The sequence below is a fragment of the Mesoplodon densirostris genome, chromosome 3 (assembly GCF_025265405.1).
Source record: "Mesoplodon densirostris isolate mMesDen1 chromosome 3, mMesDen1 primary haplotype, whole genome shotgun sequence".
Classification (NCBI taxonomy): domain Eukaryota; kingdom Metazoa; phylum Chordata; class Mammalia; order Artiodactyla; family Ziphiidae; genus Mesoplodon; species Mesoplodon densirostris.
The window spans coordinates 91,481,060-91,769,417 of NC_082663.1; the positions used below are offsets into that span (position 1 = coordinate 91,481,060).

At 38.8% G+C, this 288,358-nt stretch overlaps 1 protein-coding gene across 1 annotated transcript; it reads left to right on the forward strand.

Moving 5' to 3' along the window:
* The first annotated feature begins 27,931 nt into the window (after nt 1–27,931).
* On the forward strand, nt 27,932–195,508 carry MAN2A1 (mannosidase alpha class 2A member 1). The gene is made up of 22 exons (XM_060093236.1): nt 27,932–28,591; nt 58,194–58,451; nt 60,752–60,896; nt 82,729–82,900; nt 98,791–98,918; nt 106,293–106,466; nt 109,179–109,365; nt 113,288–113,465; nt 118,828–119,030; nt 121,821–122,003; nt 126,539–126,653; nt 127,393–127,460; nt 150,151–150,316; nt 151,648–151,866; nt 152,595–152,717; nt 155,836–155,950; nt 169,860–169,993; nt 172,800–172,941; nt 175,373–175,506; nt 182,686–182,880; nt 193,197–193,307; nt 194,937–195,508. Exons 1-22 carry the CDS (start codon nt 28,457–28,459, stop codon nt 195,087–195,089), a joined length of 3,438 nt encoding a protein of 1,145 aa, XP_059949219.1. The 5' UTR covers nt 27,932–28,456; the 3' UTR covers nt 195,090–195,508.
* The last annotated feature ends 92,850 nt before the right edge of the window (nt 195,509–288,358 follow it).

A 288,358-nucleotide genomic window follows, 5' to 3' on the forward strand; every position in this document is an offset into this window, starting at 1 on the left:
TTCCAACACCACATGCTGAAGAGACTGTCTTTTCTCCATTGTATATTCTTGCCTCCTTTGTCAAAGATTAATTGACTGTAGCTATGTGGGTTTACTTCTGGGCTCTCCATTCTGTTCCATTGATCCATATGTCTGTTTTTGTGCCAATACCATACTGTTTTGATTGCTGTACCTTTGTAGTATTGTCTGAAGTCTGGGAGGATTATGCCTCCAGCTTTGTTCTTTATCCTCAGGATTGCTTTAGCAATTCTGGGTCTTTTGTGGTTCCATATAAATTTGAGGATTATGTGTTCTAGTTCTGTGAAAAATGTAATGGGTAGTTTGATAGGGATCACATAAAATAGTCAATTGCTTTGGGTAGTATGTCCATTTTAACAATATTAATTCTTCCAATCCAAGAGCATGGGATATGCTAGATTACTTTTAATAAAATCATGGATTGTCCATCCTATTATTGAGTAATGGATATCAACTGACCAGAGGAAAGACTTGAAATTCACCAATATCCAACCCATGCCAGCCTCTGTCCCATTAATGATTCATACTCTACTTCTCTAGCAGTGTTCCGTAAACCAGTTAACTAAAGCAATAAACTTCCTAGCATCAGGACTTTTGTCAGTAAAATACACTTATGCTTTCATTTCTGGGTGAAAATTTACTACAATTTAGGAAAATTTATTATTTTGATGGCCAATTATATAATTTTCTTTTTGATGACAATGAATGCTTACCAAAAAGGCCATGGATCAGTAAGATCTCAACTTAGCCTGTGTACATTGCATAATTGTCTGTGTGATTCCCATAAGAAACGGAATAATAGCAGCAAGATAATTCAAAGTGCAAAAGAGGATTCAAAAAATCTCCCATAAAATGTGCCAAATGCCTCCCACTTATTTATTTTTGTAGAGATTTTTGTTGTTGTTGCTTTTGAGTGTTATACAATTTTTTAAGTGGAAATTGCCTTCTTACCTTTCTATTAATGGATAGAGTTCTCTTTTTTGGTTGACATCCCCCCATTTTGTGGTACCCACCACCATAAAGCAATAGTGAATACGAACAAGTTTATCTTTAAGTATGAGTTGAGTTTTCATCTCTTTCATTTCCTTAATGGCCTCAATTTCATAAACAGTCCCTTTTCATACTTTTATTTACTCTTTACTTATTTTTATTTATTTCTTAAGTCATCACTATTGCAGCTATCCCACAATGCATGTGTCACATGAACTCCTTTCTTTTTTTTTTTTTTTTTTGTATCACTCCTATTTTTACCTTTTCTGTAACATAAATGATTCCTAATGCAGAATATTCCTATGCCTCTTAGAATGGGTTCAGCTATTATGCACCGATTGGTCAGGCATTCTCCAGTCACTTCTCTATTTTACTACCAGCTCTGAAATATGCATTATCTTCTGTTTCTTGACTCTTCCTCTATTCCTCTCTGGCAACATGTGAAAACCCTTATGCTGTGGAAAAAAAATACACTATCAAAACAAAAACCAATATTTTATTTAGATTGACTATCAGTTTTCAAGGTGTTTTCTTCTTTGTGTTCTCAGCACCTTAGAATAGTGCCTGGTACTTAGTAGACAGTCAATAATTGCTCATCAGGGGATTTATTTGGTTTTTTGAATGAATCCAAACTGCTACACATGCAACTGCAAATTTATGTTTGACGATGGACAAACTTGAAAAAGAACATAAAAAAATAATAATTGATTTGTTAGGGTGAGGAGTAGTAGTAGGTACTTTGCTGCTCTTTTTATCATATGGTATGATTCTACTGCTGACTGAATAGTAAAAGTTCTGCTAGAGTTCAACTGTTATGGGTCTGTGGCTAAATTCAGCATTCCCTCTTCTTTGACTAATGGCAGAGCATATTGTGGCCTTCCTCTGACTCACCCCCAGCATTTTCTGATACAGGAAATTGAACTGAAAGGACATTAAGATCAGTGTTAAGGATAATGATCAAAATAAAAGCCCAAATTGCTTATGCACAGTATTTAGCACCTTGTGTGTAGCACCACATTTAATCCTCCTGACATCATTAGGAGGTAGGATTATTATTGTTTCTGTTTTAGACATAAGGAAGCAAAGACTGTGAGAAGTTAAATAACTTATTTGGGAACCCCCACTAGCTTGCGTGTGTCTCCCAAGTCCTTGCTAGTAACTGTAACGGGATAAGAAGTTCAGAACCAACAGCTAGCAGGTACATCCACTTTGCTCCAACGGGATTAATGGGTTGATTGACTATTACTCTGTGTTCTAGCGTTGTGACTGCTGCCTCAGCTTTGTTTACCCAAGCCTCAGATAAATCAGAATATAACTGAAGAACAAATAGAGTGGATCCATCAAGGGAATTATTTGCATAAAAGATAAAGATGTAGGCTGTGGAAGTAAAAATATAAGGAAAACAACAGCAACCAAAACCATATCTCATTCTTCATAATAAGACAGTCGAGACTGCAGGTTTGATCTAAGGCTGATCACTTAGGATCAGAGGAAAGCATCTGTTCAGATCCATAACAGTCCCTGGGTCTGAGGCCAAAGGTATTTCAAGCAAGATTACCAAGGGGCTGTTTCATACCATTTCTCTGAGGCTTTGAGACCACCACTTTCTAAGCCACATAACAGACCACATACAGAACAAGGGGTAGAGTGTGGGGTGAGGGACCTTTTACATTGCAGCCTCAAGAGTCCTCGCTGCAGGAAGCCAAAGCAAACAAGAAAAAAAAAAAAAAAAGAGATGACTACAGTCATGAGGTCATGTGAAACAGCCTTCATGTTCATCCTGGGTTCATCAGAACCTTCTTATCCTCCCTGGCCTTCTGACCACTTCCACAGGTCATGCCCCACTGGATAAGGGTCATCTGTACCAGAATTCACTATACCCAAGGGAGAACAACATTTTATTGTTTTTGTTATTAAATATTGTTGCTCTAAGAAGATGGTGAACTCTTCAAGGGCAAAGACAATATTATTTTTTGCCTCACAGGTAGGGCTTAGGACAATGTTGGGCACAGTGCAAGCAGTTGACAATTCCTCATTAACCTGACATGACATTATTTGACAAGTTTGCTTCTTACTGTTAGTAACTCAAAACTGTACAAGATTGCTAAAAAGGTATAAATGAAAAGAAAAAAATCCCTCCTTCCTGGCTATCACCAAGGACAACATTGCTTGGAAAGGATTAAAACATTTTCTGTCTCTACCTACCATTTCCCTGGGAAGCAAAGCCAAGCCTGTAATGCTGATTAACAATGTTAATGTTCTTCTGTAGGCGGACAGGCAACTTAGCGGCTTGCTTCTCTCCTTCCCCCTCTTCCTTAGATAGAATGACTTAACTCTTCGAATTTTCAGAGAGAGAGTGAGAGTCGGGGGTGGCGGATGGGGGAGACAGACTTATTGACAGTTTTGCAGACTCCACCTGGTATACGCACATCCTACAGCAAGTTAGAAAGCAGTGAACTTCAAATTATGACAACAACACAAATACTCTTCGCTTAACCCCGTCTACCGTATCAGAATAAATTAGGAACCAGGAACAGAGAAAAGACTTGACGCTGTAGGCCATTTAAAGGCCTTCTTAGTGAAGCCAGCAAGGTTTCATTATCAGAAATAGCTGCAGCCTTCAGATCTCAGTGACTATGGGAAAAATAAAATACCACAACACACCTGGCAGATTATAGTCTTTCAGCTCAGTTGTTTATTTATACTTCACCACACACTTACTTGACTAAGAGACCCTGTTTCTCTAAAAAATTTTATTGCCAGACTTTAACCCCTGCCAGGTTTTTCTGGTGATTACTGGGTGTTTGTTAATTTGTTTGCCCTCTGACAGAAGTTAAATGGTGGGATAACTTGTCAAACTTACCAAACTAAGTTTCATAAAGAATACTTACCCAGGAGTCAATAAATTTTAGCCTAATTCCTTACTGAACTTCAGAGAGAACCTCATCTCTTTGGGCCCCATTTTCTTACTTGTAAATGAGCAGGTTGGATTAGATGATGTAAAGGATCCTTCCCAACTCTCATGTTCTGTGCTATAATTTTCGAGAGAATGCCATATGACAGAGATGTCCAACTAAAAACCAGAAGACAGGGCTTAAGGCCCCTACCTTGCCATTTAACAACTCATTAAACCTTTCTGAGCCTTGACTTCTTTCATCTATAAGATCCATTCCAGTTCTAAATTCTACGATTTTTTATGACATTGCTTATTGAGTCTGAAAATATCACAAACATAAGGTCTCAGACATTACTTTTAAGACTTTCATACTACAGGGATTGTATCACATCAACAACTCAATTCGATAATCAACCAACCACTAGCATTTATTGTTCAAGCAAACAGTTTTTCTGCAAAACTGTGCAGGGGTGAGAGGGTGCATGTTTTGCAAACATCACTCAGTAGTGATGGTTTTATTTGCCCTATCTTAACTGAATCTTAGATCACTTAATATTTAGCACTAATAACCACCATGATGTCTGGTTTTCATGAGATTAAACACTGTGTCAGGTTGCTAAGTTCTGTATTTTTAACAGTCTGGTTTGCCTGCTTTCTACAGAATGGTGCCACTGGCAAATAGCCAAACAAGCACAGCTTGGTACCTTCATCCAATTGGCCAGTGGAAAACTGCATTCTGAGGTGCTTATGTGGCAAGCCTGCTTCCCGTAGTAGCTTCCACTTTATGGTTTGACCAAGTCATCTCCTTCCTTTCCTAGGTAATAAAGTGCCATTTTTGTACCAGCTTGAGTATGGCTGGGCTGTTGTCTAAGCTATGAGAGTGCACTGAGCAAAGAATGGCTGTTTCCAGAGAGACATCTGTCAGATGCAGAGGGAGCTTGCATTGCTCTAGGGTGCTGACTTTGTGCTCATCATTTTCCAGGCTGTCTGATTGGCTTTCCTCTAAAAGCAAGAAACAGAAGTGTTGGCTGCCAAAGATGGTTTGAATCCTTGTCTGGCAGCTGCCAAAGTCAAAGAGGGAGGAAAAGAGACGGCAAATAACATTTATTGAGCACCTCCTGTGTTACCAGACACTGCTTAACTCATTCAATACGCATGAAGTGACATCAAACATGAAGGAATCCAGGGGCCCAAACAATGTGTTCAGGACTCTGTCTCCATCTCCCAGTTCTGCTTTACCTTGCCTGACTGTTCTCACATAGGTTCTTTTCATTCGGTAGCAAGATGACACCAGCGGCTCCATTCTCACACCCTCCTGTCTTAGCGAGCCCATGGATGGAAGACTTAGCCTTCCCATGTGTGTACAGCAAGCCCAAGGAAGATTCAGAGTGGGGCATGCTCCCTATGTCACATGTTCATGACTGAACCAATTTCCCACCCCCCCAGCCAAGCATTGTGAGCATGTGCAGGAGTCAGGGTGGCATAGTGGTGGATAGTCCCAGTGTGAAGTGGGGGGAAGTTTCCTTAAAAAGCCAAAAGAAGAGGGTGGCAACCCTTGCTAGAGAGAGGAAAACTCTCTCTGTCCAAATGGCTACCCCAGTCCAATGCAATGAGGTACTGAAGAATACTGTTGGTTTGAGTTGTCAATTTGAATGTTTTCTCTAGAAGAATGGAATCAAGAACGCAATAGGGAAAGTTAAGGGCAGTTTATCAAACCTCAATGGACATATATATTAACATACATTTATCAGACAAGCTGCATAAATCTGTCCTTTTTCGTCTTTTGATGACTCTCATGCAGAAATGGCAGTTAGCTTTCTCTTGGATACGTCTACAGTCATCTAGATTTAAAGGCATATGGTCTATCTTGGATCATTTACAGATTGCAAGATGGCTCTGAAGCCAAACTTGCTGCTTATTTCATGCCCTGCACATTTAATTACTGCTTGACGTGAATGAAGCGTTTTACCCGAAGATATGCGCTGCTGAAATTTTAGCTGGGTTGAGTCATAAAACAGTTTTCAACAGATTGAGGCAATCTTAGAGGGAAGTTTGTGAAGAAAGTTGGCTTGAACTATCTGACTGTAAGTCATAAATGTTTTGAGTCAGTCTGAATATTGTTGGATAAGATGACAAATACAAGTGTTCCTAGTTTAGTGCTTTTCTGGAAAATTCTAAAAACCAAAATTCTTCTATTGGGCTTAATCACTAGTGGTAAACGGTTAATCATTATAGGAATTAGTTCTGAAAGAGAGAGAGGGCATTTTCCCTAGTCACTTGTTTCTTTTTTGGAAACTAATTCTCTGCAGCACAGGTTTTCTTAGTTCCACTCTCTGGCTTAGCTTCCATGTCTTCATGTCAGTTAAACCATTCCTCTAGCTGGTCATCTCAGGTGGTACTAGCCTGGGACAGGGAAGAAGCAATAACCGGGGAGCCTATACAGCTTGGTATTCAAGCAAATAAATAAAGAGTTTGTGAGTTTCAGTTGTTCTATCTCATGGGTTGCTCTACCAATTTCTAATTATGTAAATGTAGGAAAATAGCTAGGCTTATGATGAGGATTGAGTAAAATAATGCTATTGAACTGCCCAGCAGGGTATCTGGCACATGCCCTTCATCTAAAATGGCTGCCATGTTGTTGTTATCATGCCAAGGCTGCTCTCCAAGCACATTCTTCATATTGGAGCACTTGGTGGGGGGCATAGCTACTAGCCACTTCTGGCTCCTGCATACCTGCTCTGAACTACCCTCTGCTTTTTCTTTCTCTACTGCCTTCCCTTTGTGTCAAGTAATTCGGAAAACGCAAAAAAAAATTTTTCTTTCTTTTTAATTCAAGCTCTGATCCTAAGAAACAGAATAGAGAAAATACTTTTATTGACTTCTTTAAACTTCTCCAAAGCATGGCATGCTCTCTCCCTTATGAGTCTTCACACAGGCTGCTCCTTCGATCAGAACACTTTTCCTCTCGTATTTGTTTCTTAAGCTTCCTCAAAGTCAAAGCCTTAGTTTAGACTCCTCTCTCCTCCAGAAAGTCTTAACTGACCCCTAACCCCACATATTCTAGGTTTTCTATGTCTCCTAGTATGTTAGACCTTCCCTATCACTGCAGTGCTCATTCTGGTGACTGGCTCAGACAGAGACTGTGAGTTCCAGGAAGGGCAGAGATCATGTCTGCCTCACCAATCGGTATGGATCATTGTGCCCTTGGCACCTAGCACAGTGCCTGGCCAAGAGCAGGCACTCAATACATGTTCTTCCTTGGAAATACACGTCAGTGCCTTTTCTAGAAGGGACTCAAGGATCATTTACTCTTTTGTATCTCCTCAGTTATGTGTCTCCTGGAGCACTGCTGCTATCATGGTGGAAATGTCCCATAGCTGTGCTGACTAGCAGAGTGGACACTAGCCACGTGCCGCTATTGAGCATTTGAAATGTGGCTAGTGCAACTGGGGAACTTACATTAATTTATTTTGAATTTAATTTTAATAGCCAATGTGCTATCATATCAGCCAGCACAGTCCAAGAGCCTGAGGTTTAAAAGTTTGTTTCCAGGAGCTATAACTCTAAGAACTGTCACTTTTTGAGGGGATAAAATTGTCATAAAATTCAGAAGTTTGGCAGTAACACTCAAGTTTAGTTAATGTTTGGAACCAACTTCCCAAAGAAAACACACATTGTGTCACTTTTTGGGCTATGCGGAGCATCTCAATTTTAGGCAAAGGAGTGCAGTGCTTGGGTTAGCAGTCCTGCTCTGATACCCTCTGCTGTGTTGCCCTGAGCAAGTCACTTAACATCTCTGTGTCTCAGTTTCCTTACCTAGAAAATGGAGCTAACAGTTTCTACCTCAAATTGTGTTAAATGAGAATGTGTGTGTGTGTGTGTGTGTGTGTGTGTGTGAGAGAGAGAGAGAGAGAGAGAGAGAGAGCGAGAACAGTCCCTGGCACATTACACTGTATGTTCTCAAAAATGCTAATTACCATGGTTAATTATTTCATTCTTCTATGTTTCTAAATCAACATGGCATTTGGATATATATGTGTGCATATATACACACACCCCTAACAGATCCACTAAACCTGCTTCATAAGTTTTGATCGGGCAGAACAAGAATGTGAGTGTAAAGTACTATGAGAAAGTTAGAGGATAGGTATAATAGAATGTTATACGGGATCATTATTAGGGAAGATAACTCATTTTAGAAAGGTAAAGCACCTTGAAATGTCATTTTAAAAGAGCAACAGTATTTGAAGTAGGGATTAGAATTTCTGCTTGCAGGAAGGCTTTCAGCAAACATTTCTATTTTCCTTCTCCATTTTTGTCACCTGTCCAGGTTGCCCTTTTGCCGTCCTCTCAATAGGCAAAATGTTCAGGGGATGGCTGCCTTGTGCCATGCACCAAGGGGACTGAAATGAGCTGATGCAATGAGTCTAACATCCACCCTTTGAGTCTTACTATTCAAATTAACATGCTATACAATGTTTGTGTATCCTCTGTGGCCCCTTAGCTCCATTAGAAAACTGTGTGAGCAAGGGCAGGAGACAGGGAGATGCTTCCTGGAATCAGTAGCTGATTTGCAAGCCTGAGGAGTTTGCATGAAAGGCAACAGTAAAAGTCAGTCATCAGCCCTGATATTTATAGTGAGAGGAGGAAAGAAAGGAGAGAAAACCATGAAATGTTATTAGGAAGTCAGGGAAATAGAGAGAGCTACTCAGTATAACTCATACCTTACTACCTGTTCTTCATTTAAAAAAATTTTTTTTTTAATATATGATATATATGTGGAGTCTTTTTTAAGAAACAGAAAGAGGAAACCTCCTGCCTCTGATCAATGGTATATGATAAGTTATTATATTCTTTTGATACAAAAAACTAAAATGAACTAACCACAAATGCAGGAAGATGACGTCTAAAAAGCAATACAAAGTTTCCTTTATTTCCCTTGCTTTTTTTATGTTAGAAACTGGGGAATCATGCTGAATTTCAAATAATCTGCCAGGTCCCAATACCAAACCATTGCATGCTTTGCAAATTGAGATGCACTTTACAAAACATTTTATAAAATACATGTCATATAGTGAGAAAACAGATGAAAAAGTAATTCTCACATGATATTAGAAGACTATCTAGTGGCTTGCAAATAAGGAAGCATTCATTTTATTGTCAATACAAATAAACACATAGCAATAATAGTCTCAGATGCTTTTAAAACAGTTGGAACTACTGAAATGGCACAGAATTAGGGAGTTTTAACATGCCCTGATGAACTGTCACTATTTTAAGTGCAGAATTATCTGGACTCATCGCTTGTTTTTGTATCTTTGATTTATTATTATCCTGGAGAGATTAGACCATGGTGTTTGGAATTCTAAATGACTCTCCACACTAGGAAATTATTCCCTTATACTACCTAGCAAATAGAAAGCAGGTAAGCATTTTGGGGGAAAATATGCTCAAATATACAGTAAAGTGAAAAACATATAGGTACCCTGTCTTTAAATGTCTTCTTGGGTCTTTGAAAAGCGTTCATTTTAGCACAAAATTGCTCCTTGGATTAGAATTAGGACCCTTTGGGAAGGCTTATAAAAGCATTCACCTTTGGGAGGCTACTGGGTTTCCAGGGTGATGAGTAAACCAAACCAGAAGTAATCACAGAATGTTAGGGTCTGAAGTTAGAGAAGCTCTGTCCACCCCTTATTTTGCATGTGAGAAAACTGGAATCCCAGAGGTTGACGGCCTTGCTCAGGCCACACATGTCAGGGGTAAGGCTGTTTCTATTAGAATGGCACCTCCTGACCTCATCTAGTTGCTCCTTTGACCACAGCATGCTCCCTGGAATTCTACAGTACCCAACACCTCCTCCAATGCCTGGCACGTAGTAGACTCACAATAAATGTGTATTGACTAACTGAATGGCCTGAGAACCTTAATAATTAAAAACATCATTTTAACTTACTTAAAAACACTGAACAAATCTGCTTCTCAGAGAGGCTAGCCAATTGCAACAAGACCATTATGAACAAGAAGGGGGCTGCTGAATAATATAAACAGGAGGAAAGAATTCAACTATAGCCTGTAGTAACAAGGTGAAACACCCCATGACGATGAGGGGCTAGAAAAGCTGGTGACCTGTGACTATACCAGAAGCACTAAGGCATCCTTGGCTATGATGGAGAAAAACATAGTATGAGATTCCTTTGCTTTCTGCTGCTATTCAAACAGCAGGCATATGTTCAGTATGGTTCTTGTAGAGAAAACAGGGTGAAATTTTGTCATCAAAAGGTCTTGAGATAACCATAGTAATGAGAATGACCACTGGAGGAAGAGCATCCCTCTTTTATACTGAGGTAGAATATAGCTATTTTGAGCATTTTTATTCAAAAAAATGGAAATTTTGCTTAATTTCCATTTATCCTGTTCTAAGTCTACCAACCCTGAAAAGCAGAGGCATGATTGATCTTAAAATGTCAATCTCTTACCTAAAGAGAGGAAGAAAAGATTTATTTAAAGAATAAAATGTCACAGGGATTCTTAGGAGAAAAGCTCCTGGGTTTGGATTTTCTTCGGCAGCCAGGATTCCAAATGAGTAATTTTCCCCCTCCATACATTTTGTTGTAGCTCCTCAGATAGTTATCAGTGCAGATGTCCAGACTGGCAAATGCTTCCATGTCTTAGGGTCCTTTTTGTCAGTTAATCTACCTGGATGCTGACTTTCAGGAAAGACTTCTTGGTACTGAAAGAAAAACTCCTCAGGTCCTTGGGGGCCTGATAAAATTCTACTCCTGGATACACTCATCCCAGTGATAATGCATCCACTAGGCTGGGGTTGGGGATGAAGGAGCTGGGATTTAATACCTTTGGTTTAGTCCTAGGGGATCAGGGAGGCAAGTGAAACCCAGTTTGGAGAGCTCGTCTGACTACAGTTTAAAGTATGAATGGGTACAGAAAATGTGAATGGATTCATCAGAGAGCCTGAAGAATTCTCAGCGTCTGTATGCAGTCTTCACATTGAAGGTTTAATGTACACATTATGCTATATTTCCAGCATCTACAACAGTGCCTGCCTGGCACATGATAGGCATTTTTTTTTTTGCTTTATAACAAATTTAATCAGTTATACATATACATATGTTCCCATATCCCCTCCCTTTTGCGTCTCCCTCCCACCCTCCCTATCCCACCCCTCCAGGCGGTCACAAAGCACCGAGCTGATCTCCCTGTGCTATGCGGCTGCTTCCCACTAGCTATCTACCTTACGTTTGGTAGTGTATATATGCATGATAGGCATTTGATGATTATTTGTTAAAACATTTCAGTGTTAAAATTAGAGGAAATCTCCCACTAGATGCAGACAGAAATTTATATTATTTATGAAAATTTATCCATTTTTATGACCTTTTCAGGTAAAAAAAAAACAAAACAAAAATGAGTTTAAAGACACCTTGGGTTTTATCTAAATTGGCCTCTTGTTTCAGAAAGAATCTTACTCAAATCACCCTAGATTAATGAATTCTACTTCTAAAGACATTTAGATGGAGAATGGCTATATATAAAGTCCAGTGACTGGCACCTTGGCTTTCTTTGTGTGAGGATAAATAATTCCTGCTCTTCAGGTATTCTGTATTTTCCAGATGGTGGGCAAGATTAATGGTGCCTGTTGCCATTGCTCTGAACTAGCTGGAAAGACCTCTAGTCATTCTGACAACCTGGAAAACTAGGTCTCTCTTCTCATCCTTGCAGTCACTACAGAGGATCAAAAGGCAGAGAGGAGAACCACTGTCATTGAAGAAAACCAAACTAAAGAAGAGTCAATCTAAAGAGAGGAATGTATGGTCTGCTCTCACTCTTAGGGATCCTGAGGAATGAGTCAGTCTCTCCAAGGACCACCAGGCTGCCAGAACCAAAAAACTTTCATATGTCCTCTTAAGGATGGGGAGGGACAGAGGGCATAGGTGAGAACACAGCTGCAGCTGGCTATACTGAAACCTTTGGGAGAGCATGGCCCCAAGAAAGAGAAAAAAGGAAAGGGGGCCTGCAATGGCCTGACTATTTCATTTTCAACAAAATTTATGTTTTGAAATCCTAACCCCCCAAAGTTGAAGGTATAGGAGGTAGGGCCTTTGGAAGGTGCTTGGGTCACGAGGGTAGAGCCCTTATGCATGGGATTAGTGCTCTTATGAAAGAGACTCCACAGAGCTTCCTAGCCCCTTTGGCCACTTATAGAGACTCAGTGAGAAGCCTGCATCCTGGAAGAGGGCCCTTGCCTGACCGTGCTGGCACCCTGATCTCAGATTTCCAACTTCCAAATTTGTGAGAAATAGATTTCTGCTGTTTGTAAGCTACCTAGTCTATATTTTTACAGAAGCCTGAAATGACTAGGACAGGGACAAACTAACAATGTTCCTAGTTAATTCTCTAAAAAATAAATCTACCAGGAAATTACCTATTCCTGATTTCCAGATAATGCAAAGTTCATTTATGTATTTATTCATTCAATAAATAGAGCAGCTCAGACCAATGCTATGGATTGGATTGGTAAATATGTCTGCTTCTTGACAGAGAATCAAGCAAGAAACTTACATATGATTTTGGACTATTCTAATAATTTCTGTAGGTTACATAGTTACATGTGTATGGTCAAATATACCAAGGATAAAGGGAATATTCTCAAAATAAATCACCCTTCAAAAATTATTTAAAAGGTTTGGAAGATCATAAATTGAAGAGATGGCTTGGCATGAAGTCAGGGTCCGAATGTACCAGAACTGCTATATCTTAGCAGATTTACTCCCTCAGGGGCAACATAATCTATATTAAACTTAAAATGCACAGGCCTTTGGCTCCCCAGTGGCTGTAGGGTAGTACTCTAATTTATTTGGAATCTGCCAAGGAAACAGTTTACCCTTTCATTTATGTCTCATTTTATGTTTTTGAAGTTTTAATAAGTCATTGATTTTTGTTGACCATTTTTCTATGGCACATGGAGAAAAGTAAATTGAGTGTTTTAGAATTTTCTCTCTAAATGCCTTCCATAAAACGTAATGATAGTGCTTTTCTTTTGTATAGTTTTTGTGTCAATGACTCATCACAGGAACAGAAAAGTTCCCACCAGTTCCTTACTTGGTATCTATATGGCTCTAAGTGAAGACATGGGTTTTATCCACAAACTGCTACAGTCAGATTGTTGCCGAAATATGAATTAATTACTGCAGAACCAATGTACTGCTGTCACCAGGAACCAGAGAGTTAAATCCAGGATCCAAGGTGATACCTACAAGCAAAAGTGGTGGGGACTTGTATCTGAATCATGGTGGGGTACTAAGGTTTAAGAGGGAAGGTGCAATAGAGAAAACCTCACCACAGCACGTGGTTGTTTCTCCTTAGGAGAGCCTTGTGGCTTGTTGTGCCTGTCAAGTCGGCTAATGTGCCTGTAAATTTCCTCTGGCAGAAAACACATCACAGCAGCAGCAGCACCAGAAAACGATACAACCAAACTGTGGAAGACTGAAAGCCCAGCGCTTTCAAGGGTGATCAGAATGCAACAGAGTAAAAAAAATACAAGGCATTGAAAATAAACAAAGGCTAGGAAGAAATGAGATCACTTTCTAAGAAAAAAGGATTTATCATTTATAGGCCAAAAGAAATGCTTCTCCCACAGTCATTTTTTATATATTATTTGGCAGTCTCAGTTCAAGGTCAAAAATATTAGAGGGCAAAAGGAATATGACTCAATATTTAAGATTTGTCATGACTGGCTTTGTAATTGCATAAATATTAAGTATGTAGAAATAATTGTAAGCACATTATCTCCACATCTCCACACGTTGCTTTAATTTTTAATGTAATCTTTTTCCTGAGCTGGCTGTGGGTCTGTGATTTGCATAGCTAGAATGATCCGGTGCCATCAATTAAGTAATGAAGTTACTCATTGAACAGAAGAGGCTTCTAAAAGATTATACAAAGCTGCAGGAAAGGAGACTGTAGAAATGAAATTTTATGTTTCAGATAAATGGGAAGTTTATTTTAGAGCACATTTTCCCATTATAAATTTAATATGGCTACTTTACAATAAATTTGGAAAACAAAAAAGAGGGGAGAAAAGCACCTATATTTTCATCATCCTAACTTAGTGTTTTATATTCTGGTCTTCTTATACTTATGCATATATATTTTTAACACAGATGTAATCATAGTTCTGTGTGTGTATATGTGTATAGTTTTGCAACCAGGTTTTTTCTCTTATTAATATGGTTTTCATAACTATAACTTTTATGACTATGAAATAATGATAATAAAGGGGTCTATAATTAGACTCACCCACAAAATTTCTGTTGGCTAGCATTAGCAGAGTACTTAAGCACCTGACACTGGGGCCTGATGAATCAAATACCAGCTCTGCTACCTAACTGTGTGGATTTGGACAGATTAGTAAAGGTTATGCCTCAGTTTCCTCATCTATAAAATGGGCATACTAATAGTGCTTCTATTAGCGTGTTCTAGTGAGAGTTAAATGAAATAATCCATGGAAAGCACATAGGCTGGCTCTTTCATACAGTGAGTACTAAGACTAAGTGTTATTAAAAACAAAAAAGTCAAATACATTATACTGGGTTAAAAAAATAAGCTTGAGTTTTACAAAACTGAGTTTCCTGAGACATTGCCATCATCCCCAAAATCCCCATGTGCATTTTTCCAGTAACAACTCCCCACCTCCACCACTAATCAGACTTTGATGGTTAACACTTCCTTGTTCTGCTTCATACTTTAACATCTAAGTATGCTTCCCTAAAAGTATAGCTTCATTTTGCCTGTTATTGAACTTGATATAAATGTAATCTCTCTCTCTCTCACACACACACACACACACACACACACACACACACACACAATATCACTGTATTTAGGAAGCATACAATCCAAGGCTTGGTTATGTTGTGATGAAAAAAAGCTTTGGACAGGGAGCCAGAGAACTTGGCTTCTAGTCTAGTCTCTGTGAGATCTTGGGCAAATCTTTTTACTTCTCTGGGGCCTCCATGTAAGATGTTTGGATGTACTGTGTCTTTGAAGCTTTAGGGTACTAAATTGTTAAGCCCTTCCTATGTGAGTATTGTGTTGGCATATGAGAAATCAGAGTAAAAAAGAATCCAGAGAAAGGCCTGGGGCCTGCTGGAAATAAGCCTCCTCTTCTGAAAATTCATGCCAATAATAGTGTCAGCAAACAAAAGGCTATAGAAAAATGAAAGTAATGATCCCACATCATAAATAATTTTCTCATCTCGATATGTGTACATTTAGATATATTATTGGCCTTAACGTGCATAGGGAACATTTTTCCCAGGATAAATCGTAGCCATTAAGAGTTGCATGTTAGGAGTTTGGAGTTCAAATAAATAATCATATCATATAGGTTTTCCTGGACAGAGTCAGTTTTGAACATTTTAACCCATTCTCTCTGTAGAAGTATTTGTATTTCTCCAAATACTGCCTGGGCTAAGCACTGCAGATTGGCTCACCCAATGTCCATTCTACCATCCTCTTATGGTGGCATTCGTAATACAGAGACTGGAAGCTTAAAACATGTCCTAGACTCCTTTGCACCTAGAGCTATGGATATGAATTAGGTCTGCCAGTTAGGTATACTTGTGCAAGATTTAGAAAACATAAGAGAAGTTGAGGCAACCTTCTGACAACTTCTGACAGTATTTCTCTTATAATAAAGGTCATGGAAACAGTTTTCTAGAGCAATGTTCCATAGTTTATTACTCAGCCTCCTGGAAGACAATAAGCAGTTGTGGCAGCTATGAGAGCAGTAGCTTTTTGACTCCACCTTCTATCACAGGGTTATGTTTCTGAACCCAGTGTTCCAGTCATCCTCAGCAATAATAGCTCCACTGATAGGTCAACTCTGTATTATGCTGGAATCGTTCATTCTACAGGCCTAGTCTGTTAACGCACTTCTCCAATCCTGACATGGATTTTTGAAAGTACCCTCTATTAAATACCTTCCTGCTTGAAATACTTAGAATTGTTTCTATTTTTCTTTGCACTGAATCCTACGGATACACATCCTAGATATTATTTTGGAAAATCTATTCACCGTAACACAAGGTGCAAAGTATTATAACTCTATAGAATGCTATAGCAAATAGAGGAGGGGTTTTGAAACCAGAAAAAACAAGCTAGTTTAGTAGTTATGTATCCTTAAGCAAGTTATTTAACCTCTTTGTATCTAAGTTCAAAAAATATATATACACACACACACACACACACACATATATATATGAAATAGATATCAGTATACTAACCTTGTAGAGCTGTGAGAATTAAATGAGGCAACAGAAGCAAAGTATCTATGTACTTCATATCTAGCATTGAATGGTCACTCATTAAATAGAGTTCATTTCTTTCTGTCCCCATATGGGATGTCCTTTGGTGACTAAGGTGATTAGCAAAATAATTTTGGGGGACATTCTCCTTAAAGGACTTTAAAAAGACCTTGTAGGAACACAAAGATTTGGCGCTGATTCACAAAGACAAGAGGAATATCTTTAAACTCAGCTCAAGAGCAAACAGACTTCTACTATGAGTACTACCAATTCATCCCAACTGGTGGCTCAGGGCCCAGATAATTTGTTAATTATCTCAACAAATATTTATTAAGCCTCAACATTTTTAGATACTACTTTACTCATTAAGATACAGTGGTAAATAAAAAGGTCCCTGACTTCCAGGAGCTTGCACTCTACTGGGAGAGACAGACATAAAATAAGTCAGTATATAATTTAAAATAATGAGAAGGATTATGAAAAAAGGTATTCTTCCTTTAGCTCTCTTTCCCTTACCTTCTCAGAAGTTTCTTATGTTACTTGACTCATCCCGTCTCTCAGCTTCCTTTCATGGGAGGAAAGGCATAGGTTGGTGGAGATTATGCCAATAATGTCAAGATTCTCTTAGGTAGGTGAGTAGTTTCAGGATATGTGAAGAGTCTGGGGCCTGTTACTGTTTCATGGATGCCAGCAGAAAATAGATGATGCCTGGATTAGAGACAAAGGAGCAGGTCAAAGCAGCATTAGCATGATGTTGACACTTGTTTCTTATGCCCCCAAAATCCCATGGGGTCTAAGGGGAGGGGTCCAGGTGGCTGCCACATACTCAGTGGTTTTCTGTCACAGCCAAGGAATATTGAACTCGAGGAATTTACTGCTTTTATAGTGTTTGGTAAGCAATCCTACTCTTTGGGAGGAAGCTATTACTTGGTTGCTCAAGGTTGCTTGCTGCAAATCCAACCCTGAGAAATGACCCAAGTAAAGAGTAGTCTGGGCTCTGCATCCTTGGCATACCCAGAAATAATGTACAGAGATGCTCAGGACCCTTGGCAGATTGCTTTTCCCAACAGGCAGAGGGTTTTGTGCAATCATAACTACAAAATTTTCTAAGGTCTTAGAAGTTAGAACTTTGTTTCTACTACCTTCGAACCTTTCACCCTAGATGTGATATATTTAGGCAATTGAAGACCTCAGACAGATTACAGAAGAAGTTGATAGGGGAAGAGATAGATTTTCCAGTTATTACCAAATATAACCTGAGGCTTCTGTATGGATATACAGCCTCTCATCTCCAGAAGCATGGTGCTAGACCTCACACCTAGAAACCTCACCCCAGGCTCTTTTCCTATTCAAGCTATCATTGAGTACTCATTTTAACAAACCTCCACTGCAAACATATATTTATGTGGGAGGGAAAAGGGCAGAATATGATATGTTCTCAGCCCTGAGCTCTCCTTGTATGGCCACTGCTCTTGAATCCTGGTAGAAAGGGTCATCCATGGGTCATCCTCAGAGTCCACTTTCCTTGCGCTTTCAAGCCAGGGAGAGAAAATTGTAGACTTGCTCCATAATAAATCAATGTTGTCCAATTTATCTATGTGGACTCCACTCTCCACTTCCAATGGTAGCAATTTCAAATGTTCTCTACCCTATTCACCCCTTCATGGAACCCATTTTTCCATTTCCCAGAGAAAATGGAAGGCAACTGGGGAATGCTCTCCCAACATGTCATTTGTTACCTCTTAATTCCTACAGCAAATGCTGAAATAGCTATCATTGTCTCAATGGGATACATTAGAAAATAGAGTTTTGGAGATTTTATGTAACTCTCCCAAAATGACAAAGGCTTTGTGTCCTGGAGAAGGAATCAGAAGAAATCTTTATGACATGGGACCTTACTCATGTAGGCTTTAGAAATGGGAAAATAAATAAAACTTCCCTGTTTTTTTGTTTTTTTAGTGTTCCTGTAAGAGGCTCTAGCCTCCTAAGCCACAGAAATGTATGCACTACAGAGAATGTTTTCTTTCACTTTTCCTAGATACATTTCTCATACTATAAATATTAGATCTGTAGTTGCTTGTTTTCCTAATGACAGAGCTAACTGCTATGATCCAAAGGGTTAATAAAACCTCTCTTATCTTCCCCAAAGCAAAAAATTATATCCTGGGAAAGGCACCTAGGTTAGTTCTGAAGGTGCTGGGGAGACTGGAGTGTTATCTTTCTAGTTATTTAAATTTCAACTAGGAATGAAGACGTTCCTAGGCCCTGGACTTTGAAGACATCTGGAGTAAGGAGGAGACCCTTCCAGGAGAGGAGGGGCACAGCTGCCTCCTTTATCTTTATAAGCAGAGAAAAATCATTTTCCCTTGTCATTTGTCTACAGAGTATCTGGCCACTCATTTAAGGAAATTTCCATTCTTTTTCATCACTTCGTCGTCCCAGGGGTAAGGCGTGGGGCAAACTGGGAGAGGGGAGCATGAAGTTCTTACTTACTGTGGGATAATAAGAAATTTGCCTCTGATTCAGAACACCTCATGTGCTCATTCAGGGTAAAATGAATAAAGATGGATATTAAAAACCCACTACCAGACAATTCAGAGGAGGGATAAGAACCACAAATATTTCTAGACCATGAGATAAGTAGCTATAAAAAATACCTGACAATATTTGAAGAGATAGAGAGATAGTGTTTGAGTTTCGCTCTTATGTGGAATGAGTAGGAGTTTGCTGGTGGACAAGGCAGCTGAAGGACATTCTAAACATAAAAACTTATACCAAGGATTTGAGGTACATCTTTGTTCAAGTTTTTATAAAACTGACACTTTCTTCAAGGTAGTACTCTACTTCTGTTTGTCACAAATCTGTCATATTAATTTTATTAGAATAGGACAGTCTACTGCCATCTTCCAGAAAATAGTTCTAATAACTATACAAACTGACAATATCAGCAATATGTGTGGCACTTCTTGGAGATGTTCCATGTGCAGTCTGTACAACCATACATAGCAGCCCTGTCTGCCTAGCCCATTAGAGAGAGGTAAGTTATTCAACATAACTGGAGTGAAGATGGTGTGTGAAAGGGCGATAGGAGATAAGCCTGGATAGAAAGGCAGAGGTCAGACTCCCCAAAACACTAATTTGAAAAGATACATGCACCCCAATGTTCATAGCAGCACTATTTACAATAGCCAAGGTATGGAAGCAACCTAAGTGGTCATCAACAGATGAATGGATAAAGAAGATGTGGTATATATATACAATGGAAAACTACTCAACCATGAAAAAGAACGAAATTTTGTCATTTGCAGAAACATGGATGGACTTGGAGGGCATTATGCTAAGTGAAATAAGTCAGACAGAGAAATCACTGTATGATATCATTCATATGTGGAACCTAAAGAATACAACATACTAGTGAATAAAACATAAAAGAAGCAGACACAGATATAGAGAACAAACTAATGGTTATCGGGGGAGGGGCAACATAGGGGTGGGAGAGTGGGAGGTACAAACTATTGGGTGTAAGATAGGCTCAAGGATGTATTGTACAACACAACAAATATAGCCAATATTTTGTAATAACTATAAATGGAAAGTAACCTTTAAAAATCATATTTTTTAAAATTAAAAATAAAAAGGCAGAGGTCAGAACTTGAAGGAACTTAGGGTACATACTAATGTGATTAGTATCAAATGTGAAGGTGTGGGAAACTACTGAAGGACTTTTAGGCAATTGGGAAAGTTGTGACAGTAGGACAAGATAGTCAGGAGACCTGGTAAGAGATAGACCAGAAGATAATGGGAGCGCCATGATAGAAAAGGATAGGGAGGAGGTTGCTGTGGTCTCAGGGAAGGGAGTGTCTTCCTTTCCAGAGTGATTCTCTATACCAAGCTATTGGTCCCCATCACTGTATCTTCTTCTCTACTACCTTGATATATTACTGAACTCTTCTTTTTCCTGTGTCTTCAATCTCTCTCCACTTACTTCATCCCTACAGCCTTTAGCTGCCCCAATATATCAAATACTTGCTTCTGCTCACCCCTACTTTTTCACATGAGTATTTTCCCCTGAATTATACTGGCTTAATTCACTCTTCAGATTGGGAAAATCCTACCCTTCTAAGTAACAAGTGGCTGAGCAGCCCCTAAGCAACAGTGCAGTGGCTAACAGAGCCACAAGGATCACAACAAAAGCTTCTAGGTTGGTTTGCCACACTTTGAGAGATTCAGCCTAATATTAAGGTGACCACAGGCTCAACTGGATTTAGACAATTTATTACTTGCACAGCAAAAACAATACCAGGATGGTGTCACCTCCCCACATCTCTAGTCCCACTGAAGGACACTGAACTGGAGGGACCCAGTGACAGAGACAGGAGTGATGACTGATCTACTACTGAGAAGCCATCTCAACTATAGCCAGGCAGTTTCTAGACTTACACAGAAGCTTGCAGCTGTATTTGAAGGGAGATGGAGTTAGATGGAAAGTCCTAGGCTCAGCTGAAATGAGGGAGATGGATGAGAAATGGTTTTATGGCAGCTCCGCACAAGAAGCTTATCTCCGCCTGGTCGAGAAGGAATTGCAGGGTATTCCAGGAGGACTCTGGTCAGACTTGCCTGACTGGCCTACATAAAGCCATGTAAAGCCATGTGGTAGCAGAGCTGTCTCTCAGTAACTCCATCCCTGACCTTTCATGTATCCAAGAAAGAATTGTTTTCAGGAATTCAGGCCACCCATTAGATTGCCTAATTAACTCTACTGATTAACGGCAAGGGCTTGAACCAAACAGTTTCTATTCGTCTTAGGCTACCTCAGATGAGAGTGACCATGACTCTGACTCCTAGCAGGATGATCAGACCCATCTGAAGGCTAAGTTGCAAACAGGCTCCCAACCAGAGCCAAGCCAGCTAAGTACATCTCAGGTACCACAGACCTTAGAGAGCCACACAGCTTTCTCTCTAAGGTAGGAGATATATCGCTCCACCTGTCCTGATTTATTAATATCAGTGCAGCAACAGGTGCTGGCATTTGAATATATTTTACCTTCATTGGCCAGCAGGAGGTCCAGAGAAATGTGATTGTCTATAACCACTTACATTAGAGAGTTCAGACTGGTTTTTGTTAGGCAAATATAGGCCTGATGTCCACATTAGAGGTAGTACCCTACTGGGGGCATAAACTGTATTAGGAGTGTTTAGTATCATTTATTGCAGCGAGTCAACTTTGTGTTCCTTGTGATGGACAAACCCCTTGGTTAAACCTAAATTATTCCTGCAAAGCAGCCTGCAGTGCTTTTGAGGAGAACAATCTGGCTCTCACAGCCAATCAGCCTAGCCTTTACAGCAAGAACTGCTCCAGGTAAACTAGATTCTGCTAATAGGTTTATAGTGACTTCAGCAACAGCATTTTGCTGACATGGGGGTCAAGGTTTGACTTTTCAGTGTCCAAAGGAACATCTGTTAAGTATTTGGCAGTAGGGTCAGGAGGGAGTGATAGATACCGCAATCAGTCAAATTCAGAGCATGAGCAATAGTCTGGGGAAAGCATAGAAGAGAATTTTTTTTTTTTAAGCTGGTAAATAGAGAACACATGGGACTGAATAATCTCAGGCTAGGTGGAACCATAGTAACGTCCAGAAAATTAATCTTGTTCTGTCATCGTGGGTGGAAGTCATCCATCTGAAAGGTCAACAGTCCTGAGTTTAAGATCTAAGGACTAAGGATCTATGTCCTAAGATCTAAGGATCTAGGATCTAAGTTAAGAATGGGTATTCAGCTACCAAAGCATCCTGAGATACCAGGTCAGGTGTCCTACAGGTAAGAGCCAAGACAGGTTAATGAGTCTTCCCCTGACTCGACTTCCTGGGGTAGGGTGTTCCTTTTCCACCAACTAGTTGTACTGTTGCTTTCCTTCCTAGCCACATGATTGGTAGACTGGTGTCTGCAGCACTCAACTTCACTATTTTTTCCAATCCTATAATTTCTAACCAGCACCATTTGCTTGGATTTCTCTCTTAGTGGCTTTTTCCTTGTATAGCTTGTACCATCCTAGAACTTATCCCACCCCTGAGGTGTGGGCCTTGCTAGGACCACTTCAGAGTTGTCATGTCACACTCCTGATTATTATCTGATGCCCTCTAGTTCAAACAAATCTTATTAAGGTGTATAAAATACTTGCTGTTTCCTGCTTATCATATTCAATCAGCATACTGTTGTCATTATAAACAACCAAAACGTGTGGTTCTTTGTGGAATGTCAAGATGATCAATATTTCTGTAGGCTATATTGAGGAGAATTGATGTGTCCCTGAGGCAATACTGTGGAGGTATACTTGTAATAGGGAAGAACAAATACAACTCCACATTTAACCTGTTTCTTTTACTTTAATCTTTGTATTCTATTGCTTTTGCTACAAGTTAAGAATGTTGCCTACAGCCTGAAATATACAGGATAGCCCATTCTCAAGGCTCTGATCTTTAAGGGTATAACACTTTTCCATTCACATAGAGATAAAAAGTTGCAAAACAGAGAATAACATTTCTTGTTGGGGGTTTACAGGAACATTGTGACCTGACCTACCTGGACAGTTGTAAGAACAAAGGATTCTGACACCAAGAAGTTTGCAACAACTAACCATACCCCCCCTCCCCTTTTAGTATAAAAGAAGCCTGAATTCTAATGAGAAAGATGGTTCTTTGGGACACCAGTCTACCATCTTCTCAGTCTGCGGGCTTTCCAAATAAAGTTGCTATTCCTTGCTCCAATAACTTGTCTCTTGATTTATTGGCCTGTTGAGCGGTAAGCAGTTCGAGCCAGGACGCAGTAACATACTGTTGGCCCTGTTAGGTAAAAGCCAGCTGCTTCTGGTGGTTTTTATGAGTAAGTATAGAGAAGACAGCATTATCCATGTCAATAGCTTTATACCAAGTGCCAGGTGCTGTGTTGATTTGTTTCAGTAAAAACACTGCACCTGGGGACAGTGGCCACGATTAGAATTACCGCCTGGTTAAGTTTATAATAGTCCACAGTCATTTTTCAAGATCCACTTCTGCACTGGCCAAACTGGTGAGTTAAATGAGAATGTGATGGGTATCACCACCCCTGCTTTTTTTCAAGTCTTTTATGATGACATTGTAACAGGGAAGAACAAATGTGACTCCACATTTGATCTGTTTCTTTTACTTTAACATTTGTATTCTACTGTTTTTGCTACAAGTTAATTACTTAAGGGATGTTGCCTACAGCTTAAAGTATGCATAAGGGCCCATCTCTGGGAACCCAGACTCCCATGCCAGAACTTAAGCTTAAATACCTTTGTTTAGCTCACAGGAAACATCCTGACCAGGCTCACCTGTAAATGCCTGCAGCAAAGACGAAATTAACACATCCCCTCCAGAGTCTGCTGAAACCCAGAAATATTTGCAAAAACTTATCAGCTTTTTTTACTTTACCTCCTCCTCTTTGCTCTATAAAAGAAACTAGCATCCAAACCCAGGCAAGATAGTTCACTGGGACACCAGTCCACCATCTTCTTGGTCTGCTGGCTTTCTGAGTAAAGTCACTATTCCTTGTCCCAACATACCGTCTCTTGATTCATTGGCCTGTCATGCGGCGAGCAGCATGAGCTTGGACCCAGTAACAACATTAATTGCCTTACTATTTTGGAAGAGAGTGAAATTTCTAGGCGCATCCACTTAGCTCTTCCTACTATAATGGACTTCATCCTATGGATAAGCCAAAATGGGGATATGATCAGTTCTAGAACTGAGAAAATAATCACACAGTTGGTGTGTGGATCAAGTGACCTACCAACAACTGTGAGCTGGATATGAGCTAAGACTTCATCTATCTACTGACCAAGATAAACTCCAGCTTTGGTTGAAGCGTCACAGTGGTGTTTTGAGTCCCTAGGAATTAGCATCAGTTCAGATCTGATGTCTAGAAAACCTCAAAAGATCTCCATATATCCTTTTCTCCAATGTACTGCCACTCTAGTATATAGCCACACATTTTTGGGGGACAAGGTTGTGGGAACATTTACAACGTGTACTGTGGCAGTGGTGCAAGGTAATTCCTAAAGAGTACACAGACTCTCCTTCAACCAAGGCGTTCTGGGTCTGTGAATTGATATAGGTCTAAAAACTGAGTGAGAGTCCACTGTGGTGACTCAGCTCAGATACTGGCTACCTGATTTAGAGCTTTTCTTGTTAATAAATATCAAGTAGTACTCTATTAGGTTGTCTATCTATTTTTTTCCTAGGACATCTCTGTGGGCCAAGGCACTCTGATTGCCTGTACACACCTGTTGCCCTTTCATAAGGCAGATGTACCCACATTACCTTTGGTGGTCTGTGCTATTTTGGGATCCTGTCATCCCCATTGTTATCAATGAGTGCACCTCAATAGTGGCATCCTCTATAGTCATACATGGCCTACAGAGGGAAACATCCACAGAGATTTTCAAAGATGCATGTCTTCCTCTCACTAATGTATTTCTCAATTCTTCATTGAAGGAGCATCTTCTGGGTCTTTGCATGGAACACAGCTGAGGGATGTGCATGCAGATTACATATTATAAGTCCAGTGTAACATTTCCATAAACTTTTGGATTCCCTGTTCCACATCATGTCAGGGAAGCTCTGGCATTTCAACCTCACAAACTCTAGGCAACTGATGAGTCCAAGTTTCCATCAGCCAACCAAGTAAGCTCTAGCTGCATGAGCTAGACCCACCTCTAGCTGCATGAGCTAACACATATAATAAACACCATAACAATAAATTTGGCTCAGTATAGTATTACATTCCATCCTCCATGGTCTAACACCCTCAGAATCCACTCCCACATGTCCTCCAGGTTTCTGCCTATATATTATCAAAGTCTTGTAGTTACTTTGGTGTGTAAGTTACTACTTCCTCCATCATAGTGTGCACCTATACCCCAGGAGCATGCTGAAATTTGATCCTAGTTGTGAGTACACTGTAGTAGAGGGTGATTACTGTGGGTTTTGAGGATAATGTGAATTTCCTCTCAAGGCATCTGCCCCAGGTGAGTTTTCAAGCAGAGGAAGCCTACCTCTTCAGAAACTGGAGGGCGACCTACTTCCACTAGTAAGAGAGGCTCAGAGTGACTTGGGGGTTCAAGACTGTCAGTTTCATCTGGGTCTAACCCACTCCAAGTTTTGGGATCCTATTATTTTACAGCACCCTAACTTTTACATGAGAAACTTGCACATCCATGAATTCAACAGAAGTTGTAATTCAGTAATGTGAAAATTAAAATTTTGTGTTTTGATTTTCAGCAATATCATTTTGTTGCTACAATCAATAAGAGCTTCCTTTAGAATTGTATGGAGTGTGTCTCTCTGGTTCTCATACCATAACTTGGAACTGTGCTTGTCATTTCTCTTTTTAAGCATTCAAGGTGGGGATGGGGGTGGTGGTGGTGGGATGAATTGGGAGATTGGGATTGACATATATACACTAACATGTATAAAATAGATAACTAATAAGAACCTGCTGTATAAAAAAATAAACTACAATTCAAAAAAAAAAGTACTAGGGATGTGATGTACAACATGATGATGATAGTTTATACTGCTGTATAATATACAGGAAAATTGTTAAGAGAGCAGGTCCTAAAAGTGATCATTGTAAGAAAAAACTTTTTTTCTTTTTATTATATCTATATGAGGTGATGGATGAGAACTAAACTTATTGTGGTAATCATTTTATAATATATGTAAAGCAAACCATCATGCTGTATACCTTAAACTTATTCAGTGGTGTATGTCAATTATTTCTCAATAAAACTGTAAAAACTTAAAAAAAAAAAAAAGCATTCAAAGGAACTCAAAAGAATACATCTCACACCACAGTCCTTATAGTTACCTTACAGCCGTAACAGTCCAGTGTAGCTGCCACTTGGGGCTCCAAGGAACTTGGTAGTTCACCACAATCAGCCACAGATGACTGGTTAACTGGGATGCCCCGTGTACTATGAATTATTAGCATCTTAATTCACTTTGGCAAGGAACTCAGCACTGAGCTCAAGCCCAAAGGCCCAATCAAACCAAACTCCTAATCCTATCTTTGCAGGTCTATCTCTTGGGACTACAGATAAAGTTTAATAAAAAGAATTATTAACTATAACAGGGTTTTGGAGTAACGAGAGAGTCACTAGTAAGAGAACCCTAGAGAATATAGAAAGAGCAGCTTTAAGGAGCTAACCTTATAACTAACCCTTGGACTAGGAGATAGAGTTCTCAAAGAAGAGCTCCCCCAGCCCTTCCCAGGGCTAAGATCCAAAAATTACTGGAGAGGGCACAGCGTGGCTCACTGAATGGCAGAGAAATCACTGTGGTGCCACACCTTGTGAAAAATCGGCCCTCTGGAACTGGCTACAGACCTTGCCTCCAGGGTACCCAGAAAGCTATTCACAAGGTAGTGTCTATCTTTAGCCCGCCTACTACGAAATCACTAGAGTTGGCGACGTGGGAAGAAACCGCTGGCGCCTGAGCAGCATAGGAGCTCGGCCCTGGAGAAAGCCAGGTATGCTGCAAGAGCCTGCCTACCAATGCACCAAAACCAGGTAGTAAAATACTTTTCTTCCTGTAATGTCTCTTCAGCATCCTCTACGGACAAAGCTTCAGCCCCTGTTGGCAAAGGAAAACTTACTTTAAAAGGCCCAGATCCATTTTCACAGTGCAGTCAAAAAGGGTGAATTTGGAGTTGAGAGGCAATAAATCAATAACCGGGACAAGCAGGCTCCCCTCACAGATTTTTGTAGCCAGACGTCTACACCTGTCTGGAGAGTCCTTCGGCAGGCTCCTTTCCCTCAGGTTTCTCCAGACGTCACCAAAAGCCGCGGAGGAAAAGATGAGTCTGAACAGAATTCGCAGCCCCCTTCTCCTCACCGAGTTTCCGTCCAAGGCACCCCAGGCCTGGGATCTCAAGGACAGGAAACCTGGGCAGTGAAAAGGAAGTGGGGAGAAAGCGCAGCAAAACTGGGCTGCTGGCGCCCCAGGGTCTCTCAGGGCCTCAACTTGAGCAATACTGCCTCCCAGGTCACAAAAGCAGTCTGAGGTCTTCCCACCGCGGGGGGCTCCGGGAGGCCGACGCGGGGCGGGCCCTGCGAGCGGCGCGTTGTGATTGGGCGCCTGGGAGCCCGCCCCCTCATCCCGGAGCGTCGGGAGGAGGCGGGGCCCGTCGCCTGCTCAGCTCCCGGGCTGCCGGCGCCTATTGACCCAGCGGCCACTGCACCGCTGCTGTCTCCTGCTCGTGGCGGGTTGTGCAGGAGCGCCGAGTGGCGCTGGAGAACCGGCGTTTCCTTTCGCAGCTGCCGCCGCCATCTCCGCATTTGCCGGGCGGGCGGGCGGGAGGGAGGGGACTCGCGGCTGCAGCTGGAGCGCGCTTCTCTCCGGGGAAGGTCCTCTCCTTGCTCTCCTTTTCCTCTTCCGCGCGCCGCCGCCGCCCGCCCCCTGCGCCCTCCGAGCGCAGCCCGGGTCCGAAAGCTGAGCGAAAAGGGCGGTGGGGAGCGGGAGGCGCCGGCGGGCGGACGCGCGCTCGGAGGAAACTCCTACCGGACCCGTGCGTCCCCGCGCCCGGGGTGCACCCCGGCCCGGCCTCAGCGGCGGCGGCGGCAGCAGGAAGGGGCTCAGTCGGGGGAGGCGGGGGCGGTGCCACGGGGGCGGGCCCGACTGTCCCGGCGCTAAGTTGTGGGGCCCGGCTCCTCCCACCCTGATTTCTTTCCCCACGGCTCCTCGGACCCAGTTCCGCGCTGCCGACCCTAGAGCCGCCGAGCCCGCACATCCTGGGTGAAGAGGACACGCCTGCCCTGGTCGAGAAAACTTTTCCTGCCGACTTGGTCGGGGCGACGGTGGCAGGAAGTCCAGACAGCGACCTTTCCTCCGCCTGCTCCGCGCGCCCTGCCGGGTGCCGGCGCTGAACTCGAGATCTAGTTTGAGCGGGCCCCTTCCGGGCTGCAGGCGAGTCCCGCCTCAGGAGGGACGCCCGGCCCCAGGGAGGGCGGTGGGCCAGGGCGAAGGCCAAGGGCGCGTGGTGGCGCCGGAGATAAGGTGCGGAGCGCCGCCCGGACCCGCATCCGCAGCGGAGAGCGCGGAGAGCACAAGCACGGGAGCAGGGAGCCTCCGGCGGCCGCTTCCAGGAGTCCACAGTCCGCCTCTTCCTCCGGGTGAGGACAGTGCCCTGGCCCCGAGTCTATCGAGGAAAAATGAAGTTAAGCCGCCAGTTCACCGTGTTTGGCAGCGCTATCTTTTGTGTGGTGATCTTTTCGCTCTACCTGATGCTGGACCGGGGTCACTTAGACTACCCCAAGAGCCCGCGCCGCGAGGGCTCCTTTCCCCAGGTAAGGACCGAGGAAGTGGGGACACGGGGCTCCGAGAGGGTAGGGGTGGGGGCCCGTAGTTACCCGTTGCTCCGCGACCTCTCCTTCCTGCCGAGGCTCCGCGCTCCGGCAGGGCGAGGCCAAACTGGAGGAGGCTTGGATCCTCCTCCAGCCTGGGCTCCGCAGCCACCTCATCCCGGGCGCGCGGAGTTAACAAAGTACCAGGCGGCGTGCGGTGGCCGGATCGCGCTCAGGGGAAGTGGCCGTGTTCCCGCACTTCGCACCCGGGCCTGTTGGGGTGGTCACCTGCTGGCCAGTGAACCGGCGCGGCGGGAGGCGCTCCCTCGCCGGCGCAGCGCCCTCTGACAGCTGTTGGTGAGCCCCTAGGTCCACACAGGGTTAAGCTGCACTGACCCCCTGCGCGCACCCAGTCGCGGGAATGGATCAAACAAACCCCATCTGGGTGTTACATTTATTTATTTATTTTAACTGCACTGTCGCTTGAGGGAAAAAAGTTTATTCCGTGTTGCAGACCTCTAAGGTATGAATCTGTGGGGTTGATTTTAGTGTCGTCATTCTTCAGCTATTACATGGGGTTTGTTTGGAGCAGATGAGGGAGCCTAGTGGGGAAGCGCTTGTTATACTCCAGCCTGTAGCTATGGGGCGCTCAGTCCCGAGCCAGCGGTCAAATTGTCAAACGAGTTGGGAAAACGACCCGTCTTAAGTCTTTTATCTCAAGTTACTAAAAATAAGCAAACGGAGACAATCGGTTCTATTTGGGAGGATATACCGCGTGTGCGATTTGTTTTAAGTTATTTGCCAATGACCTGTACGATCCAGAAATTTTAGTAAAACTGGGTATTGGGTAGTATCCCCTGTAATGAATGAACCGAAGAACTCAAAACCCTGACAAGCTGATTTATCAACTACTTCACTCAAGGGTAGAGAAACGTAGGACGTGAACAATTTGGTGTTTTTTTGTTTGTTTGTTTGTTTTTCTTTTGTGTGACAGTGTAAATGACCAAAGAATATTCTTGCCTTTTGTTCTTGTGAAACGCTAGGACAAAAGGCTTGAGTTTAATGAAATTAGACTACTAATTTTACCTGAATTATTATGAAAGTGAAAAAAAGACCCCTTTGTGGATCATCAATACAGAGCATTCAAAATGCTTTGCAGACGAGAGGTATTAAAAATCTGGTTGTAAATAGATGTATCAAAAAATTTAAAAGCTTTTGCTTTTAGGTAGTATTATAGAGAAAATATAGTGAGATAAGCACTATGGGATAGTTTAGTGTTTGCCCAGTGCTTGCTGATAAGATTGGATAAAACAGTTAAAAAAAGGGGTGGGAGGGAGGAAGGGTAAACCCTCTGAAGCCAGAGCAAAAGGAGGAGTTCTAAGCCTTTTTAAAATATGTTGTACAATTTTGGGGCTTAACTTACCGTGATTTTTCCCCCAGTAATCCTATTTTTTCGAATTTTCTCCATTACAGGAAAAACCATAAAAACTGATAGATTTTACTTAAAGTGTAATCTTGAGTAATGTCCTTTGGCTTTGGCTTGATGAACACTTCGCAATGATTTATGCACACATCTGGGGCTGGGGTTCTCTGGCAACCTTGACATTTCACTGTTTCTAAAGAAGTGAGTGAGTCATTTGGTTACTGGGACATCTTAGGTGAAGTTAATTCCAATATTTTAATGTCCAGCCCTAGTCCTTGTCAAGGGGCTGAAGTTCTGCTTACAACATAAAGCATTTAATGGAAAGTGACAGTGGCTGCTGGAAGAGAAGGCCCTGTGTGTATTCTGTTTTGTGTGCAAGGGGAGAGGGTTTGGAAGGTGGAACTTTTTATACTTAAGTTTGCCTTTCTCAGATTTTCGGTACTGGCTTTTCAGTGCAAAAGGCACCTTTGCTGATTTAGTTTTGGAGAGCCACTGAATCCCCACGCAGGTGGACTGGATAAATGCTGAATAAGCCTAACTCTTGTATGTCTGATATCAGCCTGTGTGTCTTAGTCTTACATGGTAAACTGCATTCACACAGTCACCACCCAGTAGGTGAGGAAACTTAGGCACAGAGAGAGTAACTTGCCCAAAGTCACACAGCTAAAAACTGAGATTTCAACAGGCAGCCTTTGGAGTCTGAGCTCTCAGCCACTATGCTGTACTGCCCCCTTTAGTAATCCTTTGCCTACTGTTTAGTCCCCCAACTTGCTTGTGGAAAACAGAGCATTATGCTCTGCAGCTCCTTAGCTTATGACTTTTTTTTTTAAGGATTTTTTATTATTAAGCCCTAATGAATGTGCTTCTTTTTCTTTTTTATGCCTTTTTTAAAAAATTAAGTGTTTGATTTTGAGATAATGTAGATTCACATGCATGTATAAGTAATAATACAGAGATCACATGTATCCTTTACCAGTTTCCCCCAGTGGTACCATCTTGCAAAACTGTAATACAGTATCACACCCTGGATATTTATATCTTGATACAGTCAATATACAGAATATTTCCATCACCACAAGGACCCCTTACATTGCCCTTTTATAGCCACAACCATTTTCCTCCTGTCCCTGTTCCCTTCTAGCCCCTGGCAATTACTCACCTGTTCTCAATTTCTATAATTTTGTCATTTCAAGAATGACATGTGGGCCTCCCTGGTGGCGCAGTGGTTGAGAGTCCGCCTGCCGATGCAGGGGATAAGGGTTCGTGCCCCGTCTGGGAGGATCCCATATGCCGCGGAGCGGCTGGGCCCGTGAGCCATGGCCGCTGGGCCTGCGCGTCCGGAGCCTGTGCTCCGCAACGGGAGAGGCCACAACAGTGAGAGGCCCGCATACCGCAAAAAGAAAAAAAAAAAAAAAAAAAAAAGAATGACATGTGAAATCATGTAGTGTGCAACCTTTGGGGATTGGCTTTTTTCACTCAGTCTAAATCTCTGGAGAGGCATCCAGGTTGTTACATGTTTGTTCCTTATTATTTTTTGCTGCTGTTATTATCTTTTCATTTTTCTTTTGTTCCTTATTATGCTGAGTAGTATTCCATAGATAGAGCACAGTTTGTTTAACCATTCACCTGTTGAAGGACGTCTGGGTAGTTTCCAGCTTGGGGCGGGGCAGTTTATTTCAAATAAAACTGCTATGAACATTATAAACATTCACATAAGCCCTCATTTGTCTGAAAAATGCCCAGGAGTACAATTGCTGGGTCATAGGGTAGAGGCATACCTCAGAGATATTGCAGGTTTAGTTCCAGACCACCGAATGTGCTCCTCTTTATGAAACATTTAATGATTGAGATTTATATCTCTCCCAAAATGTCTTCTAGCTCACTTGAGAGCTAAACATTATAATGAAAACCGTTATGCAGCATAGCATCCTAGCATTTGAGTTGATTTTTATTTTTTCACTACTCCTAACTCCTATGTAAATCTTATGATGAGAACACCAAGCATAGCAAAGCTAGGTTGCACTAAATTATATTTCTTTGATGAGTTTGGGTATTAAATTCCTTAGTTTTAATAGAGCCAAGCTAGTCAGTCACTATAAATCATTTTTGGTGTCTAGTAGAATGATTTCTCTAGAAAGGGATTGATTTCCTCCGAATTGTCCATTTTAGTTCCTTCCAGTTAACACGGAACCTTACATGGTCCACCATGTAAACAAGATATGTTTTAAAACCGTCTTCAGTTGAGAGCAGTCTATTTGCTGTTATTCTGGCTTTCTTTCTTTTTGCCTCCTCCCCCAAGTGTGTGTTTTCCACCACTGGGCCAGACTCTAGGGTGGAAGTGGGCCCAACTCTGGGTGCTCCAGGTTCTCCCACCCTGGAGCAGCTGCTTGCCTCTGAGATAGTCCTTGGGAGGCTTTCCCCTGTGCTTCTGGGAGGAATTCCTTTGAGGCCTTGAGGCAACAGGTGGCTTTGTCTGTTTTAGCTTGTGTGTATTTTAGGGTTAATAAATCTCAGCTAGAAAAATTAATAAAAATTCCACTGGGAATGAGAGGCTGGCCAGGGCCTAATGCCCTGAAGATGCTTTGAGGTAATGTAAGAATTTGAGCAGTTGGAAAGGAGAAACATTGTTAAGGTCTTCCTGAAATTCTTCATCACTTCCTACAAGCGATTTCACAAGTTGCTTACTATCTACATTGTGTATAAGAGGATGGCTTATTAATGTCTTATGTTTGGATCTGCAGAATTAATGACTCTGGTTTTGTATAACAAATGATCGATCTTTAAATAACTAGTATAGCGTATGGTCATAGCGATTCATATTAACCCTTGAAAGTTCAGAGATCGTGACTGATGGAGAATGTGAAAGTGAAGTTCAGTTTTTATCTTGGTGCCCAGAAAACATTTATCAAGTGAGAAAGTGTGAATGTCTTTAAGTATTTGATTGAAAGACGTTGGTAGGTGGGGACTTTTATGTCTTTTTTTTTTTTAACTTTTACTGTGAAAATATAATACACATATAAAAACATGCTTAAACACTTTACATCTCTAGTACTTTCTTAAGAGTTCAACACAGTATATGTTTAATTAACGTTGACCTCAGTCCCCCAGTTGTTTTTTCTTGCTTTTAGAAATTTGTGAATCTTAAGAATAATAAATAGAAAAATACGATTTTTCCTGCTTCTCCACACTCCAGTGCACTCTATTTATAAACAGTAGCTCTTGTTGGGGTTTGTACAGGTGTGTAGAAGGGAGCTTGTTTCTTTCCTTGGGGTACACTGTTTGAGAGCTGTGACTTTTGGGAGGTGACGGAACATTGACCTTGACCGTGGTGACAACCAGGGATTTAGGAGAAATGAGTGCAAGAACATGAAAGCCCCTGAAAAGGGCTGGTTTCCTCCACCCCCTCCGGAGTAGAGTCCAGCAGTCCTTCAGGACTCCTCCTGCCAGCATGCTTCTCTAAGACTCAAGAGTTTTCCTATACACGAACTAGGACAGACAGTCATGACTGCATCTGGTCTGAAGGCTTAAGTTTATTATTTTTTAAATTGAATTGAATGGGTTAGTCCCAGATCAGCACTGCTGTCAGGACCTAAACAAATACTTTTGCTTGGGAGATGTTGCAATCCTGTTTATCTGAAGGGGGTTTTCTCTGTGACTCATTAATTAGCATTAAAGGATATCTGGGCTGTGGGCAAAACATTGACTAAATTACCATTTTTATTTGTTGTTTTTTATTTTGAGTCAGCTATTGCTTTTGGTGATAGCTGTTAAAACTTTGGCCTTTTTTGACAGACTGGACTAAGTGTTGAGATTGCCCTAGAAAGAGTAGTTCAGTAGCTGCTTCTGATTCCGTTTGTTTGTTTGTTTTGTTTGTTTGTTTGTTTTGCGGTACGCGGGCCTCTCACTGTTGTGGCCTCTCCCTTTGCGGAGCACAGGCTCCAGACGCGCAGGCCCAGCGGCCGTGGCTCACGGGCCCAGCTGCTTCGCGGCATGTGGGATCTTCCCGGACCGGGGCACGAACCCGTGTCCCCTGCATCGGCGGGCGGACTATCAACCACTGCGCCACCAGGGAAGCCCCTGATTCCCTGTTTTTACTCTTAGTTTTTTGAGTCCAGCAGTCTTAGTTTTCCCTTGTTGTTCCCTCACTTCCATGGAGATCTGTAAGAAAATGGGAGGATATTCAACAGCTGGGGTATAATCTCTGGTTGCTGGATTATAAAGGCCTCATTGCGTTTTTGGCTCCTTCCATCCTGGTGGTCATGTTCCTGGTAGCATCAGCTTTTATAGTACATGTGGAAGAGAGGAGGAGGAACTCTAAAGAGCAAATTTTGCTTCTTTTCACAGTTGGGATTAGTAAGTTGATCAGGAGAGGAAGTGTAGACCATTTTAGCTAAAACGGGTTTCTGTTTCAGTTATAGGTGTTACACCAAAGCTGCTAATTTTAAGATTGAAACTGTGTTTACGTTCAAACAAGTTTGAGGGTCGATTGTTCTGAAATGGAGTTGAGACCTAGTGCTTGAGTATTGCTAAATTTGCCTTGTGATAGGGAGGAAGTAAACGATTTGATTTGAGTACACTCAGTCTCTTGAGGTTACAATGTAGCTTTTCTGTGAGACAGTGTATTTAAGGTAATGCTATTTGTATTGCAATACTTCTATGCAGACCAGTGCATAGTAGGTATCTAGTAAATATTTCATGTTAAATTTGTAAATTTAACACGTTATATCTAAAGAAGAGATCAACCTTGAAGAATGCTAGTTTAAACATGTACATCTCTACCTTTGGCTGCCTCACAAACTCTTTGCTACTGACATTTGCGGCTGGATTCTTTGATGTGGGGGGCTGTCCTGTGCATCATGGGATGTTTAGCAGCATCCCCGATCTCTACCCAGTATATGCCAGAAACACCTTTCCCCAACTGGTAGCAACCAAAAGTGTCTCCGCACATTGCTGTATATGTCCCCCGGGGGAATAAAAAATCAACCCTGTTGAAAACCACTTTGGCTGCAGTCTAGCCAAAGGCCTATTCTTTATACCCATAGCACTTTGTTAGCACTTTGCATTTTAGGAAGGAGTGATCAAAAGGCTTAATTCTTTTTTTTTTAATTGAAATATAGTAGAGTTACAATGTTGTGTTAGTTTCTGGTGTACAGCAGAGTGATTCAGTTATATATGTGTATGTGTGTGTATGTGTGTGTGTGTGTATATATATATATCTTCTTTTACATATGCTTTTCCATTATGGCTTACTATAGGATATTGAATATACTTCCCTGTGCTATATAATAGGACCATTTTGTTTATCCATTCTATATATAATAGTTTGCATCTGCTAGTCCCAAACTCCCAGTCCAACCCTTCCCCCCTCCCCCTTGGCAACCACAAGCCTGTTCCCTATGTTTGTGAGTCTGTTTCTGTTTTGTAGATAAGTTCATTTGTGTCATATTTTAGATTCCACATGTAAGGCTATCATATGGTATTTGTTTTTATCTTCGTGACTCACCTTATTTAGTAGGATAATCTCTAGGTCTATCCATGTAGCTGCAAATGGCATTATTTCATTCTTTTTTTATTTCTGGGTAATAGTCTATTGTGTGTGTGTGTGTGTGTGTGTGTGTGTGTTTATATGCCATATCCTCTTTGTCCATTCATCTTTAGAGGGACATTTAGTTTGTTTCCCTGTCTTGGCTGTTGTAAATAGTGCTGCTGTGAGCATAGGGGTTCATGTATCTTTTTGAATTATATTATAGTTTTGTCTGGATAAATGCCCAGGAGTGGGATTGCAGGATCATATGGCAACTCTATTTTTAGTTTTTTGAGGAATGTCCATACTGTTCTCCATAGTGGCTGCACCAGTTTGCATTCTCACTAACAGCGTAGGAGGAGGGTTCCCTTTTCTCCACACCCTCTCCAGCATTTGTTATTTGTAGACTTTTTAATGATGGCCATTTTGACTGGTGTGAGGTGGTATCTCATTGTAGTTTTGATTTGCATTTCTCTAATAATTAGAGATGTCGAGTATCTTTTCATGTGCCTATTGACCATCTGTATGTCTTCTTTGGAGAAATGTCTGTTTATGTCTTCTGCCCATTTTTTGACTGGGTTGTTTGTTTTTTGAGTTGTTTGAGCTGTTTTTATATTTTGGAAGTTAAGCCCTTGTCAGTCACATTGTTTGCAAATAATTTCTCTCAGTCCATAGGTTGTCTTTTTGTTTTGTTTATGGTTTCCTTTGCTGTGCAAAAATTTATAAATTTGATTAGGTCCCATTTGTTTATTTTTGCTTTTATTTCTATTGCTTTGGGAGACTGACCTAAGAAAACACTGGTACAATTTATGTCAGAGAATATTTTGCCTATGTTCTCTTCAAGGAGTTTTACGGTGTCATGTCTTGTATTTAAGTCAAAAGGCTTAATTCTAATACTCAAGGATAACTAGCATTTTTTTGATGACTGAAATGTATCCTTTCACTAGATGCCCCAAATTCACTTATATTTTTAGGATTCTATATTGCAGTATGTTATAGAAAATACAGGGGTAGATTATGTGCATATGGAAGTTAAAAATGGAAGATTATTATAATGAAACTTAATTTTTAAAAAAATTGGACATGCTTATTATTCTGAGAAAAGCATTTGGTCAAGTGATAGTAAATAGACCATGTTTTACTTTCCGCAAGCTTAGTTAGAGTTTAGCAGTAGTCTAGATTTATTCCCCTTGCCTTTTAGCAAAGGAAAATAAGATATATTGATTAGCAATAAGGTAGTATGGGAGGCATATGCAAAAATAATTTGAGTTGTCTAAAGCTTTCTCAGGCAAGATATTTACTTTCTTCAGTGTATTACTTGTTTGATTTCTGCTAATTTTGATGATTCTGGTTACTGCATTTTGTGTTCCTTTTTGAGATTAGAAAAAGCAGGGAAAGAAACTGGAAAATAAAGTGGATGGAGACTTCCTTCCTGTTCATTTCATTTTGTTCTAAACAGCCTTTTTAAAGAAAGGGGGTGGAGGTAGGGGAAGGAAAAGAATGAAATTATGGGCAGATATTCTCCTTCCTTCCCTTTTGTCCAAAGGCCTGTGGTCTTGAACGTTGCTGAAGTCAGCTAACTGTGGGCCCAATCTGGCCTGACACCTGTTTATGTAGGGCCACAAGCTAAGAATGATTCTTACATTTTTAAATGGTTAAATATGTCATGACATGGTTACACTCATTCCTCTGTGAATTGAATCATCTCTGGCTGCTTTTGTGTTACAAGGGCAGAGTTGAGAGGTTGCGACAGAAAGCGTAGCCCACAAAGCCTAAAATATTTACTGTTTGACCCTTTGCAGAAAAGGTTTGCCAACCCAGGCTTCCCTGGTGGCGCAGTGGTTGAGAGTGCGCCTGCCGATGCAGGGGACACGGGTTCGTGCCCCGGTCCAGGAAGGTCCCACATGCTGTGCAGCAGCTGGGCCCTTGAGCCATGGCCGCTGAGCCTGCGCGTCCGGAGCCTGTGCTCCACAACAGGAGAGGCCACAACAGTGAGAGGCCCGCGTACCGCAAAAAAAAATAAAGTTTGCCAACCCTTGGTTTAAACTGTATTTCTCTGTTATTAACATTGGAGGCAAATAGTGTGGTTACATCTGTTGAAGGAGCGGTGGGTTAATTAAAAACAAACAAAATTCTTGTAAAGTGGTTATTAGGTAAGCATTACTCAAACTTAGTTTGTGTTTTGAGAGTGTGGTTTAAAACTTGTGTTGTCTATGTGTTTCATAGATTTCCAAGGGTTCTTGGGGAACTTCTGTGCTAGAGCATGGGCATGCTTGACATGTTTAATTTGTTTCCCTTCTATCACCAGAAGATTTCTCACTCTGGGACCGATCTGGGACAGAGGGTTCTAGGGCATGAACTAAGCAAAATTGATCCATAGTCTTGAGATTGCAAACCATGACTTTATTGTGTCTTGGATTTGCTGTAATTCACAGATGGGCTGAATTCTGAGCCTAATCTGACTGCTTGGGTTGGTTAGTACTGTGGAAGGAGAGCCCAGGTCCTTCTGCAAAAGGTGTCTTCTGCAAAAACCGTAGATCTAGGCCGGAACTTGGCAGTCATCTCTGGAACCCCGACGACTGCTCAGCTTGAAGGCAAAGAACGGACTACCAGGGTGTCTGCAGGGGCACTGTGCTACTCTGGTTATCCAAGAGTAATTAATACCTGCTAATTTTGATCCTTCTTCATGCTTCTTAATGATTATGTGTGACTTTCATCATTCCTATGGCACAGGCCACCATCCCATTTGTGTCCTCAAAGACTTTACTGTCACCATTAAAATGTAGTGCACTTCCTCTGAACAAAATGAGTGTAATGTGTCTCATTGAGTGCAAATTTTAAGTGTTTTTTTTTTTTCATTTTTAAATATATGCATGTGTGCATTTTTCACATGTAAATGGATTTCTGCACTGGCTTCCTTTGCAGGTAGTTGCCTTCAGAAGTCCAGCGAAATCAAATGTTTTTTGCAAAGGCAGAGCAGGTCCCAAATGGGACCTGATCCTACCAGTGACATTATTGTTCTGAATCAGGAGTCTGGAGAACTGGGAAACTTGCCAATGTTTTTTTTCTTTTACATATATGTTTCTTCCAGTTCTGATGGTGTTTAGTTTTGTAATGGGAAGCTCTTCCTCTTCAGGATGAAGCTGTACGTTGGGCCTGAAGGTGTACTTTGCAGCTTTACCCTCTTTTCCCTACTGCAGGTGTGGAGGAATCTGGAATTTATTGGTCCTGGCCTTTGTGGCAACATTTTTACCTGTGGAGCATTAGAGGATGGAAGCCTGACAGTCTGAATCATTCTCAGAATTATTTTCTACATAAAAGAAGTCCTGAATTTGTGTTTTTAGGATCAGTGAGGTAGTCATTCTCTTAGTAGTCATCAGTACCCCAGAAAAGTCATAATAGGAAAGAGTCATGGAATTTTCGGAGGGCCCTTCCAAGGTTAGGTAATTTAGTCTTTGATTTTTCAGATAAGGACACAGACGTGTAAACTGGACCTCAGCAGTTTTGTTTTTGTTTTTTGGCTTAGGTCCCATAACTAGTCATAGCCTACCTGGGACATGCTTGCTGTCCTGTAATTCAGTGATCTTTCTGTTGTACTACAGCCAGCATATATTTGATGACTCACTATGCGTTAGGTACTATGGAAATTGTGATAGACATGCCAGATACATTATTTGCTTTTTGATAGAGCTTCTTCGTTATTTGAGGAGACACAACTGCCATTTCTGAAACAATTAGAGTCAGTTGAGTGTTATTTAGTTATTCTTTAGAAGAGTTAATTTTAAAAAGTTAGAACAGTGCCTGGCATGTAGCAAATGCTCAATAAATGCTAACTATTACCAATGAATGGAGGTTTATATGGTATCCATTATGTACAAGGCACTGTTGTAGGTTCTGGGTATAAAGGAACTAAGAATAAAACAAGAGTCCATGATCTTAATTTATATTCTTAATATAAGGGCAAAGGCCTTAAAGAGAATTCAGAACTAAGTTCGTGTAATGGCCTAGCTCCAGCTGACCAAAGGACATGGGACAGAAGCTAGGCTTTTCTGATTGGGTAGGACTTTGAAAGGAGAAAGGACATTCCTAGTGTGAAGTACAATGCTTCCGAAGGCTCGGAGCCTGGCACAATGAGAAGAGGTAAGGAGGTTGGTTTGATTTATAATATTTGGAGCTTGTAAAGAGTAATTGGGAAAACACAGCAGGTAGTTTGGGATCAGATTGTGTATTTTCCTGAGAGCCAGTGCGAGGAGTTATGAGTTGGATGGTGGTGAACCATTCAAAGTTATTGAGTATGTCAGGAAGCTGCTTGAGAAAACAAATGTTGGAGAATTAATACCATAGAAAATTTTAGACCTGGAAGGGAGCTAAGAGAATATTAAATCTAAAGTATTCCGGTAGCAGGTGTGTAGGAAGACTCAGAAGCAGGAAGGCAGCTGAGAATCTGTTTGAGGTAATACAGACAGACATAAGGCAGTAAATCCCTGTACCAGTATTGAATTGACTGGAATCAAGAGGAAGAGGGAAAATGTGGAAACATTTTGTAAGAAGCAGCATTGGGCTTTCTAACAGATTTGATAAAGGATAATGATGGGTGGCTTGAGTAAAAAAGGTTCTCCCACCTTTTTCCTTTGGGTCATTTGGAGACTGCTTGTACTGCTTGCAGAAGGGGATATTTGGAAGGATAAGCTAGTTTGGGAAGCCAAGTTCAGTTTCATTTATGATGAGGTGGATGTGAGTGGAAATAGCCAAGTGGGCTGGAGTGCCAGAGTGAGAGATCAGGGAAGGGAGATGCTGATCTGGTATCATCAGCACAGTCGAGAATGAATGAGCTCACTTGGGACCTTGTGAGAAGAGAGCAGAGAGCCAAGTAACATTTCTTATAACCAAAAGCTATGCTTCTTAGATTAAGATTACTGTGTAGCAGATGTTAATAAAATGCAGCAGCTTGTATTCAAATTGTCAGAGACCAGCTCATTGGTCAGCATACCTCAGAAAAGATAAGGCTGTCATAAGGAAGGATTACAAAGAAGCATTTCAGTAGGAAATGAAAAAAGGCCCATCTCACCTTGGCCCAAATTATGGGACTAAATTATTTTTTCTAGGTTGTAAGAACAAAAAATAGATTACTCTGTGTGGGTGTACATGTGGGGTGTGTGTGTATGTTGGGGGGTGGGGGAGGGAGAGGGAGGAAGAGAGAGATTTATTAAAGACCAAAAGGCAGCACTCTAAGCAGGGGCCTCATAGCTCAAGGTTGTTCTGAAGACCAAACGGATTTCTGAGGATACCCCCAAACTGCCTGTTGTTTATAGCAAAGAAGAGCCTGTCCCATTTGAATGGTGGCTAGCCCCATGTCCCTCACCCCAGAACTGAAGAAGAACTCTTTTTGTCCCCAGACCAATTAGTGAAAATTTGTAGGGCCAAATGACAACACTTAAGATGCAAGATATTGGGCTGGCCAAAAAGTTCATTTGGGTTTTCCCATAAGATGTTACGGAAAAACCAGGACGAACTTTTTGGCCACCCCTGATATTTCTTGTGACTTTCAGGGGAGATCTAACCAATAACTGTTTAAAAGAAAAAAAATTTGAAGAACCCAAGAAATTAATATCTTTAACTCACCTCTGATAGCTGATAGTATGATATTTAGAAGTGTCCTATTTTACATTCTTTTATTGTGCCTTACTATTGCTTTTGTTGTGTCTGTGGTATTTATCATGCTCCTCCTTGGCCTTGTAGATCAATTGGTTCAGACCAATTTTTTTTTAAATTTATTTTATTGAAGTATAGTTGATTTACAGTGTTGTGTTAATTTCTGCTGTACAGCAAAGTGATTCAGTTATACATATGTATACACATTCTTTTTCATTTTCTTTTCCATTATGGCTTATCACAGGACATTGAATATAGTTCCCTGTGCTATACAGTAGGACCTTGTTGTTTATCCATTCTGTATATAATAGTTTGCATCTGCTAATCCCAAACTCCCAACCCATTCCCCACTCCTCCCCTTCGGCAACCACAAGTCTGTTCTCTATCAGACCGATTTTTACAAAGTCACTAGGAAAGGATTTGTAAAACTTTAGAATATTTGATGCTTGTAAAGAAAAGCAAGGAAATTCAGAATTTATAATAATTCAGGTGGGGCTTGCCTAAACACCTGTCTCTTGTCTGTGAGGAATAGAGGGGCTTATTCAGGAAATGAATAGTATAAACAAGACTGAAGGTAGGCTGATTATCTACTTAATACAATCCTGCCTTCAGAGATTCCGCAGATCTATTTCTGTATGAAAAACCATCTTAGACATGCCAATTGCATTTATTTTAATAGGCTAACACTGTTTAGGTTGATTTGTTTTTTCCATTTTTGACAGTTACTTTCTTTTTACATTAAAATTGTGTTCCTCAAAATTAGTTGTGTAAAATTATAATATGTTGATAGAACTTTTATTAGCAGATCCTAAAGTATAATATATGCCATTCCTTCATGGAGAATGAGTTAGGTAGTATAAATGGATTGTGCATAATAACCCTTGTGTACAAAAGCAGGCATATGTCAAAAAATATAAGATAGATTAACAACATAGACCAGAAGTCTTTGATCAGATGAATGCATGACAGTATGATCCTGGTTCCTTGGGAACTGTTGCAGTCTGAAAGTGTATCCCATGAACTTTTATGCATGTTCTTGGGTGGGATACGTTGTTGACATATTATCTCAAAGTACTATGTGTAAGGATAGAAATTCCATTAAAATATAAAATATGTTTTAGAAGAAAAATTGGTATGATTTTTTTAAAAGTTACAAAACTATAAAGAAAAGTAATGTCCCATGGAAGAGTTTGCAAAGTGCTGAATTAAAGAATTCTATTAGTCAACACCTAATTTGCTTAGTGCCACTAAATTGCAGTTATTAACTATATTTGAAAGTAATAAAACTGCACTGTATGAAAATATTTTATAATGTAAACATTTTGTGCTGCCTGCAAGGCCTTGTTCTCATAATCATTTTTAAAAAGATACCTGTTTTGCAGAATTTCACTTTATACAGTGGCTCGGTGCCTAAAATGTGGCCTCAACAGGAGGTGGTTCCTGTGCAGCTGCACTGGGCTGCTGTGGATGGGGATAATAGGGTTCCAATTCCCGTAAACATCTGGAAACCCATAGGGTGGAAGGAGAGCTGTGTCCTGGAGCCCACAGAAAGCTGCCAGCAACTGGAATCCTGACCGTACTTTGGAGGTGGTGAGAGGATGGGATTACAAAGATGGGGAGAACCACTGTGGCCTGTTGTTTTTCTGGGTCAGGGCTGGGATCCTCTGTGGTGATTCCAGCAGCTGCAGAGTGGTTACCCACATGCAGCCAGGAGGAGTCTTTTGGGTTCCCTGAAGGAAGCAAGGGATGGTGAACTTGGAGTCCCAGCTCTTCCCTTCACAGTCACTTGGCACTCTATTCATACACCTACATCCAAGTAGCCTTTATTACTGTCACACCTAGGCAGGTGTGAGATTTATGAATGATGATTTCCAGGGCAAAGAGTGCCTTGGCTCTTGTGTTTTGGCAGGGTATTATGTAATTAAGTATTCTTTGTGCTCCCACGGTGAGGGCATTTATTTCTTTGAATGGACAAGTAGGAGCACAAAGACAATACCTTGGAAGAGATTCAGGCATGATCAGCTCCAGGTCTGGGTAAATCACTGAAAGGTCATTTGTAACTGTGGTCTGTGGCTTGTTGATAGAGTAGTAGAGTTACATACATAACTGTGGCCACAGCCTTAGTTCACACTCTTTCTGGCCTCAGCACTGCACATCTTAAGGGGTGGAGTGATCACTTGGGTGACTTGTCATTTTATCAAACCAAAATGCTTTCCTGTCACGTGCCTGAGATCTGACTAAATAGCAGGATTTTTCTGTATAGTTGCATAGCAGCTGACTGACGTGGAACTAAGGCAATAACGGTGACACCCCTGCTGGAAATACAGACTCTCTTTTACCAAATCACTGTTCCTATATTTAGCTTTAATGCAGTGGTTCTTAACTGGATATGTGTGAGAATTGCCTGGTGAGCCTTTTACAATGATAAAAGGCAGATCTGTGCACTCTCTCTCTGGGTAATCCCATTCATTCCCACAGCCTTAAATTCATATTTATACTGACCACTCAAGTTTATATATTCTCCTGACTTTCAGACTTGCATGTCAGTGTGACACCACCGTTGAGCTATCTAATAGTTCCAGAATGGAACCTTTGCCCCTCACTCTGTACCTTCCCCAACATTCCTTGTTTTCTTAAAATGCCACCCACTATCCTCCCAGTTCACCAGCAAAAACCATCATCCTCCCAGTTGTCTCAGCAAAAATAAGGGACCATTTTTCTTGCTTTCCTGCCTCCCAGACCCCCACCCCACCCAGTTCATCTGTCCTGTCAACTCCTTTCACATTCCTCCACCTCTGCTGCCTTGGCTCGGCCCTGGCTACCCCGATGTTTACCTGGCAAACTGCAGTAACCTCTTCCTCCACTGCTTCACTACAGCACCAGGATAGCTTTAAAACACTTTTTGTTCATTGATCCCAAAACTGTCCAGGATGAAGATATGGTTGTTTCTTTCCCTGAAAAATATTTTTCATAACGTCTTTTCCTGCCTCCTTTATTCAAAGATAGTATATAGTCTTGTTAGATCAAAATATGCCCCTGGGAAACAGCTTATAAAGTCACATGGTCTCACCTTCCTTGCTCCATTGTATGGGCTCTCAGTTCCTTAGGCTCCCAGCTCTCCGCCTCTTCTGATGGGCATTTGGGCAGACTTCCACTAACAGGGACTTCAAGTGTAAGGATACTTGCTGAGCTTTATATAGGACAGCTCTCTGCCAGGTGTATTACTTTTTCAATAAATCACAACAAACTTAGTGGCTTAAAACAAGAAAAATGTATTATCTTACAGTTCTGCAGGTCAGAAGTTTGAAAAGGGTCTTATTTGACTAAAAGCAAGATGTTGGCAGGGCTGATTTCTTTATGGAGACTTTAAGGGAGAATCCATTTCCTCACCTTTTCCAGCCTCTAGAGCCTGCCTGCATTTGCTGCTCAAAGGTCCCCTTCTAGCCTGGCATCACTCTCACCTGCTCTTCTGTCTTCATATATCCTCTGACTGTGACTCTTCCATCACCTTGTTTTCCATTATAAGGCCCCATGTGATTATGTTGGGACTACCTGAATATTCTAGGACAGTCTCCCCATCTCAAAAATCTTAAGTTAATCACATCAGCAAAGTTCCTTTTGCCATGTAAAGTAACAGATTCACAGTTTTCAGGGATTAGGACATGGACATCATTGGGAGGCCATTATTCTGCCTGCCACACCAGGCACTATTTAAACTGATTTGTGTATGCAAACTAATTTAACACTCATAACCATCCTATGAGTTAGGTATTATTAGTGATCCCCATTTTACAGATGAGGAAACTGAGGCACAGAGAAATTATGTAACTTGCCCAAGGTTATACAGCCATTAATAGTGGAACCATAATTCAAATTTAACTAGGCTTTATTTTTTATTTTATTTTCCAGCTTTATTGAGAAATAATTGACGTATAACATTATATAAGTTTAAGGTGTACAAATAATGCTTTGATACATGTATATATTATGAAATGATGACTCTAATAATATTAGTTGACAAATCCATCACCTCATATAATTACCATTTCTTTTTTGTGGTGGGAACACATATTTATAATACAGTATCGTTAACTGTAATCATCGTGCTATACATTAGATCCCCAGAATGTATTCATCTTATAACTGGTAGTTTGTACCCTTTGATTAACGTCTCCCCGTTTTCCCCTCCTCCCAACCCCGAGAAACTATTAATACCATTCTAGTCTCTGTTTCTATGATTTTTTAGATTCCACATGTAAATGATATCATATAGTATATGTATTTTTTTTTACTTATTTCACTTAGCATAATGTCCTCAAGGCCCATCTGTATTATCACAAATGGAGGATTTCCTTCTTTTTTTATGGCTAAGGTGTGTGTGTGTGTGTACACATGTACCACGTTTTCTTTATTCATCTGTTGATGGACACTTAGATTGTTTTGGTATCTTGGCTGGTGTGAGTAATACTGCAGTGAACATTTCTTTGAGATCCTGTTTTCATTTCCTTTTGATACATACCCAGAAGTGGCATTGCTGAATCATATAGTAGTTCTATTTTTAATTTGTTGAGGAACCTCCATACTGTTTTCCATAATGGCTGCACCGGTTTACATTCCCACTAACAGTGCACAAGGGTTTTATTTTCTCCATACCCTCACCAACACTTGTTACCTCTTGTCTTTTTGATGACAGCCATTTTATCCATTATGAGGTGATAGGTGATACCTCATTGTGGTTTTGATTTGCATTTTCCTGGTGATTAGTGCTGTTGAGCACCTTTTCATGTACCTGTTGGCCATCAGTATATCAACTTTGGAAAAATATCTATCCCTCTGCTCAATTTTTAATCAATTTTTTAAACTATTGAGTTGTGTGCATTCTTTATATATTGGGTATTAACTCCTTATTAGATACATGTTTGCAAATATTTTCTCTTATTCCATAGGTTACCTTTTTGTTTTGTTGATTATTTCTTTTGCTGTGCAGAGCTTTTTAGTTTGATGTGGTCCCATGTACTAATTTTTGCTTTTGTTGCTTGTGCTTTTGGGGTCACATCCAAAAAATTGTTGCCCAGACCAATGTCAAACATTTTCCTTATGTTTTCTTCTAGGGGTTTTATAGCTTCAGCTCTGATGTTTAAGTCTTGAATCCATTTCAGTGGTGTAAGATTGGGGTCTAATTCCATTCTTCTGCTTGTGGTTTTCCAGTATTCTCAACATCATTTATGGAATAGAATATCCATTCCTCATTGAGTATTTTTGGCTCCCTTGTCAAATATTAGTTGACCATATATGTGAGGATTTATTTCTGAGCTCCTGATTCTGTTTCATTGGCCTATGTGTCAGTTTTTATGCCAGTACCATACTGTTTTGATTACTATAGCTTTGTAGTACAGTTTAAAATCAGGAAGTGTGATGCCTCCAGCTTTACTCTTCTTTCTCAGTATTGCTTTGGCTTTTTGAGGTCTTTCATCATTTTATACAAATTACATGATTGTTTTTTCCATTTCTGAAAAAATGCCTTTGGAATTTTGATAGGGATTGCATTGAATTTTGATAGGGATGGCGTTGGGTAATATGAACACTTTAACAGTATTTGTTCTTTTGACTCATGAACAAGGGATATCTTTCCATTTGTTTCTGCTCTAATATTTGTTAATTCCTTCCTCTGCTAACTTTGGGCTTAGTTCGTTCTTCTTTCTCTAGTTCCTCAATTTGTAAAGTTATGTTGTTTATTTGAGATCTTTCTTTTTTCTTAATGTAGGCATTTATCACTATAAACTTCCCTTTTAGAACTGCTTTTGCAGCATTTACTGGGTTTTGGTATGCTGTGTTTCCCTTTTCATTTGTGTAAAGGTATTTTTTGATTTCCCTTTTGGTTTCTTCTTTGACCCTTTAGTTATTCAGGAGTGTGTTATGTAATTTCCACATATTTGTGAATTTTCCAGCATTCCTCCTGTTAGTTCATTTCTAGTTAGATTCCATTCTGGTGGGAAAAGATACTTGATGTGCTTTCAGTCTTCTTAAATTTGCTAAACTTGCTTTGTGATCTATCGTATCGTCTGTTCTGGAGAATGTTCCATGTGTGCTTGAAAAGAATATGTATTCTGCTATTATTGGTTGAAATGTTCTATATATGTCCATTAGGTTCATTCGTTCCAAAGTGTGGCTCAAGTCCAATGTTTCCTTGTTGATTTTCTGTCTGGATGATCTGTCTGTTGTCGAATGTGGGGTACTGAAGTCCCCTACTATTATTATATTGCCTATTTTTCCTTCAGGTCTGTTAATTGCTTAATATATTTAGGTGCTCCAATGTTGGGCACATATATGTTTAGGAATGTTATGTCTTGTTGACTAATTGATTGCTTTATCGATATATAATGACCTTTTTGTTTTTACCATTTTTGTCTTAAAGTCTATTTTGTCTGATAAAATTATATTACTTCTGTTCAGTTTTGGTTTCCATTTGCACAGAATATCTTTTTTTTTTTCCATTGCTAGTTTATTTATTTATTTTTTTGGCCAGGTCACATGGCTTGTGGGATCTTAGTTCCCTATCCAGGGATCAGACCTGGGCCCCAGCAGTGAAAGCACTATGTCCTAACCACTAGACCAGGGAACCAGGGAACTCCCCAGAATATCTTTTTCCACCCCTTCACTTTGAATCTGTGTGTTTACTTAAAGCTGAAGTGAGTGTTGTGTAGCCAGTATATAGTTAGGTCTTGCTTTTTGTCCATCCAGCCACTCTGTCTTTTGATTGCAGAATTTAATGCATTTACATTTAGACTAATTACTGATTGGTAAGAACTTACTAATATCATCTTGTTGTCTGGCTGTTTTGTAGTTCCCTTGTCTTTATTCCTGTCTTGCTGCCTTCCTTTGTGACTTGATTTTCTGTAGCAGTATGCTTTGATTCTCTTCTCTCTGTCTTTTGTGAACCTGCTGTAGCATTTTGCTTTGTGGTTACCATGAGGCTCACATAAAACACTTTATAGTTATAACAATCTATTTTACCATGATAACTTAACTTAGATCACACACAAAAACTTTACCCTTTTACTCCCGCCTTTGAAGTCATGATTTACCTCTTTTTATATTGTGTATCCATTAACAAATTACTGTAGCTAGTTATTTTAATGCTTTTTCCTTAACTTTTTTTTGAATTTTTGAATTTTATTTTATTTATATTTTTATACAGCAGGTTCTTATTAGTCATCAATTTTATACACATCAGTGTATACATGTCAATCCCAATCTCCCAATTCATCACACCACCACGCCCACGTGTCACTGCTTTCCCCCCTTGGTGTCCATACGTTTGTTCTCTACATCTGTGTCTCAGTTTCTGCCCTGCAAACCGGTTCATCTGTACCATTTTTCTAGCTTCCACATATATGCGTTAATATGCGATATTTGTTTTTCTCTGACTTACTTCACTCTGAATGACAGTCTCTAGATTCTTCCACGTCTCTACAGATGAACCAATTTCATTCCTTTTTATGGCTGAGTAATATTCCATTGTATATATGTATATATATGTATAACTTTTTTATTAGAGTTAAATGGTTAGCACTCCACTGTACTATGTTACAGTATTAGAGTATTCTGAATTTGACTATATACTTATCTTTACCAGTGTGTTTTGTATTTTCTATGTTTTCATGTTACTAATTAGTGTGTGTTCATTTCAGCTGGAAGACTTTTTTCAGCATTTCTTGTAAGGCAGTTGTTGTGATGAGTTCCCTTAACTTTTGTTTGTCTGGGAGAATCTTTATCCCTTCTTCATTTCTGAATGACAGCTTTGCCAGGTAAAGTATCCTTGGTTGGCAGTTTTCTTCTTTCAGCACTTTGAATATATCATCCTGCTCTCTACTGCCCCATAAGATTTCTGCTTAGAAATCCACCAATAGCCTATTGGGGGTTCCCTTGAGCATTACAAGCTTTTTTCCTCTTCCAGCTTTTAAGATTTTTCTTTGTCTTTGATTTCTGTCAATTTTGTTAAACTGTGTCTTGGAGAGGATCACTTTAAATTAATTTCGTTTGGTGACCTATTAGCTTCATGAACCTGATATCCAAATCTCTTCTCAGTTTGGGAAAGGTCTCAGCCATTATTTCATTAAATAAGCTTTCTGCACTCTTCTCCTTCCCAAACTCCAATAATTTGCAAACTGGTTCTTTTGTTGGTATCCCACAGAACATGTAAGCTTTTAAAATTCTTTTTCATTCCTTTTTTTTTTTCTCCTGATTGAATGATTTCAATTGATCTATCTTTGAGCTCACTTATTCTTTCCTCTGCTTGGTCAAGTCTGATGTTAGAGCTCTCTACTGATCATTGTATTCTTCAGCTTGAAAATTTCTTGTTTGGTTCTTATGTATGTTTTCCATCTCTTCACTGAACTTCTAATTTTGTTCTTATATTGTTTTTATGATATTGTTATGTTGCTTATCTGTTTTCTCTTGTAACTCTCTGAGCATCTTTTGAACAATTGTGAATTATTTGTTGGGCAAATCCAGCAAATGTATCTTCATTTGTTTGAGACTAATTACTAGAGGTTTACTGTATTCCTTTGGTGGAGTCATGCTTCCCTGGTTCTTTGTGATCCCTGTAGCCTAGTAAAGGTGTCTACTTTTGAAGAAGCAGTGACCTCCTCCAAACTATGGACTGATTGGTAAGGGAAGCCTTTCACCTGTGGGTGGGGGCATGCTGGAGCATGCTGTGACCCCAGGTCTAGTGGTGCAGAGCCTCAAGTGCAGGGGTGTGTGGCTGCATCAGTTTTGGGGGTCAGTGTGATGTCTCTTTGGCTCAGGCCACTGGATTTCACAACATTGATATGTGTGTTCTCTGGTGAGTGATGCAGGGTGTTTTCAGTGGCTGCAAGGGCTGTCTGAGTCCTCAGTGGCATCGCTAGGTTCAATGGCTAGGTATCAGAGCAGACAGCAGTGATGGCCAGAGCTGGTGGTGTGCACACATTTGCCCATGGGATCCAGCTACAGGGGCCAGTGTAGTGGCAGGGCCGGTTGCAGACGTACATGTATTTGTGGCACTACAAGTCAGGCAGCAAAGCTGGAGCCAACTATGGGTACACTGGTAGTTTTAGGGCCCCTGGTGGTTGATGTGTACTACTGTGACTGCTCGGTCTCACCATGAGCAGGCCTCAGTGGAAGCTGGTGACAGGGGCAGTCTGGGGGTGTGCAGGTGCACAGCTGGCAGGTCTAGCTGCTGGTGGGCACAGTGTTGCCTGCAGGTGACAGAAGACAAGACCACATCCTGACCCACAAGCAGCTGTGGGGGCCCTTGCGGTAGGCATGCTTTCCCATGGCTGCACAGTCTCTTCCTGGGTGTGTGCAGGTGATGGAGGCTGGTGATAGGCATCAGGTTGGCAGCAGCTTGCAAGTGCACAGCTGGAGGGGCTCCCATGATAGTGGGGGTCTAGGCTGGAATCTTGCACTTGAGCAGCCACAGAGGCCTGGTTTGGCTGCTGATGTGGTTCCTGGGCTCCAGAGGGGATGGGTGTGGAGGAAGCAGGAAGGGACACAGGTGGCTGGAGTCAATGAGTGTAAACACATGTGGGGTGAAATCTGCAGGGGTTCTGTGACTACTGTGCTGGCCATTGGTTCCTTCTTCAGTGATGGCAGCTGCTGTGTTTCTCTGCAGAGCAGGTCACTGTGACCTCCTGCTGTGTGACTGCTATTGGTAGCCCCTGCTTTTCTTCCTTGTTCCTAGGTGTCTGTATGTGTCTCTTTGTGCAGTGCTCCAAAGGGCTGAGGAGGTTGATCACTTACCCACTTTTCTTTCCCAGCAAGGGGAACTCTTTCTAGCTGTGGAGTTCCCTCTTGGCAATGAACAGTGTTGGCTTGGGGGATGGCATGATGCAGGCAAAATGAAGCTGCTTTCCTTCTTTTTTTGTGTGGTATTCTCCGTTTATTGTTGTTGTTGTTCCACTGTGTTGCTGAAATTCTGTAAGTAGACTCCAGAGCTCTCCCAGAACTATTTTGTTTGTGGATAGCTGTCTAATTGTTGATCTTTGTGGGAAGATGGAGTCTGGGGTCTCCTATGCTGCTGTTTTGGTTATGCTACTCTCTTGACTTGGCTTTAGAGTCTGTTCTTAATCACAGTTGTTGTTCCCCTTCAAAGTAATTTTAGAAAGCCAAACTTTTATTATAGCAGTAGCAGCAGTAATATCTTCTTGAGTGCTTACTTGGTGGCAGGTTCTGTGCTAAGTTCATTTACAACCATTCCAAGCAATGGGTATTAGCACTGCATTTAGCCGTAATGAAACTGAGGCTCCCCAAAGTTAAGCTGTTGTACTTCCTCAAGGTCACAGTGCTTGTAAGTGCCAGATCTAGGATTGGAACCCAAACAGTCTGACCCAGAGCCCATGTGCTTAACTATTTAGCTAAACTGCCTTTACCTTTATCTGGTAAAAGGAGTCATTAAAAGTAATCATTATTTGCTGTTATTTAAAAATAAAAATGTGGTAAGGTATAATATCCTAGAGCATGAGATGGAGGAGAGTTAATATATATTTAAACAGATTATCAAAGGGTGCAGGTCTGTGAATTCATGTCACCAAATGGTTCATTGTCTACTGCATTCTCTTAGGTATTTCACTAAAATGCATGATGTCAGAGCCATAGGTCCCAAACTTGGCTAATCACCAGAGTCACCTGTGGAACATTAACATTGCAGTTTCTGGGGCCCTACCTGAGATTCCAGGATGAATCCCAGGGATCTGTAATTTGGGGCAGCCTTTCTAGTGAGTCTAATGGTCACTGTTAGAGCCTTGTTCACCCAACCACATTCACTTCATGAAGGACACTTCAGTGACAGAATCCAAGTGCAGAAAAATCTTGATGTGATGGAGTGACACGCTGAATCTAACAAAATTAAATTTAAAGGGGGGAAAAAGCATAAATGAAAGGGGGTATAGATCTAGAGTTTCAGGTACACACACACACACACATATTGGGGTGAAGTTTTGTTTCTTTGGGTGAAGTTTTGTTTCTTTTGCATTTAGCCATTGGTGGTTATATAATATACATGTAATAATATTTCCTCTCGAGTTCTCTTAATTATAAATTTGATTTGGTTGAATGAAGATTTCATATCACTACCATGGTAAGAAGGATTCTAGAATTGTCTCAGCGTTCTTTATCCAAACTCCCTCCACCCTGCCCCCCACACGTCAGTTGAAAATCATAGCCCATTGAGCCATGGTTGTGAAGGTTGTGAAATCTGAAAACATTTGATTGGACTGTACAGAATCCATAATCTTTGCCCTAGAAAAGGAGCCCCATATTTTACTCTACTCACAAGGTCGTGATTGTCACTATGTGACTGAATATGGGTCATTTTTTATTTCATTTCCCAATGAGTCCATGAAGATCACCCTATTGTTTAGGACTCCTGATTCTTTTCTTACCTACTTTTTGGGTTACAGTGAAGAGTTTTTCTAGATTTTCTTTCTTTAAAAATTATTAGTTTCATTTTTATTTGTATTATTTTTGGTATAGGTATATGTGCCAAAAAAATGACATTTACTACTTCCTTGTCTTAGGAAAAAATATTACACACTGTTTTTCTGTCTTTTTTTTTTTAAGTAAATATTTGCATTTCTATTGTGTGCCAGGTGTTGTGCTAGGCATCAGGGTACAATGATGAGTAAGACAATTGTGGTGCTTGTTCTAAATATAGTGATTCATTTAGTGATGAAGACAGGGAAATAGTACATGAATAAAATAGGTAAAAATGCTGTGGAAGAAACAAAAAATAAGCTGACATAGAGTGTAACATGAGGAGGCCTGTTTTCGAGAGGATGGCTGGAGAAGACTATGCAGAGGGGACATTTGGAACAGAAGGGAGTTGGAGCATTCTGTAAAGAGAACATGTACCAAGGTGTTGATGAAGTGGGGAGGAGCAGGTTTAGAGCTGAGATAAGATCAGGGTGAAGCTAAGTTGGAGGAGAGAGAGAAAGAGAGCAGCGTGGGGAGATAGATATGCAGGTCCTTATTGAGTCTAGTGTGAGGTGCTTTAATTTTTTTTTAAGTGTGATAAGAAACTAGCACTGGGTTGTAATAAAGGTATTACAACTGAGTAGGGCATGGTTGAAGGATGTGGATATAGGAAATCAGTTAAGTGGCTGCTATACTAGGCTAGGAGAGATTGTTGGTGGCTTGGACCAGTGTAGCAGTTGAGAGGGAGAGAAGTAGATGGATTCAGTAAATATTTTGGAGATAGGATGAATGAACTTGCAGGTGGGTTGGAAGTGTGAGTAGGGTGAGGAGGATTTCAGGAGTGGCCAACGAGGTAGATATTAAAGCTACTTAGTAAAGACTGGAGGCCTATAAGATGGCTTTTTGGGGAAAGTAATCTTTCAGACTTAAGTTTGAAACCGAAGTGGAGAAGTCAGGTAATCATTTGGATATATGGGTCTATTTTTCAGAGAAGAGGTTTCATTTGGAGATATAAATATGGGAGACATCAGTACAGAAAATGGAATTTAAACCAAGAAGTGGATGAGATCATTTAAGACAGTATAGAGAAGGCAGATTTCTCAGGAGCTAAACTTGAGGGCCTCCATTGTTTAGATACTGGGGAGAGAAAGAGATTGATAAACAGTTGGCAGGAGGAAAACCAAGAGCATGCTGTGCTGCGAGCAAGTGAAGAAAATATTTCAGGGAGGAGGGAGTGGTCCACTGGGCCGAATGCTCCTTGAGATGATGAGTAAGGACAGTGTTGGCTAATGAGGCTTGATAACATGGTAGCCTTTGGGGGCTTTTCAGGGGCAGTTTTGGTGGAGTGGTAGGCAGGTGCTGATTGGAATGGCCAGATGTGGGAATGGGAGTTTGTAAGGAAGGGGGATGTATAGACTGTTGATAACCTCTGTTTGTCTGTGAAGGGGGTGGGGCCCTCAAAGGGAATGGTGGGGCTAAGGGAAGCACCAGAGTTTATTTTTTTAGATAGGATATAGTATTAAGTTGAACCATAAGAAATTGGTGACATTGGACTATTTTTGGCTTATGAGAATGGCAATTTCATATAATTTGACCTAATATAATATGTTATACTATTGAGGATGAGTTGCTTTTAGAAGGTGAGTTTGATGAAGCAGTGTTGAGGGAGTTTAACCAAAAGAATACAGCCTTTGAGCAATTAGGAGAGATGGGATTGGAGCTCACCAGTGGAGTGTTGGTCTTTGAAGCGGGGCGGGGAGGCACATATTTTTTCAGTTGTAACAGGAAGGAAGAATGATATGCATATTCAGCCATGCTTGAGTGATTACAGTGATGCCAATCTCAACAGCTAGTGTCTTATATGGGGCAAATAATTATATAAGTTTTTGGATTTAGTAGTTAGGTGTATATAGATTGATTTTGTTCATAGGGCAGTATGGGTACTGATCTTGGTTTGCTTGTAGTAGGCTCTAAATTTTCTCTCTCAAAAGTCTTTGCTATCAGTGATTTCTTTTTTTTTTTCTCAGTTTTTCTTTTTCACCAGAAGTTGAGTAAGTCAAATATCATGACCTCCTTCCCCACTCCTTGGCAGTACAACACTGTGGCCTCCCTGTAGAACTGATTAGCAAATCAAAGAATAAAGTGGTTTTCTCACAAGTGATTTTCTTGCCCTACAGAAAATTGTCTTTTTCAATATTACCATCAGCATTCTTTGACTTGTTAGCATAACTGAAACATTATCTATGATTTCTGTTACTTTAATGCAGACGACAAGTGTATCTTTTTAAGGTCATATCATGCTTCTCTGTCGTGTGTACAGAATTTGCTTATGGAAGTATGTATATTTCAGGAATTTTAGCTGTTTGTAGCGAGACTTTATTCCACTGCATAATATAGTTTAAAAAATTATTTTCATTAGACCATTATGCTCACATATCTCTAGGCCACAATTTTCTCCATGGACTTATTAATTCAGTGCAGAATTCCAGGTACTGATCATTAATTGTATCTTTAAAGCTACAGTGAGATTGAAAATCGTCTTTAGTGCCTGCAGGATCTTTTTTCATGGAACATCCATCTCCTGTAATGTTTATTTTGTATAATACTCTCATCCATGGGTTTTGGGACTGGGGCCATAGTGAGAATATGCGCAAAAGGAGGCTCTTTTTTCTCAGTGTGTTCTTTTAAGCTATAGGTGGTTTTGCTATGTGCGTGGCTCCAAAATTATCTTTTCCTGAAAGTACAGAAAGATCTGGAGAAACATGGGCACCCATGAATTAATTTATACATTATAAGTGTCTGATAAAGCACGTAGTGTCTTTAAAAGCTCTGCGATGGTGGTATTTTAGACTAAGCTAAGGTTTTATTTTATGGAGGTGTGTAGCTTTACTGCAGGCAAGACAAGGCAACATGTTCTGATTCTGCTTGGATTCAGAGGAACTTGATTTACTGTTGTTACCTGCTGCGGTAGAAATTGCAAACATCACGTGAAGTAGGCGTGTATCTTCAGTATTGGAAATATTCAACGAAACTCATCAGTAGTGATTTCAAAAAGCCTCAGTCTGGGGTGTTGTGATAATGAGTGAAGAAAAGTTTTTCGCTTATTTCAGACAGCCTGTGATAGCATGTCCGTTTAGGAAATTAAATACAGATTAGTCAGCTGTGTACCTAACTCTCAAATATTTTTAGCTTCTTTGGGTGAACTTTGGGTTAGGCCAAGGGGTCCCCTTTGGTCTTTCCACGAGAGCCAATCAACCAATATGGATGTGTGCCTATAAAGAAAGATTTGTAGTGTAATATTGCTCAATTGCTGACCGGCAACCTCCATGGTTCAACTAGCTTCTTTGGACCCTGAACTAGTGTGTCAGTGATCCATCAAGTTTCCTTTGCTTTGCCATTTCTAGTCAAGGACTGATCCATATTCTCTCTCTTGCTTTTCACGGGGGGGAAAGTGAGGCTTGTCTTGCAGGATGAGTTCTTTGCTAAGACCTTGCACTTTCTGCTTCTCTATACATTGATGAACAGGCTTGAGTTCTCCCTTGTAGGACATGGCACCCCACCCTAGAGGTGACAGTTGCCTTAAAGGACTACAGTTCTGACCTGTAGGGGGCTCTTTCTATCATATGTGTCTAAGTAGAGAGGCCTGTGAGAGCATCTTTCAGGTCTGAGGAGGTCCATGGCCATCTTGTGCTCTTTGTTTCTTCAACGTCTAGGCTTTGGGTATTCATCTCCAGTGTTGTCTCTCCTGCTCACCCTCAAGGTACCTTCCTTCTGGTTTGCTTCTCATCTTGGCTATAGTAAGTCCCCTACATACGAACCTTCAAGCTGCAACTTTCAAACATGCGAACATATTATAAACTTACTACAGTACAGTGCTATCAATATATAGCCGATTGTGTTAGTTGGGTACCTAGGCTAACTTTGTTGGACTTAACGAATAAATTGGACTTACAGACGCACTCTTGGAATGGAACTCATTCGTATGTAGGGGACTTACTGTACTTTTTTTCTTATTCCAAAATATCTCCCTTAGTCCCTTCAGACTTGTCACCTCTCTCACAGTTTGCTGAAGTGGTCTTCTCTTGGTAGATAGCACTCTGTTGATTTCTCCCCACCCCTTGCTGAACTGGCCAATACTTGGAACTTGAATCTTTCTTATTCTTGGCCTCCCCATTACAAAATCCACAACCACTCATAACGGACTAAAGAAGAGTATAAATACCCTTAACCAGTTTTTTCCATCTTTGATTGTGGCCTTCCTTATGTATTTTTTATCAAAAGAGGATCAATCATGTCATACATACTACGTTTTTCATATATACTATTTTAAAACTGGGTTTTCTTCACTGTATCTCCTGAAAGTAACTTCCCAATATTTCTTTTTTAAAAAAATTTGTATTTCTAACTTTTTAGCGACTGAAAACTGTTTCATGATATTAGATGTATCACTTGACCAGGCCTTCACTTTGGGACATGTAGGTGTTTTTTCTTCTTCTTTTCCTTCCCCCTTTCTGTCTTCCTGTTATTTACTGGTGGGAGAATTTTTGTTTCTGCATGTACAGATTTGTTTATTTTCTATGCATATATTTTATTAAACCTTAATGTGGACATTTTTAGGGTCATAGCGCAGGCTATTGCTGTTGCTGTGGCACACATGCAATGTCACCTTGTGTATTCAGGCAGGGACCTATATCTAATGCACATCTGTCTTTCCAGCATGTAGCCTTATGCCTGTACAGTGGGTGTTCACTAAAGAATTATTGTTGAGTTGAAGAAATGTGAGGGCCATGTGATAAACATATAAGTACTATGTATTTGGGACCCAAGATATAGGAGTGAACAAGACAAAGATTGTCATTGCTCTCATAAGTTGAAGGGTTATTCTATATAGCATGGTTTATGTTTAGAGGTGGCAAGCCTCTACATGTGAGGATCAATTAAAGAAACCGAAAGATACACAATAGTATAGTAGAAGCAATCTAAATGACTTACAGTGCAGTTGCTTGGGGAAGGTTCATGCCAATCTTTTTCATAATATAGCTAATTAAGAGTTGACTAGTTGATTTTTCTATTGATAGTTCTTCTTTAGGATTGTTCACTAGTGTTACTGATTGAAATGGAATGATCTTTTTTAGGTTCATACATTTTTGCTCTTATAAGTAACTGGAATCAATTATAGTTAAATTTAAAATTTCATATCTGAGTATAATATGGTGTTGTACTTAGTGATTTTAGAGACCTGAAGATCTTTTAGGGCCGGGTTTGGGGTAATAGGAAATATAGCCCCCAATATTTTTGGTCTTTCTGTTGCACATTTTAAAATATGACTAAACAAAGATTGCAGCCATGGAGAAGATTTTCTGCTGTAAATTGGTGTTTTAACATCCAGCTGTTATGCATTCATGTGTTATGTGATCCAACTTATAAAAGTGGATAGTGAAGGGAGAGTAGCTGCCCTCTTGGGTGAGGCACATAGTTTAAAAAAAGTGTCGTGTGTCTCAGTAGAGCTATATTAGAGTTTCATATAGCTGCCTTTTTCTTTTTTATTGTAGGGCCAGCTCTCAATGTTGCAAGAAAAAATAGACCATTTGGAACGTTTGCTAGCTGAGAATAATGAGATCATCTCAAATATTAGAGACTCGGTCATCAATTTGAGTGAGTCTGTGGAGGATGGTTCGAAAAGCTCAAAAGGCAATTTCAGCCAAGGTGCCGGCTCACCTCTTCTGCCATCGAAACAGTTGCCTCTCACAGTTGACCCTGCAGACTGTCTGTTTGCTTCACAAAGTGGAAGTCAGAGTTCAGATGTGCAGGTAATGTATGCATTCGTTAATAATCACTGGACTTTGATTTGTTTTTGTTTTTTCAGATTTGATCTGGTATCTGTTCTTAGTTGCTGAATTCTCTGGATTATTGTTTCTATTTTTGTAAAATCATTTGATTAGTCAAATGATCATTAATGTTCTTTTTAGTGATAAATTTCTGTAATTCTGTGTTTCTCCTAATTTTTCTTATTTTGTACTTCCTGACTATGGCCTTTTCTCTATGCTTCTTAGGTCTTATTTTCTGTAATAGTTGAAGACCTTCAGAGGTTTAAATCTGGCCAAAGAGAATTTTTTTACCTTCCTTTGGAGAGTACCAGAAAAGCCCTACTCTTAGTATATATCTGTTCTACATTATAGGTTTCACACAGTGTAAGATTACATTCTTTTTACTGAATATGCCTTTGTGAGAGGGAAGGGAAATGTTCTAGAGCTGTGCTGTCCAGGATGGAGGCTGCAGTCCACCTGTGGTTAATGAGCACTTCAAGTGTGGCTAATTTGAGTTAAGATGTGCACTGATATCCACACAAAATGTTGAAGAGTTAGTGTGAAAAAAAGAATGTAAAATATCTTGCTCATTCATTACATGTTGGGATGGTAAAATTTCGAATATATCAGGTTAAAAAATATATCATCAAAATTAATTTTAGCTATTTCATTTTACTAGAAAATTTTAAATTATGTATTTGGCTTGCATAATATTTCCCTCGGGTAGCACTGTTCTAGAGGGTAGGGGAGTTGAAAACTAAGGTAAGAAAGGACTTCTGCCTTTCTTAAACTTTGTGTGTGTCACTCATGTTTGCTCTGTTCTACCGATTGGCAAAGAGCTATTTTACCGTTGTACCTTAGACTGGAAACTGGAACTTGGTGACAGGACCCTGGGGTGTGAATATTTTAAAGTTGGACAAAAGGAGTTGGCTCTGGCCTTGCTTCAGAGTAGAAGTTTTCATTAACTCTTGGGGACAGAGAACATGATATGATCTCGAGGCCATGGCTCACAGGCCAGGCCGGAAGCTGGGGACAGTGGAGCTGCCCGGGCTGCGTGCCTACAGCCTCATCAGCCTAGTGTGTGGCCAGGTTCAGATAGGATCACGATCCTGTGCTTTGAAGGGGTATCTATTTCTGTGAGGCTTGGCTTTGTTTAGGTTTTAATTAAGTACCTTTTAAAGGGAAATGATAAAATCTTTTTTGGGGTGGAGGGGAAGGGTCTAAATCTGAGCTGGACAGAAAGGAGCTGCAGAGCAGCCATGGAAATCAGGCAGAGCAAGGCAGCAGGGTACTGAGAAAGCTGCAGGGCCCAAGAAAGACCTGGAAGGAATAGCAGAGAGTGTTCTCACATCCTCTTATCCAGTTGGTTCCCAAAGATTTGTTCTCATCCTTGGGAGTATTTTATTTTAGTTATAAACTTCCAAGTGAAAGATATATTATTGTCTTAAAATACATTGTATTCACTTGTATATGACTTGCTTATCTTAAAAAAATTTGTAACCCATTTATGTATTTATTAGGATGTAATTTTTTAGTTTGAATTTTACCAAAGGAGGTTTGTGTTCTTTGTTACACTTACTATTATAGAGAGTATGAAAAATAAGTTTTTAGGTTTGTTTGGCTTTGTTTTTCTGTAATATTTTTTCCTTTGTGTCTAAATAGATTATTATCTAGAAGGAACACTACATTGGAAACTTAGAAAATATTTGAACACTAAAAGCTAAATCTCAATGTAAAAAATGCTTCCATTTTTAAACCTAGTTGACCCTGTTATAGTTTTATTTTTAGAATAAAAAAGGTAAACATACATAGGCAAAATTAAAGAATAGCTACAGATTCATTTCCATTCAGATTCAGATACATAGGCGATTGATTATAATATAAAGACGAAGTATAAAATAATTTTCAGTACCGTGTTTGAAAATGCTAAAATACTTGATCATGATGAAATTTTTTTTTGTTTGCTCTTCAGTTCCCATCATTTTCTATTAAATTGTATTGGAAGTAAAGCAAGGGAAGAAGAATTGAATGAAGATATTTTATATTAGAAGCAGAAGAGGAAGGGGATTATTTATCAGGTTAATTATATAATACAAATAGCATTTTAACCCTTTGAATGGTGATTAAACATTTTCTGCCTTAAACTCTTTAGTTAATGTCTACAGAAATAGTTTTATCTTTTAAAATATATATACAGAGTATAGCAAGGAGTAGTTTTGAGCAAATATTTCCAAAATTAAGTTTAAATTAATAATGGTTATACATGATTAAATTTAACATTTTTTTTTGTCTCATATTTTTAGATGTTAGATGTTTACAGTCTAATTCCTTTTGACAATCCGGATGGTGGAGTTTGGAAGCAAGGATTTGACATTACTTATAAAGCTGATGAATGGGATACTAAGCCCCTTCAAGTCTTTGTGGTGCCTCATTCCCATAATGACCCAGGTAAAATTTGTACTTCAAAAATCTAGAGGTTAATAAGCCCTTGTAGGCCCAGAGTATTTGTTTCTTTTTTTTTTTTACAAATTTAATCAGTTATACATATACATATGTTCCCATATCCCCTCCGTTTTGCGTCTCCCTCCCACCCTCCCTATCCCACCCCTCCAGGCAGTCACAAAGAACCGAGCTGATCTCCCTGTGCTATGCGGCTGCTTCCCACTAGCTATCTACCTTATGTTTGGTAGTGTATATATGTCCATGCCACTCTTTCACTTTGTCACAGCTTACCCTTCCCCCTCCCCATATCCTCAAGTCCATGCTCTAGTAGGTCTGTGTCTTTATTCCTGTCTTACTCCTAGGTTCTTGATGACATTTTTTTTTTCTTAAATTCCATATATATGTGTCAGCATACAGTATTTGTCTTTCTCTTTCTGACTTACTTCACTCTGTATGACAGACTCTAGGTCCATCCACCTCATTACAAATAGCTCAATTTCATTTCTTTTTATGGCTGAGTAATATTCCATTGTATATATGTGCCACATCTTCTTTATCCATTCATCCGATGATGGACACTTAGGTTGTTTCCATCTCCGGGCTATTGTAAATAGGGCTGCTATGAACATTTTAGTACATGTCTCTTTTTGAATTATGGTTTTCTCAGGGTATATGCCCAGTAGTGGGATTGCTGGGTCATATGGTAGTTCTATTTGTAGTTTTTTAAGGAACCTCCATACCGTTCTCCATAGTGGCTGTACCAATTCACATTCCCACCAGCAGTGCAAGAGTGTTCCCTTTTTTCCACACCCTCTCCAGCATTTATTGTTTCTAGATTTTTTGATGATGGCCATTCTGACTGGTGTGAGATGATATCTCATTGTAGTTTTGATTTGCATTTCTCTAATGAGTAAAGATGTTGAGCATCCTTTCATGTGTTTGTTGGCTGTCTGTATATCTTCTGTGGAGAAATGTCTATTTAGGTCTTCTGCCCATTTTTGGATTGGGTTCTTTGTTTTTTTGCTATTGAGCTGCATGAGCTGCATATAAATTTTGGAGATTATCCTTTGTCAGTTGCTTCATTTGCAAATATTTTCTCCCATTCTGAGGGTTGTCTTTTGGTCTTGTTTATGGTTTCCTTTGCTGTGCAAAAGCTTTGAAGTTTCATTAGGTCCCATGTGTTTATTTTTGTCTTTATTTCCATTTCTCTAGGAGGTGGGTCAAAAAGGATCTTGTTGTGATTTATGTCATAGAGTGTTCTGCCTATGTTTTCCTCTAGGAGTTTGATAGTGTCTGGCCTTACATTTAGGTCTTTAATCCATTTTGAGCTTATTTTTGTGTATGGTGTTAGGGAGTGATCTAATCTCATACTTTTACATGTCCCTGTCCAGTTTTCCCAGCACCACTTATTGAAGAGACTGTCCTTTCTCCACTGTACATTCCTGTCTCCTTTATCAAAGATAAGGTGACCATATGTCCGTGGGTTTATCTCTGGGTTTTCTATCCTGTTCCATTGATCTATCTTTCTGTTTTTGTGCCAGTACCATACTGTCTTGATTACTGTAGCTTTGTAGTATAGTCTGAAGTCAGGGAGCCTGATTCCTCCAGCTCCATTTTTCGCTCTCAAGATTGCTTTGGCTATTCGGGGTCTTTTGTGTTTCCATACAAATTGTGAAATTTTTTGTTCTAGCTCTGTGAAAAATGCCAGTGGTAGTTTGATAGGGATTGCATTGAATCTGTAGATTGCTTTGGGTAGTAGAGTCATTTTCACAATGTTGATTCTTCCAATCCAAGAACATGGTACATCTCTCCATCTATTTGTATCATCTTTAATTTCTTTCATCAGTGTCTTATAATTTTCTGCATACAGGTCTTTTGTCTCCTTAGGTAGTTTTATTCCTAGATATTTTATTCTTTTTGTTGCAATGGTAAATGGGAGTGTTTCCTTGATTTCACTTTCAGATTTTTCATCATTAGTATATAGGAATGCCAGAGATTTCTGTGCATTAATTTTGTATCCTGCAACTTTACCAAATTCATTGATTAGCTCTAGTAGTTTTCTGGTAGCATCTTTAGGATTCTCTATGTATAGTATCATGTCATCTGCAAACAGTGACAGCTTTACTTCTTCTTTTCCGATTTGGATTCCTTTTATTTCCTTTTCTTCTCTGATTGCTGTGGCTAAAACTTCCAAAACTATGTTGAATAAGAGTGGTGAGAGTGGGCAACCTTGTCTTGTTCCTGATCTTAGTGGAAATGGTTTCAATTTTTCACCATTGAGGACGATGCTGGCTGTGGGTTTGTCATATATGGCCTTTATTATGTTGAGGAAAGTTCCCTCTATGCCTACTTTCTGCAGGGTTTTTATCATAAATGGGTGTTGAATTTTGTCAAAAGCTTTCTCTGCATCTATTGAGATGATCATATGGTTTTTCTCCTTCAGTTTGTTAATATGGTGTATCACGTTGATTGATTTGCGTATATTGAAGAATCCTTGCATTCCTGGAATAAACCCCACTTGATCATGGTGTATGATCCTTTTAATGTGCTGTTGGATTCTGTTTGCTAGTATTTTGTTGAGGATTTTTGCATCTATGTTCATCAGTGATATTGGCCTGTAGTTTTCTTTCTTTGTGACATCCTTGTCTGGTTTTGGTATCAAGGTGATGGTGGCCTCGTAGAATGAGTTTGGGAGTGTTCCTCCCTCTGCTATATTTTGGAAGAGTTTGAGAAGGATAGGTGTTAGCTCTTCTCTAAATGCTTGATAGAATTCGCCTGTGAAGCCATCTGGTCCTGGGCTTTTGTTTGTTGGAAGATTTTTGATCACAGTTTCAATTTCAGTGCTTGTGATTGGTCTGTTCATATTTTCTATTTCTTCCTGATTCCGTCTTGGCAGGTTGTGCATTTCTAAGAATTTGTCCATTTCTTCCAGGTTGTCCATTTTATTGGCATAGAGTTGCTTATAGTAATCTCTCATGATCTTTTGTATTTCTGCAGTGTCAGTTGTTACTTCTCCTTTTTCATTTCTAATTCTATTGATTTGAGTCTTCTCCCTTTTTTTCTTGATGAGTCTGGCTAATGGTTTATCAATTTTGTTTATCTTCTCAAAGAACCAGCTTTTAGTTTTATTGATCTTTGCTATCGTTTCCTTCATTTCTTTTTCATTGATTTCTGATCTGATTTTTATGATTTCTTTCCTTCTGCTAACTTTGGGATGTTTTTGTTCTTCTTTCTCTAATTGCTTTAGGTGCAAGGTTAGGTTGTTTATTCGAGATGTTTCCTGTTTCTTAAGGTGGGATTGTATTGCCATAAACTTCCCTCTTAGAACTGCTTTTGCTGCATCCCATAGGTTTTGGGTCGTCGTGTCTCCATTGTCATTTGTTTCTAGGTATTTTTTAATTTCCTCTTTGATTTCTTCAGTGATCACTTCGTTATTAAGTAGTGTATTGTTTAGCCTCCATGTGTTTGTATGTTTTACAGCTCTTTTCCTGTAATTGATATCTAGTCTCATAGCATTGTGGTCGGAAAAGATACTTGATACAATTTCAATTTTCTTAAATTTACCAAGGCTTGATTTGTGACCCGAGATATAATCTATCCTGGAGAATGTTCCATGAGCACTTGAGAAAAATGTGTATTCTGTTGTTTTTGGATGGAATGTCCTATAAATATCAATTAAGTCCATCTTGTTTAATGTATCATTTAAAGCTTGTGTTTCCTTATTTATTTTCATTTTGGATGACCTGTCCATTGGTGAAAGTGGGGTGTTAAAGTCCCCTACTATGATTGTGTTACTGTCGATTTCTCCTTTTATGGCTGTTAATATTTCCCTTATGTATTGAGGTGCTCCTATGTTTGGTGCATAAATATTTACAATTGTTATATCTTCTTCTTGGATTGATCCCTTGATCATTATGTAGTGTCCTTCTTTGTCTCTTCTAGTAGTCTTTATTTTAAAGTCTATTTTGTCTGATATGAGAATTGCTACTGCAGCTTTCTTTTGCTTTCCATTTGCATGGAATATCTTTTTCCATCCCCTTACTTTCAGTCTGTATGTGTCTCTAGGTCTGAAGTGGGTCTCTTGTAGACAGCATATATATGGGTCTTGTTTTTGTATCCATTCAGCCAGTCTGTGTCTTTTGGTGGGAGCATTTAGTCCATTTACATTTAAGGTAATTATTGATATGTATGTTCCTATTCCCATTTTCTTAATTGTTTTGGGTTCGTTATTGTAGTTCTTTTCCTTCTGTTGTGTTTCTTGCCTAGAGAAGTTCCTTTAGCATTTGTTGTAAAGCTGGTTTGGTGGTGCTGAACTCTCTCAGCTTTTGCTTGTCTGTAAACGTTTTAATTTCTCCATCAAATCTGAATGAGATCCTTGCTGGGTAGAGTAATCTTGGTTGCAGGTTTTTCTCCTTCATCACTTTAATTATGTCCTGCCACTCCCTTCTGGCTTGTAGAGTTTCTGCTGAGAGATCAGCTGTTATCCTGATGGGGATTCCCTTGTGTGTTATTTGTTGTTTTTGCCTTGCTGCTTTTAATATGATTTCTTTGTGTTTAATTTTTGACAGTTTGATTAATATGTGTCTTGGTGTATTTCTCCTTGGATTTATTCTGTATGGGACTCTCTGTGCCTCCTGGACTTGATTAACTATTTCCTTTCCCATATTAGGGAAGTTTTCAACTATAATCTCTTCAAATATTTTCTCAGTCCCTTTCTTTTTCTCTTCTTCTGGAACCCCTATAATTCGAATGTTGGTGCGTTTAATGTTTTCCCAGAGGTCTCTGAGACTGTCCTCTGTTCTTTTCATTCTTTTTTCTTTATTTTGCTGTGCAGCAGTTATTTCCACTATTTTATATTCCAGGTCACTTATCCGTTCTTCTGCCTCAGTTATTCTGCTATTGATCCCATCTAGAGTATTTTTTATTTCATTTATTGTGTTTTTAATCGATGCTTGATTCATCTTTTGTTCTTCTAGGTCCTTGTTAACTGTTTCTTGCATTTTGTCTATTCTATTTCCAAGATTTTGGATCATCTTTACCATCATTATTCTGAATTCTTTTTCAGATAGACTGCCTATTACCTCTTCATTTGTTAGGTCTGGTGGGTTTTTATCTTGCTCCTTCTCCTGCTGTGTGTTTTTCTGTCTTCTCATTTTGCTTATGTTACTGTGTTTGGGGTCTCCTTTTTGCAGGCTGCAGGTTCGTAGTTCCCGTTGTTTTTGGTGTCTGTCCCCAGTGGCTAAGGTTGGTTTAGTGGGTTGTGTAGGCTTCTTGGTGGAGGGGACTACTGCCTGTGTTCTGGTGGATGAGGCTGGATCTTGTCTTTCTGGTGGGCAGGTCCACGTTTGGTGGTGTGTTTTGGGGTGTCTGCGGACTTTTTATGATTTTAGGCCACCTCTCTGCTAATGGGTGGCGTTGTGTTCCTGTCTTGCTAGTTGTTTGGCATAGGGTGTCCAGCAGTATAGCTTGCTGGTCGTTGAGTGAAGCTGGGTGCTGCTGTTGAGATGGAGATCTCTGGAAGATTTTCGCCGTTTGATATTGTGTGGAGCTGGGAGGTCTCTTGTGGACCAGTGTCCTGAAGTTGGCTCTCCCACCTCAGAGGCACAGCACTGACTCCTGGCTCCTCAATTTGGGATGATTTGTTGTCTATTCATGTATTCCACAGATGCAGGGTACATGAAGTTGATTGTGGAGCTTTAATCCGCTGCTTCTGAGGCTGCTGGGAGAGGTTTCCCTTTCTCTTCTTTGTTCTCACAGCTCCTGGGTCTCAGCTTTGGATTTGGCCCCGCCTCTGCGTGTAGGTCGCCAGAGGGCGTCTGTTCTTCGCTCAGACAGGACAGGGTTAAAGGAGCAGCCTCTTCGGGGACTCTGGCTCACTCAGGTCGGGCGGGAGGGAGGGGGACGGAGTGCGGGGCGAGCCTGCAGCGGCAGAGGTCGGCGTGACGTTGCACCAGCCCGAGGCGCGCCGTGCGTTCTCCCAGGGAAGCCGCCCCTGGATCCCGGGACCCCGGCAGTGGCAGGCTGCACAGGCTCCCGGAAGGGCGGTGTGGACAGTGACCTGCGCTCGCACACAGGCTTCTTGGCGGCGGCAGCAGCAGCCCCAGCGTCCCACGCCCGTCTCTGGGCTCCGCGCTTTCAGCCGCGACTCGTGCCCGTCTCTGGGCTCCGCGCTTTCAGCCGCGACTCGCGCCCGTCTCTGGAGCTCCTTTACGCGGCGCTCTTAATCCCCTCTCCTCGCGCACCAGGAAACCAAGAGGGAAGAAAAAGTCTCCTGCCTCTTCGGCAGCTCCAGAGTTTTCCCGAATTCCCTCCCGGCTAGCTGTGGCACATTAGCCCCCTTCAGGCTGAGTTCTCGCCGCCAGCCCCAGTCCTCTCCCTGCGCTCTGACCGAAGCCCGAGCCTCAGCTCCAGCGCCGCCCGCCCCGGCGGGGGAGCAGACAATCCTCTCGGGCTGGTGAGTGCCGCTCGGCACCGCTCCTCTGTGCGGGAATCTCTCCGCTTTGCCCTACCCAGGTATGTGGGGAGTTTCTTGCCTTTTGGGAGGTCTGGGGTCTTCTGCCAGCGTTCAGTAGGTGTTCTGTAGGAGTTGTTCCACGTGTAGCTGTATTTCTGGTGTATCCGTGGGGAGGAAGGTGATCTCCGCGTCTTACTCTTCCAGGCCCAGAGTATTTTAATGAGAATCTGATATAACCCACTTCTCAAATATTTGAGACGTTATTCTCTGACTTTTCACAATAACATATTTATTTTATATGTAGTTGTGTTCTCATTTTATCAATTTATGAGCCATTCAAGGATAATACTTGTATAGTATGAAATAGGAATAAACACAAGAAGGTCTTAGCTTTGGGAGGTGAAAAGGTACATGTATTTAAGGCACTGATAGTTCATTTTAGTTACTTCTTACATACTGTGTGGGAGAATTATTTCATGTCCATATACTCTATGTTAGAAAATGCAGAGTGCTCATGGAAAAGTTTGTATCTTTAAAATGTATAAACAGTATAAAGTGGTTAAGAGCCTTGATGTTAAGCAGACATGAGAGTGAGTCCCAATACCAACAGTGTTAAACAACTTTAGGCCAGCTTCTTAACATGACAGTAAGTTTTTCCCCAGGTGGAATCAGGCTAAAGTACTTACTTCATAGGGTTAAATGTTAAAGGTATGTTACACAGCCCTAGAGCAACTGCTATCATTATCATTAATGTTATTAATCTTTCATATGACAACTTTTGTTATTTACTGGGGCCAGAGATTTTCCCCCCAAGGTAAAGGGAAGTTGCTAAAATGATGATGGGAAATATGATTTGATGTTTATCTCTGTTAAGTGTGAGGACACAGGCACTGAGTAAATGCCCAGTGAATTAAGTTGCAGGATTTTTTTTTGGAATATACTTCCAAAGACCTCTTTTGAAAGACTTACTTTTGCTTCTATTTGTTATTTTTCTCAATTTTATTATTACTATCAGGGGCACCATATTCATTTACTACTTTGAAGGTTTTTTTCTTTATTCCCAATTTTCAATTTTGTCATATTTATATTCTTTTCAACTAGTTTATTGTTATGTATTTCTTTCTGTTTCTAAGACAATAGAACTTGTTACTTTATGTCCGGACAAATGATTTGGTGAAGCTTTGTGTGTGTGTGTGTGTGTGTGTGTGTGTGTGTTCACATGCACCCTGCTTTTGGGTGTGAGAGATAGTCTGGGAGATAGAGCTTGGATGCTGAAATGTTTGAATTTCCAGTATACTTCAATATTTAGTATGCACAGAGGTATAATATATGTGAAATCAATATTGTTCTGGAAATTTGTGATGAGCAGTTACTACACATCAGCTTCTGACTTGGTTTCCTTGTCTTTGGTCCTAATGTCTTTATCTTTTCCTAAAAACCCCTGTTAGTCTTATTAACTTTTTCTCTTATATGTTTTATATCATCTTCCTCCTTAATCTTAGCCTTTCCCTTCAAATAAAAACTCAGGGTTGCCTGGGCATTGAATAAAGGCTACAGAGATTTGGAGCCAGGCAGAATGAAGCAGACCTTCTGGTGTCCTTGGGCTTATTTATCTATAAAATGTAGAAAATTGTGTATCTATAAAACAGAGGTCATGTAGTGGACAAGAATTAGTTATAAAGTAAGTACAAAAGGTGATGAAAATCACATCTAATAAAAATTCCTTTTGCTACTTATCCACTTGAGCACCAGATTAAATAGTACATTTGCATTTAGGGGACACATGAAAAAACACAGTCTTTGTTTATATCTGGACTCACTGAGTGAGGTGAGGTGAGTTGCTCACACTTTACATGTGGGATCTGAGACTTGCCTGTAGGACTGTAGATTTTTTTTCCTGTAAATCTCATTTACTCTGAAATAGTCCCTCATTGAGTGAGATAGTGGCAGAGCCACTTTTATTATTTAAATTGTTCTCTCCTCCTCTTTTCTCTGCCAATCATGTATCGTTTAATTCTTGTCACTTAATTGGGTATGTGATGTGATTCCATTGTATACTATTCCTTGTAGGCTTATAAATACACTTAGCAGTGTGTTTTACAAAGAACTTCTAATGCAAACCCAACTCTCCTCCCTTTTTGATTTTTTTTTTTTTTTTTTTTTTTTTTTTTTTTTTGCGGTATGCGGGCCTCTCACTGTTGTGGCCTCCCCCGTTGCGGAGCACAGGCTCCGGACGCGCAGGCTCCGGACGCGCAGGCTCAGCGGCCATGGCTCACGGGCCCAGCCGCTCCGCGGCATATGGGATCCTCCCAGACCGGGGCACGAACCCGTATCCCCTGCATCGGCAGGCGGACTCCCAACCACTTGCGCCACCAGGGAGGCCCTCTTTTTGATTTTTTACAGACCTTTATTATCCTTTCCTCTTTTCTGCCATCCTCAATTTCCATCAATCTCGTTTCTTGTTATTCTATAACGTGGGCTCTTAACTGAAATAATAAAATTTGTAGTTTACCAGGCAATGTGCCAAAGGTTTTATAAACATCTAATGTTCACAATAACTTTTGAAGGTTAGTGCCACTGTTCATGATGAAGGTATTACCAACTTGTCAAGGTTACACAGGCAGTAAGTGGCACCAGAATACTTCCCTGTTAGTTTACCTGGATCTCCCACCCAGATAAACTTGAGTGTCAGAAAACTTGTGTCTCGTTACACTCTGTCCTCATTGCCTAGCCCAGCACTTGGCATGTAGTAATCGCTAAATATATGTAAGGCCTTCACTGACCTGCCTCCGTGCCCTTTTCACACTGTGTACACACCCACCCCCCCACACACACACACACGCATTCATGCTTGCCTATAGGCACAAATATTAACTTCTGCTTGGTCTCCTTCCTGGAGTGTAAGCTCAATGAGCGCTCAAACTTTGTCTTATTAACCACTGGGGTGCTAATGCCTAGAACAGTAATCAGCACACAGTACAGACTCATTCAGTTAAATGAGTTAATGAACAAAGGAATGTGACTCTGCAGACTCAGATGAAACAGTTGACTTATTCTTTGGCCTATACGTTTAACTTCCCTCCTTCACTTCTTCCTGCTGTCTCCTTATTTCCATTCCTTTAAAAAATAGCTTATTTAAAATGTACTTTTAAATACCAGTAACAGACGATATTAAGCTCTTAAAGGGCAGGGACTGCCTCTGCCCTTTAGACTTTGTTTGCATTAAGCTTCCTTCCTGTTGCAGTTAGTATGTTGTTTTGTGAGAAGACATTATGAATAACTGTTCCTGACTGTAATAAGTGAATCTGTCCGTTGGTATCCTAGCGACCACAGTTGAATCTTTTTGTCTTAGTGAAAGATGTTAATGACCCTTACCCTCAGGCTCTTCTCCACTTGAGACAAAAATAATGGTCAGAAACAGACCTTTTAAAACTAAAGTAATTTTTGCTATCAAGCAAAATGCTAGAGAAGAACCTGACTTTTCTTAATAATTTTCACTGCTCCTTAACAAGAGTAGAATTTAGATAAACTAAATTATTCTGTGAAAAACTGAATCACTCAGGTCATGAAAAACCACTCTTTCAGTAGAGAAGAAGAGATAAGTATGTACACATACATTCCAAGTCAAAGTGTGACTCTGTTGGGAAATCTTTGTATAATACTCCTAAATGAATGTGCAATTAAGGCAGTTTACTTTCTAAATGAAATTTATAGAGATTTGTTTCCATTTTCTGCCGCAACAATTTAAAACAAACTTTAGCTCAGTAGTTTATCAGTGAAGTGTTGTCTTTTGGGGATAGAGTTTAGAAGATTCCTATATTTAGTCACCGTACTTAAAAAATTATGTTGCTGTATTTTTATATGTGGAGATATTTTTCTTTTGGGATCAAATTGGAAAGATAAATTTCAAATTATATTTGTATATTAATAAAATTCCTAATTATGTCTTCTTCCAGTCCATAAGGACATGTAACAATTATCATATAATATTTTACATGGTTTATATGAGATAAAACAAAGTTGGAAAGGAATTGTTAAGTAAATACTGATAATTTTGTACCGTTATGCTTTTGAAAAGTTTTGAATCATAGACCATGAAATTAAATGTTAGTTGATTGATACATGTTCATGTTGTATTTAATAATAAGCTGATTAAAACACAGTTACAGCACCTTTGTATCTACAATCCTAATTCTTTGCTTCCCACTAGTTAAACTGCTGAAATATTTAGTTAATTTTCCTTCAAAGAAATTACAGTGTGTAGAGAGAAGATAAGGTATACTAAATGAAAAATTGGACAGCATATTGTTAGTTAAGCAATTTGTAAAATGAGTGTTAGAAAATAATCCCCCGTGTGGTATGACTCCAAAACAGAAGGAAGACCTAGGCCCAAGAGTCACGATGGAAAATAATTTTCTTTCATGCATTTGCAGTTCTTCTGCAGAATTTTTATTGACTCGATTGAGTGATTAGGATTTTCAGCCTTTTTTTTTTTTTGAAAATTAAGAGAACAGATTTTTGCATTTAGTATTATATGATAATTTGAAATGAATTTGTTTATGTATCCTTAATCTTAAAAAGTTTGTGAAAAAGAACAAAAACATGTGAGGACATCACAGTGTAATGTTATTTCACAGCTTTTCTGTTCAAATACTGTTAAGCACAGTCAGAAGAAACCAGTTCTGGCCAGCCATGGTTGAGTACTGCGCATGTAGGTGAAAGGCAGTGGGGACAGAACTCAGGCTGCCAAAGGAACCTGCCTAGTGGAATGAGATGGTCAGGAGAAGGAGAACTTTGTATGCAGGCACAGTTTGGGGAGTATATTTTTCTGTTTAGTTATTGTGGGATAAAGCGAGTTCTTTGGTTTTGGCTACTGTGATGGGAAATTTGTGTTTCTGGAGCTAAGATACTATGACATTCATTGTCCGTCCTGCCTCAGGCCGTGTTTGGTGTGTTACTTCATGGAATCTGTCCTGCAACCCTGAGAAGTGGTAAATTTAAACCCCATTTACCAGGTGAGGACAGTAAGGTTAGAGGAAATGTAGTTATTTGTTCCAGGTCAGTCAGTCATAAATAAATGGGCAGAGGAGTGAACTGGATCTCAGATTTACCTGATTCTAAGATCCACGTTCTTTCCATTTTCTCTACTGCCACTTAAGATACTTTATTTCGTTCAAATGATGCTAGTATTTCTTTTCTTCTTGCTTTATGGGCATTAGCTAATTTATTAGCACATTTATCTGAACTTTGGGTTGTTAATAGAGTTGCCAGATTTAGCTGGGGAAAAAAAAACAGGCTGCTCAGTTAAATTTAAATTTCCTATAAACAATGAATAATTTTTTTACATGTGTTGCAAATATCGTATGGGACGCACTTATACTAAACATTTATTATTTATCTGAAGTTCAAATTTAACCTGGCATCCTGTATTTTATCGGGCAATCTTAATTGTTAAGAAATTGTGGCATTTAAAAGTTAAATATTTACATGGCTCTTTAGGGTTGTCTTTTTTTTTTTTTTTTTTTTTTGTGGTACGCAGGCATCTCACTGTTGTGGTCTCTCCTGTTTTGGAGCACGGGCTCTGGACACGCAGGCTCAGCGGCCATGGCTCACGGGCCTAGCCGCTCCGCAGCATGTGGGATATTCCCGGGCCAGGGCACGAACCCGTGTCCCCTGCATCGGCAGGCGGACTCTCAACCACTGCGCCACCAGGGAAGCCCTAAGGTTGTCTTTTTAAGAGATCTCTAGAATTGGTGTATTGATGTTCCTTTTTAGAGGGAAAAAGTCTGATTGTTTGGGCTCTTACTGGACTGTATTCTTTAGGAGCACAAATGTCAGGTAGTGCCTAAGAGATGTAGGTGATCATTAAACATTTCCCGATTCCCCTATTTTGATTACTTTTGTCTGTCATCAATCCTGGGTGCATCAGAGCTCACCAGTATGCTGGTTACACAAATAATTGCTGGCACTATAGGAATTTACTATGTTCCAGGCGCTGTTCTAGGTATTTTACATGTGTTGAATCCATCACTCCTCTCAGCAACTTTATGACAAAAAATCCTGTTTTTACCCTCATTTCGCAGATAAGAAAACTGAGGCAGAAGAGAGGATAAGTAATGTGTCAGTGGCAGGGCTGGGTTTGAACCTAAGCCATCTGGTTCTGGAATCAGAACTTGTAACCATTAAATATTGCCTCTTGCAGGTAATACTTCTGAACCCATAGGAGAGCTTTTAGGAAGAAAGTCTTCTCAGTTTTTCCAAGCCAAATGTTATCTACTTTAGTATTATTAATCTCGTAAAACATTTTAGTAACTCTCTTGCAAAAGTAGATTCCTCATTGCACTGTTTCCTATCCTTTTTTTCTTCTCTTCTATCCTTATTAAAACAGATGTCTTTGTCCTTAAATACTAAATTAGTACATGAAATGGTGAGTGGTTTTCCTCATTGCTACATATTTTACAATTAGAAAGTGATTGAGAAGCCATATTTTCCAGCTTTTAAATGGTTTCTTCTAGAAGCTTTGATTATTTGCCCAGTATTGGCTTACTCATAAGGCTAAGTACATCGACTCCTCACATATCCTAAGAGTAATGCCTCAAAGGAATATACATGTCTCTCATATTATAGACAACGAAACTCTGTTTGGAGAGGACTTATTAGGCCTGAAGTGTCCTCATTTGGTGTGAGTAGATACTCATGGATGAAATTCTTAACAAGAGAGAGAAGTAACTTTAGCACAGACTTAGAAAATATTTTGGAGGTTGATCTCACAATTGCAGGTGTCAGGTATCAAGGTATGCAGGTCTTTTAAAGGGCATTTAGAAAAGCAGTACAGTAAGAGGTCACATTTGGCCATTATACATATACAGCTGCGGGGTGAACAAAACCCCAGCTGTCCTAATAGTAATGCAAATAGGTTCTTGTGGTGTGGGATAGAATTTCCAGTGACAGCATCTTACATGGGTTCAAAAAAAATGCTGTATCTCAAAACAAGTTAATGGAAGTGAAGCTGATATGCTTTAAAAACTATTAGATGACACTGAATCACCTGGCAAAAAGGTTGGGTTATTTTGAAAATCTGAGTTTAAAAGCATTTAGAGGAATCAGCATTTAGAGGAATCAGCAGGTTTGCAGGTTTCCAAAGACTCAGCTTCATCTTTGATTCTCCCTCTACTCTCTTCTGGAAACTTAAGTCAATTAGTAAACGCACTTCATTTTGCCTCCTTGGCCTCTTATTTCCCTCTGTTTGTTTCTACTGCGATCCGTTACCATATTTTAGCAGAATTATTGCAGTGACCTCATTTCCTGTTTTTCTTCTACTTTACCTTGTTAGTCTATCCTTTATACTCACAGTCCAGTTATTTTTGAAAACACAGCTCAGAATACCTTAACTTCCTTCCTTCTAAGTTCTTGGCGAGAAACAAGGATCGTTTAGAAGGTTTCTGTGATCTGACCCCCTACTTCTATTTATCTCACCATGCTCCCACCATGTAATCTGCGGTGCAGCCATACACAACTGCCTTCTGCTACCTGAAACTGACACACAATTTCATGGCTTAGTGTCTTTTCCATATCCTCTTCCATATTTGGAACTTCCACCTTTTCTCTCTAACCAGATGACATCTAATTTAAGAATCTCTCTTCTGTCCTCTGGTAGGAATTTACCATTTCTTTATTCCCACGGCATTTGGTTCATACGTTCACTGTAGAATCTGTTTTCATTTAGCTTAGCTTTATCGTTTTGCCCTTATTAGATGCTTGGTTTGTGTTTGAACGAATAAACCAGAACAGAATGTTAATTAAAACTCTTCCACAGTTTATAAAGGGGGTAAATAAGCTCATTTTATAATAGAAATGTTGGAATTAAAATTAATCAGCATGTGAGTTATGGTAATACCAATTAAAGTTGTATGTGACCTCTTAAGTGTAAGATAGGATGTTGCAGTCGAATATTGAAGGGTTTGACAAGTGATGGAAGAAGCTGTTGATCATTTGTCCATGTAGAATAACTTAATTACTAAAATAAAGGAGATTTTTTAATGAACTCTACTTGTATTTTTAAATTTGAGAATATTATGTTAAAATGGAAATAACTTGAAGCATGTTGTATTTTTTCAATGTTTATTATCTGGATATAATTATTTTTGACTCAGAATCTTTTTATGTTTTCTTAACAGTTGGTACCTATTTAACTTTTGAGTGGAATTAATGTACTCATTAAAAAATCATTATTGTAGCAGTTAAAACCATAACAGTGTAACAATGATTTGAGGGGCATGCCTTCTTCCGGATGTGTGTTTTTAAATCATCTTAGGGATGACAGAGCCTTTTTAAATATAAAATAGGAACTTAGAGATATTGTTCAAAGATTATTAGGTTAGTATCGGAACAGAGAGTGAACATAGCAGAGCTAATAGTATGTGGTATCTTTGACCTTTGGTCTCATTTCTAGTTGAAGTAGTAAGTTTGCATTTATACTCCACTTGCATTTTTTTCCAGTCCTTTCGGCACCACACTTCATTCATCTATCAGGCACTTACTGAACTCTTGCTGTTGTAGACTGTACCAGGTGCTAGATTCATGAGAACCGACTCGTTTGAAGTTCAGGTTGTAGCATGTGTCTAGGCTTGCTTCTAAAATTTTCAGGACCTGGGGCAAAAGTACATGGAGGCCGTCAGACACTCTGTCTAAACATTTAAAAGTTATAAATCAAACTAATACATTGCTAAATAAAATAGGTCTCTTCCTACTGCCTTGAGAAATAGCTCAGAGATCTGGCAGGACAGGTGTGGGTTTAGATTGCTTGGGCTCCACTTCCCCACTGGAATGTGCTGGTGTTGTGGGGAGAGCCAGCCTCCAGGCGGCCCAGCCCCCTCTCCTCCCAGACCCGGCCTTGTCCTAACCCAGGAGGGGCTCTTCTTGCAGACACCCCAGCGCTCTTCCCACGCCCCTACAAACTGCAGCCCCTTGGCTACTGCCCAGGCTAGTTCGACTGTTCGACCTGCAAGTTCGACTGTCCTGGCAGGTAAAGGCATTATAGAAGGCCCTGGGAGGCTCAGAAAGCTGGCTTGGGGATGTTTGGACACAGATTTCTGGGTCTCGGGGACTCAGAAGGGCAGGGCTGGGTAGGACAGACTGTGGGCAGGCAAGTTCTTTGCCCTGTGGATTTATCATGTGGAAAGGGTTGTGGTCAGAGGAAGAATAGGGAGATCCCCCTCGAGTCCAGTGCTCAGGGTGGGGCAGTCTTTGCCCAGGTCCTAAGGATGGTACTGTGTATGCCCTTGAACCAAATAAAACGAAGTGTTCCTTAAGAGGATCAGGTCTCCGTGAAGTCTGTAGACTTTGAAGCTAGATTGGGTCCAAAATTTAAAAAATAAATTGTATTTTGTTAGTGAACAATTACTAGGTGTGTATTTGTTTATGCACATTAAAAATAAGCAGTAGAGTTTTCAACTTTATTAGTTTTCTGTTTTAGAACTTAAAAAATTTTTATGATAAAATAGTGATAGTGAATTTGGAATTATGCTGGCTGTATAGAACTTCTAATTGTGTACTCTTTGTTTTTAATACTTCCCCACTTATTTAAAATAGTGATTAGGTGTTTTATGGGTGATAGTGTTGTTAGAATGAAAAAGAATAAATTGAAAAGTATTAATGCTGTTCTAGCCCTGGTTCAGTTTCCAAGTGTATTCAAGGGAAAGAAAAAGGCTGTGAATTGACCACTTAAGTAAATCAGTTTGCAACCGAATGTCCCAAGATTATTCAATCTAGAGGTAGGAATATAATTTTATGTCACAAAAATTCATCCCATAAAACTTTTTGTAAAATACTATCTTTGTGATTGGTCTCATGTTGATATACAATTGGAGTTTTACAGTAATTTAGAAAAAGAAAGAGCCAATTCAGTGTAGAAAGGAATACTTGATACGCTATTGTATAAGAGCAGTAAAAGCTAAATTACTGTTATATAACTCAATATTGAAAACTGCAAGAGCCTTTCTTTCAGTTCATTCTTAATTAATTGTGCTGTATTGTAGTGATAGTAGTATCTATTATAGATGAGTTTTATGCAAGGCTTTTAAGTTGACATCTCTGAGCTTGTATTTTGGCTCACGTAAATATCTTTGACATATTTTCTGCATGATTGTTGAAGGCAGAATGGATTAATCAGTCACTGTGATTCCTCTATGAAAACTCCCGTGATAAACTATTATTTGAAATGACCTGAGTTCATAACAACGTATAACTGATGAAAATAAGTAATTGTATTTTTTTAAAAAACCCTTTCACTTATTAATCTTCATAAAGACTATTTTTTCTAAATTTGCCTCTTCTGCTAGGTTTCTAGTGTTTTATTATTGAGTTAATTTTGGAGGCATTCCTCTGTTCATAGTTCATTTCTTTAATTGAGTTATCAGTCAAATAATTAGGGATTAATTTTGACCTTTGTTAAAATTTAGGTAGAAGATAGATGTGATGTCTTAGGGACCATAATTCTAGTAGAGCCATTTAGTAATTTAGATGGTCCTTATTGAGTACATATAATAACATGGTACACAAATTGATGTTACTTACATTTGATTTCAGCTCAGTCTTGCAATACGGAGGTAGATGTATATTAAGTATTATGATGGTATTTGGTAAAGGAGAGTCTCTCTGCATTGCGATCTTCATTTTTTGAATAGTAATAACACTTACTTTTTCTTGTGTGATATTGGTTCGCCAGGGCTGCCTTAAAAAAGTACCACAGATCAGGTGGCTTAAACAACAGAAAATTATTTCCTCACAGTTCTGGAGGCCAAAAGTCCAAAATCAAGGTGTCTGCAGGGTTTGTTTCTTCTATGGGCCTCTTGTCCTGGCTTGTAGATGATCATTCTTCTCCCTTTGTCTTTACATGGTCTTCCCTCTGTGTGTGTCTGTGCCCTGTATGCCTCTTCTTAGAAGGACATGCATGGTACCTTGCAGGTTTTGCAGGTTTGGTTCGAGACCACTGCAATAAAGTGAGTCACACAAATTTTTCCCCAGTGCATATAAAAGTCTTATTTACACTGTACTGTATTCAAAGTGCAATAACATTGTCTAAAAAAACACAACGCACAGACCTTAATTAATAGATACTTTATTGCTTAAAAGTGCTAGGCATCACCGGAGTCTTCAGCCGGTAGAGGATCTTGCCTCGATGTTGCTGGCTGCTGACTGATCAGGGTGGTGGCGGCTGAAGGCTGGGGTGACTGTGGCAGTTTCTTAAAATAAGACAACAGTGAAGTTTGCTGCATCGACTCCTTCTTTCATGAATGATTTCTCCGTAGCATGCGATGTTGCTTGATAGCATTTTGCCTACAGTAAGACTTCTTTACAAATTGGAGTCAGTCCTTTCAAACCTTTCTGCTGCTGCTTTATCAACTACATTTATATAATATTCTAAATCCTTAGTTGTTATTTCAACAGTCTTCACAGCATCTTCATCAGGAGTAGATTCCATCTTAAGAAACCACTTCTTTGCTCATCTATAAGAAGCAACTCCTCATCCCTTAAAGTTTTATCAGGAAATTGCAGCAATTCAGTCATTTTCAGCCTCCACATATAATTCTGGTTCTCATGTTTTTTTCCACCACATTTGCAGTGACTTCCTCTGCTGAAGTCTTGAATCCCTCAAAGTTATCCATGAGGGTTGGAATCAATGTATTCCAAAATCCTGTTAATGTTGGTATTTTGACCTCTTCCCATGAATCGCAGAGGTCCTTAATGGCATCTAGAACGGCAAATCCTTTCCAGAAGATTTTCAGTTAACTTTGCCTAGACCCAGCAGAGGAATCACCGTCTATGGCAGCTATAGTCTTATGAAAGGTATTTCTTTTTTTATTTTTATTTTTTTTTGCTGTATGCGGGCCTCTCACTGCTGTGGCCTCTCCCGTTGCGGAGCACAGGCTCCGGACACACAGGCTCCGCGGCCATGGCTCGCGGGCCCAGCCGCTCCGCGGCATGTGGGATCTTCCGAAAGGTATTTCTTAAAAAATAAGACTTGAAAGTCAAAATTACTACTTGATCCATGAGCTGCAGAGTGGATGCTGTGTGAGCAGGCATGAAACCAATGTGAATCTCGTTGTACATCTCCATCAGAGCTCTTGGGTGACCAGGTGACCATTGCTAATGAGCAGTACTATTTTGAAAGGAATCTTTTTTTCTGAGTACATGGTTTCAGTAATGGGCATAAAGTATTCAGTAAACCGTACTGTAAACAGATGTGCTGTTATCCAGGCTTTGCTCTTCCCTTTATAGAGCACAGGTGGAGTAGATTTAGCATAATTCTTAAGGGCCCTAGAATTTTCAGAATGGTGAATGAGCATTGGCTTTAACTTCACTAGTCACCAGCTGCATTAGCCCATAACAAGACAGTCAACCTGTCCTTTGAGGCTTTGAAGCCAGGCATTGACTTCTCTTCTCTAGCTAAGAAAGTCCGAGATGGCATCTTCTTCCAATAGAAGGCTGTTTCATCTACACGGAAAATCTCTTGTTTAGTGTAGCCACCTTCGTTCATTATCTGAGCTAGATTTTTCTGGATATCTTGCTTCAGCACTTTCTGCTTCACCTTGCACTTTTATGTTATGAAGTTGGCTTCTTTCTTTAAACCTCATGAACCAGCCTCTGCTAGCTTCAAACTTTTCTTCTTTATCTTCCTCAACTCTCTCAGCTTTCATAGAATTGAATAGAGTTAGGGCCTTGCTCTCGATTATTAGGCTTTGACTTAAGGGAAGGTCATGATTGGTTTGATCTTCTATCCAGACCACAAAAGCTTTCTCTATATCAGCAGTAAGGCTGTTTAGCATTCTTATCATTCATGTGTTGATTGAGTAGCAGTTTTCATTTCCTTCAAGAACTTTTCCTTTGCATTCATAACTTGGCTGACTGTTTGGTGCAAGAGGTCTAGCTTTTGGTCTCTCTCAGCCTTTGGCACGCCTTCCTCACTAAGCTTAATCATTTCTAGCTTTTGATTGAAGGTGAGAGACATGTGACTCTTCCTTTCACTTGAACACTTGGAGGTCATTGCAGGGTTATTCATTGGCCTAATTTCAATGTTGTTTTGTATCAGGGAATAGGCAGGCTGGAGGAGAGGGAGAGAGATGGGGAATGGCCTGTAGAGCAGTCAGAACATTGTTTAAGTTCACTGTCTTATGTGGGTGTGGTTTGTGGCACCCCCAAAACAACTGCAGCAGCAACATCAAAGATCACTGCTTACAGTTCATGGTAACAAATATAATAATAATTAAAATTTTTGAAATATTATGAGAATTACCAAAATGTGACAGAGACACAAAGTGAGCAAATGCTGTTGGAAAAATGGCACTGATCGATTTGTTTGACAGATGGTTGCCACAAACCTTCAATTTGTAAAACATGCAACACCTGTGAAGCAAAATAAAGCAAAGTGCAATAAAACGAGTTATGCCTGTATTGGATTAAGGCCCATTCTCATGACTTCATTTTACCTTCATTATCTCTTTAAAGACCTTACGTCCAAATACAGTCACATTCTGAAGTGGGTGCTACTGGGTGTTAGGACTTCAACATGAGTTTCAAGGGGACACAATTCAGCCCATAATGGGGGCATAAAATGAATTCTATGCAAATTGAAGTGTTGGGTAACCAATATGTTTAAGATGTGGAGCAATTTATTTAATGTTTTAAATAAATTGTATACTTTTCAAAATTAGATGTTAAGAATATCTTTTATTTCTCCTTTGACCCAGTTTGATTGTAGAGATGTGGAAGGGGCAATTAAAGACTGATGATGATTATGATAATAATAATAATAGTAGCAGCGGCTATCATTATTATTATTATTAAGTGCTATATTATATACTGGGCTCAGGTCTGAGCACTTGATATTTTTTGTCTCTCAGGGGTGCTGCATGGTCAGCAGGGAGTTAGGGCATCTCCATTTAAGGATAGGTTGAATTTTCTTTGCTTGTCCCTGGGAATCCAGATGTGGATCCTGGCCTCAGTGCTCTGGGACAGGGTCTAGGTTGTACCTTTGTGAAGCAAGATGAGATTCTTTGTAAACCAATATTTCATGAGACATCTTTGCGTTTTCTGTAGGTACAGGCTTTTTATTTAAACATGAAAAAGTTGAATTATTCAGGTAGCATTCTTTGGTGACAAACCAGCTTAAAAGTGCCCCAGATCAAGAAAGTCCTATAAAGAATATTTTACACTGTATTCCTATTTGGCTCATAGCTTCATACCCATCACTTTGTAGGTGCTCAGTAAATAACCGTAGAATGAATAGATTTCACTTAAAGCAAAAGGGAGAAACATAGTCACACTGGCAGTGCCCTTTAGAGGCTTATATTTGCATTGTCAGAATAGTATATTGCCGACTCAGCCCTCGTAGGTTTTTGTTATTTTTTGCCAGCAAATACAGTATGCATTGAATATTCACTTAATTCTAGACAGACAAAAGAAATAGCCAGTTGTATCCCTTGTATCTTAGACCTCCCACATGCTTGAGGCTTGGTAACAATAGCACAGTAGTTAAGCCTGTCTCTATAGAAACTCCCCTTCCTTTTAGATTTCATAGATAAGAGGTTATTCTCAGCAGGGTATATTTTGTGTCCCACCAGTAGGTGGAATTGGTGGCTGTGTATGTTTTGCTTCAGCCACTCATCACGTTGCTTTATTACTCTGCTGGATGGGGCTGTATTTGGAACTATGGGTCTTGTTAAAAATATTTCTTTATAGTTGAATTGCAAATGTCTTTAGATAAAGTTTCCAGGATCTTTGAGATGTAGTAGGAAAAGTCAAAGAACTAAGTTGTCAACATCAATTCTTTTTTGAAAACAACTTTACATAGGTGTGTACATATTTGTTGTTTGATTATTGCTCTGCTGCTGGCTTTTCAGTAGAGTTTGTACTTGTGATTTTCTTTTTCTTAGTTTAGCTTACTTAATGGATAGGAAATTTTAGATGTGGTATGAGAGAGGATAAAATTTTGATTCCATATTATGAGAATATTACTGTCAACTTGTCAACACTGTTCAGATTTTTTTAATTTAAGAAATTCCTTAAATTAGAGATAAATTATAAATAGTTGAATTAGATATTATAATTGTTACATATGAAATGCTTTTTGGCTTTTTCATTTTTCTCATTGATAACTGAATTTGTACAGTTTTCAGAGTATTTTTATCATTTCAATATTAGTGGCTTTTTGAGTCTCACATCCATTTAAGTGGAATTTCATTAACTGAAAACGTTTGCGAAATTTTTAAATATGTTTTTATATGAATGAAACGTGAGGTTATGCAAGGGTAATGCAATGGAATGTGACAGTTTAAATCAGACGTATGAATCAGACCTTTGTGGTATATTTGTGTCTTAATTTAGGTTGGTTGAAGACTTTTGATGACTACTTTCGAGAGAAGACTCAGTATATTTTTAATAACATGGTCATCAAGTTGAAAGAAGACCCACGGAGGAAATTTATGTGGTCTGAGATCTCTTACCTTTCAAAGTGGTGGGAAACTATAGATATTCAGAAGAAGGATGCTGTTAAAAGGTTTGTTTTTTAAAACTTTTTTTTTTAATTTGGTAATATTAAACATTAATTTTACAGTGAAACAGGTGTTGAATTTTTAGAACGTGAAAATTCTTAGCTTTATATCTGAAACTTAAAATATTTCTTCACATTCTGTTTTTCCTTGATTCTGGTTCATCTCTGAAAAAGTGACTTGAAACTTTTCCATTAAAATCCTTGTGTTCCAGCTTTGTCCTAGACATGGAATTACTAGGTCAAAGGGGCTTAATATTTTAAAGATTTTTTGAAGCATATAATCAAAGTGACCCCTGGAAGGGTGGGTTTCAGTGTATTCTTCAGTCTTCCATATAGAAAGTTACCAATTTCTCTGCATATTAGGCAACAATATAATTTTTTCTAAAAGTTTGACCAATTTAAGTGGTGAAAAATGTGAATTTTTTTTTTTTTTTTTTTTTTTTTTCTGTACGCGGGCCTCTCACTGCTGTGGCCTCTCTCGTTGCGGAGCACAGGCTCCGGACACACAGGCTCCGCGGCCATGGCTCGCGGGCCCAGCCGCTCCGCAGCACGTGGGATCCTCCGGGATCGGGGCACGAACCCGTGTCCCCTGCATCGGCAGGCGGACTCTCAACCACTGCGCCACCAGGGAAGCCCTGAATTTTTGATTAGTGATACTGTTCCATGTTTTCTCATATATATAGGCAGAGCTTTTTTTGAATTGCTTGATCATGTACTTTTTCTTACTGATTTGTAAGAATATTTATATACACATACCAACCTTTATTTTTCCTGAAGCTTTATATTTCTTCTTAATTCTTAGTGTTTGATATAAAGACTTTTAAAATTTTTATGTAGTCAGATATATTAATCTGTTTTCTTGATTGACTTTGCTGTCATATTTAATATGCTGTCATATTTAAAATGTCTTACCCAATCCAAGAGATGAGATAGTCTTTTTTTCCCCAATTTAGTTTTTTATTGTTCACTTTTATAAATCCTCCAGTTTATTTTTTTAATGTGGTGTGATGGGAGGTTTTGCTCCCCATGTCTCCCTCCTCCCTGCTCCCAGGACTTTAAGGATTGTCTTAGCATAAATTGCTTTCTTTTACTTATTTAACATCACATATACAGTGCTTACTGTATTACTTCCTGTTTTAAGTACCTTGCAAATGATAACTGATAATCCTCGCAACAATCCTGCGAAGTAGATACAATGACTATGCTGATTTTACAGATAAGGACACTTGTCATCCAGGGTCACCCAGCTGCACATGCTGCACTAGTTACCATCCTGTCCAGCCTGTCCAGCCCCACAGGCTGTTTGTTCCCTTGCACGTTGTGCTGTGCTGCTTCCCTAAGACTTACGTAGTCCATTCTTTTCTACTGACTTGAAGTGCCATCTTTATTGTATTTCAATATGCATTGATTTCTGGGCTTTCTGACCTCTTTCATGGACTTTTCTGTTTAACTTTAATTGTTGCGGCCTTATGTGCTTCAATAACAGTAACAGACAGTTTAAATCTCTTCTTGTTTCTCTTTATTGAAAAGTTCTTTTAATGACCACTTACTTTTCCCAGAGAGCTTTAGAATTAACTTGCTAAATTCTTCCTACCCTATCAAAAAAAAAAAAAAAAGGGATTTTGATAGATATTGACATAAACGTTTAAAGGTAATTTGGAGAGAATTGGTGTTCCATTATTATCTATCAGACATTCCCCGCCCCCACCCCCGCCACCGAGAGCATGCTTAAAATGCTCATAAGAGTGGCCAGGAAGGTGCCATAACTGAAGACTGTAGAGTCTGAGGATCCTGAATGTACCAGGAGTAACTGCCACACCCAAAGGGACTACCCCTTCTCCCACTCGTGCCATGTGTGGCCACGGGAACCAGAGTTGTCAGGATATTCTTCCAGTTATTCTTGACAAGCTGGAATTCCAAAATGTTACATAAAATGTCTTGACTTTTTAAGTTGAAATGTTAGCTAATTTAGGTTAACATACACACACACACAAATCCTTCGTTTACATCGAGTTACCCACTGGTTTGCAGTGTTTCAAAAATTAAGAACAGCCGTGTGAAACCCTGTGGAATTGGTGTTTGTCTATACATATTTTTTCTTTTACTAAGTTTAGAGATTAAAACAGATTTTTTTTTGTCTGTCTAGGTCTTATATTGCTCCTTGAGTACAAATAATACTTCATAGTTTCTTATAATTTTATAGTGTTTTACTCACATTGTTCAGATTTTAAGATTTTATTGCATCTGTAGTTACTTTGTTTGCTTGTTTTTGTTTGTTTTCTTATTATTTGGGGGAATCTGATTTTTTTCCTCATCTTAATTAGATCAGCTAAAGCTTTTACTATTTCTGTTGGTTTTTGTACCCCCCCCAAAATATTATATTTATATTTTACTGGTATTTACTCTTGACTTTTCTGCTTTTATTTAATTCCTTCTACCTATTTTTTACTAATGCTAAATGGGCCAGTTGATTTATTTTAACAAGGAGCATTTCTCCCCCTGTGTTTGCCTTTTTGCTGCTCTTACTAGCTTTCACATTTTTATGTTATTTTTTCCCTAAATATTCTGTATGTATTGTTTTCTCTTTGACTTGAGTATGTTAGGAAAATTTTCAAATTCGTTTTTTTTCCCAGTTATACTTTAGGTGTTAAAAGGTGGTTTTAATGTCTTGTGGTCAGAGAATATGGACTGCACAATTTTTATTCTTTAGATTTTTGAGAAGCAGTGCCATTGATCCCTAAAATTCCAAACTTTTGCCATATATCTAGGTATGTATAACTTATTAAATTTTCCATCTATCAATTCAAAATATTTTTCAGCTTATGTTTTTTTGCTCTTACTAATTAATTACTGGTTTTATTTCATTTGTTTTAGAATTCAGTTATCTAATTGTTAAGTCTCTGGTCTCTCTTTGGCATATGCATTTTAATTTTAATTTTCTGGTTATATTTACTGCATTATGTGAGGTTTTTCTCAAGGTTTTTTGTTTTCTTTCCCACCTCGCATTGTTCTCGATGGTGTGGAGCCTGTTCTTTTCTGGCTTCAAATGCTTGGTTTTAACTATGCTTTTTAATTACCCTTTAGTTCTGGGTTCTTTGTATTGTTGTCCGTAAGTCCAAGCATTTTCCTTTTTTTAAATTCATCCATGAGCAATAACATGTATCCACACCTGGAATTTGTTTCAAAACAGAGAGTGTAACTCGACTCAAAGCCCTTCCTTTTCTAACCAAACACTTTGTTTCCCATCCATTTCACCTGATTTCCTTTTAGGAAATGGTCTCCAAACACAGAAGTCACATCCTTCATTGTCCTGCCCCAAGTCAGATAGGTCAGTTATGATCTGAGCTCAGCTAATCAATATATTATTTCCCAGGGTTCTGAGCCTTTAGAGTGAAGCGAGGGTAAAGAGATGGAAAGAAGGGAAGCAGAATGGAGGGAAGGTTGCAGGTCAGCCCTCACAGCACTGGTGCATCCGCAAGATTTTTCCTGTCCTGTGTCACAGACCCTGTCATGCCTTTAGCACGGCCTCTCATTTTTTTCCAGTCCTTTGTTAAGCCTGGACTTTTAGCCTGTTCTCAGTTCTGTGTACCCAGGACTGTCCCCCAATACATTTCCTGTTCAGAGTCAGTCAGTGTTGCTTGCGACCAAGAAAGCTAGCTGATATATTTCTCCTCAAATCCTTTGTTGGAGAGCTGGGTTCCAGAAAAAACCAAACAAACAGAAAAACTTAATAGATACATAGGTTTGCTCCCATTATTTAAAATTCTGAGCTTCTACTAAGTGGCATTAATGATGGAATTTTTTTGACTACTACTGTAATGCTTATGCAATGGCTTGTTTTTCTCTTTTTGAAGGTGAGTCTGTGGATTAGATATCTGTACCTAAATTTGCAAGCTAGCTGTTGAAGAGAAGAACCTGTTAATTCTAGCAGAGTTCTGTGTAAGCTTTTATTGTCCCTGAAGAATATCAGTTGATTGTGGGAACTTAATAGAAACATAACTCAAGTGATCCTCATAATCTATGCTAGCAATGACTTGTTTGATTCTTCCCCCCATGGCAGCAATATTCAGCTCTATCAGCTTTCAAAAATGAAAATCTAGTTAACTAAAGGGAGATCCATGCAAACAACATCTAGCTTTTTTATTTTGTGTGACTCAGAGTAATTTAATCAAGTATAGTCATGGTTCCTACTTGTAACACATATCCAGTGGATTTAAAAGAAACTACCTTGTTATAATCAGCACATTTTCCATCTACGCTTGTTTTATTTTGAAAATGACTGGTATGCTAACATTCTTTTTACTTTTTAGGCTTTCTATTTGAATACTTTTTGGCTAAATGAAGTTAAGTACTGCATGACGTTTATAATACATCAAAATGTGAACCCTATTCAGAGTCAAACAGCTGAAACATTAGCCTTAGCGTTTCCTTTGACTAGCACCCAGCATATTACATATTCATTTTTCCTCTCTGGGCTCTGAGACATTGAAAGAGTTTTTACATTGCATCTGCTTCTGCTGTTGAGACCAGTGTTCAATTGAGAAGCGCACTGGGCTGTTGGAACCTGGAACAGTTTATGTGTTTACCAGAATCTTGACCAGCTTCTCTGTGTGGACCTTTTGGTATAAAATAAGGCTCCAAATGTGTGAGTGGGGAAGGGTACCATTAGATATTGTGTCTTCACTACATTGCAGGATTTCATTGCTTTGCTGAGACCACAAAGTCTTTATCTAATCTACCATTCTCTTCTTTTTTCCTAGGTTTATAGTTAAGTGAGCCTTCTACCCTGTCCTTATAACTATCTCTGCTTATTGAAATCAGAGAAAAGTTTGAGATTACTTTCTTAAGTAATACAAATAATACAAATCCAAACTTACATTTTGCAAACTTACATGCATTCTGCATTATGAGTTCACTAGAAAAAAAAATACCTTTAAAGTTCTTATACTAGCTAATTTATTATACATTTTATACAGGTCACATTTTGTGCTATTTAACCAAAGCCTGCTGTAAAATTTGCAGAGCAGTGAGAAGTTACAGTGTGTCTTGTGATGTTCAGAGTAAATTGCAGATTTGGATTTAGTTTAAAGCCTAAAGATACATAGCATTTCATCAAAGGAATCAAAGCAGTCTCTCAAAGGAATCAAACCAGTGTCTAAAATAACTTTGATTCTACTAGTTGAAGCAATGGTGTACATTTATTTTAGAAAGTATGTATCCCATCCCCGTTCATCTGGATTGAGGTGTCTTTGCTTTGCTTTCACCTCTCATTCACTTCAGCTGCTGGCTTCTGTTTACATCAGCTATAGGCAAAAGCCATGAGGACTTCTCAGCCACTCTGTCTGTTGGATACTTCTTCAGTCCTCTGGGAGGATTTCTTTGCAGCATTGACACTGACCACTCCATTCTCCTTAAAATTCTTTCTTTCTTTCTTTCTTTCTTTTTTTTTTTTTTTTTTGTCTTCTGTGAGCCAGAGCTCTTTCTCTCCTGGTTCTAGTCCTACACTGCTGAACATCCCTTTGTCATCATCCCTCTGACTCCCTCCCCTGCTCTTTCCTAAATATCCCAGTTCTCATCTGTGGGGTAGCACCATTGGTTCTCCTCGTTTTGCATGCCCTGCCACACTGTTGTTTTAATTTCCAGGTGTGTGGGCTGCTTCCAGATCTAAAGCTCTAACCTTGATTTCGTTCTTCTTCCCTAGTTAAGGGTAACAGTAACAGCTAACACTATTGAATGCTTACTCTGTACTCAACGTAGGAGGCTTGTTCTAAACACTTAGATGTATTCATTCAGCCCATGCTGTAACATCCCTATGTGTTAAGATCCTTCATTATTCTCATTCTACTGCTGAGGAAACCAATGCAGAGGTGGTAAGGAATGCGCCTAAGGTCCCCCAGCAATTAAGGATGGAGTGAGGACCAGAACCAGGAAGGCTTACCCTAGAACCAGTGCTCCTACCCACTGTGTGCTCTGCCTTTCGGTCTGCTGTTCATGTCGTCCAGTCAGTCCCCACAAGCATGTCAGCTGTGCCTTTTTAGTATCTCTGCACAGTCACACACACACACACACACACACACACACACACATACACCACCACCACCACCCCGATCCATCCCCCTTACTCTTGTTTCCTGCTTTAATGAAAACCTCCAACTGGTCTTCCTGTTTCCAGCTTTGCCACTTCCAGGTGTCCTCCATTTCACCCACAGAATTAGGTTTCTAATATATGAGTCTGCCCATGTCTCTTCTTGGCTTTCAAATGCTTCAGTGACAATTAATTGTCAAAAGGTACAGCCCAACCTCCTTTGCCTGGCACATCCTTGCTTTTGTCCTCTGATTTCTCCCTGCTTGTCCACCCTTACCTCAGATCACTTCCTGCCTCACACCCCACTCTTAGCCATGCTGAGCCACGTGGGTGTCCTCAGTCACAGGTTATTTCCTGCTTCTTAGGAACTTGCCCATGAGTTTAGCTGAGAATATTTTTATCCTTTTGTACGTTGGATAATCTCAGTCCTATTTATTCTTCAGTACTCAGCTGAAATATTACCACATCTCCAAAGCCTTCCTGTATTTTCTCCATCATCTATTCAACAAATACTGACTGTGCTAGACTCCAGGGATATAGGAAGTGAGTGAGACTTACCTGATCCCAACTCTCAGGGCAGAGCAAGGAAGACAATATAATTAACACAGTATCAGAATAAAGCATTTCCTTCTATGGAAGCAAGAAGTGGGTCTTGGGCTTCCCTGGTGGCGCAGTGGTTGAGAGTCCGCCTGCCGATGCAGGGGACACAGGTTCGTGCCCCAGTCCGGGAAGATCCGACATGCCGCAGAGCAGCTGGGCCCGTGCGCCATGGCTGCTGAGCCTGCGCGTCCGGAGCCTGTGCTCCGCAACGGGAGAGGCCACAACAGTGAGAAGCCCGCGTACTGCAAAAAAACAAACAAACAAAAAGTGGGTCTTGGAAAGCTTCCTGAAGCAGGTGGTATTCAAGCTGAAACTTGAAAGGCTGTTAGAACTAGCCAGGTATAAAGTGGGTGGCAGAAGGTGGGGAAGGAATTCCAAGTTATGAGAGGAGAATTGTGATCATGGGCCAGGGATTAGCAAGAACATGGCATGTTCAAACACCTGAAAGAAGTTTATTAGGCTGCAACAGTGCAGGGGAGGGTGTGCATGCAAGGGCTGAGTGATATGTGGTTATCAGGGAGATGCAGATTAAAACAAGATATATAAAAGAAGATACTATCCCAAACACTTTAGAATGGCTAAAATCAAAAAGACTGACAACACCAAGGCTTAAAAAGAATATGCCGCAACTGGAATTCTCTCCAAGGTTAAATATACATCATGTGACCTGGGAGCTCCTTCCTAGGAATTTATCCAAGAAAAGTAAAAACATGTTCACCAGTGTTTTGGTGAACAGGAAACAGTTCAAATGTCCATCAATAAGATATTGGATTAAAATTTTGTGCCATATTTAAACAATGGAGTACCACTCAGCAATGAAAAATAATGAGTTACTGAAATACACAGAAGTATGAATGAATCTAACAAACACATTAGCAAAAGAATCCTGACACCAAAGAGTATTGTATGACTCCATTTTATGAAGTCTGAGAGTAACTAAACTAATCTATTGTGATATAAATCACTAAGAATGTCTTTTTTGTGGGGGGGGCGGAGTAAGGTAGGAATTGATTGGAAAGGGGCAGAAGGGAACCCTCTGAGTTGTTGGGAATAGCCTATGTCTTGAGTGTACAAATATCAGTTGTTTCGGGTAGTAACAGGCGTATAAACAGTTGTCAAAATACATCAAACTGGACACATGTATATTATGTGTTGTTATATCTCAATTATAAATACTTTAGAAAATACAGTACATCCATAAACATAATGATATATGTCTGTTTATTAAGATGGAAAGATGTTCATGGTATATAGTACTAAGTGAAATAAATTGATCAAAAACTATGCCTACCATAACCCTTTATGCATTTATAGCAAGATATTGAGTGGATTTTTAAATTTTATTCTTCAACCTCATATATTTTCTGGTTTATTTGAATGAACAGTTTATTTTGTTTTAGAAAAATGAGAAAATGAAGTAATATTTACTATACAGTGAAATATTAAAGTATATCTAATTATTAAAACTTAAACTATTAATTCAATCATTTAATATAAGAAATATTCTTAAATAAAATTTCGTGACTATGTTATGCTATAGTTTTGTTTGTTTTTAGTGCTTAGGAGAAATCAGGGTAGTATAACATTTATAGTTTGGGAAACATTTTTATTTAATTCATATTTTAATATAAGCCTGAATATATAAAGGGTATACAATGAAAGGTAAGGTGCTGACTACTCCTGTCTTCTTGGCATCTAACTCTTCGAACAGGAGGCAGCTACTTTGACCAGATGCTTATCTAATTTATAGATACACAGGAAAAATATGTGCATGTACATATGTGCAAAGGCACATTCATATTATACAAATGATAACATGCCATGCACATTGTGCTTTTTTTTTGAGTGTGTCTCTTTTTTTTATTGTGGTAAAATGTACATAACTTAAAATTTACCATTTTAATGATTTTATGTGTGACATTCAGTGGCATTACATATATTCACATTGTCTTGCAACCATAACCATCTCCAGAACTTTTTCATCATCCCAAACTGAAATGCTATACCTATTAATAACTCCCCATTCCCCTTCACCTCTGCCCTGGTAACCACCATTCTGCCTTCTGTCTCTATAAATTTGACTATGCTAGGTGCCCCATATAAGTAGAATCATACAATATTTGTTTTTTTGTGTGTCTGGCTTATTTCACTTAACATAATGTCTTCAAGGTTCATCCATGTGGAAACGTGTCAATTTCCTTCCTTTCTAGGACTGAATAATATTCCATTGCATGAATATACCATGTTTTGTTTTTTCATTCATTCATCAATGGACGTTTGGATTGTTTTTACCTTTTGGCTATTGTAAAAATGCTGCTATGAATATGAGTGTACAAGTATCACTTTGAGTCCTTGCTTTCAGTTCTCTTGTGTATATACCCAGAAGTGGGATTGCTGGATCATATAGCAGTTCTATGTTTAATATTTCACAGAACTCCCATACTGTTTTCCACAACAGCTGCACCATTTCACATTGCCACCAGTAGTACCTGAGCTTTCCAGTTTCTCCACATTCCTTATCAACACCGGTTTCCTGTTTTTCTTTTCTTTTCTTACTTTTTTTTTGTTTTTGGATAACAGCCCCTAATGGGTTTTGTACCATGGTTTTTAAACTTAATATATCTTGGAGAACCTTTCAGGAACCTTTCTTTTTAAAAACTATATAAAAGTGTTATGAGTGGGCCTTAATTTATGTAACTTCTCCTGATTAATGACCCTGTAGTTTTGTTTCTGGTCTTTTGTGAATGCATAGAGTGTATCTTTATCTTTAGTGTATATAGTCATCCGTTGATAATCCTCAGGGGGTTGCTTGCAGAACCTGCCCCATATACCCAAATCCTTATATAAAATTGAGTAGTATTCGCATTTAACCTACGCACATTCTACTGTGTACTTGAAATCATCTTGAGATTACTTATAATATTTAATACAATGTAAATGTTATGTAACTAGTTGTAAATACAATGTCAATGCTATGTACATAGTTGCTAGTGTGTGGTAAATTCAAGTTTTTCTTTTTGAAACTTTCTGGAAATGTTTTTCTTTTTAAAATTTTCCTTCAAAAGTTGATTGAATTTGTGGATGCAGAACCTGTGGATATGTAGGGCTGACTGTACAGTGCTTTTATTTATTTTTATGTATTTTCTGACTTCATTTTAATGAGCAAAGATAAAAGTATATATGCATTTTAAAATTTGATAGTTACTGCCAGCCTTAAGTAACAATACCTATTTGTAAATATCCTTGACATCACATGTTACACAACTTTTTGATCTCATTGAAGTCTTAATTTGCATTTCCTCATGAGTGATATTAAACTTCTTTTCATTTTTAGGAGCTAGTTATTTCTGAAATATCTGCTTCATATCTTTTGTTTGCTTTTCTTTTGGGTCATTGGTACCCTTTTCTTGTAGGAACGCCCAGATTTAAATGGCGAGCAAAACAGATATGATTCCTGCCTTCATGAGCTTACAGTCTGTTGAGGGACAAAGACAGTAAACATTCAGATGTGTTATTAAATTTTGTGATAAATGCTATGAAAGAAAAGTTTTGGATTTTATGAAAGATAACAACTTAGGTGGGGTTTGGGTGGAGTGTGGTAGCCAGAGAAGGCTCCTGATGGATCTGCTATGAGCCAGTGAGGTAAATACTGGGAGGAAAAACATTCCAGACAGAGAGCATGGACTGCAAACTCAAAGAAAGGGTATGACTGGAATGAAGTGAGGAAGAAATGAGGAGATGACTCATTGGCCATCTGTCCCTGGTATACTCTCTAAAGACGGGTGTCTATAATACTCAGAGGTATATGATGAGTTTCCCCAATTATTATGTGAGGGGTTTTTAAAACAATCTTATTTTTACTCTCTTATTAGATATTCCTCATGAAAGGCATACGAGTCAGATAATCTGATGAGCAAATGCTTTTAGCCTATTAATTGATTCATTGGGAGCCTCCATCTTTTTTAATTTTCTGTTTAACTAATTTTTTATTTAAGAATGAATCACTGTACATCATCTTGTATTATTTCATATTTCCCCATACAAATTCAACTCGTTTTCTCATGTGAAATTAATTTGTGATTCTTTGAAGCTTGCTAAATAATGCATTGTTTACTACTAAGTTATCTGTAACAATTTCCCCATTAGGGAAAAAGCTCTTTGAGACTATGCTTCTGTGTGTGACCAAATTTCAAATGTGCGATGTGTCTACATAGGGGAAAAAGTGACACTCAGAGAAAATGATTTGCAACTTCTTGTGCTTGGCAAGTAAATTCATAAATGTAAATTCTGGATCTTGGGCAAAGTGAGTTGTGACAGATATGCTCAGCTTAATTTTGATCAGTATTTTCTTAAGGTTTTTATATCAGATTCTCAAGCAGAGAAATTGTAGAAACAGAGAAGTACATAATGGCTTACAAATCAACCATTTAAAAAAGTAAAATAAGGGTGTTGTTAATTGTAAAAGTTAGTGCCTGTTTTCCTATTTTCTGAATTTGCTGCATGTATATACTCCTTTCTCTCCTTCTCTTTCCCTGTCTTTTCATTTGTTTCTGGATCTCTTGTTTGTTAGAAAATATTAGGAAGAGCATTCATGCAAAAAATTTGCCAGAAACCAGAGCGTCTCTTGGTAGAAATTAAGCAATAGACCCTATGAGGTGGGCACATCTTCTTTGATTTTGTACTTCCCTTTTCAGAGTTAAAACAGTGGTTGTTATTGGGGAATTAGATCTGGGTAACTTTTATTTACAATTTTCTGCATCCTTTCACTTTTATCATTAAAACAATAGGCATTGCTCTCCTAAAAGTAGTATAAGTAGTATGCCTGTTTTCTTTTTTTTTTTCAGAACAAACAACCTTCTATTGAAGTATAGTTGATTTACAATGTTGTGTTAGTTCCAGGTATACAGCAAAGTGATTCAGTTATGCATATATATATGTGTGTATATATATATATATATATATATATATATATATATATATATATATACTCTTTTTCAGAGACTTTTCCATTATAGGTTATTAAAAGATATTGACTATAGTTCCCTGTGCCATACAGTAGGTCCTTGTTGTTGTACTCCCCTGACAGTTGCAGAGAAATAGCTCAATTCATGCTTGTTGAGCACTGAGTGGAAATACTTGGAAGCACCTGTACTTATTCTAAGTAACTTTTTCTATAGGTGTTTCCCATTACCTGATTTTTAAAAAATTACGAAGGTGTTGAATGTACAGCTTGCAGTCTCTATTAATTTTATTTTGTGTTGCTAACAATGGCGATTTTAAATATGGTACTTTTTGTAGGCTAACATAGCTTTTCTGCTATTGCTTATAAATATTTTTCTCAGTATTTCCTGGAGTGTTGTTTCTGTAAGACTGTCAGGCCTACTTTTTGTACCTATCACTACCTGATGATGATGGTGGCTGTGCTTTTCAGTCATTAGGTCAGTGTTTTCCTCATGTATATTTGGACCATTTTGTTTTCCTGTCATTCTTCAGGTGCTTCTTAAGTGCTTATCACATATGTTCTAGAAATCAGGGGTATACATGGCAAATGTGTGCACTTCTGCAGTTTTTATGTGTGCATGTGTATTTTTTGTTTGTTTGTTTAACTGGTCAAGTGGCATGTGTTTTTGCCTAACACAGTGAATATTTTATATCAAGCCTGACCTTCCTGCCTGTAAGAATGTCTGGTTTATAATCTGGTTTTCACCATTCATATGTATAGACTAGGGAGAACAGGCAGTTGAGTGAAGTAGGAGTACTCACTAACCTAATTATTTGGCCAGGTGTCCACTCATTGTCACATTGCTTCATATCTTAAATCATGTTGTCTATTTTCTTCCATTTTGTTCTACCTGATTAGAGAAACTTTCTTAAGAAAAACTAAAACCTAAGTCCTTTCTGGCCTGCTATCATGACATCACTTATGCCTCTTCTGACCTCCTCATGTAGTTTTTATTAAAAACCTGTGTGAGCCATTTCAAATATCAGTCCTTTGGCTTCCACGACATAATATCTTGGCTTTCTTATGAGTTTGTTTTAAATCACTCTGCCTGAAGATTAAAAAAAATAAACCGCAATCCATTCTTCCCCACTAATTTAATGGCTGTTTTAATAATATAAAAATTTTAAAAATTTATTTCTCAACTTTATATTCTGACCCACTGATGTGTCCATTTCTGAGTAAGTCACAGTTATATGGTAGCTTTTTAAACTATAAAAACGCCTTTTACCAAGGAGAAGTGCAGGTTGTTCCTCATTACTCTTTTCTAGAATGTCTCAGGTCATAGTCACAGATTTGTTCTTTTTATCTTTAACATTTCTTTTCACCTCAATTTCCTCTTATATTTTCCTTCTTCTTGGTCCTTAACTCTCCTTTTGACTGTTATCTCCAGACTTCCCATCCTTCTCTATTTCATCTTTGTTTCATTCCTCCAAAACTTAATTTTACATTGGCCTTTTCCCCTAAACTTAGTTTTCTTTTTCAGTTAGGTCCTTTTGGCTGCCTCACTGTCACATCAAATAGCCTTATCCAAATTTATATTTATTACTGCAAAATGATTCCCTTCTCAACTGAACTGCACTGTCTATGTATATTAACACCACCACCCCATTAGACCCCTGGAATCAAAGCCCTAAGTCATTCGTACTTTAATCCTTTCTTCTATGTCCAGGTATTTCTCGATTCCCACTGATGCTTCATGAAGCATCTCCTCTCTCTCCCTCCCTGTTCATTTCTCCTACACGAATCATATTCCGGGTCATGTCACTTTATACCTATATTATTCACACTCCTTTTTAACTGACCCTTCCCTGTTCAACTTATTTTGCATATGTCTGTGAACTTCATCTAATAACAAATTTTATGTTACTACTAATTTTAAACTGAGAATCTCATTCACTCATTCCCTCTTCACCTAACAACAGAGTACCCATTAAATGCCAAGTAAGCTTCTCAGTGCTGGGCCTGGAAAAGTGAACAAAACATGTCCTGGTCCCTGCTCTCTTGGAGCTTATGTTATAATGGTGGGTGGGGTGAGGAGGGAGAGGAAGCAGTAAATGAACAAGGCCATTCTGGTTTGTGAAAAATACTATTGTGTGATAGAGTGTGGAGGTGCAGTGGGAGTGTTGATTTAGGCTCTGTGGCCCAGAGACTTTGTGGGTGTCCCAGAGACTTTTATTTGAGCTGAGAAATGAGGGCAGCTAGGATCAGCCAGGTTGGGAAAGACAGGAGAGAAGAAAATAGATAAGAAAATTCTGAAAAACATTTTAATGCCTCCCCCATAGAAATAGATAGGATAGTCTTTAAAGTAATCATTGTGTACAGATAAGAACTCTGTACACAATCACAGTAGCATCTCAGGCATCATGCGGAGGGGGAAGGGATAAATTATTCACAGATAGAGCTGAGGAAATATAATATGTGTCATTCTTTGCTTGGTTGGCTGTTTCTTGGAGCCCATTTATGCCTATGGGACAGGGAATATGTAGCAAAATAAAACTGATATAGGTGAGAAATTCCATCATTGGAGTGACTTTTTTCCATTAATATTCAGATTACTTAATTTATAGTTTCTATTCTCTATTCAAGAGCAGCAAAGAATTTGTTTTTACCGATTTATTTCTGATATTTTCCAGAAGATCTGTTTATTGGAATACTGAGATAAGGAGGTCAAGTTTCTATATTTGATGACTAGAGATTAAGTCCCAAATCTGTCCTGACATCTCAGGCTTCCAAATACTGCTCATAGGCGTAAGGGGTGGGACTGGTCCGTGGCTTCCAGGGTGTGGCTAAATCAGGCATTCACCAGAAAGACAAGAAGAACTAACTGTAAGCAAAGTCCCATAGGCAGTAAGAGTGGGACAAAATAGCCTTGGATTTAGTTGTGTTCTTAAAGAAATACAATTTTTAGAAATTTCCAGCTTCTTTCTTACAAGTTCTTGATGTGGGCCTGTGAGAATCTGAGGTTTGCCTGGAACATTGGAGTTTCTTTAGACACTATATAATGAGCCATCATATTCTCCATATGAAATTGTATTATTTGGTGATCCCCATGGTAATACAGATGTAGTTAATATCTTTTTATTTTATACAAGGAAATCATTCATGTATTCATTCATTTTTAGAAATTGTGTCCATTATCCACTCTGTCATTGGTTCTATGAGCACGCATATGTTTGAAAAAATTGGATGTTCTGTTAATGCTGTGGCTTCTGTTACATGCTTTGTAGGAAAATGTTTATTCTTTATGCCTCTGGTCTGTTTCAACTAAATTTGGCTTGGTGCTTGGCTGTTAGCTATAGGCATTCAGTGATGTTTATCCTTATTAAAGCTGCTTTTGCTTCTGAAATTTTACATCGTTTTCAAAAACCACCTTGTCGCAAACTCAAAAGTCTGTGGCACTTAAAAGGCTTGCTTAAGTTCTTGACATTTACACTTCCTCAGGTAGTTCTTCAAATTTTTAATAGTTGATGATTTTTTTCTGTCTCTGAGGAAGGTGTCTTCTTGTAACAATTTAGTTCTCCAGGGCTGTGGTCTAGTTACTTTGTATAGTATTATGGTAAAGAGCACTCAATGAACAGATAATGATAATGTTAGAGCTTTTGGCTCAATAATGAAAGATAAACTACATAGCCTACATTATAACTGACTGGAGCAGGGTGCTTTATAATGTTTTCTGTATTCCCAGTAGCATGTGATATTTACTAGCTTTACTTTTATTTTTATTACTTCTGTAGTTTGCATGATTAACTTATCAGTGTCAGAAGTACTAAAATAAGTCCTCATTTTTCAGCATAGGTGTAATGAAACAAATATTGTGCTTAAAATGACAGTCCTCCAATTAACACTCATCAAGCATATACTCAGGTATTTGCTAGGTGCTCTGCAAGATTCAGAAGTAAATCAGACGTGGCTGCTGACATCAGGAATCTTTGAAGTTGTGTGGGAGATTTTACCCGTATGAAATAGAACTTCCAGAGTGACCTGCGTGGCTTTGCCTAGGGCAGGAGGGGCAGATACTTTACTGAGGACACTTTATCACCAGGGTCCCAAAGTTGAAATTCATCCACTGGTTTAAAAAAAAAAAATTAACAACTAGTGTAAATACTGGTTACATTTAAAGGCTGTCTCTAATGTTTATGATGTCTTACATTTTTATTTGAACTTTTCTTATATATGTTAATGTAAACTCTTATGTTATTTTCTCCCTAGTTTACTAGAAAACGGTCAGTTTGAAATTGTGACAGGTGGCTGGGTTATGCCTGATGAAGCTGCTCCACATTATTTTGCCTTAATTGACCAACTCATTGAAGGACATCAGTGGCTGGAAAAAAATCTAGGTATGTATTCGTATCTTTCTCTTTCATTTGGACTACTTTGGGCAATTAATTTTGGGGAATGTGAGATGGGGCTTTTTATTTTTTTTAATAACTAATTTTTCTAGCACTGATTATTACTGAATAATTTATTTTTATTGATTTATGATGTTTCTTGGATCATAATCTCAGTTACATAGATATAATATGGTCACTCTTAGGGTCATCTACCTTGTTTCACCTATTATTTTATCAATTTTACCTATTTATTAATTTTAGTATTTTTTTCCTAAAACTATCCCCCTGGGATTTTAATTATATATTAGTTAAGACACTTGATCATAAAAGGCAAAAACCTAGTTTACTAGCTTAAGCAAAGAAAGAAAAAAAGGAAAGAAAAATGTTAGTTTTGTCATTGAGAATTCCAGAGATAGGGTAGCTTCAGGTAAGGTTGGATCCAGAGGACTTAGATTATGTTGTCGGGATACTGTCTCTTGACTCTGCCATAGACAACCAGGACTCTGATCTTCTTGGTCTAACAATTAGCAGGAGTTTTCCTTAATACCTTACCTAATTGACCCCCTTTGGGTTAGGCGCTTATCTCTGAGCCAGTTTACTGAGGCCAGAGTTAAAGGAGCTGAAATCACTGAGGCCTGGTTAATTTGATGGAAATGATCATGTGGGGAGAGTGGTTTGGGGCAGGGTCAGCCTTGCCTGAACCATGTGAATGGGTCCTCCATGGGGAAGAGGTATCCTGTTACAACAAGAAGTGGGGAAAGGTATTCTGAACTGATAAAATCAGATGTTCATACAACTCATAAGAACATGGGACTACTCGAAATCTTTGTGATGTCGAATATTTGCATTCTGCAACATGGTATGTAATTGTTTTCAAATATTTCATATCTCTCAGTACAATTTTGTAGTTTATGGTAAATATACATGTTTTTATTGAAGTTATTTCTAAATATTTTATTATTTTGAAGTATTCTTCTGTTAGGGATAAAATCCCCCCACCCCCATTAATATTTTATTTACTTTTTATTTTGGAATAATTTCAAACTTAAAAGTTGTAGGAATACTACAAAGAACTCCCATACGGCCCCCAACCAGATTCACCAGTCATTATTTTGACACATTTGCCTTATTTTTTCCTCTTTCCGTATTGTTATTGTTTTGATTGTTACAGAGTAAGTTGCAGATATCATACCTGTGCTGATAAGAGTTAACATAGCAGATCTGAAACTGCTATCCTTAGAAAGATCTTGCTTGCAAAGTTGGCTGTTGGCTGGTGTCTGAGGACTTGGATTTCTTAAATGATGAGTGACTCACTGTGTTTAAACTGTCCAAACAGTGCATTGTATGGTAAACACTTGTTTCCCTTCTGGGAGTCTAGAATCATATTATGTACTAGACAGAGGGTGCCTGCATGACCAGACCCCAGTAAAAAGCTTGGACACTGAGTCTCTAGTGAGCTTTCTGGGTTGACAGCATTTCAGGTATTGTCACCATTCACTGGTGGAGTAATTAACTCATCCTGGGTGATGCCACAGGGAGAGAACTCTTAGAAGCTTGTACCTGGTTTACTGTGGACTCTGCCCTGTGTGCCTTTTCTCTTTGCTGATTTTGCTTTGTATCTTTTCACTATAATAAATCATAGCTGTGAGTATGACTATATGTCTAGTGCTGTAAGTTTTCTTACGTCGTGAAATCTGGGAGTGGACTTGGGGACCTCCTACTCAGTGCCACTTTTCTTAAATACTTAATTATATTCTAAGCCAAAATATTCACTTTATAAACCTCAGTTTTTGTGGATTTTTTGATGTTTAGCTTTTATGGATGTGTAATTTACATGCAGTGCAACACATAAATCTTAACTGTAGAGTTTGAGTTTTGACAAATGTTAACTCTGACTGCACCTTGTAAAGTAGAGTAGTGTTCTCAGTTTTGTTTAAACAGTTTATAACAACATGTTGTTTTGGACACTGTTTTTACATTTGGTTATGGGATGCTTTTTAAATTGCTTAGTCTTTGGTGGTTAATTTCTGCCTTTACTAACTTTATTATATAAATTTGACCATTAGAAACTAAGTTTGAGTTTTTAAGGTTATCTTTTGCCTAAAATATCCATTTTGTAACTGTTCTCTGACTCCTCTTAAGCTTTAATATTAGACACATTTGGAATAATCCATTTTTATTAATTATATTATTCATGTTGCTCATGTTCTAATTTTTAAGTCTATTAGATTTGCCAAAAACTGAGTGATGTATTTTACTCTTTTTAATGATTGTTTCCTGTAATTTTTCTTGTTTTTACTTTTTTCTATTTTGACAGTCTTATTCTTACATGAAAACACAAAATCTTTCCTGGTTTTATTGGCATATGTACCCTCTTTATAAAATTTTGGATTTTTCATATACTGCATTTCCCCCCTAAGTTTGTCACTTGCCCCCTTTAAAAAAAAGATAGGCTTATACCAAGGAAACTCCTAGAAGGATACTGGGGTCCCCTCTATGTGTCTCCCTAGCTTCTACCTCATTTCGTATCAGTTTTTAAAAATGTAGTTTACGTTCTTTCTCTTCTACATCATTACTTCTCAGGGATTCTTTAATCTGTTGCAGCTAGGTTGCTATTCCTGTGTATCAGGTGATTTTGATACGGAAAAGATCATCAGTGATGATGAAATCTCAGACATCACTAACTTTTCATGTTGATTTTTATTCTTGTTTGTAAGCTTATTCTGTCCTAGTTATTTGGGACAACACATACTCCTTTTTTTTATCTTATAGCTTAATTTCATTTCATTTCAAATTTATAGAGTCACATGATAGTATTTGAGAGGGGCTCCTATATATCCTGTAGGGTTGGCCCTCTGTATTCATCAGTTCCGCATCTGATGATTCGACCAACAGTGGACGGAAAATAATTGAAAAGAAAAATCTGGAAAATTCCAAATAGCAAAACTTGAATTTGCCATGCCTGGCAGCTACTTACATAGTATTTACATTGTATTTATCACTATTTACATAGCATTTACATTATGTTAGGTATTATAAGTAATCTGGAGGTGATTTAAATTATAGGCATACCTCATTTTACTGTGCTTCACAGATACTGTGTTTTTTACAGATTGAAGATTTGTCACAACCCTGTGTTGAGCAAGTCTGTTGGTGTCATTTTTCCAACAGCATTTATGTCTCTGTGTCACATTTTGGTAATTCTAGCAATATTTCAGACTTTTTCATTGTTAATGTATTTGTTATGGTGACCTGAGATCAGTGATCTTTGTTTCTATTGCAAAAGGATTATGACTTGCTGAAGGCTAGCGATGCTTAGCTGATTTTTAGCAATAAAGTTTTCTTTTGTTTTGGTTTCCTTCCAGTTTTATTGAGATATAATTGATATACAGCACTGTGTAGGTTTAAGATATACAGCATAGTGATTTGACTTACATACATCGTGAAAAGATTATCTCAGCAAGTTTAGTGAATCTGTCACCTCATATAAATACAAAATTAAAGAAACAGAAAAAACAATTTTCTCTTATCTGAGAACTCTTAGGATTTGACTCTCTTAACAGCTTTCATATATAACATACAGCAGTGTTAATTATATTTATCGTGTTGTACATTACATTCCTAGTACTTATTTATCTTTATAACTGGAAGTTTACCTTTTGCCTGTCTTCATTCAATTCCTTCTCCCACCCTCACCTCTAGTAACCATAGATCTGATCTCTTTTTTCTACAAGTCTGTTTGGTTTTTTTTGAAGTATATTTGACCTACAACATTATGTTAGTTCCTGTTATACAGCATAGTGATTCGATATTTCTATGCATTTCAAATTGATCATCAGGATAAGTCTATATATGGCACCATGCAAAGATATTACATAGTTATTGACTATATTCCCCACACTGTACATTTCATACCCATGACTCATTTATTTTGCAACTGGAAGTTTGTACCTCTTAATTTCCCTCACCTGTTTCTTTCCTCCTCCCAGCCCTCTCCCTTCTGGCAACCACCTGTTTGTTCTCTGTATCTATGACTCTGTTTATGTTTTATTATGTTTATTCATTTGTTTTGTTTTTTAGCTTCCACATATAAGTGAAATCATTACAGTATTTGTCTTTCTCTATATGACTTATTTCATCAGAAAAATGTCCTCAGGGTCCATCAGTGTTGTCACAAATGGCAAGATTTCATTCTTTCATATATACACACACACACACCACCACGTTTTCTTTATTCATTGACCCATCTGTGGATACTTAGGTTGCTTCCATATCTTGGCTATTGTAAATAATGCTGCAGTGAACATGGGGGTACATGTATCTTTTCAAATTCGTGTTTTTGTTTTCTTCAGATCAATACCCAGGAGTGGAATTGCTGGGTCATATGGTAGTTCTCTTTTTAATTTTTTGAGAATTCTCCATACTGTTTTCCATAGTGGCTGTACCAATTTACATTCCCACCAACAGTGCACAAGGGTTCTTTTTTCTCCACATATAAAGTATTTTTTAACTAAGGTGTGTACATTTTTTTTAGACATAATGCTATTGTACACTTAATAGACTACCGTAAACATAACTTTTATATGTACTGGAAAACCAAAATATTGTGATATTTGCTTTATTGCAGTGGTCTGGAACCAAACCCACAGTATCTCGGAGGTATGCCTGTGTACAAGAGGATGTGTGTAGGTTATATGCAACTACTACACCATTTTATATGATTTGACATCCAAAGATTCTGGTATCTTCAGGGGTCCTGAAACCAATCTTCCCTGGATACCAAGGGACTCTAGTTAGATTCACGTACGTGTTTTTCTGAACCATTTGAGAGTAAGCTGGAGGCATCTTGTCTCTTTGTCTCTCAATACTTCATTGTGTTATTTCATAAGAAATAAGGATGTTTTCTTAGATAAGCAGAAGATAGTTATCAAATTAGGAGCGTTAGCAATACTACAATCTAGTTCACAGGTTATATTCAAATTTTGTCAATTGTCTCAATAATGTTCTTTAATAAGGGCTGCTTTTTCCCCACCCAATCCAGGATCCAACCTAGGATCATGTAGTATTGCTTGCAGTTGTCATGTCTTTTTAGTCTCCTTAACCTGAAACAGACCTCAGCCTTTCTCTGGATTTCTTGATGTTGATATTTTTGAGGAGTGCAGACCTCTGTTGTAGAAAGTCTCTCAATTTGAGTTTGTCTATTTCCTTATGATTAGCTTTAGGTTATTTATCTATCTGATCTATCTATGTAATCTAACCTAATTTATTTTGCTAGAATATCACTGTAGTTATTTTCTGTTGTCCTCAATGCATCCTGTCAGGAGGCACTTGTCATCTCTTTGTCCCCATATTGGTGATGCTATTCTTGATCACTTGTTTAAGTTGTGTCTTTTAATTTTCTTTACTGTACTGTTACATTTTCTGCCTTTCGAATTAATAACTAATTTGTAGGAGATACATTGAGAATAGGTAAATATCCTGTTCCTCATCAAACTTTAATGTTTTAGTTTTAGGATCCATTGATGATTTTCTAATTCCATCATTGCTTCTATAATTATCAGTTAGTATTCTATCAATACTAAAAGGAAGAGCTTTCCTTTTTGTTTTCAATTTATTTGTGAGCTCATGGATTCTTATTTTATTCAATGGGTTATAGTCCAGTACTATTATTATTTATTTTGATTCCCCAGTTGTCCTGCATTTGGCCAGTGGAAGCCCCTTCAACTATCTCCTGATTTATTTTTATATGTTCCCATGACTCTTTGACCATTTCTTTAATTTATGCCCCAAGAATATGTTCCAGGGTTATCTTGTACTTTCCTAGCCTCAGCCCTGGAATAAGTAATTTCTTTAAGATTATTTTTAATAGAGCATGGCATTTAGAGGTCAAAGTCTGGGACTGAAGATAATGTTGTTTGGTACTGAGGTGTTATTGCACTGAGCTAGGAAATGTGTGTGTGTGTGCATGTGTGTGTAATTGTATGTATAGAGAGAGTTTGTTTAAATATATATTTGTGTGTATATATGTATATTTATTCATGTTAGTACTACTATCTCCTATTTCAACTCAGTATCATAGGGTTCTGCTCTTTCATATTTACATATTCTATAGTTCCTTTTCTTAACAGTGTAAAACCTGGTTCCTTTATTCTAATTTACTCAGTCTTGAAATACATGAAAGTTTCAGAATTGCTAAACCTATACTACCACAAAAACCCAAAATTACTAAATAGAGTTCAAGATTTCTTTATAATTTTTTGGAGGTAAATTACATATGTGAAATGGACAAATTATATGGTCACTTTGAGTTTTGACACGTATTATGGTTCTCTGACAGTTCTGACTTTTCCTTCTCAGTCTCCTTGGTGGCTTCTCACCTCTGTGTTAATCTTCAATATTGTTCTACAGAGTTCTCTCTGTTCTCTTTTCTGTTATCCTGTGTTACACCTATTTGCATCATAATCTCTGCAACTAGAATCAGGATCAAGATTGACTCATTTTTGTAATCCTAGGGCCTCTTTTAGTCTTCGGCATATGTAAGGTGCTAAACAGGTGTTTGAGTGAAAAAAAATGTGCACAATTCTATTACTTATGTCAATTTATAGGTTGTTTGTAGAAGCCTTCTTTGAGAATCCTGAATAAATAAAAGATCAGATTTGTATAATGCCCAATGAATAATCTTATTTCATTAATTCTAATCTGTGCATTTATTATGTTTTTTATATTTTATCCTCTGTGAAATTGAGATATATCTTTAGCGCTTCACTCTTAGAATTGGTGTGAGTCAGGTATGAAAAATTCTATTGACCCATTCTTGGTAGAAAGCACCAGCATCAAAATGTCTTAAGATTTAATGAACTATGGTACAGTTACTTTGGCCATTTCTGCTACTGTATGTTATGATGATTTGGGACTATTATAAGCTATAAAAGATAGTTTAAAATCCCTTAATGTTGGAGTTGGGGAGTGCAAGTTGGAATGACTTAGGTTACTTTTCTATATTATGTAACAGTGAGTTGCTGGGTTATGCGTCTCCACAGAAGACAGGACTGTTAGATCCTAGAGGGCAGTGACTTGGTCCTGGTTATTTCTCTGTCTCCACTGAGCACAGTAGCTTTCTAATATCTATCAGGTGGCAGAGTGCTTATTTCACCTCCAACTGATTAACTTCCAGTGTTATTCACCCTGCCCGGGAGAACACAGCAGTGGCAGAATCCTCCTCTCAGGGAGTCCTGCTGGGAATGCTCGCTAAGGGTAATGCTGGGCAGCCCCTTTATTTTAGAATCCAGGAGACCAAAAGAACTCTGTTGGGTCTAAATGTGTTGTGACTTCTATTTCATTTATCAATTTAAAACAATAACACATTTTCTTTATCAACAGGGGTGAAACCTCGGTCTGGCTGGTCTATCGATCCTTTTGGACATTCACCAACAATGGCTTATCTTCTAAAACGTGCTGGATTTTCTCACATGCTTATCCAGAGAGTTCATTATGCAGTTAAAAAACATTTTGCATTGCATAAAATGCTGGAGTTTTTTTGGAGACAGAATTGGGGTATGTAGTGTTTGATGAAAGTTGAAGATCTCACTTGACCTAGATGTTATTTCACAGGGGTTATGAACTCATGCTGTTATGGGTTTTATTCAGAGTGTCAGTCTTGAAAATATGGTTGCCTAAAGATACACATAATTGTTTTTTCAATGTATTTGTGTCAGGAGTCTTTTAAGCATTGGTGAAGATATTTATCTATAGAACGTTGTAGATTCTTTTTTAAACCTAATGGAAGTAAATAAATACAAGTAATTAGCCTTTTGCAAATAATTCTTTCACTTGCTTCTCTTTTAAAAAGTACCTGTTTTATCACAAAGTTGTATGTGCATTAGAACTAATGTCCAGTCATATATCTCATATTCAGCCAGTGTTTCTTCCTTCTGTCTCTCCTGTCTCTGCATCTAGTAAGAGTTGCCTTTTAAAACCTTAATCCTGTCCTACTAGAACAGTCCTCCTATTACCTGTGTCACTTGTTTTCACACTGTTCTGTGGACACGCAGGTGTTCCAAGGATGTACTTCTCTAGCTCTTTGCTGGGGCAGAGGTAACAAGATTTAGGCCTCCTGAGAGGCCTTTGCCTTTCCCAACCCCCATGTAATTCAGAACACCTTATTTTCTTACTTAATTTTATTTATTGAGTCCTTATTATGGGCCATGCATGGTGTTAGATGCTTTATATTCACTCTTCCATTGAATCTTTATAATTCTTTAAATTAGTTTCTATAATTATCCTTTTTAAATGGTGAAGAAATGGAGGCTTAGATATGTGAAGCCATTTGCCAAAAATCATACAGGTAGTGGGTACAGAGCTGAGATTTGAATCCAGTTCTGTGCTGTTCCAAAGCCCAGGTCCCTAACCCCTAGTATATACCACCATCAGTATTAAGTTCTTGGTAAAATTTCATCTGAAAAAAGGATTTCATTGCTAAGAGAATATTCAGAAATCACTGTATTACATCATACTTGCTTCTCTGTGTAATCTAGACCCTCCTTAAGTGTTTCGGAAAAGTCATTTGTAAATTTAGATGGTATCTTTATGTGTACTGTTTTTTTTTTCAATAAGGAAACATATTAGCTATATAATTTTTTATCCTGGAAAATTAAACCTAATCTGTAGGGAAAACAAGAGCTTGTAGGGGATTTCATCCTGTATACTTTGATCAAATTCAAAGGAGCATATTAATTTTTTTATAAAAAGGATTATTAATTTGAGGGAGCCCTACTTAAACTATTGTTTACATTCAAATTGCCCATAAATATCCATCACCAGGAAATTACTGAGTACTTTTATGTACTTAATGCCATGTTAAGAAGAAATCTTGCTTATAAGAAAATTATAGTCTAATTTGATAAAAGACAAACACCACCAAATACAGCAGATAAACTGAAATGAGCTGCTAAGTAGTATGGCATGAAGAGAGGTAGAGGATGTGGAGTATATCCTTGCTTCATAGCAGAAAGGAAAGGAAGTTGCCATAAGTCCTGGGACTGTGACAGCCTCTGTGCAGATAGCAAGCATTAGCAACCAGCATCCATGATGTCACAATCATGAATGTGATTCAGTGAAACAACTTACAGCACACAAATGTACGGATTATAGTAGGTTTAAAGTTTGGAAAAGACCTGGTAATTATTTTAACTGAATGGAGTATGAGAGAAAACTGGAATATTTTAAGACTTACCTGATAGATTTGGACATGTTGCTTTAAAATGATGTTTTGGAATCAAGTTGAGCTTCTTTGTGTGTTCTGCTTCTTAATGAAGCAGTTGTTTTCAGTTTTTTTAAATGTACATGTTGCTTGTTTGTTTTTTCTTGTTGTCTGTCTTTATTATAAAAGCAGTGCATTGCTGAGAATTGGAGATCCATACGTAAAGGGGAAGAGGTATTTGCAGATCAGAATCATAAAAAGATACCACTTTTAACTCTTATAGAAGTCCTTCAGCCTTACTTGGTGGGAGGCTTTTGACCTCTCGAAAGCAGTGATATCAACACATACTGGCACTGAGGTTTCAATTAAAAACAATTCTATGTCAGGAACCAGTGCTCGTTTTCTGTATCTTTTTTGTTTGCTTTGTTTTGATTCTTCTTTTTGCTTTTGAAAATTACTTTTACTTTTCCTCTGCCTCCATGGAGAAAAGCATCATTGGCTCTTTATTGGTGAACATCAGGGTGACTCCACAAAACTCTCCTGAGTACACTTCTTTCTCATCACTACAAAACCAGTATTTCCCCAGTATCTTCACAACCCCTTCCTTCTTCTTCCCTTATTCTTCCAGGTTCCCTTTTTACGCCCTTCCTCTCTTCTCACCCAGTCTCTGCCGCTAATGGTCTCTCTCAGAGTGTCCTATTGCCTGAGGTGGGAGCAGATGTGGCAGGAGCTGGCAGCCAGGGATAGACACGGCCATAATTTTGGATAAGCCAGTTATAACTTTTGCTTCTGCTCAGATTATATCCTTCCAGGTCAGCAGATGCTGCTTTATGGCGGGGCTTTTCTGTCTCATCTAAGTTTAGATAGAAGAGGTAGATGGAGACAGATGTGAGTATCTTCCTTCTGGCCGGTGGTCATTAAACGCTGCTTGGGTGTGTGTTCTAGTAGTTGAAAGGGTTGTTGATTTAGGGTAGAGCTTGCATTATGTATGTATAAAGTACTGGAAATTTGAACAGTTTGGGGAAAACAAAATTTATAAATGCAGGTCTGTTGGCTCTTTATTTTAGATCTGGGATCTGTCACAGATATTTTTTGCCACATGATGCCCTTCTACAGCTATGACATCCCTCACACTTGCGGACCTGATCCTAAAATATGCTGCCAGTTTGATTTTAAACGACTTCCTGGAGGCAGATATGGTTGTCCCTGGGGAGTCCCCCCAGAAACAATATATCTTGGAAATCTCCAGAACAGGTACGAAAATATGCATTTTGTAAGACAACATCTTGAACAAGCAAGCATCAGTGGCTTGTTGCTGAAAGATTGAATAAATGGTTTTTAATAGCCAGCTTATCCTTGTTCAAGGTATTCATTCAAACTAGATTTAAAGCAACTTAAAAATACCAGAGCCTTGACTATTTGTCTTGTATGTTATAACTTAATGGAAAGTGAACAATAGTACATCAGTATACAATGGATAACCTATAATACACTGTTATTACTGTCTCCTTTGCCCTCATTATAAAAGCCTTCTACTGTGTTTGATTGATTTCATATACTTTTGTTGATAATAAAACTTACGGTCTCTATGGTATAAATTGGTAAGAAAAGCAGCCCAACTGCAAAAACACATTTATTGAAATGGAACACATAAAGAGTGTAATTATCTGTTCCCTTAACAACAATTTCAGTAATAGTGAATGCTGCCCAGCTCTGATGAATACACATCTGCATCTTTCTGATGTTTTTGACTTATAGAAAACTTCAATTAAGAATATTTATACTTAAAGATTTTTAAATAAAAATCAAAGGAATGAATTATTTTTTTTTCTTAAAAGAAAACTGTCCTAATGATGGAAGCATCTCATTAAACCAAGCTGCCTATACTTCTAATTCTGGTGCTTTTAAAGTTTAATTTCTTCACTTTAAAATTAGTGGCATGTAATGCATTAAAATAAAACATTGTGTTGTAATATATACCACTCAACTCTGCTAGAAAAATAATATAGCCTTGTAAGATCGTTGCTCTGGGCTCAAATCTCTTTATTCTTAAAAAGACTTCTAAAAAAGTGTGTGAGGATGAAGGTGGGATTGGGTCTCTTTGCATTGAGTGTCCTTGTGGCCATAAAGAAAACATTCCAGTGTGAGCCTCTCACTGGCAGACACAAAAGCATTTTACCATGGCAGCCTTCTTGAAGCCATGGATCCTTTGTATCAAAATCTGGCTTTCATAGTTGTTTTGAAAAACTGTCCAAGGTTTGGGATCAACCTGGTTTCATTTTCTTGGTTCCTAGAGAAGTGAGGGTCAATGGGAGACCCTGAACAGCCTGCTTTTTAGGGTCAGGCTACCTAGGCTAAGAGAGTAATCCAGTATATTATGTAGCAAAAGGAGTAGTGGAAAGGAAGTGGTGGAGGATTGGGGTGGTGTGTGTGTGCTTGTTTGAGCGGGGGGTGGGGGGGGATTCTTGCCTGTCTACTTGGGAAAACAGCTGTTTGTAACTGAATGGTATTTACACTCCTTTCAGCTCCAGTGGTCAGGGATAGGAGACTTCTTGAAGGGTAACTGGAATCCCAGTGCACTCATAGATATTTTGAGGCCCGTTTTTTCTTTTTTGGGTGCTCCTTAGAGTACCTGAGAACCATTTTGTGTAATCCCATCGCTGTATCATTAGAACCCTTCAAAGATTACCCCCCCATCCCCCCAAGACCACACCTTGTGGTCAGTCAGTTCCAGTGATTCTGAAAGTGGTTTCCAGGCACCTGGGGCATACAGATGAAAGAATCTATATAATACCTACACTGTTTGTTTGTTTTTTTAAACTTCTTACAAGTCTTGAAGTCTTAACTCTGCTGGTTATTCCCATGCAGGTATCACCTTCCTTTTGATGTTGTGATGAACAAAGATCAGACATGGGCATTTCAGCTTAATGGCATTTGATTTTTTAATTCCCTAAAGAAAATGAAATGTAACTATAAGATACAGGTGATACATTTAATAAGTTCAGTTTATCAGGTTCCTCTACTTTGCAGATAAAGAAATACCATTCTTCAACAAGTTCAGTTTTGGGTCTAGTACCATATATTTTACATATGATGATGATTCATATGTCAGGTGATTTGATGTTTCAGGGAATTCTTTTTTTCTTTGTTCTAGTTAAGTTGCTCTTTCTTACATGGTAGAATAAGTGAAGAGCAAATTGCAGCTGTGCATCTTTAAATGTGATGTTGATCAGTGCATTTGTCATAGGTTTACTGTGCATTAGTGAGTACCCACTACCTGCCAGGTGGGTTAGGTTGGTCCCTTGGCTTTCCCAGCATTGACACTTTCTGAGCAGGAGCTTGGGAGTTAGTTAGGATAGATGCTGGATAGAAAAGGCACTTCATTAGAGTTTGTGATTTCTTTCCTCTTATGTGTTTTACACATATACATGCAAAATATGGTATATCTTATAGTAGTAAACCTTGGGATGCATTTAAATGATCGCATACCCTTTTTTATTCTGGTTGCCTGGGGGATCTAGTTGGATGCTCATTCATACTATATCTTATATCGGCGATTTATGTATATATTTTTTCCTCGTATTTCTTTGGTCTTATATATCTTTCTATGTGATTAATCTCATTATATGTGTGTTTTTTAATTGTAAGTAATGATCTAAAATTGTTTTTGTAAAATGTGGAATATTAGTAATTTACTAGTAAAAATTAAGTACTATATTGAATGCTAATCTCAGAAAACTGAGTATTATATGTTATATAATTGGGTCATTTGTAGAGACATGGATGGATCTAGAGACTGTCATACAGAGTGAAGTAAGTCAGAAAGAGAAAAACAAATATCATATATTAACGCATATATGTGGAACCTAGAAAAATGGTACAGATGAACCGGTTTGCAGGGCAGAAATTGAGACACAGATGTAGAGAACAAATGTATGGACACCAAGCGGGGAAAGCGGCGGGGGGGGAGGGGATGAATTAGGAGATTGTAAAAAAATAAATAAAATTAAATTTAAAAAAAGAATATTACGGTTACATTTTACCCACCAAATTATTAAATTTTTGCTAATTTAATAGTTGCAAAATATTAAATTTTTTAATATAAATATAGACTATCAATATAAAAAGACTATCAATATAAAAAGATCATATGAGATTCTAAATTTAGTTAAATTTTTTGTCATAATTTCTACAAAATGCCTCTTTCCATCATTGATATTCTTTGAGATTTCTTCATAAACTTTAATATTGTGAATTAGAATCTAATTCTGGATAGTCCTTGAAATGAAAATTGGAATAGTGTGTAGAAAAGTATATTTGTCATTTATCACTGTTTTTTTAAGCTTTGGCATTAGAAATATGGAGAACTACTCTGGGCTCATCTGCTTGTTTAATTTCACTTTCAGAAGTGCTTCCTCTTAGTTTGTGTTCCGAGACTTCCTCAAATGGTTCTCCAATTCAGCATCTCCCAAAGGGTTTTTTACACAATACGAGAATATGAAATATATAAAGCACAGCAGCACATTGTGTTTAGCTGACCTTTTGAGTCATGGGTTAGCGCCCAGAGAGATAGAAACCAAAATAGCTCATTCAACTCCTAAGCTTTATCTGTTGATCAGTATTAAGAAGGATACCGTGAGGAATACTCAGATTATTGATGGAAGGTGTTAAGTGAGTTGATTTTCTTCCTTTAGAAAAGGAAATATGGTTCTATAATTGGCTTCATTCTAAATACCTTTTTGTGTTTAATTAGGCAATTTTAGATTAAATTAGAGAAAGGGAATTAAGTCAAAGCAAACTTCAAAGTTTATATAGATGAGAAATCCTGTCTTCTTGGACTAAATTGTTTTACGACAGGCTATCTGGGAGCAAATCTCTGTGACTGACCTTTAGGAGGACATTGATGCCCCCAGTAATTATATGCCAAAGTTGGTATGTGACTTTATTTCTCTAAGGATATTCCATTGGAAAACTTTGGGTTTATCCCTCTGATAAGAATTTATGAATATTTTAAATGGATAAAGAAAATCACTATGGTAGTTTAAAAAGTCTGCCTCATAAATTATGCTAAGATAGAATATAGGTAAAATACGCAATACTTTATTTTAATATAATACATTTTTTAATGAGTTACCCCCTTGTTCTTTTCTTAGTATTTTCCTTTTTTCTTTTGTAGGGCTGAGATGCTTCTAGATCAGTACCGAAAGAAGTCAAAGCTTTTCCGTACCACAGTTGTCCTGGCCCCCCTAGGAGATGATTTCCGCTACTGTGAACGCACGGAATGGGATCATCAGTTCAAGAATTACCAACTGCTTTTTGATTATATGAATTCTCATTCTCAGTATAATGTTAAGGTAATGAGAAAATATTTTATTATGAGACTGTATTTGAAGTTGACCCTTCATTATTAAAAGAGGCTAAAACACAGTAGCCTTAGTTTCTTTGTCCCACATCCCAGTATTTCATAGAATATGTAGTTCTTCTATAAAAGTATAATTCATGAAGAGGAAAATTATCTTATATTACAGTTCCATTTCTAAAGTTGTCCCTTTCTTACCACTCATTGAGGATTAAAGAGGCATTACTTTATGTAGTTGAAAACATGTACCTACTAAGTTGTGATGTTCATTTTCCAGTGATGCCCTGTTTTCCTTTCCTACTGAAAGTGTGTTGTTTCTTACAGTTGCATCCTGTGATTTAGTAGTGTGACTGGCAGATGCACATGTCAAGAATTTTGCAAACAAACGTCTTGTATCCAGAGACTACAGTAGCGTTTTTCTTAGATGAGAAGGCTTCTAAAATTAATCATTTGTCTGTCGTTCTTGCTCTTTCTTCCCCGCTGTGGAAAATTTATTATGTACCCTAAAGTTGTGAGAATAGTGTAAATTCCTTCCTCCACCCCACTCCCTCTTCCCATATCCATGACTCAACTACAACATTCATCAACTCAAGGTCACTCTTGTTTCAGCTGTGCCCCACTGTCATCTCACTCCTCTCTCTTGAATTATTTTGGAGCAAATCTCAGCGGTCATGTATTTTTGTCTATAACGATTTCAGTATGTATCTCTAAATGAAAAGGACTCGGTGTAAAAAATATGATCGTAATACCATTATCACATCTAAAAAAATAATAGTAATTTAATATCATATATCCAGATAGATTCAAATTTTCCTGATCTCACAAAAGCATTTTTTTTTCTTTTTAACAGATGCATTGTGTAAGTCAGGATTCAAACAAGAGTCATATATTGGACCCTATATGAGAAAATGAATTATCCAACAGTTTATTATATTCACATATGACCCTTTAAGACAATAAAAGATATGTGAAAATACCATAGAGGGGAAGTGATATACCTGGTAGGAAATTAGAAAGGTGATGATATACCACCTTTTATGTAGTGAGAATTCAAATTTATTAAGTAAACTTAAATAATATTAAATAAATAAATACACTTAAATAAAATATTGAGGTTATTCAAGATACTTAAAACTGAATTTCTACCATGTTATAAACTCTGAGCATCGGGCCTATATTTAAATCATCCCTGTAATCTCAAAGATAAAGTGCATACATGGACGTTTGATTAGAAGAGTCCGTATGTATGTGGGGATCTTATCTCTAAATATATCTTCTTGGGGAATGGTTTTGAGGTCTGCAAAAGGATCCACTGCATGATTCTGAAGAATTTAATCCTGCTTTTAGTATTTTACCTATTTCCTCCTTTGTTTGCCCACTAGAACAATTTTAAAGTAATTTAAAAAGTTGATGTATCATATACATAGAAGTGCACAAACCATTAAGTATACAAAGAATATTTTCAAGTTTTAAAACCCCCATGTAATATAAAAAAAAAAGAATGTCTATATGTCTATAACTGAGTCACTTTGCTGTACGACAGAGATTGGCACAGCATTGTAAATCAACTGTACTTCAATTTTAAAAATAAATAAATAAATAACCCCCCCATGTAACCACCATCCAGATCAAGATGTAGAACATTTGTAACCTCTGGAAGGGTCCCACAGGTGTCCTCCAAGTCATTACCAATTCCTTCAAAAGTAACCACTATTTTCATGTCTATCACTGCGATTAGTGTTGCCTGTTTTTGAATTTTATGAGAAGGGAATCTTAAATATGTGTTATTTTGTGTCTAGCTTTTTTTGCTCCACATTATGTTTTTGAAATTCATCCATCCACCATTATGTGTTGCTGTAACAGTAGTTCATTAATTATTTATGCTGTATAGTATTTCTTTTTTAAAAAATATTTATTTATTTATTTGGCTGCATCGGGCCTTAGTTGCGGCATGCGGGATCTTCGTTTGCCAAGTGTGGGATCTTTGTTGTGGCATACGGGATCTTTAGTTGCGGCATGCGAACTCTTAGTTGCAGCATGTGGGATCTAGTTCCCTGACCAGGGATTGAACCCAGGCCCCCTGCATTGGGAGTGTGGAGTCTTAGCCACTGGACCACCAGGGAAGTCCCAATGCTGTATAGTATTTCTAGTATCCATTTGATATATATATACCACCATTTATCCATTCTATTGTTGATGAACATTTGGGTTGTTTGCAGTTTTTGCCTATTACAAATAATGCTGCTTTGAACATTTTGTGCATGTTTTGGTATACGTGTGTATGAGTTTATGTGGGTATAAAATGGGATAGAGTTCTGTGGTTATTGGGAATTTACATGTTCAACATCACTAGATATTGCCAAACAAGATTCCAAAACAGAAGCACTGGATATTGCATTGTATGATGGTTTCAGTTGCTCCACTTCCTTACTCAGATTTTGTATTGTCAGGATTTTTTTTAAATCCTTTATGATAGATGTGATGGTTTTATTTTGTATTTCTTGTCGTTAATGAGGTTGAGTCTCTTTTCATAAGTTTATTGCCATTTGGATATCCTTTTTTGTGAAGTGCCTATTTAAGTCTTTTGATGATTTTTTTTATTAAATTGGGTCATCTGTCTTTTTCCTAACCATTTATAGTTCTCTTATGTATTTTGGATTGAGTCTTTTTTTCAGATAAAACTTATACACATGTTGTCTCCCACTGTATAGCTTGTGTTTTCTCTCTCTTAATGCTGTCTTTTGACGAACAGAAATTCTTAATTTTAATTGAATGTAATACAGCAGTATTTTCCTTTATGGTTAGTGCATGTTACGTTTTGCTTAAGAAAATTTTGTTTACCCCCATGGTCATGAAAATATATTTCTTCTGAAGCTATCCTCTAGAAGTTTTATTGTTTTACCTTCGTCATTTAGGTCTGTAGTATATTTGGAATAGATTGTTGTGTATTGTGTGAAGGGAGGGATCAAGATACCTTTTGCCCATGTGAATATACAGCACCATTTATTGAAGACCACAGTTTGCCCACTGCACTGCAATGTCGTCTTTATCATTAACCATAAGTGAGACGAATGTATGTGTGGGTCTGTGTCTAGACTTTCTATTCATTTTTGTCTATCTGACTGATCTCATAGTGTCTTAATTACTACAGCTTTATAATAGATCTTACTATCTGATAGTATAATTCTAGTTTTGTTCTCCTCAATATTGCATTGGTTATTGAGCTCATCTGTACCTATTGGGTCTGAAGTTAATGCTGTATTTCCTTGTATTTGTGACCCTCATTTCTTGCATGTTCACACACACATATTCTGCTTCCTAGTAATTACATTCTGCTTCCTGGTAATGAGATTAGGGAGTAATACGTAATATTAACTAAAATGTATTGAGAGATTATGATTTGGTAATTAAGTTTTTAAAGTGCTTTACTTTATTTAAAAATGTCTTTCTAGTTTTACTGAGATATAATTTGACATATATCACTGTTTATGTTTAAGGCGTACAGCATAATGATTTGACTTACATATATTGTGGAATGATTACCTCAATAAGTTTAATTAGCATCCATCATCTCATATAGGTATAATAAAAAAAAGAAAAAGAAAAAATATTTTTCTTGTGATGAGAGCTCTTAGGATTTACTCTCTTCACAATTTTCATACATATACAGCAGTGTTAACTAGAGTCATCATATTGTATATTACATTCCTAGTACTTATTTCTCTTATAACTGGAAGTTTATACCTTTGGACTACTTTTCTCCAATTCCTCCTCCCTACCCACCACCTCTGATAACCACACACCTGCTCTCTTTTCCTGAGTTGTTTATTATTATTATTACATTTCACATGTAAGTGAGATCCACAGTATTTATCTTTCTCTTTATCTACTTAGCATAATGCCCTCAAGTAAAGTGCTTTACTTTAACAATTATTGAATTCTCCAGACATTTTCTGGTAGGTACTATAATAACTCATGAGGAAACTGAGGCACAAATAGATTAACTTGCCCAAGAAACACTATATTTGGTGAAGCCAAGATAAGAGTAGATAATATAGTTGAAAATTGATTTTCTTTAATGTAAGCATAAGGATTTGGAAATAGACATCCACTTTGCTGTTACAAAATTTATTATATCACAATTAGATTATAGTAACATATTTATCTTACTAATATCATTGTTATGTTTCTGGTTGATATTTTGCCTTTGCAATGGAAGAATAATAGCTAAAACTTATACCGTTATTTGCCAGTCATGTTTCTAAGCATTTTACTTAGAACCCTATTAGCTGTAACACAGAGAGACCCAGAGACATTATATACTATGCTCAAAATCACATGTTGCATAAGTGGTAGAGATGGAATTCAAACCCACATCATCAGGATCCAGCTTCTGTGCTGCTCTTAATAACTGTTGGAGTGCCACTAACTCTTTTTGACTACTTTAATTATTTTTCTGCCACACTGAATCAAAATGGCTCTCAATATCTGTGTGTGTGTATGTATGTGTGCATAAGGTCAGAAACAGCAAAATTAGCATCTTATTAAAAAGAACACATTCTCTACTTAATTGTCTAATTGTCTGTTTACTTCTAGCAACACTGCCTTTTAATATCTGTTTATGAGGTCTGGTATAATGTTTCTTTTTTCCTTTGATTTATAGAATAGTTTGGGCTCATAAAAATGGATTTATGTACTAGTAATTTGAGTCACTAGTCAGAAAAACCGTTTCATTTGAGCAGTCAGCCTTGCAATTCTTTTCCCTCTTTGTGTTTTACCTATATTCATTGTTACCTGCTGGTAGAGAAAGTCCATTTTTTTAATGACCTGCTGTTCTCAAAGTCTCTCTTCTCTCCATTATAAAGAACACACTGGGGAGAAGGGGAGGCCAGGGGAGGGTATGTGCATATGATATATGAAAATACTTAATAGCTAACAAAACTGTTTTTCCAGACTTCTGGAACATTTTACTCAAAATACGTGTCTTTTATTTTTGCTGCTTCCCCCACTTTCCATTCATCTCTGGATTATTCCATATCCTGATCCTTGCATACTTGGAGATTCTAGGGATATGTACGGAGTTTTCAGATCCACAAATTTGTAGCTCTAAATAACTCTTCTTACTGCATAGGTGTACAAGTTTTCTCTTAGTTTAATTTGGGACTTGATGCAAGTAAAAGAAAGTCACTGAGTGCTTTCCCCCCTGCATTTGAGTAAATCTGAGCTATATATTTATCTTAACTTGGAATCATGTCTTAAATATTTATTAGTAACTTTTCCTTTCAGTGCTAGAAGCAATTTTAAGGTAGAGATGAATGTGTGAATAAGTGAAATGTACCTTTTTTTTTTTTTCCTAGATACAGTTTGGGACTTTATCAGATTATTTTGATGCACTGGATAAAGAAGATGCAGCCAGTAGAAAGAAGAGCCAATCAATGTTCCCGGTTCTAAGTGGAGATTTTTTCACTTATGCTGACAGAGATGATCATTACTGGAGTGGCTACTTTACATCCAGACCCTTTTACAAACGAATGGATAGGATATTGGAATCCCATTTAAGGTACAGTTACCTTTAGATAGCTACATTTATTTTTTCACTTCTTTTATGTTATCATAAACTATATGTAGAGTTTTGCATAATATACAGCATTTATGCAGTGTTAGGTTGCATTTAATATAATTGTGAAATTTTAATGCAATCAGAGATGTGTCTCCAAACCATCATCAGATTATTACAGAGGCTTTTATTCTGGAAGGAAAAGCAGTTTATGTAATTAGATTTTCTGGGAGTTGTATTCAATGTTTTATATTTTTCTAATTAAACTACTTATATTATTTGCACACCATGGTAGTATTCAGTGACATCATCGTGTGTCTGCAGGTCAGTAACCTGGCAAGCTGAATTGTTGGAAACGGGCAAGGGTCAAAAGGAGCAAATAGGGTCTCTCAGTAGCCAAAATGTAGGCCTCAAAGTACATACTCTAAAACCAATGTACTTTATATGTGGGAGAATTTTAGAGACTCCATCTCCATTCTTATTTATTTATTTGAAACACATTTTTATCGGTATGATTTTCTGCTTAGAAGAAGAAAATTTGAAAGAGATGAGAACAGATGGAGGCAGAGTGATTGGTTGAAAAAGTAAACAGATAAGGAGACGACAGGAAAGTCATTAGAAAAACATAAAGACACTCTAACCCTGCATTATCCAGTTCTTTTCAATCACTATCCAATAGAACTTTCTGCAGTGATAGAAATACTCTATTTCTAAACTGTTTATGCAGTATGGTAGCCACTAGCCACATGTAACTATAGAGCACTTGAAATTTGACCAGTGTGACTGAGGAACTGAACTCTTAATTTTATTTAATTTTAATGAATTTTAATATACATAGCCACATGTGGCTAGTGGCTGTCATAGTGGAGAGTACAATTCTATGTAACTGAGTCTCATTGTTTTTTGATAAAGAGAAACCACCCCAAGGGAATCCTGAGGCTTTTTCTATGTGTGTAGCTCAGGAGAGTAATTTATTTTCATGACAAATTCATTGTCAATTAAGTTCAAAATATGAATTCATGATGATTGATTTTCATGATGAATCTTGGTATTAAAAATAAAAATTTATATCAAACCTACCCTCTTCTATTTACTAATGGATATTGAATATATTTTGGACAGACTTTTTATAAAAATCATTTCTTTAAGAGTTGTACTTTTTTATAGTAGTGTGTGTTTTTATTATTTTTACTGTTGTTGTGCTACTGTTCCCACAGACTAACAACAGTAACTGTTATTTAAAAACCTAACCTTTGACTATTTTGGGGGATATTCACAAACGTGCCAGATGAATATACATTATTTGTAACAAAATAGATTTATATATTACAGAGATTTCTGCATTCTTACCCAATAGAATCTTAGTTACCTTTATGTTAGTTATCTTTACAGTTAGTTATCTTTATGTTATTCATAATTTTTAAGTGTCAAGTATTTTTTAGTGGCAAAGAGTTATGAATATTGGTTCAATCTTAATTTATTGAACTTAAGATGTTACTTAAATATATTACTACTGGTAATATATTTTGATAATTCTGCTGCTTTAAAATAAAACAATAAACCTATAGTAAGTTGAATTTCAAAATGTAATTAATTTATTTGAAAATAAGTTAATTGTGTGATAATGATATTTCATCCTCAGCTCATTTGTAAAAAATGTGTATAAAATAGAAATGTACAAAGAAGAAAATATTCTTGAAATCCACTTTTTTACATTTTGTAGTATTTATATGTATATATATTCTTTCCATAACCAGGAATACTTGCTCTGGATATATATGCATACATATACATATAATTTCCTTAATTCCTATATAGTGATTCTCATGCCATGAATTTCAGAAGGCTTATAATTTTATAAAGTGGAGATTATTTAGTTTCTTTTAATTATTTCAAAAATTCAAATGAGTTCTTTTTTTTTTAAAGCAGTTTGAATCTCTCCTTGTTTTTTGATACCTTGATACATTTTCATGCTGCCTTGATTTTTCTCTCCATCATCTTAACATGTTTGTGGTAAAGAATCTTATATTTTTCACTCCATCAAGGCATGTCTCTTTTTAAAGAACTTTTAAGAAACCCATCTTGAACCATGTCCTCAGATTAAAAACATTAAAGATGAAAATTATAAACCCCCATCTTATTGCTCAAAACTGTCCTTAAGCTAAAGTATTTTTATTCTTTACTTTAAAATACTAAGAAAAGATGGCATAAGATTTATCAGCTTTCAGTTTCTAATGTTAAATTATCTGTAGTTGTTGTATGTTATCATCAGCACTTAGACTAACTCTTGTCTCTGAGCTGTCTGGCCATCATTTCCTTCTTCTCCTTTACTGTTAGTCTAACACTCATGTGGCCATGCATTTCCCCACCACCTCTCCTCTTAATGTACCTATGTGAGAGTAAATGGCTTTCTGGTGATGAAGTTCATGGTATGTGTCTAAGCTGCTGAGAAGAAAGGACAGAAACACTTATCCAGTTCTTACTGCTTTGAGATATTTTTTCCCTATGCTATATGTAAATGGGCATATCTTTCTGCCAACAGGTACTGGCTTCTCTTCCTTATATCACTGAGACATGGTGTTCTTTGATGATTGAGAATTTAGACGTATTAGATGGATACCTTTGTGGTTTTATAGAAATGTTTATTATCAATATCTGTCTTATAAACTGATGGTACTGAAATCATGGATTTAAAAAAAACACATTTGAAAATATATCAGTGCCACCTATTTTAGGTAGTAAACTAAAATGTTTGTTTTGAAATAAAAATTAATGACTGTTTTATGCAATTAGGGCTGCTGAAATTCTTTACTATTTCGCCCTGAAACAAGCTCAGCAATACAAGATTAGTAAATTTCTTTCATCATCCCATTATATGATGCTGACAGAAGCAAGAAGGAATTTGGGACTATTTCAACATCATGATGCTATCACAGGAACTGCAAAAGATTGGGTGGTTGTGGATTATGGTACCAGGTAATATATTGGAAAGTAGACTTAAAACAAAATCTTTTAAAATTTCAGGTCATAAGCTTTTATCTTTTGATGAAGTGTCTTTTTTAATTGTAATACTGAATTTTTATTGAAGTAAAGTACACTAAATCAAACCAATTTCAAAATACATGTGTCACACCAAGAAAACATTTTCAGTTATGCTGACAGCCCAAAATGCTTATGTTTTGATGAAGTTTTTAATAATTATATCCCTTATAAGGTTTGCTGTAGAAAAACCACCAATTTTCAGAGTCACCAATTTTTCAAGAAATCTGTTGACAAAGTACCGGCTGTCCCAACTTTTATTGTAGTGCATTTCTGTAAATGGAGTAGTAAAACATTATTATAAAACCAATCCCACTTTTCCCCAAGTACAGTGTGGTAATTGAGGTTACTTCTTGACCAAGGATTTGGTATCAAGTAAATCATAGTTATAATCCAGGGAGATAAAGAGCTCCACTTCATTATATAGCCATTTAATTTCATCCTATTTCATATCCATTTGTTCTTGAATACCTCATTTTTTGACAGGGGCATTGACAAAAAAGTTTAAGCCTAGAAGAAGAGCCAGGAAGTAGAAGAACCTAGAAACCTTGTCATATATGGCCGATATAAGGAATTGGGATGAAAAGCGATGGCCTGGGTATTGATATCAAAGCCATCCTTAGCTCTTGGATGGTCTGTCAGATGAATGACGGAGTAGAACTCAGTTAGTTTCATATTGCAGATCAGAAACAATGAGTACAGCCTTTGGCTCAGAATAGCAGAGGGCTTTGTAAACAGTGCTTCCCAATAAGCTTACCTTTTGTGATAGTGAGATTTCCATCATCATACCAGAGTTGAGGCTGCCATTCGTTAGGATCAGTGCAGAGGAGATTCCCACACTAGTGGAGGAGTTTTGCCTATTGTTTCACTGTAGCTTAGGTTAGTATTTCTTCCAGATTATGCTTTGATATTATTTTTAAATCATTAAAAATATGCTCTGATTATAGATTTAAAAAGTGAATCTCTTTTATAGGTATTCTCATATGTGGAAAGTGTACATAGCACATAAAGTCATTATTAAAAAATTGATCCACAACTGATACTACTAATTATAATGAGGGTTAATTAAATTTTTAGTTACAGTATTTCGACTGCCTTTCACAAAACTTGGGAAAAAGTATTCTTGAGGTTTCATTAGTTGACTTGAGTCTTTAAAAAATATATTCAAGGTATTAGTACCTTGAATATCTTCTCAGTTTTCTTATGGCAAATGTATTTGGCATCCGTCTATTGAGATTGAGCTGGGCTTAAAGTAGGAAAAACTCATTGTATGATAATGATGTTATTTCTTCCACAGAAAGCATTTTTTAAAGTAATGTTAGATACTCCATTTTTCTTTTTCACCTGTTCCTGTCTTCTTGGTTTATTGAGAGTTTAAAAGTGAGGCTGCTGGGAATCAGACCAGAGCAGAGCTCCTAAGAGGAAATAGAGAAGTCATCTTCCTCCACTGCTTATTTGCTATCTCTCTGGCTGCAATATTGAAAGAGATTTGGGTACAGGTCATTGGGTTTTTGCTACAGAACATTTTCTGTCTCATAACCTCTCCAGAAGGCCTGTCATTAGTTCCTCCATATGTTTGGTGTTGCTTTTAGCTTATAAAAGCATCCCCATACAAAATTGCATCTCAGAGAAAAAAGACACAATAATTCTCAAGTTGTACTTGACATTTGTAAATTTGCTTTGTGAGTACTTCACACTTCATTGAAAAGTCATAAACAATTATCAAGTCATTAGCACAGACATTTTAAGTAGGAAATTTCAAAACACAAGTTAGAGAATTATAAATAAAGAGGCAGCTAGTATTGGGTGGTCTCTTGTCCTTGGATTGGTGACTACTTTTTATTCAGATGTTGGCAGAAATGTCCCAGTGAACAAGTGTATGAGTTAGGGCCTGCCTTTGGCTTCAAAACAAAATTAATCCTATCCTGCTTATTTTTAGGCCATGTGAAAGAAGTCTGCAGGTCACTGGTTCAGGTGTGACAGCTCCACAATGCCATCAGGGTTCCAGGCCCTTTTAGCTCTCTCTTCTGCCGTTTAAGGGTGACTCTTAGTGTCATGCTGTCAACAGTAGATTGAATCTTCATGTATTTATAAACTGGAGAACAAGCATACATCATGGCATATTTGGATGTTAATTCTAATCATGGCATTAAAAAATGAATTAGACTGGGCAGTGTCTATGTGGATGTTCAGCTTAAAAGTGGTTAATGGGGCTGTGTGAAGAAGGAATGGTAATGAGGTCAGTTACAGAAAGATTAAGAATTCTGTCAATTGCTAAATTGTAATAAAGATAGGTAGGAGAAGAAAATGAACAGAGGGTAAGAACGAGACTCCTAACATGTAGGTCAAACTGTTGAATAACAGACATGGTAGCGTCTCCTTTAGACTGCAGGTATGGTAGTAAACTAGAAAACTGTGATTCCAAAGTGACGTTTTCTGAACTGTTTCATAATAGGATAAGGGCGGGTTAGGAAATTAGAGGCTCTGAGAAATACCACATTGATGAAATGTTGAAACATGTAAAATTTTGTTTTACCCAGTTTTCCCCAGACCTATTTACTGTGTTTAGCTTTGTTTTGTTTTCAATAAAATAGCTTTATACATACTGAGAAAGTGTTTGGGAAATGCACCTGTCCTTAGCGGTCATCTCATAAGAAGACTGCGTGTGTGCCTTTAGGACACGAACATTGATTCGTGACATTCACTCAGTTTAATTAGGACTCTTTAATACACTGTAACACATATAAAGTTTTAGCTGATGGAGAACATGACTTATTCTGCATGTTCAGATGACCTCATAAAGATAGCCATGTAGATAATAAAAATAAACTTAGATTGAAGGAGTTGTTTTTCTAACTGAACTATATTCATTCATGTATATGGTCTTTTAGTCTGGTGAGAACACTTACTACTATTTAGTATAACATTTGAATAGAGTGAGAAATTTAGCTGGATGATGGTCTGAACTTAAATCCATAAGATTTTAATACTGTGGTTACAGATTTACTATGTAAATGCATTTAATTCATAACTTATTGATCATGATCGCTTACATCTTTGAATTTAATCTTAATGCTCTGGAAAAAAGAAGTTATTTCTACCTAATTCTTTTACAATTTTTTTGTTGTTGCATGTTGCATTTTATTGTTGCAAAAACAACAAAAATGTTTTTAACACATAGATCCAAAATTGCTTCCTGTTTGGGGGAAAATAATATAATCACTCTATAAACATAATAGATTCATTCTAATGGTTGATTGAAAACATGATTAGCAAAGTTTCTCTACAGATTTCTCCAATATGAGTTTACTTAGAGGTGCCTACTCTCTAAAGCTTTAAAAAAGTAAGATTAAACTTGGAAAAAAGGCAAATTTTTTCCCTATGTGTAGTGCTTCACCGATAGCTGGTAATGTACTGAGATTCTAATCCAGAATTGATCTTGAAACAGTTGATTCGTAAGCATCACTTTGGCTCCTCAGACATAATTATACAATTTGAATACAGTTAAGAATTTCAATGACAAAGAAATATAATAAGGACAAAGACAATTTCATTATCTGGATCTGTGAAATACTTTTTTTCTCTAGTTCTTTTGAACAAGAACATGAAACTAAATTCACGAAATATCTATTTGAATTCTTCAGAATTTAAATTCTTTGAAATGTGTATACTGACTGAATTTTTTTGTGAATGAGAGTTAATCTCATGTCTTCTTTTGTCACTATTTCAATGCTTGTTAAAGATTTTTCTAGAGTAAAGTATCAAATCATTGCTTTTTGGTAGAACGCCTTAGAGCTGTTGGGGTGATCATGCTGGCTATTGTTATTATTTGGTATGATACTCATGTAGAGTATAAGTAGTTTGAATAAGTTTATGTGTTTCAGGTGTGTCTAGAAAGTTTTCTTATTTTAAATGAATCCTTATCAGTGATACCTTCTGATTAACTTTCTTTTATCCCTAAGTACTTCATTCAGGGTAAAAAAAAAAGAGCCAATTCATCATAGGTTTATTATAGGTTTCACTTTGAATACAGGATGAAGGTGATAGTGGTTTGGCCATAATTAAAGAAACTGAAAATATTATATACAGATTTTTTTAATGTTTTTATTAAAGTATAGTTGACATACAATGTTGTGTTAATTCCTACTGTACAGCAGTGACTCAGTTACACATATATATATTTTCATATTCTTTTCCATTATGGTTTAATCACAGGATATTGTATATAGATCCATGTGCTATACAGTAGGACTTTGTTGTTTACCCATTCTATGTATAATAGTTTGCATCTGACTAATCCCAACTCCCAATCCAACCCTCCCCCACCCCCTTCCCCCTTGGCAACCACAAGTCAGTTCTCTAGGAAAATATTATATAGAGATTTGGGGGGGGGAATTTTATTTTATTTATTTTTTATACAGCATAGAGATTTTTGAATTACTTCTCAGACTAGTAAAATTTTTGGTTCACAGACTCTTTCATTCATTGATGAATTTAAAGAAGATAATTGGACATTCTGCACTGCTGCTTATTTTGAAGGACAAACGCTCGTACGACTCTTACTCTTTTGATACCTTCCTAGAAATGGTTAGTTGATATGTTCTATTTTCGTAATAAAAATGTGTGATTCTTTTGTTCTTGGGTTGGAAAAGGGAGTGAGAAGCTTAATAAAAGACATTGAAATATAATTATTTCTTTTTACATTATTTGAAAGAATTTGTATCACTTTATATAAATTACCTGTGTGTTCTTTCCCATAAGTGTGACTCTATTTGATTTATGGTGTGTATTTTATTCTCACTAAATCTAAGCATGAAAAATAAAATAATGAACTTATTTCAAGGTATGTAAAGCATACAGGCTTTTAGAACACTTAAGTGATATCGTAAGGTAACTGGACATTATAATTGTTATTTTCCTTAGCTTTAATTAGAAGCTCCTTGATCATATGTTTTCATATTAAAGTAAAAATGCAATAAACAGAATTACATTTTTTAAAGATATGAAACATATGACACAAAAGTAACATAGTAAAACTTTTTGCAGAATTGTCTCTAGAATTCTGATTTATTTGATTCCTAGTTAGAACTGCTCATTATGGACTCTAGTCCCCGTAACATATGCTGTACTTGAAATCTAAATACACAATATATGCGCACAGACACAAGATTTATTTGTTTTGAATTATGATGGACTTCATGTAGCTGGAAAGAGGGTTTTTTTTTTTCCTACTGTGCCCTTTTCATGTTTTTTTAAGGTACTATTACATAGCTAACTTTGAAACAAGTTTTAAAAGTAAAATTAAAACTTCTGTTCATTTTTATAGGATTTGAAACAAAGAACACAAAGTTCTCTGCCACAAAAAAATGTAATAAGTCTGAGTGCGGAGCCAAGGTAAATAGCATAATTTCTCATAAACTTTGACCACTTCTATGACTTAACTTTTTGGGGTTTTCATGGTTTTGTTCTGGACCCAGCATATATTGTAAGGCAGTATTTCATTTAATCAACTTACGAATTTAAAACAATTGTTTTGAAGAAATGGATTTTCTCCCATGACTGTGTTGTATTCAATGCTAATAGCTAACACGGCGTTTGGTACATTGATAGCTGAATAAACTATTATAACAATATTTCTTACAGAATACTTGATGTTGGATGGTAAATATGTAGCTTTATTCTAAAAATTACCTTATATTTATAATATTGATTATTTTTAGAGTATGTTCTTTCTTGATTACCTTTTTATTTACTTACCTTGTTTTCATTAATCTCTGATCCTGTATTTTTAAATGAAAGAAGAGACGTAATTACTATTAGAAGATAAGGGTTCCTACTGTAAATTATTTACTAGATAACTGTCATTGTGCTTGTAAAACTGCCTCATTTTCACATTGTTGATTTATGTTTAAGTAAATGCGAAAGGTGTTCAGTCAACCTAAAAATGGGGCATTTAATTGATGGCTGCCTCTGATTTACAAAGAAACGTTTTATGTTTTTATTGACAATTATTTAACCAAGTTATCCATTTTTTTTTTTTTTTTTTTTTTCTTTTTGCGGTATGCGGGCCTCTCACTGTTGTGGCCTCTCCCGTTGCGGAGCACAGGCTCCGGATGCGCAGGCCCAGCGGCCATGGCTCACGGGCCCAGCCGCTCCGCGGCATATGGGATCCTCCCAGACCGGGGCATGAACCCGTATCCCCTGCATCGGCAGGCGGACTCTTAACCACTGCGCCACCAGGGAGGCCCCTAAGTTATCCATTTTTTTTTTTTTCGGTATGCGGGCCTCTCACTGTTGTGGCCTCCCCCGTTGCGGAGCACAGGCTCCGGACGCGCAGGCTCCGGACGCGCAGGCTCAGCGGCCATGGCTCACGGGCCCAGCCGCTCCGCGGCATATGGGATCCTCCCAGACCGGGGCACGAACCCGTATCCCCTGCATCGGCAGGCGGACTCTCAACCACTTGCGCCACCAGGGAGGCCCTAAGTTATCCATTTTTAATGAGCAAATATCAATGTCAGTACCCAGTGTATGCAGATACACAGGGTAGTTTTGTAATATAACTTTTTACTACCTAAATTGAGAAATTGAGTATCACCTGTTATAAATTATAGAATAAAAGAGTAATTGTAAAGTGTAATTGATGATTTTATACTTTATTAAAATTATTTTAAAATAAATGGAATCAAAGTTATTACAGAAATTTTTTAATTGTTAATAAAGTTGAGATTTCAGTTAAACATAGACTAGAGCCTTAGCTGACTAAACTTCTTCAGTAAATAGAAACTTAAAGCATATATAGGTCAACCTTAGAACAGGGAGGTAAGTATATTTTAGTAATACTAAAGTATCACTAAAGTAATACTAAAGAAACCCTACTTCTCATTTGGCTGGAAAAAAGAAGGGATTAATTTGAAAAGAAAGTTTACGTCCTAAGTTTAGTCTTGCTGAAGTCTTAAAGCTTTCATATTACCAGGCCATAATTAGGATGAAAGGATAATGATATTGAAAGAAAAATCAGTTGTAAAATTACAAAACATTTTCTTTGTCTTAAAATAAGTAATGTTTTGATGAATTTTGGGTTGTATGGGCATTCTTTATATATTGTGTCCCTAATAAACTGTGGTGTCAGTAAATCTATTTGGCTTTCGGCATAATCCTCTTATCTCTTACCTTTTTTATCTTTTTCTATTTTGGTGGGGGAAGATCTTTTCTGCTGACTCTAAGAATAACTTATGCTTGCTATAAGTGATTCATGCTCCATCCCCAGCCCATTAGTCTTCCTGTGGGTACATGTTAAGGTGGGTGGGATGCAGTGGGGATGGGGCCATAATGAGTCAGAGGACTCATGCTTTGTGCTCTGTCCTTGCCTTAGCCAGACGTAAGTTATAATTCAGCCTTACTTATGCCAGAGGAAGAAAGTTAGGAGATAGAGGTCTATTAATTAAGGGCAGAAAGTTAGGAGATAAAGGTCTATTAATTAATATATTTTTGAGCTTTTAATATTGAAGAGTTTTAATTAAAGATAAACATAAGTAGGCTTTTTGAATCTATTAGGAAAACAGTCACTTTTTGATATTTCCAGTTAAACAGTTTGTATTTAAATAGTGTTCTTCATTTTAATATTATATCTTCAGAGTTCTTTTCTACCAAATGTCAATGCTCCTGTTTCCATAGTTAGGTGAATTGGGAATACTTAGGATTGTCAGATTCCTATTTTTATCTTTATTGTCCTTTTTGAACTTTAGAACCTCATGAATAAAACCACTTATATTTTTGGTTTTAAAATCTATTTTTTACTTGTTAGCCACAAATTTTCTGAGTTATTGATCTTTCAGTAAAATCAGTGAAGAATGGAGGACCGATGATGGCCTTTAAAATGGAAGCCTTTGATAGTTTTATTTTGCAGGTACCAAAAGTTAAATAATTGTCTGTACTTCTCAGTCTTTAAATTGGCAGTTTCAAAAGAGTGGCCACGACTCAGTCTTCTATTCTTCGTGACACTTCTGTGATGCTCTAAGGCTTAGCTTTATTTTGCTTATAAGAATAATACTTATTTGAACAACATATTATTAATCTAAATAAAACATGCATTCTCAATAGGGAGATGTCTTCCCTAGGAGGCTAAGAATTGGTTCTTGGGGGGGAGGGGGCGGTGAAAAAAACTTATTTTTTTTAATATGCAAAGCACAGATGCAGCAGATAATAGTACGTAACAGATAAACATTTTATGTTTAGTATTAAAATTGTGTAGAGGGATGATTAGGAAAAAATGTCTAAAAAGAATCTTTAAGGAGGTTGTAATAAAAAAAGGTTGAGAAACACTGGTCTAAATCTATACAGTTTAAATAATACATGTAAATGAATTTGATCATGCTATTGGCAACATTACAATTATTACCTAACATGATTTAGTTTGTGAGTATTTAAAAAGTAGTCCATGATCTGCTGAAAGTGACATAGTACATGTCAGTGTACCTAATTTAGTTCACAAGGTTATGTGAGCTGTATAGTGAATACATTCTTAGCCTTTGTATAGAAAGCGGATGTGATTAAAAGTTAGGGCACCCTGGACAAGTCATAAATTGTCTAGCCTTAAATAATCCTTAAGTGTACAAAGATGTTTCTGTTTCTCTACATTCACAATTGCCTAAGGAAAGCAACTGTAAGGACACTTAATACAAAGACTTACAGGATTAGGAACTTGGAGCACACTGAGGATGCAAGGTAAAATCCGAGACAGGCAAAGAGATTTCAGTCTTCTTTCAGTATTCCATCTGTTCAGGCAGGACAGGATTAAATGTTGCCACAGCACAGGTCTGTAAGTCACGTGGTTTGACAAGGTATAAAGGAACTTTTTTTAAATGGTAGATTATTTGAAATGCCACCAAGTATGTAATCAAAGTTACATCGAGATTGCGTCTGTAAATCTGAAAGTTTAACTTTTCAAGTAATAGATACGTTTTTAGTTTGAGAGTAACTTATTCAAACCACTATTACAAATTTACCTTTAAATGCTTTTCATTTTTAGCAAGGTATTTATTGGTAAGGAATCCTACATCTGTTTCTTTTGGCTAGAAAAAGAAGGGATTAATTTGAAAAGAAACCGTTAACCATGTGGAGACACAAATGAAGTCAATGTTTTCTAGGCTTAGGTGACTTTGGAGTATCAGCCAGATTTAAGAAGGACAGAACTCCAGAAAAGGCACTCAATAACCCATTCACTTGGGGTATTGCCATTCGTTTGTTGGATGACCTCCCTGCCCCTCTAATTTAATTTCCTCTGGTTTTCTCCATATATGCTTTTCTTTTGGATTCTAATCTTGATTGAGAGCATCATTTTCTTTTTTGCTGTCTAGGTTCTGTAACCCCAGAAAACACTTTGACTTCTGTCTTTTCTCATTCCTTAAGTATCATCAATTGTAGTCTTTTGGATTTTAGCTTTACTCATCACTGACATCCATCCTCTCCTCTCTTTTTGTTATTTTGGTTTTAAGCCATCCTTTATGTTTTGCTTGAACTACTGCAATGGCTTCTTGCCCCAAGGCCTTTTCTCTGTGCCTAAATTATTAACTATAATTTATGTAGTTATCTGAGGAATCTACCCAAAGCAGAACTCTGAAAAAGTTACCTGGCTAGAAACAGCAAGGCTTCTTAGGACCTAGACTCGAAAGTCCTAGAAGGTCATTTTCACTACATTCTACTAGTCAAGCAAGTCATTAAGGCCATCCAGGATATAAGAGAGGGGAATTATTCCCATTACTTGATGTGAGGAGCATGTGCAGGAAGCAAAGGGAATGATGGCGGTCATCTCTGGGGACTATCTACCACAGTTCACCACTGACCACCACAATTCACATACCTACCATGTGCAAAACAAAATAAACTCACCCTCCTCCCAAGTTGCCCAAGATCTCATCCCGTTATGAAAGTGGCCCCAATTTTTCATCTAAATCAGGCCCAACATGGCTCAGCCATATGGCTGGGAATTGTCGTTGGCTTATTTCTGCCAGTATGATTATTTGAAGTTAATCCCACTAGACCTTAAACTCCTCGAGGGTCCAAATTATTTCTGTCATTTATGTCCACCACTATGCCTATGGTATGATATTCAACATAGTAAGAATTTAATAAAGATTTGTTATAATATATTTTATTATTGCTTGAAAAGAATATTAAACTTCAGATACCAGATATGCATAGAATATGGTTCACATTCTATGTGAACCATATTCTATGTGAAAATGTAGTATCCTGGTATATATTCTCCCCAATTGATTCTTTCATCTAATATTTGTAGGTTGAGTGGCAGAAGACTTCCAATCCACTAAATACTAATACAAGTAAAAATAAGCAGTAATTCAATATAGCTTTGAATTTGCTCAGCATTTAGACAACTGCTCATTTGAGATTTCAGAGTTTCATACTATGAGACTTGAAAATTTTGGGGTTGCATCTCAGCATCATTGCATTCTTCTAGAATGAACTTTGTTGGGGTTGCATTCTTGGGGGCTCTTCAGAATGAGTGGATTCAAAAAATACTCCCAAATACCTGAATGAGTTGCCTTATCAGATCATAAGACTTTTTTTTATTGTTGTTGACATAAGAGTATTTGTCTGATTCTACGTTTTATATTTTTAATATTGTTCTCAGAAACAGTTCTTCTGGTAGTAATTATCTACTAGTGTGATGAGATTCAAGGCTTTAGAGCATTTTCTGATTGGTCACTATGTCATCAACCTATTTTTATACCAAGTCAGAATGTAAGTAAGTATCTAACATCTCTACCAGTTATTTAAACATAAGTTTTAAGTGAAGAAACCAAGTTCACAGCCTTATTTTTATTGTTTGGAATATTCACTATTTTTCTTTGGGGGAGATGGAAAAGCATTAGCAGTGATAATTAGTGTTAAGGACTGTGCTTGTTTCTCATGGATTGTAATGTTCAAGCTCAAGTCTTATGTACTAGAAAGCTAGTATAGAAGTGTGTTCACATTACTCAGCAGAAAGATAAATGGATACAATCAAGAAGACTGAGCTTTTTTTTTTTCTTGAAAATGATGGGTTGCATTTAAAAATTATACCAAGGGAATTCAAGGTGATAATAGAATACATGATTTGACTAGGATTTGACACTGTACCCTCCAGAGGTTCTGTTATTCTGAGAGCAGCCCAAATGTCCTTTCCTGAGAAAACTAGTTTAGAACTTCTCTTTTAATGGGGGAATTATTATCATTATTATTATTATTATTTTTGTGGTACGCGGGCCTCTCACTGTTGTGGCCTCTCCCGTTGCAGAGCATAAGCTGCCGACATGCAGGGTCAGCGGCCATGGCTCACGGACCCAGCTGCTCCGTGGCATGTAGGATCTTCCCGTACCGGGGCACGAACCCGTGTCCCCTGCATCGGCAGGCGGACTCTCAACCACTGTGCCACCAGGGAAGCCCTAATGGGGGAATTATTAACTGACAGTACCGGAGACTCAAAAAAGCTGAGCTATTCTAGTCTAGGTCTATCTGGGTATTAATTGCATAGTCCATTTATGAGTTAAGAGTCATTACTGGACTTGAAGGATGAGTTCCTAAACTCTTCTCTGAGATACTTTTCTGTTTAAATATTAATTGCTTGTGAAGGATATTTGTGTATTTTCATCTACATTCCATCTGAGTTGTGTTTTGTTAATTATGACTGTTTTTAAGATGTATATTGACCAGTTCTCTGATTATCCAGAAACACATTTCAGCCTGTTTGTAATCTGGAATATTTTTAGAGGGGATGTTTTACCCAGAAGACTGAGTGGAATATAGTATATTATTTAAACAACCAGAAGTTTCTTAGGGAACTGGAGATACCTTCCCCATGGTACATTAGTTAATTTTATGTTAAAACTTCTTTGCCTAGTGGTTGGAACTAGTTTTGGAAAGAACAGTCATGTCTGGCAAGCAAAATAAATAACCTTGTCTGGAGTTTGCCATTCTAAGTCAGTCATTCACTCGTTTGCTTTCTCCCTGATTTTTCAGGGAAATAGAAAGGTCTTTGGGGAGAGAGTAGGAGGAAAGACTCCACCTTTCCCACACTATTCTCCCCACCCTTATTACTTCTATTTATTTTATTATATCAGGAATGATGAGTATTAATTCCTGAAATAGTCTTTCAACCTCACATTGACTTAGATGAAATAACACCTATTACATGTTTTTTTTTTTAAATGTTGACACTTCCATTTTATATGATGGCTGACTAGGAACCCTGAGACTGACTCTTAATTTTTTATTAAAACTCATGAAAACATGGAAGATGACAATCAGAGGAGCACCAAAACCTTGGTTTGACAGTCACCCTATTGCCACAATCTAAGATAACCTCAAACTGCAATGCTGATCGAACTGGACTAAGAAATGCAGTTAATCACTGACCAATGATAAACAGAAATAAAGACACCATGCAGTTCTCTAAAAGCAGGTTTGGAGATTGATTCCTTTGCCTTTCCATAATGTCTGCCCCCAAGGCTTTGAAATTCTGGTGCTTTACCAACAAGAAAAATGGACAAATGTTTTTCTACAAGGAAGGTGCTACTTTTTATAGCTAGATAGGTAGCTGTTCTTTACTTTTCATCCTCTTTGCCTAAGATCTCTATTTAAAAACCTCTACTTAATTGACCAGCTGGATCAACTGATACTCTCCATTTCTTTTCTGTGACTGTGGCACCCTGACCTTGTTGCTAATAGACTACTAGCTAGCAGGCTGGCACACTTCTTTCTCTCCAGTATTTCAGTTGAGTTGTGTGATTACCACCAATCAATTACTTATTCCCAAATCAGTTTTTCTTGTTATTTTTCTCTCATAATTTGATTTTTATTAAACTGATGAATTAAGCAAAAAGATTTTGTTTTAATATAAAGTTGAGTGCTTTGAGTCACTGATAAATACTGACGAGACGACTACAAAAGATTTTGGAAGAAATTGTAAAGATGTAGAAGCAATCTGCACTCAGATTGCTTTATATTTTTAAGTGTTTAAGTTCTTGTACTTTAGAAAAACTAAGCTAGAAACCACATATAATTTATCGTATGTATGGTTATGCAGAAAGTATGACACAGAATGCCAATTAGTGGTCCCATAATCAAAGCAGAAGCTTTGCTCTTACATCAGTAGACTGGGACATGATACACATTTGTATGTTTTATGGTAAAGTATATATATATATATACACACATACACACACACACACATACATACATGCATCTTAAAGATGTCCTACTTTAATTTTTACTTTCAAGTCAGCTTTAACTCTTTCAGTTAATGGATCTATTGCCAACCTTAATCACATTAATGGCTTTCACTGTGTCTCTATTTTACAACCAGTTTGGAGACTGAATCTGCCAGAAATAAAATAGGCAGGAGCAAATGGGGAACTGATGACAGAGCATTGATCTAGGGCAGTATCCACTCAAGGAAATTGCTGTTGGTGGTGGCATGGGCCAGAAGAGTACCTGATATTGTTTGTTGAAGAAGGAAGCCCTCCATTTGTTCAGAGCAGCAGAGCTGGTGTAGAAGACCGAATGCTACAGACAATAGCCCCCTTGGATAGTAGCCTTTTGGGAACTTGCAGTCAGGCTGCATCTATGCATATGAACCTATTTTTCACTCATTCTTTTCTCCATTACTGCATCTTCTTTACATCCTTCAGACATTATTAACAAACTGATTATTTCCTTTATTTCTGGTTGTGCATCTCCCTTGCTAAAGTATTAGCTCTTGTTCTTTCAAATCCCCTGGCAAATACCTGGTACATTGTAGGTGCTCAGCAAATATTTGTCAAATAACTAATTCTAAATAAGAGATGAACTTCAAGCAATACCACAATAAAGACCAAGAGGTACCTTTCTCATACACAGGGGTTGGATGGATGTCTATTTCTTTTTTACCATCTTTATTGGAGTATAATTGCTTTACAATGGTGTGTTAGTTTCTGCTTTATAACAAAGTGAATCAGCTATACATGTACATATATCCCCATATCTCCTCCCTCTTGTGTTGGATATCTATTTCTATGAGGATAAGTAAATGGAAAGTTATCATAAGAAACACGTGAAAAAGCTCTGCAAAATGATGAAAATTAGGGTAACATGAAGACTGAGAAGAACAACTTAGCTCTTAGTTTATTACAGAGACCAGAAAATATTTTTTTAAAAACTCTTTTGAATTCTCAAAAAGTTAAAGAGTCACAATGTGGAATTTGTCTCCTTAGTGTTTTCAGGGTATGGTATCTTAAACCATTCTTTTCATCAGTTTGACATAAACTTGAAAAGTGCAGATTCTTCCCAGGCCCTTATAATTAGTCTGCTGTGATTTTTGTTCCTGGGTACAAAATTATTTTAGATTTATTGGATTTAGATTTCATTTGTAGAAGTGGTTGAACAGACTGCATTTCTTTTTTCTTTTTTCTTTTTGCGGTACGTGGGCCTCTCACTGCTGTGGCCTCTCCCGTTGTGGAGCACAGGCTCCGGACGCGCAGGCTCAGCGGCCATGGCTCACGGGCCCAGCCGCTCCGCGGCATGTGGGATCTTCCCAGACCGGGGCACGAACCGTGTCCCCTGCATCGGCAGGCGGACTCTCAACCACTGCGCCACCAGGGAAGCCCCAGACTGCATTTTAAATGATCATTTTAAGGTTTATTTGTTTAAAAACAATTGCAAAGTAGTTACATGTTCAGTGAACACCTGCTAAATTTCCTGGTTAGTCTGCTTTAATTGCCTTTTTATTGTTTATACTTTAAATCAAACTTTCTTAACTAGCTGTGTGGTTCTAGTTTATTGTTGTCAGATTATTTTATACAGTGAATTAAGTTTACACAGGGTGTTTAAGTTGTGTGGGTTTTTGGTTTTTTTTTTTTTTTTTTTTTGTGGTATGTGGGCTTCTCACTGTTGTGGCCTCTCCCATTGCGGAGCACAGGCTCCGGACGCGCAGGCTCAGCGGCCATGGCTCACAGGCCCAGCCGCTCCGCAGCATATGGGATCCTCCCGGACCGGGGCACGAACCCGTGTCCCCTGCATCAGCAGGCAGACTCTCAACCACTGCACCACCAGGGAAGCCCAAGTTGTGTGGTTTGTCTAATGAAATTAAAGTGACTTTTGCACATTGCTTACAACATCTTACAATTACTCCATCAAGGACCACAATCAAGAAAGTGCAGAAGATGGGGAACAGTAATATGTGCCTCTATATGTAGGATTATGATGTTATTTTGATACCTTACAATGTGAAGGCAGAGTTAGCATGGGGACTACCGCCTATGATCTAGGAAGGACTATAATAATTTCCAACTGAGATATTTGGAAATAAGTAACTTTGTAGAATCTAAGCAAAGTGCAAAGTTTGAGTGATTCTGTTCTGTGTTATTGCTTGTAGCACCCAAGTTTTTTCCCCCATTAGTTGGAGTTATGTCATGCACTGTGAAAGTGTTAAAGTAAATTAAATATCTGGCATATGAATGATTTCTTGAGTGATTTGTATTGGGTTGGGGAGAATTGACGAGTATGTGAGAGCGATTCCTTATTTTTTCTAGTTTTGTGCACACTTAGTTCTCTGTCCTCTCTCTTCTCTTCCTCCCAGTGTCCATCATGTCTTCTGAAATTGCTAACACAAAACTCATTAACTCAGAGCAGTTCAGAGCACAGACTGAAGTTATGCGGCATATTTCAAAGTCTTCCATTCTTCTGAACCAGATTTTTTTTCCTTCTGAATGCAGATTAATAAACCGTGCACTACAAGAGGAACAAGGAAAAGGATTTTAGTGAAGGTATCCTGATCCTGAAAAAGTCAGGGAGGGCTTCAAGCCCATCTTGGACTTCAGAACACTTCACAACTTTGTGGTAAAAGAAACATTTTAAAATAGAGCCTTTGGACTTATTTATTTCCTCCTTATTTGGAGAGTAACTTTATTTTTTTTTAGGCAAGAAAATTAACTGTGAAATTGGGGTACTTTTCAAACTAAAACATACTGGGTTTTAGATTTTGATATTTGTAGGTACCTAATGTATACTCAAAGTACTGTAGGTGTTTGGATGGCTTGTGTGTTTTTCTTTGAAACGTGTTCTTTATCTCTTGTGACATGGTGTTTGCCTTCACTGTGAGTGATGTTTTTTCTAGTGTTTTGTATCTTCTTCAGTCGGTTCACTGGATTGTAGGGTGTCTTTCCCAGAACTGATATTGTGTAAAAGTGTTTTGAAAACAGAGAGTTGTTTGTGTTTTTGTTGTTTTCATATTTTTACCTCTTACATGATGGCTCACTAGCATGAAGAGATGTTGCACCAATAAAAAGTTGTTGTTTTCTCTTCACCTGAAAGCCTCACACAAGATAGGTTTTCAGCTGTCAAAGTGAATACAAATGTATTTGCCATTTTTGTCTTTCACAACAAAATAACCTTATTTTACTGCATTAACTTTTAAGATCTTTTTATGTGTAAAAATCAGCCTGTTTATGTACTATGTATTCCTCCAAAGTTATGGCGTTACAGTCATTGGAGAAATGAAATTTTCTTCTAGTAGATGAAAATTACATTTTGATTGAACATCATTCCTTATGCAGTCACCCATAAATATAATGTCTTTTGCTGTCTTTTCAGAAAATGGCTACAGATGTGATTTCTGAATTGACAAGAAAATAGAACATCTTAATGTTTTAGGTAAAACAGATGGTGTTTTTGTTTTAGGCAAAACTCTCTCAGAGTGAAAGCATCTTAATTGGTGACAAGACTCTTGGGGTCTGCCAAATTATGTACAGTTTCTGTGTCTGTTTCTTTTTATTGCTTTAGTATCAAAAATTTTAGAATAGTTGGAAAAGGATATTCATCCTTTTCATTGACTTGCTATTTTCTCTTATGCCCTGGGAATAGTTGCAAGATTTTTCAACCTTATTTTGTTTAAAAAAGTTATAAAATTACATGTTAATCCTACTTTGGTTGTGGTTTTATTTATGCTTTTAGAAATGCTTTTCTCAATGTGGGAAAGCCTAAAATATGTAGTTCTACTTTTGAGGGTTAAGATTTTAATTTATAGTATTGAGTTGCATTTGCAGCTATAAATTTGAACATTTATGATACTCTTTTGCCCCTATACCATTGAGCTTTGGGCAGATCTCACTGTCAGATGCCTGGAAAGAGCACAGTGCTGTGAAGGGAGCCTTGGACTGAGAGTCAGAGGGCTCATTCTGGTCCCACCTCTGTCACTAACCAGCCTTCTTTTTTTGAAACATTAGTTCCATTTGCAATATGTCTTGGGAGAGAGGGGGCTAAAGTAGATAATCCCCAGGGTTACATCCAACTGACATTTAGTTTTTTTGTCTGTTACAACACAAATCATTTATAAAGCATTCGTTTGGATGAACACTGGGAAAGGAAGTTTGGGGGTAGAAAGCTCAACTCTGGAAAATAACCAGGTTTGTTCAGTAACTGGGACATAGGATAAGGAAACTGTTTTCCAAACTATCACCAGTATTGCAAAATGAAGACCTGGAATTTAACAATTCCTCTCCCACTGCCTCTTACATAAAGTAAGAACTACTGAAAGAACAGCTTGTGTTGTTATTAGAGCAGCTTTGATAAGTAGCCTCAGTTTCATCACCTCAGAGAAAACCCCTTACCCCAGTCCTGCCACTACAGCTGGTTGGGGGCTTTCAGAGTGAGGGCTCTTTGCTAGGGTGGAGGTGGAGCCCTCTGATGAAGCAGAGTTCAGAGAGACTTGGGGAAATGGAACTCTGGTGGGACTCTGTGCTTCTAGCATATACACCCTGAGTCCCTTACCCACTGGAGAAGAGCAAGGCCACCTACCCTACCTCCAAGATGCTGTAAAGCCTGACTGCTTGAATTTGAATCTTGGCTCTACCATTTAAATGGCTGTGAACCATGAGCTGGATACCAAGCCAGTCTACACATCTATAAAATGGGCATGATTTTAGAACTTGATAAGTCGGTTGTGAAGCTGAAAGGAGTTAATTCAAGTACAGCACATGCTGTATTCTAGGCACTGTTCTAAAGGCTCATTAGTGCTAGCTGTTTGGTATTACTGTTATTGTTGTTGTTGTTCTTGTTCTTGTTACTATTAACATATGGAAAACTCTGCCACTTACCAAGTCAAATTTACTTTGATTTAAAAGTAGCAAAAAATATCCCTTTAATAATACAAAATTTTATTTTTGATTTACTGCTTTGCCTATTAGTATTATAAACAAACATAATTCTCTACACAAAGTAATGTCTTCTAACATAGAGCTTTCTAGAATATTTTCTTAATGATTGCATACTTTTCATCTAAACTAAGAACTCTTCTCAGTAATATTTAATGGAGTTCTTGAATTTTGTAAGGTATTTTCAGAAATCAAAACCTTAGTTGACAACAGCAGTTTTAGGTACTACTATCATCTTACTGTTTCATAAAGGGCATCTTCACACTAGATTCGATCACCCTGCAGTACACTTGTTTACTTTCCTTTTGAATCTTGCCCTTGGGTGCATGACTTTCATGGGATGATAGATTTATAATAGTTTTGTCCATGAATTTTAACTTATTTCTCCTAAATATAGAAAAAAGTGTTGAAACAAACTTTCATGCATTAGGAAATTCAGATAACATTTATTTACTACTATATTCAAGTGCAATCCTAATTTTGATTGCTGAAATGAAATTGTGTTCTCTTCTTTAGTGTTGAATTTTTCTTCTTAAATGAGGCCAAATAATATATGTTACAAAATCAATTAGAAGCTTCCATAAAATGTCATGTTTTATTTTTCCTCTTGCAAATATAAATTCCCGTATCTGGTCATGGAAGATAAGTGAGATTGTTATTGTATAGTTTCTAGAGAGGTTTTTATGGGAAAACAGCTAAATGTTTGCCTATTTAAGAAGGCCTATTTTATAGGAGTAGAAACGTTTTTAAACTGGGAGGCCTTGGAACTTATATGAAAAATCTTGTGCGTATGTGCATGTCTTCAGTGAATAGTGTCTGTATAAGGCATTCAAAGATTAGAAGACAAGTAGAATTTTAAAAGGTTAAAAATAACCACCTTGGTCAGTGTAAGGGACTGTCAATCATTTGCTTTTTATGAAGTGCAGGTCTGGGGGGTTTCTCCTCTGCTTTTTCCTTATTGTTATCTGTGGGCACTTGCACAGGGACAATGTGAATTTGGGCACGTCAGACCTTGTAGCCAGCGGATGAGAAAGTATGAGGAAATCCTCCATGAGAGAGCAGGTCAGAGGGCTAGACACACTTACTTCAGTCTTTGCTTGGGCCCACTTCCAAGGACCCCAAGCTCTTCTCATTGCCCTTCACCCACCCCCACCCTTGCCCCCTTTTCCAGCATTCAAGAGTTTCTTTTCTGCGTATGGTGGTGGTCTTTGTGATGTGAAACCAGAAGTTGGCCCTCATTTTCAAGAGGAATAGTATAACCTGGTATATCAGTTTCTTAGTGCTGCTGTACCAAATAACCACAAACTTAGTCTCTCAAAAAAAAAACAAAACAAAACAATTTTATTATCTACAGTTTCGGAGGTCAGAAGTCCAAAATCTGTTTCACTGGGCTGACAAAGTATTGGCAGGACTTGTTGCTCCTGGAGGCTCTGAGGGAAAAATCTGATCCTTTGCCTGTTTCATCTTCTAATGGTCACCCGCATTGCTTGGCCTGTGGCCCCTTCCACACACATTCCAGCCTCTTGCTTCTATTGCCATGTGGCCACCTTCCCTGTTAGACTTCCCAGTCTCTCTCTTATAAGGACCTTGTGATTATATTGGGCCCACTTGGATAATCCAGAAAATCTCCCTATCCCAAGACCCTTAATTTAACCACATCTGCAAAGTCTCTTTTGCTATGTAAGGTAACATATTCATAGGTTCTGGGGATTAGGATGTGGACATCTTGGGGTGGGGAAGGGGGCGGAATTATTCTGCCTACCATACCTGGAAACCAGTGTATTTCCAGTGGATAAGTGGGATAATTAATTTAAGAACATCAGGATAAATCTTTGTAGATATCCCTCAGGTACCTCAAGTTCGAGAGGTCTGATACTGGATTTATCACCTTCATCTTGATATGTCTTCCACCCATCCTTAGGGGTTCAATCTTGGTTAGTGGCGCTACCATATCTATGCCACCCTAACTGCAAAACAGGAATTACAGACTTTTCCTTCTGGCTTATGCATCCTTCTCCAAGGAATCCAAAAAATCCTATTAATAAGAATTCCTACCTGTTTCTCAGACTTGTTCCTCTTTTGTATTTCTACCCACTCCTGTAACTTAGATTTTCACCTTTTCTACCTTGGCTGTTGTAGCTATTTACTTGGTCTTCCTCCTTTGAGTCTTGACTCCTTAAATCCTTCCTCTACCTGACAACTAGAAGTACCTATTAAAAATGAATCTGACCATGTTAAACCTTCAAGTCACTCCCCATACCCCATATAATAAGGTTTTTAGCAATTTGTAATGACTTAAAGACACCTCACTCCTCAGTGTGATTTGAGATTTATCTCTCTTTCTAGCTCCATATATTGGCATTTTAGACATGCGCTTTACTATGTAGATTCTAGTGACATTGAATGACCTGTATGTCCTGAAAATAATGTCCTTTTTTTCTTTATATATGTGTTCCTTTATTCTTATGGTCACTCTACCTAGAGTGTATTTCCCTACTTTTACTTGGCTATCTCTCCCTGACCTTTTAAAAAGTTGCATGTTTTTGTAGTTGTATTTTTCTGATTATTTTAAAAATATGTACTTTTTGAAGAATAGTGTTTTATATCTAGATGTCTAAAAAGTAGTTGCAGGAAGTTCGCTAAAAATCCCAGAATCTAGAGGAAGTATCTCTGTTAACGGTTTAACTTCTCTTCTGCTTAATCTACTCTGTTGTTAAACATATCTGCTGAGTTCTTAGTTTCAAATATTTATCCTAGAATTTCATTCAGTTAATTTTTGACATATTCAGTTTCTGTGGTAGAATTCTTTATCTTTTCATCTACCGTATTCATGTTTTCCTCTTTCCTTGGACATAGTAATTATCATTTTAAAGGCTTATCAGTTAACATCAATATCCAGATCTTGTGTGGTTCTAATTCTTCTGTCTTTTTATTGTTTAATCATGTGGCTCTGTCTTTGCAGATGTCTCAGCTTTTTATATTAAGTGCTAGACATTGTGTAGAAAAATTGTATAGGCTCTAGAAACTATCTGCTAGAGAGTGTTCACTCTTACTCCAATCAAGGACTGTGCTAAATTGAGGCTAATTCTCTCAATGTCTTCTTCATCTAGCTCATTAAGTTTTCAACTAATAGCCTGGTATATTCTGTAGGCCCTATTCCCTGGTGGGTTCTAAAGCCTCATGATATGTCTCTGCTCTACTTTTTAGAAGCTTTCTGTTTAGATTTTAAGCCTCCTTTTCTGTGCGGCTCCCAGTGTTTGGCACATGGACTGATGAGAAAGCCAACTGTGCACTTGAAGCTTTCTACATCCTCACCAAGTGCCTTTTAGCTTCTTTGCCACTGCAGTGAAACTTCTCTAGGCTTTGTTCTGGGCTTTGCAGGGAACTCAGCCTTTCCCGTGCTGAGAATTGGCACAGCCCAAAGTGAAAATGGCTAGAGAAGGCAGCTCTCTTCTCTGCAGTTCTTTTTCTCCTCAGCAGTTCTCTGTTTCCTTCAAGCAGTGATTACTGTATTTTATCCGGTTTTTCTAGTTGGCCCGTAGAAGTGAGAGCTTTTGTCAACTACTTCATCTCTCCTGGAAGTGGAAGCATCGTTTATATTTCAACTTCAATTTGGTGAAAGAAAAATGCTCATTTTTTCCACTTGAGTGTTTATATTTCTATTGATTTGTAGGAGCACAAATTTCCCAAATTTGATCTCCTTTTATTTTTTTATTCTTTAATCTTATTTTTTTAATATAGAAAATGTTCTAAGCTTTTTGTTATCAAATCTGCCAGTCTTTTGCTTTGCTGTATTTTTCTGTTATGGTTAAAAAGAGAATTTGTACCACAAATTTTATATTTATTTTTCTTACTGATTTTGTATCATTTTTTCTGTTTTTAAATTTTTTAATTCATCTAGAATCAGTGTTGGCATATTGTTTTAATGCATTTGTTTAACCATTTATCTTGCCCATCTATTACTATAGATGTATCATAGGATTGTTTTGCTCCCTTTCTCCCAATAAAAGGATTTCAGTGGGATTTTGGTTGGCAGTGAATAAGATTCATGAATCAATTTTAGGAGAGTTGTATATTTTGCAGTATTTTAGTTTTCTCACCTAGAAAAGTATGTCTCTTCATTCATTCATTTTTATGTCCCTCAGTAAAGTTCTGTCAACTTCTGTATATACATTTTGTATTAATTAATTCTCTGTTTTGAATGCTCTCCTGATTAATTCTTAATCATCCTGACTACCATCTTTTTGTGTGTATCACAAGACGCACTATACATAGTTTTGTATTATTACCTACCCTATTATATTGAACTCAACAATTTCTCTTTCTCCCCTTCTAGACTATAGATATTCAGAACAGGGACTATGTAGTCACATTCATAAGGTTATAACTACACATACCAGGAGGAGTCCTTCTCTCTGTCCTTTTTTTTTTTCTTGCCTTTTAATTTAGCCACATGCCATGTGGTTACTTTGTACGTGTGTAGATTCTGTGCATCTCTTTATTTATCTCCACCCCCCCCCATATTATCTGAACTCTTGTTTTAAGGTATCTATGTTATAACATGTGTGGTTTTGTTAATTTCTTTCATTTAGATTTATATATGCCTTACATAAGAAAGCATATAAGGCAGCAGCTCAGTGACCTGAGTTAATTAAAACATTCATTCTGCCATTCGTGTGATTCATGTAGCAGGGTATCTGGTCAAAACACCAGGAGGGTCTTGTAAGGGAAAGGAGAGATTTAATTGCTGTTGAGATTCTACTTTGTGCCAGGTCTGAGCTCTGAGCTCTGTGATTTTTCCAAACATTTTATCATTTAACCCTAATTGCAATCTTGTCTCCTGATTTTGTAGATAAAGATATTAAGGCTTGAAGAAATAAAATCACGTGTCCAAAGCCTCTCAAATTCTAAGTGCTGTAGTGGGTTTTTGAACTTGAATGTATCTGGCTCCAGAGCTAAGGACTCACAGAACTAATCATGATTTTTGAAGATCTAATGTATCTCAAAAAGGCTCCCTTTGTTTTTAATAGCTTAATATTTTTTTCCTGATGGCTAATATGGTAAGCATTATGTTTTAAACCTAGAAAACTAGGTAGACTATATGAAAAGTTCATATCTAGAAAGTGCAATTTTTGTAAACATATAAAACTATATATTTTCGTATTCAGAATACTGTCCAAAGGTTACTACTCTTCTTTAGATGATGCTCCACTAATGAGGCTACTTAGAGAAGATGAATATATTGTTTGAATTTTTTAATATGCTGTCATTGATTAAGAATTGGACAGACTGAGCTCTACTCTTTGCTTTGTTCTTAACTTTCTCTGTGATCTTGGATCTGTCATTTCCCCCATCTTTGCAAAGGGGATAATTGCATAGCTTGCTGATGCTATTTTTTAAGGAATTAAAATAATCAAAATGAAAATGATTTGATAAAACCATAAAGCTCCACACTAGTAGGTATTATTCACAAATGATAAATTCTCCTACTGGGATTTTTGTGTGTTACTCATTCATCAACTATTTATTGAATGTTATTCCATGCCAGGTACTCCACTAGGCACATGAAGTTACAATTACTTTTCATATAACCTGGTGTTTGCTTAATTGGTTTTAAACTGCACTTACAAATATTGCAAAACTGGACTTGCAAATATTTTTCATTTCTATCTTCTTTGCACAGCCATAAATGTATGTAGTATTTTTTAAATGGTTTTTTGAATATTGTTTTTGCTTTCCTCATGCAGTGAGGTCATAAGATAAACTCTTTAGTATATGTTACAAGAGATTTTCTATGCCAGCGTTCCAGTTTATAAATTTTCTTTCACAGATAAAATGTACTGAAATGTAAATAGCTCTTTGTTCATCCTGAGCTTCCTGAAGATAGAAGGTCTGTGGGGATCTTTGGCATCATTGAAGACAAAGTTCTTCTCAAGTGAATTAGGAACTAAGGGAATCTCCACAGGAAACCTCAGTTGTCAAAATGGTCGTTATAAGCTTGGCCTGTGAATAAAGTGGTTAGGATGGTTAAGAAGATGGTACTAGGGGTAGGACTGAGTTCTAAGCCTGTTGTGGCACTTGTAGCTGCTTGCGCCTCTGCAACATACCTAACCTCCCTGAACCTCAGCTCTCCTATCTGTCCAGTGAAGGATGAAAAGCTGTGCCTCATAGATTATAGGCCTGAGGACTGAACCCCGGCATACAGGAAGCACCCTGTAAGTGGTAACTCCAGCGTCAGTCTCACCAAGAGGCATCTTACTTTCATTCTGCCCTATGTCCAGTCTAAGAAAGAAGTCCGCATGGTCCTAGTCTTTTGTTCATAGTAGGCACTGATTAGATTTGCCTCAGAGAGAGGACGTGGAATGCCACAGTTGTCTTTCTTAACATGACATAAATCATTTCTACAAAAGGGGTGAGGAAATTCTAAATATACTCCTCCTCATTAGAATTTTCAAGGACAGAACCACGTTTACAGTGGAATTATAGTTCTTCCTAAAATGACTCCCAGTTTGACATGAGCGTACAGATGTCTTTTCATTTCTCTCCATTCCTTTTTCTCTCAGCCACAGTAGATCATAGTTTGCCCTCTCATTTGATTGGCAGGTAACATAGGAGTGCTTTGTCTTCATGAGGTGAAGGTTGTTCATTGTATATAGAAAATTGAGATAATTGCCTGTAGGCAAGTTGCAGGGGCTTAATGTCATAATGCGAGCTAGGAGGCTGGATGTGACTTGGTGACAGATGATAGATAAGAAGCTAATGCAAATATAGGGGAAATTGGAAAAAAATATTTCTGAGCTTCCTATATAGTTACTTCCAAGGTAAAATAGAAACTAACTAGCCCCATTTTTCAGCAATATTTTATTCTTTTCATCTGTTAGTGTGGATGAAACAATATTAATTTTTAATAAGTGAGTATGATATTATGATATGAAACCTCCTGGTTCCATTCACAATTGATTGACTTAAAAGGATTCATGTTTGGAGATATTGGCAGTGTAACAAATGTTTGACTACTAACCATGATAATGACAATGAAAATTTAGTTAATTTGTGATGCTGTACTTATTTCCCAAGGAAATATAATTCATGTATGATAATGCTTTCTCTGTACTCTACTTGAAATGTACATAGAGGTTTGTGTATCAGATAAATGTGTGCTGTGATGCACTTGAACATGCTGTGAATCTCTAATTATGTTAAAAAATTATTTTCTTAGTGCAGCTTTATACTCATTATATACTCTACACATTTAGTTTTTGAATAGATTCCTGGCATGATAATTACATAATTCAGTACAGTAGAAACATCATTATGGTCAAATACTAATTAGCTATGAAAATGAAACAAAACAGAACCTAGTTCACACTTATTATAAAAAGCTATTTAGGGAGCTTCCCTGGTGGCGCAGTGGTTGAGAGTCCGCCTGCCGATGCAGGGGACACGGGTTTGTGCCCCGGTCCAGGAAGATCCCACAGCCATGCCGCGGAGCGGCTGGGCCCGTGAGCCGTGGCCACTGAGCCTGTGCATCCAGAGCCTGTGCTCTGCAGCAGGAGAGGCCACAACAGTGAGAGGCCCGCGTACCGAAAAAAAAAAAAAAAAAAAAAAAAAGCTATTTAATATTGTACAAAACAAAATGTATGGTTGAAATTATTATTTGCTTTAAATTTGAGTCATTTTCTTCCTTACTGGGAAGAATCAGTGTTTTGGATGCTTGCTGCCTAATTTATTGCTTGGACACATTATACTTTATTATCAGAGCCTTTATAGCCAGATCTGGGTAGTAGAGCATCAAAGAACTTGAAGTGGGAATTCTGGGCTCTGTACCTAGGTCTGCCTCACGGCTTCTGCAGAATTAAGAGACTGGCCTAAGTCTTCAGACTATATGTTCTACAGTTCTTCATATACTGGCTCTAAGCCTCTGGGCACATGGGGTTCAGTAGTAAGTCACTTATTTCTGGGATGCTGGTTTGAACTTTGGTGTTGGACATGAGTGATCCTCAACTGCTTTTCTTCTCCAGTGTACCTGAGGAATATAGTATAGTCTAGTTGATAACAATGAACCCTGGCATTTGTGATTCTCCAGGTGTGTTTGTGATAGGAGAACAATCAGGCAAAACATAAGCTCTGGTGGAGGGCAGTGGGAGGGTGCAAATAGGTTGATAGATTCCTTCAGGTAAGTCTGTTAAGCACACCTCTCAAGGGGGCAGTACTCTCACTCTCCCTGAGAATTGATTCTGTGGATAAAAATCGGTTTTGTCTAGTACTTTGAGGCTCCAGTGCCCTTTGTAGATATGTTTTTGACTGCATGCTTCAGCTGCTCTTTTCTCATATACATGTGGAATCTCAATGAATGTAAATGGTGTAAGTTAGATCTTGTGATCCTGATGTATATACTACAAGCCTAATAGGAGCCAGAGACATTCTTATTATCATATATTATTACCTTTGGTATCTCACAGTACTGTCTCAATCAAAAGTGCTTCAGCTGATAAACAATTTATAAGTCAAACATTTTATAGGTTTTACACTACATCCTCTTTCTTTCCCTTCGTGCTTTTCTGTTATCCTTCACTTTAGTTTTGGCCACTGTATTAATTTTATTTCCTGACAAACCATTTGCAATGCAGTTGAAATATACAGGACACATATAGAATAAAAGAGCGCTGCTAGGCTTTCTGATGCACTAAATAAACAATGCTAGCTTGCTTGGACCAAGTCTGATATCGCTATGGGTAAGAGGGAGAAGTGGTTGACTGACTGTTCATTTCTGTGTTCCTGAAGTTACAAAATTGTGTAGGAAAGCAAAATATTTCAGATCATGAAAATATTCACTATTGAATCAGTTATATTATTAGTCAAATATGCTCTTTGAAATACTGCTTATTTTATTTGAAGATAATATGATGCAATTGTTTATAAAGTAAAATCATAAATATTACAAAGTGTGCATAATTCACGAAGTCTGTGACATGATGATCTAGAACGTTTTTACTCACAGGCAAAGCCATGAAGCAGTGAGGATCCAGCAGAGTTATGCTACTGAGAAAACCAAGGATGTTAGGGGATTCAACTGACGGTTATTTAAATATCAAAGAATTGAGAGAGAACTTTAGGAAAAATGATTAAGTCCTTGAATATTTTTTATAAATAAAAAATTTTTGGAAAAATTTTGCCAAAACCCCTACTTCATTCTAAGAATTGTACTTAGTTGCAAATATTGCCTAAACTTATTTTAATAGTCGTTATTTCCCTTTTCTAGCCAAGTTCCAATCAGTTTTTTTACCACTATTTATTATAAAATTTCAGCCTCTGTTTTAAGTGGATTCACTTCAAATGACCTTTCCTCTAGAAACAACTCTCTTGGATAATAAGGGCCCCTGTGTATAAAATATATATGTGAATTATGTGATTCTGCATGTATAACTGTACATTTCACTGTGTTTTAGTGATCTAAAATGCATGAACTAAATGAATTTTAATTGAAATTAGTTGTGACTAAAATGCACACAGACAATTTATGTATTCTCTTGTTCAGTGAGTTAGGCAGGGATCAGGATGTTAGTTGTATAGGGCTGGTTATTTTAGAAAGACCAATAAAACCATATGTATATAAGTCATTTTCTGGGACATAGAAATAACTTAATTATAGTTGTATTAATGTCTTTCATTTGTATAACATTTATTCTTAGAAAGTGAGTCCTTATTTCATTACTCTTTGTACTGTGTGGTATTTGTTGTGATGAAATTTCCTGTTCTCCAAAAGTTTTACCAGACTATTTCTTATAATTCTTCTCCTTGTGTTGGCTTTATGACTGTCTATGACCTGAAATCTCACAAATAATGTGGAAAAGTTCAAATATCTTGAGACCCCAATAGTAAAGCGACTGTTTTTGCAGGTATCTTGTGGTCTACAATCCTTCAGAACAAGACCGAAACTCAGTAGTCTCAGTCTGTGTGAGCTCCCCGACAGCGCAAGTATCCTCTGCTTCAGGAAAGCCCGTGGAAATTCAAATGAGTGCAGTGTGGGATGCAGCAAGTACTGTTTCACAGACAGCCTATGAGGTATGTGCTCTCTATAGAACTTAGAGAGGCAACATGAAAAAAGCATAGCCAGTATACAGTTTATATATGTATTAATATATACCCCTGAGAGCTGTCAAGTTGGTGTATGTAAAGTGGTTAAAGTTGTAAATGCCAGAGGATTTAACTGGTGAGTTAAATGACACTAAAGGAAAACAGATCCTATGTTTTCCAAATATTAATATCTTTGTTAGTATGTGTATTGTATGTTATTTTTAGAACGTTATTAGTATGTATATTGTATATCTTTGTATATCTATTGTAACTTGTTCCTGAAGTCATGAAGTAATCATTTCTCATAAAATTTTGAATTTTTTGTCTAACTCAATTTAATGACAGTTATAAATATTGAAATGGAGATAAATACCATCCTTCTAAATAACCTGGATACTTTCAACTTTTCACTGCAAAGGTGACATTAATATACCATGAAAGAAAGACTTCCTAAAATAAGTAAGATGCTTCTTTTCTGAGATAATTATGGAAAAAATCTGGATTCAAATAATAGACATTTTGGGGGGAAATTTTCTTAAAATAAGCAATATTAAACTGAACCCCCATGTAACTGGAAAGATCTAACTTTTAGAGTTTGGAGTACAGTTTAAATTGTACTCCAAACTCTAAAGACACAGACATAAGCTAGGAACTCTAAAAGAAAATTAAAAGCCATTGCTGGCTGCTCTTATAAATTCATAATACTTTAGATAGAAAGGAAAGTATAACACCAGTTTTGGTCAGATTTTACAGGAAACACCCCATTTAGAGAATGGAACAGTAGCTCCTGGAAGGCAGGAGTCATGTCTCATGGTGGGTACATCCTCCATGCCTTGTTCAGTGTCTGCTGGACCCCAGGCATTTGATGGCTGGTGTTGATTGAACTAATGTGCTTAATATTTATATTGTTACACTTACCATTTTTATTTTTAATGTACTGAAATATTATAGTATTATTAAAGGATTCCTAATAATTAGGAAAAATCATTGTTCACAATAAACCCTTACCTTCATGGAGAATTTCCCTGTCTGAGCATCCATTACGAGCACCGTAGGACAATTGAGGATGGTTACATAATTTCATATATTGGATGAAAGCAGTAATGTCTTTGATAGTCTTACCTACTTGAAGTTATTAGTTTCCCTGGATAAACAGAGATGTGGATACTCTACCCATAAATTATCAAAACATATTTATGGAATAGTACTATATTCTCTTTTTTAAATATGGTAGTTTCTCCTTTTTACTAGAAGTATATATGGTTTCCTTTCAGTAGATACATTTCTCTTTAATAAATTCTCTCCTTTATCTTGTAAAGATCTCTTTTCTAGCACAGATGCCACCATTGGGACTGAAAGTATATAAGATTTTGGAAACAGCAAGTTCAAATCCACATTTAGCTGAATATGTCCTATATAATGGTCATATAGCAAATAAAGGAATTTTCAACATGAATAATATAAAAAGTGCTCAAGAAGATATAACTCTAGAGAACTCCTTTATTAAGCTGCGGTTTAGTCACTCTGGGCTTATGGAGGTATGTTCTGAATAGTTCTGAAATTTAGAGAAGTCTTGTCACTTTTATTATAATATATGCAGATTACTTCTGCAAAGTGGGAAAAGTGGACACAGATTCTCTGGGAGAAAGGATAGATGAGCTATATGTACCTTCTCCTTGTGGTCCACAGTGACCACTTGCTCCTTATAAGTGTGGTCTGTGGGTGGTGCTGCTCAGTGGACTGTTTGTTATTTGTCCACAAGATAAGTATGGAAGCTGTGGCTGTTTAGAAATGTTTATGGAAACTTTAAAGTAATTTGGCTGAGTAAAATTATGCCTATTGTATCTAATAATAAAAAATTTGAGTGTATATTTGGCATATCACTTTAATTTTTCTAGTAATTCACTTTCATTGTACTTTACAAAAATATTGTTCCATGCATATTGGAAATAAAAATAAATCCACTTCTTTACTACAAAAAGTTTGAGAAGTACTGATCTAATCTCTTAATTTGTGTTTCTTTTTCTTCCTTGGTGAAATGTGTTCTTTTTGTTCCTATGGCAAAGATTTTAAATCGTAAGTTTAAGTATAAAATTTTGAGTGTTTATGTAAGAATTGTGAATATTAGAGGCTGAATGTTATCATTTTTGAATCTATTGCCAGGTATTTTTTTTTGTTTTTGAAATTGACATATACATGTAACTAGATCCAACTTGTTAATGTCTTAATTGTGAGTTATCATAAATTTTTTTTCTTTTATCCTTAGGAAATGATAAATAAAGGAGATGGTAAAAGTCATGAAGTAAAAGTGCAGTTTTCATGGTATGGAACCACGAGTAAAAAGGACAAAAGTGGTGCCTACCTCTTCTTACCAGATGGAGAAGCCAAGGTAAGTGCTGGTGAGCTGAGCAGTGAATAAGCACTTATTGAAAGAATAATGAGGAGCAAAATAAATGCATCTCAATATTTTGTTATCTATTAGGAATAGATGAGTTGGCTCCATTATATATATCATTATTGACACTTAGCAATTTCTAGTTGAATGTTAGATAAACAGATAATTTCTCAGAGTTGGAATTCAGTTAAGATACTACAGTGGACAAATGCTTTCTATGGAATGAAGCTAGATTTGATTTAAGATTAGGGTGCTGCCGTATTGTTGTGTACTTATGTGGCATGGCATATATATAGACACAAAATTCCTAGCCATATGAGAAAAATAGATTGACCACTGAGCCGTTTTTCACCTTAAATTTTAGCACTTTAAAAAACAAACAAAAAAATGTTTTCCTACCCTTGACTGTAAAGGTAGTATATGCAAATCTTAGCACATTTAATGCAGAAAATTAAGAAAACAATAAAATTTGCCAACTATTCCACAAGCCCATGAAAACCCCTGCCAACATTTTGATATATTTTTACTGTCTTTTATTCTATGCATATCTTTTTCCCCCATTTTTAAGTTTTTGTCTTCCTACATGAACATATTTTATTTTTCATTGTGACAATGCTCACAATCTGATATGTTCTTTGAAAACACAGTTTTAATATACACTTTTGTGTTTAAAAACTTTTAGCTATAAGACGAATAAGGTCTGAGGGTCTGATGTATAATATGGTAACTAGTTGATAGCACTGTATTATATAATTGAAATTTGCTAAGAGGGTAGAACTTAAGTGTTCTCCCACAAAAAAACATGTGTGTGTATATATATGTGGGGAAAAAAAGAATTTCCTATTGTTGCATATGTGTATTTTCTCCCAATACTTTACTACTGTAACATTGTGATAAGCTTTCTCTGTAGCATTTTTGTACAGTGCTAATTATTTCCTGACAGAAGAGTCATTTTGTGTCAGTGGATGAAGCCTTTTAAGGCTTTTGACATATACATACTACTTATCTTCCCTCTAGAAAGATGGCATACATATTCACTCCCACCAGTGTTTTTTTTGTTGGGTTTTTTTTTGCGGTACGCGGGCCTCTCACTGTTGTGGCCTCTTCCATTGCGGAGCACGGGCTCCGGACGTGCAGGCTCAGCGGCCATGGCTCACGGGCCCAGCCGCTCCGTGGCATGTGGGATCTTCCCGGACTGGGGCACGAACCCGTGTCCCCTGCATTGGCAGGCAGACTCTCAACCACTGCACCACCAGGGAAGCCCCACCACCAGTGTTTTCTTGAGAGTAGCTCTCTAGTATGCTATTCTAAGCTCTGAGAATTAGCCATATTAAATGCTTTACCTATAGTAATGAGTGAAAAATATTTTACTGTTACGATTTTTATGATTATTAGTGAGGTTGAACTTTTTTATGGCTTTATCTTTCATATTTCTTTTATGAGTTTCCTATTTAAGTTCTTTGACCATTTTTCTATCGATAAGACTTGTGGATCTGTAAGTATTCTTTATATATGGTAAAATTAATCCTTTTTCCTATTTATTGCAATCCTATATCCTATTTATGCTCTCAATGTGTCATTTAGTTTGTTAATTCTTTTATTTTTCTGTTATGTAGTTTTAATTTTTGTGTAGTCAATTTTATATTTTTTTCTTTAGAGTTTCTTCCTTTGCTTTTACACTTACACAGCCTTTCTCCACTTTAAGATAAATTAAATATTCTCAGTATTTTGTTGCCTAGGGTCCTGTCTCCTGAAAAAGTTACTTTTGTTCTAGAAAAGCTTGCTAACCAAAATCAAATATAAATTTTAAGAGATTGTGTAGGCCACACTCAGGATTCTAGTTGTTTGTCATTGTTTCTGTTTTTTTTAAATCATTGAGGAATTAAAGGTAAGCTGCAGCTCATAGTAGGCATTTCAGGATGAACCGTGGATCCTAAGTATAAGCTACATCAGTGTTTTCTCACTTAACAGCTTTTGTCATTAGACAGGCATTTTGTTTTGACTGACATTTCCTTTTTTTTTTAAAGTAGCTATGCTATAGAATATTATACATGGACAATTATAATTACTAATTTATTTTAAATGATTTTATCTTTAAATGGCTCTAATATTAGATAGAAGGATAAAGAGAATCATCATATGTTTACAAAGAAGAAATAAAAGAACATCAGGGAAAGAGACAGCTGAGTTTATCAGAAAAAGGCCCGGATATCACCGTCCTAGGTTTCATTCTCCTCCATTACTTTCTAGCTATATGGTAATTGGGTACAAGAACTTTGTTAACTATAAAGCATTATATTAATTTCAGAATATTTTTCTCTAGCCAAAGGGTAAATTTGGAAGAAAATTACAGAGTTCTGAAAATCTTGTGCTACATTGCAAACCTAGCTTTTTATGCTATTGTTGAGCTTTCTAAGGTGTGTAATACTTAAGAAAATAAAATTCTTCATAAATGCTTTAAATTTTGTTTCTGTGTCATATAAGTTATGTGTTTTATTCCCATAGTTTCTTTAATCTAGATTCTAAATAATGAAAACTAAACCAGTGGTTGCCATAGTTTTTCCGAGTTTGGAAGTTGGCTTTATATTCAGCTAGTTCTTGTGAGTAAAAGGGCAGTGTTAGAGTAGTAAACCTGACTGTGATTAAACTATGTTTCTGAATCCTGCTTCCTGTTTGCTTAAGATGACTCCCTGTGGTCATCCTAGCCACCTTCCCAACCCCTGAACATTAGGGAGCCATGGTTATAATAAATGTTTGCCTGAGAAAATGTCACTGCTGTAGAACGATTGCTCATTCTAAAAAATAACATATGGACAATATAGAAAGATTTTAATTAGAAATTTTTATATCTGGGAGAAATGTTTGTAGATCATCTAGGCCAATCAGGTTGTAAAATTTTTATTTTCTATTTTCAGCAGTATTTGTCTAATGCAAAACCTTATATTCAATTTTTGTAGCACGCACATATTCCGATACCTCGTAAGGTTTGTTTTTCACTTAAAATTAAAAATATCAGGTGATATACATTTGCCAGTTTGGAAACTATAATAAACATTCCTTGGAAAAACTAAAAGCCAAAATACTTTTCTTAAAAATGTGATTTCCTCCTCAGCCTTATGTTTACACAACACCACCCTTTGTCATAGTGCAACATGGAAGGTTTTTTTCGGACGTGACTTGCTTTTTTGAACATGTTACCCACAGAGTTCGACTGTACAACATACATGGTAAGAAAACAGAGAAACGCAGATGTGAAACAAATGTATACTGATTCTTGAATTCTTGCTTTTCTTTTGTCGGTTTTAATAAATTAGCAGTTGGTTTTAGGAGATGACAATCATCTGTCTAACCTTGACATCAGACTTATCATATGATTTAAAATGTAGTATTTACCCTTTGATAATTAAAAATGGTAAAACATTTAACACCTTACATATACTTGTTCTTTTCTTCTGTATATCTTCTCTTTCCTATTGCAATATTTGTCTTAAGTCATGTGCTCATTTCTCAGATCTAAAAACAGTATAGTGGTTTTATTTTATAAAATGGAAATTATATTAAATGTGGCTTTCAATTAATGGATCATTGACTATCTCTGTCACACACACACACACACACACACACACACACACACGACCTGCCTTATATATAGACTGTATTGTCATAGTGTACTACTAGAATTTAACTTTAAAAGAAAAATGTTCTCTGCTTGTTCTGCTTGTTTATGACTCTTTAGCTTGTAGAGCATAAAATCAGGCAGTTTTTATTGCTTTTAGGACAGTATTGAACCAGCTTCTTTGTTAATCAAATGGTAAGAATAGGCCTTTGATCTCATTAGAAACTGAACTGTGGACAGTGGCACTGGTCTTTCCATGGGATTTGGGTAGAGCTGTGGTTCCCAAACAATCTCAGAATTGTACAGTTTTGTTGGTTGATTTTGAATTCGCTGTTTTTAGAATGGAGTACTCTTCCAACCACAACTTTAATCCTGATAACCGGCCATTTACCATTATATCAACTCTCTTAGAAAGGACCTCATAAAAATGCCACTTTAAATGTTTTGTTGCTGTTAGCTAAGATGAAAAATTAGAAAAGGAAAATATTCTTTCCCAGAATCATTAGGCAGGTAGACAATAAAGCATTTCAAAACCAGTGATAAAATGAATGGGCAGGCACTGTTTACTTTTTAGGTATTGTGGGGAAGCAAAGGCTGCTATGTTCAGGGAATTTCTTGGACAACTAAATTCAGTTTTCAAATTTCAATGTCTAAATTTGATTTTGTTTTTAGTTAACTTTCTCAAACTTCAAATCTCAACGATGTTTGCCTTTTGGTAGAATTTCAGGTGTGGACAAACTTTCTCATGTGACTTCTTAGGTAGTAATGTGATATGTTTTCAGGATTACCCATGATTCATATGTTGAATTAAGAAGTAAAAGGTCTTCTAGAAGATGGTAAAGTCATATTAGACACTAACTTTGCGTCTTTTGCAATTATCACTTTGCTACCTACAGGAAAGTTTGCTACCTACAAGAAAGTTTGTAGTTTTGAAATAATCTTTTATTTAGTTTCCCAAAACCTTTTAAGTCAGAAACACTATTTTTGGCTATCTCTTTGTACTCTTGCATAAGCCATTGTTTACTGTTTCTGAGAGCCCTAAAACTCCATCTTCACCTATGACCAAAGGTTTCATTTTATGGGTAGAAAATAGCATGATCACACAGGAGATGTGCTTATCTACTTTTTAAGTTTGCTTAAAACTATTGTGTTTTAATGGAGAAGTTCTTCCTTGAATATAACATGGCACCGTTTGGCACAGATCTCCATCATCAGGCTTGGTTTACTATTGCTTTTCATCAGTTATATTTAGGGATAGGCTGTGTCTCAGAGTTGCTGAAGCAACTCATCAGAAAAATTCCAACTTCTCAACAGGTGTATTTGCTTAATTGCTTTTGCTTCTGTTTAATTGCATCCGTCCATCAATGCAACTTCTGAGTTTTCTTCTGTTGGCCATAGGATCTGGGTCTCATATCAAAGGGGGTTTCTGTAAATTAGAGGGCCCTCTTCTGCTTCTGTGGCTGTAGCCTAGCTTGCCGTCATGCTTCAGTGGCCAATTTGGAAATTAATAGGCTCTGACTTGGCCCGTTTACTTATTCCAATAAACACACACTCATCAGAACTAAATGCTTGTCTTTTCTCCTCTTCCCCTCCCCTCCTGTCCCCTACTGAGCAGTCAGAAATGTCCAGTGGCTGATGAACAGCCCTTTAGCAGGAGCAGGGGCCACCGAGAATTCACTGACCCCCAGCTCTCCAAGGTGGCAGTGCTGGCTCTGATTAGTCAGTTAAGGAATAGAGGTTGTTTTGAATGGAGCACTTGGTGTATTAGCATAACAAAAATAATAATGATAAATAAATATGCAGACCTCAGATTGCCTCCTGATGTCTCAGTGGGTGGAATAAACTTGAGCTCAAGCCTTTTTTCGTGATGTTAGATTTTTGCAGCTTGGAAGCAGGAAGCTTCAGAAGTTTGTGGGAAATGACAGATAAGTTAGATATAACGTGAAGTTAACTTAAATTGCTGTTCAGATGAGTTTTACTGTACTTGCTTGGACTGAACCTGAAACCAGCATATGTAACTATTCAAAGTGGCAGATCCATCTTTCTTTTTGCTGTCTCAAGCCCAGAGCATTTTTTTTCCCCATCAAGACTACAGTTTGTGAAAAATGGAGATATTAGATCACCTGAAAGGCTTTCTTCCAAACTATATAGCCTCCCATGTTTGTATCTGAGCTCCTGGGGAAAAAAAGCCCAGTTGTGGAGATAGAGCCTTTCCTTGGTAGCCTCTGTGACCCATTTCCATCTATCCTTTTCTTTCATACACTTGCGTGAGGGTACAGGTTGTCTGGATCCTGTCTTAGTGGGTTTTAATTAAATCACTAACCCAGGCCTGTGACAGAGATGTGAAATCTTCAGGGTGTTTGACTCTCTAGGTGTTCACACTACCTGAAAAGAGTTTGGTTATGCAGCGCTAAAGCGTCTGTACTAAGAAATACTTGACAGCTCTTTTGAACTTTGGCCTCTTGTAAACTAGGCTTCTGAGTGATTGATCAAAATGCATAGACAAACTGACTTTTGATCTTAGGTGCTACGAATACTTCAGCCAACTTCCAAGCTTTTATCAATTGGCTTTGGTTTTAAATTTCTTAAGATAACAAAAATATCTATTCTTGACTTATTAAACTATTTTCAGGCATAGACTAATTTTGCCCCCTTTAAACTGAGTGGATATGGTTATTTGGATGAGTATTAATGACTAGAGCCTGTTGTTAGTACCAAATTCATGATCAGTGAGGGTTGGGGGGAGGGAGACTATGAATATTTTAAGATTACATACTGAAATTGTATGTTTACTAAACCAGTTAATCACACAAAAGATTTTATTATTTCTGAGCAAGAAGGGTGAAGAAACAGAAAATGAGTTTTATTATGGATTGTCTTTACTGAGTATCCGTTCATATTAAACCTTTCAAATTCCATTTACTTGAAACATTCTTTTAAAACCTAAGGTAATGCAAACCTGACAAAATATATTTATATTTCTCAATCTCCTTTTTTAGTTACTCTTTGATTCTTCTCTCCATAAAGTAACTTTTGCCCAATTTAAGCTTCAGCAGAAAACAAAGTCAAGGACAAAAATCAACCAACACTTCCCAAATTACATAAACTGTGTGATCATTGTTGATTTTGAAACAAACTGAGTTGGGAGGCCTGGGTGCAGCCTGACTTCTGGTTTTGTTCTTGGTTTGGTATTTAACTTTAGTTTCTCTATTTGTGTTCTCTCCAGATTCTGAAAATAATAAGCAGTACAGTTTAAAGTCTCTCTCTTAACATCATTTAAGCTATTAAAAACACAGTGTTTGTATTTTCATTATTGTTCAGACATTACATTCAAAAGGTTTCTAGAAATACTAAATGAGAGGAAATTTTGTGCTCACAAGCTTTAAAAGCTTCAAAAGATCAGAGCAATTTCAGAGATTTCTAATGAAACATCATGCTTTGCCTTATATTAAGTTAAATAAATCCTTTTTATGGTGACCATAACTTAATGAAATGCCCTTTTAGGACTATTTTATGATTTCTAAAAGATTATTTCATTTGTAGAAAATAACATTTTTTTGTAGGAAAAGGTGGGAGAGGTGGGGATTAATTTTTCTTGTAGTGTAATCATCTTTCATTAAATTGAAGCTGTAAATGTTACCAGATACGCTGCTTTAGCTTTTATCATTAATCTTGGATTAGAAGATAGAATACAATACAAGCAGAAACCCCTGTACCACCTTGTGTTATAGTAATTTGTTATTTTACCATCACAAAAAATACGTATCTTGCCCGTGATATTATGATCAGTAAGTGACATTCACAAGCCGTAGTTTCATTTGTCTTCAGAGTTGTAATTATTAGACTGGTGCTATTTTCTGACATAAACTGCTACTTTGAAGAATTAGGTTGCTATGCGTTACCAATATATCATTTTCATTTTCACTGGCACAAGGTTCAGGTTCCAGATCTGTTAATATGTACCTTCAAGGTTTTTTTTCCCCCTCAGGACTATGTTCTCCTAGGCAGGTGTTTGTGAGTGAGTGAGTGAGTGTGTCTGTGTAAACCATGTTTCAACCCTTAGGAGAAATATCTTAAATGCAGTAAATACTTCTTTTGCCTGTTTTCCACCAACATATTATGAAAGTACTGCATGTAATGGATCTTGCCAAAAGAAAGTACACAGTAGCCTGGGGGTAAAATGTAATGAACTGCCATCAAGAAGTATGGAAGAAAAGACTTTCCTTTGGCTGAAATGATTGATAATTTCCTTCCAAGGGCATATTTAGCAATCAAAGAGAGGTTGCTTTGTTTTTCTTCTGTTTTGAATATATAATCTAAATGGATTCATAACATGACCCTTGACTTTTAGAGAGTCAAAATGAATTGTATCCAGTTAAACATATAAGAGAATCACATTGGGAATTAGAGATCTGAATCCTTAGTTTCGCCTCTAAGCAAACTAGAGTGACCTTGAGTTTGTTCTTTAACTTCTTAGGAGAGAAAGACTAGATGGTCAATTAGGTATCACCATCAAAGAGTCTTAACAACACTTGTTTTCACATCAAGTTTCTTTGGTGCTTGACTCCTTGCTCCTAAATTCACCTTCTAAGGATGCTTGAACCTGGGGCCCTCATCCCTAGAGTCCTTCCACTTATAAACAAGGTCTCACAGCTTCGCTGAAGTTGTTTTTATTTCCATAAAAAGATTCATGAGGATATTAAAATGGTTTGTAATCAATCTCTCATTTTTCCCAGGACTATGTTCCATATTTAGTTTGATTTAAGAGTAAAAAGCATTAAGTAAGTTATGGCTAGGCAGACTTAGGTAATTAAAACATTTTTGGAATATCGTAATATGAAATTGACTGCTAAGGATTTTTTTTCCTGTTAATTGGAACTTTTAAAAAATGAAATAAGTAGCTATGTGTGAAATCTGATTATTCCCTACAGGCATGAAAAGGAAGGTTATTTTAAGGGACTATAAGCACATTCTGGTTACACAAATTCAGAACTCAGAGGTTATCTTGGAGGCTGTTTGACAGCAGCTGCTGCATTGAAGGCATAGCTTCTTAGTGGGAAATAGCATCATCTCCCACAAATATATGTTGTACTAAACTCAGATGAAGGGAATAGGGGTGGGAAACACAGGGAAGTGTGACGGTTAAGAGCTCCGACTCCAGAGTCAGCCCATGTACATTTCATTCCCAGCTCCCAAACCTGCTCTGCCGCTTACCAGGTGTTTGACCTTGTGCAGGTTATTACCTACATGGTCTTGGCTTCATCATCCTGAAAATGAGACAATAATAGAGTCTTCCTCATAGGAGTGTTGGAGAATTAACTGAGTAATGTACATAAAGCCTGACACACACTAAGTGTTGTATCTCCTTAAGAAGGATGTGCAGGCCTGAGAGAGTGGTCATTGAAGGGTTGGGGGATTTGGAGAAGATTTGATAAAGGAAGTGAGTTTTTGAGATGCTAGGTCTTAGAGAAATGTCACTTGAACGGGCAGAAAAGAGGAAAAGAATAGCACAAAATGTGAAGTGGTGTGGGTGAGATCAAATTCCCTTGTTCCTATAAGAATTTGAAGAATCTGTGTCCGTTACATATTTGTAATTTGACATCTAGTTTTCCTTTATACATTTAAATATTTGCAAAGGGTTTTATTTTTGGTATACTGTAAATATTGACGTTTTAAGATAAGCATATCTAATAGGTAGCAATTTGATACTCAATCATGCATTTTTTAAGAGCTCCTGACTTATTTATTTATTTGATTTATTTATTTATTTTAAGTTTTTTTCGCTGTGTTGGGTCTTTTTTTTATGCGAGGGCTTTCTCTAGTTGCGGCAAGCAGGGGCCACTCTTCATCGTGGTGCGCAGGCCTTTCACTGTCGCGGCCTCTCTTGTTGCGGGGCACAGGCTCCAGACGCGCAGGCTCAGTAGTTGTGGCTCACGGGCCTCGTTGCTCCATGGCATGTGGGATCTTCCCAGACCAGGGCTCGAACCCATGTCCCCTGCACTGGCAGGCAGATTCCCAACCACTGCGCCACCAGGGAAGCCCAAATCATACATTTTTAAAAAGCCTCAACAAACTCTTCTTGAACAGTCAAATTTCATATCATTATTTTCTCCTTGAACTCATATTTCCATTCTACTTCCTCCACCAAATTTTATCTTAATATAATATTTTATGCTTGAGAGTCTTATTATTGGTCAACTTTTCATTATTCTTCTGAAAGAAATATATATATGTGTGTTTTAAATATATATATATATGTTTTAAAATTCTGTCATCATAAAACTCGAAGTATTAAATTTCTTCTGGATTGAGTTATAAAAATTGTTATAGTATAAGACTGATCAAAATATATAATTGATCTATATATATTACCACTTTGATCATTTATTTTATAAACTTTAATAGAAACATTTTTCTTAATGACATGAATTGTACCCTTTGTATCCTAAATGTTTATGCATTCATTGGTAAATGTTACTTATTGCTAGAAGAGACAGGTTTTAGCATTGACTTTATTCTTTTTGTTCTTATAAATGTAAAGCAAAGGAATGTTGCTAACATTAAAAAGTAGGTGGAAATTGAAGGAGTTCAGTTATGAGAATGCCATTTAATTCCTTGAACTCTTTCTGAGTTATATTCCATAAATCACAGTGATCTATTGCCAAACATTAATCAATTATTTTTAATGATCTGCTGTCTGACAGCTTTATTAGGTAACCTTCAATTTTGTTGAAAGCCAGCAATTGGAAAACCATGTGTTTTGCAAAAATATTTGTTCCCTGGTCGTTGAAGTTCAATCAAACACCAATACTTCAAATTGTTTTTGTTCAGCCCCACTTGAGTTAGGGTGGGTGAGAGGCATGCTGCTGCCTTTTTTTTTCTTTCTTTCTTTCTTTTTTCTTTTTTTGGTTAAGCTGGGAGAAGGAATAGTGAAAGTGTGGCTTAAAAAAAAAAAAAAGAAAAGGAAGAACCACATGCTTCCATGGCAGGTCTGTTTCAGTGGAATCTGAGCTTCCTACCTAAAAGCACCTTGGAAAAGAGCATGTTTGCAAGAACAGGAAGTAGGCAGCTCCAGAATGACTGTCAGTGTGGAGGCAGGCAGACCACTGAGATTACTCCAGCATCCTTCCTTCTCTGTACTAGACCAGCCCAAGTCTGGACTGTGGGTCATGAGCTGTTTATTTGCCTCCCAGGGTAGTTAGACCACGTCTGTTTTGGATTTAAAAGAATGTTACTGATGTAGGTGTTATATTCCTCCAAAACAGGGCTTCTAAAAAACCTGTTGTTTTTTAAAATCAGTGTTTATTAGAAAAAAAAAAGACAGATTCCCAGTTTTGTTGTGTATGTTTCAGTTATTAGGCCTTTTTCACATATATCATACTTAATTGGTAGAATCTTTAACCAGAATTTACAATCTGTGTGATCAAAATGCTATACCTTTCTTATTATGCATTTACTTTTGTGTCACTGTGAGAATTATTGAAGAGCATAAAGTATGTAGACTAGTGCCTAGCTCATATGTTGATCAGTAAGCAGTGGTAGTTATTTATCTAGTGCTTTATAAATGAAACACAGTGATGCATCATTATTTTCTTAAATTTGAGTCTTGGAATGAAATTTACTAAACTGTGTATTCCTGAAAGCAGATGCTAAAATTTTCACTTGTGGAGAAATAATCAACGTGAACATTTACAGGCCTGGAAATCAGCAGGTACCTCAGAGGATAAATTAGATCTTGTAATGGATGATAAGTTGAGTCAGTCAACATGGATAAAAAGGTCATCCAGTTGTGGGAATTACTACCATATCTATTCTTGGTACTTTCAGATGGGAGTACAGTTTTTTTTTTAATATAGTCATGATAATATTTGCTCTTTAGAGACATTATCTACATGTTGACCTACTAAATTTATCATTGTTGTGTATTGTCACTTAAGTGTATGTGTCAAACTAAGCAGTGTGTGTTAATTAATAATCATGTGTCAACTCCCAGTTAAGTTGGATAAGTTTACAAAAACAATGTCACAAAGTAAATATACACTAGGAGAGTTACTCTTATATTTTTGATCATTTAAATACAAAACAAAATACTCTCAAAATTGAAGGGGAGATATTCAAAATTAGAAGCCCTGGTTTTTCATGACAGCTCTTATTGTCTCACTTCTGCTATGACATGAGGGCTCAGTCCATCTGTCCATTCAGACACAGATTTGAGGAAAAGAGATGAGGACAGCAGGTTGATAGCAAGGTTCCATTTTTGCCCCAGAGCACACATTTTAAGGATAGTCACTGAAGACCTTGCTTTAAATCTTGGGTGGGTTTTTTGAGGATTTATTTTATATTTGATTTCCTATCTATGTCACATTTCAGTTAGACTTTTGTTTGAAGGCTTAAACAGCTCTGCTAGGGCTCTCACCATCACTTTTCATTTTCCCAGGTGGGTGTGGGCCAGTTGCTGCTTTTCCATCTTGATCTGATAACTTGTCCTAAGCACACATTGAGTGCCACTAATAAGATATTGGATTCTTGCTGGAGTGAGAGAGGGGCTCTCTCTTGCTCTTTTCCTCAAGCTGCTGCCTCTTATTCCTATAATTACTTCAGTGTCGTGAGAGAGGCGTCCGATTTATATTTCTTGGAAAAGTATGCCTTTCATTTCAGAATTGTTAGAATAAGGTGATCTAGGCAGGTGGAGAGGGCTGAATTAGGCTGGTCCAGATAGATTTTAGAATGATCTGACATGAAGAGAGTAGATTGTGCAGAGGAGATACGCCTAGGATTCTCCAGAGGCCCTCAGTTGCTGCTCAGAGCCATGATCCCGGCCTTTCCATCTGCATGACTTAGTCATTAGACCATCCTGGATGTTTGCTCCACCTCTTCTTTCAGGCACAGGGGATGTGTTAGAGGCGCCCTCCAGTTTTTCTCTCCATACTCAAAGGACTATGTTTCTTGGTTTCCTTAAGACCAGTGCTGAGCAACAGAGTCGAGTGTCTTGCCTTCCGACCCTGACCCCTTGCTTCCTTAGTTTCATTTTCCCTGCCATCTTAGAAAATATTCTTTTTAAAAAATTCTTAAAATAATTTTTATGTATAAAATGGAAATTATATACATGTATGTGTGTGTGTCTATTTACACACATACTCTTTTGACAAAAATTTCACACATTATGGATATAACATAAAGTCTCTCTGGAATCTGTGTCTGGCCCCTATCCACTGCTCAAGAGAGGTAATACAGATATTTGCACACGCTCTCTCTTTCTCTCTCTCTCTCTCTCTCTCACACACACACACCCCTACAGAAATGTATACTATTATGTTTGTGTCTGTTTTAGCATAAAGTTTATCGTACTATGCAAACGCTCTGTTTGCTTTTCCCATCAGATCTTTCTCTGCCAGGACAGACAGTTGCCTCATTCTTTTCATTTGCTACACAGCATTCCATAGCATGGGTGTACCTGATTTTATTATTCATTTGCCTGTTGATGGACATCTAGCATGTTTCCCCATTTTTTTTACTCTTGGCACCAGTGTGCTGTAAACATGCTTGTGCTCGTGATTAGTGTTCATTTTAGGTAGATAAGAGAGGTAATTAGGGTATGTGTCTTTAATATTTAATATATATTACTTTATTGGCTTCTAAGGTGACTGTGACGTTTTAAAAGAGATTTTTGGATTGTTTTAAAGAAGTTTTGGGTTCTGGCAAGCCTTGTCCCTTAATTTTATTTCACTCAATTCAGTAACACTTGCAGCTTATCAGATCCCAGATCAGTGCCCTCTCTCCTTATTTGAAAATAGTCTGGAGCACTCCTCCCTACTTAAGCATTCCTACAAAGCTTTTCCCAATCCTTGGTCCCAAAGTAATTTCAACAGTTTCCAGTAGTTGGTGTGCTATTGAGACATGATGGTTGAGAGGTTTAGTCCTGGTTCTGCCAGGCCTTGTGATCTGGGGCAGATAATTTCCTCCTAGGCTTAGGGTCAGGAATGATTATATGTAAAGCCCATAGTATATGGTACATAGTAAGCACTTGGTACTTCTTGGCTGTTGTCGTTCCCCCATGCAGCTGAACCCTTCACTCACTTCTTGTGTACCTATTATGTGCTGGGAGCATAAAGATAAATAAGACATGGTCCCTATACCTGAGGAACTGACCTTCTAACATGCATGTGTTTGCTCAAAATGAAAGTACTTACTCATCTTTTTTTTTTTTTTTTTTTTTTTTGCGGTACACGGGCCTCTCACTGTTGTGGCCTCTCCCGTTGCGGAGCACAGGCTCCGGACGTGCAGGCCCAGCGGCCATGGCTCACGGGCCCAGCCGCTCCGCGGCATGTGGGATCCTCCCGGACCGGGGCACGAACCCGTGTCCCCTGCATCGGCAGGCGGACTCTCAACCACTGCGCCACCAGGGAAGCCCACTTACTCATCTTTTATCTATTTGATCCTTATCTATAGCCCATCTGCTTTCTCCCAACCAGTTAACTTCTGCCTCATGAGGGACAGCCTCTCACATCTTTACTCATTCTGTTTAACAGTGATTCAGCACAGACCACCTGCCCAAAACATTGTTAAAAACTGAAATATGAGATAGTGTATAAGACAGTCTGTGTTTCTGAGCAGCTCATAGGCTCTAGGGAGGAAAAATTAAAGAGCTCCAGGGTTCTGAAACACTCGTTTGGCTTCTCTGTTATAGCTTTTCACCTGCGAACTGGCTCAATTTTACTTTGCATTGCCTGTGTGTTAGTAAGGATAAACAATCTCCATCCTCTCTTCTCCAAGGGCACACAGTGTGAGGTGCTAACAAAAGGGCACTTAGTTCTCTGTTGAAACCTGGGAATGGCCTCACACCCGCTCCCCCTCCCCCATGGACTACTCTTGTTAAGTAGGAGCTATTTTCTTTCCCAGGATTGAAGAAAAACTAGAAGGACTTAGAAAGCCCTGGCCATCTATGCTCAGGTAGAACCATTTTAGTAAAAGTACCTTTTGCTGCCACATCCTGCAAAGATCCAGCACATCACTGGGACCACTGGGTTTGTACCCCTGCTTCCTGGGGAGTTCTGCCTTCAGTCCCATGAGCTTCTTTGGGACTGACACATCTTAGGAATTATTGACACAGAATAGGAAAAGTCAGCAGTCTTTCTCCCTCACACATGTTCTTCTTTTAAAAATAATTATTTTTCTTTGAGAACTCAGGGATACCTCCTTGCTTTTATTACCATTACAGGTTTCATTTGGTTTGTTCACAATAAGTATATTAAGTCTGAACTTATTTTAAGTCTACCCTGGCACAGAGTTCAAATTAATGTCTTGCTGAATTGTGAATGGACGTGAAGGCTCCTTATAAAGGAGCTTTAAGCGTTTGTTGCCCCAACAGGATCTGAGCATAATACTGAGCTTGAGAAAGATGATTTTCTCAATGGAAATAATTTATCATTGCTAGAGATAATGTGAAATTACTAATTTTTTCTTGAAGCATGTTTTTTGTAAATGTTTTTCAGAGATACATACCTTGAAATTAATGATGGTCTCCTTTGTGAAGACTTTATTTCATTTCATGTATTTTGTTGACCCCTGAGATAATAGTCCATCTAGAGAGGAGAAAACATAAAGCAGTACTAAAAACGCTATGAATGCTTTCAGTAAAGTAGAGTCACTTGCCATCTGCTGTTTTCCCTAATGCTGCATTAATACTAGCATCTCTAGTGCTACATTTTGGGTTTTGGGCATCTTTGGTTCATTTGTGGATGCTTGTCATTTAAAATTTTATATACAATTCATTTGGTTTTAGAAAAATATTCTGGATAATGTAATGTATAATGTAAGTATACTGGAAGGAAAGTTTGCATTTAAAGTAATGCATTTCCTAGTTCAAAGAACACAGTACTGTTCTATCACCAGCATATGTGCTTGCTTTTCCCCACCCCCCACCCCCAAACTTCCCAGTAGGGCTGAAGAAGTTTGGATCAGCTATGTTGGCAGGTTCTTCTGGTAATTCTCAGAAGGAAATGTATGTATGCATTTAATTAGCAGAGGTTAGTGGTTCAGACTGTGGCTATAAAGCAGGAAAAAAAATGGCACTTCCTTCCCCCACCCATGGAGATCATGCTCATCATAGTAAGAAACTGAAGTTGGCTCTGGTTGAGGTTGTTGAGTTGGGAGGACAACATCTACCAGAAGAGAATTTCTGTGAGCATTCTGAAAATTATATTGATGGAAACTTCAGCCCATTTAGTATTGTTACCATATTATTATTTATGGTGTACAATTTCCAGTTGTACTTTTCACATAAACCTATAATGCCTGGGCCAGCTGCATTTACATTTTTTCCACAAATCCCACAGATCCAAACTTCCTTTCTATTTGCTGTCTAAACTCTGGGGATTCTTCTTGGCTCCTGGAAAAAGTCTTCCTCACTCTCTTTCTCCCCTCCCTGCTTTTCTGTACACAACCCTCTTTCTCTAAAGAGTACGCTGGTTATCAGCAGAGTGACAGATTGTGTGTGAGAAGAGGGAGAGGTGGGTCATAAATAACAATGGTGGTTAAGTGTTCAGGGTTCTTGGAACCTCAAAAAACTTCAGCTGTATGAAATAGGATATGGCCAATCTTTCTTCTTTGACCACTTTCGTAATCATTCTCTTTCTTGGAAGATCCTACAGTATCTTTTATACCCACTCAATCTGTATTAAGAGTGTTGGGTTTCTTCATAACTCCTCTCTCCAGCTCTGAAATAGACCCAAGGGTTCACTGAGGACCTGAAGATATAGTTAGGGTAGCATGACAGATAGAAATTAGTAAATACTTCAGGCTTATCCCCCAAAATGAAAATGTCTGATATATCTGTGACTTTTTCAAGCTCTCCTCTGCTTTATGTAGCAAAGGGCAAAATGAATCACTCCATAACAAGGGATCCTAATAGACACCAAACTCAATTTAAATTGATTTAAGTTCTGGGGAGCTCTCCAGATTATACTTCACAAATACTAATATGGTAATACCAGTTTTAGCCATAAATCATTTCATTGGACCTCCTGTCTCTTTGTCTGGCTATAGATCATGGGCAGTAATACACTGTCTCTTGAACCACCAGGGTGTAAATTTCACTGCTCATAATTTCCAGTGTGTGAGGAGAGCCTGGTGAAGAAGTAGGCTTGAATGGCTCTGTTGGGGAGTGGCAGTGCACACGAGTGGTGGATTGGCCTGTAGTGTGGCTGACCTTTTCTCATTTAATGTCCTCTTTCCCCGCTGGAACTCATTGAAGAATCATTTGCATGTTATATTTCATCTACATTTATCTCATTCTAGCCTCTTCATCCTTCTGTTGAGTTATATATGCCCCTGAATAAATGTTTTCTATTGTCTGATTTTAAAAAAGGTGAATTGTGACACTATTTGGCATATGAGAGATAGTAAAGATAGGAAGTAGGAAACAGGAAAATACCTGTAACGTCAGAAAGAGTTCTGTATAGTATATTTAAGAAAAGCGGGGCAATTATTTTTTATTAATGTTTATATTCTTTTAACTTTAGGAATAGAAGGACAGTCTGTGGAAATTTCCAATATTGTGGATATCCGAAAAGAACATAACCGTGAGATTGCAATGAGAATTTCTTCTAGCATCAACAACCAAAATAGGTTTTATACTGACCTAAATGGATACCAGGTAATTTCCCTTTAAAATGTTTAAGTAATGGTTATAATATGTAACTTTTATATGTGATGATGGGCCAGTTAATTTTGGATCCTTTGAAAAAATATGCTTAAGGTTGCAAATTATTTCTAAAATAAAACTGAATTTTAACAGACACTTTTAGATTCTGTATTCAACCATATTTTCAAGGTTAGAACAAATATTTGCAAGACTATTTTGTGAAATGTCTATTTGTAAGGATTTATTTTTTCAAAGGAAGATTTAGTGACCATTACGCATGTTAAATACCTTGATGCTAAAATGTATATGAATTTATCTAATAGAAAGGAAATATTAATTAGGGACTGATGGAGTATATCTTTCTTTTTCCTCATAAGGAATTGGTCTATGTATATTTAGTTTATTCCACATATGTTTTTAAATGTATGATTTAATACTGGGCTCTTTTAAATTTCAGGAAAACTCTTCTCTCTGCTGATGTATATGTGTGTGTACATATATACACACACATATATGTGTACATAGACATAGATATACAAATAAAAACATCAGTTTAGAAATGTGAGTAGGTGTGTATTTAGTCAAAATTTTCATGAAATAGTTTGAAATAGTAATGGGAAAATTGATTCATAAAAATTTTTAAGATTGTAATTTCTCTAATTTACTAGAGCTCTTTTGATTGTTACCTAAATCTCTGTATTCAGAGTGTATGTGTGTAACAACATATCTTTGAAATAATACTATTAGAAACATGAGCATGTTTTTGAGGCGTTCGCATTTTAGAAATTTCTGGCTACGAATAGAAATAATTTCACAAATGCTGTTACTTTGATTTTCAACTGGGATGAGTGGAAGGGATTGTGATAATTTTCTCTTCTACAATTTCCTGCAAAAGTTAAATTTAAACCTTTTCAGAGCATAAAAATTGCAGCATACATTTTGAATTAACATGTTAATTCTTCTACAGCTGTTTGGTTTTCAAATGAAGCCCTGGCTTTATGGTGATTCATTTTCCTTGTGTACAAAAGAAAGGCTTTTCTTAAAGTCTTACAGAAGCAGTAATATGTATGTGTGGGTGTATACATGAATGAAAAAACTTAGTAAAAATGAATAAAAATGTGAATTTTCTTTACAAGCTTTGACCATTTTAATAAATAGGAAAATATTATTTTTAAGTCTATAGCCTAAGTGTTTCCTCTTTTTTAGAATAGGCCATTTCTTAAGCTTTGAAAAGAGTAGTTACTTGGGCCAAACTAGAAATCTAGAGCCGCAGGTGGGGAGTGAGGGTAGCAGCTACACAATTGTGACAGTTTTAAATGTCTTTTTTTTTAAGTATACAACTAAATGGAGTAGGAAGATCAGGACTGGAGATTTCTTTCTAACTAGCTTCCTTTCCTTCCTCCCTTTTTTTTTTTTTTTTAACATTTTACAGTTTTTCTTCCACCAGTTTGTTAATTTCCTAGGGCTGTGATATAAACCGCCACAAACTGGGTGGCTTAAAACAAAAAAATTTATTCTCTCACAGTTTTGGACATTAGGAGTCCAGAATCAAGATGTAGACAGGGCCCCACTCCCTCCATCGGCTCTAGGGAAGTATAACCTTGCATTTCTAGCTTCTGGTGGTTGCAGACAATCCTTGGTACTCCTTGCCTTGTAGACATATCACTCCAATCTCTGCCTGTGCTGTCACATTGTCTCCTTGTGCCCTAAATGTCTCTCTCTGTGTCCAGATTCCCCATTTCTGGTAAGGACACCATTCTTTAGATTATCGCTCACCCTAATCCAGTATAACTTGATTTTATATGCAGAGACCGTATTTCAAAGTAAAATCACATTCACAGGTTCTGGACGAACATGAATTTGGAGGGACACTATTCAGAATCAGTAAGTTGAACAACCTACTGCAGGGTTGTTGTGAAGATTAAAGATCTTATCTATGAAATTCTCAATACTGTGCCTGGCATTAATGGTTACTCAGTACATGTTAACTATTATGTTTATGCTGAACTTCTCCTTTTCTGAGTTTCATGTCAAACTTTCATGAGTTTAAAAGAAGAGATGGCATTTTTATGTGGTATAAGATTTCTGATAACAAAGTCTCTGTTTGATGTCTCCTCCTGAGGTTTGAGTGAGTCTCCTTGACCCAGATCAGCTTAGTGCATTGTCAGTCTCTCAAAATATAAAATTAGAGTTGTATTTCATGCATTCAGATACTAGACCAAGAAAAGTTGGAATTTGGAACTATCTACATTGAAACTAAACAAGAAGAGTTAGTTAGCCTTGAATAGTTTTTAAATATAAATATGCATTTGATTATTATAGCATAGTATGTTAGAGGATTTGGTGAGGAGATGTGTGGTATTTATTAAAACTGATTCAAGAATCATAAGAGATATTTCTTGAAAGGGGGATAGAGAGCTATTATGCTTAGCCTTCATTACAAAAGCAGTATGTTAGATGTAAATGAGAAATGAATCCTTAATACCTTTATAATTTGTTTTATGCAGATATTGGAGAGCTAGAAAACTTGTTAAGGATTTTTATTCTGAATTTAAATAGTAATACCTATTTTAAAAATCTGGACAAGTTCTACCTTTCTCACTTAACAATTGTTTTCTAAGATGCTAATGATTTTTCTTCATATTGTTTTGAAGAATGTTTTCATTTCTAAGTTAGCTGTTCTATTGGACAAGAAAGGTGCTGTACCTTTTTCTGTTTGGAAGGAAAACCATCTGTAGTCGATAGTAATTTTTTTATGTACATGTGTAAATATCACTTGATTTTTTTTTTCCTTAACGAGAACTGTTTGGTCTTACAGATTCAACCTAGAATGACACTGAGCAAATTGCCTCTTCAGGCGAACGTTTATCCGATGACTACAATGGCATATGTCCAGGATGCTGAGCATCGCTTGACCCTGCTCTCTGCTCAGTCTTTAGGTGTTTCGAGTTTGAAAAGTGGTGTGTTGTTTAGATTCTTTTTTGCTCTTATAAGTTTCACTCCCCAATGTATAATCTTTCTGCTGGTAATATGTATTAATTATCATCCCCAGTCACAGGCTTTCTTCTTTTGAGAACCAGACTGTTAGTTAATTTTGAGCTTTGTGAGACCAATGTAAAATAATAAATTTCCTTAATCTTCAGATGAAAAAAGAGGAACCTAAAAGTCCATGAAACTGATTATTTTTAAAGATAATTTACTTCTCCTGATGGCTCATTGTTTTCAGAAGTCTGTCATTATTGTGACTGATTGGGAATGGAAATTCAGACTCAAATTAAACTAAGTTTAGATAGAGTTCAGATAACAAAGTTTGCAAAGGTGGAAAGTTACAGTTCAAACTTAGGTCCTTCTCTGAATTCCATCATTTTAGGACACTACCGGCTGAAAAGAAGAAAGGGAGTAGAGATGATACAGATATGGGGATAAAGAGGAGACAGACATGACTTTACAGATTCCAAAAGAGAGAGAATGAAATGGAGTGAAAGAGAAAATAGATAGTAGACGCTGATTGATTTTTTTTAGAACTTTCTATTGGGAGACTTTGTCCCTCATAATACATATTTTTCATTATCATATACATGTCAATTGCTCTTCTTTCCTTACATACTAAGAGTTGCTAAGACAAGCATGTTACGGAGCCAGGCAGATAATAAATGTGTACAGATGCCTGGCATATTCATTTTCTATTGGGCATATGCATACAAACCCACTATTTATATTATGTATATACATGCATTCTGTACTTCCACACACAGAAAACCTTACTACTTATCATTTTTCTTTGTGGCCTTCATTAGACAAAATCATGAGATCACGTCATGAAGACATGAATACAGTTATAAAAATAATAATGGCCTCATGTCGGAGCTCCAGTGGGGAGTGCTGGGATTTGAGTGAATTGCGGAGCACATTCCCCCCTGTACACTGGGGTGGCCACTGCTTGGTGTCAGCTACTTGCTGCCATGGGGAAAGGGGCCCAGTGTTGCCAAATTTTTCAGTTTTTGAAGAAAAGCCCAGAAGTCTAGAATTTTATGAGAAGTTGCCCATTCTGTAACTTGTGACATAATTTTTTAAAAATCAAAACATAAAGCCTCTTTGTTCAGAGATGACTCCTGAGCTACCCATTTTTAACTCTGCCTTAAATTCTCAAAATTGGGCTCTACTTAAATAGGGGACTAGACCTTAGGATTCAAGCAGTCATGAACCAAACAGTATTATCTCACTTCCCTGATCAAGAGAGCTATGGACATAAAAACAATTTGAGTACAGGCCAGGAAGTTACTAAGTGTCACATAGTATATGGGCTAACATTTGGAGGCAGAGAGAAGAGTTAGAAATGACCAAGAGATTGATATACTAATTTGAGTGTGAAGAGATCAAATTCTAGATAGGCATGGGGACAGTTAGCCCCAATGCCTGAAGAGCATGTTCTGGACAATTGTCTTATGAAATATGGAGAAAACAACAATGAAAATTCTAACCAGCACTGTTAATTTTATGTACTGGATACCTAAACTGAGAAGATAGAAACTAAACAGAGTTGGTTTGACTATGTAAGCATAATAGTTATTAAAATCCTTTACATAGTTCCCTTTTATGCCAAATGATTGCTCAGTACAGTAGCAAATATGAATGAATGGATGGATGAATATATATTTAAACACATATAACTTTAGTGGGTTTTGGGGGAGTATAATCTTAAGCATATAAATATGTCTCTGGGTGATTTTTTTTCAGTTTTTTTTTAGTTTGTAATTTTATAACCTAACCATTAGCTTACAACTTAAACTAAAGGAGTTGTAGAATTATTGCATAGCAAATAAAGGAACCAAATATGACAACTTTTTGGGCTATAGGAGAAAAGACACACTAACACAGTATCAGAGAGGGAAGTGGGTATGTGGTGGGTGTCTCCAAATTCTAGGGCTTCAGAGAATCACAGCATATCAAGTAACCTAAAATTTTACTTCAAATCCTTTTTAGATTCTGTCCTTCTGTGTTTGTCTTATTACTCCATGAGTGATGTACATTTTTTAATGAACCTCATAAACATTTTTAAATTCCAAATGCAGCCACTAAATTTTTGGAAGATTTAATTTACTGGTTCTGTTAAATTTTTGTAAGTTTCACTTTAATTTTGATCTCTTCTGTCCCATTTTTAAATTTCTTATTAGATTTTACTAGAAGCTGATAAAGAAAAGGAGAAATACGATCCTGTTTTATGAGTTTATACTAGCTGCTTTTATTTTATTTTATTATCGAGAGGAAGCCCATGGTACTGTGGATTGTATAGGTCTGTCTCCCTGACTGGAGGAAAAACTTCAGTCAAGACCCTGCCTTGTATTATGAGGTTCTCAATGAATAACCCTGGCCTGTTTGTTTTTTTGGTAGGTCAGATTGAAGTTATCATGGATCGAAGACTCATGCAAGATGATAATCGTGGCCTTGAGCAAGGTGTCCATGATAACAAGATTACAGCTAATTTATTTCGAATACTACTAGAAAAAAGAAGTGTCATGAATATGGTAGGAAAAAAGCTCTCATGTTCTCATGTTGTTTGTTCTTTGCCATCCAAAATTATGACTTTATACTTTTTTATTTTTTTCATTTTCCAATATTGAGATATTTTTGTAATAGACTTAGCCTGTATTCACAAAAAAGAGAACTTCATTTATATATATTGTGTAAGATTTACATTCAGCCCATTTTATTTTTTAGTTTTGCTTATTGTGTAGATATAAAATAATGTTAAGGAATCAGCTTGGGTGAAATTTCCTGAAATTACTTTGAAATAAATAAGCGTTGAGTTTAAAGGATAGAGCTTAGTCATGTACTTAGGAGATTAAGTTTGAAAAATAAAATTTATTTGAAACCTTAGTATACTCATTCTAGTCTTAGACTCATCTGTTGAAAGTAGATTTACTTGTCTGCTTTCTTGTTCAGTTTTCATTACTCAAAGCAAAAATCCAGCATTCCATGTAAAAGAGTCTGGCAAAAGCTTGATCGGACATGAACCAACCTGACAGTATACTCCTTCAGGTGGCAGAAAAGTTATCTCAGAGTCCCCCATAGACTGCTGACTACCCACCTCAGATGGCCCTGGACATGGCCCTTTTTCACTTACTCTGCTTTTCATCTTTCCACACTAACCATTTCAGATCTTTTCTACTCTTTTCAGCCAGTGGCCTCACCATCCACTGTGTAGAGAGAACAGCCATTCATAGGGCTCTCTGTTCTAGATACCAAGCATCTGCTCCCACCTTGTCCTTCTTCCCTTGTGTTACCTTCCTTTCCTCGTAGCCCAGTCCCTCCAGTGTCCTTGGAACTGACCCCAGTCTCCCTCCTGAGGATCCTTTTGTTAGTCATCCTCCCTCCTTCCCTGTCCCTGCTTCTCATAGGCTTTCAGTTGGCCTTCAAATGCTCTTCGTTTTCTTTCTGAAAAACAAAAACAAAAAACAGCCCTCACTCAGACTCTCATTTCCGTTTCCCCTACACTATCTCCTCTACCCTCACTGAGCCAGAGATGATGAGGTGAGTTTGTGTCCTCACCTCCCTCTCACACTCAGTTCATTTCAGTCTGGTTTGAGCCCCCATCATATGCTCTTGCCAGTGTCACTAGATCCAGTGGATGTTTTCGGTTATCATCTTACTTCAACTTTCAACAGCATGTGACGCTGACCATTGTCATATCCTAAAACACTTCATAGTGAGGGCTTCCATGGTTCCCTACTTACTTGGTTTTCCTCCTGCCTCTGGGGTAGTTCTTTCTCTGTCTCTCTCATAGCTGTTTATTCAGCCATTAAATATTAGAGTCCTCAAGGCTCGGCCCCAGGCCTTTTCCTTTTCTCATTCTGTATGGTCTTCCTCTGCGTCAATTGGAACCCACAAATACAAGCCCTCAGCTTCGGTTTCACCTCTCACCTCCAGACCCATCTATCTGCTTGCTTCCTGGCATTTCTTTCTACATTTTTAAGGGCATCTCAAGCTCAACATATCCAATATCATTCTTGTGATCTCCCCCCAACACCTGTCCCTTTTCCAGTGTTCCCTCTCTTGATAACTAGCACCACCTTCCATCCAGTCCAGACGCCTAGGAGTCATCTCTGATAGACACTTCTCCTGTGCTTGCTCTCTTCTCACAGCAGAGTTATCACCAGTGCTTGGCTATCTCATTGCCTAAATATTTCAAATCTATGAACTTGATTACTTCAGCGACTCTAATCTAAACTAGCATCATGTGTTTCCTGGAGGTAGCCTATACACATCCACTCTTGTCTCTTCTTTCTGCCATATCTGTTTTTAACCCAGCAAGCAGTGTTTTTTGTTTTTTCAAAACCAAATCTGTCCTCCCTGTGCCCTGCTTAACCCCACTATGTCTTCTCATTGCTCTCAATATAAAAGCCAAATCCTTACCATAGCCCACATATCTCCTCGTGGTATGGGCCCCGCCTGTCCCTCATCCTCATCTACATGGCTTTCCCTGTTTCTGCTCTGGGCCAGCTGGTTTTTCTTTCAGTCATAAATATTTCCCATGCACCCAGCGCTCACAGCACCTTTGCACACGCCTTTCAATCTCTCTGCCCAGCGACTCTTAGTAATAGTTCAGATCAGAGCTTACCTCATCAATTGCTTCAGCTTGACCAGGTGAAATCCCCTTCTGTGCTCCCTCAGAACCATGCATCTCTCCTTTGTGTTTGTGTGATTATGTGATCCTTGTTTTTCTCCTCTTTTGGACCGTAAACTCACTGGGAGTAGGGGTTATGTCTCTATCTGCTTCTAGGATTATTCCTAGCAGAGCAAGCACCCAGTGTATGTTCTGTGAATGAATACACAAATGCACAAATGAATGAGCTGTGATAGCACATTGCACCACTGTATTTATCGCAATTACTGCTTACTGCCTTGTCACCATATGCATGTTCTATTCCCCCTACTAGATTCTACGGACTTGTCTATTTCATTTGCATGTGCCCCACAGGGCCTCCTTGCCTCCTTGTGGTAGGCATTCTATAAATAAAATACTAGTTGATTGAATGAAATGGCAACAGCTAATTAAGGCAAAGAGTTCTCCCAGTGTTTAGAATCTTTTAGGAAAAGATTTTAATATCCATTTTAGATGTCAAGATTTATACCAGTTCTTGAGACTCATGGTTTAAATCAATTACTGATAAGAGCTTAGTTTTAGGATTAAAACTTTATATAAAAATCATTGTCTGAGTGCTGGCAGCTACTATCTTTTGCTCCTCCTGAAGTGTTTCTGGCTTTGACGATTTTTCTCTCTATAGACACTAATTTACAAAACTCTGTTAACTATGGCAATAAAAATGTTCATGTCAGATCTATAAAGCTTTCACTTAGAAGTTAAATAATTTGTTTACTCTCATTCAGAACTCTTTGGGTAGTAATTGATTTAAATTTGACTCAAAGTTTTTATAATCCTGTGTTGGTTAAATTTTTCTTTTGCTCAACTATAAATTCTTGGGCTTAAATCAATAGTTTCTTTTAAATAAAAAATGAACTAGAGAAGAGAAAATACATTTTAATTTCTAGTGAAATTGATTAAAAAGACATTTGATTAAGAAATGTTAATATGTCATCATGTAACTTAAATTTTCTAGAAAGTGTCTTTATTTTCTACTCAGACTTATGACTAAAATATCAGTGGTAGAAACTGAGGTGGGGAGACACTCCCTGGAAGGGAACGCATTTTAGTGGGAAGCTTTGAGCCTCATGGGAATAATCCTGGATGACTAAATGAAAGCGTCCTGTACTTGAGCGTTCTGCAGAGAGGCAGTGAGAACAAGACTGGAATGATAAATAATTGCTGGAAGAGGTATAAATGCCCAGTGAAGCACTGTGGCTCTGTGAGGTTGACTGTCATCCATGGGAATAATGCTCAAGCCTCAGCAGAAATGGAAAATAGGAACTGTCTTATCAGCATTACTCTTCAGGGTTTGTTTCTTTGACCCTTACTTCCTACACCCTTTCTGCTGGCGACTAGTATAATAGTAAAGGGGGCGTTGAACTAGGAAGTGTTCCTGTGTTACAGCTGGGTCGTTTTACCTCTGGATACCAGTTCTTTACATATAAGGAGAGGAAGTTGGAGAGATCAGCTAAAAACTCAAATGCTGACAGGGCTCAGGGAAGTGATGGCATGAGGGAGGTTGGTCAGGTTTTGAGGGCAAATGCTTATGTTAGGTGACCAGAGAGTCTGTGGTGAACATGAGGATGGACACATCCCACTTAGGAGCCACAGCTCAGCCCTAGATGATGTTTCCACATGAGAATGTGAGGACCCAGTGTGACTTCATTTTCCAGTGTTTGGGGTAAAAAAAAAAGTTATCTGTTTGGGGGAGTTTTTGTTATTATTGTTGTGTTGATGATTTTAATGTGAAATCTCTTGGATTTTTTTCTTTTTTTGAGGTGGCTGAAAAACAAACAACTTTTTAATACCATACAGAGCTACCAAAGCATGTCTAATAGGCCAGCTTGGCCCATATACTACTAAGCTTCAGCTCTGCGCTAAATGATATTTATCTCTAAATCTTACAGGTCTACATATTTTCATTCATTCTCTCTCCTCCCTCTTTGTCTTTTTACCCCATCCTTCCCCCTACAGTAATTTTCTCTCTTTCATTTATATTGCATTGCTTGTTAATGTAATAATTAATAAATTAATTAATCATCAACAAACATTTATCAAGTTCTCACCGTGTGTCAGGTCATTCTGAATAAACAAAGGTGACTAAAAAAACGATCTTTTTCTTAATAATTTAGCAGGTTTTGATGTAGACAAAATGGAAACCTGTGACGTTTAGGAATCAGAGAACTCATCTGAGCTTAATGAAGGGCACGAAGGAGCCTGGCAAGAAGTTCTGACTTATGAAATAAGGGCTGAAACCCAATAGAGAAGATCGCAACTTGATGTGGTTTGGATCAGAATGTGCTAGAAACTCTTTTTAATGTTGAACAGGATGCACGGAGAAAACCAGACCTGTACAGTCTAAAACCTTCCAACCTACAAGAAACCAAATAATGTTTAGAGTAGTATATTAGTTACTATAAGGCTGGGAAATTCATTTATAGCTTAAACGAACATGTAAAATTTCCTATAGCAAATATATTTTATAAACTTTGGGTTTATCATCAGGGTTATGGTTAAAAAATTAGTGATAGCTCCACAGTTAAATATCTTGCTAGCCCCTTACTGCTATAAATATGTTCAGAAAGTGTGATGGCGCTCTCCCTGAGACTTTGCCACACCCGACTTGGTCAGCGTCCAGCAGTGTTACTTGTTCAAGGAGCTCTTCTGACACCAAACCACAACTCTTATATAAACTTCTCTTTTTTATCTTGCTTAGGAGACAATAAATAGCACAGTTCTTGAATGCTGAAAGTGCTTACATTCATGGCATTGTATCATGTGACAAGATTTTTCATTAACATGTTTTCGAGTCTGCATCTTGGTTTTTTTAATCCCAAACAAGTTAAAGGATGAGACTTATACTTTTGATTCCAAAGGGAGCTTTGTTTCTTCTAAAAGGTTGGGAGGATGTCTGGGGTGGCAGTTCCTAGCACAGGTCTGCAGCACGGTGTGGGACTGACTATGTGACAGTCACCTGGGGGGCTTTTAAATTTACCTTCCCAGGGTCCCACCCCAGGAGATTCTGATTCAGTAGATTTGGGTTCGGGTCCTGGGATCTATGTTTTCTAAAAGTTCCCCAAGCAATTCTGATGTATGGTCAATGTGGGGAAGCACTGAAGGTCAGAACTGATCTGGGTTTGGAGGAATAGTAAATATGCACATCACTGCTACTAAGGTATAGATAATCTATCAAGAAGTACCCTACCTACTCACTGAAGCGTCCCAGGATTCCTCCAAGAGCATAGGACAAAGCCAGAAAGCTTTTTCTGAATGTTTCTTGACCTAGAATGGACTTAATGCCTCCGGAATCTGATAAGGCAGGTGTTTTCCTGGCTTAAAAAGCTTTTATCTTTTATTACTCAAAAGTGATTTTGTCAGCAATCCTGACCCAGATTATGAAGTCCTTTGATCTTTGAGTACATTTAAAGCTTCTTGTTGAAAATGTTCCCTCTCTCTTCATGTTATTCTACAAGCTGCATTAAATTTCAATATTGCTGAAGAATATTATTTTATATGCTTTATTTAATCTTTCCTTAAAAAAAAGGAATGTGGGGCTTCCCTGGTGGCGCAGTGGTTGAGAGTCCGCCTGCTGATGCAGGGGACACGGGTTCGTGCCCCGGTCCGGGAAGATCCCACATGCCGCGGAGCGACTGGGCCCGTGAGCCATGGCCGCTGAGCCTGCGCGTCCGGAGCCTGTGCTCCGCAATGGGAGAGGCCACAACAGTGAGAGGCCCACGTACCACAAAAAAAAAAAAAAAGGAATGTGGAATGGATAAAATTTTTTAACAACTCTTTTTATACCTAATATTTTTTGTCAATATCTTAATATTGTAGTGTCCCTCTGTTGCCTTTAAAATTTTTTCTTTTCTCTCTTCATAGTCTGAATTGTAATGATATCTACAGTTTGCTGCTGGCAAGATGCTCCTCACTCTTTGCTACCACCCTCTGTTCAATGCTAATCTGACATTCTGAATTTTAAGCTCTGTATCTTCTGTAAATCTTATCTTTTCACACAGATAAGTAGCCAGACCTTTTATTTGAGCCCTCTATTAAAAATATGCAAAATCAGAAGACATCAGTGAAATAGTCATTTCAAAAAATAAGATATAAAATTAAATTTTCTCTAAATGTTGCTGGTGTTCAAAAGACCTTTCTACATAAATTATGTTTTCTTCTTAGTGCTTTTCTGTGTCTGCTTTTACACCTTAGGCATTATTGGTTAAGGTTCTACTTAGTCATTGATTTAATTAATTGTATATGTCATCTACCATATGTATATCCCTAGTTCTGGTAGATTTACTTAATGTTTGAACATGCTGAAATACTTGGCTATAAGCATACACCATAGCAAAGACTAAAGTATCTTAAAATTATACTGAATAATTGTGTACTATGTAAATGTGTGATAACTACTCTATAACATATATAGTAGTTCCTATTTTTGGAATAAAGTGAAGCAACTGACAATGATTTTACCACATTTAAAGAAAACAGGTGATCTAGTTATGCTACCTGTGTTATTTTAAAGACTTATTTATTTTTGAGTTTTTTTAAAAAAATTCGTATCATTGGGTAACATTTATAAAACATAACTTTGGATCAATACATATAACTTTACAGTCTAGTTAAGTGTATAAATGAAACCATAAGAATATGATGGGTAAAACCTGAGGGAGAAGAGATAGCATTTGACAATGTATAAGATACATGAACATCCCAACCCATTTACTTTTAGAGTTTTATGGTAGGTTGAGAAAGAATTTTCATAAAAAGTTATACCTTGTCCTAGAATGTTTGTGGAGAATGTTGTCAGGATTTTTAGTTTTAAAGCAATGGAAAAGAGATATTTCTCAACATGGGAGTTAGGTGGACACTGTTTTCTTAGAACTGAACTTGGTAATCTGTGCATTGTCTAAGACTTATTTATAAAATATAATAAAATCAAAGTATTAATATATTTGTATATATTTTTCCTGTTTAAGCCCTGTCTGATAATTCAATTAATACTATAAGAACTGCAAATATATAACTCTTAAGCATTTTTGTTTTTTCTTGATAGGAAGAAGAAAAGAAGTCGGTCAGTTATCCTTCCCTCCTTAGCCACATAACTTCTTCTTTCCTGAATCATCCTATCTTTCCAATGACAGAAAAGGTCCCTGTGCCCACCCTTCAGCTGCTGGGTGAATTCTCTCCATTAATGTCATCTTTGCCTTGTGACATTCATCTGGTTAATCTGAGGACGATACAGTCAAAGGTATATCCCAAAATATATCTATAAAAAATTACTTTTTGGGCCTTTCTCACCTTCTGAGATGGCCCACGCTCTGTCTGGTGGAGTGTGTTTCTCTCTAAATAAATCCACTTCTTACCTAAAAAAAAAAAAAAAAAAATAGTTTTTGTAGTATACTTGGTGTAAGGGGGTGGAAGGAAAAACTGTAAATTTTACTCTGCTTCAAAGAGTGATTAAGAGGACTTCACCTTTAGGCAACATCATTGTACCTTTCATTTGACTGTTGCTCTGTAGTTTAGAGTGTTTCCTTAGACTGATTTATTTTATTCTCAGAAAAGTTCTGTGTGGTGAGCAGGTCAGGGAATATCAGCTTCTTTTTACAGATAAGGAAGCTGAGGCTGGCCTGAGGTCACATAATTAGCAGGTGGGAGAACCAGGCCTTAAGATCAGCCCTACTGGCATTTTCCATTTGTTTCTCCTTATTAGTCAGTGTTTCTCAGGAGTTAGAGAAACAGAAGGTATAGTGTGTAATTATTTCTGTACCAGAGGCTTTCTACATTCGTATCTTTTCTCCTAAAAATACCAAAAAAATCCTTAAAAACCCCAAATCTTTGCATTGAGAATCCAGCTATGTAGGTGAGACATGAAAACACATCAGAGGAAGAAACAAGGGAAGATTTTATTAGGTATGGAATTTTAACACAGTTTGATTGCTTGAGTTTACCTATATGCCTACTTTTGAAGTCAGAGACTGCATTTGAAAAGAAGAAAAGATGAGAGGTTTGACATCACTTTTATGTTTTGTAAAGCTGTTTCATCTTGTGGATTGACATCCACTTAGCCGGAAATAGCGAGTGATTATGGATTCTGTAGGAAATGTCTTATATTAAATGGCCTGAGTGCGAAAAGAAGAGTGTTCATGTTGGAAGAGAGTGTAAGAGGAAAAAAATGTTTAGCTCGAGAACAAAGAACTGAAGAGAACCAAGCAAAGGAAGGATCAGTGCCTACAAATTTGGACATTTAGGGCTTTAAAACTATATGTCCAAGATAGGGAACTTACGCCTGACTATGAAGGAAAATACATGTGTCTAATAATAATGAATACAAGTGAACGTTAGAGGCCTATGTGTGTACCTCTGTGTCAAAAGGGCTTGTTTGATCACGTGAGTGAACTTCAGGATTTATTTCATGCCTGCTACATGCCAGTTATTGCTAAAGGCACTGTGGTATAGTCATGGACTTAAACAGACAAGAGCCCCTGCCTTCCTGAAGCTTAGATTCTAATGAGGGGAGAAAAATAATTAAAGATGAAAAAATAAGAGAAACATATGTTTGATGATGATAAGTGTTATAATGAAGGGGAAGAAGGAGGGAAGGGCAGTTTTAGAAGGTGATTTGAATAGCGTGGTTGGAGAAGGCCTTGCAGAAAAGGTGATAATGGAGTAAAAATCCAAAGGAGGTCAGGGAATAAGAAACTCAGGCAGATTTCTGAGGGTAGAGCGGTCGGGAAGAGTTAGGAGCAAGTGGAAGGCCTGAAGCCAGGAGATGCTGGTCAGAATGGAAGAGCCATGAAACCTGGACTGTTCTTTGATTCCTTGCTGTATCCCCCTGCCGTGAACAGAGCCTGCACCTAGTAGGGGCTCAGTAACAATTTGTTGGACAAGTGGATCTTGTGAGTGTTCTCTTTAGGATTCTGCTACGGTCTTTTGTGGGTCTACTTTTTGACTCAGGGAAAGAACGCACTAGAGATGGGCAGCCTCCCTGAGGTAACCTGTCATTAATTCATGGGCTAAAGAGAATGAAAGGATAGGGTGGAGACACCAGACTCTGAGCCTCAGGCTGCCACCTCGGGGCATGGATAGTAGAGGACATTAGCGAGCTGAGGGATCCAGGGGCTTCTGGGGTCCATGGCAGCCATGGAGAAGTTTTAGCCTCACTTTTAGATGACTCTTTCCCATGATTATTTTCGGAAGCAGCACCAGCTGACTCTAGAATTGGTGAGTGTAGGGTTTTACCCTCCAAGGTTTTCGCTTGTTTTCCAGATCACCTCTTTTTTGTGATTACCTGTTCCTTTCATTCTTCCTGCTGTTGGCTAGCTTCCTGTGATACAAATCTAATCACTTTCGGGATTAAAAATCCCATTGCCGGGCTTCCCTGGTAGTGCAGTGGTTGAGAGTCCGCCTGCCGATGCAGGGGACACGGGTTCGTGCCCCGGTCCGGGAAGATCCCACATGCCGCGGAGCGGCTGGGCCCGTGAGCCATGGCCGCTGGGCCTTCGCGTCCGGAGCCTGTGCTCCGCAACGGGAGAGGCCACAGCAGTGAGAGGCCCGTGTACAGCAAAAAAAAAAAAAAAAAATCCCATTGCCTACAATGTTGATTTAGACCCTTGGGCATTCAGTCCCTCTGCAGTCTGGCCTCACTGGCTGTAGCCACCTGGCTTCCCATTGCCCTTCTCACCTTTGGAAGGTGAACCACCTTCACTCCCTGCTGGCTGCGTGACTGCTGACTCAGCTACCATTTATAAAATGGGCCTGATATCAGATATGCCTGTTTCAGGTCTAGTATGAGAAACAGATGAAATAGTGCTGTGAGAGCCCTTTGAAACAGAAGTGCTTTGTAGACATACATTGTTATCCTGATGATGCTTACAGTACATGCTAACGCAGGTGCAAACTGGAGTTTTAGCAGATGGAATAAAAGCAATTTAACAATTTGACCAGGAAGAATAAAGACTGAAATGCCTAACCATAGGCATAGGTTAATGCCTAACACGTGATCAGAACTAAATATTTGGGGCTTTTTTGCATTATCATATAAATTGGTGCCAGTTATATGTTAGTCTTTGACTCTTAGCACGTATTTCTAACGGTTGTTCAAAAACTTACCAGTACAATTATACTCCAGTAAAGATGTAAAAAATAAATAAATAAATAATAAAATTGCAGGGGGGAAAGAAAAAACTTACCAGTAATCCGAAGGGATACTTTAAAGAATTGCTCTCTGTCCCCTAACCTCTGATAATAGGGAAGTAATCATTGAAGGAAGCTAATGTAGGTATTCATTCAAAGAAAGCTTGATACTTAAAAGGTGTCAAGTGTAATTCCATGATTATACTAAAATAAAGACAAAAAAAACTCAATCCAGAAGCCAGAGCTAATCATTTTGGATTGTGTTCTTGTTTTTTTGTGTGCTGCAGCTTCCAGCATACAATAATGAGTTGTTCATTTAGAGACTGCAGTGCATTTTTCCCATTGAAATTATGTAAACAGAGGTGTTGGCTGCTTCCAAGAGAGACTAGAGGTCTACATTGGCCTATATCTAAGTAAGCATTTTCCTAACCATCACCTCACAGTATTTCCATGAGAAAAGTGTCTGAGGACCCCCTTGACATGATAAGGTCACATCTGTCTTCCCTTCTGACCTCCCCCATCAGCTGCGTAACAGAGGACACCTCTGCTTGCCCATGCCCAGGCTGCTGTCTGAAGGTTCCTCAGTTCTAAGCCTCAGTCTCCCTCACTCCTTGTGGAGAAAGGAGTTATGGGCTCAAGCAATAGTGAGAGAAGCAAGGTGGGGGCTGGAAGTTTGCTAACCACTGAGCTGGTTCAGCATTTCGAGCTATCATTCTCCGAGTCACTGTGTCCAGATCACACTGAGGAGATTTTTACAAGAAGAGACTTTTACAAATTCCCTCATCTCTGAGATTCTGATTCTGTAGGTCTGGTGTGGAGAGCTTAGGAATCAGTAATTTTTAATAACTCTCCTCATGATTCTAGAAATTGCTGAGTTATCACCATTGGCTAAATTAGGAAAGTAAGGGTTAGAGAAATTAAATGATTAAAATTAAATGACAGTAAGCAGTAAATGACAGAATCAGGAGCCACATCCAGGTCTTCCGAACCTGGGTGCTGAACGTAGCCTCAGAGGATGATATTTAACCTTTTAAGACTTACCAAATCTGTTCTCAAAGTCCAGTTCCTCAGGGAAAAAAAAGAAAAAGAAAAAAAAGTCCAGTTTTTCAGAAATTGTTCTATATTGCTAGATGAGTTTATTTTTACGTAGGCATCTCTTGCTTTTCTAGTTTATAAATTTTTTGGAAAAAAATTAATTATATGTCATATATTTGTAGTCAGATGAAGAGGGAAACAAACATCTCTTAAAACCCTGCCTCAGGGCTTCCCTGGTGGCGCAGTGGTTGGGAGTTCGCCTGCCGATGCACGGGACACGGGTTCGTGCCCCGGTCCAGGAAGATCCCACATGCCGCAGAGCAGCTGGGCCCGTGAGCCATGGCCGCTGAGCCTGCGCGTCCAGAGCCTGTGCTCCGCAACGGGAGAGGCCACAACAGTGAGAGGCCCGCATACCGCAAAAAAAAAAAAAAAAAAAAAAAAAACCCTGCCTCATAGCTGTATGGCCCAGCATGCTCCAGCCCCTGTCTAGGAATTTAAATGTTAGCTTTCTCATCCTATATGCCTGGCCTCCAACTCTCTTCTCTTTATCACCCTCTTTTCTTGCACTATCAACAGTTTGAGATACAAAAAGAAGCTTCTATAAAGATTTGAAAACTGGGGAATAAGAGTACCACTCAAGTGCACTGAACGGGAAAACCATGTCATTGGGAAAGGGTAGTGATTTAGGGAGAAGAGAGCCTTGGTAGAGAGGATGCTGGGAGAATCTCATGGGAGGATGGATCATGGGTCAGGCTACAGTGAAAGGTTCAGCCTGGAATGCTGACATTCCAGAGATGAGGAGGAACTTGATTAAGCTGTTCAGCTAGGCTCCATGGAGCCATTCTGCCTTGATGTTTTGAACAGTGATATATGTTTCAACTTTTTTTGCAGATTGTTTCTACTGCTCTTATGTTTAGATATATTTTTACTTAATTTATTTTTAGATATTTATCTTTATATCTATACTCTCTATCTATAGCTATGTATTACATTTAACTCTTCACTCTGTATGGAATTTATTTTGATTTGTGCTTAACTGTTTCTTACAAATAGTTAACCAGTCATTTCAACATCAGCACCACTTACTGTATAAGATTTTCGCTCTCAACTTGTTTATACCACCCCCTCCTTTTCTTGTAAGAGGCAGTTTAAGGTTTTACTTTATTTTGCCCTTCTTATAAGAATTGATTGGTGCTTTATTGATCTCTCTAGCTTCTGGAAAGGTGAAAATTGTGGGGAAAAATGTCCTTTGTTGTACATATCTGAGAACAACTATTCACCTTCCCCTTTCTCTCTGTCATGCTATCTTGTTGATTAAAACAGGATAACTGTTATTGACATTTTAACAAGTGCCCTGGAAAATGAATTTCTACTGGTTATTTCCTGTCTCAGGACTTATAACACAGTGTGAGATTTTCTAACCTTCCCAGCTGCCAGAATGCACTGAAATATGAGTGTTGTTTGGCATTTTCAAAGAGTCTGGGCAAGTTGGAGAAATTTTCCCGCCAGGTGTTTAGCTATGCCTTTATCTGTGTACAACTTACACATCCTCTGAGAAGGGTGGGGTCACATTCTTCTTGGAGAATCTGGTCAAAGTTACAACCCCTCTCTTCCTCAGAAATAACGTGTGTACGTATGCTGTTTACCACAGTTTCCAGGCGTTACAGATTTGTGACCCTCACTTTTCTAAGGAGCAAATCCAGCTTCTTTTGGTGTGAGATGCGAGTAGCTCAGCTCTCACATTTTGCAGAGTTCTCATCCACCTCAGGAGAGGAACATTTGGCTCTTCCTTTTCTTAGAAGAGACTGTCATATGTGTGTGTAATTTTCAGAATGACTTTAAATCCTGTTTCCAAATGGTATGAGTGGATAGGTGGGAGGCTTGTAGATGGATAGAAATGATAGTTTCTAAACCTTTCTTTCTGAATATGTTTTGGTAAATCACGGTTTTAGCTCTGTTGGAACCATTAATGAATACTCCCTTTTTCCAGCCTCTGATCAGACGGGTGATCTCCTTTAGTTGATAGCCTTTCATTATATTAAGTCAAAAGCAATCCTCCTCTTTGCCCTCCAAGCTCAGTATCTCTGAGCACGGTTCCACAGCTAGAGCAAAGGCAGGAGAATGTAGTTGTGAAAGTACAGACTTGGGAGTCAGACCACCTAGGTTTGAGTGCATTCCCTGTACTTGCTGGCTGGGTGTCTTAGAGCAAATCTCTTAATTCTCTGAGTCCCAGTTTCCTCACGACTAACAAGGCAATGGTAATAGTACCCACCCTAGAGATGTTCTGAGAGGATTAAATGAGTTGATGTTTGTAAAGCATTTAGAGCAGCATCTGGCATGTAGTAAGCACTAAGTGCTTGACAAATAAAGGTTCTCAACTGCGATCATTCAGTCATAAGCAGTTGTGATTGTTACTAATAATGAAATGAAAATCTTGGCACTGTTTTTTTTTTATAAATTGGAGAAGGTTGAAGTGTATTGCCAAAGTAAATCTTGATGTCACTGTGATGTGTATTCCTTATATAGTTTATTACTGATTCCTCAGATTTTCCAAAACAACGTACCTAGAAGTGTCTCCATGCCAGGCATTACCCTGAGTGCTTTACGTGAGCCTTATTTAGCTCTCACGACAACACTGTGGAAGTAGGCACTATTTGGGCCCCATCTTGTGGAAGAGAAAACTGACTGACCTAGGGATGGGGTAACTTTCCAGGTCACACAACCAGTAAGCGGCGGTGCTGGAAGCCACACCGCAGTGAGCCTGACTCCAGATCTCCCTACTCAGAACCTTATACTGCCTGGGAAGACGAGGGGAGCACCAGTGCTAAAAATGTTAGGGAACACACTGCCTGTTTTCTTCTTATCTACTCAGTAATGATGGGACACCCGTAGAAGGGTTCACCAGCCATTGATGGGGAAAGGTCATGAAGGGCCACTGTAAAGTCATTACTGATAATTGCACTTTGAGTATGAGAGGGAATGTTTTGTGATAGGGGTGTTCCTGTACCTTTAAAGAGAGCAATACACCTTGTATATCATCTCAACTACTTCAAAGGTTGTTGCAAGATGAAATGAGTTAATCCATGAAAAGCATTCTGTACATGACTGGCGCACAGCAGGTGCTCAATAAGTGTTAGCTTATTGTCCTCCCTGTTATTGTCCTTCCTGTGGTGGATCCTCAAAGGGGTTCGTCACGAGTCTAACCTAGTTTCCTGAATTTTCAGAGGATAGACTCAGTCACTTAACTGGTTCGTGGTGGAACCAAACCTTGCCTCCAGTCTAGCTTTCTCTGAGCCTGATGGCTTCATTTGGTAAGCCAGATCACCTTCCCCCCTAGTCCCCCCAGTTGCTGGAGACATTTCATAGGCCCCCCCCCTTAGTCTGGGAGCTAGATGTTGGTTTATCCCCTGAAATAAGTTCTACAGTGGATTTTCCTGGTGCAACTTGGGAACATCCAAGCAGGGATTCAGTCTCAATGATGATCTGAACTGTTTTACAAAGACACTTCATTTGAAGCTCACCTAGCACAGTGCTTGGTGCAATTTCAAAATTTGTAAGTTTTCTTCCCCACACCCTCCCCTTCTTTTCTGAGGTCTGGATGCTACTAATGTGTTAATGAATATAAAAACAGGTCTTTCAAAATTTGTTTACTCTCCTAGAGTATATAGTGTGACTACTTGAAGGTATCTGTTTTCCTGTACACATATTCAAGTTAAATTCATAGTTTCCCTACCTTGAAAAACAGTTTTCTTGGAAATAAAATGTCTAGACAGGCTTTGAAACTGAAAAACTGCTGCTTTGCCTCAGGTATTTTTGCTTGAAAACTGATACTTTCATGAATACTTGATTTTTAAAACTTATGCAAGATGAATGCCATTTCATTTGGTGTTTTAGTCCTTATGAATAGTGATACAGTTTTGGTTTTGAGAGAAAGTAAAACTTTTTCCCATTGGTGAAAATTAATTTTTATGACTTTAATCTCTACTTTTGTATTGTTTGTTTAAATCTCTTATCGAATTCAATGGCAGAATTCCAAAAGTGTTTCCCTTCCCAATTTTTTGTCACCTTCAGTCTGCTAAAGGCCTTAAATATTCATTATTCAAGAACAAATATGTTGGGCCTCCCTGGTGGCGCAGTGGTTGAGAGTCCGCCTGCCGATGCAGGGGATACGGGTTCGTGCCCCGGTCTGGGAGGATCCCATATGCCGCGGAGCGGCTGGGCCCGTGAGCCATGGCCGCTGAGCCTGCGCGTCCGGAGCCTGTGCTCCGCAACGGGAGAGGCCACAACAGTGAGAGGCCCGCATACCGCAAAAAGAAAAAAAAAAAAAAAAAAGAACAAATATGTTGCAGGAATTTTAGCAATGCCTGCTTATCAGTGTTTTTTTAAGGATGGTCTAGTGAGTTAAGGTGGCCAGATGCTTTAGGTTAATAGTGATAAGTGCTTTTGGAGTCTAATTAAGAGGGCATCTAATTTGTGAATTTGAATCAGGGTTCTGTTATGATTTTGGTGTATAATTGTGGACATATAATTTGGAGCTTCCCTGATTCCTTAGCTACAAAGTTATGATGCCAATAAAAGAAATTTGTGAATGAGAAGTTAAATGAGAATATTGTTTAATTTGTAACTATTATGAAAATTATCACTATTTATTTGATGGATGATGTTGATAGAAACAATAACAATATACTGAGGGCGTCCTCTGCTCCAAACCCTAGGCTAAGTCCTTGTTACGCTATTTCATTTCATTTCATCTCTCTCTCTTTTTTTTTTTTTTTTATGGTAAAGGAAAAACTGTTTTGCTGAAATCAGGAGCTAGTAAATTGCAGAACTAAGACACAGGTCTTAGGCTGTCTGACTCCCAGCCCAGATTCTGAACCATTCATTTCTACAGCTTCTTAGCTAGCACATTCTGTCCTATAAGCTGGGCTACCTTACATAGTATTTTCAATGGGTTAACCCACACTATGACTCCATGAAGGAGGTAGACATGCATTAGCTCCATTTTACAGACAAGGAAACGGACATTTAGGAAGAATAAAGGACTATTCCAAGGTTTCACAATTGGCACAACTATTATCCTTCTGTATATAATAAATAAAGGATTTTCTTATGTGCTCTTTTAGTGCCATTTTGGGACTGTGAAATTGTTTGAAATTTCATTAGAAATCTCTATCATATGATTTCAACCTACTGTGTGTATCATGTGGTCCTGTGATGACTCACAGAATCCCTTAAATGACTTTTTTCTCTCCCTTCAAACAAAATTTCAGCAGTACCACTGCAAAATACCAGTGTAAAATGTCATAAAACAGGTTATTCCAGCCAACAATCTGAGGTGAGGACAGCTTTAAGTTGTTCAGTCACATTAAAATCAAATCAGTGATGGGAATGCTGGCAGCTATTCAGAAAAGATGTCTCTGTAGCACATTAAAAATTTTATGCCCTAGTAAGGATGATTAAGAACATGGGCATATTCATATCTGTGGCCACAAAAAAGAAAAAGGGACCAATTTCGTCACAGTGTCAGTGCCAAGCAGCACATGACTCTCCTTGGAATAAATATGCATTTCTTAACTTTTCCAAGGATTTTTAATTCAGTTTATTTATCATAAACATTTTCCCAGTTTAGAAAACATAAAATTTATTAAATAGTTGTAATTTTAAATATTCAAGGACTTGAAGCATTTGTGACATTGTTACTTAAATGGGTACAAGAAATTTTATTGCAAGAAAATGTATACTGATCCCTGTAGCTGACTTGTCATGTTTAGTATTTTCCTTTTTGCCTGCACAAGAAGAATAGCTTCTGTAATGTGAATTTAAATGATATATCAATCTAATAAATGTGGTTGGCCTAGCAAGTGATAAGCATAACTAATTCAATTTAAATGCCTCATATAAAAATAATGAACCAATACATTAAAGATTAAAAATGTTAATGCAATTAGCAAAAATTAGTGTTCAATGAAGAAGCATGTTTCAGTTTTAAGATGGATGATATATCATTCAACGACAAGATAAGGACCAAATTCAGGTATACTTTATTCATTTGATGGATTTATTAAAAATAAATTAAAATAAAATGCTTTATTTGAAGAAACTTTGATAAAACGGTATATAATATGTGGGTGGAAGGTAACCCACGTCCTCAGGAACTATGGAGGAAACCAAGACTTGAGTGACTTAACAGGGACTCTTAGAACATAATATCACCTGACTCCTTGTGGGAGGGAGTGTAGCGGGGGCGGGGGGGGCACAGTGAGCATGGAACCTAAATGGAAATGGATTTGCCTGAATTCACTTTTTAATAAAATGAGCATTTGTGGTTTGGGGACACTGACATCAAGGGTATGCAATTGTGTCACCGTGGCGTGTTGGCACTCTGCTCATTTGCAGGTGGATGGCAAGCATTCCAATGAGGCAGCCTTGATCCTACACAGGAAGGGGTTTGATTGCTGCTTCTCTAGCAGAGACACGGGGCTGCTTTGTTCCACTACCCAGGGAAAGGTGAGCTGAAAGCTTATTTTTGCTTGTTGAATTAGTGTGCTTTGAAATCCTTACTTTCTGCAGATAATCTTGACAATGAGATGTTTCATTGCCTCTTCGCTGACTCATTCCCCTCAACTTCAAATTAGTTCAAGTTTCCCCATCTTAAGAAAGCCCTTTCTCAATGCTCAGTCTCTTCTCCTTGTCACCATCAAAATGCATAGGCAAACATGTACACGTTTGAAGGCAGTGCCCTCATCGATTCTTAGGCCTTCCATTTCCAACCTGCATAGCACCTTCTTCCTGCCCACCCCTCCATTTCCACCTCTCTCAGACATGCTCATGTATGATCCAGTTCAGCGGTGGCAAACCCAAGTCCTACAGGGGCCAAGGCAAGTTTTACAGTAACTAAAGTGGGGTGCTGGCTTGCAGTATGGGAAGAGAGGGAGCAATGAGACTGTGGCCAGTGGCATAACTCAACCAAAGACCCCAGGGCAGCTGTACTTAGCTCCAGTCAGTTGTTTCCCCAGGGGAAAGATGCAGGGCTAGATCTTCTGATTAAGCAAGATTTGCATATGAGTCCACACTCTGCAGACCAAACAGATCCTCAGACTGACCACTGCTTGGTGGCTGCGCATTTCTGGCTTCAAGTCGGTCTTGCTGACAGTTCTCATCAGAGAACTCTCCTTGGAAGCAAATGAACCTCCAGTCTTATGCCTGTGGCCCTGAGCTAGCTGTAACTACAAGAAGATGCTTGGGCTGATTCTAGGACACTGGCGGGTCTCCTCCAGCAAGTCAGCTTAGGGGACTCAGCTCTTCTCCAAAACCTATAGACATAGTGTAGACCAGACTCAAGTGATTCAGTTCCAGCCCTACAAAATGAGTATGTGCATAGGATCCAAAAAGAAAAGAAAACATAGTAGGGGGGCCTAAATCTGCTTAGATAGATAAGCTTCTGCATTTCTGTTGCCTCACCCTGTATGTGGTTGGTGCTAAGAAAGCACTGATATCTTTGTTTCATTACATTTGCACTCTCCCTTATTAGTGATGATCTGAGAATACTTGCTTGTGAACATTTGTACTCAAACATTAAGGCATTGAGTCTTTAGGTGGTTATAGGATCCAGAGAGACATATTAGAATAACCTGCCAGAACTGAGGACAGTATTTTCCAAACAACCTCCCCACCCTAAAAATGGGACTCACTGACATGATGGGCCTTCCTTGTGGCAGCCTGTGTCCTGTCTCCCGGCTCTTTGGGCACAGGGAAGATGGTGGAGGAGCACCACTGTTAGGGGTAAGTATTGACTGAAAGAGGATATAGATGTGTTTAAAGCTTCTTGGCCTATAGATGTCCCTTCTTTTATTGAAAAAATGGCCCCTGCACCTGATGTGTTCTCAAGCAACAGAAAAGGAATCCAGAGCCCATCATCCTCTCCCGTTACAGTTTCCTGTGTCTCCCTCCAGGGTTAGTCTCCACGTTCAAGTATGTAGAGGTGGATTTAATCTCCCTCCCCTTCCCCTTCTTTTTCATTAAAAGGGAACTTCAAACATACTTTTCACTTTTTCTCCCACTGAATATATAGATGCGCTACTAATCTTTCTTCAGAGTTGTTCTAAACGTGCAATTTTTTTATCATTTACTTTTTAGATATTGGTACAGAAACTTTTTAACAAGTTTACTGTTGTAAGTCTCATACCTTCGTCATTATCCTTGATGCATTCACCTCCAGACGCCCGAAATATAAGTGAGATCAACTTGAGTCCCATGGAAATCAGCACATTCCGAATCCAGTTGAGGTGAACCTGGCTTTCAGATTTGGATTGGGAAGCATTGGCTTTTATACACTTCTTGGTTTGACGTGCAATAAAGAAGCACATTATTTTAGCTTCTGGCTACTGTGAGGACATGAAATCTGTGATTTTTTTTTTTTTTAACCAGTACAGTAAGAGAGGGAGAAAAAAAAGCCATGCTATAACTTTTTTTTTTTTAAAGTTCCTTCCATGAACTACCATCATCAGTATGAACTGATGCAACAAACAAAGAAATGTCTAAAGACAACCTCAACAGATTGTATCTCAGGTTAAATGTTAACTAATTATATCTGTGTTGGGGGTTGTGAAGAGATTGTTGTAAGTATTCATGTTGCTGACCCTTTGTTAGTCTTACAAAAATACCCATTTTTACCAAAATGGAATAAAAAGCTGGTGGGTAATAGCTAATGGCCAAAATGGTTGCAATCATTCATACGTGTTAGAAAAATTTTATGTGTTGAAATATGTGGAAAAGTGCAATCCGTCAACCCTTATACATAGTTGACTACGTGTTTTTCTACCACTTGTACCACTTGACCCCTCCCCTCCTACCCTTTGTAAGTATTTCCAGAAATACCAGATCTTGAATCATTCAGTAGTAGACAAAGAGGCATATTTTCATTACTTGACAGTGTGGGATAGGTGCAATTTATTCCATTGTCACTAAAATAGAAGAAGCAATTCCATAGGTACCATGACCTCTTTTAGGTATCACAAGGTGTCTTTTTACACAGCTCATTTGAATACAGATGTTCTGAGAAGGGGTTTTCTATTTTAAAATTATCGTATCAGAATAAATGTGCCTTATTTTTTTATAAGTCTTGTTAAATCTTTTGGTGTCCATATTATGGTTGGGGGAAGGGAAGAGGCTGGGGGGAGGTGGAGGGGTGGGTACTTTCTATGACACATAAATTGTATAATTTTTGCCTGACAATGCTGGCCACGTTCTGATCTGTTTCATTAAATTTGTGGTGATGTTACTTTAAACATTTTGACTATTTGAATGTACTGAGATGTCAGAAAACAAAAGAAGGAAGAAAAATATTGTTAAGTAAAATATGCTGCTGCCAAGGAGACTGCAACGTGAAGCAAGGATTTTGTAACATGCAGAATCCACATGCTGTTTCCATTTCACAGGAGTTCACCATTTTGAAGACAGAATGCTTTAAAATAGACCCTGTTTTGAAACCCACTTACATGTAGCTCATCATAATTTATCTTATTAAAGAGTATGTTTGTTCAATGAATTCCAGACTTTTGTACATGCTAACCTCAAAGTGAAGCTCTAAACCTATGTGCCATTACAGTACTTTTGATAAAATTTATTTGGGATCATCGTGAACTTGACTTTAAAATAAAAGCAACATTAGCAACATTTAGAAGATTCAGTTTTAGCATAGAAAGGATTCTTGACTATGTGCACTTCTGAAAATTCTCTTTGTGTTAACTAATAGATTTAGCATTATCTGACTTTAAACTTCCATTATACCTCCTGCCATTCCAACATCTTCATATAGAAATAAAATACAATTTCTATTTTATCATGTAGTCTGATTATCATCTGGATTTTCAGTCAAGATGCAGCTCCTAAGATTATTGTTTTGTTAAATTCATAAACTTCTTTCTCCTTTAATTATTAAGGAAACAATACTAGTGTTGATCGAGATATTACAAGGGAGTAATTTCATGCAATAAACATGTACTGTAAGTTTCCTTCCTCATTTTGGGGGGATAAACAACTTTAAAAAAAAAGCCTCCTTTTGGTGGACATCTACAGATGTTAGGATTACCAGAAGCAAATCCCAGGAATGAGATCAGTATTTTCGTTGCGTCTTAAATGTAGAACCTTCCTATAGGAGTTCACTGTGTTCTGTGCTTTAAGTGGGTGTGCTTAATTGTTCTGGAATTTCTGATCAATTGAAATTAAAAAATCTTGATGCAATAATAGTGGTTTTGCCACTCCCGGTTGTTTGAGATGGATCTGTCCCGTGTTTGGTTGGGGTCTTATTCAGTGTGTGTTGCCACCAGCTGCTCACAGGTAAAGCAGAAATTCTCTTTTACCAGCAAGTTTCTGCTTTTTATTTTTAGAATAAATCATCAGGGAAATGAAGAGAGGATGCTTTTGCTTTGGGTTGTGGTCAAGAACTGATTAAATAATTTAGTGTCCCTGGCACACACTAAAAATCATACACTTCAGTTGTGATCTCAGTGACATATTTGTTTGCTTATGTTTTATTACATTTATTATTGCAGATGTTCAGTAGTTCATTACTTTCTCTTATTTTTTTCTGAAAATTTAATTTGTGGTTATAACTACAGTGTTTGAGAACTCAGCATCCTTGTTTTCTACAAATACTGATTAAAACAAAATGCTGTAAAATGTAAAACATTGTAATTACCTTCCCATGTCTTTGTTGTATTTGTGCTGAAATGTTTTCACATTCCTTTTTCTGGAAGAAATTCTTTGCTTTCATTTTGATTATGTTGCTTACCTTGAAATCAATAGGTTTTGATATTTTCTCTTGGAAGATTTTATATCTTTTTGGGAATATGTAATATATCTAATAAAAGATAAATATTATCATGTACATGGTCCTCTAGAGTAGTTCTTAAGTCCTATTTTTTAAACAAGGTATATTAAAACATTTTGAGGGGTAGGGTGGAGGTGTGAGGGCTAGTTCCTTCTTCTATTATGAATGAATTGCTCCTTCTTCAGTCCATTCTAATTAGAAAAGATAATTTTAGCAAGCAAGTAGCAGGTGGGGGTGATAGTTTCACGTCTGGGTTTGGGGTCAGCTTTGAGGTTAGAGTCCAGGAACCTTCCCAGGAACGCCGTGCCTGTGGGACCTTCTGAACCAATGAGCAGGGCGAGATTGTGGTCACATGCCATGTATTCCAGGATAAGATGAGAGTAAGCCAAGATGTGAAATGAAGAAGGTCCATGTGAGCTGATCCGGAAGGTAAGGTGTGTTGGAAGAGTGGAATCTGGAGACACTCTACCAGCCTGCTGGCCCAGACCAGCACACAACTTAGTGGTTTGGGGGGAATTCCTTCAAAGCCAGGAGCGGGGGGGGGGGAGGGGGAGGGATAAATATCCCTGAGGTACATATGGGTTACCCAGGCAAACGATATATGCCAACTAGGAAGTTTGGACTTGTTTTGGATTACTTAAAAAGTAAAGAGATTAATCAGTTTGTAATATGTATATACTGAGCTATAAAACCCTAGAGAAATATTAATAAAAATACTAATTTCATCATCAGATAGTGAAAATTATTTTTGGCTGCATATTTGATTGTCAACATGTCAAAATCATTTGAATGTTAAAACTGGTAAAGAAAAATTTCATTTAGGTGGGCGTATGTTCACATTCCTCCTACAAAGCTGTGATGTAAAACCAACTAAGGGTGATTGTGGCTGTGAATGGTTGAAGTAGTGGCCCAAAGGGGAGTGGGAGGAGGACTCTATGACATATGCTGCCATATAGCCTATATAGAGAATGCCAAAGAGAGGTTGTAATGGACGAGCCTCTTTTAATGTACGCTGGCTTAAGCAAAAACAGGTGATTTATTGTCCCCAGTACCTAAGGTTCAAGCGTAGACAGCACTCCAAATACAGCTGTAGCCAACTATAAGGTGATGTCATCCAGGATATGTTTTTTTTCTCTTGTTTTGCTTTCCTCTGAGTTATTCTTCTCAGGCAAGGACTGCACATTTGATGGCAAGATGGCTACCAGCAGACTCGACTTGCATCCCAGCCGGCTTAGTGACCCCATTGGTAAGAGCACCTTCATCCACATTTTCAGCAAATGTCCTGAGATTGATAGTACTGGCTGTCATCTTGCTCATATCCTAATGATGGTGGCTAAGGATAGAGTTAGGTTCAACTGAACCCCATGGGCAAAAAACATGAGAAATAGTCCTCTCATCACCCCCCACCTCATAGAAAATGGGATTCTACAACCAGAGGAAAGGGAGTTGGATACTGGGATACTATGGATTCTAGGCAGGCAAAATACAGTACGAAATACATTTCTGAGAAAAAACAAATGTGCAAATTTAAAAGAAGTAGAAAGCGCACTTAGCTTCCATTTCAGGAAAGGTTTCATAGAAGAGGTAGGCTTGAAATATCAATAGTTCCTAAAAGATGCATTTGACTTTAGGAGGTAGAACAATATGCGTGTACTCCGTAAAAGACCAGAATGAAGAAAGACCTGGTAAGAGCAAGGCTGAAGAAGTAGAAGTAGTTCCTTCTGTCTGGAGCAGCACTGTCCAATAAAACTTCTCTGTGATAATGGCAAGGTTCTTTCTACATGTGCCGTCCAGGATGGTAGCCACTAGCCACATGTGGCTCTTGAACATTTGAAATGTGATGAGTGCAACTAAGGAACTGAATAGCTTATTCTAGTTGAATAGCAACATGTGTCTACAGTATTAACACTGGTCTGGAGCACATGGTAGCTATAAGATACTAGTAGGAAATACAACTTAAAATGCAAGTTAAGGGCACATTGTGCTACAGTCATGCTATTCACTGTGGTCCTCAGACCAGAAGCATTGGCATTACCTAGAAACTTGTTAGGAATGCAGAATCTCAGGCCCCACCCCCAGACCTGCTGAATCATAATCTACATTTTGGCAAGACCCCCAGAGGATTAATGTGCATACTAAAGCTCCAGCCTAGAACATTTTTCAAGAAACAAAGTCTCTCACGCCTGTTAGAATGGCTGTTATCAAAAAGTCGGTTATCAAAAAGGCAAGAAATAAGAAGCGCTGGCAAGCATGTGGAGAAAAGGGAACCTTCATACACTGTTATGATTATTTTTCTTCAGGGCTTTGCACTTGTTCCCTCTGCTTCAGTGATTCTACTTTCTTACCTTCCTGGGGCAGGCTCTTTGTTATTCTGCTTTGGTTCATTGTCACCTTCTCAAGAATCTCCCTGGACCAGCCAATTTATACAAGTCTTACCTCCACTTCTTCACTAAGTATTTTATTACCCTGCTTCTTTTCTTCCTAACAGAGCCAAGTGTGAAATCATGTCAGTTTGCCTTCCTCACTGATATAAGTACTACTGAAGGCAGGAACCCCAGCTGTTCGTTCAGCCTTGTTATCCCCACACTTGCAACAGCAGACATTCAGAAAATAGGTGTTCAATAAATTGATGAAAATGTTTATCACCATTAAGTGTTGAGAAACAAAAATCGCAATTTTCAGAATAGAAGGCTGCGAAGTCCCTTACATCTTAATTGCATTTGTTCATGTTATTCTCCTGCTGAAAATTCCCATTACCAGAAATTAAAGTATAAACGTTTCAAGCTGCATTCCTAATTTGCCTAAAGGATGTGACCTCTTTATGGAAGATATTGTTGCTTAACAACCAGCTACTGGCCCTCTGGCTTCTTTGCTAATAAAATCCTGATTTGATTCACATATCAGACAGTCATAAGCCTCAGGAGGTGAATTGTGATTGGTCTAAATTAGTCATGATGATTTCCTCCTCTAGGCTTGATGACTGATATAGGAATTGACTTGTGACACAATTTTGGCCAATGAACTATGATGGGAAGTCTGTTGAGGGCTTCTGGGAGAGGACTCCTCCCTCCTCAAAAGGGGAGAGCATCTTACTCTCATGCAACAATGTTCAAAGGCAGTTTTGTGTAAGTGTTGATGCTGGAGCTGCTGCAGCCATTTTGCAACCCTGCAGAGACAAACCTGAGGACAAAAGTCAACTGGATGACCAAATAACAAATGAGTAGAGCTGATGATGCTGAGCTGCTGAATGAACCAACTCCCACCTTCTTGTTATATGAAGTAATGTCACTTTAGTGTTTAAGACACTTCGAGTTTAGTGTTACGTTACAAAGAGCTGAAAGCATTTAAACTGATGCCCCTCACCGCTGCCTCAGCACCATGCTGTCTTGTTCTGAATGGGTACATGTGTACTTGCCTGCCTAAAGCTTAGTTGTAAAGTCAGTTTCTCAGAACACAGCCTCTTACTTTGTCCCTATTGCTCCCACCACCTTGCACATTTGCTCAAAATATTAAATAAAACTGTTCTTAATGATATTATGTAGCCATTTTTTCAAATATAAGATGAGAAGAAGGACTTTTTAAAATGCAAAATGAATCCAGGATGTGTGTACTAGCAAAATGCCTGAAGACTGCAGAGCTCCTTTGGCATATGCCCTCAGAGAGTGTCAACTCAAATGTGGAATTGGGGCTGGATCCCATGTAGTAAGGTGAACCTTATGTTAACCAAATGTTAAGCAAAATCTGGAGGCAGAGGGGAAGAGAACCAAGGGGCCGGGGTGGGAGCAATGAGTCGGTGGAGGCTAGCTTCTTTGAAGTATGTCAGCTAATTCTTTAACTATTTTAATATTTTTCCAAATAGATTTAAATCTTTGAAGGACTATAAGTGAATTTCTGAAATCTCCAAACCAGGCAAAGGAAGGAAATTGTAACAGTGCTATTTTAAAGGGCATATTTTAAGGGCCTTACATGGAACCCAGTGTTCTTGGCTCCCATGCTCTATGTAGCTTTCCAATTTTTTTATTCATAAGCTTAGCCTTGGGGCTCATTTTCTGGTCCCAAATCTAAGTGGCAATGTTAGCAAGCAAGATGTGTCTCTAGGGTCTGGATGTATGAAAACTCTTTTACTAAACCAAATGGAGCCCTCATTGGTTGACTTTCAGAGCATGATCTGAAGTTGTGAGGAGGCCTTTATTTTGATCCAAAACTCTCCCCCCAACTGGAGCAGATCAGAGCACTCATCTTTCTTGGGATGGATGTCCTTGTCACATGCAGGATTCAAATCATTTTGGGCTGGCTATATGGAAGTGAGTTTTCAAAAAAAGTGATTTGACTCATTTGTTTATTTTGTCTTCCTAGATGGATTTTTTAAGTGCAGTTAATAAGATTACTTTGAAGTTTAAATCTATTAAGAAAAATCTACAAATTCATCTTCATTGAATGTGTGGGCTCCCGTTAATAGAGCCTGAAGGCAGTTGGTTTTAGATTTTGCGTTGAGCTTTCAATAAACATTCATGGGAGTTGTCATTTGCTCAGGGTACCTGTGCTGGGCTCTGGGGGAGTGGGATTTTAATAATCTTGCCCTCCTGTCTACTAAGGGAGAGAAATCCTGCAGGGAGTTAAGGTGCTAGAAGACCAGAGGGCAAGAGGGCCATGTTAGAGTTGGCGGCACAAATGATAAGGTAATTAGAGCACATAGGAAGGAGACTTTCCTTCCATATGGAGTGATGAAGGGAGAAGAGGAGGAGGTGGGAGGATTTGAGCTGAGCCTGGAAGGATATAAGTATATCACCAACTAGATGTGGGAGAGGAGGGTGGCATGACACCAACAGCATGAAAACAAGAAATCTCATGTCTGGTGGAAGTTTTGTGAAGGGAAATCATTGGAAGTTATACTGGAAATGTTTTTGTATAATTTAAAGGCCCCCCATAATCTGTATCTAGACTTAGGACTCTACAGAAGAAAATGGAGATGTGGTAGTATGCACATTAATATTGATTGAGAAACACATTTAAGAAGGTGAAAGGAAAGAAGCATGTGTGTAGTTTTCAGGAACCCTTAATAATTGCCAATAATTGTGAAGAAAGGGAAACATATACGTCTGAATTGATCTTTTTCATTGTAGCCACGTGATGCCTGATTAAGGCAATTATGAAATGTAAGTTTCTTGTGTATGAGACTGTTGACTTCAGAACTCTATAGTGATTTTATTAGTGAAATAGTAACATCTAATCTAAGCTTGGACAGAACCATTTTACAGGGTATCGAAGTAACTAGCTCCTTTCATTAGTCCATAGTCAATCTACTTCAGGACTGTCTCTACAGTTTAATTTGTCAGCTGTAAACTCTAGAGTATTTGTCACCCACATAAGAGGTCAAAGAATTAATGAGACACATTATTAAAATACTTTGTAAAGGGTCTAATATTTTGAAGTTTAGTAGAACTTTGTCATATGCAGTCTCTTGGGCCTGTGTCATTGAAACATAATGATGAGGTTTTGTAAGTCAGTAAAAACTACATAAGGTGAAAGACTAACCCACCTGATCCTGAATCCCACCCTGTTTGCATGATGAGAGATGACTGAGATTTCAACAAAGTTGTAGCCCCAGTTCTTACAGCTTTAACAGATATGGGGGACATGGAGCCCTTTGAAGGACAACATTTCAAATTAGAAGGGAATACAAGGGGCAAGATGGCACCAGCAAAAATGACTGGTTTTTGAAAATATGCACCTGGCTTCATTAAAATCTCTAGAAATAAACAATGAAAATGAAGGCTTTTCAACATTTAAAAAGAAAGCTACCTACTTGAGCACCTGGTATCATGGGGCCAGGAGGCTGTAGGAGTTCCAAATTTGCCAGGGTTCCCAATAGAAGGCAAACGGTCTGTCTCAGGCCTGTAGGGTCTGGTGTTGCCATCTGTGTGGTTATGATAATCAGCTACCTGATAACGTTTGTAGAGCAGTGAGGGCTCGTGAGAGCGGCCAAATATTGTCAGAGGACAAGGGAAAAGAAAGGATCACTAAATGCTGATTCCCTTTTCTCTTCCTTTTTCAGAAGGCATGGCCGGAAGTAAAATATGATCATAATAATCATTGCCAACACTTATTGAGTGTTATGTACTGTAGGCACTGTAAATACATGGCATACTTAGGTATGCCTTACAGCCACCCTATAAAGGCTGTACTATTATTATACCCATTTTACCGAAAAGGGAAGTGAAGGCTAAAGAAATACAATTCCAGTCTTGGTCTACTGGGGGTCTGAGATCTACGGTCCACAGGTCAAAGTTAGCCTACTGCCTGTTTGTGTAAATAACGTTTTATTGGAACACAGTGATACCATCTGTTACATACTTTTTATGGGTACTGTATGGCTACAAAGGCAGAACTGAGTAGTTGTGACAGAGACCATATGGCCCACAAAGCTGAAAGTATTTGCTGATGGTCCTTTAGAGAAAAAAGTAGACCTTTTATCAATCTGACTATAGAGTCCACTTGATGTGGAATCCCCAGAGTTGTCACTTCAGTGAATATTGAGAAGATTTTAACTATAAAAGAATGGAAAATGTGGCAGCAGTGGTGGAAAAGCACTAGACTGGGAGCCTGACAATCTAGATTCTTGTCTCAATTCTGCAAAAAGTAACTGGGACCTTGGAAAAGTCACTCCACCTCCTAAGAAATCTTTCTTCCTGATCTGCTCATTAAAGGCACACTGCCAAGCTTCCAAATTAAAAGGTTTCCTAAACAGTTTTTCTGGTTTGCAAAAAGCTATTTTAACTGATCAAATAAAATGCATTTTTACCAGTTCTCCATGGCAACGCTCACAGCTCTTGCCAAATAACCTTTTGAAGTTCTATTTCTGCATGTTTGGGGTATGGCACCTTTGGGTAGAAAGATGTTTCAGAATGGGAATATTCTGTTTAATGCAAAAACTTATTTTTGTTTTGTTTTGTTTTTGTGAATGCCAGGGTTTCCTTCCACTGAAACCACCTAAGCCTGAAGCTTTTTCTAGGGAGATTGAAAGCTGAATGTGAGGAGTAATATAAAAAATCCCGAAAGGATTATGTAAAAACCATTGAGTTTCAAGCTGTGAGTCAGCACCAACAGCACCTACATTTTATGGGCTTCAGATCAGTGCAGGGACCTGTGGAACAGGAGATTCTTCCATTGAAGGACTAAGTTAAGAAGTCACTTTAAATCTCAAGGAATCTTAGTCTTTTGCCATCTGTGGTGAAAAATCAATCCTGATGTAGCTTTACCCTGAAAGATTAAGGGAAAGGACTGCTTAGGAAAAAAATACAAGCTGCCTGTGATAAGTGCCTGAGCTACTGCCTTACGCAAAGAGGATTTGATGAGAAGGCTGCTGATGGGACCTGTATCTTGTTCCAATACTGCATCGTGTTTGTTTGAAGCAAGAAATGTGTTAGTTTGGTGATCCTGTCTTGACTCTTTTCTTTTTAAAGCATAAAGATTTGGAGTGGGAGCAGGAAGGAAATAACTGGATGTATATCTTTGAATTCAACCTGAGTCAAGTTTGAGTGTGAGAGAAGCTATAAGTATATTTTAGAAAGAGAAAGACGTCAGAACTTCATGCCCACCATTTAGGAATGAACTTCCATTTGGCAAATGTCAGTTGTGTCCTGTCGGGTCTCAAGTTGGTAAAGCACTGCACATCCTGAGCATGATTTCTTATGACATAGGCATTTGTCGTGGGTTGAAGTGGGGAATGGGGAGGGGTCCCAAGAGATTTGTCCATATCCTACCCTGGAACCTGCTATGTTACCTTATGTGGTAAAAGGGTCTTTGCATATGTGATTGAATTAAAGACCTTGAGATGAGATGGATTATCTGGTGGGCCCTAAATCTAATGCAAATATCCTTATAAGAGACAGCATGGAAAACACAGCAAGGAAGAAGCAATGTGACCACGGAGGCAGAGACTAGATGCGACCCCAAGTCAAGGAACGCTGACAGCTACCGAAGGCTGGAAGAGTCACGGGAGGATTCTCTAGATCCTTCCGAGGGAGCGTGACCCTGCCGACATGTTGATTTCAGACTTCTGGCCTCCAGAACTGTGAGAGGATAAATTTCTGTTGTTTTAAGCCACCCAGTTGAAGTAATTTGTTACAGACGCCTCAGGAAACTAATATAGTACTCAGAATATATCTAACCATCCCACTGCCTGTCTGGAGAAGCACACGGGGCTTTCCCCAGTCTCCCCTGGGATCCTGTCAGAGAATGAAAGGCTGCAGGATTATGTTGATTTGTGTCAGACACAGCACTTTGCCAAAAAGAGAGAAGCACAGAACTGGACAGGAACCCCTTTGGTATTTGATTCATTTTGTGGGATTACTTATCCACTGGCAGTTTAGAGTATGACTTGGAATAAAAACAGGAAAATGTTTTTAGTGATTTGCCACCACTTACCACAGAAAGTTATTCATCTACTTCCAGTAAATTTGAGTAAAGTCTTCTCAAGATGAAATGGTTGGGTACTTGTCAATAATGGCGAATATGAATAATTTTCACTTCTTAGGAACTTCTAATTTTTAGAGCACTATTAATATGCAGATTAATTTGCACTCTTTTCTCTCATAATAACTCTGTGAAGCAGGTCAGATAGGTATGATTATGGATCTTTCAGAGCTGTGCATCTTAAAACTGGAAAACTAATGAACGCAGCCTGATTGAAAGATAATTTTTCCTGATCCAGTGCCCTGCTCATTGGCTTACGTTTTAGGGATTGACTTGACTCAACAAAGACTTGAAAATTGACAACATAGTTACCTGGCTGTGTCCTTGAAGGAGACTAGGAAAGAAAGTTTTAAAGAAGAAAAATAGGGATTTGCCTTATCGCATAACAAAACATACAGATATAACATCTTGTAAAGAATATAAGGATTGCAATTCATATTGGTGGTAAAGAGGTAGATCATTCAATAAATAACATGGTCTTTAGAGAAAACTGAAATTGTATATCTACTGCAAACATGCAAATAATTGGCAGATTAAAGAGTTAATTGCAAAAATTAAGACTATACATATAATAGAAAAAATACAGGAGACTATTTTAATCACTTAGGATTGAAGAAGGCATTTCTATGCAAGGTAAGAACTTGAGAGCTGTAAAAACAATTAGACAATTTTTTTTAAACATCTTTATTGGAGTATAATTGCTTTACAGTGGTGTGTTAATTTCTGCTTTATAACAAAATGAATCAGCTATACATACACATATATCCCCATAGCTCCTCCCTTTTGTGTCTCCCTCCCACCCTCCCTATCCCACCCCGACAAATTTGATTATAAAAATTAAAAGTGGTGTGACCAAGATGTCAGAAATAGAGTTAAAAGAAAAACAAAACAATATGCAGTGGTAAATATTTGCAATATATGTGTTATTCATTAATATATTCAACAGCTTTGGAGTACCAGCTATGGGCCAGACACTGTAGTTGGTGCTGGAAACAAAACACTGAATAAGATAAGTACAGATCATACCTTGTGAAACTTGTGATTTAGTAAGTAAGGAATCACATTGAACAATTTAGAGTATAATGAGTATTAGAAAGGTCAAGCCTGGATGCCATGGGAACAGTACGGTGTGGATAAGTATTGACAGACAAGAGTTAATATCTTGTGTATAAATAACTCATGGAAATCAATGAGAAAAATATTAACATAGAAAAATCAACAATAGATATATACTGGGAATTCCCAAATGGAGAAATATGGTTCACCAATAAATATATGAGAAAATGTTTATCCTCATGCATAATCAAATATATGCAAACCAAAGTTAGATATAGTGCTTTATCAGATTATCAAATAATAAAATGAGTTATAAAAACTGTTAATGATAAGATGTAGAGAGATGGGAACTCTCACATATTTTGATAGGAGTGTAAATTGTAGAAACTCTGATGATGCATATCAACACTTAAAATTTAAAAATTTGTCCCTCTGTTAATGTGTTATGAACTGAATGTTTGTATGTCCCCAAAATTTATGTTGAAGCCCTAACCCCCAAAGTGATGGTATTTGGGCCTTTAAGAGGTAATTAGTGTTAGGTGAGGTCATGAGGGTGGGGCCTCCAATATGGGATAAGTGCCCTTGTAAACAGACATGAGAAAGCTCACTCTCTCTCCCTCTATAGACACACACTGAGAAAAGGCCATGTGAGGGCACATTGTCTTATAAAGTATTATGCAGCATTTGATAGGGTGACTTCTTACATACATAGATATATGTCTTAAGATATTTTGTTAAGTGAGAATTATAGTTCAATATGTATAGCATGATCCATTTCTGTAAAATGTATAAAGAGAGATACATACATATGTATTCACCCATTTATAAAGTGCTACAGTGTGCCAAGTACAGTGCTATACAGTTAACATAATTATCTCATTATCTTGTTTATTCCATACAACATTCACATGTGTTTAGGTAGTATTATTATCCCTATTTCACATATAAATAATTGAGGTCTAAGAGGTTAATTTGCCTAGTCACACAGCTAATAAGTGGTAAAGCTGGAGTATGAATTTACACTGTGAATCACTACACTGTGCATAAATGTTCGAAATGGACAAGTGCCAAGAGTTATTATTTTAGATTAGGGATGGGAATGGGAATAGAACTATTAGGGCCTTTAATATATTGATACTGTTTATTATGTTTACTGGTAATAAGTGATTGTTGTTAAAAATTCAAAGGTTCTGGGCTTCCCTGGTGGCGCAGTGGTTGGGAGTCCGCCTGCCGATGCAGGGGACGCCGGTTCGCGTCCCGGTCCGGGAGGATCCCACGTGCCGCGGAACGGCTGGGCCCGTGAGCCATGGCTGATGAGCCTGTGTGTCCACAGCCTGCGCTCCGCAACGGGAGAGGCCACAACAGTGAGAGGCCCGCATACCGCAAAAAAAAAAAAAAAAAAAAATTCAAAGGTTCCCCTATTTTGGAAGAAAAAGAACAAATGAGATAATTCAGTGACCTTTGCCTATCTATAAGATGATGTTTGCAGTCAGTAAATCATGGATACTGTCACATTAATGCAAAATACATTGAAAGCTGTCATTTTGAATCATTTCTTAATCAATTAATTTGTTATCAGAAAACTAATTCAGTTTTAAATGAAGGAAAGAAAGCTTTAACATCAATTATTTTTCTGAGAAACTTGCAAGAGAAGGAAAACTAAAATGTCAAAGCTTGGAATAACCATGGATTTCCTAAGTTTGCATTATTCAAATGGACACAGTTTTCCTGCCTTGTCATTTGATAGGCATAGTTGTGGCTTGGTGGAAATAGGTTTATGTTGAAAGTAACTTTGATTAAATTAAGTTAAAGACCTGGATTTAAATCTTAGCCCTGCCTTTTTACTAGCTAGGTCTTTAAATAACAAGTTATTTACCCTCTTGAAACTTTACTTTCTTCATATTTAAAATAGGGATGTCCGTCCCTAACTTTGGGGATTTACATACATTAAATCCTCTAAAATACCCAGCACATTGCCAACCACTTAGTTGGTGCTTAATAAACATTGGCCATATCTTCAGAGACACAATTTAAGCTCTCAAGTAGAGAGTTAAATTGGTCAACTCAGGTTTTTCTGTCCTCAGCTCCACTAGTCCAGAAGGAAGGTGGTTTTTCTCCCACTCACTAGCGCAAGCCGGCAACAGCACCATCCGGACTGGATGTTCATCACTATGGTAACAACCATGGCCTCCCCACTTCCTGCTCAGTGTTTATGCTCCCATTTTTTCCCTCTCCTCAGAGCCAGACTCAGCTTTATGGCTCCCACTCAGATGTCCTTTTGAAAGGAATAGACAAACTATAGCAAATGGAAGTTGGACATATCTCTTTTTCCCTCAAAGTATGATACCACAATTGTCCAATTTTTTTTAAGGAAATCTAACTAAATATTGTACTTCCATTCTTATAGCAACACAAGATTCCCTCGTTTGATGGAAATATAAGGAGGCAAGACTTGTGATACTCAATCCTCATGGATTTGCTCTTTAAAGCTCTAACTTAGGGGCATTCGGATTGAAGTGACTGTAAGATCAAAGACACAAATATAGGAATGCAATCAGTAAATCTGAAGGCCCATGGGTTGGCAGGCTTTGTTGAAAGAGAAGGTTGACACAGGTGAGGAATGGGAAATATGGCTGGAGTACTAGACTGGGGTCAAGTTGTGAAAGAATAGATACTACTAATCTCGTTGGTTTCCTAGGATAAGTCATCTCTCGTACCAAATTTCTCTGTAATAATCTCCACAGAGTCTTTTATTCCCTATTTCTATGATTCTAGCATCTGCAAGAGATCCAAATTTGTAGAAACTCAGCCATATTTGGTCTTAAGCAGTTTATAATCTATGGCCCTAGATGCAGTGGTTATACTTGCATAAATTATTTTCTTAGCTCACAATTCCCCAAAGGCAGATATATCTAGATTATTATTTTTGTAGGAATAATATTTTTCCAAACATTAAACTGAGATTTTTTCATTCCCAGAAGTCATGTGGCTCTGTACTTAATAAATCAATGGACTTCATCATGTCATGGGAGTTTGGAACAGAGAAGTCATTTCTTGATGGTGAGTGGAAAACCGTATTTTAAAAAAATTCACAGTGAGACTACAGTGTTGAAATCCAGGCTTTGTTGAGAGGGGAAAAAAGTTGTTTAAATTTGCCAAAATTCCTTTCACAAATCAAATCCTAAGCCTAGGGAATTTGGATCACTGCATTTTATCTTAAGCCATAGTGTAGAGAGGACTGACATTTGCTCTAAGGGACATTTCCACCTGAGAGGAACAGGGAAGGCCCTTCCATTTTTGAGAGGAGGTGTTTGAGTGTAAAAAGGAGAAGAAATACGAGTCATCAGACATGAATATCCCAGCTGTCTGGCCCCCTTGGGGTTGTACTTTCTTGGAATACGTGGCAGAAACATGTTCCAGAACAGTGGCTTATCCTAGCATATATTTCAGAGCATCCCCACAGTTGGCATGACACTACATCTAGCATGGTGCCAGACAGCATTTTAGAAATGGCTTAGGAAGGTGTCTAGAGGGCTGAGCTTTAGATATCACCCCATTTATTCATATCCTACAATGTGTTACATCCCTGGCAGGGATGAGAAATGAAAGAAGTGGTGGACCAGAAGAGGCCTAGGGTGAGAAAGAAGTCACAAGTATGACCTTACAACTAGAGCTGAAACTTCAGCAGAGGGTGCCAGCATGGCATTTGAAGGAACCAGGGGAAAGCACACGTCTAGTTATGAGGTTCTGGGAGAACTGACTTGTTACCCAAACTCACACATGACTACTTTATATTAGGAAGTTGATTTCCTGCATTACACAGGAGGTACACGTGGCCCCAAAACGTAGACCAGTTGTCCCACCAAAAATGCCACTCCCTTCTTATTTAAGGATTGAGCGAGAAATGCTTATTCCACATCAGTAGATTGTTCTTATTTTGTTTTCCTCAAGAGAAGGAAGTTAGGCTTTCAGCCCAGAGACAATTTTTTTTTAAAGATAGTTACTATGAACCAGTTACTGTTATCAGAGCCTCTTTAGTTCCATTTCTATATTTTCCTAAATGCAGTGCAGATTTTTCTTTGTACCTCCAACAGATTTTCAGTCTTTCCTAATTCTGCATCTCCTCTGTGGAATGCTTTCTCATTTTTTAGTGTTATTCTTCAACCTGTTATTCTTTCACCTACCTGTTTAACTATTTATATGCATTTCTATGTTACCATTACAGTGAACAAACAGGACTTTTAAGGAACAAACATAAAGTAATTAAATTTTTTTCTTTCTCTTACAACTGCTGTAGCAAACCCACTCCACAAGCTGATTCTTTTCTGTCCCCAGATAAAATTGGAGGTAGATACCACTGACCTTTCTGGTCACAGTTAGAAAATTAAAATATTTAATCTTCAGAGTAGTCTCAATTCAATCACCTGGATTTCCAGTCATAACTCCAAATTTTATTCAAATTTATAATTTCTCCCTTCCTCCAGCTTTGGCCTGTCAGAGCCCAAATGTGAGAAGGTGAAGAGGATGTGATTGGCTTCGTTGTTCTGCCAGCTCTTCTCTGCCTAACTCTTCAACTCCTTAACAAGGTAAGAGGGAGGCAGGAGAGACAAGGGAGTGAGGGAAGGTCTTCATTGACTGGCATCAATCAATGGTAGACATTTAAATTTGACTTTGTCATGGGACATTTTCCTGGGTTCTTTGGGAACCCTCTCCATTGCTGGCATTCTCTCACTGACCTTTCCTTGATGTGGACACAAGTTTTTATCAATCACTGGCTTCCTCTCACAGTCCCTGGATATCTGTGGTACATCTCCATCTTTGAATACAATATCTTCCCCAAACACAGCCCATTTTTTCCTTTAGCGACCTGGTAGGCATCCATTTCAACCATTTCCTACCCTTCTTTTGAAAAAGGCAAGATTGGCTTTGGACCATGTGTGATACAAGCCTTGCAGAGGTGCATCATTCTGGAATCTGGGAGCAGTTTCTGCTTATTGTCTTAGAGCTTCAGTCTAAACCAAGCCCCAGATCCATTTTAGTTTCCTGTTGTGTTCAGTTGGAGACAAATCTGTACAGCGGGGTGGCGACGTGGTGTGTATGTAACTCTGAGCACTCATGTGATTCTCTGTTTCCTTATGTCTGGGACTTTCTCTTCTTCTCTTCCACCTGATAAGTGCCTCCTCCTTCTGTGAAGTCCACCCTAGAGCACCTGTTTTATACCACTTTTCATTCTTTGATTCTGTGACTCCTCTCAATTTCTTATTTCCTTGGTTGATAACTCCCCACCCCAAACCTAAGGATTTTTAGCTTTTGTTCCCACTTTCTATTCAATTCAAGGCTCCTTTAAAAAGGTAAGGGCTGTACTTCTTAGAAAGAAAAGTTTAGGAAGTTTTTCCAATACTCTGGGCTCTTTGCCCACAGATTCTTGCTTGCTTCAAGGGAACTCTGTCTGCTTGTAGGGACAGGAGAGACACTGTTGTTTGTTCGCTACTTAAGTGTGGCATCAAGCATTGAAAGGAATCATGTTGTGAACTCTATCTGCTTGTAGTATTTCAGCTTGTGTATATTTATTTTGTTCCACTTCTTTACTTGCAGTAGAATGACAAACAAAAACAAAATTTAAAAAAATGACTTTGGTAAAACAACACAAAGCAAGTATGGCTTTTTTTTTCAGACTAAATTTTTTTGAAGTATTTTATTTACTGTTGAAAAGAAAATAATAGAAATAGATAAAATGATGTTAATACAGAGCTCGGGAGATGTTAAGATCAACACACTGTATTATATTGTCATCAATGATTTATCTGGCCACATGATAAAGGTTATAAATGCTTTCAACTTTCCTCTGGATCCGAAAAAGAATGCTCCTTGTTCACATTAGACTAATATACTTTGGAAAATAATTTGAATTTAAGAAGCTAAATATTTAGAAATTTTTTAATTAGATTGCATATTAAAGAGGGCTTATATATTCACCATTAGTAATTCCCAATCTAATAGTGCCAATGAGAAAATTCTGAACAGCTGCCATCTAGAATTCTAAAATATCACTCGTTGTTAAATGTGCAACATAAGCACCATAGCTCAACAAAATGAAGTGCAATTTTCTCTTCAGTCAGAGAAAAGAGCAAGTTCAAGATTAGTTGTGCATTAAACAGTCCATTTGGGGAGGCTAATTAGAGAGAGAAGACCTTGAAATAGAAGTCATCAGAAAAAACTAGCAGATGAGTCTTTTTGGAGACTTAATTTGTCCTTTGTCTCAAACAAGAACACCTGTGAAAAGTGCAGGTTGCCCTCATCCAAAGTTTGGTCGTGAGGTTCTCAAGGTAAAAGAACCTTTTACCTGGAGGAAAAGAACAGTAATAGTTCATGAAATTGTCTTTAGGGGCACTGGAGCCTTTTGAGTATGAGGTTTCCAAATTGGTAGAGCAGGTGTGCAAAGTTAAGTGCCAAAAGAATAGACATGGGCACAAGAATTTGGATTGTTCTCTTTTCCCCAGGACTTAATAACAACCGAGAATGAGTAGAACATATAGTGTTAAGAAAGCCACATTTTTTAACAGGAAACCTAGCACGTGAAAGAAAAGTATCTGAATTCTATCTCATTTAAGTACACTCAGATTAATATAATTCTCACTCCAACTGAATAACAATGTCTCTGGAAGCTGGGCCAGTTAAATATCACATGTTATGTTTTTGTAGCATTTACATCAAGAACAAGAAAGAAGTAATTCTATGTAAGTTGTACTCACTTTGGTATCATTAATGTGCATATTTCTAGAAAATGTAGACAATATTTTTTCTTAACAAATTTGTGTTAGATCATCAGTATCCAGAAGGTTTCTCTATTATCTCATGAAAGGGCAAAAAAATGCTTTGGAGAAGAGTAAGAGTGTGGATTGTCCATTATGAGGGGTATCTACCAGAATTAGTGACCACTCTCATGAAATATCTCTGAGCAGACTATTCTAGGTCCATCTTTGTAAGGAATGGACAAAATACCCTGGAGAAAAGACCAGAATCGTAAACTAAGGGGTTTTTTTCCTTAGCACCTCTGTTTTCTGAAGAGTTGGCAGCCCAGCCCTGAAACCAGATAGACCATAAGTTCAACACTTAAACTTTATCAGTGTCAGAAACTCTCAGATTATCTATTAAAATCTGAGGCCATGTACTTTCTCTTCAGATAAACTATTTTTATTGTGAAAAAAACTATTTCTCTTCTTCATATGCAAAGTAACAAGGCTAAGGAAGGTCACTTCTGGTGATTACATAATGAGGCTTAATGAATAGTTGAACTTGCCCAATCCTCTGAACTTGGAATAGGCAGTGATTAAAGGCCAAGAGAGTTGCTTTAGGGTCATACTCTTCACTTCTCTTTCACCCTCTCCTCAAGTCTTCCTTACCTTTTTAGGGGAGGTATCTTGGTCCCAAGGAGCAAAAATATCCTCTTGACCTGCGTCAGTTACTGCAAGTATATGCGTCTTGAAAAAAATCTCCAAATCTCTGCAGTCTATAATCTCATAGATGTGAATCACCTCATTCATATTTAATTCCCACAAGAAGGGATGATATTCAAAACATTTAACAACTAATAAGATAACTTCATGGATTATTCAAATGGCACCCTCAAACAGGGCTGAAGCAGGGACCTGGAGGCCCCTCTGTGTCTTTAGTTGGAAGATTATAGAGAAGTGTGAGTAGGGGCCATGAGGAACACCGTAGAGGCTTGGGCAGTGATTATTTACCAACTTGTACTGAAAATTTTTAATATTTTAGCAATCAATACAGCTGAACCATTGAGGGCTGCCTGGTTGGAAGCCCTGCTTACAACACCATGAGGCCGAGATTATCATTTCTATTTTATAGTTGAGGAAAGTGAGACTCAAGAAGGTTAAGTAGTTTTGCTATTGCTGCTCAACTTGGAGGAGACAGAGAGGAAGGGGAACCTGGAGGGCACCCAGGCTTGGAAGATGCCAAAGCACAGGCTCTTTTGTGTAGACTCTATGCAGTGTCCCTGTCAGCCAGGCCTGCATTTATCCAGCTCCTTAGCACCTAGTCTGATGTTAAACCAAGTTTAGATATAACCTCTGACCCTCCCTCATTCTGTGAGGTTGGTCCTGCTGGAAAAGGCTGCAAGAAGACCAGGGAACTGAGCATCTGCAAAGGAAAGGTGTTGCTGCCCTGCCCCCTACCACAAGCAGCTGCAGGAGGCCATGACTGTATTCAGGCCATGTAAGACCATGTTTAATGCCTGTGTTTCTGAATAAGACATGGAAGCTTGAGGGACTATATTTTCTGAGGTTGCTTTGGGAACAGGAGGCTTAAATACACTCCTCTTAAATGTATTTCTCTTCTTCTTTCTCTCTGAAAATCAGTAAAGCATACAAAAGAAATGAATTTTTCTTTTTCTTTTCAAAATTCCTCAATATTTAAGAAACTTCGCTGTTGTCTGTAAAGTTAACATATACTCATTGTAGAATGAGAAAAAAAAGTTGCTTTGAAAATTGATTATATTCCTACTACTTGTTATTTTATTATATTTATTTACATATCTAGCCTTGGAATCATAGTTTTTAGCACTTTAAGGTTATTTTAAAAATTATTAGTTTTATAAAGTTATTTTTGAAAGTTTTATGAGTTTTTTTCCCATTTTATTACATTATCTTAGAAATTTATGTGATGATTCCTTTATTGCTGGACATTTAGGATATTTCCAGTTTTTCACTATTCTACATAATGCTCCATCCAAATCCTAATAACATGAATCTGACTCACCACAGGTTGTTTTCTTAGGTAAAATCCTAAAAACTGAGATTACAGAGACAAATGTGTTAATATATTGTTCTTAATGGCCTTTTGTGTCTTTCCCTTTTCTGAATTTTTTGTTATAGCCCTTGGCTCACTTTTATAACCATGTTAGGGCTCTTTTCTTCTTGTTTCTTTACATGTTTAAGATATTATGTATTGAACTAGCATATTCCATGTCAAGTAACAGCTCCCAGTATATTGTTTGCCATTTAAAATTGTTTATGGTATTTTTATATAGAAAGTTTTATATTTTATGACCAATTCTACAGCCCTTTTCTGTTTTGATTTTTATATTTATTAATTCCTTAAAAGGTATTCCAAACGTCAAGATCTGATAAATACTAAATACATTTTTCTTCTCATTTGTTTGAGGCTAATTTTTAGCATTTCACTCTTTAAACCATCAAATTTTTATCTGATTAAGGTAAACTTTTATTTTTTTTCAAAGATGAGCTAATTATCCCAGCACTACTTATTGAATATTCATTTTCCCCCACAAAGGTGTGATACTACATTTATCTTACATTAAATTATTATATATACTAATATTGGCTTCTTGGCTGTTTATTTTATCCTATTGATTTACCTATCGTTTCTTTAAGCAGTACCTATTACTTTATTTATTTAAATAAGAACCATAGGGTTACTAAAAAAGAATTACTATCTGCTCAAATTATCATTTAAGAATATTATTTATTTTAAATAACTAAAAATTACTCAATAAGGCATATATGGACATAATTTCTTTATGCATGCTTCATTACCAAAGGCTTTGGAATATTTTACACAAATGTACAAAACATAACAGAATGAAAATAAATAAGAACATTACAAAAATAAGATATATCCAGTGATCAGGTTAAGATATGAAATGATTGTCATAATGAACTAGAGTTACTTTAGAATATAGACCATGTATTGGTTCTGAGCATCCTAGTAGTCAAAGCAGAGAAGAAAATGTGACAAATTACAAGGTTCCAAGGTTAAGCAATAGAAATTATTTTTTCAGAAGTACTGTTCCCCTGATACTGAGACCCAAAGCATTGGAAAACATTCCTGATTACACCCTACAAATGGTGAATGAGTCACTCCTTCCCTGTGCTTTCAAGGCAATTTATGTCACTATTACAACACTGTTCATACTGTAGTGTAATAGTGATGCATGTTTGCCCTCTCCCCACCACCATGACCTTCCTAATCTAGCTTGTGAACTTCTTTAGTGCTTATTTTCATGAACTTTGTGATTGGCATAGTTCTTGGAACAGTAGAGGGCTCAAAAATTGTGGGGAAAAAAATAAAGAAAGAAAAGGGAGGGGGGCGGAGAGAGGAAAAGAAGAAAACAACATAGTAATCAACATGGATTTGTTTGAAGTTAGCACTGATGCGCAAGTGGCTCCAGTTTCCCATCCTATGTTGTTGCTGCCTTTTTTTGTTTTTTGGAGTTGAAATTCCTATTTTATCTTGTTTTATTGTGGCAAGAACACTTAACATGAGATCTACCCTCTTAATATATTTTAAAGTGTAAAATACTATAGTATTGTTAACTATAGGCACAACATTGCACAGCAGATCTATAGAACTTATTCATCTTGCGTAAATGAAATTTTACATCCACTGATTAGCAACTGCCCATTTCCTCTCCCCCAACCCTAGCCACTGGCAACCACCATTCTATTCTTTGCTGCTATACATTTGACTATTTTAGCTACTTCATATAAGTGGAATCATGCAAGGTTTGTCTTTTTGTGACTGGTTTATTTCACTTAGCATAATGTCCTCACTTAGCATAATGTCGTCAAGATTCATCTATGCTTTTGCATATGGTAAGACTTCCTTCTTTTTAATTAAGGCTGAATAATATTCCACTGCATGTATATACCACATTTTAAAATTCATTTATCCATCTTTGGATATTTAGATTGTTTCTGTATTTTGGCTAATGTGAATAGTGCTGCAACAAATCTGAAAGTGCTAATATCTCTTCTGTATCCTAATTTCAATTCTTTTGGATAAATAACCAGAATTGGAATTGCTGGGTCATATGGTAGTTCTATATTTAATTTTTTTGTGGAATCTCCGTACTGTTTTCCATAGTAGCTGCACCATTTTGCATTCCCACCAACTCTTTACGAGGGTTCTGCTTTCTCCACATCCTCACCAAAATATATTGTCTTTTGTTTTTTTGATAATAACCATCCTAATGGGTGTGAAGTGATATCTTGTGGTTTTGATTTACATTTTCCTGATGATTAATTTATGTTGAGTACATTTATATATACCTTTATATATCCACACCTTATACCTTATATATACATATACATATACATATACATATACATATATATATATATATATATATATATATATATATATATATACACACACACACACACACACATCTATTGGCCATTTGTATGTCTTCTTTGGAGAAATGTCTGTTGAAGTCATTTGCCCATTTTTAAATCAAGTTATTAGTTTGGTTTCATTTCTGTTTTTTGTGCTTTTGGTTTTGTTTTGCTTTTTTTGCACTTGAATTGTTTGAGTTTCTTACATATTTTGGAAATTAACCCCTATCAGATACACAGTTTGCAAATATTTTCTCCCGTTCCATAGGTTGCCTTTTTACTCTGTTGTTTCCTTTGCTGTGCAGAAGCTGTTTAGTTTAATATAGTCCTACTTGTCTGTTTTTGCTTTTGTTACCTGTGCTTTTAGTGGTATATCCATGAAATAATTGCCAAGACCAATGTCATGAAGTTTTGCCCCTGTATTGTCTCCTAGGAGTTTTATATTTTCAATTCTTATGTTTAAGTCTTTAATCCATTTTGAGTTGATTTTTGTGTATGGTATGAGATAGGGTACAATTTTATTATTTTGCATGTGGAAATCCAGTTTTCCCAACACCATTTGTTGAAGAGACTATCCTTTCCCCATTATGTATTCTTGGCACTCTTGTTGAAGATCTGTTAACCATATATGTGTGGACTTATTTCTGGGATCTCTATTTTGTTCTATTGGTCTATATGTTTGTCCTTATGCCAGTACCATACTGTTTTAATTGTTGTAGCTTTGTAATATATTTTGAAATTAGGAAGTGTGATACCTCCAGCTTTGTTCTCCCTTATCAAGATTGTTTTGGCTATTCATGGTCTTTTACAGTTTCATATGAATTTTATAATTGTTTTTTTTTTCTATTTCTGTAAAAAATTCCATTGGACAGGTAAAACATATACCTTCATTTCATTATGGTTGGTTTCTGAAGGTTTATCTTGTTCTTTTTGGGGGGAGGTCATGGGAGGACACATTTTCTTGTTTCTTTATTTTCCTTGAGTCTCTGTGTTTGTGCCTGTGCATTACATAAAACAGCCACTTTTCCCAGCCTTCATGGACTGACCTTGTGCAGGAGAAGACCCTCCAATAAGTCCAGATAGAGATTCTGGAGGCCTCTCAAACTTTTGTGCTAGTTCAACCTGTTTTCTTTATTCTTAGCAGCCCCCAGGAACCTAGAGTATGCCAGGTCCTGTCAGTACAGGTGAGACAAGTAAGAAGCCAGTTCCTTGGGCAGCACTATGAAAACTTGGGACATTAGATGTGTGACTCACCTCTTTTACTCCTCAGGGAGAAGCTAGAAGCTGGGGTTTATTGCCTGTCACTGTGTGCTGAACTGGAGGGAAGAGCCGTGGTGAGTGCCTGTACACCAGTTCACATCATTTTGTTCTCTGTAACTCCAGGGACTAGCAAATGCCAGATCCTGTTAACTCTCTGAGACAGGCAAGATTCAAACCAGGCTCTTGGGTAGCACTGAGAGAAGTTGGGACACTAAGTGTGTGGTCTAACTCTTTTGCTTCTTAAGAAGAATCCTTGATCTGGGGGTTCCCTCCTGATGATATGACCCTTTACTAAGGGTGGGAATGGTGGTGGGAGGGTGTTCTCTGTTTGTCCTATTTGTTTTAGTGTGCCTGGATTTGTACTTGCCAGGATGTAGGAGCCTGTCACCTTGTTTCTGACTTCCCACAAATGATATTGATCCATGTGTTGTTGTTGAATCAGTGTGTCTGAGGAGAGGACAGTTTAGGGCCTCCTATCCCACCATCTTGCTAACATCAAGTAACCCTGACCTGTACCTCTAACTCATCCCTGGAATCATCCAGCGTCCCAAATTCTGTTCCTATCACTCAAAGCAATAGTATTTGGATTTTGAGCTCTATGCTCACTCTCCCCATTCCAGCCCTGACAGTACACTATATATGCTCATATTAAATGACACCAGATGATTTTCATGGTCAAAGTGATAGAATTTCAGGAACAAAATGATTTCCAGTTAATAGTGTGACATTAGTAATTCATAGATTTAGCTTCAGCCTCAGGAGCTAAGTCCAGCTCACTCATCTGCCTTCAGTGACACTGTAACTTAGTTTAAAAGGACCATTTGGAAAGCAGAGCTGCCAGCTGCTTGCTCTCTGTTCCTTAGATAAGGGAGGCCCATTCCCTTGGCTTATTCTCTGAGCATAATGTGCTCACAGCATCTGTCAGGACTGATTGCTTATAAAAGAAAAGGACTTACCTTAAATCAACTTAAACATGAAATGAAACTCAGGCAACTAACTCACATAACTCATGCCACTAAAAAGTCCAAGCAAAGTTGAATCAGGGGGTCAAACCAAACCATGTCACCAGGACTCAGTTTATCTCTCTCTCTCTCTTTCTCTTTCCTCATCTCTCAGCTCTGTTCTCTCAGCTCTGTTCTTCAAGTAGGTCCTTTTCACGTAGTGGTCCCCAACTGTTCCTGCCCTGTATCTTCCTGGGTCTTGAGCCTGCTGGTCTTTGGATTAGAACTTACATCATTGATTCTCCTGGCTCTTCAGTTTGCAAACTCACCCTGTTGAGATCTTGCAACTTGTCAGCTTTCTTAATAACTTGGGCCATTTCCCCCCCGCCCCCACCTCTCTCTCTCTCTCTCTCTCTCTCTCTCTCTCTCTCTCTCTCTCTCTCTCTCTCTCTCCATGTGTACAGACTGGTTCTGTTTCTTTGCAGAATGCTAACTAATATAACAGGAAAAACAGTAGAAACTCCCCATTTTTTTCTCTCTAAGACTTTCTATTCCTTTTCAGGCTGTATGTTCTATCTACCAGAATCCTCTCCTTTCTGTCCCTGAAATATGTCTATTTCAGGGCAGTCTGTTCTAGAGCTCATTAATATCCTTTCCTTGAAGCACTCCCTGTTTTTACTCTTGGAGAACTAGGCATCACCCACTTTATAGTTTCACAGGGCACTGGAGTTTCCTTACAATTTGCTCATTCTATTTCCACATAGACTGCTTCAGCTTCCCTACCTTTAAGGGAGAAAGAGCACTTTATTTTTTGGACACATGCTCTTTACAAAATATTGTGTTATGTGTTTATGGAATATGGATAGGAAATATTTGTTCCTTCTCACAAACAGGGGAAGAGTCAAATAATCATGGTCTTCTCCTCCACTTCTCTAACCTGGCTTTCTTATTCATCTGTAGCCAGGCAGTTCACAGTACTTCTATAAGCCATACTTTATTTCCACACTGCTGTTAGGGTAGTAATTAGGTTCTGTGACCAGTTTCAATAAACCAGAGTGATGACTGGAAAGAGCAGTGAAATTGGCTTGAGTAGCAAATGAAAAGTAAGCTGTGCCAGAGTTGGTCCTTTAGGGGTGGTAAGGAGCCTGCTGAAGTGCCTGGCTGAGGAGTGACATGAATTACAGATGTAGCAATAAGATCCATCTCCCGTAGTATCTGGTTCACCCTGTAGAAGCCAATCTGGCATACTGTAAATGATCACAAGGCCCAGGGGGCAGATCTTTTGCCACCACTGACCTAACAAAAGATCATGGAAAGGCCATTTCACTTTTCTGGGTTGTTCTCTCCTCTGTAACTTGAAGATGATGGACCTTCAAGGCTGGCTTCATGGTTGTACTAGATCTGTGCGGTCCCTCAGAACCCCATGATTAAATGACCCTACCCTTGGGTTGGTACTCTGCTGTTACTGACTTGAAATGCTTAATGATTTTTTAATGAGGGGCCCAGCATTTTCATTTTGCCCTACAGGATCCCTAGGGTTGTTCTATGGAATAAGGGACCCAAAGTCCTATCAGTTTGGGAAAAAAATGGGTTAACTGTTAACAAAAGTAAATAGATTGCTGTGTTAAAAAAAAAAAAAAAAACTCAGAGTCTTTAGTATGCCAATGGGCATTGTAGTTTTCTAGGAAGGGGATGTGAAAGTCATTTTCTAAACTTATTTGACTACAAACCCCCTTTCTTTTTTTCAAGAAGCATGTAGTATAACAAGTATTACACAGACTACATGTTGCGGAATGTTGGCCTCAATGTTTGTTTAGGTGTCTGTGAACTCCAGCAACCTTTATTTTTTTATTATAATGAGTCATATGTGGAGAGTGGAGGTGTGGGGGTGGGGAGTAAAGCTGCAATTAAGGACTGAGGATAGTGCTATTCCTTGACCCAGGGCTCTATTACAAAGAAGAGTTATGCTGTTTTAGTCTCAATGAAACCCACATAGAGCCACCATTTTTCCCTATGAATCTTTGCTTATGTGGTTTTATCTACTTAAATGCCATGTTCTACCTAAATCCAGTAGTTCTTGTTGTTTGTTTTTCCAAAAGATGTCTCAAATTTATCTACCTCTGTATCTCCGGGCCTCACCCTTGTATAAAACACATTGTCTCAAATGGACCAATGCTACAGTCTCCTTATTCCCCTCCCAGCTCCAGCCCATTCTCCACATAGTGCTCCGACTTGACCTTTCTTTTCTTTTTTTTTATGGGAACATTTTTGTGAAAGCTTCAGAGTACACCCAGAACTGTCTGTAAATGACAAAACACTTAAAAATGACCACAGTTAAAAATTTGATGAAAGTTCATAATAATGCAATTGACAAGGAAATTTAGTTATTTCTCAGATATACATTTTAAACTAATAACTAGAATTATGGCTTATAACATTATACCAGAACATATAAGATTTTTAGAAATTTCATGTAATGTCTGAAACATTTATATTAACATATTTCCATACAAATAACCCAAAGAAAGTTTAGTATTAGTTGTTTTTTTTTTGATGGTTTGTTTTTTTATACTGCAGGTTCTTATCAGTCATCAATTTTTTACACATCAGTGTATACATATCAATCCCAATCGCCCAATTCAGCACACCACCATCACCACCCCAATGTGGTTTTCCCCCCTTGGTGTTCATACTTTTGTTCTCTACACCTCTGTCTCAACTTCTGCCCTGCAAACTGGTACATCTGTACCATTTTTCTAGGTTCCACATACATGCATTAATATAAGATATTTGTTTTTCTCTTTCTGACTTACTTCACTCTGTATGACAGTCTCTAGATCCATCCATGTCTCAACAAATGACTCAATTTCATTCTTTTTTATGGCTGAGTAATATTCCATTGTATATATGTACCACCAACTTCTTTATCCATTCATCTGTCGATGGGCATTTAGGTTGCTTCCATGACCTGGCTATTGTAAATAGTGCTGCAATGAACATTGGGGTGCATGTGTCTTTTTGACTTATGGTTTTCTCTGGGTATATGCCCAGTAGTGGGATTGCTGGATAATACAGTAATCCTATTTTTAGTTTTTTAAGGAACCTCCTTATTGTTCTCCATAGTGGCTGTATCAACTTACATTTGCACCAACAGTGCAAGAGGGTTCCCTTTTCTCCCCACCCTCTCCAGCATTTGTTGTTTGTAGATTTTCTGATGGTGCCCATTCTAACCAGTGTGAGGTGATACCTCATTGTAGTTTTGACTTGCATTTCACTAATAATTAGTGATGTTGAGCAGCTTTTTATGTGCTTCTTGGCCATCTGTATGTCTTCTTTGGAGAAATGTCTATTTAGGTCTTCTGAGCATTTTTGATTGGGTTGTCTGTTTCTTTAATATTGAGCTGCATGAGCTGTTTATATATTTTCGAGATTAATCCTTTGTCCATTGATTCGTTTGTGAATATTTTCTCCCATTCTGAGGGTTGTCTTTTCGTCTTGTTTATAGTTTCCTTTCCTGTGCAAAAGCATTGAAGTTTCATTAGGTCCATTTGTTTATTTTTGTTTTTATTTCCATTACTCTAGGGGGTGGATCAAAAAAGATCTTGCTGTGATTTATGTCAGAGTGTTCTTCCTATGTTTTCCTCTAAGAGTTTTATAGTGTCCAGTCTTACATTTAGTTCTCTAATCCATTTTGAGTTTATTTTTGTGTATGGTGTTACGGAATGTTCTAATTTCATTCTTTTACATATAGCTGTTTTCCCAGCACCACTTATTGAACAGACTGTCTTTTCTACATTGTATATCCTTGCCTCCTTTGTCATACATTAGCTGACCATAGGTGCGTGGGTTTGTCTCTGGGATTTCTATCCTGTTCCATTGATCTATATTTCTGTTTTTGTGCCAGTACCATATTGTCTTGATTACTGTAGCTTTGCAGTATAGTCTGAAGACAGGGAGTCTGATTCCTCCAGCTCTGTTTTTTTCCTTCAAGACTGCTTTGGCTATTCAGGGTCTTTTCTGTCTCCATACAAATTTTAAGATTTTTTGTTCTAGTTCTGTAAAAATTGCCATTGGTAAGTTGATAGGGATTGCACTGAATCTGTAGATTGCTTTGGGTAATATAGTCATTTTCACAATGTTGATTATTCCAATCCAAGAATATGGTATATCTGTCCTTCTGTTGGTATCATCTTTAATTTTTTTCATCAGTGTCTTATAGTTTTCTGCATACAGGACTTTTGTTTCCCTAGGTAGGTTAATTCCTAGGTATTTTATTCTTTTTGTTGCAATGGTAAATGGGAGTGTTTCCATAATTTCTCTTTCAGATATTTCATCATTAGTGTATAGGAATGCCAGAGATTTCTGTGCATTAATTTGGTATCCTGCTACCAAATTCATAGATTAGCTCTAGTAGTTTTCTGGTAGCATCTTTGGGATTCTCTATGTATAGGATCATGTCATTTGCAAACAGTGACAGCTTTACTTCTTCTTTTCCGATTTGGATTCCTTTTATTTCTTTTTCTTCTCTGATTGCTGTGGCTAAAACGTCCAAAACTATGTTGAATAATAGTGGTGAGAGTGGACAACCTTCTCTAGTTCCTCATCTTAGTGGAAATGGTTTCAGTTTTTCACTATTGAGGATGATGTTTGCTGTGGGTTTGTCATATATGACCTTTATTATGTTGAGGAAAGTTCCCTCTATGCCTACTTTCTGCAGGGTTTTTATCATAAATGGGTGTTGAATTTTGTCGAAAGCTTTCTCTGCATCTATTGAGATGATCATATGGTTTTTCTCCTTCAATTTGTTAGTATGGTGTATCACGTTGATTGATTTGTGTATATTGATGAATCCTTGCATTCCTGGAATAAACTCCACTTGATCATGTTGTATGATCCTTTTAATGCGCTGTTGGATTGTGTTTGCTAGTATTTTGTTGAGAATTTTTGCATCTATGTTCATCAGTGATATTGCCCTGTAGTGTTCTTTGTTTGTGACATCCTTGTCTGGTTTTGGTATCAGGGTGATGGTGGCCTCGTAGAATGAGTTTGAGAGTGTTCCTCCCTATGTTATATTTTGGAAGAGTTTGAGAAGGATAGGTGTTAGCTCTTCTCTAAATGTTTAATAGAATTCGCCTGTGAAGCCATCTGGTCCTGGGCTGTGTTTGTTGGAAGATTTTTAATCACAGTTTCAATTTCAGTGCTTGTGATTGGTCTGTTCATATTTTCTATTTCTTCCTGATTCAGTCTTGGCAGGTTGTGCATTTCTAAGAATTTGTCCATTTATTTCAGGTTGTCCATTTTATTGGCATAGAGTTGCTTGTAAAGATCATGAGTAATCTCTCATGATCTTTTGTATTTCTGCAGTGTCAGTTGTTACTTCTCCTTTTTCATTTCTAATTCTATTGATTTGAGTCTTCTCCCTTTTTTTCTTGATGAGTCTGGCTAGTGGTTTATCAATTTTATTTATCTTCTCAAAGAACCAGCTTTTAGTTGTATTGATCTCTGCTATCGTTTCCTTCATTTCCTTTTCATTTATTTCTGATCTGATCTTTATGATTTCTTTCCTTCTGCTAACTTTGGGCTTTTTTTGTTCTTCTTTCTCTAATTGCTTTAGGTGCAAGGTTAGGTTGTTTATTCGAGATGTTTCCTGTTTCTTAAGGTAGGATTGTATTGCTATATACTTCCCTCTTAGAACTGCTTTTGCTGCATCCCATAGGTTTCGGGTCGTCGTGTCTCCATTGTCATTTGTTTCTAGGTATTTTTTCATTTCCTCTTTGATCACTTCCTCAGTGATCACTTCATTATTAAGTAGTGTATTGTTTAGCCTCCATGTGTTTGTATTTTTTATAGATCTTTTACTGTAATTGATATCTAGTCTCATAGCATTGTGGTTGGAAAAGATACTTCATACAATTTCAGTTTTCTTAAATTTACCAAGGCTTGATTTGTGAGCCACGATATTATCTATCCTGGAGAATGCTCCATGAGCACTTGAGAAAAATGTGTATTCAGTTGTTTTTGGATGGAATGTCCTATAAATATCAATTAAGTCCATCTTGTTTAATGTATCATTTAAAGCTTGTGTTTCCTTATTTATTTTCATTTTGGATGATATCCCCATTGCAGAAAGTGGGGTGTTAAAGTCCCCTACTAGGAAGGTGTTACTGTCGATTTCCCCTTTTATGGCTGTTAGTCTTTGCCTTATGTATTGAGGTGCTCCTATGTTGGGTGCATAAATATTTACAATTGTTATATCTTCTTCTTGGATCAATTCCTTGATCATTATGTAGTGTCCTTCTTTGTCTCTTGTAATAGTCTTTATTTTAAAGTTTATTTCGTCTGATATGAGAATTGCTACTGCAGCTTTCTTTTGCTTTCCATTTGCATGGAATATCTTTTTCCATCCCCTCACTTTCAGTCTGTATGTGTCCCTAGGTCTGAAGTGTGTCTTTTGTAGACAGCATATATATGGGTCTTGCTTTTGTGTCCATTCATCCAGATTCTGTCTTTTGGTGGAAGCATTTAATCCATTTACATTTAAGGTAGTTATCAATATGTATGTTCCTATTACCATTTTCTTAATTGTTTTGGGTTTGTTATTGTAGGTCTTTTCCTTCTCTTGTGTTTCTTGTCTAGAGGTGATCCTTTAGCATTTGTTGTAAAGCTGGTTTGGTGGTGCTGAACTCTCTCAGCTTTCGCTTGTCTGTAAAGGTTTTAATTTCTCCATCAAATCTGAATGAGATCCTTGCTGGGTAGAGTAATCTTGGTTGTAGGTTTTCTGCATCATCACTTTAAATATGTCCTGCCAGTCCCTTCTGGCTTGCAGAGTTTCTGCTGAAAGATCAGCTGTTAACCTTATGGGGATTCCCTTGTGTGTTATTTGTTGTTTTTCCCTTGCTGCTTTTAATATGTTTCCTTTGTATTTAATTTTTGATAGTTTAATTAATATGTGTCTTGGTGTGTTTCTCCTTGGATTTATCCTGTATGGGACTCTCTGTGCTTCCTGGACTTGACTGACTATTTCCTTTCCCATGTTAGGGAAGTTTTCAACTATAATCCCTTCAAATATTTTCTCAGTGTCTTTCTTTTTCTCTTCTTCTTCTGGGACCCCTATAATTCAAAAGTTGGTGCGTTTCATGTTGTCCCAGAGGTCTCTGAGACTGTCCTCAGTTCCTTTCATTCTTTTTTCTTTATTCTGCTCTGCAGTAGTTATTTGTACTCTTTTGTCTTCCAGGTCACTTATCCGTTCTTCTGCCTCAGTTATTCTGCTCTTGATCCCTTCTAGAGTATTTTTAATTTCATTTATTGTGTTGTTCATCATTGCTTCTTTCCTCTTTAGTTCTTCTAGGTCCTTGTTAAATGTTTCTTTCATTTTCTCTATTCTATTTCTACGATTTTGGATCATCTTTACTATCATTATTCTGAATTCTTTTTCAGGTAGACTGCCTATTTCCTCTTCATTTGTTAGGTCTGGTGGGTTTTTACCTGCTCCTTCATCTGCTGTGTGTTTTTCTGTCTTCTCATTTTGCTTATCTTACTATGTTTGAGGTCTCCTTTTTGTAGGCTACAAGTTCGTAGTTCCCGTTGTTTTTGGTGTCTCTCCCCAGTGGCTAAAGTTGGTTCAGTGGGCTGTGTAGGCTTCCTGGTGGAGGGGACTAGTGCCGGTGTTCTGGTGGATGAGACTGGATCTTGTCTTTGTGGTGGGCAGGTCCACGTCTAGTGCTGTGTTTTGGGATGTCTGTGGACTTATTATGATTTTAGGCAGCCTCTCTACTAATGGGTGGGGTTGTGTTCCCATCTTGCTAGTTGTTTGGCATAGGGTGTCCAGCACTGTAGCTCGCTGGTTGTTGAGTGAAGCTGGGTGCTGGTGTGGAGATGGAGGCCTCTGGGAGATTTTCACCATTTGATATTATGTGGAGCTGGGAGGTCTCTTGTGGACCAGTGTCCTGAAGTTGGCTCTCCCACCTCAGAGGCACAGCACTGACTCCTGGCTGGAGCACCAAGTGCCTTTCATCCACATGGGTCAGAATAAAAGGGAGAAAAAGTAGAAAGAAAGAAAGAGAGAGAGAGAGAGAGAGAAAGAAAGAAAGAAAGAAAGAAAGAAAAATAGAATAAAGTAAGATAAAATAAAATAAATTATTAAAATAAAAAATAATTTTTAAGAAAAAACATTTTTTAAGTAAAAAAAAAAAACAAAACAAAACAGACGGACAGAACCCTAGGACAAATGGTGAAAGCAAAGCTATACAGACAAAATCTCGCACAGAAGCCTACACATACACACTCACAAAAAGAGGAAAAGAGGAAAAAATTATATATCTTGCTCTCAAAGTCCACCTCCTAAATTTGGGATGATTAGCTGTCTGTTCAGGTATTCCACAGATGCAGGGTACATCAAGTTGATTGTGGAGATTTAATCCGCTGCTCCTGAGGCTGCTGGGAGAAATTTCCCTTTCTCTTCTTTGTTCACACAGCTCCCGGGGTTCAGCTTTGGATTTGCCCCGCCTATGCGTGTGTGTCACCTGAGGGTATCTGTTTTTCGCTCAGACAGGATGGGGTTAAAGGAGCAGCTGCTTCGGGGGCTCTGGCTCACTCAGGCCGGGTGGAGGGAGGGGTACGGTTGTGGGGAGAGCCTGCAGCGGCCGAGGCCAGTGGGACGATGCACCAGCCTGAGGCGCGCCGTGAGTTCTCCCGGGGATGTTGTCCTTGTATCCCAGGACCCTGGCAGTGGTGGGCTGCACAGGCTCCCAGGAGGGGAGCTGTGGATAGTGAACTGTGCTTGCACACAAGTTTCTTGGTGGCATCAACAGCCTTAGTGTCTCATGCCCGTCTCTGGGGTCCATGCTGTTAGCTGCGGCTCACGCCCATCTCTGGAGTTCCTTTAAGCAGCGGTCTCAATCCCCTCTCCTCAAGCACCAGGAAACAAAGAGGGAAGAAAAAGTCTCTTGCCTCTTTGGCAGGTCCAGACTTTTTCCCGGACTCCCTCCCGGCTAGCTGTGGCGCACTAGCCCCTCCAGGCTGTGTTCACGCAGCCAACCCCAGTCCTCTCCCTGCGATCCGACTGAAGCCCGAGCCTCAGCTCCCAGCCTCGCCCGCCCCGGTGGGTGAGCAGACAAGCCTCTCGGGCTGATGAGTGCAGGTCGGCACCGATCCTCTGTGCGGGAATCTCTCCGCTTTGCCCTCTGCACCCCTGTTGCTGCGCTCTCCTCGGCGGCTCCGAAGCTTCCCCCCTCCACCACCCGCACTCTCCACCTGCGAAGGGGCTTCCTAGTGTGTGGAAACCTTTCCTCCTTCACAGCTCCCTCCCACTGGTGAAGGTTTCGTCCCTATTCTTTTGTCTGTTTATTTTTTTTTCTTTTGCCCTACCCAGGTACGTGGGGAGTTTCTTGCCTTTTGGGAGGTCTGAGGTCTTCTGCCAGCGTCCAGTAGGTGTTCTATAGGAGTTGTTCCACGTGTAGAGGTATTTCTGATGTATCTGTGGGGAGGAGAGTGATCTCCGCATCTTACTCTTCCACCATCTTCCCGGCCCGCCATCCCATATGTTTTGGATCATCGTGTTTCCATTGTCATTTTTTTCTAGGTATTTTTTTGATTTCCTCTTGGATTTCTGCAGTGATCTCTTGGTTATTTAGTAACGTTTTGTTTAGCCGCCATATGTTTGTGTTTTTTACGTTTTTTTCCATGTAGTTCATTTCTAATCTCATAGTGTTGTGGTCAGAAGAGATGCTTGATATGATTTCAATTTTCTTAAATTTACTGAGGCTTGAGTTGTGACCCAAGATGTGATCTATTCTGGAGAATGTTCTGTGTGCATTTGAGACAAAAGTGTAATCTGCTGGTTTTGGATGGAATGTCCTATAAATATCAATTAAATCTATCTGGTCTATTGTGACATTTGAAGCTTGTTTCCTTATTTATTTTCATTTTGGATGATCTGTCCATTGGTGTAAGTGTGGAGTTAAAGTCCCCCACTATTATTGTGTTGCTGCCGATTTCCTCTTTTATAGCTGTTAGCAGTTGCCTTATGTATTGAGGTGCTCCTATGTTGGGTGCATATATATTTATAATTGTTATATCTTCTTCTTGGATTGATCCCTTGATCATTATGTAATGTCCTTCCTATCTCTTTAAAAACATTCTTTATTTTAAAGTCTATTTTATCTGATATGAGTATAGCTACTCCAGCTTTCTTTTGATTTCCATTTGCATGGAATATCTTTTTCCATCCCCTCACTTTCAGTCTGTATGTGTCCCTACGTCTGAAGTGGGTCTCTTGTAGACAGCATATAGATTGGTCTTGTTTTTGTATCCATTTGGCAAGCCTGTGTCTTTTGGTTGGAGCATTTAATCCATTCACGTTTAAGGTAATTATCGATATGTATGTTCCTATGACCATTTTCTTAATTGTTTTGGGTTTGTTTTTGTAGGTCCTTTTCTTCTCTTGTGTTTCCCACTTAGAGAAGTTCCTTTAGCATTTTTTGTAGAGCTGGTTTGGTGGTGCTGAACTCTCTTAGCTTTCCCTTGTCTGTAAAGCTTTTGATTTCTCCATCGAATCTGAATGAGATCCTTGCTGGTTAGAGTAATCTTGGTTGTAGGTTCTTCCCTTTCATCACTTTAAGTATATCATGCTACTGCCTTCTGGTTTGTAGAGTTTCTGCTGAGAAATCAGCTGTTAACCTTATGGGAGTTCCCTTGTATGTTATTGGTCATTTTTCGCTTGCTGCTTTCAATAATTTTTCTTTATCTTTAATTTTTGCCAATTTGATTACTATGTGTCTTGGCATGTTTCTCTTTGGGTTTATCCTGTATGGGACTCACTGTACTTCCTGGACTTGGGTGGCTATTTCCTTTCCCATGTTAGGGAAGTTTTTGACTATAATCTCTTTAAATATTTTCTCGGGTCCTTTCTCTCTCTCTTCTCCTTCTGGGACCCCTATAATGTGAATGTTGTTGAGTTTAATGTTGTCCCAGAGGTTTCTTAGGCTGTCTTCATTTCTTTTCATTCTTTTTTCTTTGGTCTGTTCCACAGCAGTGAATTCCACCATTCCGTCTTCCAGGTCACTTATCTGTTCTTCTGCCTCAGTTATTCTGCTATTGATTCCTTCTAGTGTAGTTTTCATTTCAGTTATTGTATTGTTCATCTCTGTTTGTTTTTTCTTTAATTCTTCTATGTCTTTGTTAAACATTTCTTGCATCTTCTCACTCTTTGCCTCCATTGTTTTTCTGAGGTCCTGGATCATCTTCACTATCATTATTCTGAATTCTTTCTCTGGAAGGTTGCCTATCTTCACTTCATTTAGTTGCTTTTCTGGGGTTTTATCTTGTTCCTTCATCTGGTACATAGCCCTCTGCCTTTTCATCTTGTCTATCTTTCTGTGAATGTGTTTTTTATTCCACAGGCTGCAGGATTTTAGTTCTTCTTGCTTCTGCTCTCTGCCCTCTGGTGGATGAGGACATTTCTTTTCAAAATGCAAATTGGCTTCATGCAACTGCCCAGCTTAAAACCCTTCAAAGCAGGCTTCCCTGATGGTGCAGTGGTTGAGCATCTGCCTGCCGATGCAGGGGATGCAGGTTCATGCCCCAGTCCGGGAGGATCCCACATGCCGCTGAGCGGCTGGGCCCATGAGCCATGGCCGCTGAGCCTGTGCGTCCGGAGCCTGTGCTCTGCAGCGGGAGAGGCTGCAGCAGTGAGAGGCCCGCGTACCGCAAAAAAAAAAAAAAAAAAAAAAAAAAAAAAAAAAAACCTTCAAAGGTCCTTCTACAATTGGGAGAAAATCCACATTCCTTCCCATGACCTATGCCTTGCAAGACCTGAACCCCACCTACTTCTCCAGCCCTTCTCAAGCTAGCCATCCCATTGCTTCCATTTTCTGGCCACAGTGACCTTTTGAGTCTTTCTTGATAATCCCAAATTCTTTTTCTTTTTAAGAACCTTTCACTTAATGCTCACAGAATCTTTATCATTCCAATCCCTGCTTTTCAAATAGCTGGTTCTTCCTCATGCCTCAGATCTCCACTAAAACTCACTTCTGGAGTAAGACCTTCCCTGCCCACTTTGCCAAAGTAGGTACCCTTCCCTGCCACCAGCACCACCTACCCTGGTTAATACTATCAGTGCATTCTGCTCATTCAATTCTCATACCCATAACAAGGTATAATTAATTAATTAGTTTACTTGCCCCTTGTCTAATTATTCACTAGAATTCAGATCCCTTGAGGGCAAGGGCTGTGTCCCTCTTGTGTCTCCAGTTCTTAGCACATGCCTGGCACATGAGAGATGTTCATTAAATCTTTTCTGACTAAATGACTGAATGGCTGAATTCCTAAAGGTCTGTATCAAATGCAAGCTCCTTATGCATTGTGTCTTTTTTCCAACCAGAAGTGATGCCTCCTTTGCCTGAGTTCCTATAGCTCTTTATCTGTAACCCTTCATAGCTCTCATCTTTGGCTCTTCCTCATTCCTCAAGTTCCTGGAGCAGTATCTTAGTGATCTTTTTATACCCCAGCTCTGTCTGGCACAGAATAGGTGCTCAATAAATTCTGATTGAATTGATCTGAATAACTGAAAGAGCTTTCAATAGAACAGGGAACTAAAAAAAATGTCAGAGAGGTTTATTTAAAAATAAAACCACAATAAGCACTGGACTCCTTACCAAAAACAGGCATGTTTCCCAGCCATTCTAGAGGTCTTGTAGAACGGCCTAAACACCAGTCTCCACTGATCCCAATCAGCTCCATTAAACACTCCCTGGTCCTGTGAGATGGATGGCATGTGAGCCAAGTCTTGACAGGTGGGGAGAAGAGATCTCCTGCCTCCAGGTGCTCTTGGCCCCAATTAATGGTCTTGTCATGGAAACCTTCAAGGAGGAAACTCTGCTGTGGTCATGAGGACTGAACAGTGCTTCTTTTTCTGGACCTGTCAGAAGTTTTCTCTGATTGAGGAGGAAGCCTGTATATACATGCATGGGTGGGATTGCAGTGAAGACTTGGGGGAAAAGAAAGGTATCTATCCTGGCCAGGACACTTAAATGTGAGTGACCATTACCACCCTGGGTTCAGTTTATCTGTAAAAGTAATAGTACATGCCTCGCAACATTGTTTTGAGTATTAATTAGGATAATATAATTCTTAACTTTATATGCATATAGTAGGTGGTATAGACGTGTTAAGTTCCTTCCTTTCTTCCCTCCCATTCCAGATGAGAGCTCTACCTGTGGCCTCCAGGATGGGCCAATTCTGGATACATAGCAAGAGTTTGTAGACGGGGGGAAAGTAGATTGATAAATGTGTGTGTATGTGTGTGCATATGGCTCATGGATGTACATGAGTCATACAAAGGGGAGGTTATATTTGTCATGCATTTTGAAGTAGTAAGTGAACAATAAAATGATGTGTAATTAGCATCTGTTACTTTTACACCCAGAAGAGAATGGAATTGGAATCTTGATCTCAGTGTGGAGAGTGATTACTTGCTGGGCTAATGTTAGTTTGTGGGAAGAAAAGTTCTGCACCTTAATGGTATAAACAAAAGTGAAATTTTCTTGCTCAAGCCAGGAATAAGAATGAATTTAATCTGCAGCAGACTGATGAGCAGCACCAAAAAATTAGAATTTCTTGTTATAAAGATTGCTCAATAGCCAGACTGAGGGATTCCCACCGGTAGATGTGGAAGCCTTTTCAGGTCAGTCTTGATTATTTATTAAATGAGCACAGGAAGTAGATGATTAAATGATTCTCTGTATTGGTTTTCAAGGGCTTCCGTAACCAAGTGCTACAACCTAAGTGGCTTAAATAACAGAAATTTATTTTCTCACAGTTCTGGAGGCTATAAGTTCAAGATGTCGGCATCTTGAAGACAGGTTCCTCCTGAAGGCTGTGAAGGAAGGAAGGATCTGTTCCAGGCTTTTCTGTTTGACTTGTCGATGGCTGTCTTCTCCCTGTGTCTTCACATCATCCTCCCTCTATATGTATCTGTCTCCAAGTTTCCCCTTTTATAAGGACACCAGTCATATTGGATTAGGACCCACACTGTGCCCCTCATTTTAACTTGATTACCTCTGTAAAGATCTTGCCTCCAAATATGGTCACATTCTGAGGTACTGGGGATTTCAACATATGAATTTGGGGTAGGGCTGGGGGATATAATTCAACTGAGCTGCATAACAGTTCTGAAACTTGAAAGTGTCCACTAGATACTATGCTCCTAGCTCAGCAAAAGAAGAGGCAAATTGTATTAAGATGGCAACTTTTGCATCTCTGACAATCAGTTCTGGACACAGGTATGGAAAACAGATTTCTTGGATAGAGAATATTTTTAGTAAGAACTCCCTTAAGGTTCAGGGTGTACTGGAAACAGGTTTATTGCTCCTTGTAAATGTGATGTGACAGGTTCACCTATGGACCAAATGAAGTAAACGCATGGAGGGCCATCGAGTCAAGCATTTGCTAGAGAATTATCCCCACGACAACCTGACTTCAATTTTCAGGGAATATAGCTGCTGGGACATAATCCGTGTGCCTTTTTTATCCTACTCTCCACCCCAGAGTATTTCCTCTGTTCTTTCATTATAAATGAGCAGGAGAGCTGAACAGAAAACCAGAACTACAGTGAACAAACAGACAAACACAAGACCCTCAGAAGGTTGAAGATGTACAGGAATAATAGAATTTGAGGCAAATTTGTCACAGTGATAGCTGTCATTTAAAATAGTGTCTCTAAGGTTTTGTTAACTGACAAAAATGGCATGTGAATTCTAGAAGCATGGTGTCTTTTTGCATGTCTTTTCTAGATGTAGAAAATAATACATATATGGTTTTGTTGTTAACAAAAGCTATTTTAAAAAGACAATATTGAAGAAGGAGATTCATAGGGTGAAACAGCCATCTGCCCTGACATTCAATACTATAAAAGCAAACACAGGGCCTCCCTGGTGGCGCAAGTGGTTGAGAGTCCGCCTGCCGATGCAGGGGATACGGGTTCGTGCCCCGGTCTGGGAGGATCCCATATGCCGCGGAGCGGCTGGGCCCGTGAGCCATGGCCGCTGAGCCTGCGCATCCGGAGCCTGCGCGTCCGGAGCCTGTGCTCCGCAACGGGGGAGGCCACAACAGTGAGAGGCCCGCATACCGCAAAAAAAAAAAAAAAAAAAAAAAAAAAAAGCAAACACAGCAAAATGCTAGGGAATTAATGCAACAAGTTCCAGAATGTTAAGATTTCAGAGAATCCCCCCCAGCTATTTGTTTCTTTGTTCCTCTATCCCACTAAGAGCTGCTTTAGTGGCACAGTAGCACTAAAGCCATTTATTAGATGTAGGCCATTTATCAGATGAAACAATACTGTTTCATCGGAATGGAGACACACTCATTCCTCGAGTGAAGACACAAACTGGTATTGGGAAGAGCACATTTTCTCCTGGCTGAGTGTTGATTCAGCCTAATGTCAGAATGTCTTTGGTGAAGGATTTTAGTCCTCTTTCAGCAATAAGTAGATCACTTCATGTAAAGACAGGACAGAGTCCTTCAAAATCTTCCCTGGAGCTTAACGAATGGATTTGAACGTGCTTATAAAAATGGTTGCATAAATATTTTTCTTTGCCCATTTCAGAGCATGCTAATTAGAAAGGCTCTTTGAAAACAATATTTTTATCTGTACCTCAAATTCATCCATACCCATTAGCTGCTCAATTATGTGAAACAAACTTTTAGTTGCATGCCAGGGGCTTAATTTAATTTGCCTGGGATAAGCAGTTGGCCATAACTTTGAAATCCTGTGTTTTTTTAGAAATTAAACCAGAGTAGTGAAGCAAAAACTCTTAAAATGCAGTGTGGAAACTGAAGTAGACCGGTAGTTCATATTGTGTGGAAATTCAAAGCAATTTAATAAGCAGTATGCAGGTTATGTTAGTCACATCCTCCTGATCCTGTTAGCTTTCCAGTTACTGCTGGTTTTGTTTCGTTTTTGTTTCTTTTTTTTTTTCACTCTAGTCCTGTGGATTCTAAAGCAGAACAGAACAACTCATGTGACATCAGTTTAGGAGGACAAAAGCTTTTTGTTTGATTGTGGCAAGTTGGGTGTTTAGTTCAAGCAAGAACTGAGCAAAACAAAATTGTCTTTATAAATCCTTAGCCTAATGGGATTTTCTTGGATTCAAAATGTAAATTCTATTAAATTACTTTTCAGTCATCATATAAGGTACTGAAGCATTTCTAGATAGTGAAACACATTTAGCCTAAATGCAAAAAGAAAAAGAAATAACTTTGGAAGAAACTGCTCCTTTGTTTTTAACCATTTAAAACCACATCCAGAATACCCAATTCTTATAAAAAGGAAAGTTAGAAGGTTGATTCTTTTTTTTTTTTTTTTTTTTTTGCTGTATGTGGGCCTCTCACTGCTGTGGCCTCTCCCGTTGCGGAGCACAGGCTCAGCGGCCATGGCTCACGGGCCCAGCCACTCCACAGCATGTGGGATTTTCCTAGACCGGGGCACGAACCCGTGTCCCCTGCATCGGCAGGCGGACTCTCAACCACTGCGCCACCAGGGAAGCCCAAGGTTGATTCTTTATGGCATTAAAATAAGTATATTTAGGTATGAAGTACCTCCTAGGAAAACAGGGGAGTCAACAGCAAAGACTGCTTCCATTGTGTGTCATGAACACACAATGGAACGTGCTGTGGGGAAAAGCAGGGAGAGCCATGGATGGGGCTGCAGAGGCTCAAGGTAGGAGTCCGGCTCTGATACTGATAATAGCTGCTTGACTTCAGACAAGTCACTTGACCATGATATCTCAGTTTCCCAGTATGTGAAAAGTTGAAAGAAATACTGTCTGTCTTATATAGCCCACAGGGTTGTCTATCACCTGAGAGAAAGATGAAAGTGATTAATGTATTTCAGAGACAAGAGTTGTAAGGTGGAAGAAGAAAGAGAAATGGGTTCAGAGAGAATTTGGAAAGATGGCCAGATGTAGTGACTAGACTGAGGAGGATGAGTGGAAGGAAAAGCATCAGTGAATTTGAGTCCAGAGGACCTGTCATGAGAATGGACCAGGGCACTGTGGCAGTGGGAAACAGGGAGCCACTTGAGGGAGGTGGGAGAAGTCTTCTACCTTGACCACCTTTGCAGTGGGTACCTTCTGCTGACTGTCCCCACCCTGCAATCACTGACAGTGGAATTTGTTAAGAATCCTTTTGGGGTCAGGGCCAGGGAAGGAATCAATGTGAATAAATGGCATTGTGTTGTTGATGACTGAATCCCCTGCCAAGCCTGGTAGATGGGAACATTCCATGCAGTGTCTGAGAGTGATGAGGTGATAACTGAAGAGACAGAGTAAAAGCCACAGAACACCACTGGGTGTTCAGTGCCCAGAGCTTCTCAGCATGCTGGGTGTATCCAACAGGAAAAAGGAGTAGAGGGAAGTGATTGGCTGATGATCTCTCCATTGTAGATTTACTCGCTTAATTGCCATCGAGGGAGAGAGGCTACTGATAGGTGAGTTGCCAACGTGAATAAACGTGAGTTATGTTAAGAAATTAACAAAAAATGAATTTCAGGCAACTTTCTGGAAAACACAGTCTGGTGATAAGATCCACTGGACTGTGAAATAGCCTTTCAGTGGAAAGGGGAAGGAGTGCCATCATTTAAGATATTTAAAACAAGACTAGCTAAAGCATCTGCTAGAATCTCATCCAGAAGGGAAAAATCCAGACCTGGCAAGAGGTGAGTTAGCTGATGTCTGAGAGCTCTCACACCTCTCACTCTTGATGTTGAAAAGTTGTGGTCAAATCCCTGAACATTTTCACAAGCATATTTAAGACTGGGAACTGTGTGACTCATTAGTCATCCAGTAATCTCTAGGATTCAGTGCCAGCTGTGGAATTTCAAACAGATGTAGCAAAACAGCAAAGACTACCTTTCAGATTCATATCCTCTTTATCTCTCACTCTGGTTTTATCCTTGGAAGAAACTGAGAATATTTTTAAAGGGCAAGTTAGGTAGTGGTAGAGATGAAAAAAAAATGGAAAAGAAAAAGCTGTTTAAAACAGAAAGCTTCCAACTTCCTAATTAAGGAGAGAAGAATCGCAAATGCCCAGGTTTAAGTGCTATAGATGATGCCTTGATCTGACCATTACAGGACTGTGCCCAACCCAGAACTACTGTCGGCTGTTAATTACACATTTGAGCATTAGGCCCAGCAAACTGATAATTCCAGACCATCTTCCCTCTGCTGTCTAATATGTTTCTGGTCCATCACTTGGCTACTTGCTAGCAGAGTACACTATATCCTTGATAAGTCTGCCATTTGGGAAGAAATGCATCTGGAAGGACTGGCAGAAGAGAAGGAATAGTAGTGCTCCGTTGGTAAGTCGTAATGACCATCTGTCAGTACTGAGTCACTGGGCTAGGCTGACTGGGGAAAAGACAGGTGCAGCTCAAAGTTGAAAACATTCATTTTGAATGAATTTGTCAAAAGTTTGCCTTACTTAATTTCCACAAGTTACTAAACCGGTGGCTTTGACTCATCCCCCTGAGAGTGGCATTTCCATTGTGTGTCACCTTCACACGTGCTGTGTGGAGAAGCAGGGAGACCCCCAGGGATGGGGCCTCAGAAACTCAGAGTATGAGTCCTGCTCTGATACTGATATTAGGTGTTTGACTTCAGACAAAGTTGCTTAACTATATTGTCTCATTTTCCTGGTGAAATGGGAAATAAATAATACCTATGTTTCATATGTAGCCCATATGAAAGGAGAAAAAATAGAAGCAATTAGTATATTTATTCTGGAAAAAAAAGCACTTAGATTAGAAAGCATTTGTCCTATCAAAGCCAACGCCTCTATTCATTTAGGAACTGGAGCTTATCCTCTTTTAATTAAACCCCAGCAATTCTTCATTTTCCATCCTGTATTGTCTTAGTTTGGGTTGTTATAGGAAAAATACCATAGACTGGGTGGCTTAAACAACAGAAATTTGTTTCTCACAGTCTGAAAGCTGGAAGTCCAAGATCAAGGTGATGGCAGCCTCATTTCTTGATGAGAGCACTTCTCCCGGTTTGCAGATAGATGCCTTCTTGCTGTATCTCACATGGTGAAGAGACATTATTTCTCTCGACTCTCTTATTATAAGGGCATTAATCCCATTCATGAGGGCTCTGCTCTTATAATTTTTTTTTTTTTTTTTTTTTTTTTTTGCTGTACGCGGGCCTCTCACTGCTGTGGCCTCTCCCGTTGCGGAGCACAGGCTCCGGACACACAGGCTCCGCGGCCATGGCTCGCGGGCCCAGCCGCTCCGCGGCATGTGGGATCTTCCGGGATCGGGGCACGAACCCGTGTCCCCTGCATCGGCAGGCGGACTCTCAACCACTGCGCCACCAGGGAAGCCCCTACCCTTATAATTTAATCACCTCTCAAAGGGTCCACCTCCAAATATTCAATACCATCACATTGGGGAATAGAACTTCAACACATGACTTTTGGGGAGACACAGTCAGTCCATAGCACATATAATTAATTTTCTCCTCTCTACTGGATTGTTCCCATAGGTATACAAATACTCTTAATATTTCCTATCTTAAAATAAACAACAAGGAGAAAAAACTTGACCCCAAGTCCCATGTCTTCCTTCACCTACCTCCTATTTTCACTGCTCAAACTCTTTTCACTGTTTCTTGATAACAGAAACTCCAATACAGTTGTCTATACTCTGCTTCTACTTGCTCATCTTTGAATCTCTTCTTAATTCATTCCCTTGTGTTTTGTCCTCACCACTCTTGGTCAAGTCCCCAGTCCCTTCCCTATTGCCAACTCTAGTAACCACCTTACAGTTCTCATCTTTTGGGAACTCTCAGCATCATTTGACACAAATTTTCACTTCTTATTTTTGAAACACTCTTCTCTTGGCTTCTAAGCCATCACAGTTTTCTGATATTCATTCTGTATCCTCAACTACTTGTCAGCCTTCTCTGCTGGTTCCACCTCTTCTTTCTGACCACTATTTGGGGTACACTGGGCCTCACGTTTCAGATCTCTGTCTTCTTATATTCTTAGATGATTCCATCTAGTTTCATGTCTTTAAGTATTATGTGTATCCTCTGCCTTCAGCCTCATCCCCTCCTCTGAACTCCAAATTCACAGCATGGTGCCTTGCTGGAATCTCCAATGTCCAATAAATTTCTCAAACTTAGCATGTACAATAAATCTACTCAGTTGTTCAGGTCAAAACTACAGGAGCCACCTTTTAATCTTTTGTTGACTTCATATTCTAGATCTTATCTATCAGAAAATCCTGTCTATTCTTCAAATTACACCTCAAATCTAACTGTTCCTCAATTTCAAAACTACTATCCTATTGCATCACCATAAACAATCATTTGGACTAGTGCAAAGGTCTCCTTATGAATCTTTTTGCTTCTGCTTGAGACTGACCCAAATCCAATCTCCACACAGCAGCCTCAATTGTATTTTTAAAACCTAAGTCAGATTCTGCCCCTTCTCCTTCAGAATCCTCCAGTATGTTCCTATCATACCTATGATAAAATCAAAATTTTTATCATGGCCAACAAGTCCCATATACTTTGGCTTCTTCCTATTTCTCTAATCTAATTTTCTATTTCTGTCCCTATTACATATTCTATTCTGGTCATGTGAGCTTTCTTAGGTCCCATGAACACACCAGGCTTATTTCCTCCTCAGGATTATTGCAATTACTCTTTCCTCTGTCTGAAGAGTCTTTTCCAGATCTTTATTATTTATTTCTTAAATAAATTTATTTATTTATTTTTCGCTGCATTGAGTCTTCATTGCTGTGCGCGGGCTTTCTCTAGTTGTGGCGAGCGGGGGCTACTCTTTGTTGCCATGCGCGGGCTTCTCATTACAGTGGCTTCTCTTGTTGCGGAGCACGGGCTCCAGGCACGCAGGCTTCGGTAGTTGTGGCTCACGGACTCAGTGGTTGTGGCTCGCGGGCTCTAGAGCACAGGCTCAGTAGTTGTGGTGCACGGGCTTAGTTGCTCCGAGGCCTGTGGGATCCTCCTGGACCAGGGCTCAAACCCAGGTCCCCTGCATTAGCAGGCGGATTTTCAACCACTGCGTGACCAGGGAAGCCCTCTTCCAGATCTTTGAAAGAGCTTTCACAAAGACTTTTTCCCCGCCCATCCAACCTAAAACAGTCCTTGCCCCCACTGCTGTTTTACTACAATCCCTCAACCTGATTATATTTTCTTCAGAGCATTTATTAGTATCTAAATGTACATCTTTCAGTTACTGTCTTTACTTGCTTTTCTCTGTCTTCCCAAATAAATGTAAATTCCCAATAGGCAGGGACTTTTAAAGTTTACTCTTGGATCTTCAGTATCTAGGATAAGCCTAGCCTATATTGGTACTGTGCTATGGTCTGAATGTTTGTGTTCCCCTCAAATTCAGATGTTAATATTCCAAACCCCAAAGGTGATGGTATTAGTAGGTGGGGACTTTGGGAGGTGCTTAGGTCATGAGGGTGGAGTCCTCATAAATGGGATTAGTGTTCTTTTTAAAAAATTTTTTTTATATCAGGGTATAGTTGATTTACAACGTTGTATTAGTTTCAGGTGTACAGCAAAGTGATTCAGTTATGCATATACATATATCCATTCTTTTTCAGATTCTTTTTCCATATAGGTTATTACAGAATATTGAGTGGAGTTCCCTGTGCTATACAGTAGGTCCTTGTTGATTATCTACTTTATATATAGTAGTGTGTATATGTTAATCCCAAACTCCTAATTTATCCCTCCCCTTACCTTTCCCCTTTGGTAACCATAAGTTTGTTTTCAAAGTCTGTGAGTCTGTTTCTGTTTTGTAAATGTTCAACTTATCATTTTTTTTAGATTCCATATATAAGTGATATCATATGATTTTGTCTTTCCCTTTCTGACTTACTTCACTTAGTATGATAATCTCTAGGTCCATCCATATTGCTGCAAATGGCATTATTTCATTCTTTTTTAAGGCTGAGTAATATTCCATTGTATATATGTGCCACATCTTCTTTATCCATTCCTCTGTTGATGAACATTTAGTTTGCTTCTATGTCTTTGCTATTGTAAACAGTACTGCAGTTAACACTGGGGTGCATGTATCTTTTCAACATTGGGGTGCATGTATGGTTTTCTCTGGATATATGCCCAGGAGTGGGATTGCTGGATCCTATGGTAGCTCTATTTTTAGTTTTTTAAGGAACCTCCATACTGTTCTCCATAATAATTGTACTGATTTATAATGGGGGATTAGTGTTCTTACAAAAGAGATCCCATGGAACTCCCTCACCCCTTCTGCCATATGAGGACATAACTAGAAGGTGCTGGGTATGTACCAGGAAGAGGGCTTTCACCAGAATGTGACCATGCCAGCAGCTCAATCTTGGTCTTCCCAGCCTCCAGAACTGTAAGAAATAAATTTCTGTTGTTTATAAGCTACCCTGTCTGGGACATTTTGTTATAACAGCTTGAATAGATTAAGACATGCTACATAGTGATTTTTTTGCCTCTGATTAATTCACCACACCTTTTAAATTTTTCAAAATTGCTTTGTTATGTTGAATTTTTGATGCATAAGTAGACCAGGTCTTCTTTATGGAATCAGAAGGTGCCTGCTGTATTGGATAGCTCCAACATGCTATTCTTTATTCTCATAGTGAATTTGAGTAGCAGTGTTTGTTTTGTGACTGATTCTTTATAACTTCTGTGTTTTTTTTTCTCCCTAAGGAGTCCTAGATATGTCAGTGTATCATAGATCATAAGGGAAATTGACCACTTGGATGTGCTTTGGAATTGGCTTTTTGGTGAAACTATAAAGAACCCGGTTCTTCTTTTTTGGTCACCTTCCTGAAACACAGATATGTCAGTATGAGGACTGTGGTTTGAAGCAATTAAACTTGAGAATGGAGGAGACTAAGCTGGAAAAAGTGTAATCCAGGTCAGGGATGGTTCCAGCACATTGAAGAAAGCAGAACTGATAGCCTTATGCACAGACCAATATGATACCTAAAGACAGAGCAAAGAGGCCCAGTAGCTGGAAGGTGGAAGGCTACTGATGACCAATGGCAAAGTGAGGGGTTGAGTACAGGGCTGAGCCATAGGAGTAGATAGTTACCTGCAGGAGAGAGGGCATAGTGGTAAGGCAGAGACAAACTTCCACTCAGAAAGTCCCTCAGATGATTCCTTCTGGAGCACTAACCAACTCTTCATTCAACCTAATTGATTATTTAGGAATTTATTAAGTGCCCACATCTGGCAGCCTTTCTCATAGGAAGCTAAAAGATCCATTCTATTTATATACTCAAATTGATCACAGTCTGTGTTATTTGTGCTCAATAAACCTACAAAGAAAGAAGTCTGTTAAACCAAATCAATTTGGTTTCATTTTGGAAAGAAAAAGATGATGAAAAGTGGTTGAGATTAGGGGACTAAAGGAAGGTTGAACAGAAAAGAGAAGACTTGGGGAGATAAGGTTCCTCCTTGAAAATAAAGAATTGTCATAATTTTTTTCATTATTATTTCAGTATTTATTAGAGGCTTCCTCAGTGTAACTAGTGCTTCACTGTCAGAAGATATTTTTTCCTTTTCTCTTTGGTTCACATAAGCATAAGAGCATGCATGATGAAATAGGATATCTGAAGTCAGTTAGATAGGCACATTATTTCCCAGAATGTCTGAAAATTTTTATACAGGGGATTCAAATGTAGGCAAACGTTTATAAATGCTCTTCTTTCTTTTCGCTAGGACTCCTTGAGAAGTTTGCGTGACATTCTGTTTGACGTAAAATCAGCATGTGTCCCAAGTAAATCAACAACAGCTGTTTTAAACAGCAGATTGTATCCCAAAATATCATTATGAACCAGGGTAAGAACTGCTTGGATGCTTGTGTTTTCAGATTACACTGACGGAGCCCAGCATCTGGACATTTTGGCCATGGGTGGACAGAGTTCAAGTTGGCTGAGAGATGATGGCCTATTTAAGAGCAGTGACATTTGGAGGAAATTTTAGTGTCATCTCAGGGGTAGAGGTGCCAGCAAAAAAGGGGCCCATCTGCATTCAAAGGATTCACATTTCTGTGGTTGAAGCTTTTACTCAGAATCCTGGGGATTTCTCTAAATGGGCCAGAAAAGCAGTTCAAATCCAGTTCTTCCCCTTCAAAAACATTCACGCCAGTGTTCTAAAAAATATTCAGTACCCTTCTCCCTCCAGGAGTTCATAGTATAATATGGTGGGCTAATTATATTATCTGGTATCACTAAAAAAATTGCAGTTCTAGGACCTACAGATTGTTTTAAGCTCAGGATAGAACCAGCTACACCTTCAGTCTCTCACATTGCCTCCCATTGGTTGGGATTCCTTTGGCAATGCCTGTGGCACTGCCCTGTGCTTGTACATCAAGCCTCTGAGGAGGGGTTGGGCATTTCGCCTTCACCTCCTAACACTGCTTCTTTGAGCAATATGTTCCCCTTTCACAATGCTGCCAAATGCAGGCCTTTCCTGTTGAAACTGTTCCATTGAGTTACAGGACAATAGCTTCAGATGGCGGATGGCTCATGCATATCTCAGGAGTTTCAAAATGGGCCTGACTCAGGCAGGCTGGCAGGCAACCCTTCCCTGGGTGCCTCTCTTTTGCCTTATTTTGCAGGCTTGCTGAGGTGCATCGCTATTTTAAGACTGAAGCTGCACCAATTCTCCTGTCTAATGGCTCCCTCCCTGCAGAGGCAGGTTCGTCCGCTGGGCACAATATTATAAGTCTCTGTGCCACCTCATACCCATCAGGATGGTTACTTTCAAAAAACCAGAAAATAGCAAGAGTTGGCAAGATGTAGAGAAATTGGAATGCTTGTACACTGTTGGTGGCAATGTCAAATGGTACAGTTCTGTGGGAAACAGTATGGTCGTTCCTCAAAAAATTAAAAGTAGAATCACTTTGTGATCCAATAATTTCCCTTCTGGATATATATACCCCAAAGAACTGAAAGCAGGGTCTTGAAGAGATACCTATGTGCCCACATTCATTGCAGCATTATTTACAATAGCCAAAAAGTGGGATCAACCCAAGTGCCTATCGACGAATGAAAGGATAAACAAAATGTGGTATGTACATACAATGGAATATTATTACTCAGCCTTAAAGAGGAAGGAAATTCTGACATATGCTACAGCATGGATGAAACTTGAGGGCATTAACTAAGTGAAAAAAGCCAGTCACATAAAGGGCAAATACTGTTTGATTCCACTTATATGAGGTACTTAGAGTAGTCAAATTTATAGAGAGAAAGTAGAATGGTGGTTGCCAGGGGCTGCGGGGAGGGGGAAATGCAGAATTGTTTAATGGGTGTAAAGTTTCAGTTTCACAAGGTGAATGAAGTTGTGGAGATTGGTTGTACAACAATGTGAATGAGCTTAACCCATATAGCTGATTCACTTTGCTGTACAGTGGAAACTAGCACAACATTGTAAAGCAACTATACTCCAATTAAAAATTTTTTTAAATGGTTAAGATGGCGAATTTTATGTTATGTATATTTTATCACAACTAGAAGTAAAAAAAAAAAAGAAAAGATTTTTACAAAAAGGCCTAGTCTCAGTATCTCAAGGAACTGCTAGAATTGACCTTGTGCCCCACATTTTCTGTGACATCACACCTGCTGACTTTGGATTGACCATAGCTAGCCCACCTTTCCTACATATACTTCCAGACTGAGAGCAGTCCTTCCCCAAGCTCCCATACCCAGCCATTGACAGGGCTTTGATCCCCCTGCTACTATGGGATCATATATCCCCCGAAGGAGTTACTGGAAAGTATCAGTTTCTATCACTTATATCAAAGTTTTGCCTGGTGCAAGTAAAATGTGAATCCATGAAGGTCACCAGTCCAGCTGTTTTGGTGCCCTTTCCTTTGAAGTGATTGGTGTGGTGCTTGATGAAACACTTGCTGGTCCCAGACTTCTCTTGCCACAGAGAAAATTTATCTGAAAGGCAAAATCACTTATTTATTTTAGGATATTCACTGTTAAAATATGGGAAGAAAGCTCACAAATTTCAGCACCTCTAGAATGCCTTCCAGTTAGGTGCAAACCATACCCACCCTTTAAGGCACGGCTCAAATGTCAAATGATCCTCTGAGTCAGAAGTGATCAATAACTTTCTCTTTTGAATTCCCAAAAGCCTTTTACCTGAAACTCTCTTAAGACACTTATACTTTTCATCCTAGACATGGTTATCGATACTTATCCATCTTCCATGTGGACTCTGTATAGTGTAGGCTATCGTACTGCAGAGTCTCTCACAATGCCTGTGCATGCTTGAAGGATGCTTAACGTATGTTTGCCAAGTGGAAAATATAGAACTCTGAAAAGGTTATGCTACCTCTGCAAAAAACAAGTTGAAAATGTCAACATTTCTAGCCCTGTAGTTCCTGGTTGGTGCAGGTATCTTTGGGCAAGTGTCGTGGGCTCTTTCTGGTTCTTCCCAGATCAGCCTCCCTGGGCAGCTGTGACTTGCAGGAAGGCTGATTCCAAGTGTGAAGTTATTAATGAGACAAATGCAAGGTGATTTTGACCACTCACCCAAGCCACCGTGGAATCTAATTAACAAGCGTCGTCTTGACCAACACGTGAGAACAAGAGTTCACATGCATGCTAACATTGCCAAGGAGACATTCTGAAGGAAAAAGGAGTCTCAATGAGTGGCAAATATGGTTATTTCACTGAAACAAGCAGCCTGGTTGTTTTATCGAGCACAGGCAGAAAGATGTGTTAGGCCTGGGAGAATCAGACTTAACTCTTTCAAGTGAACAACGAAGGACTCTCCAGCTTTCAAAATGCATTTCTTCTGTCTGCTGCTCTCTCCTTCTAACTCATGCTGAAGGTCAGAGAAAGGACAGACTATAAATGAAGTTTAAAATAAATTATTACCGAATGCTGCTACTTTTCCCTTGGAAGTTAATTTCTATTTAGAATCCTCTCCCCAGAAGAACTTAGAGAGAACACAAAATCAAAGGAAACAGCATCGGAGTCACTCTTTCTCTGGGAAAGTGATCTTGACAAACCCTTCATGGGACACTCCACTGAGCAAAACATTGTTGGTCTCCTGTCCTCATAATTAACAGGGTTCTGCTCCCTTGAACTCTTAGAACCAACCACCTTACCCTGCCTTTTTACCCAGAGCCTAAAGTTACTTTTCAGTCAGTGCCTACCAAAACCAATGAATATGGAAAACACATTATTTATGCCTTCTGATTTACTGTATTTACTGTGTACTCTTGAATAGCCAAGGAGTAAGTGGGTGAATCCCCAAAACTGGCAACTCATAAGGCCCCTTCTCTGTGGCATGTGTAGCTAAACGGATGGTACTTATATAGGTACAATTTTCATTATTATTCAATATTTATATGGGTGCCAACAATAAGCAAAGTACAGAACATCTATTTAGGTAATATTTCTGCCCATAGGGACAGGCATGGTGAATGCAGAGCAAAATGGTTAATGAAGAAATGCAGTGCTTAGTGGATGAGGACAAGCGCCTGGGTCCATTCTGGTTTCCTTTCCCCAGAGGAACCCGGACAACGCCGTCTTCCTCCCTCGGGGATCTCCTCTATTCCCTGCCCTTCTTCTGCTCCCACTTCAGATGTGCTTGCACACTAGAGGACTGGCTGTGGCTCATCTGAATCCCTGAACCATACATATAAATCCTTTGTTTTGAAAGGTGCTTGGGTTTGTTTGGTTTTTTTTTTACCAAAGATACTGACTCACCCTACAGTAAGTGCTCCCCATTTTGGGGGTGGAAATGCTGATGTTCAGAGAGCAATGTCACCTGAGTATAAACTGATTGTATGATAGTCCATAGCTGGAAAAGTATGCCTAGGTATGTCCTAGGATCTATCATGTGAGGTCTTGGCTTTCCCTGGGGAAAATACAGAGGTTTTGGACCAGATTTATGTGGCAACTTCCATTTCCCCCCTTTTAATCCTCTTGCCTCAAAATCTGATCCAATTCCTTAAAGTGAGACAGTAATACTGGGATGCTCTATTCATTAATTTGTCTTTTGAGTAACATTTATTGAGCATCTGCTATGTGCAGGTAAGCTTCTCTAGAGAAACAGAACTAATAGGTGAAATAGATAGATATCAAAATAGATATAGATACATATTTGATTATGGAGGCTGAGAAGTCCCATGATCTGCTGTCTGCAAGCTAGATGCCCAGGAAAGCCAATGGTATAAATTCTAGTCTGAGTCTAAAGGTCTGAGAACCAGGATCGCCTGATGGTGTAAATCCCAGTCTACAAAGACTGATGTCTCAGCTCATGCATTTAGGCAGAGAGAGTGAATGCAATGTTCTGCCTTTATGTTCTACTTGGGCTCTCAGTGGGTTGGTTGATGCCTCCCCACTTTGGGAAAGCTTTACTCAGTCCACGAATTAAAATGCTAATCTATTTTGGAGTTACCCTCACAGACACACTCAGAAATAATGCCTAACCAGATATCTGGGCATGTTGTGGCCCTTTCAAGTTGATACATAAAATTAACCACCACAGCATGTCTCTGTGCTGGGTACAAATGAATAAGAGCTGGGCCTTGTCCTCAATGTGCAAAACTGCTAAAGTAATTTCTTCCTTACTGAGACTCTACAGTGGTCCTTTATCATCCAGCTCTTGTTTGCTCCTTTACCTTTGCTTTCACCTCTCCTCACCAGGCATGATGGACCAGCTTAGAGTTACCTGGGTGAACTGTACTCTCTCAAGCCCCTGAGACTCAGCACAAGCTATTTCCTCTGAAGGGAATGGCCTCCCTGCATTTGTGTCCTTACTACATGCTTACCCTTCAAATTTGAGTTTAAGAGCTACCTCTTCTATACAGATTTCCTTGATTTCCTCAGTCAAATTTGAAAGCTCCTTCTCCAATATGCTCATAACACTGTGTATGCAGTCTCATAAGCTTGCTAAGAAGTATGTCTCACCTCAAATTATAAGCTCTTTGAGGACAGAGGCCACATATTTTTATTTTTCTATCCCTATTATCTTCCCCAGTGGGTTGGTAGGTACTCAACATATATTTGATGATTGAATAAATAAACAAATAATTGAATGTAGAAAATGATTAATATCCTAAGAGGGGTACTGAAAGTGGCAGCTGTCATTTATTGAGTGCTTCTTCTATATCAGGCATTGTGCTATGCCTTTTATAATCATCATCTCATTGTTATTTCCTATGTTATAGATGAGGAAACTGAACATGGAGAGGTTAATTAACTTGCCTGATTTGACATGGCTAAAAGTAATGGTGTGAGATTTGGATTCAGGTCTGTCTGGTTGCTCTTAACTGCCACATGGTATTATCCTCATTGAGACTGAGCTGACCCAGGAAAGTTAGCCTGTAATTTAGAATGTTATGGCTCTTCTTAAAAGCAGCAATCAAACCCATGTGTATTACTGTAAATGTATTGCCCATTATTTCTGAGTCTGCCCTATAACCTCAGACTAGAGTTTTAGGAGGAAATAAAACCTTAGAGCTGAACAAGCCCAGAGCAGGTAGTGTGTCTTCTTCAGAAGTTAGGTCACTGTGTAATGCACAGTGTTTAATTGATGCCTGATCAAATTCAAATCTCATTTGAATGTGGAAATTAAAGTTCTCTACAGTGAACTCTGAGGGACTTTGTCAACATGAGATAACTGTCTTCCAAGATAATGACTAAATTTAATCTCACATAAGCCTGATAACAGGCAATTCTCCTGACAGCCATTGGAGTTCCTGGGCTGGTGTGTGAGTGGTGAGGGGCTGGGCTACAGAAGTCCCGGAGTGTGGAGTGGGAGGGCCGTGGTGGGCAGAGAACAGGACGTTTCCAGGAAAAAGAAGTCTAGCCCTCCTAGAGCAAATGCAGCTCTGTCAAATGTATATGCTAGAAAGATATCTGAAATCTTAGAGACATTTTTGGATGTATTCATTTTGATTTTTTTAACCTCATTTTATTTTAATGCTTATGTTCCTCTTCCTCAGCAGTATTACCCCTGAAAATTGGTTTCCCCTCCTCAGGACAAAATAAAAGATATAATGTTTCCCTTACTTCATACCTCAGTCTAGAAGTGCTTGAGCCAAAACATTGATTGTCCATGATGGATTGGGTGCAGAGAAATTAGCCAGTGACTGAGCTCCTAGATCCTTCTAAACTGACTTAAAAATTTTTTGTTTTCATCTTATATGAAAGGAGCTGACTTTGAATGGATTTTCCTTCTTGTTCCTCCTTCTCCACAACTGAGAGTGATCAGGGATTCCAAGGCCAGTGAGGGCCCTGCCCCTTGCTCCCTGGGAAGGTAGGACTCTTGGTAAGCCACAGCCAGGGGCACGTCTCTGTGGGTCCTTGAGAGTGTGGTGTTGATGGAGATTGCTGTCTTCCTATTGTTCAGGACTCTTTACCTCTGGGGGTCCACAGGTCTAGCTTTCCTCAGTGTTACATTGCAAAGCCTACTTTCTGATTTCCCCAACTCTTCTCTCAGCCAGGCCTGGCCCTCCAAGGACACCCAAGGTGAAGCAAACAGGCAGAGTTCTTTTGGTCATTTCTGGTGGTTACGGTCACCTGTGGTCCCTTCCTGCAGCTGTAGGAGGCTTATGGTCCTGTCACTACTTCTTGCAGTTGATGAGAGCTGGATAAGGCCTGTGGCTGCCAAGGCAGGGACCCAGAACTGATCCACACTTGGGGCTAAAGGAAAGATGATGTAATTATGGATTGGAAGCCACCACCATTTGCAATGCAGACTCCCTCATTGAGGGGAGGATTACATAGAAATAGACAGCAGGGACATACAGATGGTCATGGCTCACCAGACCTTTGGTGGCCAACCACAGTCACCTTGCTCTGACCTTTGGAAATTACACAGCGCTTCATTCTCGTGATGCAGAGTACAAATACTAAGGAGGGTAGCTGGGAAACCATGCCCTGAGATGCGCACTGTCACTGTTTTTATGATTTTCTTTCCTTCTAATCAATCATGCAATCCAAGAGTGCACTAAAATGATTTGGGCTGGAGGAGTTCATGACATTGAGGGACACAATATTAACACAGACATAATGACTGAGAACAATAGAAAGGAATCTAAGATGACTGCAGAATTGTGTGCAACCTCCTGAAAGGGTTGTAGGAGGAGCCTTGAAGGCTGTGGTAGGCAGCCAAGAAAGCCTTAGAGAAAAAGTAACTAAAGCTGGGTCTTAGAGAATGTGCCAGATTTGAGTTGGGGGAGGGCAGACATTCCAGGAGCCAAGAACAAAGGGGAGGCTGCAGGAAGTTTTGATTCAATGTTAGAGAGAAGTGGTACAAATCCAAGCCTTGGAAAGACAGGCTGTGAGTGTCTTTAATTATAGACTGAGTTCCTGAGGGCACCTTTGTTTCAAGGCAAACCAGCTATGACTCTCTCATGTCGAGAGTCCACTAGGTGACCCCTCAAGGTCACCACGCATCCATGGTGCCAGAACACTGGGGTGCATCTGCAGCAGTCATAGGCTCAAAGCGCTTCTCTCTTAACCATGTGGCATTCACTCCCCACTTGTAACCCCTTTTAAGCTGCCAAAATACAGGTGTGCTTTTTTTTTAACATCTTTATTGCAGTATTATTGCTTTACAATGGTGTGTTAGCTTCCGCCCCATAACAAAGTGAATCAGTTATACTTATATATATATATATGTTCCCATACCTCTTCCCTCTTGCGTCTCCCTCCCTCCCACCCTCCCTATCCCACCCCTCTCGGTGGTCACAAAGCACCCAGCTGATGTGCTTTTGTTTTGATTTCAAACTCAGAGAGAGAGCTGCTGGTGCGGCTTTTTGAATCCTGAGGCCGCTGGTGCTTTTGAAGCTGCTCAAATCCTTCAGAGAGCTGAGGACTGAGCTGTAGGGGGGAGGGGAGACTTTGACTTTAGAGGTTTAGGCGGGAGGTGCCTTTTCCACTGTTGCTCCCCCACTTTGGAAGCAGAGGGTTCTGGCCTCTTTTGGAAAAGATCCTGAGCTTCCTCCTTGTTGCGGATAGCCCTGCCATGCCAAGCACTGACAGGAGGTCGTGGCTGCTTTCAGCTGAGCGTTAGCCCTAATGGGTTTGGCAGGATTTTAAAACAATCAAAACAAAACAGGTTAACAGGTTCGGGGTGGGGGGAGGGATGTGGTGACTGCCTGAGCTTAGATCACAGGATGTGCCATGCAGCCTGGGCCGGGAACAGCTCCGAGGCCTGAGGCCAAGGGTGTGAGCTGAATTGAAATCTGGAGTGGCTTTATCAGAGAAATTAGTCTGTGATTAGAGCTGAAAAGAGTCAGGAGTCTTAACTTGTATTTAGCACTCCAAGGATAAAGTGTCCTGTGTGGTGCTAAATTTCTCCCTCTGGCTCTGGCGATCTCCAGAAGGAATGGGGAGGCTTATCGAGGAAGTATCGTGGGTAAAGATGGGGCAATGGGGGATGGCATGGCCTTGGAGGGAGCTGTGGGTGGACATGCTTCCGCTTTGTTTGGGGGAAATGAAATTCCTTTGGTATTGATTTGAGTCCAGTGATCAGAGACTTAGAACATGTATTGGAGCTAAGGAAAGATGGAACTTTGACCAGATTGGGTATAGAATTTTCATTGAAAATGGGAGAGTGTATAAAGTATCTTCTTCTTCTTTTTTTTTTAGATTTTTTAAAACCCTTTTTACTTTGAGATAATTTTAGACTCAGAGAAGAGTTGGGAAAACAGTACCGAGAATTCCCACCCACCCAGCTTCTCCTAGTGTTAACATCTTACCTAACCATTGCACAGTGATCAAACCTAAGACATTGACATTGGTGCAGTGCTATTAACAGCAGACTTGATTCAGGTTTCACCCGTTTTTCCATTAATGTCATTTTGCTGTTCTAGGATCCAGTTCAGGATCCCATGTTGCAGTCTGTTGTCACGTCTCCCTTTGTCTTCTTCGATCTTTGACAAGTCTTTGTTCTTCCTTTGTCTTCTGTGATTTGACACTTTTGTGGAGTACAGGGATTTTGTGGAAGGCCCCTCAATTTGTGTTTAGCCTGAGTGTTCTCAAGGTTAGGATGAGGCAATACATTTTTGGCAGGCACACTGTGGGGCGATGTGCTCTTCTTAGTGATCATATTAGGGGCACATATGTCAGGATGTCTTAAATTTTTAAATTTTTGTACAATTTTTAAGGTCATTTTCCATTCACAATTACTGCAAAATATTGGCTATATTACCCATGTTGTACAATACATCCTTGAGCCTATCGTATACTTCTAAAGAAAGAACAGGCAGACCTTCACTGCGGTGGAGAGACGGGGAGTTGCCCACCTCTCTTTCCTTCTGGCAGGAGGATTGTGTTCCAGCCACACTGGAACACTCAACCCTGCAGCTTTTAGATGTGACCAACTGACTGTCCATTGTAGGGAAGTGGGGCTGCTTCTTTGTCCCTGACCCCAGGACAGAATTCAGCTGAGAACACTTCGGTGGAGTCCCAACCGCTTACAGCTTGAGAACAGCAAGGGAGAGATGCCGTTGTCAACAGCAGTCCCTGGTTTGCTTTTACTTCTGCCGAGGGAGTCTCCCTCCTTCCTCCTTTGTGCCTCAGTCTTCTGGCTCTACGTGCCTCAGGCAAAGACAGAGCATTGAAAAGATTCTTTCAGTGGCAGCAGGAGGGTCTAGTTCTGAAATAGGCCAGGCACTGGTCAGGCCAGGTGGTGGCAAGCTACCAGCCCAGCATGACTTTGCTGAGGGCTGGCCCCGAAGCCTGGATTGGACCCTGCCCTTACCTGGCCCGGGGTCTTCCTCAAAGCTCTTTTTGATTGCACACAAACTAAACAGAATGAAGGACTGATGTTACAAAACTGGGGCTACTGCCTGAAACTCAAGGGAAGGCTAGGCATGGGCCCAGGGCTGGCTGGGCCCAGCACCTGGAAAATGTCCAATATGCAACACAGTTTCTTTCTCTTTCCGCCTCCCTCTGAGACTTGCCAGGCTCTGGCTCCCCACTTGTCACTGTGTACCTGCTTTTTTCTTCTCTCACTGCACCAACCTTTGCTGTTACTTCCAGCACATGGCAGAAGACGCCACCTCTTAGCTGCCAATTTTACAAAGCCCTCAGTTCAGGCAAACAGCAGAGCTGATTCTCTCAGTGCCAATTCCAAAGTCACAGAAAAAAAGAGATCTGATTAGTTGAGATTAAGTTAGAGTAAATTCAAAGGGTTCAGAGGGCGGGATATGGCGACCGCCCAAGTTCTGATCATAGATAGGCCTGGCAGCCTGAGTCCAAAGCAGCTCCAAGGCTATGGACATAGGGCAGCAGAGGGAGGGAGGAGAGTGGGTGGTGGTAGTAGAGAGGAGGTCATACAATATTAACGTGGCTACCTAGACCCATATTCATTATGGCTCAGAGATGTGTGTGTGTGTGTGTGTGTGTGTGTGTGTGTGTGATCTTATGGTTAGACAGGGACCTCTGTAAGTGTCTACCACATCAGATAGATAACCAGAGAAAGGATAACTGGACACACCCTTTAGCTAGAAATTTCTTTTTTTGAAGGTACCTCCCTGTTGTGTACTTCAGCAAAGTTCCTCATTAACATTGCCCTGCTGAATCTGGAGATTTGGTCCCCGATTATCTAATCATCCTCTGTCTTCCCAGAGTGGATAAACTGATATATGCTGGGGAGGCTTTTGTGAATTTACATTTCCTTTAATATGCATTGGGCACAGATGGTTACCAGGTTGTCTCCGATCCATAAGTCTTCTTTCATCAAGGGCTGATCAAAATTTACTGCGAGCAGGTTTAAAGGGACAAGCTTTTAGGCTTGGAAGTGTGCATATAAATAAAAATGTTGCTGTAGTGGCTCATTGTTAATGAAAGAAAAATGATCCACGTCCTCTTCTGGAATAACGGAGTCTCTGAATATATTTATTTCAAGATTTAGGTGCTGGGGGAACTGGCCACAAATCACAGAGCAACCATTAATGAGCCTCTGTCCCTACCTGTTAAGCTTATTAACTGCCTGTTACCTCTAGTTCTGTATCCCACCTGGGGAAACAAAATGGATGCTTTGGCAATGCAACGGCTGAAAAATACAGAAGTTAATCAAAAGCACAGGGGGGCCTGGAAATGCAATCAGAAGACGTGTGCTGGCTGAGATTATTGGGGCACTGGGAGGTTTCTGGGAGGAAGGATCTGATGCTGTCTGGTTTGAGATTTAGCTAATTAAATCCAGCTGTCCTTTAGTCAGTGTCTTCTCACTCTGTGCAAGCCGAGGACATGAAAGGCATAGTCCTTACCCTCAAGGAACCTGCATGCTAATTGGGTAGGCAGGCTTCACATAACTGAATCAGATGGATTCTGATGGGAAGCAAGTTCAGGTCAGTTGTGCTGAGGCTATATGAATAAGTGCTAAAGTAATAAAAATAAGAGAGTAGAAAGGGCCCTTAGCTGAGAAAGAGGATACTTTGGGTTTTGCTCCCATTCTACCATATGACAGGGGCTGTGCTATTCATTCTCTTCCAGTCTCAGTTTTCTTCTGCTAAAAGAGTTTGAACTTGGTCATTCCTAAAAAGTATTCATGAGATGCACTTTTATGTATCCATAAGATAGGAGCGGGGACAGAAAATTGCTCAGAAGAAGGGAGCCTTGATTTGAGCATTTAAGCAAAGTATAGGATTCAATTCAGGGAGAGGAATGAGGAAACCACTCTTAGCAGGGCCACTTTTATTCGTCGGGCTTAGAGGTGGATGTATGTCTGCAGAGGGGACGGCCTGTCTTGTGGGGATGGGAGCCGAGGAAGGAGGGGAGTGGATACAGATTACAGGCAAAGAGAGGGGTAGACCCAGTTAGGGGGGTAGGCAATGCAGAGATCAATGCTGGAACCTATAGCTATGTTCTTTAATCCAAATATTTCAGGAAACTCCCCAGTTTCCTTTCCCACTTGAAGGCAAGTTTCTTTCTATTAAAAGCAGCAGCAGTCTTTTCGATGTAATTTGAAGGTAAAGATAAATACTGAAAACTGAAAAGCCTTGGCTCTATGATTAATTAAAGGAATCATCTCAAATTTAGAAAATTGCTTAAGTAAAAGAAGACACCAAGTTGCATCAGTGTGCCTCCATATGTTAATTAAGGCTATTTTTCCTTGTTTTTCTGCTGCCGCTCCAGCCATATCTCATCTATCACTTGGTTTCAGGCGTCATGATCAATTGACTGTACCATAAACAACATGTTGCATATGTGGCAAATGATAACATCATTTAACTCGACACAGGGTAAGAAAATTCCCTCTTTTTCATCCTTCCAGTTCCTCAGAAGAGAAAAAGGACAGCCTTGAATTAATTCCTTGCTTATTCAGTCAAGCAAGCAGTTTTTGCAGATTCCTCCGGGGTAGAAAAACCGAGCCCAGCAGGCCCACCACAGAACTAGACCCATGATGTTGGAAGCTCTGTACCCTAGTACATAGAACAGTGCCTGGCACATAGTAGGCACTCAATTTTCTGTATGTAACCAAATTCCTAATTTTAGTTTCTCTGATATGTGGTAAATTTCATAGAGAATTAATATTCATCACCAGAAGGGTATTTTTATCCTTGGAGTATCAAATCTTTTTTTGTTGGCTCAAAGTCAGTAAATACAGAAAATCTTTTAATGATCTCTATGTAGTGACACCCAACTCCCCATGGAATTAACCGATGTTCTTCCATTTCTTCTCTAACACATGTTGGCTGGAGCTCATGGCCACTGAATGCATATAGCCTGTAGGCAACTCAGCATCGTACCCTTGTTCTTCTTCCTGAGTGAGCTGTATGCCTGTGTGCTAACCAAGACCCAGTTGCATTTGTTTCCAAATCTCTTCCTCCTAGTTGTGCTTTAGATTGTAATTATAGAATTTAATTAAATGTTACATAAACTGATGATACATGTAAGGAAAGAGGTTCTTTTTTTCCTATGAAAAATAAGTTGAATGCTCTGGAGGAACTCGATAAAGTCAAGTGCTTAAAAAGTCTATGTAAAATTAGTGGGCGAGACACCTGTAAATGATTGAAAAGAAGTAAACATCTAGAAGAAATGCACTTTCAACTTTAAAGAAACTAAATCTGGAAATAATTGGTGATGTATGGGTTGTATGAATGTACTTGATGCAAGAAAGACAACATGCAACTCCAACTGGCAAACACCCACTCAAAGAAAGTACACAAAGTTTCAAGGGAAAAGAAGTATTTAAGCCATGTATGCGTAATTTTTGAAAATGGTTTGCTGTTTTCATAAACTTTCTACAGTTAACCAATTACCTATTCTTCCTGATCGGTAGGTAACATAAGAGGAGTTTTACTAAGAAAAAAAAATTTAGTAAATTCCAAAAGAATTAAGTCCACACAAAATCAGCAGTCTGTCTTTGCCGTGAAAGCACAATGATTGGTGGTCACACCCTCGGAGCCTGCAACAATATGGGAGCTCAGCCAGACACCCCAAGTGATGCAGGCCAGCGTGCCTCTCATGCAAGGAGATGGTGCCTTCCATAGACAGTCCATCTTGCAATCAGCTTATTTGTCTTATATATATGTCTTGCTCTCTCTTTTTCTCTAATGTTTTACACAATGTTTTGTTTGGAAAAAATTCAAACTTACAGAAAGATGCAAGTATATGTAATGAACTTCCTTACCCCTTTACGTAGATTCACCAATGTTAACATTTTGCAATTTTTGCTTTGTTCCTCTCTCTTTCTACATGCTCCACCACCCCCACGCACATACTTCTTTTCCTCCTACTCCTCTTCTTCCTTCTTATGAAACTTGCTAAATGATTTGAGATGACATAACTTTTTTTTTTTTTCCAGTACGCGGGCCTCTCACTGTTGTGCCCCACCCCGTTGCGGAGCAGAGACTCCGGACGTGCAGGCTCAGTGGCCATGGCTCACGGGCCCAGCTGCTCCACGGCATGTGGGATATTCCCAGACCAGGGCACGAACCCGTGTCCCCTGCATCGGCAGACGGACTCTCAACCACTGCGCCACCAGGGAAGCCCAAGATGCCATAACTTTTACCCCTAAATACTTCTGTGTGTATCTCTTAAAAACAAGAATATTCTTTTACAGACCCACAATATAATGATCAGATGCAGGAAACTTAACACTGATATAACAGTAGTCTTTAATATGCAGTTCATATTTAGCTCTCATCTCAATAAGATCTCTTATACGTATCATTTTTCTCTTGATTCAGGATCAAATCTAGGATCACTTATTGTACTCTTGAGTCTCCTTTAATCTGGAATAGTTCCTCAGCCTTTAGTTGTCCTTCATGGCATTGGCATTTTGAAAGAGTACCTGGCCAGCTGCTTTGTGAAATGCCCAGTGATTTGTGTTTGTCTAACTCTTTCCTCATGATTACTTTCAGGTTATGCATTTTTGGAAGGAATACTACACAAGTGATATTGTATCCATCTTAATGCATCATATCAGGAGGCAGGTAACATCCATTTGTCTCATTATTGATGATGTTAGCTTGGATTGTGTGGTTATGAGGCATCCACTGTAAAGTTACACTTTCTTCTTTGTAATTAGTATTTGGAAACTACATAAGCATCCTATTTTCCATCAAACTTTTACCCAATTGTTTTATCATCTTTTGATAATTCTTGTTTCAGTCAGCTATTACTGTGATGGTTGCTAAATGCTGTACCTGTTTCTCTCTACCTCCCGAGTTCCAAATGGAGAAATCCAAGTGTTTGCTAGAAGTTGGAGGTAGGGATGGGGAAAAACAGCATGTACTCCCCTGCCCAATCCCCACTTGGCCCATGAAACAAAATTAGATTCCTTGATCTATTCAATTTGCCCACAAGTTGAATTCTAGATTCTTGGGGGTGTTGGATACATGGATGGACTTCCCTCCTTCTTCCTTATGGCAATCCCTACAGTTTCTTAGTGCTTTTAACCCCTTTGCTCCATACCCCTCGTGTTTCTGCCTTTTCCTGTGTCCAACCTCAAAACATGGGTGATCAGTCATTTTTTGCTCAATCCAGTATTTTTTTTTTTTTTTTTTGCTGAATGGAATGTGTGTGTGTGTTGGGGGGGGAAGTGGTAACCTTGAAAGCATAGAATCATGAGGGTAAAGAAGGAGAGGGAGAAGAAGCCTGGAGGTCTGTTCTCTGAGTGAAATATCTAAAAAAACACAGTCAGATGTCTTGCATTACAAAGGTTAATCTCCTGATAGCTTGGCATCTCTTTTTATTGCCTTATTATGTTAAATTAGTGTCTGTCTACTCCCCAGGCTTGAGATACTTCTTTTGCTTTATTTAATGCCTACATGTACTAGTGCTTTACTTGGTTTATCTCATTTACATCTTGCAATAACCATATGTCATTGATACTATTGTTAGAGTCTCTATTCTCATATAAGGAAACTGAAGCTTAGCGAGGTTAGCCTAAGATCATATAGCTGATAACCAAGGCAGTCTATTTCCAGGGGCCATTTCTTTTGCCACCATGTTTCTAAGAAATCAGAAAAATAGGTGGCGTAAAGCTCATGCTCATGCACACAAGTACAGAATTACCTTCTGATTCTCCAGCTAGAGTTGATTGATTGAATTTTGAACAAAATTATGCTTCCCAGTGTAGTAATCTTGGTGATGTGGTTTCCCCTTGAGGAGTAGGAACTCACCTCAAGTCATAGCTGATTCTCATGAGAAATAAAAATGGCTACACTGACAGATGGCAGCTGGGCAGCCAGAAAGGAATCAACAGAGGGTCCTGAATGACCCCCTCAGAGCAACTGTAGTGAACATCCTGACACATCTAGCCCCCGAGACAGCAGCTTAGAGCAGGAAAGATGCTCAGACACTGACAAAACTGAAACATGAGGAAAATCATGCATTGTGTTCCAATAATCTCTTTTGACAGAAAAATTGACTTGTATGCATCTACCCTTATTCTAATAAGATTAGTGTAAGGTGGTCTGAGGAAAGTTATTTCATATCAACTGCAAAATAAGGAAGCAGAATTCAATGATCCCTAAAAGATCCCCTCTAGTTTCATGAGTCTAAACATGAGTTGTTATTGTAATCAACCAGTTCTAGAATATCAATAGCTTCCTTGTTTCTGTGACATGTAAACATGACCTACACTGAAGTTAATCCTGATGATCGAACCACAGTAAAATTCTTTAAGACAGTGCTCTCCTAATTGGTTCCTGGAGCAGACACTTTTGGTGAATAAATTCTCCCAAGACAAGGAAGAACTGTGATCATTACCATATTCAGAAGACAAATGCATCACCTCATGAAAATGTTAATGGGCAACATTAATTGGAAGCAGAGGTCAGGCTAGGAGTTTCCTGTAGATCCTGGGACTACAGAGGACTCTGGCGTATAGAGAGCACATCTTTCTAGGGCTAGGGAGGGAGTGCTATAAGCCCCTTAGATGCCCTGATTCTCCTCCTTGCCTTTTGCACTGTCTGCCTTTGTTCTAATCTTCCACCTCCTCACCTTCTCCCCGTCTTCTCTCTAGTAGTGGTTCCTCATCCCTGCTATACATTTCTGCATGAACATTAAGGATCAGTGATGCAAAGGAAAGAAAACAAAACCAGCAAAAATGTTCACTTCAAAGGAAGCAATAATGACACATCAACCAGAAAATTATTTAAGAATAGACTGTAGCATCTGCTATAAGGCTTATCATACATGAGAATGTACCTTCCCTATGTCTCTGTCTAACTATTTTTTTTCCTTTGCGAGGTCAACTCACAATAAAAAAATGCAGTAAGTACGCTAGCTTAATTTTAGCTCCACCCTTGCTTTTATTTCTTTTGCTCCCGCTTGAAAATTATGCTATTCTACTGTATTTTACTTTTGTTAACTGCCTCAGGTTCTTTCTGGAACAGGGATTCAAACAACAAGAAGTATGAACAATTTGTCCAATTGTGAGAAGCAATCCATGTGTTTCTATTATCCATAATGAGAATCAACACTTAGTTGGTATATAGCATTTGCCAGGCACTGTTCTACCATTTCACATATATTGACTCACTTAACTCTCAAACCCCACTGTGAGGTAAGCACCATTATTACCCCTCCCCCATTTTTGAAAGGGAAGAAACTGAAACCTATAGCAATTAAGTAATGCTTGCAGTCACACATTTAATGAGAGGTGGAACCAGGATTTGAAATCATGTTCTCTGAGTCCAGACTCCAGGTCTTTGACTATTGTGTGATGTTGCCTCCCTCTGGTGCACTATTTTGGGTGTGATGAGTGAAAACATATGAACAAACCCATCAGTGCTCAGTGAACTGGGATCAGCTATTCTGGAGATAGTGACTGCACACAGCTACTCTTCAGGAACTAGGATACATACAGATTTAAATACCACCCAGTCAATTTCCTAAGCTGCTGGAGATCCTACTAGAGATTCCAGCTTTAACATGGATTATTGGTTTTGATTTTCCAAAAGACTTTTCTAAAATGTCTCTTGGTCTCTTCTGGTAATTTTATTTTATTTATATTCTTTATACAGCAAGTTCTTATTAGTTATCTATTTTATACATATTAGTATATATATGTTAATCCCAATCTCCCAATTCATCCGACCACCCCCATCCCACCCCCGACTCCCACTTCCCCACCTTGATGTCCATACGTTTGTTCTCTACATCTGTATCTCTATTTCTGCCTTGCAAACCAGTTCATTTGTACATTTTTCTAGATTCCACATATATACGTTAATATATGATATTTGTTTTTCTCTTTCTGACTTACTTCATTCTGTATGACACTCTCTAGGTTCATCCACATCTCTACAAATGACCCAATTTTGTTCCTTTTTATGGCTGAGTAATATTCCATTGTATATATGTACCACATATTCTTTATCCATTCGTCTGTCGATGGACATTTAGGTTGCTTCATGACCTGGCTATTGTAAATAGTGCTGCAATGAACATTGTGGTTCATGTGTCCTTTTGAATTATGGTTTTCCCTGGGTATATGCCCAGTAGTGGGATTGCTGGGTCATATGGTAATTCTATTTTTAGTTTTTTAAGGAACCTGCATATTGTTTTCCATAGTGGCTGTATCAAATTTACATTCCCACCAACAGTGCAAGAGGGTTCCCTTTTCTCCACACCCTCTCCAGTATTTGTTGTTTGTAGATTTTCTGATGATGCCCATTCTAACCAGTGTGAGGTGATACCTCATTGTAGTGTTGATTTGTATTTCTCTAATTAGTGATGTTGAGCATATTTTCATGTACCTCTTGGCCATCTGTATGTCTTCTTTGGAGAAATGTCTATTTAGGTCTTCTGCCCATTTTTTGATTGGGTTGTTTGTTCTTTTAATATTGAGCTGCATGAGCTTTTTATACAGTTTGGAGATTAATCCTTTCTCCATCGATTTGTTTGCAAATATATTCTCCCATTCTGAGGGTTGTCTTTTTGTCTTGTTTATAGTTTCCTTTGCTTTTCAAAAGCTTTTAAGTTTCATTAGGTCCCATTTGTTTACTTTTGTTTTCATTTCCATTACTCTAGGAGGTGGGTCAAAAGAGATCTTGCTGTAATTTATGTCAAAGAGTGTTCTTCCTATGTTTTCCTCTAAGAGTTTTATAATGTCTGGTCTTACATTTGGGTCTTTAATCCATTTTTTTTTTTTTTTTTTTTTTTTTTTTTTGCTGTACGCGGGCCTCTCACCGTTGCGGCCTCTCCCGTTGCGGAGCACAGGCTCCGGACGCGCAGGCTCAGCGGCCATGGCTCACGGGCCCAGCCGCTCCGCAGCATATGGGATCCTCCCAGACCGGGGCACGAACCCGTATCCCCTGCATCGGCAGGCGGACTCTCAACCACTGCGCCACCAGGGAGGCCCTTTAATCCATTTTGAGTTTATTTTTGTGTATGGTGTTAGGGCGTGTTCTAATTTCATTCTTTTACATGTAGGTGTCCAGTTTTCCCAGCACCACTTATTGAAGAGACTGTCTTTTCTCTATTGCATATCCTTGTCTCCTTTGTCATAGATTAGTTGACCATAGGTACGTGGGTCTATCTCTGGGCTTTCTATCCTGTTCCATTGATCTATATTTCTGTTTTTGTGCAAGTACCATATTGTCTTGATTACTGTAGCTTTGTAGTATAGTCTGAATTCAGGGACTCTGATTCCTCCAGCTCCTTTCTTCTCCCCTCAAGGTTGCTTTGGCTATTCTGGGTCTTTTGTGTCTCCATACAAATTTTAAGATTTTTTGTTCTAGTTCTGTAAAAAATGCCATTGGTAATTTGATAGGGATCACATTGAATCTGTAGATTGCTTTGGGTAGTATAGTCATTTTCACAATATTGATTCTTCCAGTCCAAGAACATGGTATATCTCTCCATCTGTTTGTGTCATCTTTGATTTCTTTCATCAGTGTCTTATAGTTTTCTGAGTACAGGTCTTTTACCTCCTTATACCTTATTCCTAGGTATTTTATTCTTTTTGTTGCCATGGTTGCAATGGAGAATGGGATTGTTTCTTTAATATCTCTTTCTGATCTTTCGTTGTTAGTATATAGGAATGCAAGAGATTTCTGTGCATTAATTTTGTATCCTGCAACTTTACCAAATTCATTGATTAGCTCTAGTGGTTTTCTGGTGGCATCTTTAGGATTCTTTATGTATAGTATCATGTCATCTGCAAACAGTGACAGTTTTACTTCTTCTTTTCCAATTTGAATACCTTTTATTTCTTTCTCTTTGATTGCTGTGGCTGGGACTTCAACAACTGTGTTGAATAATAGAGGCGAGAGTGGACATCCTTGTCTTGTTCCTGATCTTAGAGGGAATGCTTTCAGTTTTTCACCATTGAGAATGATGTTTGCTGTGGGTTTGTCATATATGGCCTTTATTATGTTGAGGTAGGTTCCCTCTATGTCCAATTTCTGGAGAGTTTTTATCATAAATGGGTGTTGAATTTTGGCAAAAACTTTTTCCACATCTATTGAGATGATCATATGGTTTTTATTCTTCAATTTGTTAATATGGTGTATCCCATTGATTGATTTGCTTATATTGAAGAATCCTTGCATCTCTGGGATAAATCCTGCTGGATCATGGTGTATGATCCTTTTAATGTGTTGTTGGATTCTGTTTGCTAGTATTTTGTTGAGGAGTTTTGCATCTATATTCATCAATGATATTGGTCTGAATTTTCTTTTTTTTGTAGTATCTTTGTCTGTTTTTGGTATCATGGTGATGGTGGCCTCATAAAATGAGTTTGGGAGTGTTCCTTCCTCTGCAATTTTTTGGAAGAGTTTGAGAAGCATGGGTGTTAGCTCTTCTCTAAATGTTTGATAGAATTCACTTGTGAAGCCATCTGGTCCTGGACTTTTATTGGCTGGAAGATTTTTAATCACAGTTTCAATTTCATTACTTGTGATTGGTCTGTTCATATTTTCTATTTCTTCCTGGTTCAGTCTTGGGAGACTGTACCTTTCTAAGAATTTGTCCATTGCTTCCCGATTGTCTTTAATGATATCCCAATAGTGTGGCTTCTTTTCAGGCATGATTATTTTGCCTGGCTTCACTGATTGAATTGTCCCTGCCCATATTCTGTTAGGTATCATTCCTTGGGACACATCAGTGGCTCAATGACTCCCATTCAGCCAAAAACTTTTTGTTTGTCAGGTTGTGACATGTTCCTTACACACATAGTTGTGTGTGTGGTGGACTGTAGGAGGCTCTTGGCTACATTTTGTACCTTTCCCATGTTAGTTAGGATAACTATTCCAGTTTTCCCCGACTGGTCCAAATTTTTGCCGGTTTGTCCCAGCACAATTATGAACAATGCTCCTTTCCCTCTAAAAGTTATCCACATTTGGATGGTAAATTTTATGGTTGTACTATTTCTAGGGAAGCCAGAACTGATGTCATCCAGGGAACATCCATTTTGGTAGAGTAGAAAAATGAGGTTTAGAATTAACAATCTTCTTCTACACCCTGGATTTTCCATGAGTGATGGAAAAGTAATTTAAAATCTCTGAGCCACAGTTTTCTCATCTAGAGAATATAAATAATAGCAGTGTTTTTATGAGAATTAACTGGATCAATATATGTGTAAGTGAAAACATCCAGAAGTGTGCCTGAATCCCAACAGGGAGTTATGAAGTTTGTTTAAGGACAAAGTCTTTTCACCTGAAATGAGGGTAGGGCTGGATTGTATCTAGCTACAGTTGAAACAAAGTTTTGTGATGGAAATAGGGCAGAGAATTAAGTGAAGAAGAGAACTAGAGGGCAAAGGAGGAAATGAATTAAAAGTAGTTCTGGTACGAGACACAGGAATGCCAATTTTAAAAGTAGCATGGAAATTGTTTCCACTCAGGGGTACGTAATATCTGCACTTGGATCCTCCAGAGCATGTTTGACGTTTCTCAGTGTATTTCACGTATTGAGGCTTTTGATGCTTTTCTATGCCCCAGCCCATCTCTCGTGTTCTCTCTCTTATTTATTTATTTATTTATTTTTATTTTATTTTTCGGCTGTGTTGTGTCTTCATTGCTGCGCACTGGCTTTCTCTAGTTGTGGCAAGTGGAGGGCTACTCTTCATTGCGGTGCACCGGCTTCTCATTGTGATGGCTTCTCTTGTTGCAAAGCACGGGCTCTAGGCACATGGGCTTCAGTAGTTGTGTCATGTGGGCTCAGAAGTTGTGACTTGTGGGCTCTAGAACCCAGACTCAGTAACTGTGGCTCACAGGGTTAGTTGCTCCATGGCATGTGGGATCTTCCTGGACCGGGGATCAAACCCATTTCCTCTGCATTGGCAGGCGGATTCTTAACCACTGTGCCACAAGGGAAGTCCCTCTCATGTTCTATTGAAGCAAACTCAGCTTCCTCTGAAAACATGTCATTTCTGTGGAAAGGCTGGTGAGGTCTCTGGGACTTCAGTCTCCAATAACAGAAGAAAATTAATCTGAAAGAAAAAAAAAGTGGCAGATTGCTGTGCTGGCAAGACCAACAGAAAAGTTGGTCCAGACACAACAATTCTGAGGCAGTTGGTTTCAGCTGGTTAAACATGAATTAAAGTGACCAGTGTCATGTACCTGCAAGATGTAAAGGTCTAGACACAACCAGATTCTATTTTTTCCTTTCTCTGTGACCCATTTACTACTTCACCTAGAATAAAGATAACTACAGGAGAAGTTATGCCTTTAACATGCCTTTACTTAACGGTCCTCATCATGTTTATTATGGGAAATATTATCCGTGTTTCTACCATTCAAATGCATCTACTGTTTTGGCATGTTTTATTTGGTCATATTTCTACAGTTTTCTATCCCCTCCCACCCTTTTTGGCTCATATTATAATTTTATCATATTAAAATTCCATTGGATGAATTTTTCTGAAACTTATATAATTATTCTTCAAATGTTAGATTTCATTTTTTTTCAATTTTTTGAAATATCATTCTTTGTATGCATTTGGGATAACTTCTTTAGTGTGAAAATTAAGAGGAATTATAAGGTCAAAGTCATGAACCTTTTAAGGTTATGCATATTGAAAAGCTAAGAAGCTATTTTAAAATGCTGCTATCAGTTCACAATGAACTGTTATTTCTTTTCATAATCATTTTAATGATAAGTAGTAAGCACTCTCTAAGTATAATCAATGCAATTAATCCTTACATCACTCTGTAAGATACGCTGGTCTACCCAGTATATAAATTAACCTGGATTTTTCAATGTAAAAATTCTGGTTTTTCCATACTGTTGGTGTAGGTTGACTCTATTATTCTTTTGATTTTTCATGGCCCGATGTTTTTCTGGAAGTCTTGATGATCCCTCTTCTTGTTCATGATTGTACTCAAATTATTTTAAATGCCAGGCTGACAGCAGGACTGGAGGAAGGGCAGAAATATCTTCCTTTAGAAACACCTTAAGTAGTCTCAGGTGGGCTACACTTCTGATATTTGCAGCATATTTCTACACAAATTGTGGAAAAGATCATTTCGTTTCAAAAAGAATGATTTTTATATTCTATTCCCTTCTTTGGATGAGCGTTGTAAAATTGGGCAGAAATCTTGGAATGGATTTCCATAAGTGGAGGCTCAGAATCTGTGGTTGCTTTGTGTCTCTTTGAGGTAAAACTCAGGTTCAAAGTGACAGCTCCCAGCACTCTGAGGCTCTCTCAGAACTTGTCACTGGCGGAGAGAAACCTCTTCCCTGCAGAAGACAATAACCCTCTGAATCGTCTTTCTCCTTCTCTGTTGAATATAAAAGCACCTGGCCAAGAGAGGAGACTCCTTCAGAACCAAGCTCAGTCCCCAGACACAGACCGTGATGGCACCTCCAAGAGCAAGAAGCCATTAGACCCGAGGTCCTGTGCTATGACCTAACAGTGAATGGCCGAAGGGGTGACTGCCACCTAGTTTCTTTGGGGAAATATAGCATTCAAGTTCTCACTGTTGAATGATGAGAGAACAATGCTAGTTTTTTGTTCGGCCAATTTATGGTCAAGATGGATGTATTTAGAGTTGATTTTGGTGATTCCTGCAGTGTCAGTAGCATTTTCACCAACATTGCGAACTTCTCTTCTCCTGGCTTAAACATCCTCAGTTTCTTCAATGATTATTCTGATAGAGTAGTTTCTAGAATTTTCCCTCTGGTTAGCCCTCCTCCACATCTCCACCAACACTGTTGGTCTCATCTGGAATGTATGTAGTTAGCCCCATTTTTCTTGAAATACTGTGTCTGCATTAGCATGATACTTTGTGTATCATCTAGCATAGCTAGCCCACATTCTAATAGTACAATATATTCATGTGATCAGGATAATATTATTGAGAGAGTCCAACATTTAACTGTCCCCCCCACCCCTGAAACATCATACTATTTGCTTATAATATATCTGTTGTCTGCTACAGCCTTGGGAGTTACTGCCAAGACAATCTCAACTCTCTTTATTCTCAACTTGTAGAATTGCCTTGTCTTTATTTATTTGGATATAGAACTTTACATCTATCTTATTTCAAATGTATCTAGTTTAAGTCTAAGGAAAGCCTTATTTAGTATTATATGATGTCCCTAGAAGGTGCTTAAAAACTTCTTGTTAACAAAATGCTTAATATATGCTTTTTAAATAATTACATGATCATGGAGTCTTTCTGCTATTGTTAGAAGTAGCTTTAATTCTTCTCATCCTTTTCACTCTATTTTAAATTCTTCCCGAAGTTGCCAGTGTAGAAATCTATTTCTCTTTCATCCCCTGACTTGCATTAATGAAATACCAGAATTTGTCTCTGATGGTCTTAGTGCTACATTTTAAAGGAAAGAAAAAAAGGAAAAAGAAGGGAGTTAAGCATGCACTGCCCTCCTTAATAATGCATGTTTTCTGTTCTCCAGATAGTTTATTATTTAGAAACTATGGACTCTAGGATCTTTCCTATAGCAAACAGAAACTGCATAGGGTTGAATCCGAATGATTAGTATGCAAGGGGCTGATTCTGGGATATTCACTATAGCTTGTCCTTTCAATGTGTCTTCTTTTGACATCTTCACCTTGGGTATCCTGGCAACAGAGTACTTCACAAAAACAAAAGTCCCATAGACACTGTTTGCTGAATTCCATCAGAATAATAAAAAGATCGTTTTATTGAAGCATTTACTGAAGACAGTAAGTTAGAAAAAATAGCAAGACGACAGCTAAATGTATTTGATTCAAAAGTGACTGACACTGAAGGAAGCCCCAGTCCAAGGATGGTGTCTTTGGGTCATATAATGTCTCAACCATTTGTGGGAAGACAGGGGAGTGAAAAAGAGATGATTTATGGGCTAAACTGGGAAGTAAACCAACGTGAATGTACTATAGTAAGAAATCCCTAAAAGGGGCCCATTTATATAATGTGGGGCACATATCTCCATATGAGCTAGAGATGCATCTTTGCTCCTGTGAAGGGACCTCTTCCAGCTGCACAGTCTCCTTCTCCTCAGTGCTCCATTTGCTCTGGTGGAGTAGGAAGCTGGGCTCTTAGGGTGGCACACTAACTCTTTCTAGGCCTTTGGGGATCCAATCACTTTTGTAGGACATTTGGAAGTTCTGATCCATTTAGTGCAGTGATAATGCGGTCATTGGTCTCCTTAGGGCTTTAACAGGTTAATTAAAACACCTCCCTCAGACTCCTACTGTCTTCTCCTTTAGGCACTGGGGAGAGGTAGGCAACGTGGTTAAGAGCATGGTTAATATCATCTGTCTCCTAGTTTTTCAGACTTGTCCTTGCAGTGCCGTATCGCCTTTGTGACCGCAGGGCTTACTACCTTGGTGCAGCGACTGTCTGCTCTTCCTGAGGGCAAACGTTAGGAAATGTTATCTTACTGCAAGGCTGATATCTTTATTGAACAGAACTCAAGACCCGCAGGGAGGACTTTAGGGAAGAGAAGTTTAAGCTCCCCAAAGGATTGGATTTCAAGCAGGTTATGTACTAGCGCAGGTACATTTTGATGGTGTATCCTGCCCAAGAAGCCCCTCCTTGGAGGGTGCCTACGCCCTCACCACCCTCCTTCCCTGATTCTCAGGGGTTGCTGCTGATGGCTCTCTTCATACAGTGCCATCTGACTCCCACCCTCCAACCCCAGTTCCAGGCCACAGCTGATTGGACCAGGATGAGGCCCCCGACCCCATCTGTCTAGTCATATTTTCTCACCTGGGAATTTGGAAATGAAATTCAGCAATACTTGTCAATTCAGCTGGTTGTTTGAACTTGGGACATCTACTCTTGGAGGGCTAACTTCTGTGAGCATGCAAAAGCAGGGACAGAAATGACATAGCCACACAGCAAAACTAGATGAGAGAACGTGAAAAGAGAGAGAGAGAGAGAGAAGCTGTCTTGATTCTTCGTGGTTTTTTTAGTTTCTAGTTCCAGTTTCTTTTATGGTTTGATTCTGCTTGCTTCCCTTGGATTCTGTGTAAGACGTACACACAGGACCCTATTTGGCCTAACCCAATTTGAGTGGGTTTTACTTAATTATACTTTTGTAAAAAACCTTGACCAAGACAAGCTGATTAAAGAAAGACTCAAAACTGGAATCCAGGCCCCCTGTCCCCAGGCAAATATTTTTTCTGCATTACTGGACCTTCTGCCTGTTAGCTGGACTCCAGGCTGCAAAGGCAGAACCTCTTTTCTTTGGCAGCTCTGCTGTGTCCTGGTGGGGCCAGGACCCTGAATGGTCCTACCTTTCAGCCCTTTGCCCCAAATGGTTCCCAAAATGGATGATCTGCTGGTGCCCAGTGCTCATCCTCACGCAGACTGGAACAGAAATCAGTGCTGTGGCCCCCTCCACCTGCCCGTCTGAACAGCGGGTCTGAAAAACCCTTGGACCATTGCACTCCTGATTCCTGCATGACTTCTAACCACCTCAGGGTCAGTTTCTAGGAGCCCTTACCTGAGAGGCCTCACGTGACGAAGGTGATGCCTTCTACCTCTTTGGAAGAGTTACTTGAGAATCATTGCAGGAGAAGAATCCCAGACAGGCCCTCACTTACTGCTCTAAGATGCCAGCTCTTGTTTTGCTACTGTGTGCCATTAGGATAAGGGCAAGCTGACATTCTGAATGAGGCTAATTGTTGGGGGCAGGAGGGAAACAGGAGCAAAACTGGGCTTCTGATTGTGTCAACAGTGTTTCTGTAGCTCCTGCTGTGGGAAGGGCCCTCTCTCCAGGACAGGGCAGACTGTGTGCTTTTGGCATGAATAAAAGCCATGTAGTGATCCAGGTTTGACCTCTGCATAGAAAAGCTCCCTGCTTAATTTATGGCTTTAGAATGGGCAGTCATAGATTTCTGGACAGAATAAAAAAGCTAATGTATTCTTGTGAAGCAAAGAATAAAATTAGTGGGATAAATAGTACTTGAGAAGCTCCTGACCATTCCCATACTAGTCAGAAAAAAGTCTAAATGATGCTGATTAAACTTTCTCTCTCTCTTTTTTTTTTTTTCTGTAAGCGGGCCTCTCACTGTTGTGGCCTCTCCCGTCGTGGAGCACAGGCTCCAGACGCGCAGACTCAGCGGCCATGGCTCATGGGCCCAGCCGCTCCGCGGCATGTGGGATCTTCCCGGACCGGGGAACGAACCCGTGTGCCCTGCATCAGCAGGCGGACTCTCAACCACTGCGCCACCAGGGAAGCCCCGATGCTGATTAAACTTTAAACAATTTATTTGGGGCCTAATTTGGCCTGCTAAAATGCAGGGGCTGGCTGCAGTCTCTCGTAGGGCATGAAGCCTGGTGAAGAGGGAAAGCTCTAGTTCTTTTGTGACCATTGTCACAGCAACAGTTTTCTTCGTTCTGAAGGATGAGACTAGTTCTGTTTGCAGAAGCCAGTGTGTTGCTAGGGAGAGCCAGGACACATCAACATCAAAAAAGGCTGGAGGCCTTGAAATTATTGTCCTTTTTCCTTATCTATACATTACCTTCCTGGCCTCCCCTTCAAAATACATACAAGCACATACAAACACACACAGGCATATACATTCTCACACAACTACAGTAGTCCCTTTGATAAAATACATTTTCAAACTAATGTAATATTAGGAAGAGAAGGGGCTTTAGAGTCTGTGCTAGTCATCTATTGCTGCATTACAAATTACCCCCAAACTTAGCAGCTAAAAAGAACAAACATTTATTATCTCACCATCTGTGGGTCAAGAAACCGGCATGGTTTGGGGGCCTCTGGCTCAGCATGTCTCACAAGGCTGCAACCAAGGTGTCAGCTGAGGCCGGCATCACCTCAAGCCTCGACTAGGGGAGAAGATCTGCTCCTAAGCTCATAGATAAGGCTGTTGGCAGGTCCCAGGTGCTCATTGCCTGCTGGCCAGAGACATCAGTTCCTTCTGCAAGGGTTCCATAGAGATGCTCACAATATGGCAGCTGGATGCCCTCAGAGTAAGTGAGCAAGTACCCAAGAGGTCAAGAGAGGGAGAGAGGACCCCCAAGATGGAAGCCACCTAATCTCGAAAGCAACTTCCTATCACCTCCACTGCATTCTCTCCTCTACAAGGGAGTCGCTAAATCCAGCCCATAGTCAAGGGGAGGGGATCACACAAGGGCATGGATACCAGGAAGTGGGAGTCACTGAGGATTCTTTTGAAGCTGTCTACCGTGAAGCCATCCAGTTCAACCACACCTCTGTTCTGCTTGTATACCTCTTGCACAGGAAGCTTCTTCGCTTCTGAGGCAGCTCTTTCCATTCCACATTTAGAATTTCTTAGAGTGAACCATAAGACCAGTGGGCATGGTCATTTGTGACCTCCCAGCTTCCCTTTCCTTTCTGGCACTTTTCCATTAGGGGCTCCCTCTTCTCCTATCCTCGGTCTAGTTTTGGGGTGGGCACAGGACCCAGCCCTGAACAATCAGAATTTTGTATCTCTTGGTAATTGGTTAAGGAATGGGTACAGGCCTCAAGCTAATCCAATTTACATTCCCTGAGACCTCTTTTTACCATTCCTGTGAGCCTTCTCCCCTCTCTGCCCCTATAGTTTCAATGCGTTTTCAAGGGCAATTATTCTGAGGACCACTCTTGGGCTACCTCCAGTCTCTTTGTCCCAACCACAGCGAACTGGAGGTACCCAGGAATTTATATTACGCCCCCCGTTTTTGTTTTTGACCACTTAAAAAAATTTTTATTGAAATATATTTCACATATCATCGTCTTTACTCATTTAAATGTACAGTACAATGTTTTATAGTATATACACAGATATATGAAGCCATCCTCACAGTAAGTTTTAGAATATTTTTATCATTTCAGAAAGAAACCTATACCCTTTAGCTATTACTCCTTATCCCCAATCCCTGCCCCATCCCTAAGCAATTACTAATCAACTTTCTATCTCTCTAATTTTCCTATTCTGGACATTTCATATAAATTGGATCATATGTGGTATCTTATGACCAGCTGATTTCACTCAGTGTAAAGTTTTCAAGGTTCATCCATGTTGTGGCATTTACCAGTGCTTTATTCCTTTTTGTGACCAAATAATAGTCCATTGTATGTATATACCACATTTTGTTTATTAATTCATTAACTGGTGGGCATTTGGGTTGTTTCCATGTTTTGGCACCAAGGAATAATGCTATTATAAAAATCCATGTATGTGTTTTTGTGTTGACATATATTTTCATTTCTCTTGAGTATATACCTAGGAGCAGAATTGACTGGGTCATAGATAACTCTTAATTGTTTGAGAAACTGGCAGACCAATTTCCAAAGTGGCTGCACAACATTTTATATTCCCACCATTAGTGTATGAGGGTTCTGATTTCTCTACATCTTCACCAACACTTGTTATTATTGGACTTTTTGATTCTAGCCATTCTAGTGAGTATGAAATTGTATCTTGTTATGGTTTTAATTTACATTTCTTTGATGACTAATGATGTGTAACATTTTTTTATGTGCTTATTGGCTATTTGCATATCTTCCTTGGATAAATGTCTATACATATCCTTTGCTTGTTTTTCACTTGGGTTCACCCACTCTTTTTTTTTTTTTTTTTTTTTGCGGTACGCGGGCCTCTCACCATTGTGGCCTCTCCCATCGCGGAGCACAGGCTCCGGATGCGCGGCAGGTGGGATCTTCCTGGACTGGGGCATGAACCTGTGTCCCCTGCATCGGCAGGCGGACTCTCAACCACTGCGCCACCAGGGAAGCCCCCACCCACCCTTTTGACCAATAACTTTTTGGTGTGAGAACATGAAAGCTGCATTCCCTCAGGTTGAGGTACCTTGAGACATGACTTTCTCTCCAGAGTCCCTCTGAAGAATCAGGTAGGAGTCAACACTACCTGAGACTTGTGCCTTCTTCCCTTCCCTATCAGACTCCTCTACTAGAATGAGGTAGCTTGTCTTGAGAACCAGCTGCCTTCAATTCCTTCTCAGCCTGTATGAACATGTCATTCTTCCACTGCCTTCATCTACTTGAATCTGGGCCAGCTTGTGACTACTTTGTCCAACAGAGTACAGTGATCCAGAAGTGATACTGCCCACTTTTGGACTTAGACTTAAGGACTTAAGCAGTTTTCCCCATTTTCTTTTGAGTAATTATGTAAGAAGTCCAAGTGGTGTTTCTAATCTGATCCAGCATTTCAAAGTTTTGCGGAGCAATCCAGTTTTACTCTACTATAAAACTTTTTTTTCATAAAATTACAGTTTCGCATTGTAGAAAATCTGGAAAATACAAAAAAATAAAGGGGGTGAGGGGAGAGATGAATAGGCAGATCACAGAGGATTTTTAGGGCAGTGGAAATACTCTGTACACCATACTGATGGAAACATGTCATTATACATTTGTCTAACACATAGAATGTACAACACCAAGAGGGAACCCTAAGGTAAACTATGGACTTAAGATGGTTATAATGTATCAATGTAGGGTCATCAATGATAACAAATGTATCACTCTGATGAGGGATGTTGATAATGGGGGAAGCTAGGCATGTGTGGGCCAGGGATTGTATGGGACCTCTTTGTGCCTTCCTTTCAATTTTGCTATGAACCTAAAACTTCCCTAAAAAAAAAAAGTCTTAAAAAAAGCATAAGTAAGATAATAAAAATCACTTATAATATACTTCTTAGTGATAAGCACTGCTACATTTTGATATGTATGCTTGAAGTTTTGCCTGTGTTAATAAATCCATATCTAGCCATAATTTATCTACCAGTCAATTTATCTTTATGTAGTTTATCAAAAATGTTTGGCTTGATTTATATGTACTTTTCCAAACTCAGTCAAGTTTCTGACCAGGGTCATTATTCTCCTGGTCTCAGAAGCCTAAGACACTCTGACAAAGTATTATAGAAGGTATTTGAATTCAAGAGGTATAAATTAAGAAAGAAAGCATGGAAGGGGGAGTTGTGAAACAGGGAGAGGGAAGAAGAGCCATAATTTCCCTCTTAAGTGATATTAAAATCTCTGATTCTTAGCAAACCCAGTATTTCTACTTTTTAATTCTCAAAACTGGGGGTTTTATCTTCATCGGACCCATTTTTGTTAAGGGAGTGGAATGGGTGAGTTACAAAGAACTTCTCCCCATGAAAGCACTTACTCAACAGATGCCCCCTTTCCTAAAACATAGTCTAAATTTAAAAAAAAACATATATCTGCAAGTTTTAGATGAGGAAACTTTAAGATAATGAGTTCTGCTTCACGTAGCACAGGGTGAAATAAAATCACAGAAGATGATTCTCAAACATTGACTGCAAGTCCTAGGGGTTCATTGCATGCTTGGGGATGGAGGTGACAGGGTTGAACAGGTCAGAGTGCATTGACTGTTGTGGCTGCTGGATGCCTAGCTAGAGGTCCCTGAAGGAGAACAGCTAGTCCTAAGTGAACAGCATGTCCTAAGTGAAGCCCATGAGTCATTTGTAGCTCTGGAGTTACACAAAGTAAAACATTAGATAAAACATCTGTTCTATTAGGATGGTGAAAGCATGGGCACAAACCAGAGGAAAAGGATATACTGACAAGAGCTAACTATTGTGGCTATGAAGAATCAACAGAAAATTGATTCCAAATACATCTGCAGTAGAAATCTATGTAAAATCCAAGAAAATCAGTTTTGCCACCTTCTTGAAACAGTATAAATAGATAGCAAATGAGTTAAAGGTAGGGAATCATTTGGGAACGCAATGGTTACCTTCTTCCTTATGAATGTTGAAAATGTCACTTGTTACATCCAAGCTTGGAAGAGTGGAGGCATGGGGCTCTCAGTGAAGCATCTGCTTTCGTTACGTGCTCTCTTCTGGCACCAGAAGGCTGGTCTCTCTCCTGTTGGAGGATTCCGTTGGAGGTTTGCTTATTGAGGCTTGCCAACACACCTTACACTGCCATGTCTGCTCGATGGCAGTGTCATATTTTATAGGTTCTCACAACTTATTATGTCCAAGTTTCCTGCCATTAATCACCAAAGCCTGCCATCTTCACTATAACCTAATGAATTTACATCCATTGAAACAAACCCCTTTTCCTGACTGCTGTAGTGCTGGAAAAGGAATGTATATTTCTGGCAAGTTGTCTGTTCAAATACAATTCCACCAAGAAAGAATAACCATCCTAGTTCTAGTATCGACTTTTTTTTTTTTTTTTTTTTTGAGAGCACTTTTGCAAATCAGTGGTTGTTGGGGCATTGATTTTATTTGGTAGCAATCATTGACCTTGGTTGGCTTCCCAAGCTGAATTAAGGCTGATGAGTAGTTGACAGACTGGATATTGTGACAGATTCCCTGACCATGATGTTTTACCTCAAGTAATGTTAGCATTTGGATAAAACAAGGTTTAAACATGCACAGATAACAGACGCACGTTAGAAAATGGTAAAATTAAGATGCTTATCAAATGTAAAGCTCTTTCTATAGAATAAATTCCAGTAATATCAATAAATATTAGAACTTGTTGACTCTAAGTTCAGGCAATAAAATACATGCTGTATGGTTCTTTACTTCATTTTTATTGAGTATTCATTTAAATACTCACTAAATGTCTGCCATGGTGTTTTTTGTTTGTTTGTTTGTTTTTTTCGGTACCTGGGCCTCTCACTGTTATGGCCTCTCCCGTTGCGGAGCACAGGCTCCGGACGCTCAGGCTCAGCGGCCATGGCTCACGGGCCCAGCCGCTCTGCGGACCGGGGCACGAACCTGTGTCCCCTGCATCGTCAGGCAGACTCTCAACCACTGCGCCACCAGGGAAGCCCCATGGTGTATTAATTAAGATAGTTACTAGCAAGGATTATAACGTCCTAAATAAGGCTGTAGTGGTGGAGATAAAGAGGAGAGGAAGGATCTGAAAGACATTTCTAATAGAACATCCCTAGGAAAGTGATTCTATGTAGAGGAGAAAGAAGGAGTTGGATAACAATGAACTTTTGCTCTGGGGAGACACCACTAACTGCGTGCTGGGGATGCTTGATTCAAGGTATCTACATGACATGAAAATGAAAAATGAACTACTTAACACAGTAAGTCTTAGTAAATTAAGTTGTCTGTTTGAAGATGCCTCCTCTCCTCCACAGATAAGGAGGAGTGAGCCTTGCAGGCCAGGTTTGGGCATGAAATCCCAGTACCAGTTTCTGGCACTGATGAGTGTCTGAGTAGGTTTAAGAGAGAGCATCTGGGCGAAAGCATATTGAAAAGCCAGGAGGATGGTCTAAAGCTATTTATGAATCCCATTCTAATAGGCTCCATGGGAGAAAAAAAAATCACTGTTTTTTGAAGACCAACTTGATTAGGACTCTGAGTGTCCACTCCTGTTCAATTGGGGGCACATTCCCTCTCTGTCATTGGGGTTTCTTCTTTCTCTTGGGATGGAACGAAAGCTTGGGGTGGGGTGCGGGCTTACAGGATGCCTGCAAAAAAAACCCCACAGAAGTCTCTAGTTTTAAGTCCACTGTGTTCATGGCTGGCATCGTCGACATCCAAACCCTCAGTGTCTCCTGACATCCAGTAGCTCTCTGTTTCCACATCACATGGGATGTGGGCAGCTTTGATGAAGCCAAGGCTGTCTGTGGCTAGGGTCCTACCCCTTGGGTGCCCATGGACCTGTCTCATTCTTAGGTCTTTATGCAGCAAAGTGCCACTGCAGAGCAGGACCATGTAGTTCTCCATTTTCTCTAGGCACCTGAAGCTCTCTCTCTGCCCTCCAGCCCAGGGGAATCCCCTACTGCCCTCACTACTTCTCCAAGTCCCTCGACTTCTTCCAGCAGCCCTCTCCTTCTCAGTGGGTTTCAGGTTAAGGAAACTCAAAGCAGAAAATCTGGTAGCCATCCTGTTTTGCACTCTGTTGTGTACCTGCCCTAAGGCAATGAATCAAAAAGCTGGCTACCTGCTTTGATGAGGGAAGAAAAGGGGGAAAGCACAGGGAGGAAATCTACTTAAATTAATACCTCAAAACATGATGTGGCTGCTTCAGTCATGAACCTGAAATTACTAAGCAGAGAGGGAAATTCTAGGTTTTGAAGCTAATGTAGTGAAAAGCCTGGTAAGCCCACAGATTGCAGGCTTGGAGAAGTAAGTGGGAGATGAAGCCTGAAATAGTCCCTTCAGCTGGGGTGGAAGCGTCTAAGCTATCACATCTCTTCACAGGATGTTCAGGGCTCCATGGAAATAGGGGGAGTGGAAGCAGCATGAATTTTTCTTTCTATATTTCCTTTTGAAAAAGCTAACAGAGTAAAGGTTTACCCTCAAAAGAAAGTTGGGTGTACCCTACTTTCTGCAGATTGATTGATCTGCTCTTGCATTTCTGCTTCCTGGTATGCCCTGCCCCTCCCAGGCCCTGGAACTCAATGACCTCCTAACCCAGGGCAAGGCAGAGTTGGAAGGCTAGGCTGAGCAGAAGCGGAATATTAGTTGATCCACTGCTGGGTTGGACTCAGTTATTGATTAACTTACAGAGCAGAGAAGACACAGCTGATGGTGCTCTTTCAAAATAAATCAGTATTCCAGACACTGAAAGGGAAACTAGGTTTGAGGGAATTGCAAAGACAGGCTGAGAAAAGATCAAACCACAGAAGGTCAGGTACCACCAAGAGATTTCTGGCGGAAGGAGGTAGCCTTTTTATTGAAGAATGTAGGCAGCTAAGGAAAGGCATCAAAGGAGATTATCTATTTACAACTCCCTATTCCAGAAAAGATCAAGAAGAGAGAGAGAGCTGGGAGTGGAGGGAAAGTGGTGGCTCAGCAGGCACCGATGTGATGGAGAAATGGCATGAATGTTTGATGAGGGAAGGACACAGCAGAACTGTGTGTGCCTCTCTGATGTGGCCGTCACTCTGGGTGGGCTGCGAGGTGGCAGAGGTCACGGGGGACTGCTCTCCCTTTCCCTGCCAGGAGGTGACAGGTGCTAGTAGCATCACTGTGGGCTGGGTGCAGGTGTCTGGGTGTGGCTGAAGTTGGCTGGCTGAGTGTGGAGCCAAATGCAAATGGGAGCACTGTCATGATTAAAACTACAGGAGAGAACACAGCTGATCCTAGGTGATCAATTTTCCTTACTAGGCCTTAGTTTTCTCACCTGGGACACAGCAATACTCATGCATTTGTGAGTATTAAACGAGACCATGCATTCATTTGTTCATTTATTCATCCATCTATTTTTTTTTTCTGGGTGCTGAGGGTATCAGTGCAAAAATAAAATCTCTGCCTCCATGGAGGACACAGACAATGACCAACTCAACAGAGAAAGCTAAGACTGTCAGGTCCTGAGCAGTGGTAGAAGCAAAACGAAGCAGGGTGAGTAGATGGCGTGATGGAAGGTGCAGCTTTAGATAGGGTGTTGGGGAAGGCTTCTTGAGGAGGGGGCATTTAAGTAGACCCCAATGAGCGATGGGGGCAAGCCAGGCTGCTCTCTAGGGGAAGAATATTCTAGGTGGTGAAAACAGCATGGAAAACCCTGAGACTGGAACATACCTGGTGTGCTTGGGGAATGACCGGAAACTGGTGATAAAGGGAAGAGTCATGGGAAATGAAGTAAGAGAAGGAGCCAGATCATGTAGGGCTTTGTAAGCCGTGGGGGAGGACTTAGGATAGTATTTTAAGTGTGATGGAAAACCCTAACATATGCAGGGAGTTTAATTAAAACACATATGGAGCACTTACTGGGAATAAGGCCTGTTCTAGGCACTTCACTAAATCAGTCCTCAAACAACCCTGTGATGGCCCAGGAAATTCAATTGTTACCAATCCTGCTGAGTCAGGCCCCAACAAGGGTCCTCGCTAATAGAAAGAGACCGAGTTCGGTGGGGTTGCTTTATAGGTATCACCTCAGCCGGGAAGGGGACAGGGCGAAGCTGTGCTGCTCCCCTCGGTCCAGATCAAACAAAGTGCCGAGGGCAGCATCTCTGCACCTGGTCTGCCAAGCTGAAATGTCGGGTGCAAGACCTCTGTACCGGGGACCCTATGAGCAAGTGAAACTAGATGAAGCACAAATGAAAAGAACAAAAAAAGGTCGGGTCTTATTTTGTTACCCAGATTCTATTTTTATTTCCTGAGAATTGTTAATGGTGTCAAATCCCTCCTCTGTCTTTTGTCCTGCTCCTCATTCTTGAGGGGCGCTGAGGGGTGAAGTTCATCTTCTATAACTACTTCCTGCTGAGTCTGGGCATCGTACTAATCTGGGTGGAGGAGCAGAACTTCTCAGCTGCCTTTAGATGTGTGTATGGTCACTAGGCTTCAGCCCTAACTATTCGTATCCCTGAGCAACCACCATTTGTCTAACCTTTTGGAGACAAAGAACACCAGACAATTTAAGATACATGGCCCAAATATCAGCAAAAGAAAAGTGGCCATGTGTCAAATTTTTCCTAAAAATGAAGGTGTCTAGGTCTTTTGCCTATAGGCCCAAGTGTGCCCTGATGTTGAGGCTTACTTCCTAGGTCAGGCGACTGGGATAGATCGTGACTATGGTTTCTATACAATCATGCTCTGGGGGCCCTGTTTCTGTGGGTAGCAGGGTGGCAGGATTTAGCAGGTGACAGGTTTGTATGGTAGCCACTGTGTTGTCTAAGAGCATAGCCTGAATTTGAATCAACTTTCTGGGGGACAGCCATTCCCTTCCCTTAGAACTTACTAAAACCTGAACCTGGTGGAGTCCATATAGTGATTGGCTGACCAAATGTTAACTTTTCAGCCTTGTTTAGCAGGGTGGTAGTAGCTGCTCCTGCCGGGAGGCAAGGAGGCCATCCCTCAGCTGTTCCATCCAATTGTTTAGAGAAATAGGCAACCACCTGAGCAAGGGGTCCTAGTTTTCCAGCTAATGACCTGAGGGCGATCCCCCTTCTTTCCTAAATGTAAAGGTCAAATGGTTTAGCTAAATCTGGGAGGGCCAGGGCAGGGGCCTGAAGGAATCGCTTTTTCAATTCTTGAAAGGCCCCTTCACATTCTGAATTTCATTCAAAAGGATCATTACCCTTTCCTTTCAACTTTCCATGTAGAGGCCTTGCTATTAGACCCTAGTTAGAGATCCATATGTGGCAAAACCTGGCCTCCCCAGGAAACATCTAAGCTGTCTTCTAGTTTTAGGAGGGGCCAGGCTCCTGGGGTAGGCTTCTCTGACCTTCTGTGAGAATGAAGCCTATGTAGGTCACCCTAGTTTGTGATATTTGAGCCTTTTTCTTGGACACCTTATATCCTTTATCGGCTAGGTCGTTCAGAGCGGTTACAGCCTGGTGTTGTTGGAGCCAACAGAATGAGACCTAGTTTGGTTCAGAAGCAAGGGAGAGTTTAATTCTTTGATCAAAGAATGGAGATGTGCGACCTTGCACTCTAGAGCACCTGCTTTCCCTTACAGATAATGGGTGAGGCTGCTTTATAGGATTCAGCTGGGAGAGCTGAAGGCGGGGCTGGGGGGTGAGGTGGAGTTCCTGCCCATTAGGCGCAGGTGTGCTGCTCTCCAAACGCCAGATAGCAGTGCCGGGTGCAGCACCTCTGCGCCCGGTCCGCTGCCGCCATCTTACTCGTGGGCAGCGCTTGTGCACGTAGCCTGCCGAGCTGAGGCGTGGGCCCAACCGTTTCACGCCAGGAGCTCTGGCCTGAAGCGCTGGGTGCAAGGCCTCCGCACACAACACTCTGTGAGCAAGTGAAGCTGGACCGAGTTCACAGGAAAGAAAGGTTAGACCTTATTTTATTACTCAGATTCTATTTTTATTTCCCGGGATTTGTTAATGGGCTTTTCTGGGGACACATCGTTTGGAGATGACATGATTGAAGTGTCATAGTCAGTTATATCAAAGTGCTCATAGTTTTTCTTTTCTATAGATGAAAATGTTTTGAGTTCTGAAGAGCTGCAGGACAAATAGAACTTGGGCTTATCTTTCATAGTGTTTTCTGTTGCTACCAGTTGTAATGTGTTTTTTTCTCATGGGAAGTATTCTAAAAGTCAAGAGGCATCAAAATAATGATTTCTTTTTTAAGCCTAAGTGGGTAATATTTACATATAAATATTTTAAAAGACATAAAATTAAATGACTATACCCATAGTTACTTGATTAATCATTAATTAAGGTTTTAATTCATTCAAATGTTAATTGAGTGCATCTGTGAAACAGGTACTGGGCTACAATCTGGACCCAAAAGATAAATAAGGCAAAGTCCTTCTTCCCAATGAGTTTATAATTCAGTGAGGAAGACAACTAAACATAATTACAACCCAGTTTGACAAATTCTGTGCTAGAAGGAAGCCCAGGATCTTGAAGCAGTATGGGAGAAGGGGAGCCTAATCCTGACTAGAGCATGTGTCAAGGAAGGCTTTGTGAGTGTGCTGCCTGAGATGAAAGCTGAAGATAAAGAGAGGGGATCAGGGGCTTCCCTGGTGGCGAAGTGGTTGAGAGTCCGCCTGCCGATGCAGGGGACACGGGTTCGTGCCCTGGTCCGGGAGGATCCCACATGCCGCGGAGCGGCTGGGCCCGTGAGCCATGGCCGCTGAGCCTGTGCGTCCGGAGCCTGTGCTCCGCAACGGGAGAGGCCACAGCAGTGAGAGGCCTGCGTACCACAGGAAAAAAAAAAAAAAAGGGTCAGGAATGGCATTCCTGCTGAGGGAGTAGTATGTTCAAAGGTGCAAGGGTGTTAGAGGGCATGGAACATTCCAGGAGCTGCAGACGGAGCAGACAGAGCCAATCCTGCAGGGAGATCCTTAAATGACTCCATGTGGGTAACTATACAAGCACAGCTCTGTCATCCAGCGCTCAGATTTCTCCACATGTTTATCTCATCCTCCCTCTAATATCTTTCTCCCCTCCGTTCAGAGTTATCTTACTCGCTCCATACTTATTCCAACCTGTAAACCATTTTTTCATAATGTTCCCAATCCTTAATACCTTTCCTATTCTCTTATGATATTTGAACTTTTCCCCACTTTTCATTGCCTGTCTCAACTACTGCCTCTACCAAGAAGACCTCTCTAACTATACCTGTTCACAGTGATCCCTCCTAGCTCCGAATTGATATTGTTCTTCAAAACATACCTTAAGAATCTACTCCGTTACCTTTTATTTATTTCAAGTGGTAATGTTGCATTTTCAACTCATTTGTGAATTTGGTAAGGGTAGGTAACCCTTCGTGATTTTAATTTGTCTAGCTCAGTGTAGTGTATGATGAACACTCTTGGTCAGTACTATAATTTGATAAATAGTAACTGGACACTTTTTTCAAGGCCACTGCTGTATGCTGATTGTATTTTGGAGTCCCTAGCTGCTTGTACAACTAGGTAGTAAAATGGGCAGGTTTTATTTCTCCTACACAAACTTATCCTGTGACCTGGGGAAATTAAGAAGAATCAACTAGATCTGTATATATCATGTATACATCACTGAAACACAATATAGAGTGGAAAGAGCAACTTCCAGAATAATACAGCATGATACTATTTATGTATCTTTTAAATGTATATACATACTATGTATATTTTAATGGGCATATGTATGTAAAAGAATTTCAAAAAATGGACTGGAAGTATACATGCAATTCATGCTAATGGGTGTCTCTGCATTAGGAGAGGAAGGTCAAAGAAAATTGCAATGTAGTCTATTTTTATTTTACAAAGTAAAAAATCCAAAGCATATAAGATAAAATATTTTCAGTGGTAAGTGTTGTTTTTCTAACAGTTAATATGTTGTGGGATTGTTTGTTGTATTATTCCTTATAATTTTCTCTATTTGAAATTTTTTCTCAAACACCTAAACACACACACACACACACACAGAAATTGCATGTGTGTTCAAGAGCTGGAACATTTAGGAGCAAAGGAGACAAGGAAGGTGGAGAGAGCTTGAACAGCTCAATTATTGTGAGTAGAAAACTTTTCTTGTAAAATATTCCAGCCCCTGCTATTTTGCTATTATAGCTCCTTGCAGATCAGGAGACAATTCTGTAAAAGTAAATCCTGTGGCCTTTGCATGGTCTTTGGTTTACTGTAGGCTTCATGAGATAATATGGACACTGTGCTGGAGGGCTTCAGCTAACTCTCTCTAAATGAACTGCAGCTTCCTCTCTGCCTTTTCTGAACTGTATGATTTCAGGTGAGGTTAATGGGCATTAGTTATACCAGTAGGTGGAATATATGGGGCCTGAATTTTAATGCCTGCCATTCTAAAGTCGATACTGACTCAGGAGAGTTACAAATAGGTAGACAGCGTCAAGGGGCTGATCATTAACATTCCCGTAAAAACCAAGAGGGTGGGGTAGGTGGAGGGGGTCAGCAGTGATCTAGGGCCAGAAGGACCCAAGGACATGACCAACCTATAAGGTCTGAATTGCTCTCACTTAAACTCACATCACTGGAAAACTTTAAATGGACAAATTGAGCTGATTCAACAAGATTGTGTGACCTTACAGCCAAGTTCAGCCTGAGGAGATAGAAAGAACAATTGATTCCAAGAAAGGAGGGCCCAGTTGTTTTAATACTAACTCACAGAGAGGGAAGTTCCTTTGAAATCCAAGTCTGACTAGGTTCCTAAGAATAGGTCTTGAGGTGGACATTTTAAAATCCTTTGAAATTATGCCTCTAAAACTATGTAGCTATATATATGTCTATGTGCATAACATACAGGTACACATACATGTACACACATAAACACAGAGACACAAACATATGTGATATGTATACATACATCATGATGAAATATAAATATACATTATATTTATATATATAAATGATAGATTATATGTATATAGATCCCAACAAATCAGTACCTATGATCAATAAATGTATGGTGAATTGAGTGAACATCACAAATAGAAAAAAGCTTAATAAGAGTAATATTTTACCCTTAATTGTCTTATTCTTGATGGAGATTTGTTAACCTTCCTGAGCTAGACTGAAGTTTCAGGATGCTTAGTGACAACTGGGACAGCTGGGCAGTTGGTGGGTTGAAGGGGAAAAACAGGGGATGATAAATCTCTCATATCTGGGAGGGTCCTACACTCAGTAGCATGTGCCTTCCTCTCCTGCTGGCTAGGGGTGTGGTTCCTGTTCTCAGCTTAACAAGCAGTCACTGTGTGAGGCACTGCGCTAGGCACTTGACAAAGATCTTCTCATATAACCCTCACCACCAGACCTACTAGGTACCAGTGTCCTCATTTTCAGAACAAAGAGCTTAGACTAAGTAGCTTTGCTCAGAGACAGTAACTGATAAGTGGCAGAGCTGCATTTAAACCGGGGTCTGGCTGACTCCCAGTGCCCGCTTTAGTAATCACCAGTGAGGATGCCTCTGATCGTACTCAACGGCAGATAGAAGGAGCTTTCTCTCTAGTGCAAGGTGGGGGACAGTCTGGGCTGCAGTTAGAAATAGGTACCATACATATGCCTACCCCAGCAATTGTGAGGACCATACAATACTCATTGACCACCAAAAGATGTTCCCAAACCACACACCAGAGGCCACAGAGAGAGCTTTATGGTGTCAGCTCTGCACCAGGTAGAAGGCCCCATACTTTGGGGAAAGAGCATGGGCCTTGGAGCTAGTTGAATCTATGATCAAATTCCACACCTGCCACTTAATAGTTTCGTAGTCTTGGGAAAGTGGCTTAACCTCACCAAGCCTGTTTCTGAAGCTCTGGAATGGTGACAACAGTGCCTGCCTTGCAGAGTTAGTGTTAGTTCTGGAGAAAAGCAGCACACAGCACATGGCAGGTCCTAAACTGCAGGTAGCTATTTTTATCAGCAACATGAATTATAAGAAATTGTTGGTCATTGAACCTAAACAGAAGAAAATGTGCAGTGGTCTGGGTAGAGGGACAAAAGAGACCTAGTGTGAATACGTGGCTCACAGGTTAGCAGCACAGAGATTCCCTGTGGAAATGGCCTCCCTTTTGCTGGTGAATGGGGTAGTAAGGTTCCAGGGGAGAGCACACAGTCTCCCCTCCCCATATTTTGTAACATGGGTGATCCAGAGGACCCTTTAATGGTGCTCGAACAGACTTTGGCAAGGCAGCTGGAGGGAGCATGCTCTGGCTCTGGGGTGTAGTCAGTCTTTGGGCAGTTCTCCATTTTGGTCTATTCTCTTGTGTGTGCTGAAGGTACCCAGTCCTTTGTATGTTGGCGTCTTTTAAGGACAGAGTTTTCTCTTTGATTGAATGGTTTGGTTTCTCTCTGAATGAGAATTTTCATTCCCAAGGGGAGCTTATACATACACTTGTTAACGTGGATAGATATAGGGAACAAAGAAATGATAAACTATAACAGCTAACGTTTACTTAGCACTTACTTTGTGCCAGTCACCGTTTTAAATGCTTTACATGTATTAGTCTTTAAATAATTTAATTCTCACAATAATACTATTAGGTTGATACTAGCATTATCTCAGATTATAGTTGAAGAAACAGGCACTGAGTATTTAGGTTATGTTGTCCAAAGTCACAGTTCTTAAGTGGCAGAGCTGGCATTTAAACTCTGGTAGTCCAGCTCCAAAAGTCTTGCACAATTGGAGGCAATAATTGGTATTTACAGCCCCACAGGCTTCACATCATGGTGACAGAGTTGTGTACAAAGCAAAATGGCAGCTAACAGAAAGAGTCCATGTAACTCAGCAGCTCAAAGGCTTTGCTACCCAGAGTTAAAGACATGCTTCTCAGGATTGTGTCACCGGCATCTAATTTTAGAGCAGTTAGGTAGCAGCAGGGATTCTAACCCATATTTACTGAAATCAAATTAAATGCCTACTCTTTTTGTTATCTTGGAAATATACCTTGCCTTAATGATATGATAAGTGGATACAATGTCATGGCAAGGCCACACAGTATATCATCTTTGTTAGCTATACATAGGCCAGCTTTTGTGATGTTATTTCATAGGAACTCGTGTTTTTGAGTGTCTGATTTACACATTCTCTAATTTCTTTTATGATCTGCATGTTGCTTATTTTCCTTTCACAGATTTGCCTTGCTTGTAACAGAGAGTGTATTTTTGGTTCAAATGGATAGGTAGCCTAAGACGGTCCATGCCCTGGGAGTTCTGAAATGTTTTAATACTTTCCATTTAGAAAGAAACAAGTAGCAACAGAGTAAGAACTTGGGAGAACACAACAGATATTAAATTTCATTCTGCTTGTTCTCATTTATAGCACAGAGCTAGGGGTCTGTAATGCTGAACTCCTTTCTCTAACACAGAGAATGATTGGGTTCTGGATTTCCATCCTTAATTGCAGAGACCATTGGCCTAATTATTTCTACCAAATGGATAAGGAGGCTATGATTCAGATGACACAATACCATACTGAGCTACATAGTTGTAATCAGCAACGCATCCAGGGAACTGCATGAATTTGGAGTACACCATCTGTTATTAGGCAAATTTGAATCCATGGAACTTCATTCATTTGGATTCCACATCATGAACTTAAGATCACTGGACCTGACTTTGCCCACTGGGGAGAAGGCCTTGCTAAATATATAGACAAGTCAAGGCCTAGGCAAAATGGTGATGTTGGTGAACTTTTCTGTGTTGAACCTTCCCAATCGGCATCTCCTTTTCTTGCCATGATGATGCCACCTCTCGCTCTCCGGTGAATCATGCCTACGCCTCCATCTTCTTCCTCCTGTCAAATTTGGGGCTTTTGAAATACTTTGATAAAATCACTTGCAGTAATAGGCAATTGACTGATAAGATTTCTTTTTACTTTTTTTTTTTTTTTTTTTTTACTATATTCTGGAACATTTGCATTTTAATAGAACTGAAGTCTTTATCCAAAGGAATAAATGCATTCTAGAAGTAGGAACTGATCAAGCAAGTATAGTTTTGAAATTGAATATTTCTTTCTGGTACCCATGAACACATAAATGACCACTTTTACTGCATACTTGAAGGGTTGACCTTGCATATTAAATGCTCACTTGTTGAGAAAAATAAACTGTGTGCCAAGTCTTTTTGTTAACTATTAAAGACAAACG

Bases quoted from the DNA above. Each gene is read 5' to 3' on its own strand.
- MAN2A1 (XM_060093236.1), top strand. From the start codon at position 28,457: ATGAAGTTAAGCCGCCAGTTCACCGTGTTTGGCAGCGCTATCTTTTGT. The intron at 106,467-109,178 runs GTATGTAGTGTT...TCTTTATTTTAG, and splicing joins TTTTTGGAGACAGAATTGGG to ATCTGGGATCTGTCACAGAT. The intron at 151,867-152,594 runs GTATGTTCTGAA...TTTTATCCTTAG, and splicing joins GTCACTCTGGGCTTATGGAG to GAAATGATAAATAAAGGAGA.